The following is a 288,358-nucleotide window of genomic DNA, read 5'->3' on the forward strand; positions in this document are numbered from 1 at the left end:
TCTGCCTTGCAGATCTTGGACTGCAGGCTTTATATTTGTCTTGACTACTGACTAGACACTTTCAATGCAAATATCTCTGTTAACAGAAAAGGTAATAGTAGACTGGTTCTGTAGTGATGCTCATTAATTGTCTGTCAAGTATACTTCATGGTACGATCCACCAATCATTCAAAGACAACTGCTGAGACACTAGAAGATCCACAAATATTATACATGTAGGGTCACCTTCCTACTTCCCCTTTCAAAGCAAATGTGTGGTCTAAAGGAGGTTCCATGGTGTTTTAGCTTTCTAAATCATAAATGCAATTCTTATCTGAGTGGGCCGCCTTGCTGGGCTTAGGATGCTGACATGCTTGGCAGTATAATCTGCACATGGATGCAAGAACAGCCAAGGGTGAGCAAAACTGCTGCATAATGTGTTGATGTTAAAGGATGTGAGATTCTGGGGCAAGGCAAGCTTCCAGCAAGAGACTAAGGAGGGTTCCACTGTCATACACTAGATAAAGAAATTGGCAGACACATGCTTATGACCCTGCTTGCTCCCTCGGATTCATGTTGGTCAGTTACATTACTGAGATTGTTTGCTTTCTGAATTTCGCCATTGTGTTTTGCCTATATATAAGTTTACAATATTTGAAAGTGCCCCGTAGGACTAAAATAGATAACCCGCTCCCTTCTTACTCCTTCAGACAGTCTCTAACTACCCATAAGATTTCTTGGTTACCCCATTCCTGTCCTGTAGACCTCTTCCATCCCCTTTCTACCAGAGGAATCTACCATAATGGACCAGAAGGTTGCAGACATGGTGAACAAGGGCACCATCAATTGTGCCTCCTCCTAAGGCAGGTATGTGACCTCGATCTTACTCACCTGCAAGAAGGTAAAGGGCATTTGTCCGGAAATCAACTTCAGAGCTCTCAATCAATGGTTTCAATACAACCATTTCAAGATAGAAGAAATACATCTTCAGGACACCTTCGGAACAACCTCCTTCCTGTCTAAGGTGATACGACTAACTGCAAAAATGCCCATTTCCCGGCTTGGAGGAGGACATGGCGGGCTGCGTTAGGGCCGTCACGGCCGCAGCTCGTTAGACGTGACGTCTGCCGTACCTGGGGGGCGTGGCACTCACGCGGAGAGGATCGGCCGAATGTGTTGGGAGGAAGCGCCATTCCCGGCGAGCCGCTCGCGCTGTAATCCGGACGAGGCACCCGGCGGGAGACTCCGGCACTGGGGACGTGCCGCACTGGAGCTCCGCCGGGCGCGCAGAGGATCGGCAAGGATTCCCCTTCGGGGGAATCCCGGAAACGCCAGCACCGGCAAGGCTCCCGGGAAGACAACCCGGGAGCTTGGTAGCGCGGTTATACGTGCTTCTGTGGACGTATCGAGAAGAGCCAGCGAGAAAGTAGCTGGTGCTGGAGCCTCAGGCAAGGCTCGAGAGGAGGAGAAGAGCTCCGCCCCACCCCAGCCCTCCTTCAGCTTATGGCAGGTAGGGGGGCAGGAGATAACTGGGGACAGAAGGGATCCGGAGGCCAGTAATAGCCTAGGGAAGCTGAAGGGAAAGGGAAAAACCCAGGCTTTGGCGAACTGCCCAAAAAAAAAAAAGAGAAGGGATTGAAGGAAGAACAAAAATAAAACATAGACTGACACCCTCTTTAAAGTCTTACTTTAGGGCCGGGCCAGAGGATATTGTGCTAGTGCCTGGGCAAGGGAAAATGGATACTTTTGTGATTAAAGACGTTGGAAGTGGTATACCTGCTGGTAAAGAGGCCGCAGAAGGTTTTTCCCCCGTATTTGTAAATTCACCCTTGTACGAGAATTCACAAGGTGGCATGGGTGCTGATATGATATGTCAAGGTGATATGTTGCCCACTCCACAACAAGAAGAATTAGGCCAAGCAGTACAAGTCGTTAGTCCCCCCCCAGATCTGAGGCATACCCCCTCTATGGAGGAAGTGATCCTCTCCATATCGGAGGATATAAAGAAAGGGTTCGCAAGTTCGGAGTGCAATCAAGGCGAAATTCGAGAAGCTTGCGAGGTATTGGAATTTTTTTTTTATAACTTGATGGAGAGGATCCAGACTTTAGAGGAAACAGTGGGGGGGATAAAGGAGGAGTTGAAGCGCCACAAAGATGAAATCCAAGGCCTGAGTGAAAAAGAACAAGGCTTACAAGTTAGGATCGAGCATCTGGAAAACCATTCACGTAGGAACAACTTAAAATTGTTAAAAGTTCCGGAAGGAGCAGAAGGAGTAAATCTTAAGTCATACGTTGTTTCACTAATCAAATCGGTCTGTGAGCTGGAGGAAAGTAATGAAGAGATCAAAAGAGACATTCAGAGAGTCCACCGGGATCCCTTCATGAGGCGGCCCAGTAGTACAAGACCAAGGAAAATTTTAGTTAACTTCTTAACTTATCATCTAAAAGAGAAAATTTTGACCAAGACGTTACAACAGAAGGCATTAAAGATGGATAATGTGACTTTTGAGATCAGATCTGACTTATCTAAAATCACTATGGACAGGCAGTGGGAGCTGGGAAAAAGGCTAGATGAATTCAAAAAACTTGGAGCCACGGCTCAATTGAAATTCCCAGCTTTTTTACGAATAATGCATAATAACAAAATGTATAATATAAGAGAGATAGATAAGGCAGATGAATTGTTAGATGCTATCAGGAAAGAACAGGCTGATCATGTGTAATATTTGCAATAAGTTCTTGAATTTTGTGCCCCCCAGGTAGGCAGGGCACTCTAAAATCAGGCCCATGGTGGCTGAAATAGTGGGGGGGTTCTCCTTGGGTGGGGTTATGGTGGGGGGGTTACAAGGGGGTGAGTTTTTGGGGATAAGTTCAGAAATTGTTTCTCGTTCACCTAGGCGGTGGGGTGGTGGGTTAATTTTAAATGATTAAAATCGGCATGGGTCAGGGGGAGGGCAAGCTTATGATAAAACTTCTCTCGTGGAATATTAATGGGTTGAGAACTAAGTCGAGACGAAACAGAATTCTTCAATATTTAAAGGATTCCCCGGCGCAAATTTTAATTTTGCAGGAAACTCATTTGGCGGAGGACGAGTGCAAAGAGCTATTTAGCACTCAAAAGTGGGTGCAAATGTGTTTTTGCACCTCCCACAATTTCCATACAAGGGGGGTAGCCATTTTAATTAAACAAGGATTTCAAATCTCCGAAATAAAGACAGACCAATCTGGTCGATGGATTATAGTTAAAGTACAGGTGAATGAAATGTCCTTAGTTCTGGCCGGCTATTACGGCCCAAACTGCGACGACAGCGGTCCTTTAAAGGTAGTATTCTCTCAGCTTATTGGATTCTCAGATTCAGTCATTATGGCGGGTGACTTTAATGTGGTTCTGGACAATAGATTGGATAGGTCTGACTCTTGTAGGTCTTTGGGTACACCCAAAGCGCAATGTTTTTTAAAGAGAATGATGAAAGACCAAGGTCTGTGTGATATTTGGCGGAAGAAGAAAGGGGAGGCTAGAGCCTTCTCCTTTTTTAATAAGAAATATAGCCACGCGTCACGTATCGATTATTTCTTAGTTGATGAAAGGTTGTTGGAAAACGTTGAAGAAGTCGAATATTTGCCGCCACATTTGTCGGACCATGCAGCAGTAATCTTGCATTTGTCTGCTCCACAGAGAAGGCAGGTTAGAAGATGGACATTGGAGCGTGCACTATTATTAGATGAAGACGTTTTGCTGTATGTACGTAGGGAATCCGAGGCCTTTTTTAACATTAACATAGGGTCGGCACCATTACCAGTGGTTTGGGATTCTTTTAAGGCGGTAATACGAGGGGTACTCAAAAGTATAGCATGCTACAAATATAAAGTGTTTAGAGATAAAATAAGGGCTTTGGAGCAGGAGATGCTGTTAAAAACCGAAGTGTTGGTTGGTAGAGGGATTGGGTCGCAGGAGGAGGAGACTGGAAGAGTGGAATTGGCTGAGTTAAGATCGCAACTGGCTGATATTTTGCAGGCACGCATTGCAAAAAGATGGGAGGTCAGCAAGTTAAGGCACTTTGAATATGGGGAAAATTCAGGGAAGCTGTTAGCTTGGAAAGCCAAATCAGATCTGGTTAGGAGCCAGATTAAGGAAATAATGATCGAGGATACAGGTGAAAAACTGATATATAGGGAGGATATTGAACGTGGGTTTCAAGATTTTTATGTATCCCTGTATACGGAACATGTGGATGGGCAAGTAAAGCGGATAGAAAACTGGCTAGCTCAAGATACCCTGCCACAGATTTCGCAACAAACTCGGGAATGGTTAAATGGCCCTATTACAGCTGAAGAGGTAAGGGCGGCCCTAGCGGGGGGGCAAAGACGGGAAAGCTCCGGGCCCCGACGGTATCCCGGTGGAGGTGTATAAAGCCTTAGGTGACCTTATAAGCCCGATTTTGTTGGAATTATTTGGTAGAATCTTTTTTAATGAGATAGATATGCCTCTCTCCTGGAATGAAGCGGTTATTACGTTGATTTTGAAGCCGGGTAAAAACCCGACAAACCGTGCATCTTACAGACCTATCTCACGTTTGAATAGTGATTATAAGCTATTTTCTAAAATTATAGCAGACAGACTAAATAAAGTTGCAAATAACTTAATACACTCAGACCAGAAGGGCTTTTCAAAAGGTAGATACCTCCACGAGTTGACTTACGAATTGATTGGGGCAATAGACCTTGCGGTATCACTCGATTCCCCGTTGGGGATTATTACAATTGATGCAGCCAAAGCCTTCGATCAAGTAAATTGGGACTATTTAAAGTTTTTGTTAAGGAAGGCTAATCTGGGAACTAATGTGTGTGGAGTAGTAAATCAAATCTATAAGGCCCCCACCGCCAGAATATTAGTGAATGGGAATCTTACCGGCCCAATTGTTATTGCAAGGGGTACTAGACAGGGTTGCCCGTTATCCCCTGTACTGTTTAATTTGTATATGGAGCCTTTTGCAAGAAAGATTCGGCGAAACAGGGTGATTTCCCCTTTCCGTTGTCAGGGCTGGGAGAAAAAATTATCTCTGTACGCAGACGATCTTTTGCTTTTTACTGATAACCTTTCAACGGCATTCCCTGAGGCTATCAGGCTCGCGGAAGAATTCGGCAAGATTTCAGGGTATCAGGTGAATGTAGATAAAACAGAGATAATGGCATGGAATATGGATTATAAATCAGTCCATTGTAAGAAGGAAATCAGATATTTGGGAACTTTGATACCTCAAAATATTGATCAACTAGTAGAGAGGAATCAGGTTAAATTACTGTTGGAATGCAAGGGCCTATTAAAAGGCTGGACCCATCTCCCTTTGTCTATTATAGGCAGGGTTAACTTGGTAAAAATGTCTATTCTCCCAAAATGGAATTTTTTGTTTTCAACTTCTCCACTCCCTATGCAGAAAAAATATATATAAAAAATGCAGTGCCTAATAAGCGATTTTATTTGGAACTCTAAGGGGGTTAGAATTTCAAGGAGAAAGTTGAGGCGGCGTAAGCAAAAGGGAGGTTTGGCATTACCGGATTTGCAATATTATGCTTGGGCTTTCCTTTTAAAGAACTTCAGAATTTTTTCTATATCGGACTCTACAACAGTTGGTCTAATGTTCAAAACAATGGCTTCTAATATTAAGGGTGCGTCAACAAACTTTATTTTAAAATTTGGGGACCCCAAATTCTACAAGAAGATAAGGCTGAAAATTATGCGGGGCCTAGCGGAATGCTGGTATCGGATCAGGCGATTAGTAAAACTAACCTACTATAATTCCAATGCGCCTATTTGGGATTCCCCGGGTACTCCAGAATGTTTTCAAGATATACTAGCGTTACCGTTAAAACAGGCGGGAGTAGAGCACTGGGGAGAGTTGTTTTTTGAAGGAGACCTGCTTTCATGGGAAGAATTAGTGTTACTAACGAGAGGAGCCCTGTCTAGGTGGAAATATTTGCAAGTTAGAGAATGGGCCAAAGGGATTAAGGAAGGTGTGGGTAAGAACAACCCTTTGGATGTGATTATCCCGTGCCCTTTAATAGGCCCCCACAAAGTGTCAGCTTGGTACTGGGGGATCCTGGAAGGGGTAGATGGCGATTTTGACCTTCCTGCAAAATTGTGGGGAGATTGTTTTTCGGAAGAACTGCTTGAAAGGTGGTGGAAGGAGTCATTAGCGCTGCTCCATGGTACAGTGAAACCCGCTGCGCTAAAGAAAAATCATTATTACACGCTACATAGAGCTTACATTTCTCCAGATAAATTATTTAAAATGAAAGGAGGCCAGGGGGTGAACTGTTCAAAATGTGGGGTGGCCCAAGCTACTGATATTCATATGTTTTGGAAATGCTTGGATGTTCGTCACTTTTGGTAAGAAGTATGTGGAGCTATTTCGAGTATTCTGAAACAGAGAATAGAGGCCTCCTTAAGGTTGATAATTTTCGGGCAAACCCAGGATTGGTTGGGACGGCCTGTTACGGTGAGAGAGAAAAAGTTAATATTCTATGCAATAGTTTTGGGGAGACGAGAGATATGCAGGAAATGGATGTCGATGGCTCCGCCAGGATATGCAGAATGGCTTAGAGATATATTAAGTATAGCAGATTTGGATCAAGCTATAGGGGGAAAAGATAAGGTGCGAGTGGATTTCTGGGCACCACTGTTGGATTGGAAACTAGATCACTGAGGGTTGTAACTTTACTTTTATTTTTTGTTTGTTGAAATTGATATGGTTTTGTGTTATTGGTCCGATGATTACACACCCTACTCTGAAATCCTTGGGGACTTAAGATAGTCTAAGGATTGGTCGAGAAGAGAGGGTAACCCCTGGCCGAAAGTAACTTCCCATGTGTCGGTTGACAGGCAAAGGGAGTTCTACGCACTGCCTAGGGTGAATGAGGACTAACAAAAAAAAAAAAAGGCCCATTTCCCAATTCCTATCTGACCAAAATGATCATCCTTTCTTAAAGTTCCAATGGAAGCATCAGGTGTGGCGATCCCGTTGCCTTCCCTTTGGTCTGCCCTTTGCCTCTTGGTTCTTTACCAAGATTCTAACCATGGTGGGTTTCTCACCTAATATCCAGGAGCATACACCTTATCATTTATCAGGGCAACATCTTCCTCAAGCATCGATGTCCAAACACTCTTTCCCAGCATAGTCTCCCTCCTTCACAGTCTAGGCATTCTGGTCAATTTCCAGAATTCCTTTCGCACTCCCTACCACTTCCTGGGTTTTTCAGTAGACACAGACTCTTGCATCGTCAGTCTCCCAGGGAAGAAGTTTGCTCTCATTAGGCAGGAACTAAAGTCTGCCTTATAAGCTTCCTGACTTCCCTTGAGATCCCTAGCACACCTCATTGGTATCCTAGCAATCTCCATCAAGGCAACCTAGGCTGAGCTCTTAAGAAGCAGAAAACTGCCCATCTCCCCAAGGCCTGTCCTACTCTGACCTCGGCTCCCAGGATCACAAGTGTAGGTCAGCACTCAACTGTGGCTTTTGAACATAGAGGCCTGGAATAGCAGAGCCATCTTCTGTTCTTCTCCAGATATGGCAATCTATTTGGATGTGTGCAGTTTAGGGCTCGGACGCCCTGACAGCTGAGGCCTCTGGTCTCCGGCCTTCGTATAAATGTCCAAGAGCTCCTTGGAGGCACTTTCGCTATAAAAAGCCTCACCAAGAACAAGTCACACTGCTGCATATACCTGTGCATGGCTAGAGGTAAAGTATGTCAATATGCTATTAGGCGAGAGGTCCAAGCCCTTAAAGGACTTTTTCCAAGATGTATGGGAACATTGCATTTACAACAACCTTTCGGTGATCGCAGAGTACTTCCTGGGTCTACCCAGTTCTACTGCTGACTGGTGCATAAGGCACCTCAAAGATTCCAGGCGCTGGATATTGATCCTGGATATTTCTTGGTCTTCTGTTCCTTCTTTGAGGTCCCAGGGATGTATGCCTCTTATCCATGCACCTGAACCTCCATCTCCTCCTCTGTGAACTGGCACCCAGAACGTTGGGTAACGGACAACTTCATCCTGGTTCATCCCAATTTCGTTCTTATGTCTTCCCTCCCTGTGCCCTTCTCCCCCGGATTCTCCTTTTCACAGTTTGATTCTGTGGTGGATGCTTTAACCAAAAGCGAATCTGATTAATGCAGTAATTAAGCTGAACTTATTATTTTTTATGTAAATTTCATCAGTATTAAATATTGGCTTCATGGAATAGCTTCACACCTGGTTTAAGAGTCATATAAAAATAACTTATTGCAGATTCCTAAGGTAAAGTTCTTTTCAACGTGCGTTTTGTTGCATCCAACGGCACCGCAGCCGTGGGCTTTTTAAACGCTTGAAGTATTTCAAAAGGACTAATTAATTGGATACAGTCCACCCTAGTGGGTCCTAAACATATGCTCCAAATACTGGCATAAATAAGAATTGGGTCTTGAGTCCGGAACAATGAACAATTTTTCTGGTCGGTGCACAACTTGTCATCTAGATGAATCAAGGTTGTCAGTTTTAGGAGACAAAGGCACTAATTATAACATTGGCGACTGCCAACACTCCACCACTGCGGCAACCATCCATTCACCATATTGTGAACACTGCCTGAATTCCGCCACTATAAGGGCTGCAATCCGGCATTGCTCATGATGGTGGATGGTGATAGGCTGGCGCTACCACCAACACCGCCACACCAGTAGAACGCTGCCAGATGTATTATGACCAGTAATACGTCCTGGCAGTTTTCTGCTGGCGGGGCGTTGCTGGGCGGTTGCAGTGCCCCTTCCCGTTCCCTGCTGGAAGACCTTCTCGACAGGGGAGGGGGAGGGGTGGAAGGGTGGAGGATGTTGTGTTTGTGCATGAATGTCTGAGTGTGTTGTGCGTGTGAGTGAATGCGTGTAAGAATGGTGAGGTGAGTACGTGTCCGCATGTCAGTGTGATTGTGTTAGAATGTGTGTGAGTATGTCAGTGCGTGAATGAATGCATGTATGTCAGTGTGTGAATGAATGCGTGTATGTCTAAGTGAATGGGTGTATGCCTGGTGCATGTGGGTGTCTATGTGTGTGTATGCGGGAGGGGAGTGTGAGGGGCGCTATGACTGTAGTGGGGGTAGGGGATGGGGTGGGGTCAGTTGTGTGGTGTGTGTTTGTGTATGGGTGGGTGAGTGAGTGAGTGGATAGGAGGGGGGCGTCAGGTGAGTGTGGGGGGGGGGGGGGTGGGGGAGCTGCCTACCGGTGACAGGGAAGGAATTCCTAGTCACCAATAGGGCCTACCACCATGGTTTTTGTGGCGTTACTAAAGCCACGAAAACCATGGTGGTAGGCCGGCGCGACTATGTCGGCTGCTGGGCTGGAGGTAGATACCTCTGGCCCGGTGGCTCATACCACCAAGTGGAGAAGTGGCGGGTTGGCTGCAGCCAACCCACTAATCTCATAATGTGGTGGTATATACTGCCAGCCTGTTGGTGGTGATACCGCCACATTAACCCTAAGACCGCCAGGCATAAAATAAAGGCTAAAGTCTCCAAAACATTAAAACACCGACACAGACCACACTGGATACAGACAAATGACACTCTGCATCGGAAATGCCAGATCTGACTACAAGATGTAAAGACACTGACACAAGGTTTAAGATTTAGAGACCTTGTCTCCTAAAAACTTAGAACCCAGGATCACACCCCATTGGCCCTTTTGGGCCTGGTTTCCCCAACTTCTGGAGCATGCTATGGACTTTCCTTCTGTCCCTGTTTCTGGGGCCCAAGGACCAACCCAAGAACTCATCCTGATGGGCCACCTCCACTGGGTAGTGTGGAAAATCTCTGGAGATCCCTAAAATGGCCAGGCCTATCGGAGGTCACTGCAGATCTGGTTGATGAATTCTGGCCCTTGGCACTCCCCAGTCTGATGCCTCTGCCTGGAAGGCCAGGCTTCATTGGTGCCTAGGAAGGGACCGATCCTCTTACTCCCTTCTCTACTAAATATGTCTAACTTCCTTTGATGTCTGTTTTTCAGTGGTCTTTCCTACATATGATGATTAATGTTGATCGCTCGGCCACAGTAGCCCTCTTACCTCTTTATAATTCGATCTCTGGATAAAGACCTTCTGGTCTGCCATCTCATGAAGGGCATCAGCCTTAAGAGCTCCCCTCAACCTGACTACTCCTGTACTTGGGATGTTCTGGTCATTCTCTCCTTCCTGGCCTATTTTTCCCCAATTCCTCTCTATCCTTCTAAGACTGCCCTCTTAAACTGACTTTCCTGCTCTGCCTGAACTCCTGGTAGAGGGTCTGATGTCAGAGCCCTTTCTACATCTTGGTATGCATCAAAACAGCTTCTTGCTCGGTTCTCCAACCTTACTTTCTGACCCTCTGTGTGGCTTCCTGCCTTCAGGAAAACATCTGTTGAACTGCAAGACTTCTAATCTTCGAACCAACGTCTGCTTTCCTTCAAGTCCCCTCACAACCCAGTCTCTTGGCCCACATTAGCCCACTGGGTCTGGCTCATAACATCTGCGGACATTAGCACTTCTTTCCTGTGGGCCCACTCCATTTTTGGTGCCATGACTCCAAAGCCTCCTTTGCTGCCTCCAGGCTCAAGGACATCATCAATGTCACAGATTAGTCTCATGCAGCAACCTTCAGGTCCTTCTACCTTAAGGCAGCTGAACATATGGCTTTCCAAGTCCTCTACCGGCTTTAAACCTGCATGTTGTCCTGCTCATTGCCTTGCTATAAAATTAGATTGTCAAAGCTTCAGTGAAGAGGAAATGTGAGCTTTTATCAAAGACAATGAGGCATGTATAATATTCCTTCCTCTTGGGAGCTCATATCTCTGTTCAGCCTTTAATGCATTTTGCTTCTCTTATTTATATCTTCTTCTGCTCGCATTACTGCCCTGCTTGCTTCTGGCGTGGTTTTGCCTACTATTACTCTCTAGTTTTTTCAAGTTCATCTTAAGCCCAGCACCTTCACTGGCCTCACTGTCTCATCCCCTACGTTGGTACGCTGCAGCCATCTCTCCATCCATCTCAGTTGGGCCCTCTTCTTGTTCCTTTACATTCCAAAAGATCCTTGGTGTCATCGCTCAATAAAATCCTTGGCTTTGTCACAGTGTAAGAGAGGGTGTTGTCTTCTGCTCAACCTTCTAAATACTGCAAGTCACATCACTGACTTTTGTGCCACCTCTCATTGCTGCTGCATGGCCGCCAGTATCATACAGTTATGCATAATATACAAGCCTCATTGTTTTTTTTAATAAAATCTCAGATTTCGTCTTCACTAAGGCTAGGAAAACATCCATTATACAGCAGATCAAGGCAGTATCCAAAACCTATCACTAAACATTCTGGATTCTGCACCGTAGCTTGCCCTTCCTACCAGTTTTCAAACATGAATCAATGACAGGTGATTTAATTCTATCAAACAATAGCCCAATGCAATTGGCTATATCTTGGCATTCCTAAATTTTCAATTGTTATTTGCAGCATCTGCAAAATACAGTGGCCTGTCTGGCAACTGGTAGATGCTCTACCGAGCATATCACCCCAGTCTTGACAAGTCATAATTGGTTACCAATGTCAAAATATTACATTTAAGATGTTGTTGCTTGTGTATAATATATAAACACCATGAGGGGGTAGTTCCCAGATTTCTGAGAGATATGTTCACCACTACATCTCTGGTTGTGCTTTGAGATTTATCAAGGGCATCTATCTGCATCTTCGCAGGTTTCAGAAAACCTGTTCCAGCTACAAAACATTTGCTGTACAGGGAGCTTGGCTGTGGAACAAACTCTTGGTAGATCTGTAGGCACAGAGCAACCATCACCGTTTTATGACAGAACTGAAGACATGGTTGTTTCCCTAATATCCCAATGTGCAAATGATTGATTGCACATAAGTGATAGACTGTTCACCTCTTGTTTACTAAATTTAGTGCTGTTAAGCAAGCATACATCCAAGCCCTTTACAAACAAATTAAATGAAAGGTAAAAATAATGAAGAGTTATATTTCGAAAACGTTTTAGAATTACAAATATTTAAATAAATGTTTAATGATTGAGGATGTGGGCAGTAGATGAAAGCAATATTCTTTTGGGTGTCTAGTGCGATGACTGATTTCATAGATACATAATCTCTGAGGGAGGTCGCTGTAGACACTTACCGTAATTCAGTCACATCATCACCAACGCTTTTGGCAGCACCACCCAATGGTTGGCTCTGACTAATGGGAGAGTGTAGTGGAGCAAGGAGAGCTGATAGTAGATGCCCTTGATCTATACATTGTCCTGAAGCACAAAGGAAAGCTTTGCATCATTTATAACCATCTAGTCCTCAATTGTACATTTGAACCATATACACTCTGCCTCTGAACACATGTACATTGCTGTCATCACAGTCAGGCATAACCCTCAATCTTATGAGTCCCCTAGGAGGGTGAACTCAGGTGTTTGTGGCAGGCACTGCCGCTAAAGTCAATGGAGGACAATTTTCTGGGGAAGGAGGAAGATTTACAAAACATTCAACAGGTTGTGGGGAAGTATTTGACAAATTGGAGTCCGAATGAAAGCAAAGAAGGTGATAAGAGCTATATCTACAGACTATAAGCTCTGTTGCTGTTGATTCCATCACATGTTTTACAACCCCAGAACGTGCATGCAATGTACTTGGCCCTATGCAAACCAAAATTCATGGAACGTGTGGCCGGACTCTGCACAGAGAGTACTGTGGTATTGTATAAATAGCAGAAATACTCTATACAAATGCTAACAGAATAACACCATCAGCTCTTCCTTTTCCACAAACATCAGTGATTCTTTACAAAGCACACCACAGCCTCTGTCCTCTTCATACTTGCACACGATGGGTCCTGCCCCTTCACACACACTCTGCCCCAGGCACCTGCAGAAATACACACACTCACATTTAGGTCTGTGCTTTCACACATTCATACTCTCCCTCCTCTTTGCACAGGCCAATATGCAAAAGTGCAGAAGGCTGCACAAATGGCAGGAATTCAGTATACAAATGCTGATAACATAATACTGTCAGCGCTTCGTGTATCACACATACAAACCCGAGAGGCTCTGAAGGCTCCACCATGATACACCATTGCCTTTGTCTTCCTCATATATACACACCATGGCTCCCGATTTCCATGCCCTCTGCATCTTCATGGACACACACACTGGATGCTCTTCCTCTTCCCACATAACATGCTAAGGACTTTGTCCCTTCACACATGTACACACCACAGGTTGGACCCAGTCCACACGTATAAAACATGGGCTCTCTGCCTTCTCCACACTCTATTGTTAATTATCATTACACATTATGGGCTCTGCCCATTCCCATACATACATCCTGGGATCTGCCCATATCACACATTTGTCATGGATATGCATGCTTCTCTTCTCATTTACACGAAGTGGGCTCTACCTCTCATGGACATACAACATGGACTCTGCCCTTCATACATATGGAACATGGGCTCTGCATCATCCACACAGATATTACTGTCTCTGTCCACTCTAGACAAATAAATCAGTGGGCTGGGGCCCTCCAAATGCCTGTCAAAGACTTAGCACTCCTAACACAAACATACCACGGGTATCACAGTTTCCACACATAAACCAATGGCTTTGCCCCATTAAACATGTACTCTGCTTGCTCCGTTCATATGTGGCATCCACCATGCCCCTTCATGCCATCATCCTCAACAGTTGTGACCTTTCACACATAACTCATAAGCCATGCCTCTATCATGCACACAGTATGATTCGCTCCTTGGCTTCTGCACACCACACGTTTCATTCTTTATCTTCCATACCCCCCCCCCCCCCCCATCAGCTCCACTATCTAATGCTTCAGATAAACAGTCATCGTATGTAATGACAATTTTCTTTAACATGTCTCTGCAAGCACATCAGAGTTCTTTTCTTTGTTCTAGATTGCTTGAAGTGAGGAAAGTTGGGGCTCCACCACCATACCATTTCACCATATCCAGTAATGTAGGGCGAAATCAGGAGTGTAAAAATCAGTAATTGTTTGTCCTTGGTCCACTGCTTGTCCTTTGCCACCCACCCACTCAGCCCCCACCCTTTTTCTTTGAAGTGCAGATGGATCCTCCTGCTTCATGTTTGGAAACACCAATTCTAGGTCTCTTTGTAGAAATTTCCTGAAACAATATATAAAGAACATACTTAATATCTACAAAGCCAATATGCTCATACTTTCCAATCAACAACCTGCACTGTTTAATCTACATCATGCAGATGATCTCCCTCCCAGCCACTAGTGGTTGACAGCACACTAAGCCAAAGTACTTCACAACCCTCAAGGCCAGGGTGCCTCTCCTTAACATGTTGTTTAATATTTCCTGGGTTGTTCCCATTTGCCTACTGTTAATTATTCATCTCAGTTCTCCAAATGGATCCATTCTCATTATAGTTCTTGCCCTTCAAATACAACCACGCCTACGAATTAATACTACATCTTGCCACAGATGGTTGATCTTAGTGGAACAAATGGCCCCACATCCTAAGATAAACCCAGCCTTAATACCTGCTCTGATAACCCACCTTATCCCTCCATGTCCCTAAATGTGATTTCATTGAGGCCCAGATTTATCAAAGGTTTGCTTTGCTCTTGCGTCATGCAGGGTGAAGCTAGGAAAACGCAATCCTTACGTCAGATTTACCAAGCCACACAAGGCCACCTTGCATGGCTTGGTATATCTGGAGTAACGCAAGGCAGAGCAAGCTGCTGCCTTTTGTTACTCTGCACCAGGAAGGTGTTCCCACGCATCCAACCATGAATTTTGGTGCATTCCCAAATTTACCAAGGCAAGTAAACCAGGGAATGTGATGCGTCAAAATTGTATGCCTTCCTGATCAAGGCACAAGAAGAAGAATGAAAATGTCACTTACCCAGTGTACATCTGTTCGTGGCATCAGTCGCAGTAGATTCGCATGTTCTGCAATAGCTCGCCATCTGGTGTTGGGCCGGAGTGTTACAAGTTGTTTTTCTTCGAAGAAGTCTTTCGAGTCACGGCACCGAGTGACTCCTCCTTTTGTCTCCATTGCGCATGGGCGTCGACTCTATCCTCGATTGTTTTTCCCCGCAGAGGGTGAGGTAGGAGTTGAATTGTAGTAATAGTGCCCATGCAATGGAGTGACTAAGTATGCACCTATTTAAGGTTGAGATGATACATATATAAATAATTGAAGGTAACTTCCAAACTGCTACAGGCTCCCGGGGAGGCGGGTGGGCACATGCGAATCTACTGCGACTGATGCCACGAACAGATGTACACTGGGTAAGTGACATTTTCAGTTCGATGGCATCTGTCGCTGTAGATACGCATGTTCTGCATAGACTAGTAAGCAGTTATTTCCCCAAAAGCGGTGGATCAGCCTGTAGGAGTGGAAGTAGTCTGAAATAATGTCCTTAATACGGCTTGACCTACTGTGGCTTGTTGTGCAGATAACACGTCTACACAGTAGTGCTTGGTGAATGTGTGAGGCGTAGACCATGTGGCTGCCTTACATATTTCTTGCATTGGGATGTTTCCTAGAAAGGCCATGGTAGCACCTTTCTTTCTGGTTGAGTGTGCCCTTGGTGTAATGGGCAGCTGTCGTTTAGCTTTAAGGTAGCAGATTTGGATGCATTTAACTATCCATCTGGCTATACCTTGTTTTGAAATTGGGTTTCCTGCGTGAGGTTTTTGAAATGCAATAAAGAGTTGTTTAGTCTTTCTGATGTTTTTTGTTCTGTCAATGTAATACATTAATGCTCTTTTGACATCTAATGTATGTAGTGCCCTTTCAGCTACGGTATCTGGCTGTGGAAAGAACACTGGAAGTTCCACTGTTTGATTTAGATGGAACGGTGAAATAACCTTTGGCAAAAATTTAGGATTGGTCCTTAGGACGACTTTATTTTTGTGTAGTTGTATAAAAGGTTCCTGTATAGTAAACGCCTGAATCTCGCTTACTCTTCTTAGGGAAGTAATGGCGATGAGAAATGCCACCTTCCAGGTTAGGAACTGTATGTCGCAGGAGTGCATGGGTTCAAAAGGTGGACCCATAAGTCTAGTTAGGACAACATTTAGGTTCCATGAAGGAACAGGTAGTGTTCTTGGTGGTATAATTCTCCTAAGGCCCTCCATGAATGCTTTAATGACTGGTATTTTATATAGGGAAGTTGAATAGGTAGTTTGCAGGTATGCAGATATTGCTGCAAGGTGAATCTTAATGGAAGAGAAAGCTAGGTTAGATTTTTGTAAGTGAAGCAAGTAACCCACTACCTGTTCTGGAGTTGTGTGTAATGGTTGTATTTGATTAATATGGCAGTAGCAAACAAACCTCTTCCATTTACTTGCATAGCAGTGCCTGGTGGATGGCCTTCTTGCTTGTTTTATGACTTCCATACATTCTTGGGTAAGTTGTAAGTGCCCGAATTCTAGGATTTCAGGAGCCAGATTGCTAGATTCAGCGATGCTGGATCTGGGTGTCTGATCTTTTGGTTGTGCTGTGTCAACAGATCTGGCCTGTTGGGCAATTTGATGCAGGGTACCACTGATAGGTCTAGCAGCGTTGTGTACCAGGGTTGCCTTGCCCAAGTTGGTGCTATCAATATGAGTTTGAGTTTGCTTTGACTGAGTTTGTTTACCAGGTAAGGAAGGAGAGGGAGAGGAGGAAAAGCGTAAGCAAATATCCCTGACCAGTTCATCCATAGGGCATTGCCTTGGGATTGTTTGTGTGGGTATCTGGATGCGAAGTTTTGGCATTTTGCGTTCTCCCTTGTCGCAAACAAGTCTATCTGAGGTGTTCCCCAGAGTTTGAAATAAGTGTTCAGAATTTGGGGGTGAATTTCCCATTCGTGGACCTGTTGGTGATCTCGAGAGAGATTGTCTGCGAGTTGATTTTGTATCCCTGGTATAAACTGTGCAATTAGGCGAATTTGGTTGTGAATTGCCCAATGCCAAATTTTTTGTGCTAGCAGGCTTAACTGCGTGGAGTGCGTCCCCCCCTGCTTGTTTAGATAATACATTGTTGTCATGTTGTCTGTTTTGACGAGAATGTATTTGTGAACTATTATTGGTTGGAAAGCTTTTAGTGCTTGAAAAACTGCTAGAAGTTCTAGGTGATTGATATGCAGTTTTGTTTGATGTACGTTCCATTGTCCTTGTATGCTGTGTTGATCGAGGTGTGCTCCCCACCCTGTCATGGAAGCATCTGTTGTTATTACGTATTGTGGCACTGGGTCTTGGAAAGGCCGCCCCTTGTTTAAATTTATGTTGTTCCACCACAGAAGCGAGAGGTAAGTTTGGCGGTCTATTAACACCAGATCTAGAAGGTGACCCTGTGCTTGAGACCACTGTGATGCTAGGCATTGTTGTAAGGGCCTCATGTGCAGTCTTGCGTTTGGGACAATGGCTATGCATGATGACATCATGCCTAGGAGTTGTAATACCATCTTTGCTTGTATCTTTTGTGTTGGATACATGCGTTGTATGATGGTGTTGAAATTTTGAATTCTTTGTGGACTTGGAGTGGCTACTCCTTTTGATGTGTCTATTATGGCTCCCAGGTATTGTTGTACCTTGCGTGGCAGAATTTTGGATTTTGTGAAATTGACGGTGAACCCTAGTTTGAAGAGGGTTTGTATGATATGATTTGTGTGATTTGAGCACTCTATTAACGAATGGGCCTTGATTAGCCAGTCGTCTAGATATGGGAACACATGTATCTGCTGCCTTCTTATGTGTGCTGCGACTACCGCTAGACATTTGGTAAAGACTCTTGGTGCGGTTGTTAATCCGAAAGGCAGTACCTTGAATTGGTAATGTATTCCTTTGAATACAAACCTTAGGTATTTCCTGTGCGATGGGTGTATTGGTATATGGAAATAAGCATCCTTGAGGTCTAAAGTTGCCATGTAGTCGTGCAGCTTTAGCAATGGCAATACTTCTTGTAGTGTGACCATGTGGAAGTGGTCTGATTTGATGAAAGCGTTCACTACTCTGAGGTCTAGGATTGGTCTCAGTGTTTTGTCCTTCTTTGGTATCAGAAAGTACAGTGAGTAAACTCCTGTGTTTATTTGTGTGTTTGGCACTAATTCGATTGCATTCTTTTGCAATAGTGCCTGCACTTCTATCTCCAGGAGATTGGAATGGTGTGTTGGTAAATTTTGTGCTTTTGGTGGTATGTTTGGAGGGAATTGTAGAAATTCTATGCAATAACCATGTTGGATAATTGCTAGAACCCAAGTGTCTGTAGTGATTTTCTCCCATGCTTTGTAATAATGACCTATTCGTCCCCCCACTGGTGTTGTGTGGAGGGGGTGAGTGACATGTGAGTCACTGTTTAGTAGTAGGGGTTTTGGGGCTTTGGAATCTTCCTCTATTTCTAGGGAATTGCCCTCCTCTATATTGTCCCCGAAAACCTCCTCTATACTGTCCCTGGTAACTGGACGGTGTGGCTTGTGAGGTGCTGGCTTGTGTGCTTTGACCCCGAAACCCCCCACGAAAGGGCGTTTTACGGAATGTGCTGTAATTCCCTCTGCTCTGCGGGGAGTAGAGTGCGCCCATGGCTTTGGCAGTGTCCGTATCTTTTTTGAGTTTCTCAATCGCTGTGTCCACTTCTGGACCGAACAGTTCTTTTTCATTAAAAGGCATATTGAGAACTGCTTGTTGAATCTCTGGTTTAAATCCAGACGTTCGGAGCCATGCATGCCTTCTGATAGTTACAGATGTATTAATTGTCCGTGCAGCTGTATCTGCAGCGTCCATGGAGGAGCGGATCTGGTTGTTGGAGATGGCCTGTCCCTCCTCAACCACTTGTTTTGCCCTATTTTGTAAGTCCTTGGGCAGATGTTCAATGAGATGTTGCATCTCGTCCCAGTGGGCTCTGTCATAGCGCGCAAGTAGTGCCTGGGAGTTCGCGATGCGCCACTGGTTTGCAGCTTGTGCTGCGACTCTTTTACCAGCTGCATCAAACTTGCGGCTTTCTTTATCTGGGGGTGGTGCATCTCCAGATGTGTGAGAGTTGGCCCTTTTCCTAGCTGCTCCTACAACGACAGAGTCTGGTGGCAGCTGTGTAGTGATGAAAACCGGGTCCGTAGGAGGCGGCTTATACTTTTTTTCTACCCTTGGTGTGATTGCCCTACTTTTAACCGGCTCCTTAAAGATGTCTTTTGCGTGCCGGAGCATACCAGGGAGCATAGGCAGGCTTTGGTATGAGCTGTGGGTGGAGGAGAGTGTGTTGAATAAGAAATCATCCTCGACCTGTTCTGAGTGGAGGCTTACGTGGTGAAATTGTGCTGCTCTAGCCACCACTTGAGAGTACGCGGTGCTGTCTTCTGGTGGAGATGGCTTCGCAGGGTATGCCTCCGGACTGTTATCTGACACTGGGGCGTCGTATAGGTCCCATGCGTCCTGATCTTGGTCACCCTGGCTCATGGTGGTGTGAGCTGGGGAGTGTGATGGAGTTTGTGCTGGTGAAACGTCAATCACGGGCGGAGGAGAGGGTGGTGGTGTAACTCTTTTCACCACTTTTGGTTGTGGTGTTTGTTCCGTCTGGAACTCCAACCTCCTCTTTCTCCTAATGGGGGGAAGGGTGCTTATTCTTCCTGTCCCCTGCTGAATGAAGATACGCTTTTGCGTATGGTCCACATCAGTTGCTTGTAGCTGTTCCTCAAACCTATGCTTCTGCATTTGGGAGGTTAGCGAGTGCTCTTCTGTATAAGAGCCTGAAGCTGGGTCGCTTGCAGTTTGTTTCGGCATCGAAACTTTGTCTGCGTGTTTTTTCGGCTCCGAGGTGACTTTTTTCCTTTTCGGGGCCGAAACCTCTCGGCGTCGATCTGTTTCGGTGCCGCTGTCTCGGCGTCGAGCCGTGTCCACACCGGCATCACGGTGTCGAGGCTTGTCTCCAGCACTTTCTCGGTCCCGAGAAGGCTGCGTGCCGGTGTCTCGACCGGAGTCGGACGATCTCGGCACTGTTTGGGCCTTTTTCGGTGCCGACGGTCGGTCACCGAATTTATGGGTCGAGCCATGGCCTGGTGGCAGTGGCGTCCCCTGGGCCTTGTAAATGTTTCTTTGTGTGGTTTTCGACGTCTTACTCACGGTTTGTGTATCGTCGAATCCTTCGGAGTCTGAGTCTTGGATCGAGAAGGTACCTTCCTCTTTCTGTTCCTCGAACTCCCGTTGGGCTGTCGGTGCGGACGCCATCTGAAGTCTTCTGGCTCGACGGTCTCGGAGTGTTTTTCGGGACCGGAACGCACGACAGGCCTCGCAGGTGTCTTCGCTGTGCTCAGGTGACAGGCACAGGTTGCAGACCAAGTGTTGGTCTGTGTAGGGGTATTTATTGTGGCATTTGGGGCAGAAACGAAACGGGGTCCGTTCCATTGGCGTTCTTCAGCACGCGGTCGGGCCGACCAGGCCCCGACGGAGGATCGAAAAAACTACCCCGAAGGGCACCGGAGCTCTTCGATCTTCGATGCGGTGTTGAATGTAAGTACGCCGATCCCGAACGCAACAATACCGACGAAAATCTTCCGAAATTAGCTAATTTTCCGTTCCGAAACTCGGAGCGACAGGAACACGTCCGAACCCGATGGCGGAAAAAAAACAATCGAGGATAGAGTCGACGCCCATGCGCAATGGAGACAAAAGGAGGAGTCACTCGGTGCCGTGACTCGAAAGACTTCTTCGAAGAAAAACAACTTGTAACACTCCGGCCCAACACCAGATGGCGAGCTATTGCAGAACATGCGTATCTACAGCGACAGATGCCATCGAACATATCTTTATTTCTCCTTTTTTCCCCTTTGCGAGTGTGCTGCCTGTTGCAGCCCCTCATGGGCCGGGGGCACATCCACAGGATATGACCAGACAGAACATGTGGACGCCCCATGAACAGGGCTTCCACATCAACTACCTAGAATCACTAGCTATCCAGTTAGCTCTCAAGGCTATATCACTAGGTTGTTCTGGTCGGAAAAGACAACATGACTGCCATATACTAAACTGTAAGTGTGTAAATCTGTTAGCGGAATACCTTCTGGGAGCAGAGAAAGATTTTTCAGACCTGCTCAGCATGATGTTGGAACAAGTCCGTAAGTGGGAACTACACCCGCAAGTCGTACTGTACTTCGAGCACTGGGGGTACCCTGACTTAGATCTGGTCACAACTGCTGAAAACGCCAAATGCCCAAGTTTCACCTCCAGGTTTCAGCACCCACGGTCCATGGCCAATGCACTATGGATGAACTGGTCAGGGATATTTACCTATATTTTTCATCCTCTCCCACTATTTACGTATGTGGTTCAGGAGCTACTGCAAACATTTCTCACCTTCATCCTGGTGGCTCCCAACTGGGCCAAAAAACAATGGTTCACAACCCTATTCAAGCTGACTGTTATCCTCAAAAGAGGCTGTCCAACCAGCCAGACCTTCTCACTCAACACCAGGCCAGACTCAGGCCCCAAACCCTAGGCAGCTCAATCATGCAATTTGGCAATTGATGTTCTATAGTTTGGTCACCTCAATGTACCTTTAAAATGTATGTCCATCCTAAACGAGGGTTGCCTTCCCACTACAGGAGTCTGTTACGCAGTTGTGAAAGACATTTGTTCATTACTACCTACCTAAACACACTGATCCACAAAATTAACAGTGCAAAACATTGTTTGCTACCTACTTCATTTGCAATGCTTTGGTCCTGCTTACATGTCCATTAGTTTACATTCGACTGCTGTTGCAGATTACCTACAAAACAGGGAACACTCCTCACTTTTCAGAGTCCCCATCATTAAAACCTTTATGGAAGGACTTCTCTCAGGTGTGTAAGTGAGCTACATGCTCTTACTCTGGAAGAATCTTTCTTTTCAGGTTTGCAGTGACAACATAGTCCTCAGAACTAACCCAACTTCTCTGCCCGAATTGGTCTCTCCTTTTCACCTCAACCAGACAACTGAGCTTCTGGTGTTCTTCCCACACCTGTACTGGGTAGCTGAGAAAGCCCTCCACAAACGCCAGATGTTAAAAGGATCTTCATGTAGTACACTGATCGGACAAAATAATTTCATAAGACACAACAACTGTTTGTCATCTAGACTACATCACACAAAGGCAGTGCTATTTCAAAAGCAGGTGTAGCTTGGTAGTTAGTGAAATGCATTCAACCCTGCTATGCCAAGGCCAAAAGATGTCTCCCTGCTCTACCTAGGCCGCATCCTATATGCAAGAAGGCAGCCTCCATGGCTTTCCTGGGTAATATCCCAATAGCTGACATATGTAAGGCATCTACTTGGTCAACCGCATACACATTCACCAACCTCTACTGTGTGGATGTTTTAGCACTCCAACAAGCTCAAGCTGGCCAGGCTGTACTATGTACACTTTTCAATCTTCTGCAACATCCTCTGGCTAACTCCTGCTTAGGGGAGACCTGCTTTACTTTAATCTCTGTAAGCATCTGTTTGTAGCATGACATGCTGTAGATTCGAATGCACCCGCCCTCCTTCTTGGAAGCCTTTGGTTGCTGCAGATGTTTTTTTCCTTTATTTTGTATCTATTTACATAGCAATTTTCTTTCACTTTTGTACTCCATTTCTATCCTCACCTGCCTAGGAATACAATCTAACAATTGAGCTGATGCCCATGCATATTACTAGTAGGAGGAGTCACCATACCTTGTCACTAGAATGACTTCTTCAAACATAAACAAGTTGCACATGTCCAAGCCCAACACCAAATGGCAGAAGTATGCAGAGAATGTGACCCTACAGCACTACATGACAGGATCAGATGCTTACAGGGTAAGTAACAGTTACCTTCTGTGCCACATTTGTTTATGGCCACTAGTGGGCCTAGCCTGAGCAAAATTGTGGAGTGGTCCAGGCACCCCGTATGGGTCTGGCAGAAAATCTACTGCATTTCATTGGCTAGCTTTAATAAATTTGGTAAGCATAAACCAGCACATTTCTGATGAGGAAAGGGCCCATTTGGCTATTACACTCCATGTTCCGGTGAAGGAGTAGTGATCAGGTACCCAGCAGTGCACAGGTTGCTGGCAACTGCATAATAAAGGGGATAGCCATGGTGCAGCTACGGGGGATGATGTAGTCTTTGTGGTCAAGAGCCAGCAGCACCAGACACCATACACGAAGCCACAGCTATTGGATCACACTCCTTTGATGCCATCATGTTCATTTAATCCATCCTGTGGAAGATACTGAGAAGTGAAGAGCAGCACTGATTCTGATGTGATAATCTTGTGTTGTGCTGATCAGTGGCCTGCCTCCTTCTGTTTCAGGTTGTGTAAAAGAAGGTTTCTTCCTTAATACTGGAGTATATCCCCCACTCCTTCAGTGCAGATAGCTAAGTTTTCTCTCTCTGTCACAGTTTTATTCCTTGAGCTCATGCACAGAGCTTTATACAGTCAAAAGGTCAACTTCTGACCTGTCTTACAGAAACAATGTACATCCAGAAAAATTGGCAGCTGAGCCCAAGCCATCAGGCCACTGAAATCCAAATCAGACAGTAACCATGGTGGATAATATCCAACAATGATTGATCTGATGTTATATTTTGCCAGGCAAGGAGGAACTGCTGTTGAGTAGTCAGGGGGGACGAGAAGGGAGTCACTGCTTTGTGGCAGTTGAGGAGGCACGTGGGAAGGGCATTTTGCCTCTTCCTTTATTATTATTTCCCCTGTATGAACCCCTAAAGAAGCCTCTATGGAAGGATGTCTGCCCTTGGCCTTTGTGATAGGGAGACAAGGTCTCTGTGGCTGTAGTTTGGAGGCTGGTTTGAATGATGGCCAGTGAAAGGACCTACGTGCAGCAGGAGTTTGCGGGGCACCTATTGATTTAGCCACCTCAGTATCCTTCATTTTTTCAAGTGCCTGGTCAGCCTGTGGGTGCTCCTTATCCAAGGGCACATATAGTGTAGTCTGTAGTACCTCAAGCTTAAAGCCGAATATGCATAGCCACACATGTCGGCGCAAAAGGATGCTTGTGTTTATTCCTCTGGCAGCTGTGTCAGCGGAATCTAGACCACAGCAGAAGTAATTATTAGATATAAGCTGTCCCTCACTAGCAATCTCTTGACCCCTCATCGTGTGCTCTTCTGAGTTATTGGAGGAGTTCCTCCATCTCGTTCCACTGGGCACAGTCGTATCTGGCTAACATCCCTTGTGTGTTTACTATACACCATTGGCTGGCGGCGTGGGCTGCAACCTGCTTATTGGAGGTGTCAATAAGCTTGATCTCCGTATCACGAGGTACAGCATCACTAGTGGCCTAAGAATTTGTTCACTTTCTAGCACTGGAGACCACCAACGAACCAGGGGGAATCTAACTTCTAACAGAAATGGGGCCTGTGGTGAAGTTTTATATTTCTTTTCTAAGTGCAGTGTAATGATACGTGCCCTAGCAGGATCTTTAAAGTTATTGTGTGAGTGCCTCATCATCCCCTTCAGCATTGGGAGGTACTGTGCTGCCCAGGGAGATGTAGAGAGGGGTTTCAAAAAGGAAATAATCCTCAAACGGCTCCTTGTCTAAGAGCACCTAGTGGTAAGTGGCTGCCGCACTGATAAACTTCTGGAAGGAGGTGCTATTATCTGAGGGAGATGGTCTGGCAGGGTAGTTATCTGGGTTAGTCTGGGGATCCACATCATAATTTTACCAAAGGTCTGTGTAATGTGAGAAAGGGAGGGTGTTGTCCCCTGCTCCCTGATCACCCATTGGAGATGTCAAGGGGGTCACCCTGTGAATCAGGAGGTGAGGGGGACGGTGGTGGAGGAGAGGTACATAGAGTAAGGTGTACAGCAGCAGAGTCTTTCTGTTATACTTAGCAGGAGGCACAGGCACATCAATACCCTCTCCAAATGAAAGCTGTTTCTTAGAGGGTGTAGTAAAAACAGCTTTGACTAAGATTCGGCATGTCTGTAGCTGTATATGAAGCTGTGTCTACTTGGTGTCAAGATGCTGCTTCATCTTATGGAGGATGGGCTCTATGGAGGTGCTTTGCTCTGAAGATGGTGAAATCTTCAATTGTTTTTGGCTCCAATGCATTCTTATGTTTCAAAGCCAAAATGGTCGGTGCTGAGGCAGGTTGTACTGGTCTTTTTGGCGCCAGGGTGGTCGTGCCGATTGGGAGGCCGAAGCTGTCCGTGCTGAAGGGGGAGGTGGTTGGCTCAGCGCCGAGATGGTATGTTTAGGCTTTGGATTCTTGCTGAGAATAATGGCGTGGCATCGGAATGAGTCTTTCGTGCCAACCATGGCCTGATGGTAGTGGTGCCTGAGTAGCCTTTAATTTGGCAGAAAGTGCTGTTTTTTTTAGCAGGAAATGGGAGCCAGTACTCACTGTATGTTGCGCCGGAGGGTGATCTTGCATCTCGAGGACTGTGTCCACATCCGAATCGGAGACCTCTAGCAAAAAGGCCTCTTACTCAGCCACTGAGGCCCCTTGTATTTCTGGTTCCGGCTAAGACTCTACATTTTGTTCTCCAAAGATGTCCAGTGTCTCTTCGATCTCCTGTCACTGCATCCTACAGCGGAGGGCCCTTCGATCCCGCAAAGTTTTTTTTGGATTGAAAAGACTGGCAAGGCTTGCTGTCCTCCTCTTTATGGTTCGGAGACAAACAGAGGTTGCAGACCTGGTGCTAGTCGGTCCGTGGGAACTTCGCGTGGCACTTAGGACAGAAATGGAAGGGACTCCATTCCATCAGGAGTTCATTCTCAAGATGGTCGAATCGAGAAAATAGTGGCCCCAAGAGCGCAGCCCAGAGGGCCTCTGTTGAAGGCCAACAGTGGCTTCTTCTTGTCCTGAAATGCAAGGAATGGAATATGCAAGTTTGAAAACAATACAGACGGTGGGGGATGTATCCCTAACTGAAGCAGTCCGAAAAGATGATCTCGACCCGGAACTTGGTGAAACACAACAAAGCTCGAAGGCAGAAGAAAACAATCTTAACAGTGGGGTCGATACCCATGCACATTACCAGCAAGAGAAGGAGTCACTACACCTCGTGATTCAAAATACTTTTCGAAGGAAAACAGCTTGCAACCTTCTGGACCCATCACTAGATGGCAGAAGTATGCAAAGCATGTGAATTACAGCACTACATGACACAAACAGGTGCTTACTGGGTAAGTAACATTTTCTATCCAGAAAATGCAAAGCCACACTGGTTTCCTTTGTGATAACAAGAATCCAATATTTTCAACTGGCTATATGTATGAGGCTCAGGCAGCCTCTAGCCAATGAGGATGGGGAAGGGGTATGGGCAGGCCACCAGTCTCCTTTGTAAAGGTGTTCTGCAATGTCATTAGCCTTGGCCACATCCCTTAGTTCATGTATCTCTTCATCCAGGCCACAGACTGATCTGCTGTAGCTGGCTTCATTCATGGAAGGTGCTTCCTCGAAAAGTATGTGAACTAAAAACCAGACAAGAACACCCATCTACAATGGCTGCAGTATGGCAGGAAACAGACAGGAGGATAGAGAAATCGTGCATCAAAGTACAACAAACTATATGAAGCACTTTAGAATTTTGGTGATTCATATACACATGGGGATCCCTGAAACTAGAGTAACAGACCCCTCATGCATCCAAACACAACTTTACACACAGCTCTTAGAAACAGTGAGTAACGAAGATTGACAGGTAATATTACACAGATTTTAAACAGGACAAACCTACCGTAACCCTAATCTGCCCAACATTATTTTCATACAACTACCTCTTACGCACATTGACAACTGAGGGAGGCCAAGTCATGAAAGACTACACACAATCTACGAGGGAGATGCAGTGTACCTACTCTTGGGGGGCAGGAAAGAAGGCATGTATCCCACAACTATAGATAATATGGCACTAGCCACTACTGGCCTAATAATTGGGATTGCAGTCACCCATGAAAAAAGGAGCTGCTCTTTGTTTGGCCTTCTACAGGCCAGCAGAGTTTATAACTCCATTTGGGACCAACACGAAACATCAAAAGAGCTGGAATGATGGAATAAAAATCAGGATTGCACACTAATTTTCAAAATTTCAAAACTGGTTCAGGATAAATATAATTAATGTATATTGTATATTTCTGTGGAGTCTAATTATTCTACTTGCAGGACATGCAACAGATATTCTACAAAAATTTCCATTAAGTAACAGAGTCAGCAGATGCACTGGATAGATAATCAACCAGGAAAGAAAAAAAATATGATGATGAAAAGGACAATATGTTATTCATTTAGTAGGTGTCCCTAGATTTTCTGAATTGGATTCTGATATTGCCAATTCGAAAAAATAAAAAATAAACTCTGTTTATCACTATCCACCACAGACAAGTAGGAGACTCCAGAATATCTTTGAGTGACAGTTACCCATTGGCTGTTGCTCCCAAGAGGTATCCACCTTTTGATCCTATTGCATTCTGTTGTCTCCTTTGGTTGCACAGACCCCTTGTGTCTTTCTTAAATTCAGTGATACTGGGTGTTTTTTCTGATTTATACTTTGAGACATAATAATAATAAAATAATACGTCCTGAGCCTCCATGGTATTTTGGAGTATCAGGACATATTATTTTAATAAATTTAAATTTTTTACAATTTTTAGATTCATTACAATTTTACATTTAAATTAAAAACAAAATCATTAACAATGATTAGGAGTTCATTGTCAAGGACAGACTCACTGACAAAATGTAACACCGGCAAAGTAGGACTGCCAAAGGACTTTAACTACTTCAAAATAGAGTGCACTGAAATCTATATCAAAATTGAACCTACAAGAAAAGATTAGAGTCACAGACAGCAAGAGATGCTGGAGGTAGGGAAGTGCCAAGTCCTGTCACAGCTTCAAAAAGAGGAGTCTCTTCATTAATATCTATAGTAGGAGGAAATTCTCTTAGATAATATTTGGTGACCAGCCACCTTACGTACTATGTCCTCTCACTCTTTCCACCCTACCCAATCTCACTTCTTCTTCCTTTCTGTCATCTCCACTCTCCTTCCACCCGATTATTCCAGCACAGTCTTAATAATTATTTCACATTCCCCAAATCCAGTCTCATGTCTCCTCCTATTTCCCATGCTCACAGTTTCATGCCAGTCTCTCGCTCTCTCTCCCCAGAATGACTTACCCAGGATGTTGTATTTGCACAAGGGGCATGTGTAATGCAGCAGAAGCCATGGATCGACACAATCCCGATGAAACCGGTGTAGACATGGCAGTACTCGCAAACACTGCACAAAGGATGAAAAGATAGACTTACATATAATGCAACAATAGGTGTCTCTAACAGTACAGCTTGGTGTAGTAGACACAGTGGAGAAAGGTTTAAGATAAACTCTGGTGCTGTGTAACTGACCTGTAAGTTACTGTTGTGCTAAATTATGTTGCATTGTGCAACCTGTTTATAAAGAATTACATCTGCATACAAAAGGTTGTGTACAAAGTACAACCTGTATGTAACTTTTATGAGATCTGAAAATTACATATCATATAAAATATAGAATATCCAACATGTGACTAGAGGAAAGGTCTGTAAACCTGTGGAAGATTTTACCTACATATGTAGAGGTGATTAATAAGGAAAATAAATGTCAGTTTGGCACACTCTTCTATAATTATTATTAATACTCAACAGTTTGAGGCCCATATAAAGTAGAGAAAGCTAAACAGGCTTGAACTTAACCTATGTGGTTATATCCCTAAATGAGGAATACTCATACAATGTCTTGTTATTAGCACTGGGTAGGCAATATCAGACCATCTGCTATTAGTCCCACTAAAATATTTATTCGTAAACCTAGCACCCTGGGCCACCAGGTTTCTGAGCGAACCTCTTATATAGATAGCTCTATGAAGGCAGGAGAAAGGGCGAAGGATGGGAGGGGGACTTAAGTGAATACGAGATGGATAGCAAATGGAGTAGAAGTCCCATTTAAACTGCTGTACTCTCCCCTACGAAAAAAGTTAGCTTCTGATAAAGACTTCTAGCCGCAGATTACTCATCTTAGAATTTTCCCCAGGCATCAGAATGGATCCAGAAATTGTTTGTGAGCAGCACCCCTACGAACAGCTAGGTGGCGTTGTTTTCATCTGCGTGGCATTGACGGCACCAGAAGTCATGTGTGCGTTGCCTATATAGGTGCCATCCCAGTGCACGAACATCAGTTCTTTCTTTTTCATGCCAGTCAGCACTGATCCAGAGAGAGCTACCCTCAGTCACTTTTGTACTGTTTTTTTCGACCTTTTGTTGAAGTTTTTTTTTACTTGTCTCCTGTTGTGGCAGGGATGTCTGCAAGGAAGGCTGGATTCTAGCCCTGCAGCACCTGTCACCAGCAAATGTCAGTGATGGACCTGCACCTCACCTGTCTGCAGTGCCATGACACCAAGACCTGCCCCGACGGTCACCACATACACCCCAAAGCTTTGAGGGAGCGATCCATCAAGCTCCTTGCTGGTCGACATGCAACAGTCTTGTTTCCAGTCAAGAGGAAGGCCCCAGGAACAGTCGCGGAGCCACAGGTTTTCGTCACAGTCCAAATCATCCCACTCTGGTAAGTCACACAAAAAGAGGAAAAGCAAGAAGTCGGAGAGGTCTTCTGCTTCACCCCATCCATCAAAGTCATTCGATGAGATGAGGGAGCATCATCATTCGAGGCCTGGCTCCACAGTTAAGCCCACGGCTGGGCTGTCTTTGTGCATCACCGAGTTTCCAGGAGCTGGAGTGACCACTGCCCAGCTCTGAGAATCCTATGAGGCCATGCACTTCATATTTGAGTGATCTGTCGCTGCTGGAGTGCCTTCACGTCCCGCAGGTTCGGGAGGGGTCTCTACTGGTTCACTACACACAGGAACACTTTTGGTGCTAGTCAGGCCCCTTGAATCCACAGATGGATCCAGACCAGCACCAGTCATACCACCTTGACATCGACATTCTCATCCCCGACTCTGACATGGAGGGACATCGTCGGATGCTGATTCTAGCAGCAACTGGAGCCATTCCTTTCAGGCCAGAGCCTGAGCCCTATTCCTATTCCAGATGCCAATGGACTGAACAACTCCACAGATACTGGCTGGGTCTCTCCTCCTACCTTGACTAAGGAGGAGGGTGCCACATTTACCATGGTGGTGAGAAGGGCGGCCAAGGTCCTGGACTTTCAGTTGCCCTCTGCGGCTGTCAAAACTAACGTCTTGGCAGAGGTACTTCAACAGAGAGTCACCCCTTCAGAACTGCTGCTCCTATTTAATGAAGCCCTTATGGATATCCAACTTGGGGCCTGGTCCAAGACCTGCACAGGGGCTCCTGTGGACAGGACCATTGCCTGCCTCCATCGCCCCGCCCCAGGTGGCCCCGCTTTTCTCACCCAACACTCTACCCCAGAGAGTTTGGTGGTCCAAGCCTCAAATTCCAAAGTAAATCCTGGCACATTCCCTCTCGTCCCGCCGTATAGGGAATCCAAAAGGCTGGCCACCATAGGTAAGAAAATGTTTTCTTCCACCAGCTAGCATTGTGGTCAGTGAACACCACATGCCTTTTGGCCCATTGCTCTCATTCTCTTTGGGATTTGGTTGCACAGGTCCTGCCTATGGTTCCGGGAGAGGCCTCGGCCATACTCTGCCAAGCTATGGTTGATGGGAGAGATGCAGCTAAGTTCACAACCAGATGTAGCCTGGACAAGATTGTCTCCCTGGGCAGAATGGTTTCTTTGACAGTGGCCTTACGGCACCATGCCTGGCTGAGGATAACTGGCTTTTTAGGGAATGTCCAAGCTTCACTTATGAACATGGTATTTTATGACTCCTGTCTTTTGGGAGACAAGACGGGCTCAGTACCGCAGCACTTCAAGGACAGCAGAGCTATGGCCCGGTCCTTGGGCCTTTTCCTACCCCCCTACTCACCCATCAACCCCAGTCCACATTTTGCTCCTTGCGTGGCGATGCAAGGGGCTTCCAGCTGTGTCTCTACCCACAGAGCCACCATGACATGCATGCTTTTCAGCCCCTGCTTGGCTGAGGAAGCGGCACTCATAGACCCTGTGAGTCAGGCAGCTAGAGTACAGTCCAGTCCACCAACTCTGGGCTGCAGCAGCCTCCAAGACTCTTTAGTTTGCTCTCCGACCACCATGGGCAACCAGTGGGAGGCAGAATATACCATCATGTGCACCATGGAGGTCAATAACATCAGACAACTAGGTTCTACAGGACTATTCTCTTCACTTCATGATATTCCTCCACCCGCACCACCCACTTACGACAGACTGATGGAGGACCATCTCTTCTTACTCCGCCACGCAGTGGCAGCTCTCTTGTGGTTGTTATTCCTGCTACTTTCTGGTGCCCAGGAAGGACGGAGGCCTTTGTCCTATCCTAGACCTGCACCCTCTCAATTTCTTCCTCAAAAGGAGAAATTCAAAATGTTCATGCTCACACAAGTCCTGTCTGCACTACACCCAGGAGACTGGATAGTGGCGTAAAGACTTGCAGGACACTTATTACCCATCCAAGTCCTGCCAGCCCACAGATGTTACCTGTGGTTCACGGTAGGTCACAAGCACTTTCAGTTTGCCATGCTAACCTTTGGCCTTACCAACAGCCATCGGGTCTTCACCAAGTTGATGACGGTTGTTGCAGCTCATCTGTGGAGATTAGGGTTCCCTGTCTTCCCCTATCTCGATGACTGGTTGTTGAACGCAGACTCGTCCCAGGCAGTCGTCTCCCATGTCCAGCCTACGGCGGGTCTTCTGCACTTGCCTGGGCTCACTAGCAACATGCCAAAGCCACACCTGAACCCTTCTCAATCCCTCCCTTTCATCTAAGCTGTTCTGGACACAGTGCAGTTTTGGTCTTATCCTCCCAACCGTCGAGTGCAGGATATTCAGGCTGTGATACCGATGTTTCAGCCTCTATCCAGGGTTTCAGTGAGACTAACTCTGAGGCTGCTCAGCTTCCTTGCCTCCTGCTTGTGACACACGCTTGGTGGTATATGCAGGCTCTTGCAGTGGGTCCTGATGTTCCAGTGGGAGCATCATCAGGGTAATCTATCCAACATGTTCCAGATCTCAGAGGGCACTGCAAAAGATCTGCAGTGGTGGTTAACAAACCACCATTGGGTCAGCGGTGGACCCCGTTCCCTTCCCCAAACATATCTGATAGTAGTGACAGATGCGTCACTCTTGGGATGGGGCGGCCATCTGGAAGAGGTGGAGATCAGAGGCCTCTGGTCTCTGGCGGAATCCAGACTCCACCTGTTGGAGCGCCAAGCAATCTAGCTGGCATTGAAAGCCTTTTTGCCCTCTTTTCTGGGGAGGCTAGTGCAGTTGCTCACGGACAACCCCAGAGCCATGCGATAGTGTAACAAACAGGGTGAGGTGTGGGTCTGGACCCTTTGTCAAGATACACTGTGCCTCTGGACATGCCTGGAACATCAGGGTATTTCTCTGGTGGCTCAACACTTGACGGGCTTTCTGAACGCCAGAGGAGAAGAGCTCAGCTGAACATGCCTAGCAGATCACAAATAGCTTCTCCAGCCAAAGGTGGTGCAAGGTTTCTTTCAGCAGTGGGGAGAGCCTTGGTTAAACCATATAATAAAAAAATGGAATATGAACACAGGACACCCACCTGGGTAAGTGGAATGTGTAGAGGGGAGCTGGGGGTACTAGGAAACCCCAGAGGTAAGTACCACAGTGCCCCGTAGCGACCAGGAAGAAAGGAGTAAGTTACTGGATTTTCCCCAAACCACCCAAAAGGAAGAAAATGAAGAAAATGCAACACCCAAAAAAGATTACAAGAAACCAGTGGTGGATTCCGGAAGAGGAAGACCTGTGGAAGAAGGGGACCAAGTCCAGATTCACAGAAGAGTCAGGGAGAGCAGCAGCTACTACCCACCCAGCTGTGGTTGCAGGAGTTGGTCGATGGTAGATTGGAGATGGTCAGGAATGCAGCCCTGGAGAAGGTGAAGAGTTCCTGGAGGATGCAGTTGTTGTCTCATGCCGCACTTATGACTGCAGTCAGTCAGTGGCATGGAAAAGCCACCAACAAGGCTTAGCAAAGGCAGACGTTGTGGTGAAGCAAAAGCAGAGCTACCAGGGACCAGCAAAGTTCAGGAGGAATCAACCCACGGTGGGAAGTCCTTGGGAGACCCTCAACAAGGCAGAGAGTCCAAAGAAGAAGAAGCAGCCCTCACAGGAGACCGACTGGACGAGGAACCAGGAATCACAGAGGAGCCCACCCAGTACTACTGGAGAAGGGTCCCACGCCTCAGGAGAAGCACACAGAGGGCTGTGCATCGCAGGAAGGAGTGCTGAGGGCTGTAGCTACATGAAGCCTGAAGATCACTTGGAGGAGATGCAAACAAGCCTTGGTAGCTGCAAGAGACATAGTGCACGGGGTACTGTCCTGCATGGAAAGGCAAAGGCTTACCTCCACCAAAATTGGACAGCTGGCGGAGAGGACCAAGAGGACTACCCCGGACCACTACCTTGATGCAGGATCCACGCAGCTCAGGATGAGAGGAGATCCACGAGGCCAGTCATTGTTGCAGTTGCTGTCTGTGGATGCAGGGGAGTGACTCCTTCACTCCTAGGTAGATTCCTCCTTCCTTTTCATGCAGACTGAAGACTTGCTGCCCTCGGAGGATGCACAGCTGGGGAAATGTTGAAGAAACTTGAAGGAGCTGTGGAAAAATGTTTGCAAGCAGAGACTTCGTTAAGGATGTAGATTGTTGGTTCCTGGAGGGTCCAGTCATGGTTGCAGTGGCTAGAAGTCGAAGTAGAGGTTGCAGAGGAGTCCTGCTGGAACCTTGCAAGCCGCATCTGAGGACCCACCTAAGACAGAGCCCATAAATGGCCCTGAAAGGGGGACTGGTCACCTGGCCACGTGTCCACCTATCAGGAGGGGGCTCTGACATCACCTGCCTGACCTGGCCACTCCGATGCTCTCATAGGTCCCTGCCGGCCTTGGATTCAAGATGGCAGAACCCAGGGACCTGAGCCCAGAACCCTGGAAGAGCTCTGGGCATCACCCTTGTGGTGGTGATGGACAGTGGAGTGGTCACTCCCCTTTCCATTGTCTAGTTTCGTGCCAGAGCAGGTACTGGAGGTCCTCAGTCAGAAATTTGGGGGTGATCTTTGATTACAGCCTCTCTTTTAATGCCCAGATTAATACATTTACCTTATCTTGTTTCTTTTTGATGTGCACTTTAAGAAAAATTCTCCCCTTCATACTTTATGATCTACAGAAATCAGTGGTTACAACACTGGTTTTGTCCAGGCTGGAGTATTGTAATGTCCTATATGTAGGCATTCCTCAACGAGCATTAAAGAAACTTCAGACTCTGCAGAATTCAGTGGCCCGTCTCCTCTGGAAAGTTCCCAAGTTCAAGTCGGTTTCAAAGGTACTAATGAAGCTTCACTGGCTCCCTTTCAGGAATAGAATTGCTTTCCAGGCACTCTGCTTGGCATACAAGCTCTTCACAGTAGAGGTCCTGATTATCTAAAAAGGATTTGTTTTCACTATGTCCCCAGAAGAACTCTGCACTCTACTACCTCCAGAACAGTCAATGTTCCTAAATTAAGAGAATGACATGGGGTGGCAGACGTTCTGTACACACCATGTGACAACATTGAACAATCTACTGGCACACCTCAGAGGTCAATCTAATTTGTCCAGTTTTTGGAAACACCTTAAGACTTGGATGTTTTCTCTTCCCCAGTTACAAGTTTTGTTATATGCTCTTGTCTCACTGCCTAGTTGAACGAATACCAGAATGAATATGCCCTTGGGAATTTGCTCTATATTAAACTACTTAATACCAATATCACTGCAACGCTGGTCCCTGAATAGCCACCTTAACTTCAGACAACGCAGAACACCACGGTCACACTGCAAATAGGTCTAAACAAAGCAAGCCCAAGATAGCACCACAGTCAGAAGGTTGGCAAAGTGGTGACCTTCAACCCAAAGATCTCATTATTAAATCTACTCAAAGATATGGTGAATGACAGGTCTATACCAAGAGCAGAGTAGGTATTTCAAGAAGAATTTTGTGACACTACCTCCAGAACCTTCTGCTTGTCCTCGAAGTTACAGCTCTTCCAAAGGCAGGGCATAATTTACTGCCCATGGCCCCATTCACACCCCTCAGGGCATAGTCTACCCCTACAGACCTTTGAAAAAACCTATTATGCGTATGTGCACTAAAGCCAGCACCAATAAATAACAGCACCATTCCATGGCTTGGTTTGCATAGCTCAACATATAAACATCCATAACACAACTTTCTCTGTGTTTTGGGGCATTTATCAATGAGTATGTTTCAGGTGACAGAACACTTTATAAAGTGGTGAGTAAAGCAACAAGGATGCTTTGCAGTTGATTAGAGTGGAAATTAGTAGGCATAACTTTCAGGCATGATGTTATGTTAGGTGGTATTTTTAAAATGCACAACAACCAAGATTAGTCTAGGTTATACTAGTTTGCTGAGAAGTGTGTTTAAATGCCAGTTCCACATGTCTCGGTCCCAGTCTCCCTTCCTATTGTCTCCTTCGCTTGGTCCCATTGGTTAACATCCACCATTCCACGGTTTTCATGACTGTTTTTCAGTGGTGGTGGTTCCATATCTTGATCGTGTATCACAGTAACCATTTCTGTGTCCCCCAGGTCTGAGCTCTTGTCCATGTGGCTATGTCTCTCTGTCCCAGCGTGCATGTCAGGATTTCCTTGTAACAGCATGTGTTATTATTATTATTGATCCGCAGTTCACACACAATGTGTGTCAGTGTTTAGTGCCCAAGTTCCAATTTTCTTGGCACCAGTGTCCACGTCATACTGTTCACGCCCCCTGTCCTAGAATCTGTATTTCTATGCTGTGATGTCAGTGTTTTCTTTTCTTAGCGTCCACTATCCTCCTTTCCTTTCTTCTGTCTCCCTATGGCCATATACCATTTTAAATCTATCTCATGCATTACTTTGTCAGTAATTAAAATTCAGACATAATCATGAAAGCTAAATAGTAACAGCTAGTCTATCAACTTACCACAGTGAATTTGTCAATGTATCGTATCAACAGATAACATAGGTTAGTGAATTAAAGTAATAAATGACAACTCTAGTACTCACTTGACAAATTCAGGTTTTGATTCATAAGTGAATGTTTATCTTGAAATTATTGCTATTATGACCTTTTATATGCTTCATTTAATATTAGGATGAATATTAAGATGAACATAATTACATCTTATTTGCCAATTACAATGTTTGTATTTTGAAGAAGTGTGACAATGATTTGTTGCCCTGATAAAGCAATTATTTGATATCATGAAACTCGTGCTGGCAATTAATTGATTCTGCCTTTAATGATAACACCCAAAATGATTTAATTTGATGGATTTCACAAATATAAAAAATAATTGCCAAAGGTGAGTCATATTACACAGTGTTAACTCTGGGACTACAATGAAAGAATTAATCTTCAATGCCACGGTATCCTAGCAACACATTTTCTAAGAGCACCCCCAAAAAAACCTGTTCCACATGATTTAGGGCAATTGATCACAAATCAAATATGGAAGAACTTTCAGCGCCAGTCCACATCACAATTGCCTGCAGTATGTATTTATTCAATCTCCCAGTCTCTGTGTCTGTATATTCCTGTCCCACTGAGTCAGCGTCTTCTTGATATAGCAGGGGTTTACTGTCTTAGTTTCTATGTCTCTTAACCATTGTCTATTTAAGAATTTCTCTATTCAACTCAGTGTCAAATGTTTTCTGTGCCACTGTTCCTATCTTCTGTCCTAATGCCCATTTCTCCCTGACCCAGGTTCTAAAGCCGGGTTTCTGTGTTGCTTTGTGTTTCCATGTCTCAGTTTCCGTGTCTCTTGTTTCAATCTTTGTTTCTGCATTTCCCAGTCCCCGAATATCCCTTTCTTGTATCTCTGTCTCAGTGTTCATGTTTCCTTACTCAAGGCCCTTTTGGTTTATAAAGCGCTGACTGCACAGGATGTCCTTGACAAAAGCAACAAGTACCTTGAAATCATAATTTTCACTTTTAATAAAATTCTAGGACACAAAGGAGCTTAACATATTCTATTACAGAAGGTGCTATTTGGTGTGTGACCTAACTTCAAATTACGTCATTTGAGGACACAGGGTCATTGACTTTGTAAACAGTCTACAAAGGACTTTAGGTTTATATTTCAGAAAGTGTTATATATTCTATTGATAAAACAATTTGAGGTCTGAGTACATGCTGGCTTCTGTGACATTTGTTGCTGCACTGTGAAGTATTATGACAGGTTCTACTGCTGGATTTCCTTAGAATGTGGTCTTAGAGATTTTAAAAGATCCCAAGATTACTAGACTGCTCACCTCGTTCTTGTGGAACTGGTCCAAGCAGACAGCACAGTTTTCGATGTCAGGAGTGTGTGTCCTGTGACATTTTGGAGGATGATATCTCCGTGTCTTCAGAGCCGAAAGTCGCCTCAGAATGTGTTGCCGGAGGTCCAGCTACAAAGTTATGAGAAATTGTGAGCTGTTACAGGTGACGGAAACTCTGGTGAAATAGTGGGAATATTGCCATATACTGTAGAAGTAAGTGCGCATATGTTAAAAGCACCATCAAACATATACTATTAGAAGGGAAACTCTGAACAGACATCACATACTTTTGGGAGGGAGGGCAATGAGGCTGCATGAGCGGCACCATCTGCCTTTGAAGGTGTAAGGTGGGGTGAATCCATGGGTGCGGGGACCTCGTAAACTGATGGAGGAGAATGGCACTGGCTGCATGGCACACTGCATTCTGCAGGAAGTGGAGGCTACTATGAGGGTATACTACATGTATTGATGCATATGGCTACGGGGAGGCAATTGTGGACATACACCACTGGCTGCATGGACATCAAATGAGTCAATAACTGTACCAGAGGCACTATATACTGTAGATGGGGAAGACACTATTTTCTTCTGAATGGGGAGGGGGGAGAACATTGTTGGAAAGAAAAAGTATTATGAGCAAATGTTACCAGGTGCAGGGAGTACCACATACCTTTCCGGGGGAATACATCAATGAAGGGAAATATATTGTGTATACATTACAATGGTTTCAGGAGTGCCCTTCTGCTGGAGAGGGAACATAATGTGAACATAGCTACACATGACCACACATGGGGGGGGGGGGGGGGTTGGGAATGGGATGGGAATGGGATGGGGATGGGATGGGGATGGGATGGGGATGGGATATATGGGATGGTATGTTAGGTTAGAGGGCTGTTGTACTGGCACCGATTCGCTTCACATTCCAGGCATCTGTCACTCAAGTATATAAAATGTTAATAGTTTCTCATACAGATCTATTTATTTGCAACAGCATGAACTGTACATTGAAAAAAACTTTTCTGTCCAGATACCTGGACCCTAACTCCACACGGATGAACTTTTGATCAGTTGGGCTTGTGGATTTTTATGCAAAGATCAAACTTAAGATGAATGAATTCAAAATGATACTGATTGCACTGCTGTGGCCTCACCATTATTGTTATCTTAACCCAACAGTTAATGTCAAAGAAGATACACAAGAATGCAGTGCAGACTGGATGTCCTCCAGAGACATCATTCTACTCCATTGTGCCAGTACTGAACATAAGTTCACCCAAAATGTTCTGCATATTTCCTGAAAGTGAGAAGATTCCCTAATGGAAGGAGATCGTTCAGGATAGCATCCAAGATAGTTGTCACTACAGCATAAATCAAACTTAAATTTAAAATTCTAGCAAAATCCCAGCATTCTTTATATATCTCTTGTCCATTTATATTACAACACGTAAGCCAACCCGACCACTTGCCATCTGCGATGGCTAACCCCTCTGTTCCAGGCAAGTTGATCAACTTACCATACTGAAGAGCATAAATGAATGCTTGTCCTGGGCCCTCTCTATCTAGCTACTCTGAGTTGGTCACCCTGCCGACAACAATGCCTGCAACTCAGAGCTTGGATTTTGTAATTAAACTAATTCATGTTTTTACTTCTATTACTTTGGTAAGGAGTCCATTGATGCTTCTATAGTGCAACATTTGAGAATATGTGAATCATACAATGCAAATCAAAACCTAAAATGTTTTGGTATTGTTCCCTCCCCTCCAGGGGAGGGAACAGAGAACTATACTTAAGGAGAAGAGAATCTCTGTGGATTATGAAACTGCAGGCAGTGGAAGAGGGTCTCAACATGGACTCAGAACTTGAATATTTCCTTGGAACATAATGAGAAACCATTACATGTAATGTAATACATGTGTTTTTTGTAACAGGCATTACAAATTGAGGAGGTTTGTTTTTCTCTTTCCTCTTTTTCCCCTCTTTCTATATGGAAAAGAAATGCACTGATGTGATGTAGATGTGGAATACATTTGCTGTGTATATATATATATACATATATATGTGGTTGTTTAATAAGTTAATGATAATACACGTCATGGCAAACAAACATCAACTGGGTACATTTAGAATATACAAGTCAGCGCTCATTAATATGCACAAGGATGCTCATAAATATGTGCATGGATACACAAGTGTAATTGCTGTCGATATATCTTAATGTAGACCAGTGTTTGATATACATATAGGTAGGTCTCGTAACGTACATACAGATCTTCCCTACACACTCACAACAAAGGGGATATTTTTTATTGAACATTGACATTAACTTATAAATTACAATTACGAATTATGTATCGGTATCAAGATCACTTTGCTATTTGAGATAGTTGGGAGTCCTATTTCAATCTCCATGAATAGCTGCCTTTAAATAGGATGGAGACAGACAATGGACCAGATATCAATACAGGAAGCGTACTCGCGGCTGTGAAAGACACATAAATCAGGTGAGGAGACACAGATTCGAATTTCAGTTTGGCGCTCACTTCACTGGAACGGAGATAATTTCCGATAGCTATGGGGAGCTCATGGGTACACATATTGGATATGCGGGGACTTACCAGATCTGGGGAATCCAGTTTAGCACAACGGTACTCGGACAAAAGCTTACCGGAATGGAGAAGGGAAATGGCAGACACGCTATAGATTGGGTCACGCGTCGGGTTTTTAGATACTTATAGCGTATCAATATCAACACGAAGAATTACCGCTTTTCAAATACAAGTTGGGACAATCTAATGTACACATATAAGTGTGACAATATAATAAATACATATAGAAGTATGGTACAATCAAGCGTAGATGGAGTACACATTATTGATGTATTTATAGGGTACAAGATACAAATATGCTAAAAACATATTGAAACCTAATGGGGAAGTTCTGGGGATGTGTTTATTTCACATTCAATATGGTTAAACGCTAAATATATATATAGAAACCATGGAACATTACTACTGAGTGAAATAAGGGAGCCAATTTAACAAGAAGAGATAGAAGACAAAGAAAAGACTAGTACAGCAACGAGACTTAAGTACTAAGTGGCAACAAAAGGTACGAGAAAAGATTTTACAGGTTTTCTATGTGGGTGAATAGTCGGTGTATTTTAAGTTTACACTTATTAGGTGTCTGATAATAGATAGAGTTGCACTTGTGTATGCATGCACATCAATGTGTTGTCTTTCTGTGGGTTAAACATGAGAACTAATATAAGCATTACTAATTTCTATGGAAATATATCATTCTGTAGAATATATCTTATGGGTGCACTACAACATTGCGGTGGTTCACAGTTTGTCATGCCGTGAAATGGTAATGGCCATTAACTATAGTAGGATCCCACTTTTCACACAAGAGGTGTTATAAATCTCATGTCAATAATGTTACTATGATTGGAAGATGGATAGGCAATTTGTTGTATGTATATAACTGAAGCCCTGATGAAGTCACGGGGTACACCCCTGACGAAACACATGTTGGCGGCAATTGGCAAGTGATGGCTGGAATACATGGCTGAAATTCAAGAAGCAATTAATAAAGACTGGATATTCTACATGAAGTGGACATTGCTTGGATGTGTGCCTTATATTCATAAGTGTTGTTATCAGTGATGTTTTGATTACTGAGTGGAAGGAATTGGGGGTGATTTTCAGTTAAGTGCACAATCCTGGATACTGGACTAAGAAGAGAATACTAATTTTGTAATTGGGAACTGACAGTGAGCGCCATATACTCCGTACAATAACCCACTGGCATAACAGTGGGGGTGCGTGAATGCGTTGTGGAGGTGGGGATTGTATGCGTGCGTGTAGCGGTATATGTGTGAGTGTGAATGGGCGTGTATGTCGAGTTTGCGCTGGGGTGTGTTTGTGTGCATGTAGGAGGGTTTGGGTGCATGCTGATGTGTGTGTGAGTGTGTCCTTGCGACAGGAATGTTTATTCATGTTGCCAGGGTGCAAGACCACCAGGAAAATGTTGTCGGTCTCCCGCCCTGTAATACCGCTGGTGGTATTGCGGGTCCACCGTGCTGGAGGTGCTCACCTCCAGCACGGCTGACCGTGGAAATGCTTTGGCTAAACCGCCAACCTCGTTATATGGTGGTCTCCACCGCCGGCCCATCGGCGGTGAGACCGCCACCATGGCCCTGGCGGTCTTCTGACCACCAGGGTCATAATGAGGGCCTATGTCCTGATGGAGGGGGTTACATCAGGTAGCAGGGGGTTATAAGCTGGTAGTAGGATAGTAGGAACATATTTTACTGATTGTAGTGGGATGGGAACAATATTCCATTAGTTGTGAGGAAGGAAAATCTCAGCTTTCTATCGCCGACTGCTGGAGGTCAGTATTTTGATTAAGGGATAGCATGTTCATCTGCTACTGGCAGACTTCAAAGACAATGTTGACAAGAATGAATAATTATGTCACAAGATGCAGCCTGTAGTGGAAATCCCTGGGAAAAGAAGATAAGAAGAATATGCTACATTCAATGGTGGCTGTGTTCAATAGCTACAATGGCCAGTGTGCCAAGAACCGAAGAGAGGGGCTGCATTTGTGGAGAGGGCTACAGAGAGACACTGACCTCTGGATCAGGGTTTAACAGCTGAAGTCTGGAACGCCGCTGGACATGAACGATGACTCCAGTGCACACAATAAGAGAGACCAGCAAGATTGTGTTCCACAGCTGCTGCAAGTACTTCTGCAAAGAAACAATCAAAAAAGAGTTAAAACTTCAATACGACAAATGCTGCTTGTACACTGAAAAGTACACTCAAGGTGGATGCAAGAGAAGAGGCCTCATAGGAGAAGTGTTTGGAAATAAACTCAAGAGAGAAGAGGGGATAAAATATATAGAAAGAGGACAAACTGCTATAAAGAGGAAAAGAGAACTTAAGGTAAGTAAGAGACTCCGTGTAGAAAGATAAAGAGAATAAGCATGATTCTAAAATGGGAGAGGAGAGAGAATCAAGAGACAAGAGAAGAATAGAAGTCTCTTCAACAAGGGAAGATGATGAGAGACCACATTTCCCAAGAGGAAAGAAGCAAGATTTCCAATCGGTAACAGAAACAGAGACTCCAGGCACACCCAACTGGCAAGAGAAAAGAGCTTAAAAATGAAGAAAGGATGTGAGCAGCGGAGATTGCACAGAAATGTAGTGACAGCATCATTTTGTACACGATTTGTACCAGCAATGACTGTATGAATAAAACCTATACTGACTTGGTGCTCAATATTGTTTTTGTAATTTTTTTCATGTAGTGTTTCAGCCCTTTATTCACTATTATCTGGTTGGGTCTTTAGAACATTTAAAATGCATGCAACTAACAAGGTGACCCTGGCTGCCTTCTTCTCCCCAACATCATGAAATTCCATGGGAATGGCTACAAACCTAGGCAGCCTATCATCCTTTTTAAAGACAACCAAAGTGAGATCTAGTAACTGCTCTACTTATCGGGTTCAATTCGGATTTTATTACAAAATGTTCTTTGTATGTCAGCCCACATCAGTTTCCCCTATTCTGTGTGATTTAGAGCCACATATATTTAATGTTCTTCGTATGTCAGCCCACATCAGTTTCCCCTATTCTGTGTGATTTAAAGCCACATATATTTGATTTCTTAGTATAAGCAGGAAAATATATTCTAGTCATGCAGTGAGACTGGCACTGAGTCATCCTACTAGGATCAGCGTTATAAAAAAGCTTAAAAACACCAGGTTTTTGTAATAGCTTGCATGTTATGGCTTGGAGGTTCTTTCATCCTTTAAGGCTCTACCATGAGACAGGAATGCCTGACTACTTGACTGTTTATAGAATACTTTCTAGCAAGCTTGAAAGATGATGATGGATGCAAGGGGGAGATTCTGAAGGAGGTGAGCTCAGATGGGACACAGAGAGTGGTGGCTTGTGATTTAGATGGAGGGAGTAGTAAGTAGATAAGCTTCATGTGGTGTGGGAGGTGTGGGGGTGGTGCCACTGAGGAAGACAGACAGACAGAAATATATACATATTATTAAGGGAGAGGGGACAGCAAGGGGGGAGAAACACAGACCAACAAATGAGAGGAGAACGCTGCAGAACACAGCGAAGGTCAAGGTCAGACAGTGAGAGAGACTTGAAGGAGAAGAGCAGTGGTATATAGCATTGGCTCACAATGGCCAGAGACACTGCAGATTTTCAGCATCATGAAAGGCTTCATAAACAATTCTATTGTGGACCAAAAATACATGCCCCTAGGATACAGAAAAGAAATATGTGAATGGTCAAATGGCCTTTCCCTGAAGAATGGAGAAACAGAGTAACCCCAAAACATATTTTAGCTGGAACAAATCCCTAGCTATGAGAAGGAAGGCCTATGAAGAAAAGATGAAGCATGCTGCCAACTGACTTTGAGGAGAGACTCCAAGGGGCAGAGATACGGACTTTAAGGGTTAAGAAATAAAAACCTTTAGCGAGGAGGCAGTAACCTCAAGAGAAAAGAATTTCTACTGCACAGAAGAGAAGAAATACTCTTAAGTGGCTTTTCATGTAACAGGAAAAGAGGAACAAAGGCTGGATGGATTAAAATGGTCATACGACAAGAGACTGGGGCGATTCTAGAGGAGAAAGCCAAATATGAAGGGAGACAAGTACAACACATCTGAGATGGAATCTTCTGATTTGAGATCCAAATCTGGGAGAAGGCCCTCAGATCAAAAACAGTGTGATGTTTTGAGTGCAGGGTGAAGGAAAAAAAACTGAGGAGAATCAGACATTGAGAAAGTAACAGAAAGGGAAATGGCTTCAAATGGGATAGAAAGACTCACGAAGAGAGTGAGTCCTTGGAGAGGAGTGAGGGATGCAATATGAGGGGGATTTCCTGCAAAGGTAAAAACCCACAAACGAAAACTAGAGGGAATCTACACGTATTTGTGCATGGTCATTATCCTTTATCTCCTGTAAAGCACACACCTGTACCTGTGAGCTGGTCTCTCCTGTGCATATCACCCCCTGCCATTCTCCGTACAGGCCGCCCCGGGAGCGCCCACATGTGGACCATAGAGTGAGTGTCAACCCCTGCAAATTTCAAACGTCAGTATCAATGCATGTAGGAAATACATATTACATAGCAATATAGTGTTCATGCAACACCACCCTTTTTGAGAATGCCTTTCTTACAACGAGACTGGATATTGTCCATGTACCTACAGCATCAGATAGTATCCATTCGAGGAACATCAGCTCTTCAGCCATTCATATCAAGCAGGCATACCAGGATATCTTTGCAACACCATCTCCTAATGCTATACATGCAACATCAGCATCTTAAAGTATCTGTGCACCAACATCTAACAGAATCCTAGCAACCCCAGCAGCACACCTGTGTGCAAATATATACACACACATACCTACATGTGGTGGCTACTGAACGTTGGTACCTGGACACTCAAAGAGTGTCTGTGCCCTTGCTGTTTAGGCTTCAACCCATCCAACACGTGACATGACCTGCATGATAAGTGTCCTACTAACACTAGTCACTCACATATAGAGCTCATTTTACTGCTATATCAGAGGGGGCTATAGAATTGCTATTGCCAATTGTGATTTAGAATGCACTGATCTTATCCATTTCCTCTCAGGAAAATAGTTTGAGTAATGATTTAAAGTGACTCAGTTCACAGCTCTTGTAAGTATCTGTAACAACTGTTGTTGTGACCCCAGTTTATTTATTTATTTCTGTACTTTGATGAACGTGGAGTTGTTTTCTACATGTATGCTACCAAAACATGGTGGTGGAACACATGTGGGCTAATTATTCTGGACTAAACAACTTCAAAGCTCAAATTATGGTACCCATAAAGTGGCAATTGAACCAATTTTCCTACTGAGGCCAGCCAAAAGAGGCAGTGAGTTGGTGCACAACAGCCAAGTTATTCACATGTCATGTTCACTGATGATTCGCCATTTCAGCCTATTCAGTAAACTCTGGATAAAAGCACGGTTTCCTCTTGTTGGCAAGATCTTTCTATTGCTCGAATATCAACATCAGATTTATATCGTTTGGGCTAGATTCTCTTGACTGCATAAATGCAATGCAATTTTTCCCAGATTTTTATGTTCTATTAATTGTTCTGTAGACAAATCGTTGGTCTTTGACGACTCGGAAAATCTCACTGATTGTAAAGTAATTTTGCTACTTATCCATTTTCCAAAAGACAAGCAACCAACACCGAAGTGGATACGTTATGTCCACAGTGGATAACTTGTGTCTTGTTTGATATGACTTCTCTTGATCATAGTTCTTCAGCTTTAAACTTGATACGTTTCGCAAGATAGAAACCTTCAAGATATAGTATGCCATTCAATGAGTTTATTAAATGATGAGTGAAGTGTACGTAAAACACAGTGGTCTGATACCGCCTCTGCAACTGTCCTCAGATCAGCTGACAGAGGACCACCTCTCCTTGTTGTACCAGGAATTGTAGGATGCCGGTATCAGAAGTAGGTAGTGGTTGCTATTCTTTCTACTTTCCGGTGCCAAAGAAGGACAGAAGCCTCCGCCGTATTTTAGATCTGTGTCCTTGCATTGTCTTCCTGAGGTAGGAGAAATTCAAGATGCTAACACGTGCTCAGGTCCTGTCTGCGTTGGACCCCGAAGACTGGATGGTAGTGTTGTAACTGGAGGACGCCTATTTTCATATCCTATCCCTGTCCTGCAAGCCCATCAGCATTACCTGTGATTCACGGTGAGCCAAGAACATTTCTAATTTGCTGTGCTCCCTTTTGGTCTCACCAGTGGATCTTGGGTGTTCAGGTAACAGCAGTGGTTGCAGCACATCTGAGGAGAGCGAGGATGCCAGTCTTTTTCAACCTCGACTGGCTGCTGAAGGCGATCTCGCCACAGGCAGTTATTACCCATGTTCGGACTACGGTGGACCTCCTGCATTTGCAGGGGTTCAATATCAACATGCTGAAGTGACACCCGAATCCTTCTCACAAGCTCACTTTTATGGGAACCATTCTGAACATGGTGCAATCCCCGATGTTTCAGCCTGAGTCCTGGATTGTAGTGAGAAAGACTTTGATGCTGCTGGATCTGATTGCCTCTGCATCCTTCTGATGAAGCATGCTCAATGACATATGCAGGCTCTGCAGTGGGATCTGAAGTCCTAGTTGGCGCAGCACGAGGGGAATCTCCCCAACCTGTTTCATATTTCGAAGGAGACTGCAAAAGGCCTCCAGTGGTGACAAACAGTCCACTATGAGGTCAGCAGCAGATCTCTCTCCCTTTCCCACACAGAGATGACAGTGTTGACCAATGCATCACTTCTGGGCTGGGGTGGCCATCTGGGAAAGGAAGCGATCGTAGGTCTCTGGTCTCCGACAGAGACTCAGATTCACATCAATCTTCTGGAGCTGAATGCGATTTGCTTTCCTTTCCTGTCTTCTATCAAAGTGAAGCTGGTCCAGGTGTTCATGGATAACACTACTGACATGTGGTACTGAAATAAGCAGGGCAGGATGGCGTTGTTGACCCTGTGCCACAAGGCTCTGCGCTTGTGAACCTGGCTGGGATGCCAGAACATTTTCCTGGTCGTGCAGCACCTGGCAAAATCTCTAAATGCCAAGGCAGACAAACTCAGCCTTTGATGTCTCAGGGACCACAAATGACGTCTGCACCCGGAAGTGGCTCAAGGTGTCTTTCAGGACTGGGGAGAATCTTGGATAGATGTCAGTACTTCTGGGCGCTGCAATTTCCATAGAGGCTCTCTTCAAGATGCTTTCCAGTTAGACTGGAATACGGGACTCAGGGGTTCCATATACGTCTTACCGCCAAAACCTCTCCTCCCCAGAGTTCTGAAAAAAAAACGGAACAAACCTGTCCCAACTCATACTGGTGGCTCCGGATTGGTGGAGGAGAGTACGGTATCCAGAAGTCCTGAGCATGAGCATTTGTCCTCCGATCACGCTGCCCTTTAAGGAGGACATCCTTTTGCAGCAACAAGGCAAGGTTCTGCAACCAAACCTCTGCACTCTCTACCTTCATGCGTGGAGATTGAGTGGCAACAGCTGACAGTCTTAGATCTCATCTTGCAGCTAGGCATCCATCAACAAAAACTTAATACGCCTGCAGCTGGGACAAGTTTGTGACTTGGCTCGCTGAGATTGACCCGCATTCTGCACCTTTGCCAACTAATCATCATTACTATAGAGACTGAGCAACCAAATCAATGTTGTAAAGCAAATACTAATAGGATAATTTTCCTTTTGAGCTGTGTTAGGTAAAAAAATCAAATTGCACTGGGGTACCCATTGAAAATGTAGGCATCGCTTCTTGGGTTTGGCTTGACTGTCTATCCAAGTTCTTATTTTCAGTTATTTTATTTGTTATCTCAGAACACTCGTAGATTGCTGTGTAGCACAAAAGTCACTATAGAAATCTCTCAATCATCCTACTAAAGACAAAAGAGAAATAGTAGAATTACTTAACAAGTACGATGAGATTCTCAGGATGCCAGTCTCAGGATCAATGAAAGGTTTGTCTACACAACAATTAACAAAACAAAGTTCTGAGAGAAGAGCATTCTGAGACCTATTTTCCAAAAACTGGGGCAGAGATGATGGTGGTTGCATTTTGCCAGTTGAAATAGCAAATGTGAAATTAGTAATAAAAAAACAAATGGTAGGATGGTAAACTATTGTCATTACAGGGAGTGCAGAATTATTAGGCAAATGAGTATTTTGACCACATCATCCTCTTTATGCATGTTGTCTTACTCCAAGCTGTATAGGCTTGAAAGCCTACTACCAATTAAGCATATTAGGTGATGTGCATCTCTGTAATGAGAAGGGGTGTGGTCTAATGACATCAACACCCTATATCAGGTGTGCATAATTATTAGGCAACTTCCTTTCCTTTGGCAAAATGGGTCAAAAGAAGGACTTGACAGGCTCAGAAAAGTCAAAAATAGTGAGATATCTTGCAGAGGGATGCAGCACTCTTAAAATTGCAAAGCTTCTGAAGCGTGATCATCGAACAATCAAGCGTTTCATTCAAAATAGTCAACAGGGTCGCAAGAAGCGTGTGGAAAAACCAAGGCGCAAAATAACTGCCCATGAACTGAGAAAAGTCAAGCGTGCAGCTGCCACGATGCCACTTGCCACCAGTTTGGCCATATTTCAGAGCTGCAACATCACTGGAGTGCCCAAAAGCACAAGGTGTGCAATACTCAGAGACATGGCCAAGGTAAGAAAGGCTGAAAGACGACCACCACTGAACAAGACACACAAGCTGAAACGTCAAGACTGGGCCAAGAAATATCTCAAGACTGATTTTTCTTAGGTTTTATGGACTGATGAAATGAGAGTGAGTCTTGATGGGCCAGATGGATGGGCCCGTGGCTGGATTGGTAAAGGGCAGAGAGCTCCAGTCCGACTCAGACGCCAGCAAGGTGGAGGTGGAGTACTGGTTTGGGCTGGTATCAAAGATGAGCTTGTGGGGCCTTTTCGGGTTGAGGATGGAGTCAAGCTCAACTCCCAGTCCTACTGCCAGTTCCTCGAAGACACCTTCTTCAAGCAGTGGTACAGGAAGAAGTCTGCATCCTTCAAGAAAAACATGATTTTAATGCAGGACAATGCTCCATCACACGCGTCCAAGTACTCCACAGCGTGGCTGGCAAGAAAGGGTATACAAGAAGGAAATCTAATGACATGGCCTCCTTGTTCACCTGATCTGAACCCCATTGAGAACCTGTGGTCCATCATCAAATGTGAGATTTACAAGGAGGGAAAACAGTACACCTCTCTGAACAGTGTCTGGGAGGCTGTGGTTGCTGCTGCACGCAATGTTGATGGTGAACAGATCAAAACACTGACAGAATCCATGGATGGCAGGCTTTTGAGTGTCCTTGCAAAGAAAGGTGGTTATATTGGTCACTGATTTGTTTTTGTTTTGTTTTTGAATGTCAGAAATGTATATTTGTGAATGTTGAGATGTTATATTGGTTTCACTGGTAATAATAAATAATTGAAATGGGTATATATTTGTTTTTTGTTAAGTTGCCTAATAATTATGCACAGTAATAGTCACCTGCACACACAGATATCCCCCTAACATAGCTAAAACTAAAAACAAACTAAAAACTACTTCCAAAAATATTCAGCTTTGATATTAATGTGTTTTTTGGGTTCATTGAGAACATGGTTGTTGTTCAATAATAAAATTAATCCTCAAAAATACAACTTGCCTAATAATTCTGCACTCCCTGTAATTACGTTTCCATGATCCATGAATATATTGTTTTAACCGTGGGAGGCCTTATCCATTAAATCATTCTGTTTTTGTAGGATTTAGTGATCTTGAAACTGGATCAGCGGGACAATGGGTGAGGTATAGCTACATTTCATCAGACTAACCTAGAAAGTCCCTGTGCCTAATTGGTAAACAATAAGTACAGGTGCCAAAAGGTTTTCTCAGGAGCCCACAATAGGTATTGCTAAATGCCAGGTTTTCAGAATGCCAAGCCTGACTTGTCTTGATTCCACTCTATGCTTCTTTATTCCACTGCTATACAAGTCCTGCCACTTTAACAGGTTCTTTTTTCATCTCTGCCTTCTCTCTTTGTCACAGTTTCCCTATCGTTCCCTTTCTCTTGCTTGTGGTGGGCTAAAGAATGATGATGAAAAAGAAGTCCTGGACCCTAGCAATGAGTGCTGGTGCCCAGCAACAGCAACCATCAACTCACATTAAACACTGTAAACTTGCAAGTGAGCCAAGGAATTTAAATTAGAGATGTAAAGCTGTGAACTTGGTTGTTAAGTATAAATCACTAAATACAAAACATCACAGAATAGTGTCCAAACTGGCAAAAACTGACACGTTAGCCTATGTTATGGTTCAAATTTGTTTTATTTTTTAGCATGAAGAAAATACACATACACTTGGCTACAACCTCTGACCAGCAAGGATTAAACTGATCATTTCCCCATACCTACATCCACATATCTCATCTTCTCCCAAAGCTCTCTGATCGCATGTTTCTCTGCCCATAGCACAAGTGGCATCATTTCCCCCCCTTGAAAATGTAGTGGAAATATTTGTTTATTAACTTGGCCTTTGATACTAATTATAATGGGAATCTAGGGAGAGTTTTTTGGCACATGTTGCCTATGATGTTAAGCATCTTGAACCAGAGCCATAAGGGATGTATTACAGTGCCCACACTGTGCCATACCTACCAGCATTTCCTTGACCGCATTCGTCTCAATCCCAGAATTTCTCCAGAGCGTGGTACCAATACGTAGCTATTTTTTGCAAGGACCTGCTTTGCCGCAATAGCTCTTGTGGTATTATATGCAGGGCCACTGGGAGGATGCAGCAAGGGTGGACCAAATTATATATCAGGGTTTACTAAATTATGCTGCAAGAAAAAAACAAAGTATGCAGCATAATGCAGCACATTTTGTGATAGTATCAGTTCATTATTCTTTCAATTGTATTCATCTTAACAATGTCTAGAAAAGGTTCCCCTCATTAGTACTAGTGAAACACTACAATACAGCAATATGCAACTGAAAGTTGAACAGTAACCCTTCGCAAAGCGACTTCTGCTGCACAATCTGTGCTGCTGCAGTTTTAGTAACTTGATCTGTTTGAGTTAGAAACAAACTTTTTTGGTTAAAATCTGCAAATTATGCAGCAGATGATGCGTTATGTGGCAAATGCTGCAAATCCATAACTGTGCGAAAAATGCATCGGATAATGTTCTCCCTAACTTCTCCTTCCATCTTTTCTAGCCTAGAGCATTTGGGGCCTCTGCTTGGTTCTCAGGGATTCAATTCTTGTCATTCTCTTTCAAGTGAGCTAATTTCCCAATGTTAACCTTTCCCACATTCCCTATGTAGCCCTTGTGACTGGGAAGGAGTACAGTCTCCTCACCCTATGCATTTTCGAAAGCCACAAGCCCTATCTGATCTGTGGATTTGCTCTTAAGTGGTCAATAAAGAATAAATGGTTCTTTGTTCCTAGGCATCCCCACTCTAAGGGTAGCTGTGTGCTTTGATAGTATTTCTATTTGATAGATAGGCCGAACTCGCCATCACTGGTAGCTTTTCTCATCCTGTTCCCGAAGAACCTGTGAATTTTCCCTGCCAGACAAAATTTTCTTTTTGCTTCTGCAGTTTGTGCGTTATTCTAGGAGACACTGGAAGTGGGAGTTTCTCAAAGTTGTAGAGAAACTTTGGGGCGGTAATTTTTACTGCTGCAGTTCTTCCACCCCAAGATAGACCTCCCCCAAGAGCTAGGAACGTAAGTATTGTTGGGTGGATTGCGGCAGGGGGTTATAACTGACTTCACATGTTTGCTGTTGGGTGGGAGCCAACAGGCTGCCAAGTTAAATAATCGCAAAGGTGGTCCATTGAAACTGGTACTGTCCTGCATGTTTGCAGCTTGTTTCAGCAGAATTGTAATGTTTGGTATTTGTGATTTGTAAAAGTTGACTTTGAACCCTTTGCCATTGTGCTCCAATTCGGTTATTAGGGTAGTGATGGACACTGAAGGGTTTCTCACTGTCATCATATCATCAGCAAACCTTGACAATTAGAATGTTTCCATCTTCGCAGATTCTTTCTTCCAATGGCTCCACAGAGAGAGTGAAAAGCAAAGGGGATAGGAGAAATCCCTGCTTTATACCTCTCCCAAGCTCGATGAACTACCATTTTCTATGAGCAAGGATTTTTAATTTTAATAGCTGCTGAACACCTAGCTCCTAAAAGAAGTGCCAAGGCTGAAGTTCATCATAGTTCGAGCTAAGAACGGACAAAGCACATGATTCAGCACCTTCTTGACATAGACTGAGACTGACAGTGCCTCTTTTCTTGTCCTACTGATGTTTTTGATCAGGTGTTTTTTGATACTGAAACTGCAATTTCTACTTGTTACAAAGTTCGCCTGATCTGAGTCTATTAGTTATGGCAAACCTCTACCAAAGAACTCAAGAATACCTGAGAATAATTCATTGTCAGTATTTACAAGGTCTGCACTAGCTGCATAGCCATTTGTATTTCCTCAATTTGGGGTTGACCAAAATTATCGCCTGGGAAAATTGATTGCGTAATCACAGTCTTACATGTAAAAAGTGTTAAACAGACAGATCAGCAAGTAGGGGGACCAAGTTGTCAAAAGGTTTTGCAAAAAAAGGCGTGTGAACCCATTATGGCCAGTGATTTGTTTATTTTCACCCTACTTATGGTTCTAATGACTTTCTCAATCTGTATGGACTTTTCTGCCTGCTTGTTTATAGGGTATATATGAGAGTTAATTGTCTTTCTCATCAGTAGGCACAACTTCTGGGCTGTACAGTTCTTCGTAATACTTCAATAAGTCCTCAGTTAGGCGTTGGTTTCCAGAAAGTAATTGACCTTTTCTGTTCTTAATGGCAGCTATCCTTCTTTTTGCTATTTCCGCTCTGTTTGTAGGCCAATAATTTACCAGCTTTACTCCCTCCCTCATAATATCTTTGCTTAACTCGCAACAGTAAATAATCAATTTTGTCCGTGCCAAAACCTTTAACCTGAACTCTGGCCACAGGGAGTTTCCTCACATTTTTTAGGGAGCCAGTGGGTTTGTGATTTCTTTTCCATCACTTTAAGTACTCATTTCTTACACCTTTCTTTAATGAGCCTCACTGAGGCTGAGAAAAGCTTCCCTCTTACTACTTTTTCCAATGCATCCCTGAGTATATCAAATTTCACCTCCCTTTTACAATTATTTTCCAAATTGGAAATACATTACAGCACTCTGCCCTGCCCTGCCTCTTAGGGAGTCTCTTATTACTTAGTATCTCCTATCTGTATGCTTTACACATAGTACCAGTAAGTTTGATTGGTTGATTTTCTTTATTCAATTATACACATATAATCAAAATATTTACAGAAAGTGTATTAAATCAAGGATGGGATAAAACACCCACCAGGTTAGAATACATGAGCCAAATAATAATAGTCTTCTTACAGCTATTTTGGCATTGTTACATGTCAATTAATTAAGCGTTCTCAGGGAGGGTAAAAGATACGTTGGTATATAAATAGAGGCTAAAAATCAATGGTCTTGCGTCACTATAAATCATTTTTCAGAAATCCTTCCATTGAATAATACACAAATAGGCCAGACCAAATACAAATAAAATAAAGCAGGCTTATAAAGATGAAACCACAAGTTTTAAGAACTGGTTTTAAGTTTTAATAAATGGCAGATACAATTACCCCAAAAAAAGTTTACTCGATTTTGGGAAGGCTCATCACATGGGCAAAGCAAAATAGACTTTGAATCAAATTGGCCTGTGGGTAAGCAAAGATAGCTTTTAATGGCGCCCAAGTGAAATTTGGTCAAGAGCACCCTTTTTCAAACATTGTTCACTAGAGATAGGTACGGTTCTGTGGTTATGCCAGTATGTATGGTGGCTAAATCCCTCTGGCTGGCTTAGTCAACTCCCTATACTCTCTGTTAGCAACTGCCAGCCTCATGTAGAGCTCATTCACCTTGGCACCCTCTCGTCTTGTGATAGCTCGTGGTGATGTAAACATATCGGGTCAACCTAGGGCCTCCACAGTTTTAATCTGTAATTCAACCCTGAGATACTGAGCCCGAAATCACAAGTAAGACAATTGGCTATGACTTCATGGTTGAATTACACTTTCTGGTTGTTCCATAATGAGATGGAGAGGAGGATTGAGCAAGCCCCTGTAGTCAGTTATATAGGCCAAGCCCAACTCCTCATGAAGGAAATAATGAGGACTTCCTGGACCTAATCTCAACAAGGGCCTGCAAAAACAATTCTCCTCCTGCTGTGAACTAGCACAGTAGCTAAAGCCCTTTATGTGAACACTGGTAAACATTTCAACTTGTAGATTTCTGATAGGCGCAGTACTGATTTGCTGGCAAATTTTAAAGGCATTTCAAACAAAGCCCCAAAGAGAGGATTAAAATGAAGACAGCGAATGGAGAGGCAAGACAAAAAACTCTTACAAGTCACCCCAAGGTAAGGAAATCAATCAACCCTCAAGATGTTATTGCCTTTAATGGAGATAGGCCTGACTTTACAACTTTGGTGGCCTGGCCACACACCATGAATTGGGTTTTGGTTGTGTTTGTTTCAAGGTAAAATTATCCATAAAAAAAAACACTTGATAACACCCCATTAATCATTAGACGTATGAGAAAGGAGGACAGCATCATCGGTGTAAAGCTATTCTGGGACTGGAGTGGTGTCACCTAAGATAAATATTTTCCCTTAGCTATGACGAATGCATTGAAACCATTTATATATAAAAGAAAGAAAATGTGTGCCAGGACACAGCCCCTGGGCATGCCTCGGGACAGGTTGAAAGTAGCTGTAGACTCCCCCTCACTGCCATACCTAATTACTGCTGAGATCCCACAATACAGTGAGCGTTAAAAGTCAGTCAAAGACTGGGGCAGGCATATCTTAGTAAGAACACGCCATAGTTCGGAACGGTTCATATGGTCGAATGCACTACTTAAATCCATGAATGCAAGGATAACAGAGGCCTTTTGGTAATTATATGTTCCAAACAATAGGTTATGAAAAGGTTATGAAATAACCACTGTTCCTGCATCCCCAATCACTTTCTAAAGCCATATTGCACCTTACTAAAGATGTCAGACTGTTAGGCTCAAGTCTCTATCCTATGCACAATAATATATCCAACAACTTTGACTACCAAGCCCTGTAGCAATATCAGTTGATAGCAACAAGGATCCTGCCTATTACCTTCCTTAAATATAAAACTTATCCAAACTTACTACTAAGAGCGTGCTTTCGTTTTTTAAGTCATTTTAAAATTATGCCTTGCTTTAATTACAGCAGGTCTAACCCTTGGGCTGCAATTAAGAGCAATTACCAGGCAGTGGTTAGCTTCCCTACATTCCCTGTCAAACCAGCCTGACTGGGCAGGGCTAAACTGGGAAACCAAACCAGCCCTGGCAAATGTTGTCAGACCAGTCCCCATACAGTACATAGCGAGCGAGCCTGACCACTACAATGGGACTTTGGGCGGTTCGCCACCCCAAGAAAACTTGGGAAAAATGCCAAAAACTGTGCATTCTAAAACACATTTTTCATTATATATTCAGTTGTATTAGTTTTTAAAGCATAGTAAATGATGACCTTACAGTGCATCAGAATTTGGCAATGTTTATTGGGGCTCTTCAATAATGCCCCAACCATCACCCTCTAACAGTGCCTCTTATCTCTCCATAGCCCCTCTCTCACATGTATTCAATTTGTTTTATGGCACCTCTCATACCAGAATAAAGTGTTGGAGCACTTTATATCACACACACACATACAGAGACAATGAATCTTGTGTGTGTAACTTAGTGTATAGAAAATGATACATAAGACAAAGGTGCAGGAATCAACGTGTCATCCATAGTGGTAGGCATTTTTAAAGAGTGCTTAAGCTCAGGATACAGAATGCATCACAATGGTAATGACTGACTTTACTAATAAAAATGTATCTCTACCCAAACAAACCCTTTTTAGCACAATTAGGATACTCAAAGACTGGGAGAAAAACATAACCCTCTAACTGGTATCATGCAGTTTGCATGCAGCTCTTTGATGGCAGTTCACAGCTCACTGTGCTAGATTATGATTATAACTTATGAACTGCACAGTAACAAAAAGATCTGTATGACAAAAGCAGCATTCCCCTGAGCACTGCACATAAAATACAGGTCTGAGAACTGCATAGTGCACGTTCTTTGCAGCAGGCAGACTAACCCTCTGCGCTACCCTAGGTGAGTCAAAACTGTCACTAGACAAAACTCTCCAGCAGGTACATTTACCTATGATCTTGTTTTTTTTTTACTGTTGCCTGAAAACTGTTAGATATGCAAGGAACTCTGCCGTGCTTTTAAAACGATTGCACTGCTACAAAATTGATCTGATTAACAAAAGCGACCCCCGTCCTTCCAGCCTGCTGGAGAAAAGCCCAATGAATGGTTCAGCCAGTACAGTCTTGTGACTGGGTAAGTTTGATGTTTTTCACTAGCGAGTTAGGAAAGACTTCATAGTTTTAAATTTTCAAGAGCAAAAATCATATCTGGTGCTGGGTAGTCAACAATTAACAAATGATCAAGAATCAGGCTAAAATCAGCCCTTACAGTAGTCTTCAACAGGGAGGTGAAATTCACCACCTGCCAACTAAGCCTAAGGGCCAGATGTAGCAAAGGTTTTTACCCATTCTGTGTCTATGGGAAAAAGTGTTAGTACATATGGCCCTAAGTCCCTTATCCATAGGGGTTAGGTCAGTCACACCTTTACATTTGGGTGGTTGGAAGCTAACCTGCAGGCAAAGTACTAATTCATTGGAGTTATGGTCACTAAATCTACTTTCTGTGGTAACACCCACATCTACATACTCGGCCATACCCTTGGAGATGAATATATAAATGTTAATGATTCCTTAACCCCAGCCTATAAAAGTATGTACTTGTACCAGATCGCTCACGATTTCAGCCAGGTTATAAAGATCAAACGCCAGTAGGCTGTGCAAAGATAGCTGGCCTCATTGGTCTGTCCTCTGGCCAATCAAAGTGTTAGCAGATGCCAAAATAGGATCACACAAGGCTATATTGTGGTCTGTCTTTGCATTAAAATTGCCCCCAATGGCCACATGAAATTCATTCAAGGTACAGCCTGCCTCATTTCTTAAACTTTCCATCGCATAAAACAAAACAGGGATTTGGCAACCCAATTCTGCAACAGGATTATAAAAAAAGAACAAGAAAAAAGTTAAACCTGTTTCGGAGGACTATCCAGGATGAGTACAGGCAATTGTGGTTACCTTGAACAACTTAGAAACAAACCATAGTAACCAATCTCACCCATGCTTTGCCTCCAACAGAATGAGAGGCGGGTTAAACAAAAGTCTCAAATCCATTCCAAACAATATCCACCAGATGCCAAGTTTCCTGTCTAAATTTGAGATATAAATAAACCAATCGATCCAACCACTTTGTGCTTAAACCAGCGATGTACCAGCATGTCAGGTTTGCTAATGAATCCTTTGTGGTGAATCCAATTTAGTTTTTATTGGGCCTCAGGAGTTTAGCTTAGCCCTTTGGCCTGCAGGTCTGTGCCCCCGTCACCTAGTGACTTTTAACCTACTTAGCTTGCTCTGTTTTAGTCCATTTATGTTATTATTTCTTTTAAGATGGCTGCCATTGTTTATATTTATAGAAATGTTTTGATTTGCACTATCAGTGTGAAGGCGTCATTATCAGCCTCATGATCAGTGATTTGTGTAGGTATTAACATGATGCCTCTTTCTCACTTATGTGAGCCAGGAACATAATGTACACTTGTTGGGGATTGTTTATATAATTGCTGCCACAAGCCTGCCTCCTTATCAGTCGTTTGTGAAAATACCTGCATCAGGTGTCCTACATGATTTGTATAAATACATCTCACATGGCCAAGGTCATTAGAGGGACTCCTTCCAGATGCCATCTACACTGCACATCACAATGCTGCAGAACTCAGCCTTGTGTCACCACGGAGTCTGACCTAGAAACCTCACTCCAAGGTAACGAGTGGACATGGACATGGTACTGGCAGATTAGGTTTATCACACCTAGCTCTCATTAGGTTAGAGATTAGGTTCTCTTTGCTAGGAATTATTATATTCACAACTCTCACGTTCACAATTATGCTTCTTTTACTGTTCATTATCCTAATCATTGCAGCTCATGCGTGTTATCGTAAATTGCAGTCTTTTCAATAAAACCTATTGAAAACTCTCCTGCATCTCTTTTACTGCCTATGTGTGACTGAAACTTGTTGCTAATGTGAGAAAAGGATAACTTCCGTTCCACCACGACTCCCTTAAGATTTGTCAATCTAGAGTCCATGCGTAAGGCTGCAAGAAATCACCTTTTACTGTTTGGGTTTTGGGTGAAGTACTGCTTGTGAACCGGGAGGGTTGGGCCAACAGCTGCGTCTTGTTGTAGGAGTGGCTTATCCACCTACAAACAAAAGTGCAGTCATCCCTAAACTAGCAGTCTTGTTTAGGAGCAAGAGTCGAACTACGACACCTTCATTAGTGGCAGCTTGGGGGAAAACTTCCTGTGTGCGTTTACTTCTGGATTACTTCAAACCACAACTTGTCTTACTGCTTTTGCAGATGAGGTGCAATCATTAGGTAGAAAGTCTATATTCTCTAAGCCAATCGGGGGGGGTGTATCTATTATTGTAGGCATACGTGTGTAGACAGTTGGTTCAAGGTGCCGAAAATGGGTGCTTTGGGCACTATGTGAGAATATCCGACCTGCTAAATTTGGATTCCTGCAGTTAATACCACACAGTCCCTGCTAGAGGGATCGATTAAGTGTTCATTCCAATCAACTCTCCTGAAAGGAAGAGTGTAATTGTACTCCGAAATACTAAAGTCAGAGTTTCTGGTTAACCAATGGCACACCTTACTTTTGACATTGTCATAAGTTTCCACCCTCGCTGCATGCAGTAATGGAATATTTGTCATGACTGCTACATTGGGGCAACAGTCAGGTGGAAGGTTAAGATGAGGGTGATTGGTGGAATCCTCTGTGAGAGGCAACCTTCCTCAATTAATTTCAGTGACAGAATTCCTATGTTTCAAGACCTTATGTTGCTTCTCCCCCAGTAGGTGGAGCTTTTTGAAAGAAGTCTATAGGTGGAGTAGCCATTATGTGGAGTACAGATCCTTGTGCATGTACCCTTGCATGATCTACAAATGTGGGGCAGTATTAGATGCTGTTGCCTCTTCTACCTGATGCATGTGGGAGTTGTACTTTTACAATAATTGCAATTTGCTAGTTTTGAGATGACATGCTCCATACTTGCTGTTTTCTACACCAGGGGGATGACAAAAGTATCAATCAGGTATAATCGTTTCAAATATAAAATCCCATTGATTTCAGTGTTGTTTTCTGCAGGGCCTAAGTGCAGATCAGTTTCGGAGTGATTACATGAATGCACACATTTTTTTTTTTTTTTATTCTTATGGATCCCGACCCTGTCACTACAAATGGACTTGCTCTGTTGCTTCCTCTTAACAGAGGAGCTTCCCTCACTGATATGCAAGGAATCAAGCTCAGTTACATCCAGCGTCAAGGTCACAGCCCTCCTAATGGAATCACCCTCCAATGGGGGAATGTGAGATATTACTAAGTTGCACAGAGCATTCGAGTGATGATAGGGTGAGTTAAGGGGGGGGTATGGCTAATAATTTGACTAGGTACAGGTCAACTGTCTTTTGGCTAATTCAATTTCTGTAGAAATAACCACAACTTCTCTGGCCAAGAAAGTGCCTAGTGTAAAGCCTACTGTAGTGGATATTTTCATTGCTTCTCTACCCAGTATTTTCTACATTCCCAAAATGAAAATGTGACAAGTTGGCAAACAGCAGGGATCAAAGGCCGGTACCGTCATAAATGACCTCTGCACTTTCGTTAGTGACCACAGGGCTTCAAGAGGGCTCTGACCTTTCACAAAGAGATGTGGTCCAGCCAGGTCTTCACTGGGCATAGACGGCCGGCTCTTGGCCCAGGCACGCTCCTAGGCACGCCTTTCACTGTAGGTTAAACAGCCTCCTTAAGTGCACCTGCCTGGTGTTCTTCTGGTGTGACCCGCCTCTCCGCCAGCGGGATTATGGGGCCTGAAGTCCTTGCCCTGTGTAGCAGAAGCTGTAAGAGCCTCCGGCGCTGCCTCCTTGAGTGCACATGCTCAGCACTTTCCTGGTGTGACCCACCTCTCCACCAGCAGGATTATGGAGCCTGAAGTCCTTGCCCCCGTGCAGCAGCTGCTGTAAGTTTAAATGGTACATGGTCTAGGAGTGAGAGTTGGCCTATCCCCATCAACGTGACCCTCGGTGACATTACCCTAAAGTCCTGCATATGTATGATACACTGCAGTGCAATATGTAAAATGATATCTTCTAACCCTAGCTGGCTTGTTCAGGTTGTGCCGTCTGGTGCTGCATTGCTCATATCTCTGTGCCAATCTATTTTTCACGAAGTCCCTCACTATGTGCAGGTACCTCCCATAATGATGTCTCGCAGTGGTCTATTCTGTATCTCTGCGGCTGTGCATTTAATGTATTTTTCTTGCCCAGTATCTGGTGAATACAGGTAGCCACTGTGAAAGTATAGGTCATGTTTAAGGATCAGTATTATGGATCTTCTGACCTTATCAGTTCAACACTGTAAAACTCCTCTTTTATACTCTGTGCTTTAAAGGATCACGACTCCTCCCATTTTGCTTGTAGCATGTGCAAAGTATGTTTAGGGAACCATTTGGATTTCAATTGAAACCAGTCCTTTTTCGCCAAAAGGGTTTTTTGGAGCAGATGTATGCCTCAAGTCTACTTTAGAGTACATTCTAGTAAAAAAGTAAATCAAGAACAGAGTGGTCTTGACTGGCAGCAGGGATATGGGGTTCACATAAGTCATTCTTAAACTAGCACTCTGAATACCACAGTGACACCTCCCACTCAGCGCGCCTATAACATTAGCAGTCCTATTCAGTGGGCTCAACATAGCATGAGGCATCACACTTGGCACAAGGAGTCTAACCTAACATTGTCTATCTCTGTATTATTAACACAACTATTATAGCTCAACTGTTACAAAAGTCCTGATTACCTGCCCATCTCTAACTTTGTAACAAGCACTTACCAGGTTCTCCAACAGAGCTGCCTTGTATGTTATTTTCGTTGTAGCTCGTAGACCCCTGGAAGTCCCAAAACGGGAATTCAGTTAGATCTCTTTTTAACGTAGACAAATGAATGACATCTCTACATCTTCATTCCCTTCCATCAACCACTCACTTTTGCAAGGCTACTCTACTTTTCTGTTCCCATCATGTACTTAATTCTGCCTTTGATCTCCCAGGAGGTCTAGCTACAGTGTTGTTCACAGCACGCTCTCACCCTCCCCTGAGATATATCTCTATGTTCAACCTAGTTAGCGGGCATCCCACACCCTTAAAAGTTTGAAGTTTTTCCCTTCCATGCAGTTCTTATGCTCCCACCTTTATTGGAAACCTCCTTACTTCTGCCCATCTCTTCACTCTCTCTGTAATTACATAATTAGCAACCAGTGGCATAACAAAACCTGAGAGGGGGCCCTGCAAACTACACAGAGGGGGCACCACCAAAACCCCGAGCCAGTTAATAGCTCAAACCAGGGGTACTGGACCCCTGCAAAGTGCTGGCTGTGCTGAGGAGGCCCCCTGGGGCTCGTGGGCCCCCTCACTGCGGGAGCTGTGGGGGCTAATGATACTCCACTGCTAGCAATGCCTAACCCTGTGAAGAGGAAAAGGGATTTTTGTATAAAAAATTCTAAAACAACAAATCCTTATATGGGCTGGACTGACAGCATGACGGCCTTGGGGTGTGTAGTCCAGAGTTATAAAATTAGTTATCCTGCTCAATCCAAAAATGTCACTGCCCAATAGTCCACTATCCATGGTTCTTAATTCTTACCTTGTGAGTTCAGTCACGGCTATGCCCCAGGCTGCAGAGACCATATGGCTCATGGCACCTGCTGAGTATTATCAGTGTCTCAATGGATTTCTGATGGACACTATGGTGCTTTACTATAACCACAGCCAACAGTCACACTATTATAACCTCATTACAATTAACCAGAGCCAAGCCAGGTCCCAAGAAAACAATCGGATGGACAGTAGGAATAGGCAAATAACAAATGCAATGGAGGAAGTGAGAAACACACTGGAAGTTCTGATTATGGGACGTGAACCTGACCTATCCATCATGGATCATCTATTTAGAATTGACCAAGCCATAATAGTCCACTTCCACAGTCTACCCAGAATAGAGAGAAGGAAGGAAGAGAAGAGGCCAGGAAGGGGAATGGGCTAAAAAGAGAGCCACTGAGCCCTTCTGGGGTTGGTCATGTTGGAAAGCTGACATATTGAGACAGACTTCATTTTGCTTTCATAAGCAAGTGTAATAGATTTGTGGAAAAGAGTGAAAAGGAAGGTGTTAAAGGGGGATCCATCATGAATGGAGGAGGACAAATTCTGACAGTCATTTCTCTTCCAAAAAGAATCATTACTGAAGGTGACCTCCTGGGTTTACTGAAAATACATTTATAAGATGAATGGGTTGCTCTTGGGTTGGGGAGTGCTTTCAATTTCATAAGTGATATTCTTATGATGAAAGAAAATGATCTCAGAAGCGGAATGTTAGGATCCCATAAGCTGTATGGAAGATGACAACAGGATATCAACTGTGCCCGAAACTGGTTTTAAAAGAACAGCAAAATATTTAGCCACAACTTAAAAGAACCCTCATGAAATACAACTTCAATCTGTCAAACCTTCCCAGGCAGCAAGAACTCTGAGACGAGACTCTCACAAGGCAGCGGGACTTGACCCGGTAGTGCCTATAACTATACGATTCTGGCATAATAGAAGGTACTTCTAAAATCAGACATACAGGTTATTCTTCCTACATAATGTTGCAGCAGAATCACTCACAGGTCTGGCGATAGTGCTACACCACTTCATAGATGCTGGAGCTAATTCCTTTGAAAAAGATTCAGAGGAATCAACTTTGTGAATTAAATGTTTCATGTAAAAAAGATAACCAGATTCCACAGTTGATTACTGAATGTATATCTTTCCAGAAAATGGAAGATGTGATTTCACTGGATGGCACAGACCACAAGGAAAAATGGCTTCGATCTATAGACCAATTTTCTCAGGGAATGAAAACCCTGTGCAAATCAGAATGAAAAAGATCTACTGCTGTTAAGGCCAAGTTGAAGGGAGACACCCAAAAGCTCAAGTAGAAACCTGCTGTTGTCAAAAAATGTTCAACCCAACCTTATACTGTTCCCTCAAGGAAAAGATCAAGAGGCAGTAAGATTAAGGTGCTTACACGAAGAGACCATTCCCTACTTGATACAGACAGCGAAAACATGATATGGGTATTAAGAACATCAGGTTTTAATACATGGTCTACCTATGGTTCTGGAACTTGATGTAATGAACTTTCTCGGTTTCCCAAATTACCAAAATAATTCTGGAAGGCTTATGAAAGATGACCACAGTGGATACTACACTAGCAGACAAAAGCCTGTCAAAGGGAACAAAGCACAAAAAAGAGGAAAGGGCCTGCGGCTTCTGTAATTATGCAGCAAGAGGAGGAAGGCATTGACTGGTGTTTAGATCGAGAAGGAGGAAGCTTCAGAAAAGCCTTAGAGTCACTACATTTTGCACAACAGGCACAAGAAAAAAAATCAAAAGGACCCATTACATAATAGCCATGTTTCCAAATTAAGAAAAGGCTCATTTACCACATCACTCCTCGGACTGAGAACACCACAACTCCATGTGTTGGGGTTCCTTGCTACCAGTGCTTAATTTGTAAATAAAAAGGTGCCGGTGCTCAAAGCCCTCCTCTTAAACACGAGGCTGCTGTAATTAAATCTGCCAGCACTGAATACTGGGGCTGCGTAATCCTGAGGCCATCTCGGGCCTCTTCAATCCATTTACGGCCACCCCTGCCCCTTCAGCTCATCCTGCAGCTTTCTACTTTCTCCCTTTATGACGCTTTTTCGTTTTTCCTTTCCTTCGTCTTTCCCATATGTGTCTTTTGCTCGCAGCAAATGCTTGAGGCATAAGAATAAGCCCCGGCCATCAAAAATAAGTGCCGGTGCTCAGCACCGGAAACAACAAGCACAAATTGAGCACTGCTTGCTACCAACAATAGCAAATTTTACAATCAACTTCGCAGTCACACGGATGGTAGAAAACTCAATTTTAGAGTGAAATTCGGCCAATAATGCCCCATCCAAACTATGTTGGTACTACTGGACGGCGCAACTGCTTGCTGTCAATGACTGCATGTCTGGGCACTACAGCAGGAACCTCCTCTTATGGTGGATAGGAGAATGTTGGCCCCCATGGATACTTGAGGAGGTTCTATGGTAAGTGCAGGCCACCTCGTCATCCCTTCCCAACAGACCTAGTGATAAAAATATGGAAACTAGCCACACAGGAAATTATTTGGCAGGTATTACTAACGCTAAACACACCACTGTGAGACTCAGCCCTGCTAGGGGCCTTACAAGAGTTGAGTGCAGGCACCATGGGGACATAATTGGGATATCGAAATTGGGAGCCATTTAGAGACATGAGGGATTACTCCCCTTCTCTGACTCACACTCAGTGTGTATCATCCCACTCCTGTTCAGATGGACGCTGAAGAGTGAGATGGAACTAATTTGAAGCCTATTGTGGCTGACTGAGATTACATGCTGGAGTCACAGACACAGAAAAAAATCCTAAAACAACATACCAGATTGTATTTTATGGCTCATGTACATACTTGGCTTGAGGGGAAACGAATTTTGATGGATTGGCTTTCCAGTGTTGTGGGAACATAAATACTGATAGCTCATATTTCTGAATGTGCTACAGACTTATAATCTAACACAAGTATTGAAAGCCTTGAAGAAGTCTCTTGTGAAACACAACACGTGTCGGCTATATGTTAGTGGATTTGCAGTTATGAAGTTTATTATCTAATCAAGGTAGGAATGGACTGGTGTATGCAGGCTGAACACATGATATTTAAAGCTGGGGATGCTCATGGAAAATTGAAAAGATAATGGGCCCCTGGAAGGAATACAGGAACCTAGATTGATCTGGCAGGTTGTCAAATTGTCAGCACTATTTCTATTATATATCAACATTGACTTCTGAACTGTGCGCTTTATTGGCATTAAAGTGCTTTGCTTTGTTTTTTAGTTCATGACATAATATAAATATTTATTTGAAAAAAAAGCCCCATCCATTAGCTTAAGAGGAGAAACTGAGTTTGTAAGGCACAATCAACAAAAACTACATCCATTTATTTAGCACGGGGAAATACATTTTCTTCTTTCTTGCCCAGCAATGATCATCAATAATATGCATTCTTTTTAGCTGATTGTGGGACATGCACAGCATCTCTATTAGCACAAAGGGAAACACTTGCTGCCACGCAGAATAACAATGGCCCCTGGCTAGTTTGTAAATATACAGGTCTCCGTGCATTCAAGCAGACCTACTCACTCATGGGATCTGCCTGGCATTGCTGCAACTTGATGGAGTGTTTTCAAGGTTACTGAATGTGCACCTCTCCAGAAATATTTTTACTCTATTATGTACAGCTAGTTATCTACTTGCTACATTGTTGCCTTATAAAAAGGGCACAGGTAGAAAAATAAACATCCAATTAAAAATCACACCCACAAGCTAAAAAAACTCTTAGACTCTACGGACCAGAAAAGTGATTTTAAAAACAAACACTACTGTACAAACACTACTGGAAACACTTCAGTATTGCTGTAAAAATAATTTGGAATGACCTCAGGTAATACAACATAGTCCTAACTGTAGTCACAGCCAGTGCCCAAATGTTGAGGCTAGAGTTGACCAGGGCTCCTAGACATCTCAGATATGAACCAATATGAGGTGTCAATCTTAGCCTGTGACACCTGGAATTTTGTCCAGACAAGTGGACAAAAAGATTAGAGATCAATTTCTTCTAAAATGCTACTGTAAGAAACTGCATAAAAACTATGCTTTAAAGATGAACCAACACACTAAAGTCTTAGCAATGGTGAAGAGAAAAGAGCATATTATGATTTGTGTAGGTAACATCACAAGAAAAACTGATACGAATGCTAGTGGCTGAAGTGGAAGCTGATGTGAGTTCTGTTAATTCAGAAAACTGGATATCTAATTAATAATATTGATTGTCAAAGTGGTCTGCAAGAACTATGGTGCGGAAATGAAGGACATTTTATGAACTGCTGCTGGACTGCAAGACAAAATAAGAGTGCAAGCATTGTGAGGTGAGTAGAGAAATTATCTTGCACATATAGAGCAAATCTAAAGGAAATCCCACACATGAAGTGACAATAGAAGAGAAAGAGTTTGATTCATGCTCAAGACTTAGTGCAGTATCAAGAAAGGAATGTGATAAAAATGTTTAGAGAATGTGAGACTAAAGAAATGAGTTAGCTACCCTTGATATCGTAAGGAAAATCCGTAAGAATGAAGGGTCTACTTAAAAGCCATTATAGAATTCATGGAGAAAACGGCTGTATTTAAAGTTTATGTGTTTGAAAATGGGGACTTCATTTTGTGGTGGCTTCACCAAATGTTGTTAAAGATTAAATCAGATCTTAATTCCGAAAAGTACATTTAGTAAATTAGGTTTGGAAGTGGAGTGGAAAATCTGAAGAGGGTTTCCTTCAGTCTTCAACAAGGAACTTGGCTGTCTCAATAGTTTTTCCACAAGAATAAATGAACAACTTATTTTAAGCCTGCTAGAATCTGGCTTTAATTGTTAGACACTGACGTATACAAAAAAGGGATGGATGGAATGCTAGAATTAATCTCAGCCACTGGTAATTACTCAGGCTGCATCTCAGTCCATCATTAGTTGCACAGCCATGACACCTCAGTTTGAACCCAGCCATATGCATCTCAGTCTTGATCCTGCTCCATTAGGAACAGTCCAGACCAAACTGCCAGGCCTGGTCCTCATTTAATGGAATTAGTGCCTGGTAAATGAAAGGTAGCAGCAAATCTTTTTAGATAGTAAGGGAAGAATTAGCAGTAAAAACAGTTGTTCAAAGATGTACACTGGTTTAACTGGCAAAACTAAGGCCCAAAGTGTTAGCTTTGTCTCATGGAGCTCATCTAAGAGTCGTGGAAACTAAGGGAAGACTAAAGAGGAATACCGACTGTCAGGTCTAGATTGTAACGCTGAAAAGTTAATGAAAGACTGTTCAATGTTGTTATAGTGATTGCATTTTTTTAATAGGAACATTTTATCATGAGCTTATATATTGCAATCACAACATTTACTCTTTTCAACTGTACATCAGTTACATAGAAATCCGTTACACTGTTAGTTTCCCCTCCCCGCAGAATTCCCCAACCGTTGGTACAGAATATTAGTTGGGTCCAACTCTAACCCTTCAGTCTATTGTACTCCCACCATTTCTTCCAGACCTTTTGGTATTCGCAGAGGGCCCACTTGCCTCGTAGATCGTTTCTTCCATTTTGCTGCAGAAGTCCATACCCCTCGTCCAGACCATCACAGAAGGGTCCGTAGGGGAGGTCCAGCCCCGCTCTAGGTCCCTTTCAGCTATCACTGTGCCCAAGCCCACCAATGCCTTATTCCCTTGGAGCCTTCCCACATCATCCAAGATTCCGATGGTGGGCCTCTATGGGGGTCCCCGCTATAGCAAAAAGGATGGCCAAAATGGCGGTCAAGTAGGCAGGTATCAGTGGGCCACCCCACACCGTATGAATTAAGTCCCCATGGGATCCTGGCATTGGTAGAAAGTTGGCGACTCATGGAAACCAGTTTTCCACAAGTGAAGCTCAGGTCAGGTATGCCTGATGCCTGATGCAGATATTTAAATTGTACTAAGCAGAGCCTAGCAGATATTGCCAACATTCGGGGAGCCATACAAGCATCCCTCAAGTCTGCTTCATTCAAGGCACCAAACCATATCTCCCATTTCTCCTTCAGGGGGCTCCAGTAACTCAGGTGAGTGCACCACAAGAGACCGATAGATCTGGGGCACCCCACCCCTCCCCAAGTGGCCCATGAGTAACCCACCTTCCTGTGGGGATATATTCGGGGATGTCCTCCAGAACATCTCAATAAGTGGAGAGGGCATGGCGGAGTTGTAAATAGCGAAATAATTCAAAAGTCTGCATATGGAAGTCTACACTAAGATCTTGGAAGGACCGCATGTGGTCTCTTTCCCAGATATCGCCTAGGTTTGAGACTCCAATTTTGTCCCAGTTCCTGAACCCCTCCAGGACTGACACCTGGGCCAGCCACGTGCCCTCCCACACTGGAGTCTCCATTGTAAGTTTGCAATCCTATCCCATTTAGCGCAGAGCAGCTCTCCACGTTCTGAACACCACCTGGGTCACCTCTGGGATATAGGTTGGGCCAGGCACACCATACAGGATACCCATCACCTTGTCTAGGCCCAGAAGGGCCAGCTCCCCCCGTAAGTAGGGTCATCTCATCCCATGTGCAACCAGTTGTTAATGGGAAGGAGTTGAGTCACCCAGTAATACAGTTGGTATGTCTGCTATAGCCAGGCACCCATCATACACCACCCAGGTACATTGTCCAAAGGCAACCCTTGGAGTCCTACCAGCCCATATAAATTTGCATTCCATGGCTAACAAGGCAACAAACCATGTCCACAGTATATGCAGGAGTTGTTCTGCAGTACGAAGAGCAGCCTTGGAAGGCTCTTCATCCTATAAAGCACTATTCTGCCCATGCTCTTAAGGGGAGACTAGCTCATTGTGACATGTCTTCTCAGGCTTTCCGCATCGCACGGCAGAGGTTCAGGCTCCATGTCAAGCCCAGTTCCAAGGAGACATGAGTGATTGCATTTGTAAGCTCCCATGGCTTGTGAAAAAAATACCAAAGGAGCCATGGGAAAGGTAGTATTTGATATTATTAGTCTATTACCAGGTGAATAAAAAACAAAAATGTGCCTTATTTAATTGCAAATCTAACAGGATGATAGAAATATTTAATAAGACCATAATAGAAGAAATTCAATTGGCACAGTGTACCGGTATTGGATAGAAGAATCACAGAACAGAAAAGGTGCATATGGTTTTTCTCCTCATTCAACCAAAAGGAAAAACTATCTTTGAATTATTTTCATCATGCAATTATTATAATCATGCAATACCTGTGCATGCCCTGAACAAATGGGGTAGGATAAAGAAGACCAGAATGTGAAAACTGGCTAGCATGAAGTTAAAGGGTGTATGCAGGAGAGGAGGAAAGACAATTTTGTAAAGAGAAAGGTGTCTCAAAGACAATGGTGAATGTGGGAGATGTGGTAATTGTGAACGCCCCAGTGGCATTAGAAACTAAAGCTCTCAATCCCAAGTAGAATTGAAAGTTAATAAGAGATGTAAAAGAATAGCTAAAGAATCTGCTCATCTGCAACATTGTGTTTAAAGTGATATTTGCTTATACCTTGTAGTATGAGCACAGTAAATAGTTTGCTTTTCTACTCTATTTTTGAAGTGAATTGTATAAAGAAAAGGGATGTGTGGGTTCTTTCCCTATATCTTTAAGTATAGGTAATCTTGGGGAATGCGAACACCTGTGTTCTATGTTACGATTTGACAGGATAAAAAACCCTATTTAGCCCCTCTTCCCAACCTTGTACTCTCTGTCTCCAATCATTACTTTCCCCTTCTTTCATTCCATGCTACCCAAGTGTATTAAATTGGATGTCGGTGGCAGGCACTCAAAATGTTCAGGTGTGCAATCCTTTTACTTGTTAGCAGGACACCAGGGTCATTAAAGAACCATACCAAAACGTTGGTGAATCCTGAATTAAACAGGACAGTTCTGTAAGTTTAGGACAGGATTGACAGTACAATGTGAATGTGTGATGAAAGGTCTTCCAAGGGAGCAAAAATGGGAAAGGCTGTGCAGATTGTCAATGTCTGCATTAACGGTTCAATACCCCGTAGTTAGTGCGCAATTAGGCCCCCTTTCGGCCCTGGACCTTGGGCTCTTACGCACTGGCAATATGAAATTGGCGGAAAGAGTAGACGAGACGACGCAAGATCTGGTGTCCATGATCAATGAAAGTGATGGGGCGATCCGAGCCCTCCAGCAAGCAGTTGCCCAGCTTAACAAAAAGATTGAGGACGCAGAAGGGCGCTCCCGACTGTACAATGTGCGACTAGTGGGGGTACCGGAATCATCAGAGGGGCCCAGTATGAAATTGTTCTTGGCTCCTCAAGAAGGCGCTGAAGGACAAGGTGTTGAAGATATTCACGATTGAGCAAGCGCACAGAGTGCCAGGCAGGCCCCCGATACCTGGGGCGCCGCCCAGACCGATAGTGGTGCAGTTACTAAACTTCCTTGACCAAGCCCACATCCTACAGGTGACGCGGGCCCACAGACCCTGCGATATAGTTGACGCTACAGTGAAAATCTATCCAGACTACACCACTGCCATCTACACCACTGCCATCCAAAAGCAAGTCGAAACATTTCACCAAGTAAAACGGCACTTCCGCGCTTTGAAGCTTAAATACACCTTATTCTATCTGGCAAAACCGTGGGTGTGGGCAGGTGGGGGGGACACACTTTTTTCTCACAGCCAGAGATGCCTAGGATTGGCTGGAGCGGGGAGCTATCCTCTCCCGGACCAAGGTGAGCAGACTCCATAGCAGGAGTGGCGGCAAGAGAAACCAGGACAGAGGAGACATGGGAGCCCGATGGCGCCCCCAAAGAGATCCCTGGTGGAGACAGAAAGGGCCAAAGTGGTGATGGTTGTTCAAAAGCATCGTACCTGGGGGTCACGCAGTAAATGGGAGGCCTTGATAAAAGATTCAGAAGAGAACACTCATGACTTTGGGGGCTCGAGAGAGGGATCAGAAGAGAACGACAGGCCGGAGGTGACTCCAATGGCAGCAGACATGATCATGTGAGGTCAGCAGGGGTTTGAGGCAGCCAAGTGAGAAAAGCTGAGTAGTCTCTCCGGGAAAAGTAGTCGGCGGGCTGGAAAGTCAGCAGCCGTAAGAATCTGAGAGGACGAGGCCCACTCCACCCCTTTACCATTTTATTGTTGTGTGGGCTACAGAGACCTTGGACATTGGGGGGGAAGAGTAATTTTGAATCTGAAGCACAAGGAGGTTGGGTGAGGGGGATAGGTAACTGCTAGAGGCACACCAAGGTACCATCACCATGGACAAGTATGGGTTCAGGCCAGACACCACGGACAATGGCCACACATCACTCAACACACTCAGGCCTCAGCCTTAAGGTGCTATCATGGAATATAAATGGGCTTGGAGGCAAACTGAAGAGGGTGTTATGTGGAAGTACCTGGCAAGACAGATCCCAGAAATCATTTTTCTTCAGGCGATGCATCTTGCGGGGAACACTTATAGAATACTTCACCATGGTAGATCCACCATTCTAGTACATACTGGTTGCCCGCCAGGTTCAAGAGGGGTGAGCATATTGGCTAGCTGATTGCTCCCTCCTACGTGCCCCAAATATGGATGGATAACATAGGTTGTCAGGCCGTGGTGAGTGGTCATTGGAATGAGGTGAACCCAACTCTTGCTACTTGGTACTTTCCCCCCCGGCCTACAGACTATGGGGCTCGACAAAAATAGGAGCAGGGCTGGAAGACATACTAGTAATTGGGGCGGGGCCTTAACCTGACTCATCATGGGGACTTTTACAGAATGATGAAATCAGGGAAAAGACTATGACAGGATATACACCTGGCACCCTTTCCAGAAACCATTAGGACTAGTGGACCTGTGGTGAGAGGAACACCTGGCCATCCGACAGTATACCTACAATTCTATGATGTCCATGTCTAAAATGGATTGTTATCTGACTCCAAGACACCAATTGGGCTGCTTCTGGCATGCTGAGATACACACACGGGGCATATCAGACCATTCTCTGAAGTGGAAGTGGAAGTTGGACCCTGGGACCTAACTAGGAAACAAGGAAGCTAGTGGTGGCGACCACAACCAAATATTTTAAGGAAAACACAGACAGTGGACTCAGAGGTTACAATATGGAAGGCTTACAAAACTGTCCTGAGGTGCTGTCTTATAACCAACATTTCTGGTAAATGTAAAGAGAGGGATAAAGAGGCTGCAGAACTTAAGTCGTGATTGGCTCGGTGGGAGGCCGAATACGTACCCAACCCTACCCTGGATCTAGTAGGCAGGATTGAGGCAGGGAGAGAGGAGCTGTGCCACTTGCCCACCAGATAACAAGGGCAGTGTACAGGGCAAAGCAGGGTAAGTTGTATGAAGTAGAAAATCAGACGGGAAGGCTGCAAGCGTGGCTTGCCTAAAGGGAAGAGGGCGAAGGTTGATAACAGAAGTCAAGGGGGGAAAATCAGGCATGAGGGAGGTGACCCCAGGGGCAATTGCACAAGCTTTTGCGGCACATCTACAGAGTTTGTATCGGGCTGGGGAGACTAGCCAACAGGCCCTTGAGGATTTTGCAGCTGAACTACTAGCTCCCATTTTACAGGGCAATTTGAGTGAATCTATCAATGCAGATTTGTTGGAGAGGGAACTGGCTGGGGAAATAAGCGTGATGAAAAGTAGGAAGTTCCTGGGACCCAAAGGCTTTCCCCTGGAATTGTTGAAATGTAAAAGAACACATATAGGCGGTCATTCTGACCCTGGCGGTCAAAGACCGCCAGGGCGGAGGACCGCGGGAGCACCGCCGACAGGCCGGCGGTGCTCCAATGGGGATTCCGACCGCGGCGGTAAAGCCGCGGTCGGACCGGCAACACTGGCGGTCTCCCGCCAGTGTCCCGCCGCCCCATTGAATCCTCCAAGGCGGCGCAGCTTGCTGCGCCGCCGAGGGGATTCCGACCCCCCCTACCGCCATCCAGATCCCGGCGGTCCGACCGCCGGGAACCGGATGGCGGTAGGGGGGGTCGCGGGGCCCCTGCAGTGCCCATGCCACTGGCATGGGCACTGCAGGGGCCCCCGTAAGAGGGCCCCTACAAGTATTTCACTGTCTGCTGCGCAGACAGTGAAATACGCGACGGGTGCAACTGCACCCGTCGCACAGCTTTCACTCCGCCGGCTCGATTCCGAGCCGGCTTCATCGTGGAAGCCTCTTTCCCGCTGGGCTGGCGGGCGGCCTGAAGGCGGCCGCCCGCCAGCCCAGCGGGAATGTCAGAATTACCGCCGCGGTCTTTCGACCGCGGAACGGAAACCTGACGGCGGGACTTTGGCGGGCGGCCTCCGCCGCCCGCCAAGGTCAGAATGAGGGCCATAATGTTTAAATGCACAAAAACACATATAACAGGCTCACTCAATGTACATTAGAGCCTTGAGGGAGGGGATCCTAGCCGAGGGCCTCTGAAGGGCGACAACTGTTTTAATACGTAAACCAAGGAAGTTCAGGAATGACTGCTACTCCTATCTGCACATATCCCTTCTCAATTAAGAGACAAAAATTCTGCAGAAAGGCCGTGGTATTCGCCTCCTACATGTAATTGACACAATGGTGGCCCCAGATCAGTCAGGCTTCATGTCCTACAAAGCGACAAGGCATAATCTCCAGAGGTTGGTGGGCTTCCAGGGGCATTGCGACCGGATTACTGAGTCAACATTTCTCTCTCTAGATGCTGAGTAGGCGATTGATTCCCTGGAATGGCTGTATCTGATGGCTATCATATGCAAGATGGGGACAGGCAAGAGACTTATGTCTTGGGTGGGTTTACTATACAAAGACCCAGTGGCTAGAGTTAAAGTGAACGGAGCCTTCTCCAGAAAGTTTCCCCAGGGAGAGGCTCCAGGAAAGTGTGTCGCTCTCCCATTTACTGTTTGCACTGGTGATCAAACCTCTGACAGGCTGGTTGCAAATGGATGTGCTACTGTGCGTGCTGAGATTGGTCCCCCACCTGGTCTAGCTGACCTGGATCAATAGATCCCCAGGGTACTGGAGATTCTAGAGATGTTTGGCTCCTTTACAGAGCTACGAATCACTGGCACAAATGTATTGCGCTCCCGCTATCTGGAATGCATTCCCTGATGTGGCAGCCCAGGGGTTTAAACACTTGGCAATATTTATTAAGAAAACTCAAGACCAATCCCTAGTAGAAAACCTGGGGAAAATCCTGGACTTGTAAAAAAAGCGAGGCAGAATGCTGGAAAAAGCTCTCCCTGACGCTCTATAAAATGATCTACCACCCAAGGTTCCTTTATGTTCTACAAAACACTAAATTCCCAATCCCTGAGGACTTCTTCTGGTCAGTGGCAGCGTCATGCAGGTCTTATTGTGAAGGGGCGGGACCCAGAGAATAACATGGTCATCCCTAATGAGAAAACCACTGGACAGTGGCATAGCCCTTCCCCTCCCTGACCTAGGTTTATATTATTGGTCGATCCAATGGCAGACAATCAATGACTGGGCCTTCTCCTCTCAGCAGAAACTTTTGTGATGACAGACAAAAGAGCAATGGACCCAGAAGGATATGTCCGGCATCTATATGATAATAAGGATTTATATTTGCTGTTGGCGTCAATAGCGGTAGCGGTTAGGTCTTGGCACAATACTACCAAAGCCCTGGGATGGAAGGGTAGACTGAGGTTAGAAACCTCGCTATGGGCCTCCAATCGATCACAGGGGCTATGGGCTATTGAGGGCCATGCTAAATGGGACATTATAGGACTATCCAGGGTGGGGGACATATGGAGGGGTCAAAAGAAGATACCATAGCCGGAGCTCCAACACCAGTATGAATTATCATGGGGGCAATTTCTACGGTACCAGCATTTGTGCCACCTCCTTTGACCGCATGTAGATTTTGCATTAGGCCCCAGACGAATCACCCTGGGAGTACAGAGTGCTGGGTTCCCCCATTAGATCGCCTCCGGGAGAAGTGGGAGTGAGCTATGGGCAGGCTGGAAGACGATGATCGGGGGAAGGCCTTTAGGTAACCTTGAGATGCGGCTATACAGGCCAGATTTCAATTAGTACAAGTGAAACTCCTCTGTAGAGCCTACTTTTACCTGATTGAGACTGTTCCACATGGGTAGGGTGGAATCAGACCGATGTCTGAGAGGCTGAAGACAGGGGGGAACGCTATTACACACTATTTGGGAATGTCCCCTACTCTGAAGGTATTGAGGGAGGATAGGAAAGCAACTCTCTACGATCCTAGACAGCATGATAGAACTGAACCCCAGCTGAAAGCCCAGGGCATGGAGGGCAACCAGTCCCAGGACTGATACTCCTTACTTTTCTGCAATGCAGTATTAATGGTGGCGAAGCATGATGACATCAGATTGTGGAGGGGTGGCATGTCCTGAAACAGAGGAACTGGGAAGCTAACGTAGACTGATGCATGCGATTCAAAGAAATTGGTGTACAGGGCACGGAGCTGCCCTAAGAAATTTGATTAACTGTGGGGGCTCCAGTGACAGGCCATGGAGGACATCTCATGGGAGTGCAGCTGGGGAGGGAGACCTGGCTGAGTACAGGATTTATGGACATTACCAGTACCATATGGTGGAGGTTTCTAGGGTGTCTGCTTTCACATTTGGGTCCTACAAGGGTTAGGCTGGTGCCTCAGATTAGGGATACTGCAACATGGTATGTTTTACACCTCATGTTTATGTTTATTTGGGTGGGGTGGTGGGTCTTCCCAGTTGTAAGAAAATCAATGAAGAAATTAAAAAAACAATGAGGCCCCTTTGCCACAATGAACACTATTTGGTTTGAATTAATTATATATGAATCTTGAACTCCATCGGCAAATGCTTGAAAGTCTTGTTGAGTTGGTAGGATTTTGGACGCTCAAGAGGACCTTCTTCATTCTGTACAAAGCTGCAAAAGTAAACTAACTAAATGTCTCAGCAGGTGAGCAAAGTTTTAATGATACAATGTGGATACATCACAGAAAAATGGCAGTTATTTTAATGAGGGAGGAATGTCAATGCTCAGCAAGAAAAAGCACTGATCTCACCTTTCCATCAAAAAATGTTTTTGGTCTTCTGTCCCTCCTCTCTTCTCCCTTTTTTATCCTCCTCCCCACTTTCTTTTTATCATCTGTCACTGAGTTCTTCCACTCACCCTCGCGTCTTCTTCACCACCTTTTCTCCTCTCTCCCTTACTCCATGGCTCCCTTTTTTCATCCTCTGCTCACATTTACACTCACTTTTTTCTAGTCTCCCTTGCTGTCCCCCTACTTCCCCAACTCATTATTAATTCCCTCCTATTCCTACGTTTTTGCCTTTTATCTGCTATTTACCCACAGATCTGTATCCTGCCCTGCCACATCCAGAACTTACCTTAAGAGCGCACTCAGGAGCTTTGTTACATTTTCTGAGGCCTGGATAACAATCACTGGCTTTGAGAGAACCTGAGACACATCCAGCTGTAGAGGAAGGGAGTGGAAAAAAACATATTTTCACAGACTTCACCAGCATTGCTGTTGTTTCACTTGTATAATAAGAGGCAGCATGGTTCTCAATGAACCATATATTCCTACAGAATTTACACTTACCAATTCCTGCTATACTCCTTTCCATCCATGTAGTCCCCAAACCTTTTATCAGTTCAGTGCCCCTAAACTTCGTTTGCTTACTTACACTTAAGAGATTTTTCCTTCCTGACCCCTCCATTAAATATCCTCTTCCTCATCAAAAGATCTGCTACCTCCCTGAGCAACTTGAAAATAGCCATCAAACACAACCTCCATGAAACTGAGACTGTTGGCACATTCACTACCCAAAGCTGTTTGCCTTCTGTAAATTCTCTCTGCATTGTAATTAAAAATGCTTGCTGTAGTTGTAAATGTCGGTTACTGGTTCTCTTCCCACACTCACTTAGATTGTAGTTCTCTGCTGCCACTCCCATGCACAGTCTGATGTGAACCCTGTATGGCATTTCGGTTTGATATGCTCAGCAAATCAGCAGAAGCAAAGATATCAGTAAGAATATTCAATTCCAGTATGAGTACACGCCTCAGAATCAGCTAATCATCACCATTGAAGACTCTTCAATGGCAAACCTGTAGACACATTTCACTCTGCTTCAGTGTTAAACAACACTGCCTACTCACTCCATCAACCACACAGCAACATCGTAAAGAACATGCACACATTTTTTTTAATCTTCTGTCTGGACTTGTAACCAGGGTTAATTTACTCATATTGGTCAAGCAAGATAAAGGGAAATGAGTTAAAGCTTACAAGCATCTATCAGTGACTTGTGGCCTACCTCGCGTACTGTGCTTTGGTTCAGCGCAAGGAGCAGCAGGGCCGATGCTCCCAGCACCAAGGCCCTCTTCATCTGTAGGGAGCGAGACAAAGATGTAGACAAAGACAACATCACCTAGAGTGTTCTAAACACATAGTCACTGAACTGCAGAGGTATAGCTCTAGCTGCGACCCAAGCTTCTGCCCACCTTACCAGCTGTTTGTGCCTTTTAATTAAGGAAGTCTATGGACACGAAATATAGCTTCTGCTCAGAAGTGTTAGCTCTTGGGTGGCCTTCTGTTAACTCAAAAACAATGAATCTGGAGTACTGGTCATAAATTAAATTTTACGAAATGAATGGTAGTGCCAGGGCTGCATAACCCATTGAGTGGTACATGCCTCTTGATCAGAAGAATTAGAATTCAGTGCCCACTAAAAGGAAGACAGAGACCATCCATACCCCCTGGGTGGTTCAAGGATGTTCTGTGCTTGCAGGTTGATACACATAGGATCTATGCTTGCTGTCTGGTAAAGTGATTACTCTTTCCATTTAGCAATGCCTGGGGCTCAGGTCTTGCTGGGACTGTACTCACCGAGTAGTATACACAAGACAGTTGTCGTTGGTTGATAAGGTTCTGTGTGGAATGTGTTGTTAAATGCTCAATGTCTGGGACTCACAAACTTCTGTACTTTTTCTATACTGCCAAATACCTTAGGTTATTGGAGTATTGGATTACCGCAGTGCATTTTATAATGGCCCGGCTTGTTGCTTACCTTATTCATTACGCTTGCAGTGAAAGATTCCTCTATTCTATTAGTAATCTTGAACTCGCCTTGCTCTTCTCCAACAGGCACCACACCAATCCAGCTTTCTTCATCAGCCACCAACAGATCGGTATCTCCCACCTGCATAAGATGAATCCAACAATAGAGGGTTGGCTTGGGGTGAGAAGATGGGATAGGGAAATTCATTTGTGCACAATGATTAATCTTCGATTTTAAGATGAGGGCAGTAAAAGAGTGTACTATCCTTAGGCCTCACAGCCCATCTCACCACATTTTTGCCAGAAACCACCATGGTGCTGTAAAAAAAAAAACAAGGTCACACAACATCCTCTCCCTCTTCCGCAGAGGAGGAGACAGGCCCTTCACACTGGGAAAATTCAGACAAGTCAGGAAACAAATAGGGGAACACACTTACTTAAAGTCATGTTTGTGACTTACAATTACCGTACTCCAGTTATTAGCATTTTTCCACAGCCTTACGATTAAAAGGCAATGTCTAACTAGGTACCCGTCAGAAAGTGAAATTCATGGAAAAGAAGAACTTAAAATTGAGATAGGATTGTGAACATCTTAGCAGAACCTTGTCTAGTCTAGTAACAGAAGTGGGCCTCTGTAAGGCATGAACTAGAAAAACAGCCTAGGTACATAATTAGTGGGCCAATACATATAAAATTAATATTCAGAGGATTTTACTCACACATCCTGTATATATCGGTCCTGCTTACGGTGGGTGTTGGAGGAAGTGACTACTTGACCGTATGGTGTCAAGTTTGCACTTAAATGATCTATTGAACTTGAAGATGTCTGATGAGGTGTTAAAACCCCCTTGAATCTCCCTTATTATTACCCATCTCAATGCTAATTGTTGAATTAGTTATCATTCTTACGTTACTGTTTAATGTACAAGGCTGATATCGTTTTATATCACAAAGTATGCTTATTCACAGTTTATTATTTATTTTTTATAATATTTGTAACAATTTATTTGTTTGATCCTATATTTTACTCAATTATTAACATCAATGTTCTTAATAATTGAAACAGAATATATGAATATTGTTAATAAAATTCTTGAAACTTAAAAAAATATATGGAGTGTGAAGAGTGTGCCTGTGTGAGTGCAGGCGGAATGGTGTGCACCGCCATGTGTTTGTGTAACTAAAGGTTGAGGGAAGCATCCAACTGAATGCAGGTTGAGAGTTATGTCTTGTGAGTGCAGTGTACAACACCCTAAAGCCAGTCCTACAGGCATTGCCAATACTTGTTAGGGTTATGTTCATAATAGTTTTTTTTTATTTTCTCTTCATCGTTTTCCTCATTATCCCAGGGAGGGTTATGTGTTGTCAGTTATCTGTCAGCTTTTTGAATCTCACTGTATTTCTTTCTCTTTATCCATGAAATGCTGTCCATGCTGTTGGAGAGACACCCTGGCAAGAAGATGATGGTGGTGTGCAGCTGAAACACAATAAATTGTTTGCTGAAACATGGATCTCTGACCTATTATTGATAGGCCATAACACTGGTGATGAGGATGGGATACAGCAGGAAGTATATATGTTGCTAGAAGGGGCAATAATCTTCTACGGTGATGCCATCAGAGACATTCATCCCTAAAGTCCTAGAGCAAGTTATGCAATAGCCAATCTGGATGAATATGAAGATATTTTGGGATGCGTTCCCTGGTGCTTTTAGAAAGGACCTGTGCCTTATGAAAGAATTTCAACGTAAAATCATTCTTAAAAATGTTCCGAAACCATGTGTTTATTAAGTCCACAGAGTTCCTAGTTTTATTTTGGAGCCAATCAAAGACAAACTAAATAGGTTACTAAATCAAGGAGTAACTGAGGAAATCGAGTCATCGGAAAAGTTTGCCCCTAATGTCATGTGGACAATTGTATAAGGAAGTGTGTGGACCTTAGCAATCTGAACAAATGTACATGGGTGGACAGAAATACATGTGACATTACAAATTCAGAGTAAGACCAAATTGTACAGTGTTATGAACTTATCATCTGCCTATTGTCAGGTTCTATTGCAGGACATTTAACTGCTCTGTAACACCTTTTGGGACATACAAATGTATTAGTATGCAATTTAGTATGCCCTTTATTGCCACTTATTTTCAGCGGGCTATAAAGATAGTGTTAGAGGGCTCTCACAGATGCTGGGATTGGAAAAGCAAATTGCAATCTTTGGAATTGACAAAGTGTAGCATGTTGGTGTTCTGAGGTGAGTCTCAGGGAGGTTGCTGGAATGTGGGTTCAATGTGAAGAAGGAAAAATGATGATTAAGGGTCACGGCGTTAACATAGCTATTAATGAAGAGAGTTGAAAAATATCCACCTTGGGACATTCTGCTGTATGTAAAAAGACAATCTTAACTAGTGATGCAAGTCCGAAGTTCTGTGGGTGCAGTCTTGACTCAAATTGTTGATAGTGAAGACAGAGCAATTGCTTTCACTTCTTGATCCCTCAAGGGAGTGGAAGCTAAGTACTTGGTCATCCAGGGGGAAGAGTTAATGTGCTTTGACAATACCTCACGTTAGGTTTTTACAGTGGTGGCTCCCATTCATGGTCAGATCAGATAACCACCCTTTGATGTATATTTTCCCATGCAAAGCTGGCAAGAAAGTCACCCATACAATGAGAATGTGAAGTGATGAAATGGAAGAATTTATCTTTCAGGTGGACTAAGTCCACGGGTTTAAAAACAATGTACTGAATTGATTGTCTCACTTACCCATTGCAGGGAATTATAGTTTAACTTTTTTTGTTTTCTTTGGGGTGAGCTGGGTAAAGAAAATGCATTTGAGAAGGGGGATTAGGAGGCAGGAATGTATGAGACATTTTGCATCATTAAAGAGATAATTGTTCATTATTGCATGGACTGAAAGAAACTAAGCTAACATGTCTCATTGTATTGGCATGTGGAAAATGAGTTATCATTGATTCCACCTGAAGGTGTCAGGAAAATATAGTTAACTTGGCTTATGAAGAACATCTTGGGCGGGATCTCATTAAAGAAATATTGAGGGAGAAGTATTGGTGGGCTGATACTTTTCAGCAAGTGTAGGCTAGTGCTTGAATGCTTTGTGCTGCTAATGATAAGCCTCCTTTATCGCCCGTAGTGATCCCAGCTGAAACTTGGGTTATGCTTGGTTTGGATATTAAGGGACTGTGTGATTTCTGTCTCCTGCAGAAAGATATGTCTTACTTTTGATAGACAATACTCCCAAGTGGGCCCCAAACAAGTATTTGAATGCAGTAAATATAAGAACTGTGTTGGTGTTTTTGTAAGACGAATCTGTGTGCAAAGACGTGCCCAAACACCTTATTACACATAATGGTATTCAATTTGTGTATCAAGAAATGAAGAGATTCTTGAAGAGTTTGCCCATTGTACACCAGACAACAGCCCTGTATGCTCCTCAAGCCAATGAACTTGCTGAGCAGATTAACAGAGTTGCGAAATCATGTGTTAAGAGAGAGACTGACCCTTTAAATCAGTTCTATGTTACTGAGTGTCAGAGTAGCTGGTTCTCAGTCTGCCTGGCTGAGGACCCAGAAAGACTGGATACCAATGAGAGAACCAGAGAGACATAGTTGTAATTTGTATTAACAGAACTATAAGAATAGATATGGCAGGAAGAATTTTGCTCCATGCAAAACATCAAGAGATCCCATTTTATAAGTCCTTTACTGTAGAAGTCAAAAGAAATATTGTGGTTGTTGACACTGGTGATACATGGAGCGTGTCTAGATTAGTATGGTGTGAATGAATGCCCAGAGTCTTCTTTATGCTGGGGTAGGAATGGTTCTTCGCGTTGGATGACAAAAGGTGACAAATTATATTCTAGAACCTGAATGTACAACTGGGAGGATCATATGTCTATACCCCAAGACCCTACTGATTACAATTCTCAAGAAAATTTGTCTTGTGTGAGATCCTGGTTGTGGAAGAAAACTATCTAGTGGAAGAAATGTATGGTAACTTGAGCTCACATTCTGGGTGCCATTGGAAATGATTAGTATGTGACTCCCAGTTTTATATATTCACTGTTTCCCCTTTTTAGATCTGGCTTCACAACGCAGCAGTTGCATGACCTATGGTGATCAACCTAAAAAAGAGCTTTCAGGAGTACTACAAAGAAAGAGGGGCTTTGGCTCTGACCACATGCTAGTGGGCATGAGTATATCATTTGATTGATCATAAGTAATGCACTTCCGCCAGAACAGTGCTTGTGTTTCCCTCCCATTGGCTTCCGAGGGGTTGGACAGAATCCACATCATAAGAGACTAACCGCTATTGTGCACTACTTAATTTAATTGTTTGGTGGAAGGGATGCTCATCAAGAAAAGATCTATTTTGTATGAGGTGAAAAAAACCCTCACACATTTTCCTACTTTTTGTGAGGCTTTATCTTGCCGTAACTGTGAAAGAAATAATATTTCAAGAGTTAAATCTGCCACTACAGGTAGTTCAATATGATGTGTAGTCCTCAACTAAACAGAAAAATAATTAGCATAAATAAAGTAAATTGAGCTCTTTTTTAAATTTCTTGATAAGAATTTCATCTCAATTTCAAATTTACAGTAATTCAAATCATAACTTCAAAATGGCCTCTGGGTTACACAAGGTCAGTGATGTTCCGGATTGCGACAAGTCACAAGCTGAGCCCGGGTGGAGTTCACCGATGACTCTTCTTTTGAGAAGAAGGTGTTGGTTTATAAACTCCAACGCCTATTCCCAATGGCCAGGAGAGGAGAGAACGCGCAGGGCACACTACATGTACAGCTAGAGCCAAGTGCAATTTTCCTAGTATTGCCACCTTTCCAAGAGGAAATTACCTGCCCATGTTTTCAGAGCCTGCAAAGGCTCGGATGCGATACTTAAATAGGCCTCTGAACAAAATTGTCTGTATTCATTTGTGACATGACTATTCTGCCTTTGTTTACTTAAATTATCAGCCACGGATATTTACCGCAGTTGCAGTATACATTTCAACGAAGGATCGTCACATTAGAAAGCCTTTTTCTCTCCCACCCCTCATCTAAAAACGTTGCCGAAATGAAATTGAGCTCAAATGTATTCAATATCTGGGCAACTGGTAGTATAAGTGTAAGTAAATGCCACCGCGCTTTCATCAACCAATTGTGCAGCAGCCTGGACCTAGCATGGGCCAGGACGTGGCCCTTCCACATTCCACTGATGCGGTGAGCGAGAAACAACCGTCACCAGGTTAGAGCTGGGGCCCAGAAGAGAGGCAGGGCTAGCCCAGAACAGAAACAAATCCATCTATTCTGTAGGCACATATGGAACAGCAGTGTGTAGATTATTTTACCGACAGAGAGTACAGAGTTGTTCACCGGTGGCATATTTCTTTATCCAATTACTCATGAATAGGTCTGCGTTCGTCTTGTTTTAAAATCGCTTACAACACGAACAAAGACGTATTAAGGCACGGGCAAAGTGGGCAATTGCTACTTAACAAGCCTCACTCCGCCCCCTGACTACCATAACTTATTTGACTATCTGTGTCTGCTGCTCCCTTTCTATTTTTTGAATAACTTTTTATTAAGGTTTTATTGTGAGCACGAACCAAGCCTAGTACATAAACACTCATTACAATACATCAATGCCGCTGTGGTCACAATGCAGTTTCACGCAATGTGTCGTACAGGTACATGGTAGAGCGAGCTTTAAACACTCCCCCTTGGGTCTCAGTGGGGTATGGCCTCCACGAACCATATCTCACCATCAATGGACCACAGCCTGGGTGAACATGGTTCAATATGTATCTTCAATATGTATTTTGTAGTGTTTTTGTGGGCACCCCCTGACCTGATTAACCGAGAGCTCCAGGCCCATACAGTAGTCCATGCCCTGTGCCCATCCGCCCAGGGAGGGGGCCTCTGTGCTCTTCCATGCTTCTGCAATGTCCGTTTTGCTATTACCAGCCCTTGCCAGAGCAGAACCTTTTATTTCTGTTACCCCAACATCATCTGCAATGTGCAGTAAAATCAGTCTCTGCATTTCTGAGTACCATCCAGCCCATCACCGCCCCCAGAGTCTCAAGCTCCAAAAAGTATGTAATAAGTCCCCCGTGGCATTGCTGCATCGGAGGCAACACCCAGAGCTAATCAGCCCATTCCAAACAGCTGTATTCTAGTTTGGTATGCGTAGTGTAACAACTTCATTTGTATAGGACGGAACTAAGAGCCACCACTACTTCCCTGGGAGCGGCCATTGCCTCTCTTGAGTTCTCGTCTTCGAGCTGCCTCAGGTCATGAGACCACACCTCCCTCAATTTTTTCATTGGATTTGGCTGGTGATGGAGCAGTATCTGGTAGAGAACCAACAGCTTATGGGCTTTGATGCCTGTGAGTAAAATCTTCGCCTCTAGGATTGAGTAAGCTAGGATTTCTGGTGGTAAGTATGGAGTTAGCACCTGCAGAAGCTGCAGGTACCGAAAAAACCTGGGGTGATGCATTGGGTATTCTTCCTGCAACTTCGTAAGGGACTTAATAGCCCTTATTTTAATCATGTCTCCTAATGTTGGTATGCCTATGGTATCACATCTGGCAAAGCCATGGAGCACAGACACCTGAAGGAGTCTGGTGCCTTTCCATAGAAGGGCCTCCAGCATGAGCCAGTTTGCCCATCCAACGGCTTTCATAACTAATCTCCAAGTGGTCAACACCACTTCTGTGGAACCAGGCAGGGGCTGCAGTAAGTTGCCACCGTATAACAAATCTGGGCGGCAGCTGTCACCCATTATCCACCCCTCTACTGTATAGGCTGTGTCCCCGAGCCCCTCACACCACCAGTCACTGAGCACCAGATGTGCAGCTCATTAATATAACATCAGATCCGAGGTCGCTATACTAACCTCAACTGTAGATTTACAGTATTTTTTTAAGGCAATTCGGGGTACCCCCCAATTCAAGAAACCCCCTTCTCCACAGGAGGTCTCTTATTAATGCATTAGCCCTGGCAAAAGAGCCTCTCTCTATCGGGAAGGGAACATTTTTAAGTTGGTACAAAAGTCTTGGAAGGGAGACCATTTTAAAGATGGTTGAGCGACCAAACAGGGACAACAGGAGGGAGGTACAAAACGTAATGTCCCTTGCCAATCCCACCAACTGAGAGTGAAGGTTGGCCTTGTGCACCAAGGCTCTGTTTTTGGTGATATACAGCCCCAAATACTTGAACCTAGTAGGGATCACCCGCAGCTCCGAGGCACATGGCATGACCGCTAGGCATTGAGAAAGGGGATAGAACAAAGACTTAGCCTTATTCATATGAAGACCTGAGTAGATTCCAAATGAGTTAAGTATTTGCAGAACTCAAGGGCCCGACTCAGCGGAGATGTCAAGAAACAGCAAGACATTGTCCACACTTGAAAGATTGAAAGCTTCAGAACAGTTCAATGACCCTCACCCAGGCCAACAAAGGCTCTATCGCCAAGGCAAAAAGTATGGGGGAGAGCAGGCAACTCTGCTGGGTGTCCCTCTCTATCTCAAACCAGTGGGACACAGCACCACCGACTGTTGCCCGGAAGTGGGTATATAAAAGTCTTATGTACCTAATGAATTTGGGCCCGAAGTGTAGGCGTGTTAGTAGTTTGAAAAGATAGTCCCAGTCCACTGAGTCAAATGCCTTTTGGAAATCCACCATTAGCAAAGCTTGATGATCCAATAGACTACCACTCAATTCAATGACGTTGTTGACCCTTCTAATATCATGGCAAGTGGCGTGTCGGGGCAGAAACCCAGATCGACTGGGATGAACTAGTTTACCAATCACCCCCAACAGTCTATTGGCCAATACTTTTGCCCAAACCCTAACCTCTATATTCAGCAGTTACACTGGTCTATATTCCGGACCGTGTACCCCACAGACCTGGCTTCAGGATCACCACTATGTCTGCCGCTCTGAGGTCTTTGGGCAACCTACCCATCTTCAGGGCCTCGAGAAAGGTCTGCAGAAGGAGTGGACCCACCTGAGGCAACATGAGCCTCCAGAATTTCATTGGGAACCCAATTGGCTCTGGCCTTTTGCCCGGGTGAAGTTGCATGAGGGCCTCGCCTAACTCCTCAAGGATAATGTTAGCCTCTGGAAAGTCCCCGTCCACGTGGTCTAATAAGCAGGTCCGCAACAAACTGTCTCAGGTGTAGGGACTTCTCCTCCCAATCAAGGCTGTAGAGCTGCTGATAGTACTGCAAAGGCTTGTGCAATGTCCACGCTGCAAGTTATATGCAAGTCCTCGTCATTTTTAATATAGGATATAGGATCTTCTGTGGGGTGTGCACAGCCAATTTAGGTTTTAGTGGTCTTATCCCCCCACTGATATTTCCGGATATGCCATCCATGCCTCACGGGCAAATGCTATTGTCTCAGGAATGTCTGGGTATGTAAGGAACCTCGCAGGATCTAATCCTTTGCCATGGCTATATATTGCCGTTCTAGCTCGACTATGGGGGACGCTAAGTCAGATATCTTTTGCTGAGTCTACCCCCTCTGGCTTTTGTTGCAGCTAATAATCTCTACTCTCCAGATGGCCTTCAAAGCCTCTCATAGGACACCTGGGGAGTCTACTGACCTCCGACTTTCCTTCAAATATCTCTTTACTATTTGCTGGCGGGCCTCCTGGAATTCCCCATCCTGCAGGCACCAGTGACTCATGCACCAGCCCATGGACGGAGTCTGTTCCCTTTCTAGACCTCTGTAAGTGACCACCGATTTCTACCAATGACTTTGTCTTTCTACTCCAGGCCATCTTAAGGATTTTTGGGGTTCCAAGCAAAACATTTTCAACTGTTTTCTGTGACCATGTTGAATTTTAACACATACTTAAGTACTGTTTGGTTTCAAAGGGGCTTTAGTTAAAAATAAATGGGTAATAAACTAAAAATGTTTCCGTTATAACCCCCCGCCCCCCCAAAAAAACATGTGTTGCCCAGGGACCCCAAAATCCTAAGGATGAAAACCAAGCAACTGTACTCCCTCCACCATCCCCTCCAACCCACTGATATGTAGGGAAAGTTAGCTACCTGGCATTTGCAGAACGTCTATTTAACCTGAGATGTAAGCTCCTTCCTGTTTTTTTTTTTTTTTTTAAATAAAAGAAGCCCCAGTGCACAAGAACATGTTTAGAGGTATAGGCTGGGCATGTGTGCAGCTCATTGTTGGCACTTCTACATGTTTTATTAGCACAGGACGCTGATTTATGAAGATTGAGTTGGTTGATGCTGTTTTGGATTCAAACAGGTGGTCTGCAAGCAGATCTCAGTAACAGACGCTCAACCGGCTCAGCTGTATCGCTGGCATGATCAGTGAGAGTGAAACAGGAACAAAGTATTTTTTTCAATCTAAACGGAACGCTATACTTCCTTTCACTGAGATGCTTTCATCAGTTTTTATTCATATGTGTTGCTATGGTAGATATATTTGCAGGGTTTAAGTACGCTGGGTCTCAGAACTGATAATATTTAAAAACTAACATTGAAATGGTCCCTATCGGGCTTTCTATTTATGTCCTTTACTTCACAGATAGATTTCTGAACAATGAATGCAAAAAAAAAGTTACGGTGATTCATCTCAGCCATTTAGTTCATGTTTATATTTCACATATTTTACTTTTTTAATTAATTTATTAAAAAAAAAAAATATTTTTGTATTAACATTTTGTGTTTAAGAAACAGTGTTTCGGTTGCAGAATCAATTTGTGTGCATTACATTTATGCATAGTAGTCTTAACATCACCATTGTATCCATTGTTTAGTTGTTCTGCCTCGTTATCAGTAAGCCTATATATTTTAGGCTTTTTGTAGAAACATAACATTGGTGGATCATCTTCTTTGTGGGATGTCCTATAGGTTGGGTGTTATAACGCTGTGGAGCTCTAGTAATTATGCAACACAATTAATACACATTCAACTATTATTAACTCAAACTTAAAACTTGATGGTACTGTAAAGGGTGGTGATTGTTGACGCAGGGGTTGCTGTGTCTTTGTCCTTTGCCCTTTTTTTTTTCCCCTCATCTCCCTTCAGGGGTTTATATGGTATCTATACGTTAGTGGTTTGCCTCTTTTTCAGTTTCAATCTTCCTCTTGCCCAGTCTATCTGTATTTTGGTGAATGTGGTAGCGTCTCTTTTATCTCATTATTTACCCAGTTTCCCCTCCTGTCGCTACGACTGTATTTGCATCTGTTGTTCTTACTATGTTGCTCCATTTTGTCACCGCTATTTCCCATCCCTGTGCAACAGGGTGTCGTCGTAGACCCTTCCCCTCCTCGCTCTTAAGTACTTGGAGCTCAGCCCTGGCCCACACTGTAACGTCCTGTCTCCACTTGACCCGGGGGGGGGCGAAGCTGTGCTTTCCAATTCTTCGCGATTTGTCTCCTGTACAGAAGTAGAGCCAGGTTCAGGAAGCGGATCTCAGCCCTTCCCTGCGGTAGGTCATCCCCGTAGCCCAACAAGCACACGTTGGGAGTCGGGCTCAGGTTCACATTGAGCAGTCTTGACAAGTCAGAGATCACCTCACCCCACCCCTGCTGGATCTCAGGACAGGACCATACCATGTGGTCAAAATTTGCGTCTATGTTTTTACATCTAGGACACTTCCTAGGGTCTCCCCCATAAATTACTGTTAATCGATGTGGGGTGAGGTACGTTCTGTGTAAGTAGTTGTATTGTATATACCGCAGACGCGTGCTGCGAGCGACATTCCGAGGATACGCCAGGGCCCTATTCCACTCCGCATCAGTCGGCTCCCTGCCAACTATCCTCCCCCATCTTTCTCTCAGTGTCCCCAGGGAGTCTAGTGCATCCTCAATTTGAACGCGGTATAGTTTAGTGATCAAATGGGTCTCCTCGCCCGATGTCAATAGGAGATGCAATATTCTGTGGGTGGGGGGCTCTGCATTGACTGTGGTCCAGTGCGTTTTCAGCGTGTGTATCAATTTATGGTATAGTAGGAACTACCCCGGGGAGATTCAATCCTCAACATGGTTAGTGAAGGATCTCAAAATTCCCTCATGAAACATGTCTCCCATGGTTTATATTCCCGCTCTCCTCCAAGGTCCGATACTTACATCCCTCAAGTTCCTCCCTCCAGTTTCAGTCACGAGTGCCGCTAGGGGCAGGGCCGGGGAGTACGGGGGACCCACTCCTACCCTTTTTGCGCATCTCTTCCAACATGCCAGCGCCACTCTTGTCATCAGGCTGTGCGTGTGGAGGGTGAGTTTCCTATACATCAATCGCACAGTGAACGAACTCCGACTGATTGTCCCATACAAAAACCCCTTGTCACCACCTTAAGGGCCTCCCATTCCGTTGCTCTAGTGGTGGTAGACCCACTGTTAGTTTGAATGTGATCAGTCAAATGCTGCCTCAGGGTGTCTCTATATGCTGGGTCCTCAAGTGCAGACGGAGTTAGTCCCCGGGCCGGTATGGGGGGCCTAACCTCTGTCGCCCTCCATGTTACTAGCAGGGGATTATGGTCGGATAATGTGCGGCCTAGGTATTCTGAGTGGACCATCCCCCGTGTAAGGTCTGCTGTACACACCACCCTGTCAATTCTGGTATGGAGCCGGTGGAGGCCCGAGTAGAAAGAGAAGTCCCTGTCGTGCAAATGGTGCTCCCGCCAGACATCCATTAGCCCCCATGAATTCAACCATTCACTAAGCTTCCCGGCTATCTTACTTGTCATTGCACCCTGCAGCGGAGGAGTTGACCTATCCAGGTCTACATCTAGTATGCTATTGAAATCCCCTCCGATCAGGAGTTCCCCTCTCCTCTGACGGGTGAGGTGGCTCGATAGTTTTGTCAGGAAGGGGATCTGGTCCTGGTTAGCGGCATACATGCAACATAGGACTATCGGTTTACCATGCAAACTTCCCTCCAGAATCACAAACCTCCCCTCCCGGTCTATGTTGGAGGCCTCAATCTCTAGCTGGACCCCTGCTCGGACCCAGATCATTACTCCCCTTGCGAATGCTGAGTACTCTGTTGCGTACACCCGCCCCCTCCATCTACGTCTCAGCCTCTCGGGTTCACCTGTTGCCAGGTGAGTCTCCTGCAACATTGCCACCTGTATATTCCTCCTTTTTAAGTAAGCCAATATTTTGTGTCGTTTATTCGGTGACCCCATCCCCCTAACATTCCACGTTAAGAAGTTGTATTCTGTCATGTTGAAGTTTTACAAGTTTATGCCGGTTGCACTTTACCCCCTTTACTTTCAGCGCTCCCCTGCTCAGTAATGGAATACTGCTGTTTTCCGACCATTCTCCACCCTTTGCCATCCTAACTTGTAACTGTTTATCCCAACTCCCCCTCCCCAGGGCACCTCTCAAACAGTAGGCTGCCCATACGAAAAAAACTTGTGCAACAGTGCAACTTATGTCAACTTTTAGTTGCTGTTCTCGGCAGTCTGCTTGTACGGACGAGATTCTAGTGGGGGAGGTGGCCCTGCTCGGAGGGGCCATTTGTACGTCAAAATCAGCCGCCCGAGGTTGTCCAAGAAGTCTTTGGGGATCAAAGTTCGTCTGTGGGGTCACTATTGGTGCCCGTGTGGAGCTGCCCGAGCCCCCCGCCGACGACATCACGGTCTCATCCGATTCTCCTCTAGAGCACTCCAGGGGGGACCCTTCTCCACTCATACGGGCCGTTGCCTCCAATGCCACCCTTCTGCCACTCTCTTTTTGTTTTCGGGAGGGTGCCATACGGTGGCGGCTTTGGGTGCGTTGCCCCCGGGGTGGTCGGCGCGACCCTCCTCCAGCCGGACCTCTCCCCTCTTGCCGCTCCGTCTGTACTCCACAGGCTTCCAGCAACTCCCATGCCTCCTCAGGGGATTGAGGAAAAGATGTTTTACCGTCTAGCATTACCTTCAGTCTAGCTGGGTATAGCAGTGAATATTGAATGCCTTCATTCCTTAGGGCCCTCTTGACTGCGATGTAAGATGCCCGCTTGTTTTGTACTTCTACTGTAAAATCTGGAAAGGGTGTGACTTCGCCATTTGCCACCTTAAATGGGCCCCCTTCTCGTGCTCTTTGCAGTAGGATGTCCTGGTCTCTGTAGTGTAGCAATCTTACGATCACCACCCGTGGGGGCCTGCCCGGAGCCAAGGGTCTCGAGGGCACCCGGTGTGCCCTTTCCAGGGTGTAGAAGGGGGTCAGCCTATCCGGCGCCACTACTGTGCTCAGCCATTTTTCGAGGAATTCCACCATATTTGATCCCTCTGCCCCCTCCGGGAGACCCACCACACGCACATTATTCCGACGGCTTCTCCCCTCTGCGTCCTCTGCCCTTTGCTCTAGGCGTGTCATTCTCTCTCTGAGGTGCGTCATTTCGCCTTGCAGGTCTTTTTGTTTTGGTGCGATGTCGGCCAATGTGGTTTCTGTTTCTTTGACTCTGTCTGACAACTTGTGATGGTCAGCCCTCAGGAGGCCCAGCTCAACCGCGACCTGATTGATGTCGTATTGCAGTGTCAATTTAGTGTCTTCAATCGCGCCTAAAATTTTATCTAGGGTGTCCTGCATTTGGATCTGCGGTAGGTTCTGCGCGTCCCCCCCTCTGTGTCCGGGGGCCGCCGCGCCGTCCATGTCTCTAGACTTGTGGCGGTTCTTAGGGGACATTAGGAGTGCGGGTAATCGCTCCCCCAGGGGACGAACCAGAGATCAGTTCGGCAGTTCCTAGTCCCCAGCGCTATCCAAGGCCCCTATGGCTCCCAGGCCCGATCCCAGCGGCATCAGAGTCAAGGCCCCGCTCTCCAGTTCACCAGAGGCCCAGGGCGCGCTTCGTTAATCCGTGGAGGTATGACCAACATGTTCGCAGCAATCTCGGCCTCAGGGCTCGATCCGACCCACAAAGTCAAAGCTCTCGCTATAAGTCACTGCCCAAGGGGTCTCATGCAAGGGTGCACAGGTCCTATCTCCCGCCAGCCACGCCATCCATCTCCAACAAGTCGCCACGAAACGCCATGCCACTGTACCTTTCATCTGGTTCAGGGACTGTCCGTCTTAATTCGGTTCCCCAGGGGGTTCGTCCACACAGGGGTCAGCGTAGGCACCTCCACCTCTGAGATGTTGTTGGGCTTGCTCCGCTGTCTCTCCTCTCAGGGCCCATCAGGCAGGGCCCAGCTTCAAGGCAGGCTCACCGCCCCCACGTGGCGCCGCCCTGGGCCCTGTCGCAGGCCAGGCGGTTCCTCCTGTCCGCCCCTCGCCTCACGGCGCACGCCCAGTGTTCTCCTCTGCCAGGGGCGACCCCCGATCGTCAGGCCCGACCCTCCAAACAGGACCGGCAATCCTCTCTCGCGGACACCGTGTCTGCCGCGGCAGGGGCCCAGCGCCCCGCCAGGCCTCCCTCCGATCCGGTCCTCAGTTTGCCCCGGAGTCCAGGGCAGCCAGACCCGCTCCTCTCTGCCTCAGCTCCCCCCCTCGAACTCCGGATGAAGGGGAGGGAGAGGGCCCGTCCGCCCGCAGCCCGGGCTCCCGTCAACCGCGGGGGCTCGAGGGCCTCGGCCCGCCGGCCCCGCCCCCTCCACCAGCGGCCCTCCTGCGGGCTCCTCCAACCGCCGGTGGGTCCCGGGGAGGGCAGGGGGGGTCACCTCAGGTTCCGGCTCTGGTCCAGGCGGTTCCTCTGCAACGACGTGCAGCCGCAGGGGCGGGCGCACGCCGTTTCTCTCCACCGCGCGTCTCGCGGTAACAGCGCGGCGGCAGGTCCCAGGCCCAGGGATCCGCCAGGCGCAGGCGATACCCCCAGGAGTGCTCGCCCCAGGCCCCGCCGACGCCCAGCACCCTCACGCGAGTCTCGGCTTCTTTCCGGGCTTAGATTGCCACGGGGATGGCGTAGGATAGAGGATGGAATTCCGGCCCCTTCGGAGCAGCAAAGTTAGGCGGGCGCCATCTTCAGCCGCTTGGCCACGCCCCCCCATTTCACATATTTTACTTAATCTTACACTCTGAAAAAGTGTGAAGTATTTCCACGATGTTGTGTTTTTTATATTTTTTCTAATAGCTGTAGTATATTACTCTTGGAAATGGCATATTTCGAACTGAGTTGCCTCCAGGAGTTTATAGCAGGCCACGATTGAGAGTTCTGGACTGGAGGCTGAAGGCAGTGCGAATTTCTCACAGTGCCTGTTTCTCAAAGTGCTTGTCACTTGGGCATTCAAGTATTCAGAGTAGGTCTCAAAATGGTATTCAGAATACACGGTCATACAATCCTTGACCTCCTTACAGAGTGCACCGAGCAATGGTCATGTGTTCCAGCTATAATTGTGATTCTCTGTAAATGTGTGTAAAGAAGATATTCAGTTGTCAAAATATTGGCAAGGCAAAAATGAAAGAAACAACAGTGCTTGCAGGTGAGTGGGTGCATTGTGTGTTGGGGAGTAGTGAAGTAAAGGAGAAGTGAGGAAGAGCACTAAGGAGAGACTAAAAAGAGGGTGCTTAAGAGGAAAGAAATGATGCATAAGATATGTAGATGCATGAGATGTGAAGAGAAAAGGGGTCATGTCTAACATAGAGTGAACCTACCAAAAGTGATTGCGACACTCTGAACACCACTACCCCTTCCACAGGCCTCAGTAATGTTTAATTCACAGTTTCAATTTTAGAACGGAAATATTTTCAATAGTACTTACATCATTGTTGTTTCCTGCAGCAGCGGCTCCTCAGCTATGGCACAGGAGCGCCCCCCCCACCCTGGCACCCCCCACGCCAGCAGCTGCAAAATTTGATACATAAAACTAACAAACAACTTTATTATCATTTTATTTTTCAAGGGGGCGGGGCCATGACGGATGACAGCCATGGAGGGGAGTGGTGTGTATTCCCCTAAGTGCGCAAGTGATTTTGGCCAGCTGTCTTAGGGCGGCCAAACTCACATGCGCACTGAGCTCTCTCCAACCCGGCACTGTGTTGCCGTATTGGAGGCAGCAGGCACAGGCTCCCTGTCTGTATGGGAGCGCAAAGCCAGGGCGCTCAAGTGAATCCTGACACTGCTCTCATGCTGCTAGCAGCATAAGAGCAGCGTTAGGATTGGCTGCAGGGCAGGTTGGGAGCCTGTGCCTTCAGTGGAGCGGCGATACGGATGCAGCAGGTTCGTTTTTTTTACTTTCTGTGTGTGTGACAACCTCCCCCACCCACTCCTCACGCCACTCGTCCCCAACACCAGCCGCAACTGGTTGTTTCTCATTTATCTTAGACAACTAACAACCATTGATAAACCAATAGCCCTTCTGGCTGGTTTTAGGTGTATGTCAGTTGTTGTGTTATATATCTAGATTCAATAACAGAAAGCTCAGAAAGGAATCAAAATACCAGTTGGCTGGCACACTATGTATATCACAAAAATGTAGTTTACTTGTTTAGACCACACCCCTAATGACACTGGCCAAGTCCCTTTTAGAGACACCCCCACCAACACACACACACTTTTTGCATCACACTTAAAGCCCAGTGTATTTGAATTTATTAAAGATCATTTAAAAAGTCTCCTTATTTTGCCCTGTCAAGAAGACGCAAGGTAGTGCTGTGCCAGGATGATGGATTCGAGATCATTGGGGTTTAAGCAAAGCCCACATAGAGATCCAAAAACAAAATGGCTGCTCGCAGATGCAGCATATTCTTCTCAGAGAAGCAGCATAACAAAGAAAACACATTTGAACTTTTGAGGCGCTACACACAACCTCACAACAGCATGGTGAGCACAAAATCGTTCCTCGTCCACTTTCAACTGCAACAGATCGTGTTTTCTAAAGGACCATAGAGTTGTAATAAAAAAGTGTACCATTTTTATTTCATTTATTTAGCAAAACATGTTTATCCAGCGCTTTCACCTAGGTACCTTAGAATAGAAACAAGCATTTGCAATGCAATAGGTCTCGCATTTGCTTGAGTTAGAGCTATTGGCATTGTAAATTCATAACTGGACTTTTCTTGCCACATAAATTAGTCAACACGGCCTCATAATTTTGACTTTTCCTGTCATATGATTCCAGGGCCCCTGCATATAACCAAAGCACTTCCATTTAACTTCCTCCTCCATCTGCAGCAAAAAATGAAAATGTTTCTATTTAGCATCCTAATTTAAATCTGCCATGCTAATTCCAAAAGAATACCACTTTTACCACCCCACCATCAGAAGTGATGGCCGGCTAACACAATTCCCCAAAAAAGACACGACAGCCACAGAGGAGACATAAACGAGGTCACCAAAACACATCAAGAGTGCTCAAACAGTCATAGTGTAATAAGGATGTTAAGTCATCTGAATCATGGTTATAATTATAATAAGTAGAGATTATTAAAACATATATAATTATCATATAAACCTTTATCAGAAATAAACTTTTGGCATCTGGCTGTAATGCTCAAAACACCATAACAAAAATATAATTTGTAAGAAACATGGTCATAAGACCATATTGTTCACCCCTAAAAACGCATTACCTTATGAAAAAAACAGGTGAAAGTCAGGCAGTATAACCATATATTCAGCCCCTAGAGAGTGTAGTGCATTACGCATTTTCAGGAGTAGCAAGCCTATGGCAATGATATTACAAACAAGGCTTAAAACTACTCTCAGCCGTAATATAAAACTTCCAGCCATGAGAGTTTAAAAATATACACTGAGTGGTGGGAGGGGTTATTATTTTGGGGTCCCCACTAACATAGTGCGGGGACCCGGAAAGACCACGTTGTATTGAACACTGGTGGTGGCCCCATTGTCCTAGGACCATCACAGGCTGAGTTATGGGCAAAAAATGTTTTGTCAAAGTAATGCATCTTTGCATACCACTTACATTGGTCCAATAAATGGTTCAAAGATAATTAATTTTGTTTTACAGCGCATTGTCATTCATACGCTCTGACAAGGTTTACTGCCCTGAGCAACACAGAACAGTTTAGAAAATAAGTAGCATTTTGCCAAATCCAAACAAAAGTTAGAGGGAGACTTACAACTTTTGTCAACTTAGAGAATGAAGTGGTTAATTTTGGAAATGAAGAGGCAAGTTTGATTACAGACATTAGCTCAACATCCTGTACTTTTGGGCAAATCACTTACTCTTGTTAAAAAAAAAATTTAACTTGTGTAATGTAACTGGTGCTCATGTGAAGCGTTCCAATGCCCACAAACCAAATTCACGGGATATAAACATGCAAAAAAAGCACTAGCTTAAAGCCTCATAGCAATGTGGTACACAGTGATCGAGAAGTGACAGACTTGACATATTACGGAGTCACAGCTTTCGGCGACCGAGGAATCAAAGGGCACTGTTACTCAGTGAATTGGAGCCTTCAGTGAGCATTGCACGTGAACCCAAAGACTCAACATATGTGGCTGCTCTCAGTTAATAGCCAGTGACCATCCATGCATTCAGTTCCATAAAATATGTTATGTTGTAATGGTTCGTTCTAAGGAGTTCGTCCATCTAAGGAGTTCTACCCTGAGCGCTATGTTTTTAATATCAACATCGGGAGTTGTTGCATTTACCCACATGCCTTGGTCACTGAACTAGTCACTAAGTACTTCTAATGCTAGTAATGACCCACCTCTCTCTGCTCCACACTCCTTCTGTCTGCTGAGAGCAGACAGGGGACTTTGCTGCCTGACAGTAACAGATAAATTACTTTGATTATTTCATACTTTGTAGGCATTTTTAGGGTCGAGCCTGCGTCGCATGCGCTTGCGCATGCGTTTCGCTAAGCTAGACGCTTTAGGAATTAAAAAGGGCTCGGATCGCTGTCCACGTCACGTCAGTGTCTTTCACTGGCTCGTGGGCTTGCCTGTTAGATTGCTTGATTTCATTAGTGGAAAGCATGCATACGTCATGCCTTTTCCGGTGGATAGCCCTCCTCGAGCACATCGACCAAGTACAGAAAACATGCGAGGCTCGCTGTTTTCCGTCCGGCTCACTGACTACTTTTTCTCTATTTTCCCAGCGCGATCTCGCTTGGCAGAAGTTGAGCGCTTTACATAATATCGACCCTGTTATACAGTTAATTGCACTTTTTCCGGTTACGTACATAAATGCACTTTTGCCGATAGGTTTCATTACGAGTGAAAAGTCGGGTTAGGAGTTTACAACGCTATCAGCTTTAACACGAGCAAACGCGAGACCCGTTGCATTGCAAATGCTTGTTAACTTATGCTTCCCTAGGTGATCTGACCTCTGTCCCAAAAACCGGGACATTTATTCAAAATTCAGAAAAGCGTCGGGACACCGGGACAGTTCTCTAAAAACAAGGACTGTCCGGGGAAATCCAGGACGTCTGGTCACCATAAATCAGAGATACAATAACTAACCACACCGGCCATCGCACGTTAACTGGAAACGTTGCACAAGTGGGGGCTGGTTCTCAACAGGTGATCGGTTTTACCGACAGCAACATGACAATATGTTTACTTTTTTATAGCCACTGCCGTTGGCAAGATGAAGATACATGTAATGTTTTATAGTGCTGCACTCCTAAAAGCAGCTTCTAAAAATAAAAAACACTTTAAATATTAAACAAACAAACTTTACCACTCCAGTACTGTTAGAAATGGGGTCTTTGGTTGACAGTCAGGTTACTCCCTGTTCAAGCAAAGACCCTCACTCTAGTCAGGGTAAAAGAGAATCACCCTCAGCTAACCCCTGCTTACCCCCTTGGTAGCTTGGCCGAGCAGTAGGCTTAACTTCAGAGTGCTAGGTGTAAAGTATTTGTACCAACACACACAGTAACTTAATGAAAACACTACAAAATGACACAACACCAGTTTAGAAAAATAGGAAATATTTATCTAAACAAAACAAGACCAAAACAACAAAAATCCACCATACACAAGTCAAGTTATTAATTAAAAATCAAAAAGAGTCTTTAAGTAGTTTTAAAAACACACTAGCGCTGCTAGAGTGAAAATGTACCTGGTGTGCGTCAAAAATAACCCCGCACGGGCGGGTGTGCGTCAAAAATAACTCCGCACGGCGGTACTTGAGTCAAAAATCCAGCCGCACAATGATTTGAAAATCCCGCCGCGCAGGTTGCGATCTCCCAGCCTCCGTCAGCGATGCTGCGCGTCGTTTCTCCTGCTCCGTGCGTCGATTTTTCGGTCGCGTTTCCTGCGAGCGTCGTTTCTCAGCTGCGGAGCCGGCGGCGCGTCGTTTTTTCAGCCGCAGATCGGATTTGCGTCAATCTTTTCCCCGCACGGCGCTCTGTGCGTGGATTTTCTTGTCTTTAGGCTGCCAGCTTCTCCTTTCAGGGTCCCAGGAACTGGATGGGCACCACAGGGCAGAGTAGGAGTCTCTCCAGAGACTCCAGGTGCTGGCAGAGAGAAGTCTTTGCTGTCCCTGAGACTTCAAACAACAGGAGGCAAGCTCTAGATCAAGCCCTTGGAGATTTCTTCTCAAGATGGAAGGCACACAAAGTCCAGTCTTTGCCCTCTTACTCTGGCAGAAGCAGCAACTGCAGGATAGCTCCACAAAGCACAGTCACAGGCAGGGCAGCTCTTCTTCCTCAGCTATTCAGCTCTTCTCCAGGCAGAGGTTCCTCTTGGTTCCAGAAGTATTTCTAAAGTCTGTAGATTTGGGTGCCCTTCTTATACCCATTTTAGTCTTTGAAGTCACCTTTCTTCAAAGGGGACTCACACCTACTTGTGAAATCCTGCCTTGCCCAGGCAAGGCCTCAGACACACACCAGGGGGTTGGAGCCGGCATTGTTAGAGGCAGGCACAGTCCTTTCAGATGAGAGTGACCACTCCACCCCTCCCTCCTAGCAGAGATGGCTAATCAGGAAATGCAGGTTACACCCCAGCTCCCTTTGTGTCACTGTCTGGTGTGAGGTGAAAAACAACCAACTGTCAAACTGACCCAGACAGGGATTCCACAAACAAGGCAGAGTCACAGAATGGTTTAAGCAAGAAAATGCTCACTTTCTAAAAGTGGCATTTTCAAACGCACAATCTTAAAATCAACTTTACTAAAAGATGTATTTTTAAATTGTGAGTTCAGGGACCCCAAACTCCACATGTCCATCTACTCCCTAGGGGAATCTACACTTTAATCATATTTAAAGGTAGCCCCCATATTATCCTATGAGAGAGACAGGCTTTGCAACAGTGAAAAACAAAATTGGCATGTATTTCACTGTCAGGACATATAAACCACATTACTATATGTCCTACCATATCCATACACTGCACCCTGCCCTTGGGGCTATCTAGGGCCTACCTTAGGGGTGCCTTACATGTAAGAAAAGGGAAGGTTTAGGCCTGGCAAGTGGGTACACTTGCCAAGTCGAATTTACAGAGTAAAAATACACACACAGACACTGCAGTGGCAGGTCTGAGACATGATTACAGAGCTACTTATGTGGGTGGCACAACCAGTGCTGCAGGCCCACTAGTAGTATTTGATTTACAGGCCCTGGGCACCTCTAGTGCACTTTACTAGGGACTTAACAGTAAAACAAATATGCCAATCATGGAGAACCAATTACGTACACATTTTAAACAGGAGCACTTGCACTTTAGCACTGGTTAGCAGTGGTAAAGTGCCCAGAGTAACAAAAACAATAAAATCAGAGTCCAGCACACATCAACAACCTGGGGAACAGAGGCAAAAAGTTAAGGGAGACCACGCCAAGGATGAAAAGTCTAACAAGTACTACCGGGCAGAATTTGGTATATTACCAATTATAGCTTCTTAAAAGTCATGCACAGTGTTACAATACCTGCTGCAAATAACATGTTCTTTTGAAATCAGAATGCCAAAACATAAAAAAACGTGCAAAACAAATGAAACTAACAAAATAAACTTCTGGCCTTCTTTACCCGCAGTAATTTTTATATAACCATGGCTTGTAGTAACGGCACTACTCTATCAAGCATTTAATATCTGGTACCAGTTTAAAGAATTAAACATCAACTACTGAAAATTGGAAGAGGTAAATTAAAGCGCAAAGCGCCCAGTCTTGAGCGCCAGACGCAGCACGTTGAAGAAAGCCGTTGGATAAAACCAATAGTCACTGTGAGCTACCACATTTAGCAAACATTACAACTTCTGGTCGCCCAATAGCTAATACATGCCAATAAACGCTAATAACATCACATCACAACTCTTCCTTTACATTTTTTTTTTTAATCCATTCATTTTAGCCAACAGAAGCTCAATACATAGACATGATGCGCTGGTTATTCCATGTAGCACTAATAGACCATCTATGGCAAAAGTGTCTAACATACATTACATTTTCAGACTTATCTAAGGTAGCACGCAAAGTTTAAGTTAGCGCTGTGATCCTACAATTAACCCTAGTCTGCTTCTGCCACAATGCATGACCTATATTATAAAAGCCTCCCTTGGGCAGACAAATAATTGAAATGCACTCACACCTTCCTCTCGATGGAACCGAGATGGCTGCACAACAAAATAATGTAAAGTGAAGGAAAGGGCGAAAGGAACAATAAAGAAAGCTATCCCTATTGTGACCAGATCGGTCTGTGATTTTTTACACGCAGACATTAACTAACTTCTCTCACAACACAGCAGAGAAAACCTTCCAACGGAGACTGGAAACTAGTTCCCGGGGCTTGCCAAATGTTTCTTGCAACTACAGAGTACCATCTGTTGTTGTTTTTTACTTTAAACAAAAGAGACAAAATCAGAAAACATATTCATCGCTTATTTACCTAACAATACACAAAAGACTGGTTATTTGGTGAACTAATACTTAGCCTTTTTTTCAGTTGCAAAAATAACTATTTCTAACTTATAAGTGCTGTACTTTTTAAATAAGTCTCTCATATTTGGCTATCTTTAATACTAGTGGCAAGATAAATATGTGCTCACTTTCTAAAAGCGCTGTACTCTTAGAAACAGCTTATAAAATGGGACATCACTATAAATAACAAGCTGACAATCAGAGCTACGATAACCACACCGGGCATCGCGCGTCTACAAAAATAGGTGCACAGATGAGACCCGGTTTTGCAAGAGGTGGTCAGTTTTACAGATAGCAGTACAAGTGGATCATTTTTACAACACCTACAGTATACTTCGGTAGGAGATTGAAATTGATGTTTGCATTTTTTTTAATGTCCTTCATAATATTGCTTTGCATTTTGTGTACTATTTTCAAACATCTGGTGACAGCGACTCACAAGCCCGGTCTACGTTCCCTCCAAAATTGCATTTCTCCTGCCCTATCCGAGAAGTAGGAGATGCATGTTTTCTGCAGCTGACAGTAAAGAAAGAAGGAGGGGGGAGGAGAGCAGGGCTGAGAAAGCACATCCGGCTAGGAGAAATGTAAAACCCAGGCTGGAGCCCCATCTAGCAGTGGACTCCACCCACTCGTCCCTCATTGTGAGCGATATAGTAACAATTAGTCACAGCAGCATGATTGTCATGACTGGGAGCAGTATAAAATGCTCCCTTTGAAGTAAACTGCATTACCCTGACAGCATACTGTGCTATAAGTAGCTTTGAGTTCCACAGGTTCAGTAAAAAAAATACATGTGCTTTTCTCTTTTTCCTGCTGCCATGCCAAGTGAGGTCCATGGTCACATAGGCTGGGGCACACCGCACAAGCAGCAGTCTGGAGCAGAGCCTGGCTGCATAGCGTTAATTGCACACGGACGGAGCTGTGAGGGGCGGTGGGGGCTCCCACAATAGGAGGCACCAGAGGGGAGGGGAGAGGAGGGCGCTGAGGAAAACACAACCCAGAGCAGCCAGCGAGACTGGCCTCAGCCAGAGCTTCAGTTAAAAGAAGCCTGTAGTTTAATTTTCATCAGCCGGAGTTACAGGGGAGGAGAAGGCCCCCCAGCCAGAGGAGAGGGATGAGTGAAACTACCAGGGGAGCCTGAGAAAGCAGGGGAGGAGACCCCAGACATTGTAAAAAATAAAGCACAACGAAACCGTGTTTTTATAAAGATACAGCACAGCAATAGAGAATAACCATTTTAAATAAACAAACTGCAACGCAATCTTTACTCACCACGCATTCCTGGGGCAAGCCATTGCCTGTATAAGCCACTAAAAAAAGAGAAAGAGAGCGAGGGCGAGCTGGCCCTGGAAATGCCCCCCTCTGCTGTTGGTTCTATGTTTGCAGAGGGAGCTGGTGGGGAGGGGGAACTGAACACCCACCCACAGTGCAAGACGAACAGGCAAATACTAAAAAAACAAGTCCCCTACAGAAGAGATAAACAGGACGTAGCGTAATTATACAGTAGTTGGTCCTGCTCCCAAAGATTAAAAGGCAGGACAAAGAGGCAGAACTGACCACCAGCAAGCAAGGATTTTTAAAGGACACTGCAACCAACAAATGAAATAGCTTTGACTCACAGTATAAGTATACTTAAAAGTATACAACACGTTGAACACTTGTGCTTGACCTAAAAAGGCACATAATGTAGACGCAAAAACAGAATCTTGCTATTTAGGCCAAAACATGATTTTTCATATTAGTTGAGGTGCACATTTAATAAATGTGCTTTATTTACAAATGTGCTTTATTCACATGTGCAAGGTGAGTACTTCTACATAAATTTCTATATTATCAGATTGTTACCTGCTAAAAGGCTACATGGGAGGTAATTAAGATGGAGTTATTTATCATTTGGTCCCATGGTTTTTTTTTTTCAGTGTAAATAACACCAGGTGCAATATCTTCCGTAGTATTTGTGTAGTTAAATTGCTAGAACGGAGACAGCATTCCCCTTGACTTTTACCATTTGTTCTCATGTGCTCTGTTTTTCTTTTGTAGTGTAAATAGCAAAAACTGGTGAAGTGGGCATTCTGGCAAGGAGAAGTAGAACCCATCCGACTTTTCATATGTGATTGCAGGTTGAATGGGGGTTTACCACATTCACACTACAGCCTACAGCTCCCAGCTTGCAACGGGGCTGTCTGCCCACTTTCCCCATCACGCCTGTAGGCGCTGGGGTTGAAAAGGGTTCCCCCTCCCACAGCGCAGGGTTTACCACAGTTGTACTACCGCCTACAGCTCTCAGCCTGCAACGGGGCTGTCCGACCACTTTCTCCATCACACCCGGAAGCACTGGGGTTGAAAAGGAGACCGCGCTCCCACATGGCAGGGTTTACCACGCTCGCACTACCACCTACAGCATCCAGCCTGCAATAGGGCTATCCGCCCACTTTCCCCATCACGCTCAGAGGCGCTGGGGTTGAAAAGGAGGCCGAGCTCCAGCAGTGTGGGTTGTACCACACTTGCACTATCACCTACAGCTCACAGCCTGCAACAGGGCTGTTCGCCCACTTTCCCCATCACACCGGGAAGTGCTGGGTTTGAAAAAGAGACTATGCTCCAACAGCGCAGGGTTCACCACATTCGCACTACAGCCTACAGCTCCCAGGCTGCAACAGGGCTGTCCATCCACTTTCCCCATCATGCCCAGAGGCTCTAGGGTTGAAAACGAGACCGCGCTCCCACAGCAACAGGATTTACCACGTTCGCACTACCGCCTACAGCTCCCAGCCTGCCACAGGACTGTCCGCCCACTTTCTCCTGAGACACTGGGGTTGAAAAGGAGACTGTGCGGGCCCATGCAAAGACCGGGCCAAGAACAGGCCCCTCTGTACCCATCCGCGGCTGGAGGAGGCTGGGTTGAGCCTATCCTTTTTTGCCTTGTTAAGCCCTCTCTGTTTGGTCTGACTTGCTATGGGGTAGGGACAGACGTAGAGTAGCACTGTCCACAACACAATATCCACAGAGGGAGGGAGGACTGGGCATGCCTAATTTTGAACTGTACTATGCGGCCGCCCAGTTGCAGTGGCCGGCCTCATGGCTCAGGGAGACCCACTCAGCTGAAAGTACAGGGATAATGAAAACACTAGCGCCACTACCGGTGCTAGCTTGGCTGCTGGACGGGTCCTGCCATACCTCAGAGGTTCCACTTTGTTAGAAGTCGCCAAATCTAGTTGGCTGCGATATGTGCACGGCAGAGGTTCTCCGACACCATATTCTCCTTTGATTCCTCTGACACAGTTGCCTAGGGCCCAAGCTCTGACAGAGCACCACAACATGTCCCCATGGCGCAGGTTTGTCCTGGTGAACATAGGGGAGTATTACTCGGGCTCCACACTGAGGTCCTTTAACGAGCTTATGGAGAACACAGGGATACATGCCGGCGCCTTCATATCATATTGCCAATAAGGCACTTACTACGTGCCACTTGGGAACAGGGTGATGATGAACTGCAGACATCTCAACTAATCACATTGATCCTGTCAGACGGAAGCACACGGGTGTAATATCAAGACTATACTCAACACTATTAACTGGGGTCTACCCAGAACTAAAACGCGCAAAATCCCGATGGGATGAGGTACAACCTTCCCCCCTGGCTCGGACGGCCTGGACAGCGGCACTGTCTACTGTCAGGAATATATCTCGTAACTCCAGACTCCGCTACACCCAATTCAATTATGTGCATTACTCCTATTTATCCCCTTCCCGCATAAAATGGGTGTACCCCGGGTCGGACCCATTGTGCCCCAGATGTGCACAGCCAATAGCAGATTTCTACCACGTGATGTGGAAGTGTCCCCCGCTAGCCATAGCCTGGCAACGTGTCACCGACATGGTAGCTGACATTACTGATCATGCCTTGTCAAAGGACCCCGAGTCCTGCTTGCTGGGACTGCGCTGCCGCGCCAAGGGGGACGAACAGGTACACAGATTTATTTATCTGGCTTTCATAGTGTTTAAGAGTTTGATAGCAACCCATTGGAAGGCCCCACATGCCCCAGGTTATACCAGTTGGCTATGCAACCTGCTACAATGGTCTCATGCGGAGGCTCAAACCCTACGCCAACTACAGTATATAGGGTTAGCGCAAGGAGGCTTTGAAATATGGGATTTCTTCATTGTAAGGATTGAAGCCAAAAAACGACATACACCCACCTTGAGTCCCTTACATATCGCATGGCACTGGACAGACACATAGCCCTTTACTGTTCTTGGGTCGCTCATGTCCTTCTGGGATAGCCTACTCGACTCACCCGATACACACCAACATGCCAATGAGGTTCCTGCTTACGGTGGATACTGATTAGCATGTTTCCTGCCCACAATTCGGCCGTTCACGTTGTAGCCAATGCTGATCCCTCTTAGCACCATCAACAACATATCTAGGGGCTCGCAACTGGTAAATACCGTGCGCTCCGTAATCATTCAATTGCACCCTTTGAATCGGACGCAAGCACCCCCCCACACACACACAATACAACATCACCAATTGTTATTAAGTGGCATAGGTAATTGTTGCAGATCTCACAGTATTTTTACATTTTTATTACAATGTATGACTCTCTGTATGTGTAATTAGTTCACTTGCCTATGTGAGCATTTGCTCTGTCAATCCTTACTATGATCAATAAACAGATTTGAAAAAAAGCCCTCTCTGTTTGGTGAAGCTGCTCTTCTGTTTATTGGAGGTAAGCGTCGTCTGGGATTGCCATGGGCAAATGTAAGGTGGGCAGGGCACCCATAAGGCTGGTAGTAACTTCTTGCTCAACCACTACTACTGATAATATATTGGAGCGGGCTACGGGAATTATCTCGAAGGAGATTACTCTGACCAAGCAGATGTTGTCTATGGATCGATGCTCTAGCAGGGAGTCCTTTCACCAGAACACTATATCTAATTGTACCCTGACAAGCCGTAGTCTCATAGATTCTTCAGCTCGTTCACTGGCTCCTGTATTTGCCCTGGATTTGGTTAATGATGGCACAGAAGAGGCTTTCATTCCTTGAAGCTCTACTGGCAGCCCCCTAGAATCTGAACCAACCGTGAAGAAGAAAAAACCTACAGTGAATGTACTAGCGGGGGCTAGTAAACCCGGATTATTTGTGCGGAAGCTCATTGAAATTTTAGAGGGAAGATTGACCCTTATTAAGGAAAAATTGAGATGCGCTAAAAGCAGTATAAGAGACACCATTACCAAGCTGTCCGGTTTGGAGAATACTGTGAACGTGCTATTAACGTCAAATAATACTGACATCAGTGGTGGGGTGAGCACCTCAACATGATCAGCTGCAACAAAGCTTCCCAAAGGCTCAAAGGGTCCACCTAATAATATTCTGAGGACTACCCCATTACCTGCAGCTGGACCGGAGATGGGCAGTCACAGTGGGGGCGGCAAGGCCATGTTGCCTGTTGGGAGAGCGGGGATAAGCATTACTGAGCCAGTTAACCCCAGAACTCACTCAAATCCAAGTAAGGAATGTTTGGATTTATCTCCTGCCTCATGCCCATATGTTTGAGTGCTGGCTGGGGTCCCTCCCCTTAAGGACTCTCAATATAAAACGTGGCTGGACTTACATAATAAGTGTGCAGAGTGGCTTAGTAAATATAAACAGTTTAATGTAGGTAGAATAAATTTGATTTTAATGGTGCGTAGAGTGGGGTGGGTGGGCCGCGCAAAAAAAGATATAGACGGGGACTGCATCATTGTGAATTTTCTAAGACCCTTGTGATAAAATCCTGCTGAACTCACAGGAAGTTTGGGGCGGTATAGAAACTAATATTTGTGCTTTTACTCTAGGTTATTTTTTATAATGCAAAAAAGCTGACAGGCCATGAGGGTTGTTAAAATAGCTATCCCGCTTGCCACAGTTTGTTTCTCATAATACGTTTTCTGTCCTGAGTAATCTTAACGATCTGGATTGACTGCCGTCTTGCGCTGTTGATAACTCAGTACCTTCACCCAATTTAGTAGCTGGACTGCTACATCCACATGCTTCTATAGTCTCCTGGGAGCACTTGGCTTCGAACGATTCCACGCTGAGGATTTTAAGTTGGAACACCGCTGGTCTTCTTTCCAAAATTACAGTACCGGAGTGGGTAGCCTTTATAAAGCAATATGACATACTCATGTTTCAGAAAACTTGGGCAGCGCCGGATTTGCTTGTTGACCGGTTTGAATGCTATTGCACTTCTGCTACCCCCTCCCGGTCAGGGTGAGCTTCGGGCAGGTTGGCAATATGGGTGAATCTTTCTGCTGGGGGCCGTTCCAGAGTTATAGAAACCAATAGTGGAAATATTCAGGTAGTGAGTTACCAGAGGGATGTTACTCTCTAGTGAATTATTTTTTACAATAAAGATTTCAGCAATATACCGAACATCAAACGTCTACGTTTATTCAATCTTATTACCTCTTTGCAAAGTAGAGTCGATACTATAGGTAATTTGGCAGGCTACTGTCTAGCTGTGGATTTTAACACTAAGCACTGTACTGATCCTAAGCTAACGAGCAGTTCAAAGTTGAAAGAAACTGATTTTCCTGACATCTGGTATGATACAAACACTAGGGGGGAGGACCTGCCTGGCTATTTAGCCTCCCATGATTTTAACAATGTTATGCATGTTGCCCCGCATGCTGCACCTTTGTTACCAACTTTCCAGGGTTGTGGTGGCTCCTCTACCATAGATAATTTTTTTATATCATCCAATTTTGAGGATTCATTGTTATATGAGTCAGTCTCTTCTGACTTTGGGAACCACAATCGGATAGAGGCAGCTTTTACACTGTCTCCCAGGCCTAAATTTAAACTGGAGTGTGGAACTAGAACATCTAACCATCTGCTGCAATTCGTCTGGAGAGCGGGGGCACCTGGTCGACTCTTCCATGATATAATAGTAGAGAATCCCAGTTTGGTTGTGACCTGCTTATCTGGGAACAAGATGGGCTGCGAGGTTGTAAAGGTATTCACCAAACTCTGTGAGAATATCAGGGCAAAGTTACTGCGCCCTCCCTGCAGGATGGTTACCAACCCTGGGTGGTTCGATCATGACCGTACAGTGGCCAACTGTCTATTAAGCAGGACACTGACAGCCAAACTGAGATACCCTTGAGATGTGGCATTTTGGCATACGGTTTGCAAACAGTCAGCTAACAGAAGGAAGTCGGTAGTGATTCAGGTCCCAGTGGGATTTTTTGGCTTTATCTGCAGCTAAAAAGAATAGCAAGCTGTTTTGGGAGGCTGTGAGGGTTATGAAGCACCCGAGTCGAGCAGTGCCCCAGATCAGCTCTTATGTTTTCAGTGGGGCATGGGAGACCCACGTTGCTAAAGTTTATGCTGCACCCCAAGCCTCAGGTGATTTTATTCTAAAACCTAATCTGAGGGGAGTTGAGGTATCCTTGGAAGAGGTAAAAGAGGCCATAGCCGAAAGTGTCAGTGGTAAGGCTCCGGGCAGGATGGCACCCAAATTTACTTGATAAAGTCCATACCCAAGTTCCAGGCACCTCTGCTGGTGAATGTCTTCAACGGTCTGGCCCACGGCCCACTCGCCTACTTCCATCAATTTCTTTTCATAAATCGGTTTATTAGCATTTTGTCATATCATAACATTGAACTCTCAACAGCACCTCGATAACAGCTTTGTGCAATTACAATTCACTTGTATACACACATTCGAAAAAAGGTAGGTGTCAGATCATGGTGTAACCAGGCCTCTACCCAACTGATTAAGCCGTAGTTTGCCCAAGTTCACACAGCTCATTATTAACTGTCTTATAAGTCACAGAAATAGGGTTCATGTGATAGAAGCTGGAAGCTTGTAAGTCCTTGGAAGGATGACAGGCAGTTCCATAACTCTACAAACCATTCCGGAAGATCAGCTCATTCCTACCTACATTTGAACATGGTTCTTTTTTGCTGGTAGGCATTTAGCGTAAACAGATCGCAAGTAACAGTGCTAACAGTAACAACTGCTGGAGTACTATTTCTACAGTCAGCGGATTACAATTCAAGCGCGCTACAATCGGCATGAGAACGTTTCTGCATCATCACATCATATCAGTGGAGGACGGGAGCTCATACAGGCCACAGATCCATATCGCCCTTTAAATCTCTAACTCCGACTACAAGCTAGGCCCCGAATCAAACAATCAGGCATCAGCCCCCCCCATCACACCGCCCCTCTCCCTCAGCAGGCGCACATTCACCTCAACAGTTAGGCTGGTACCTCCGCAGCCGGGCCCCCACTCATACTCCGCAGGCATAGTAACTTCTCTTCCCAGCTATCTGACAGCGGATATTTGCGCAGCCCCAGTGCGTCTTCTCTTTTCAACGCCACTCCCTCCGCTCCTGCCCACACCTCAAATGAATATTTCCAGGCCTGTTCAGCCGGTGGGTCAGACGACTTCCACCTACGAGTTACTAGACGCTTAGCCGTTATCAGGGCCAGGTCCGTGAATCGCACCGCAGCTCTATGCCGCTCGCCTCTGGGAAAAAGGCCCAGCACACACGCCTCCCAGGTGAACGGAACCAGATGAGACGTACACTCCGAGAGGCGGCCCACCACTGCCCTCCAGAAGCAGCCCAAGGATGGGCAGGACCATAGCATATGTATCATGTCTGCATTTATATAAGAGTAGCAGGGACAAGCTGCATCCTAACGAGCATAATATCTGTTCACTCGGGCCGGAGTGAGGTAGGCTCTGTGAATGATATAGAACTGGATCAAACTAAATCTAGAGTTGCGGGGTATGTTAGTGTGGCCAGAGAGAGCTAACTTCCACTGCGCATCCGTAACCGGATTGCCCGCATCCCCATCCCAAGCCGCACGCAGCGCATCACATTCTAGAACTGTATGCACCCGCAGAGCGTCAGTAAACCATCTAATCAGGTGCCGCCCCTGCCCCATCACCTGTATGTACTGTACCAGCAAGTGCGTGGGAGGGGCCACCGACACATCACCCCACCTGGACTTCAAGGCCCTTAACAACAAGTTATATAGCAAAAACTGCCCTGGAGGCAGCCCCGACTCCTGAAGCCTAGAAAACGAGAGCAGCCTGCCATCCTCGTAGAGATCACCTAATGTAAACAACTCCGCATCATGCCACACACGCAACTCGGAGCCCGGCGTGATCTTAGGGCCACGCGGAGTACCTAACAATGCCAAGGCCGGAGCGAATGGGACCACCTGCCCAGTGAGGCGGAGGGACCTACGATAACAGCTGTACGCCACCTTGAGGAATAATTGTTCCGGCAGTGTCACGCATGTGAGTGGATGAAATAAGTGCGATACCTGCAGTAGGGACCAAGAGCCTTGCACGGACATCGTATCCGCGAGATGGAGGCCCGCCAGCCATTTGGACACCCATTGGAGCTGAGAGGCCAGGTAGTAATGCTCTAAATTAGGAACCGCCAGACCACCTATCTCCAGCGGCAAGTACAGTTTTTTCAGCGCAACATGGCAATGGCCCCCGTTCCAAATAAACTCCCTCAACGTTGATTCCAGGCTCCTAAAAAAGCTGGGGGGATATAGTGTGGAATTTTAGAAAAGTAATACAATAGGCGCAGTAAGACTCATTTTTAGGAGCGCTATCCTACCCGCCACCGACAGCGGCAGCGTCTCCCAGAAAGCCGTTTGGGATTTGAGAGAAGACACCGCTCTCGTAAGGTTGCAATCAACTAGGTCTCCCTCCCAGTGATAAATACGAACACCCAAATACCGGAATGTGTGCGGCTGCCATGGGACAATACTCCCAGCAAGACAAAGCTCTGGGTCCGGAAGCATAGAGTCAAAAGGGAAGAGGCATGCTTTTGACCAATTGAGCCTAAGGCCAGACAATGAAGCAAATCGCTGCAATAGTGTCCCAACCTCCGGGGAGATCTGCGCAACATCCCTAAAATACAATAGAAGATCATCAGCATACACCGATGTCACATGCAGGCCTTCCCCCAGGGCAATACCCCATTCAGCTCCCCTGTCACGCAGGGCCGCCACCAGGGGCTCCATGGCGAGGGAAAACAGCAGCGGGGAAAGGGGGCAACCCTGCCTCGTACCTCTGCACACACTGACCGGTTCTGATACTATGCCTCCCATCTTAACCCGGACCTGTGGTTTGGTATATAACAGCTTAATCAGCCGAATGAAGTGGGGCCCAACGCCAAACCGCTGCAAGACCCTGAACAGATAGGACCATTCTAGGGAATCAAAGGCCTTCTCCAAATCCAGGACAAGACATCCCGCCCGAGGCCAATCCCGTTTCGCATATTGCATGACACGAAACAGCAGCCTGATATTGTGCGACGTATCCCTTGCCGGCACAAACCCATTCTGATCCGGATGTACCAGGTCCGACATTATCGGCGCAAGACACATTGCTAGTGCTTTGGCCAGAATTTTATAGTCAGTATTAAGCATCCTCACCTGGTCCTCCTTCAGACGTGGGAGTTCCACTCCAGCTAGAAACTCGCTACAAAACCACTCAGTGGGAAGCACTCTTGAGGCATACAGCGCCTGGTAATGCCGCGTAAACTCAGAATGTATTTCCCCATGCGTATGCAACAGTCCCCCAGCCTGTGAGCGAACCTCCATAACCGGGCCATTCTCGCAATCACGACGGACCAGTCAGGCCAATAGCCTACCCGACTTGTCTGCCGAGGCATGCGTTCTCGCTGAGTGCGCAGCGTAGTTCAGACAGCGCAGCCGTTCAAGTAGCGACAGACGCTCGGCACGGGCCTCAGACAACAGTGCCTCCTCTGCGGGGCTTCTAGCTGCCTCCCTCTCTGGTCGCAGCGTGTCCCGTTCTATCCGAGTCAGGTAACATTCAATTGATCGGCACAAATTCCATTGAGTTCCCAGACAATGTCCACGAATGAAGACCTTAAAGGCATCCCATTCCAGCAAGCCCGTTGAGGCAGTACCATCATTATGCTCAAAAAATTCCGGGATCGCCGTGTCCAGTGATGCCCTAAAGGCAGCGTCCTCTAAAAGCTCCGGCCTAAGCTTCCAGGTGGGGACAGCTGGGGGAGAAGAGTCCCAACTCAGTCGCAGAAGCTGCGGGTTGTGATCCGAATGCGTACGCCCCAGGTTATCTATGACTAAGATCACTGGGGTCAGATTCCACGTGCAAAGCATCCTGTCCAGGCGCACATGCAGGGAGTGCGGGGCAGAATAATACGAGTAAACCCTGTCCGCAGCATGCCGCTGCTGCCATATATCTATCAATTGCCAGTGCTGCGTCCAAGTCACTAAACCCCGCGCGGCTGCCACAACCGGGGACGTAGGCAGTGGGGGGAAAGAACGGTCTAAGTCAATGTCTAGTACACTGTTAAAATCCCCCCCCACTAACCAAGGGAAGTCGCTCCAACCTGCCAGGTGCTGTGACAGACTATGCAAAAAAGAAGTCTGATCTACATTCGGGGCATAGATAGAGCCCAGCACTATGGCCCGGCCCGCTAGCCTCCCGCGAACCAGGGCAAATCGACCTTGCGAGTCTATGATCTGCTCCTCCGCTACAAAGGGGACACCCGCCCTAATCCAGACCAGAGCACCCCTCGAGTAAGTGGAGTGACCAGTTGCATATAGCTGCCCTCTCCAGCGCCTCTGCAAGCGTGGGAGCTCCGAGTGCGCCAAATGGGTCTCCTGCAGAAAAGCTAGGTGCACTGAGTGCCTTTTAAGATATGAATATATAGAATACCGACGCTTAGGGGTATGTATGCCTCACACATTCCAAGTGATCGCGGTGTATGGATTCATGACACTAAGAGCCTAGCGCACCCACCTCTCGCCCATCCCGCCCTTACGCAGAGCGCTGCGCTTGCAGTAGCAGATTCCCAATACCCGAGCGGGCGCTGTGTATGTAGCTTACAGCATAACCGAAACAAAACCAATACCATCAGAGCAGATAAACAACTGGTCTCCGCCCAAACCCAACAACTTAAACATTCAACATTGCAATCACACATTCTAATTCTCCGTTAGTAGGAGAGTGGGATAGGCCAATCTCACAAGGAAGCAAACCCTTCTCAAACCAGACTACCCGGCTGTAGTGGATAACAAAGGGGGGGGGGAGCCGGCGGCTGGCCACAGTTCTTAACAACAATCGAAGACAGTTACAATACCAGCAATGGCCCGCCCAGCCCGCCCAGGACAGCGAACCGTGCCCGGCAAACGGGCCCGCCATCAACACATACCAAGCAATACATTCTTGTTATAGTTCAGGCAGCCCAATACTCCAAACAGATGGCCACATCAGTGCCCGGTCAGCTAGCTCAACTCCTGCAGCGCCTAAAAATGCTCATCCGCAGTGGCAGGCGTTACAGTCGGGCACTCTGCAAAGTCCAACTCCGAGAGTCTATCCGGCGTGGCAGGTCAGTCACTGGGAGGCTGCGAAATTTCAGTTTCCGATTCCAACACCACAGGAGAGGCACTAATGGCTGCAGCAGAGTGTATCGCCTCCCACCGCTCCTGCATGAGCTGTTCCGGGTCAGGAGCATGGGTCACGGCCTCCATGTGCGCATCACCGCCCTTGCGGCTACGCCTGGCCCGACTGCGCCTTGATGCTGGCTCGTTCCGCTCCACTGCACGACCCGAGGCGCGGCCCGCTGACTCCAACCACTCCCATGCCGCCTCTGGCGTGGTGAAGAAGTGCGACTTATTCTCCGCCAGTGCCAGAACGAAGACGGACCATCCCCGCCATGAGCAAGGCCGCTGAGGGTTCCAACCAGTTCTCAATCTCTCACCAGTTGCCACGCCGCCAGTTTCAGCAGCTCAGAGCCCTTTGATGTATGCAGCTGGCACAGAGATATCAGGTCAAGGGGCCACTGCGACCGATACAACAGTCCCACAGCAAAATGAACACTCAGGGTCCACCCCTAGTTACACACCTCGAGTTACCGCATGAACCAGGTTCCACTGCACCAGGCACCAGAGGGGGACCACTCCCCGCCGTTATCTACGCAGCCAATGACCACTCTGCCACCCGGTCTCCTCCAACGCCGATCCGTTCAGCACTGCGCCGGTCCTTGAACCAGGCTGAGCCCGCTTGCCTGCGTGTCCAAACCAGCACCGCGCGGCAGCACGAGCAGCCCAGCCACCTAAGCGCCTGTTTTCTTCCGCCAGCCTCCAGGTCACCGGGCCCCAATACCAGCCCCCAGGGGCCCCAGGCAAACTTCACAGGCAGAGACAGGCCTTCAATACAGGCCGCATGATCCACGGGGCCGGCCCCCACCCCGCAGCGCCTACGCGCCCGACACAGCAGGCCGGCACCCCCGACCATGCGCCCGTCGCGTTTACAGTCTTTTCTTTGCCCCGATGGGGCACCGATGATTTGGGGATCTCTCCCCAGGCCCGCTCCTGTGGCCGAGTCCTGCCGCTGTGCGGCGCGTCCGCACCCGCGGCCCGGCCGAGCGCCGCAGGCCCACGCTGACCCGGCATAGCTCCTCCGCACGCCGCTCCGACGAGTCGGCACTCTGCCCCAATTCAGCCTGGGGCCCCACTGATGCCGGCTCCGTCTCTGGCCGGGCGCCGCTGGTCTCCGGACCCCCCTAATGGCGCCGGATAAGCCGGGCGACACGGGGAGCTTCTTCAGCTCGCGTCCACCATTACCAATGGCTTAGCCATGCCCCACCATAGACTACTTCCATCATAGTACCAATTTTCAAAAAGGAGATGGTTTACAGCCAGGTTGCTACAGGCCCATCTCCCTAACTGACAAGACGGTCAAGGTCTTGGGTAGAGTCAAGTTTAACAGGATAAGGGAGTGGGCAGAGGTGAAATCTATCCTCCACCCCTGCCAGTATGGCTTTATGAGCTATTTGGGGACTACGGAGCAATGTTTAAACCTCTTCCTGGCAATAGAGAAATATACAATCACCAAATTATCCTCCTTATATTTGGCTTTTATGGATCTGACACCAGCATTTGATTGTGTCAACCGATCAAAGCTGTGGTCAAATCTTCTCATATATGGGATGGATGATGCACTGATGCACTTTTCAGCTTATCTGCACTATGACACGAAGGCCAGAGTTAGATTAAACATGAATGGTGAGGTGAAGAAAGACATGGGGCGTGAGGCAGTTGTGTTTTAGCCCCACTTTTATTTATTTTATGTGGATTAATAATCTATATCATTTTTTGAAAAATGTACCTCTGATGTTCCAAGTGTTAACAGTTCTCTGTTGCCTTTACTACTATACGCGGATGATGCAGTTTTAATGACACGGACCCCAGAGCATTGCAAGTTTAATCTTTGGCTTTGTAAGATTCATGGCTGAATTAGACCTAGTGACACATTTTAACAAGTCTTATATCATGACTTGTGGCCCAAAGAAATACCAACTTTCTACTGTGACTGTAGGCAATAGCAGTCTGAAATGCACTAGCACTTTCCCTTATCTAGGACTAATCTTTGCCGACAGTGGCTCATGGGCAGCAAATATTGCCCATTGTAGGGCAAAATGAATGAAGTCAACCAGTGTTATGTTTATCTTACCACAGCCCAAGGGTGGAGGTTCACGTATTTCCCTATTAGATATTTACAAGTCGCAGTTTATACCCTCAGCAACCTATGGAGCAGGGGTATGGGGTATCCAGAAATGTGACACGATCCATCTTGAAGAAAATAGGTTTTGCAGGAGTATTTTGGTGGTCATTCCCATCTAATTTGTCACAGAGAATTGGGCATTCCATACATCAAAGATTATATTAGAATCCGCTCACCTCTGTTATGGTTGGCAGTATGGAAAAACAAAGGTGCAAGTCTTACAAGAGATATTATTAGGGACTGCCTCAGTTGCGAAAAAAGCTACTGAGATTTCCTGGTTAGCCAGTGTGAAATAAAGTTTGTGCAAGGTTGTTTTTTATCATGTTTTTTCAGACCCTGTGGGTAATTATAACATTAATAACTAACAGTTGCAGTCAGCCCTGCTCAATTTGGCGGAGTCTGAAAGATTGATCACAGAGAGGAAGAAGCCTAGCATGGAAGCCTGTGTGAATTACACAATGGTTACCCAGCCCATGGGGTACATGAGTAGACCTGTGGGCCGATGGGAGCGGAGTGTGTTTTTTCGCTATACGACAGGCATGATAAGACACTTGTTATGTTTTCCATTGGATTTTAATGTTGGCCTGGACTTCACACCATGCCCTTTTGACGGGAGGTCTGGGCAAACAATGACACACACCATATTTTTCTGTAAATACTATTCCATGTAGACCAGGCTTTTTCTGATTCCCCTTATAAAGAGGGCATTAAAAACCTCAGGGTCGTACGTTTTACCTCTTTACAGCTTGCTGATGAAGAGGTAATCGCTCATATTGGGGCATTCCAATGTGCAACAGTGCGTGTGCGTCGCTCCTTAAACACTGACTAAATTTGGGTGAAATTATCTTATTGTCCAGCCAAGTGCTTGGATTGTGTACGATATTTTTAGATCTCGTTTTTATGAATCAAATAAAAACAGTCACCAACACCAACATATATTACTAATTATATTACAAACCAATATTAACGTCACTTACCAATATCAGATTGCCTTGTGCCACCTCCGTGATGGGAGTCTCATCTCTCTGCAGTCGTGCCCTGGACTCTCGTCCCGAGTTGACGTCCCTGCTTCTCAATGTGCCCAGCAGGGTCCCTGGCAGCATGTAACTGAGCTCCCCAGGAGTGAATAGGTGATCGGACGTGCCAGTCTCTTGCATAAAGACATCTACCCGTACCGTCGTGTCCCCCTTTATTGCCAGAGAGTGAGAAATGAGTTGTCCCAAGAAGAGGCAGGTGTGCAGCAGAGGTTCTATCCTTCCAACTAGCATCATGATGGCTCTCATCTCTTATTGAATCTTCTTACCAGCTTCTTCAGCCTTCAGGTTTCAGCAGAAATTCCCTACCTCTTGCAATGGTCCTGTGACCAGCAATGCAGCCGTCAGACTACTCTATGCTAACCAAAGGAACTCCATACCACCTCGCCCCATCAAAGAGGCTGCCTGCTACCTCCTGCGGCCTGTGCCCAGGAACTGACCGGCCTGCCACCGTCAGCAGTCTATGCAAGCCATTCGTGTTGCCTGGCACTTTCTACAGAGTGTGAATTTCAATTGGTGTACCTGCCACCTTCTGCAACTTGTGCACACGCGACTCACCACTTTATGGAGGCTGTGCCTACTAGAAGAGCTTGCACTTTCCGCAGCCCATGAGAGTTAATAAGCTGCTACAGCTGCTATCAGTAACAAAGCATCCTCGTACCTCCTACAATTTGTGTCACCCTACGAGTACCCTGGCGGATCATTCACCATGACCTCACCAACAGATCACGCTTACAAATACTACAGTACGTTCTCAACAGTTTTCTTACACTTCTTTTAGGCAGTGTTAACCAGTCTCTGTGTCAGCCCCTACTCCCAGGTAAAGTATCATGCACTTTCTGCAGCCTGTGCCAACCGGCCGAAAATTCAAACACCTCCTACAGCCTGTCCTTACCCGTACGGCTTCCTTACATCACCTTCTGTAGCTGCCTGAGAGCGTCTGAGCCCACCAGTACAGCAGTCCGCTTTCCTGACGTGGATCTGCCTGACCAGCCGGCCGGCTCTGTTGTTGACATAGATCAGCTGCTACAGACAACAGAAAAAAAGAGACGATAAAGAGACAACACCGAGCAAGAGAACTGCTCCTGTAAAGAGAGCAGGGTGTTTTTCTGTAGCGCCATCTACTGGTCCTTGTGCAGTATGGCACTTCTCCGAGGATAATGCTACTCTTGCCTAGTATTTTATTTTATTTATTATTTTACTTATCAATTTACAGTGCGCCCAGGAAGATCGTTAGTGCGCTGTAAAAACATAGTATTCATAAAGGGTATAAATGTTCCAGAAAAAAATAGAAACATACAGTGCTTTAAACGGAAATATGGAAGTGCAGGCACTCCTTTATGGAAGTGCAGACAGTCCTTATTTAGAGTACCTGTTTCAATGCTTAATTTGTAGAAAAATAGGTACCAGGGCCCACGGTTTTTCTCTTGAGGCCACTGTCCCTTACACCATCCACTGTCAATGGTGCAAAATGCAACCTTTCTCCTTCACGTGTAACCATTTGGCAGGGGCGTAGGAGACAATAAACTTCTGGGGGGGGAGGGGGAGGGCAGGGACAGCCTTGGGGACTTTCAATCAACCCTATACAAATCACTTGTTGTTTGTGAACTGGAGGCTCCGATAAGTATACACAATCATATATATTGGAAGTGAAATAGGGAGAAAGGAATGCATGTTTTCACAGTCTGAAAGTGTCTTTTATTGTTATTTACATTCACAAAGTAATTAGCTCAAATGTGAAAATAACATAATTAACCTTGCATCTTCATGCACCAAGCAAATAAAGGTAGGAGGGTAAAAAGGAAGAACATACCCTTTGTGTCCCACACCCATCATGCCCTTCGCCTCATGCCAATTGGAACCGCACTGGAGATATCAAAAGCGATTAGGTACAACAGTTGTAAACTGTGCTCCGAAACCATAGTTCTAATAACACTTCTACTCCTGTGTGTGATCTTGGGAAGCTCAGCTCATCATCAGTCGTAACTAGAAGCATTTCAACTGAAGAAGCTCTTGGAGTTATAAACTGTATAAACTGCAGTCATTTCTTTAGAATCGGCTGTTTGTGATGCACCAAGTCACTGCGTATAAAGAAAAGGCATTCACTGATTATAAAGAAAAGACATCAGAAAATGACTATGATAGGGTTTTTACAGTTGAGTTCTGACATTACAATGCCGTCTGCCAGAGCTAGCAGCCAAGGTGAAGGGCAGATCAGGTCACAGAGCATAATGAATGCAGCTGTTTAGAGCAAAAAATTGAATGTTGCTTTTCCTTCTTCTGCTCTACTTTAATAGCTTGGAATGACAGAAGATATGCACTAAGAGTTTAAGTGGTTTGTGGGAAAGTTGGTGGTGTGACCATGTATTATATGGGGTAAAATACCCCCTGCATACATAAGGATATTGCAAGTCACCTTGAAGTTCATACCTTATAAACAAGCATTGACAAAGCCAATAGGTCTCACCTATTCAAGTTCTATTGCCTTTGCCAATGTGTTTTAGCCGTGCTGCACACTAGTAAGACTACTATTCAGCATGGCTCAAAGTTAATGGCATAAAGGAGAATGATGTGTCATCGACTGGTGTGGCGTAGTGTCATGGAGTAAGTAGAGTGTCCTAGAATGGAGCAGTAAACTAACTTTAAAGGAACAGGGGTCCCTTGAATAAAATGCAACACCACTCCCATAAACAATGATACTAAAGTAGTATGCAAATGGAATGTTTCATGCATTTAGTCAATCAAAATATAAAAGATCAAATGTAGTGGGAAAACATCAACAGGGGAAATCGAGAAAGACTGGTATTCGGGCATTTCACAAGTTATCTGGATGACCCAATGTCACCAATTACAAGAAAAATGTAAAAAGTAACCTATATAGTACAGTAGTTTGGAGGAGGCTGGCCTGGTTTGTAGTGGGTACCTGTGGTACTTACACCTTACACCAGGCCCAGTTATCCCTTATTAGTGAAATGTAGGCAGTTTCTAGAAGCCAGGCTCTCTAGGGGTAGCTGTAGCCAAGGCTTATCTAGGAGACATGCAAAGCTCATACAATACCACTGTTGTCACACAGTACTCACACACATGAAAGAAAATACTCAGTGTTACAAAAATAAAGATACTTTATTTTAGTGACACAAATGCCAAAAATACCATAGAGACTATACTCCCTTAGGAGGTAAGTAATACACCAATTATATACACTAGTATGCAGCAATAGCAATAGAAACAGTTAGAAAACAGTGCAATTAGTGAAAATCACAATGGTTAGAAATGGGCCTAGGGGAAACACAACCCATACACTAAGAAAGTGGAATGCGAATGTCCGTTTCCCACCTAGGCAAGTGTGGTGTGTAGAGGGGCGCTGAGAGTAGTAGAAAACACCAAAGGTAAGTAATAGAACCCACCTCAGAGCCTAGGAAAGCAGGAATAAATCACAGTAACTTTCCTAGAACACACAAGAACACGAGAAAGAAGATAATGCAAGAACCAGAAGAGACTTCAAGACACAAAGGGTGAATTCCTGGACCAAAAGACCTGTGGAAGAATGGGACTAAGTCCAAGAAGCACAGAGGAGTCCAGGGAGGACAGGCGCCCCTGCTAACCCGAACCAAGGTGCAAAAGAAGAACCACTGGTGAAGAACAACAGTCTATACTGCACCCAAGAAGATGAATGCAGGTTACTGGTTGGTGCAGATGATATCCCACACTGGATGGGTGATTGCAGTCTGGTTTGCGTCGCTGGATTCCACCAACAAGCCTTGGCACACACAAAGTTCACGGTTAGCAGCAAATGTCACTGCCTGGGACCAGGAGGTACATGGTGGACTCTACCCAGGAGGGGGAGTCAGAGGGGGCTCTCAGCAACTCAGAGAGCCCACAGAAGACCAGGCAGCGCACACAGAAGCCCCCCAGCACAGGGACAAAGGAGTTGCAAAAGGAGGCCCACGCAGCACAAAAACAAAGGATCCCACGCCGCCAGAGAACCACTCAGGAAGCTGTGCATCGCAGGAAGGAGTGCTGGGGGCCGGAGCTACATTGTGCATAAAGAATTTCGTAGAAGGATGCCAACAAGCCTTGACAATTGAAAAACACGTGGTGCACATGGGTACTGTCTTGCGTGGGAAGGCAAGCTCTTACCTCCAACAAAGTTGCACAGTAGGACGTCAGGACCATCGGGACCACTTCAGTCCACCACCCGTGATGCAGGATCCATGCAACTCGTCAGGAGAGGGGACCCACGCAGATGGTCATCATTGCAGAGAGGTGCCTGCTGAAGCAGGGGAGTGACTCCTTCACTCCAGGGGAGATTCCTTCATTCTTCTGGTGCAGGCTAAACACAGGCTGTCCTCTGAGGATGCACGACCGGGAAACAGTTGCATTTTCTGGCAAGAGCTGAAGTTACAATGTTGCAGAAGTCATCTTTGCTTCTTTGTTGCAGTTTGTGGAGTTCCTGGAGGGCCCAGATGCAATTTCTTCAGTGAGAAGGTGAAGTAAAGGATGCAGGGGATTCCTGCTGGAGTCTTGGAATCTGAATCTGAAGAACTTCCCAAAGGAGAGACCCTAAATAGCCCTGAAAGGGGGATTGGTCAGCTGAAGAGGTAAGCACCTATCAGGGGACGGCTCAGACACCACCTGCTGGCACTGGCCACTCAGATGCTCCCAGAGTTTGCTGCCAACTTAGAATCCAAGATGGCAAAACCCAGGGACCCTCTGGAGGAGCTCTGAGCACCACACCTGGGGTGGTGATGGGGAGTGGTCACTCCCCTTTCCTTTGTCCAGTTTCGTGCCAGAGCAGGGACTTGGGGGTACCTGAACTGGTGTAGACTGGATTATGTGAGGAGGGCACCAAATGTGCCCTTCATAGCATTTCCAGTGGCCTGGGAAAGGAAGCTACCCTTCCCAAGCCTGTAACAATTATTTCCAAACAGAGAAGGTGTAACACCCCTCTCCCAAAGGAAATCCTTTGTTCTGCCTTCTTGGGTTTGAGCTTCTCAAGCAACAGGATGGCAGAAACCTGTCTGAGAGGTGGCAGCAGCTGAGGCTGCCTAGAAAACCTCAGAAGGCTGGAATGGCAATACTAGGGGTCCTCTAAGGAGCCCCCAGAGTGCATGAAATCATACAACCAGTGCTTGCAAAAGCCTTGAGGTATGATTCCAACATGTTTGATACCAAACATACCTATGTTCGGAGTTACCATTATGTAGCTGGACATAGGTAGCGACCTATTTCCAGTACACGTGTAACATGGCATCCCCGCACTCACAAAGTCTGGGGAAATGGTCCTGGAGGTCGTGGGGGCACCTCTGCTAGTGCAGGGGTGCCCTCACCCACAGGTGCTCTGCACCCGGCCCTCAGGACTGGAGGGCCTGCTATAGGGGTGACTTATAAGTGACCTGGTGCAGTGTAACTGGCAGTGAAAGGGTGCATGCCCCTTTTCATGCAGGCTGCAATGGCAGTTCTGCAGAAGCCTTTGCATGGGCTCTCTATGGGTGGCAAAAGAAATGCTGCAGCCCAAAGGGATCTCCTGGAACCCCAATGCCCTGGGTACCTAAGTACCATATACTAGGGACTTATAAGGGGGCGCCAGTATGCCAATTTTGGGTGAAATACTGGGTTACCAGTATGCAACAACCATAATTTAAGGGAGAGAGCATAACTACTTGGGTCCTGATTAGAAGGATCTCAGTAGACACACTCAAACACACTGGCAAACAGGCCAAAAGTGGGGATAACCAAGCTAGAAAGAGGCTACTTTCCTACAAGGTTAGGATCCACAATAATGATTTACAAGCTTTTATACACCGACTTTTACATGAATGACTCAAATAGTGAATCAAGAAGTCATTAGCTCACACTACCTATGCTTATGCCAACTTATGTACAATATCACAAATTCAAGTCAAGGTACTTTGACTGACGATATTCCCATCTCCCATACAAGTATCATGATCATCCTAAGCCTTTGTTAAGCTTGAGTTAAAAGGGTTACAGAGCGCTTGTAACCAAAACGGCGAAGATAAATCTGACTCACGTCTCATATGAGTGAGAAGGCAATCAATGAAGATCTGAATCTCTAATCAAGCGCCAATGCCATAAAGTAGTAGTAGATTGAAGTAGTGTCACAGTGTAATAGAGTGTCATAGAGTGGAGTGGCAGAGTGTCGTAGAGTGGAAAGGCATAAAGAAGAGTTAACTGGAGTAGACTGAAGTAAAGTAACGTGAAGTGGCATAGAGAAAGTTGGGTAGAGCGTTGTTGAGCGTAGTACATTGTTGTATAGTGGAGTGGCATAGAGGGTTGTGCAGTGGCGTTGAGTAGAGTATCGTAGATTGAAGTGGCATAGAGTGGGGTGGAGTGGCATAGAGTGGGGTGGAGTGGCATAGAGTGGAGTAAAGTGGAATGGAGTGGCTTATAGGGAGTTGTGTAGGGAGTTACAGAGTGGAGAAAGAGTTTAATGGAACAGAGTGTCAGAGTCTAGTATCATGGAGTGTAATGTCAGAGTGAAGTGTCAGAGTGGAGTTGGGTGGTCTAGAGTGAAGTGGCATAGAGTACAGTGGTGCAAAGTAGATTAGTGTAGAGTGTAGTGGTGTAGAGTGTAGTGGTGTAGAGTGCATTGGTTTTGAGTAAAATGGTGTAGAGTGCATTGGCGAAGACTGCACTGGTTTAGTGTACAGTGCAGTAGTGTAGAGTGGTGAAGAGTAGAGGGGAGCAGAGTGGAGTGGCACATCATAGATTGCAGTGGTTCAGAGTGCTGTGTCATGGAGTGATATGGTGCATGGTAGAGTGGAGTGGTGAAAGGTAGAGTAGACTGGTGTAGAGTGCAGTGGTGGAGTGCAGTGATGCAGAGTAGAGTGGCATATAGTACATTGGTGTAGAGTGCAGTAGAGCGGCATATAGTTGAGTGGTGCGGAGTAGAGTGCCATCGTGCAGAGTACAGAGGAGTATAGTTCAGTGGCAGAGTGCTTGTCAGAGTGCAGTGTTGCAGAGTAGAGTGTCATAAAGGGCAGTGGTATAGAGTAGAGTGACATAGAATACATTGATGTAGAGTGCAGTGAAGTAGAGTGATGCAGAGTAGAAAAGAGTGGCTTAGAGTACGGAGGTGCAAAGTAGAATAGAGTTGCATAGAGTGCCGTGGCATAGAGTAGATTGCTGCAGAGTACAGTATACTGGTGAAGAGTAGAGTGTTGCAGAGTAGACCATAGTGATGTAGAGTGCAGTAGCATAGAGCGGTGCAGAGCAGATTGGAGTGGCGCAGGGTACATTGGAGTGGTGCAGGGTAGATTAGACTGGCATAGCATAGAGTAGAGTTGCGTAGATTGCAGTGGCATAGAGGAGATGATTTCAATGTAGAGTGAAGTGCCCTGCAGTGGAGTGGTGTAGAGTAGATTAGAGTGCAGTGGTGCAGGAAAGAGTGCAGTGGGACAGAGTACAGTGGCATTGAGTGCAGTGGTGCAGAGTAGAGTGGCGTGGAGTTCAGTGGCAGAGAGTGCAAAGTTGCAGATTAGAGGGTCGCAGAGTACAGTGGTGTATTGTATAGTGGCATAGAGTGCTGTGGCGCAGAGTATAGTAGCATTGAAAGCAGTGGAATAGAGTGCTGTAGTGCAGAGTAGATTGGCATAGAGTGCAGTGGCATAGAGTGCATTGGTTTTGAGTAAAGTGGTGAAGAGTGCACTGGCAGAGTGCAGGGGTGTAGTGTACAATGGTTAGAGTAGAATAGCATATATTGCAGTGGAGTGGTGTCGAGTGGAGTGGTACAGCATAGATTGCAGTGGCGTAGAGTAGCACAGAGTGGAGAAAAGAGGTGTAGGGTGCAGTGGCATAGGGTAGATTGTTTCAGAGTAGAGTGAAGAAAAGATAGAGAAAAGATAATATACTTCAATATGCTTAAGTATGTAACGATAACAACAACATAAATAATAACGCTAGGCACAATGGCCCAAAATGAAATATGGCTTCTCCCTGTTAGCCACGCTGTAATTAAGCCCTTCATTACCTAGATAATAAAACATTGAACATAAATGTTTGAAAAATATACCATTCTGATAGGTAAATTGTTGTGTGAAAAGGTAAAATCAGGGCTCAATCTCGACTTCACTGTTTCACCAACTGGTGTGATGTTCGTCAAATACAAATATTGTGTTTCACAGAGTCTCCTTTCTAGCCTGCAGGCATCAGGGTGAGTGGGACTCTGTTTCCTCTTTAGATTTTCCTCATTGTCTTGCAGCTCCTCTTGAAGGCCTCCTGCAGTGCTCCTCTTCAAGGCGGCAGGAGATGCCAACGGTAATCATCCAAAACTCTTTTCTCCTTCTCGTGCCCTTTTTTTCTTATGGGCACCCTTCATGCCCACAGCTGTGAACAGGACAAACAAAAGGGCAGAGGGCGCAAGGGGCCTCCGGACTCACCTTCATTCTGTTCCCATCAGATTGGAGGATGGTCCCTAAAGGGCTATTATAAGAAGCGCTTTTGAGCGCTAATGGCCCTCTGAATAATAGATGTGAGAGGGGAAATTATTTTGTCCCCTTGTCCCCCTCACCTTCGTCCCCCGTATCCCCACCCCACCAAAATCTGGGGGGGGGGATACATTCCCTGCGTCCCCCACACTTCCTACGCCCATGCCATTTGGACTATTCCAGGTCATACAAAGCTGTAAGCACTGGTATTATGTACTTTTTTTTTTTTTTTACCGTCCATTGAATTGATAAACGGTCTGTTAAACAATAGTTAGACACCCCCACCTTGTGGCAGGCTGTCACAAACACGTGCTAGTGTTAGGAATTAAGTGCCGGTGCTGAGCACCGGAAACCATCAACACAGGTTAAGCACTGAGTTTCCTCCTAAGACTTGTTGGTACTCTCCCACTAAATGTAGTACAGAAGTGCAGGTACTCTCCCTTTCCAATTAAAGAAGTGCACATACTCCGTACCGGACATTCCCTGCCTGTAGTGTCACCCCCTTAAGGGACTGCACCATGATACGAGCATAAGGAGGAGAGCTGGGACACCACTGCCCTCTTCTGATGTCAATGGCACATCTAGCGTAAGCATAACAAACTGTATAAATTCTTGAGGGGGGAAACTTGCGGGATCTTGAGCAGAGTACAGAGTAACACACTAAAGGTTTAGAACACGCATCGTTGGTGTCCGGCGACTTATTGAGGCCTACTCTACACTGGCCACGAGGAAGCCAAGCTCCCAGCTACACATGCCTACTCTCATCGTTGCATCACGGTTGCCACCCGTACTGCCCCTTGTGCCGTTGCCTGGCCCCTCTGTCCCCCCCCCCACCTCGGTCGCCGCTCTCTCATCAGGTGCAAGCCTGCACCCTGGCTCTTAAGGTCTGCTGCGGCCCGTCCTACCTTCATTCCCAGGTGTTGAGGTCTCTGCAGCGATTCACCCTCAGCTAATGGACTGCTTCCTTCTCCCACAGTACCTGCCCTCCTCCTTTGTGACTGCTTGACCGGCCGCGAGGATTCAGCCCGCTTTGCAGCCCACCCAGCGTGCTCCTGCTTCCTTCGCCGTGTGCTCTGCTGCCAGCGAGCTCCTCAGGCCGCCTCACACCGCCTCACCTGGTGGCCACGCCCTTGGAGCCTCTGCTTGCTGCTTGTGCCGTGTATCTCAGCAGCCAGTGTTCTGCCTGCATACGGCCTCAGAGAGTTCATCTCATGGCTGCCTGCCAGATTCTGTTGCTTTTGATGGTTTCCTCATTGCATGCATATCAAGGATCTTCATAGCCTCTGACTGCCATCCTGCCACAGCGCCTGCGGAGAGGCCTGCACATTAGCCATCACGCTTTCCTGCCAGGGCAACTGTTTGGGGATAATGAACATTGGCCATCAAGGTTGGCCTCGTCTACATACTTCCAGCTGCCGCTCAACCACGTGGGCCTATCCCTCTCACAAACTTTGGTTGGTCACCTACATATTTCTAGCCTTTCACTATGACTAGCATCCCCACCATTGAGCCATTTGCTATCACAGTGGCCCCATCCACACAGGCTGCACGCTGTAAGGCGTGGGTCGAGCGCTTAGAAACCTACTTTGAAACCATTGGTGTAGCAGATGAGAAGAAGCGCACTCTAGTTTTGCATGTGGGTGGAGCGGACAGTCACAAGATCTCCAAAGTGGTGGTAGAGGCAAGTCTCCCCGCACTTCAGCTTCGCTGAAGAATGCCATCACTGCACATTTCGAGCCCTATGTCCACCCGGATTACAAAAGCTTTTTGCTACTACAAGCACACCAGAAATCCGATGAACCTGTTGATGTCTTTTATAGTCGCCTAAAGGAATTAGCCAGTATCTGCACACTACCAAACAAAGAGGTTGGAATATGGATGTTATAGTTAGGAAATAGAATTTTAAAAAAATATTGAAATACACTTAAAAAAACCAAAGGTTACAGGGAGGTTATAGTTAGGTTCACATTTTAAACGTACAAAACAATAGAAATTCACCAGTTATAGTTAGCGTTACCTCAAGTAACTATAACTCGTGCCCTAAGGTAACTATAACTCATGCCCCCCCATGCACAATTTTTTCATAACATTTTTTACCGCAGGTATTACATCGATATTATCAGTAATGTTATCAAAGATTCATGAGTGCCGTAATTTGTGGGTTAATTAGTGGTGCATGGCGAGGGCGTAAGTTATAGGTACTTTAGGGCACAAGTTATGGTTACTTGATGTATCTCTAACTATAACTGGTGAATTTCTATGGTTGTGTAGGTTTAAAATGGGAGCCTAACTATAACCTCCCTGTAACATTTGGTTTTTTAAGTGAATTTCTATGTTTAAAAAAAATTCTATTTCCTAACTTTAACATCCCTGTAACATTTGTTTTTTTCAGTGAATTACAATGGTTTATTTAACATATAGTAATTTTAATTACTATACGTTAATCTAACCACCGCCGCGCATGGCCTTTGTCCGTGCATGACAGCAGCTGGCCGAAGGCCAGGCCCTAAGGCCAACCCCCTGTAAGCACCCAACTGCGCACATCCTTCACCCATGCACAGGGAGGTTGCCCGCAAGACCTGGCCTGCAGCCAGACCCTGCGGCCAACACCCCCTAACCACCCAAACCCACGTTGTGCACATCCCTTTCACCGTGCGCAGCGGGAGTTATCCACAACTTTTCTGGATGTGAGAATAGTGTGACAGGGTATATCTGAGGGTGCGAGTGGCTGTCAGATTATCTGTCTGGGTGTGAGAGTGCGTACATCAGTGTTTAAGTGGGTGCGTCAGTGTGTGCACAGGCTTGTGAGTGGCTGCATAAGGGTGTCAGTGGGTCTGTGAGTAGGTGCGTTAGTGTCTGAGTGGGTTTGTGAGTGGGTCTGTGAGTGGGAGAAATTTAGTAAAAGAGAGACAGAAAGACAGAAAGGTAGTGCGATTAGTATCTCATATACTTTATTATTATTAGATAATTTTGTTGGATTTAACAAAAAATGTATTTCATATTTTTTAAAAAGTATATATTTTTTATTTAAAAAAAAGGAAATTAGTCCAACTGGACTCAAACCTCCATACCTCAGTGTGAAGGTCTGCAACCTTTACACTGAGCTATGGGGGGTTTCTGTTTTGTGTGTGTGTTTTTTTAGCACTTTGTGGGCTATGTGGGACCGCAGGTGAGCTCAAATTGGTTTGGAAAGTTTTGTGAAGATTCATCAAAAGCAGCCAAAGTTATTAGCAAAACAAAAAACGTTTTTTCTATAGAAACTAGGTCCTTACTATAACTACCAAGTGGCGACTGCCACTAGGTAATATATATACATATATATATATATATATATATATATATATATATATATATATATATATATATATATATATATATATATATATACATACATACATACATACATACATAGATATATACACACACTTACTACTTCACTCCATTGTTTCATGCACCTAGTATCCAGCCCAAAATAAAATATAAAGCCTAGAATATAAGTACTGATATAGATGTGGTAATATGTACAGACAACATCCAGGTAGCCAGTAGTAATACTTGTTGTCTCTATGTTCCTTTTAGGAACCAGGAACATAAATGGAATCCTTCACAAATGCAAGCTCAGAGTCAGATAAGTATTTCTCCTACACTAAAGCAGTCTCTAGTTTTCATGCATAGCGCAATAGTGCGTTACCCAAATGAGGTGGTTGCTCCCACAGTGCACAGCGATCGCCAAGCGTGACAGCATCCTCCAGGAACTGAACATGAGCATGAGAGACATTCTCACCCTGGGGCGGTCCAAAGAACTGTCAAAAGCTTGTGCAGCACACATTGAGCCAGGACCAACCACCTCTATCAAATTGAGCCCATCAACACTATTTGCAAAGAGACTTCTAAACCCAAGCTAGAGCGCTCTAAATTGAAGCCAACAAACAGGTTCTGCAGATGGTGTGGTGACACCCTTTCCTACTCAGGCAACTTCCCTGCCCAAGGAAAAACTTGTAGGACATGCAGCAAATTAAACCATTTCTCCAAAGTGTGTTGCTGTGCACCCAGGCCCTCGTTGACAAGTTCCAGAAAATCCATCAAAGCTGTCATTGCTCTCCCCACGACATCCATGGACAGTGACATGGACGATGATGACTAAGAAGTCTCCCCCATGGTGAGAGCGATTGATCCCAGTGTAAACGTCCATCAAAGGTTCCCCATGTGCCAGTGCATAAACAAGCCACCTCAGCTCTAGTAGACACAGGAGCCTCCATCAACCTCATGGCTGTGGAGGTTTACCACATGGCTGTGGAGGTATACCACAGCCTAGCAAATCCAGTTGCCCTCCGTACCACCAGGGTGCAAGTATACGTCTTTGGCAACATTCAACTGCTACAAATGGCAGGCGTATTCACAACAGACATCACCCAAGATCTCACAAGCCTAACGTTGTGGGCTATGTGGAACTGCAGGTGAGCCCAAATTGTTTTGGAAAGTTTTGTGAAGATTCATCAAAAGCAGCCAAAGTTATTAGCAAAACAAAAAACGTTTTTTCCATAGAAACTAGGTCCTTACTATAACTACCAAGTGGCGACTGCAACTAGGTAATATATATATACACACATATATATATATATATGTATATATATATATACATATATATATATATATATATCTACACACACACACACACACACTTACGACTTCACTGCATTGTTTCATGCACCTAGTATCCAGCCCAAAATAATGTCACAAACAAAAATATCAAGCATAGAATATAAGTACTGATGTAGATGTGGTAATATGTACAGACAACATCCAGGGAGCCAGTAGTAATACTTGTTGTCTCTATATTCCTTTTAGGAACATGGAACATAAACGGAATCCTTCACAAATGCAAGCTCAGAGTCAGATAAGTATTTCTCCTACACTAAAACAGTCTCTAGTTTTCATGCATAGCGCACTAGTGCGTTACCCAAATGAGGTGGTTGCTCCCACAGTGCACAGCGATCGGCAAGCATGACAGCATCCTCCAGGAACTGAACATGAGCATGAGAGACATTCTCACCCTGGGGCGGTCCAAAGAACTGTCAAAAGCTTGTGCAGCGCACATAGAGCCAGGACCAACCACCTCTATCAAATTGAGCCCATCAACACTATTCGCAAAGAAACTTCTAATCCCAAGCTAGAGCGCTCTAAATTGAAGCAACAAACACGTTCTGCAGATGGTGTGGTGACACCCTTCTCTACTCAGGCAACTTCCCTGCCCAAGGAAAAACTTGTAGGACATGCAGCAAATTAAACCATTTCTCCAAAGTGTGTTGCTGTGCACCCAGGCCCTCGTTGACAAGTTCCAGAAAATCCCTCAAAGCTGTCATTGCTCTCCCCATGACATCCATGGTCAGTGACATGGACGATGATGACTAAGAAGTCTCCCACGTGGTGAGAGCGATTGATCCCAGTGGAAACGTTCATCAAAGGTTCCCCATGTGCCAGGTACCAGTGCATAAACAAGCCACCTCAGCTCTAGTAGACACAGGAGCCTCCATCAACCTCATGGCTGTGGAGGTATACCACATGGTTGTGGAGGTATACCACAGCCTAGCAAATCCAGCTGCCCTCCGTGCCACCAGGGTGCAAGTATACGCCTTTGGCAACATTCAACTGCTACAAATGGCAGGCGTATTCACAACAGACATCACCCAAGATGCCACAAGCCTAACTTCCAGGATGTATGTATCTCAAGAAGGGTCTGGCTTCCTACTTAGCTGCTAGACTGCCCAGAGCCTAAACCTAATCTAGTTTGCATTCAGAATCCACGTCTCCAACCTGGAGAAGTTATGCCTAGTGGGCCCACCTCTTAGTCTGTACATCGACGACTCTGTGAATGCAGTGGCACTCTGATGTCATTGAATAGCCTTCCACCTCCGAACTAAAGGCAAGCTGGAACTGCAACTTCTCAAACAGTCAGGCATCATTGAAAGTGTACCTAGGCCTACCCCCTGGGTATTCCCCATTGTGGTCACCAAGAAGTCGAATCAGCCAGATGCAGGACACATCTGCGTGGACATGAGGTTGCCAAACCTGGCCATTAAGCGTGAATGGCGCTTAACTCTGACCATTGACGACATTGTAAAGGAACTCTCTGTCTCAAAATGGTTCTAGAAGATGGACCTCCAGTTTGGCTATCACCAGATCCCATTGCACTCCAACTCTCAATCCATCACAACTTTCTCGACCCACACAGGCCTCTGAAGGTACACGCGGCTGAACTTTGGTATCTCCGGCACCGCTGAATTGTTTCAGCACATCATCAAAGAGGTCATGAACTGTCTCCCAGGAGTCCTAAATGGGAGCGACGATATCCTGGTGCACACTCACACTCAAAAGCCACCTAGCACGCTTCCAAGCTGTCTTCATTCGGTGAGAGAACATGGTGTGACCCTCCACCGAGAGAAATGTGAGTTTCTAAGGAATTACATTTGCTTCTTCGGCTACAAGTTTTCTGATTGTGAAAGGGGCCTGATTCCACCATAGTCAAAGTAATTCACTCCAGTGTCTGGCGTGCGTAGTTTCCTGGGCATGGTGAAACACTGTGGGCATTGTATGAAGAACCTAGCTGACCTTATGAACCCTCTCCGGGAGCTGACAAAAGCCACCAGTCCATGGGTGTGTGGTGAAGACCAAGTGCAAGCTTTTCAGAAGCCCAAAGACACCCTCTCAGCTACCACCACACTTGTGTATTTTGACCCTCAGCAAGCATCCCAGCTGGCTGTCAATGCTAGACCTACCGGCCTTGGAGCAGTTCTAGCCCAATGGCAAAATTGTGGTGAATGGGCACCGATTGCATATGCCAGCAGGACCCTCAAGCCTACGGAGCAGCGGTAATCCCAAATTGAAAGAGAGGGCATTACTATCCACTGGGGTTGCCAGCAAAAAAATGCGTTAAAAATGCAACCTATGAGCAAACCGAAATGTCTTGGAAAGTCCCATTCAAGAGCACCTGGAACACTGGACAAGGACAAGGACCCCCCTCAGATAACAAACTAAATTTGCATCTGAAGCATTGCATGCCACAGTGAAAGGCAACTTTTCTAACTTTTTTCCATGTTTAACAAAATGTATGTTGCTTCTTTCTTAGCCATTATTTGTCGCATCAGATTAAGCGCAGCAAAAAATTCCCTGGAGCTGACGTGTTGCCAGGGCATGCAACCATTTTCCAGAACTTGTAACGTCCAACCTAACTGCATAATGGACCTCAGCTGACTCTGTCCATGTTGTAAAAATGAAATGTCATTTTGAATTATGTCAATTGCAGATGAAACAATATTATTTCTGGTGCAAACGCAGTTGGATAAAGTGTTCATTCCATTATCTACAATGGCTAGAGCTTTCTGTAGGTTTTCCTGATCTATTCCCTTAACCGGATGGCGGCTTCTTTTTGTGAAAGTTTTCATGTTTTGTTATATATTGCACATAAGAAGCACTTTTGGCGTGGTTTTCTAGGAACTAACAAGAAATCTTGTAAGTATGCGTTTTCTGACAGAAACCTAAGGTGTTTTTTAACGGCTGTTAATGTGGAAGAGTTCAATCATTGTTGACATAATATGCCCATGCTATATGGGGTGACAATATTTGAGGGTTGTGATGATATGTAACGAGGGTCAGGTTGGCTTGCTCTAAAACCCCCTGTGGAGTTTACAAAACGTGCATTTGTGTCCACTGGCCACCATAACCACCCGTTTGGTCCTCAAAGTGTTGAGTTAAATGTTCCATTTCGGACCCACCCATTGAGCTGTTCTTCAGTGACATTTAAAATCTTTTGCCATTTCTTAAATTCAGCTGGTGACAGAATACTGGGCGCATTCAATTTCTTAAATTTTGCAAAGCCTACATAACCTTTCTGTTGTAATTTGCAGCGGAGTAAGGCATGCCCTAAACAAAGCTTCCCATCTCTGTATTTGCCAATTTCTAGTTCCCCACACACTCTTTAAGTCAATTGACTTCAACCAAAATTCATAGCCTTTAACAGTCACTTGGGAAACAAAGGAATCAGAATAGATTAATTTTGTATCTGTTTACAGGACATTCTGAATTTTCATAGTAGCCAATTTAAAATAGTAAGGCTCAGCATTTGTAAAATCATCCCCAGAAAATTATGCAAACTTTTCTACAACGTTTTAGAACTCTCCACTGGTGGAGTTGTACAATGTTCCTATTGTGTGTAATTGTAGACATTTCTTGGGGTGCTGGTCTTAATTATAAAATGGTGTCCATAATGATGGTAATAGAACATTTCCCCATAATTTGCTGTTGTTTGGTAAACATCTTCATTTTCAAACACAGTATAGTATTCAAGCTTAGAAAGCACAGAATTAACTGTTTACACATCCCACTCATCAGAAACCACCCCAGGTGTTATTATACCATTCACAGAGACTTTGAATACATATGGAATTTGAATAATTTCCATTGGTCTGAATATATTAAATGGTACTTTACCCCAAAAAATCCCATCAGGGATTGGTATAGTTGAAATGTTCACTAGGGACATGTCTCTATGAACCTTATTTGTGGACAGGTGAGGCTTCAAAACCTCATCCAGCAGTTCAGCAGCAGAGCGTTCAGGAAGATAATGACCATGTATCAGCAGAAAAAGAACGATGACAAAGCCAATCCAAAGAAGGAATGCAAGGACAGTTAACAGTATCCATAGATAATTCCATGGACGAATTAGATAGTTTTAAGCCAACCAAATAGCTTATGTGCTCTCGATACAGGTGCAGTTGCAGATGCTGAAGAGTTTGAAAAAGAATGGTTGATGTCGGAAAAATATCAAGAAGGAGTACGTGCAAACACTGGAGCCAGTGTTGCAGAAGGAGAGCTGGCAGATGCATCCCTTGATCATTCGTAGTAAACAATTCCATCCGTTTGTGTTGAATCTGAGTAATATTACTCAGAACTTTGGACATTTCTTGTCAGAGATATAGAGATGGGTACTAATGAAAGTTAATTTTCCACCCTCACCAAACTCAGGAAAGTTTCATCAGTGTAGGTTAAATTTTGGAGAGGCACGTCCTGACTGGCAGTGAGAGGGGTTCGGAAACTGCTCAGAAGTCCTCATGGTTTACTGTGTAGGACAGGCCACATGTTGTAACTTGACATTGTCAATTGAAACGAAGGGGTGGGGGGGTTCTTTAGAACCAGATAGCCGTGGTAGAGTGACAGTTCTGGTACCATGTATTCCCAGGACTGAAACCGGTGCTCAATATGAAGAGCTAAATTCCTTCTTCACAGCAATCTTTTCTCGCGCTAGATCCCCAACATATGGAATCCAGCGGTAGATGTTGTTGGTGAATCCCTCATTCCCAAGGTGGTGGCACATGCAGATACGTTTTCATCACAGAACTGTTGTAATTCCTACAAGACAGTGACACTTTAATTTATGTCAAAAGGTGTGTCTGCGGCCACTGCACCAGGGCCATGAAGATCTGGGACATACATAGGTGTGCCAAACAGAACCTCATATGGGGTGCACCCTCCCAAGCACTTTCTGGGCAGATTATTAAGTGCTCTCTGGACTCCATACTGGTGGTTAAGCCAACTATGACCTGAACCTAGTACTCTCACTGTTAAGGATTGCTTTAAGTCTTGCGTCCTCCGCTCCACAACAGCATTTCTCTTTGAATAATATGGAGACGAGAAATGTATTTGGACCCCCCTCATCGCCATCGTGTCTCTGAATGCCCTGGAGACAAAGGCAGGGCCCCTTGTCCGAACGGAAAGCTGCAACTGAATATGTCCTGAGAAAGACATGCAAAGCTTTAATAACAGTTTGAGTGTCATCTGATCTTTGAGGCCATACCTATAGAGCTTTGAAGCAAGAATCAACAGCAACCTAAGACGTATTTGTGTGCACCATCAGGTGTTTGGGGGTCACAATGGTCCAGGTACACACATTGTAGTGGTTTGTTGGAAATTAGGAGGGGTGTCTGTGGTAACTTTAATGGATGACTCTCTTATTTGTTGACAGATGTCACAACAAAGGACATACTGTTTGGTCTGTTTGTATGGACCTGGCCACCAATAGCGTTTTTACAATAATGTAAATGTAGCCACCACACCTGCATGGGCAGAAGAAACCCATTTATGCACTGCTTTTATTAGATCTAATCTTTGGTCTTGGTTAGGGCTCTCACAGTCACCCACCTCTGGTACTGTTATGAATGCAACATTTTGGGCACTTAAATGGTAGGAATATTTGACAGGATATGCCTTTGGCAAGGGCTTGTTGTCATTCGAACCTTTCACAGCATCCAGAGTTTCATCATCCAACCTTGCTTTGGATTGAGTATTCACAGCAACAGAAGTTGTGGCTACTGCTGACTTGGCTGCCTCATCAGCCAAAGTGTTTCCTGCAATGTGTATTCCTACACGTTAATGGCCCTTTGTATGTACTACATAAGTATTTGGTAGCGTCTCATTTTAGATTTGCTATTTTCCCCAAAGGAGTCTGTGTTTGATGGTGTTCCCCTTTGAATCTCTGAACCCATCCTGGTGCCACTATTGCCGATATTCATTAAAGGACTGGACACAATAATACGAATTACACACAGTCAGTGTTTAGGAGGTCGGGATCCGTGTGTACCAGTGCCAATATTAGAGCCTTAAGCTCTGCCAGTTGTGCAGTGCAGTCCCTTAAGGTCTGCATGTATGTGTTTCAGGGGTGGAGCTTGCCATAAATCCACTCACAGCCGCGCAAGCGGCAGAGTATTGTTGCTTTGTGCCTACTGGTGGTTGTGCTGAACCATCAGTGTAAGTAATCATTTGATATTGGTCAAGAGGCACAAAGTTTATAGGTGTTGGGTATTCAAATTCATATTGAAGGAACTCTTGTGTTTGATGTATAGATCAAAAACATAATCAAGCATGTCCTGTTGTAATGCTCCAAGAATGTTTGTGTGTTCAACCGTCCAATATTTACTTGAAAAATCTGGACGTATTAAGTCATAAAGTGGTTTTATGTGTTTAGTGGTTGAAATTGCGCACACTTTTCTAGAAAGTCGGGCTCCAGGCTCTTTCCTTCATCTGATAACTTGTATCCCAAAAACAGGATGCTAAGGAAGGAATTGTTAGTTTTCTTGAAATTAAATTTGTAGTCTGTTTCAATGAAACCCACCACAATGCTGTCCACCCATCTTAGGTGTGTGACCGGGTCATCATCTGTTAGGTAGATGTCATCTAAATAGGACAACGCCTCAGGGTCAATGTCTTGTAGTATGGATGTTGCATGTGCTGAGAACACTTCAGGACTGTTCTTGTACCCTTGTGGGAGTTGACAAAATTTAGTTTTGTTTGTGAGGCTAATTTGCGGAAGGCGGTCAAATCCCTTCTTTTAGTTGCTATATTTTGACAGAAACAAATGTTAGAAATATCCAAGGATGTTTTTGTATTTTTGTGCACTAAATTGTTAATGAGTGCTGTGCTGTGTGCATTTTGTATAGCAAATGTGCATATGTGTATGTTTATCAGTAGCCTAAGACTATTCTATATGAATGGTCTGGCTTAGCTAGGGGGAACAAAGGGTTGTTCATTGGTGATATGCAGGGTTCTATCATATCCTGGTACTCAAGTTGGTTGAGTATTTCTCTCACTGGTGCTTTAGCCTCATGTTTAATGGGGTATTGTTGTTCTGGAAGTGGTGTTGATCTTACCAGTAATACGTGGTAGGGCAAGTCTTTGCCCCATTCTACATTGTTGTGATACAGCACCGGGGCTTGTGCCAATGCCAAATCTACTGCTTAAGCCGGTCTTAATTCTTCAGAAACAAGGACTGAGAAAGATGGCATAATTACTTCTTCCCCTAGTGGGAGTCAATGGGCACATTCTGGTGGCCAATATTTTTCTTTTAATAAAATGCCATAATATAACGTTAGTCTTTCCCAGAATATAACTTTAATTTTGCCCTCTTTGTCTCCCTCAATTTGTATTTTCACTTTGTACACCCTATCTGGGGGGGAGACTCGCATGTCCATGGTTTTGACTTCTAAAAAGATGTTAGTTGCTGTCACCTTCAGAAGCTCTTGAAGATTCTGTCGAACTGTTGTGACCTCTGCTGCGCTGTCTAGCAGAGTAAGTGCTCAAGTCTTGTTCTTCAGTAAAGTTCCCATTATATGTGGAATTTCTAGCTGAAATTGCTGCCACTTTTTTCTTTTTACATTGTACTTTCTGTTGTGAAGGTTTTTCTTCCTTTTTTATGGAAGGTTCAGATGAGCGTTGTGAATCTTTTCTTGGTTTCACGTACTCATTTCATTGTTCGGAACGCCCACCTCTCTCACTGCGTTCATCTGGTGAGTCCTGAAAGGAATGAAATTGGTGTGTATTAATATTTTGGCATCCATCACGAATTTTTAAACTATCTCTATTCCTCAAATTGTAGCGTTTCTCAAAGGTCTCTGATCAAAGGAAATTCTACTCTTTGTTTTGTATTATCTTTATTTTGTTTTTGTTTATCCCAGCATTTTTTAGAACCCCCTGCTGCTGGCTTGCTAGAATTCTTATTGGATTTACCTTGTCGTTGTGGTTTACTTGGTCTGGACCCTAGACTATCCTGATCTGTACTAGAATAGGTCTCCGCGATGATCTATGGCAGCTCGCGCTCCTGATCCTGTACAGGAACATCCCAGAGCCTCTGGCATACTGCCAGTGCTACTTCTTACCCTTTAAGGTTACTTAATATGATAGAGGATACTGTGGAAAAATTGCACATTAACTGCATCCCCAGATCTAGGGCTGGGGCAGCCCCATATTCATCCTGAATTTGTTTTAGCACTTCTGGAAGATTCTCAAGTCTCGTGTACTGTGTGTGGTAGTGTAGAGTGCAGCAAACACTGCACCCTAAGTGGTGCAGTTGTACACTGAGGGAACCAACCCAAATGGCAAGCACATTAGGAGAATTCTATGTTTATCTTGGGGGTGCCACGTGGGGAAATACTACTTCCAAGGTGCTAATTTTTTGTGCTAACCAAAACGGAATATCTTCAGTTTTGGTGGGTACTTCACCCATGATTGAATGCACAGTAGCAAGACTGATTTCCGCTGTGGCCACATGTGGTTCCGCTGTAGCAGCCCTTCTTAGGGCAGTGTTTAAAGTCCGCATTACGAATTGTATTAATCATCAATATATTTCTACTAAATTAGTGTATATAGTCGGCGTACGTCAGCCACTGCCATTGTACCTATATTAGAGTGCGGTGTATAGATAGCCAATTCTGGCCATATACATCCGTCATTACTTAAAGTACTTAGTCTAACATTCTGTTGAACATGTGGTAGGGCAACATCAAGCCAATTTTGGTGTTCTTGATAAGATAACGGTATTTCTAAACATACATAAGATCTATATTGTGCATGTGCATTTACTGGAGTGTAATGATGACATTTATGTGTGTTCCCATCTGCTGCTGGAAAGGTGGCCCAAGAGTAAAAAAATCTCTGCTCTGTATGCTGAGTGCGCCTTAAAGACAAATATAACTTCTACTCTCTCATCTGTGATGCCATTATTTTTTAAGTGTGTTGGTGGGGGGGTATGAGACACCCCCACCAACACACTTAAAAAATAATGTGTATGCTGCGAATACGACTGTTTTGGTCTGCTGTTTTTAAAACAAATGGGGCTTAATTGTTCGGAGACAGAAACAACAATTGGGGAATCCTTTTAGAAGTTCAAACTTGAATAACCTACAGTGTCAAATAGGTACTACCCGCCTAGCTGAGGAGGATATTCCCTAATACCACGGACGTCTCTATGTAAGGTAATTAGGGTGCCTTTTGCACAGAATGAGACAGAGATACTTGGGAGATCCATAAAATCAGTGCCTAACCAATGTTGGACACCATGTTGTAGACTCCCGTTGTAGTAAAGAGACTGCTGGATTTTGGGCACCATCACCACCAAGCGTGGGGGACTGAGTCTGATCCCACACCGGGTGACAGCTGTCAGCCTAACCCTTCCGGGTAGCTAGCAGCACCTCACCAATACCAAAGGTAAGAGTGATTTGTGGCAGCCTATCTCATGACACTCAGACTCCTCAGGGAAGTCATGCTGGAACAGATCGTACACCTTTTTCTCAGTTAAAAAATCTCATACATGCAAAGACAAAGCAGGTTCAACAGGTTTTTATTGAAGCAACTGTGTTCTACTTAAAAAGACATGAATTGCGATTATGAGGATAATGAAACACAACATTATTACAGCAGTGACCAGGAAAGAGTCCCACCATTCTGTCACAATAGCGTATCTCACATCCCTCCCTACACTACTAAGTTTCTAAATGAGAGCAAGTAGCAGTGGTGAGCACAATACGCAAGTGGGAAAAAAAGGGTGAAAACGGTAACCGCACAAACCCCATCACTTCCCTTCCCCCCTTTTGTTTAGCACTGTACGATAATATAAAACCTACAAGTTACCTAGTATATTGTTCTGCCTTCTTCTTGAGGTACAGGGAGTAGTGTGTAGACCAAGGTAGAAGAGGAAGACCATCCTAGAAGAGAAAAAGAAGAGAGATGAGAATACACCGCAATATCTCCCTACAGAACATCAACCGAGAAAGACAACATCAAATTCAACCTGAGAGCCATATTCTGCTAGAAAGAATACCCCCTCCCACTCCATAAATAAAATAAAGCAGAAATCATAAGGGAAAATTCACCATCAGCCTTCCAGGTGGTTATTTTGTGGTTAAAAGAAAGAGAGTACAGTCCAGTCACGCAAATCCTCATGACAGTTAGTCTGCTGGGAGTCCTCCCACATAGACGAAGAGGAACCAAAGGGTTTCAGCAGAAACTGCTACGATGTGCAGCATGAGATGGCAAGCTGGCTGGAATGCCCCTTCTAAGATGGTGTGGGCAGTCTGATGTTTTATAATAACATATCTGTTATCGTAAGAACTGCCCTGATGTGACAACACGTATTTGTCTGTGTAGGGTATACAATGTACTCTTTGGACCGGCAATACCCAGTAAATATTGTGTACAGCCTTGGGTTGAGCACAGGATGAAAATGTGCAACGAAAGGAATAACAAATTCTGTGTGGAAGGGCAACTGGTAAAAAATGAAAAAACATCTCCACTAAAATTAAGCGTTGCTAAAATAATAAAAGGAATAAAAGCAAAATACAACTAGGTCAAAGGGCACAGGCCTCAGGCCCAGGGCTAAATAATGTGCCAGTGTAAATGGTAAAATAACCTCACGACATTTCTTAAATGGATAGAATATTTCCGCTTGTTGGGAACGTTTAAATTTCATTTTGCACTACAATGTATACATTGATTTTAGAACACTCACATAGGAATAAACTCAAATGATCCTCAATAGCGGAATTACAGATGTGTACTGTAGAGCCAGTTCACATAGTTGGGTGGGGAAAGGGGGTTTCACAGAATAATCTATTACACAGATGTCATAGGCTCCATATTTTGAGAATGGAGCTGCTGTTCTCTTTTACCAGTCATATGGCTTTAAGTATCAAAAAGCAGATCAGTCTCTCTCAGGTTACACAGTTTGTCCTACAGGCTCAAGATTCACACACGAACACTATTTCTCCAGTACAGATAATTAAAGCCCAGGGATCAGTCAATCTAGGTAGAGTAGTTTGTGTAGAGTCAAATCTGTACTTGAGGGCAAAAAAGATTGTACAGGTTCACAATTCAGATAGATAAGCTATCTGTTATTACAAAGGCCTTTTAGACTTTGGGAAATAATTAATCATGTTGCAGAGATCATGCAGACTATGACCCACAGAGAAAAACTAACAATTATGTTGTGGAAATTTCACAGTAACTGGCTCAGGTTTTGGACAGCAAAGCTATATAGAGATCTTACTGTTTCAAACAGCAAAGCAATCCCACATCTTAACCAGCTCCCCGAAGAATCATAGAGTAACCCTATTCTTAAGGATGCAAAGATATTACAGGCTTAGGACCACCTACAACAGCTAGCCATTGGGTAACACTGAACTCAAGGACTCAGGGTCTGAGCAGCAAAGCTTACTCCTGAGTTACAGATGGCTTAGCTGTTGAGGCATAATGCTAAAGGTACAGAGACTGTACAGGCTGAGGCAGCAGAGTTGTCCCTGTGGTTACAGAAGCTGTACAGACTCAGATTTCGGGAAAGCAGAGTGATCATACACAGGTCTTCCAGGATTCATAAAGCAAAAATTGTCTTTAGGTATATTTATACAACGGGAAGAACTTATTGAGGAACTATTCATGATCATGAATCGGGGTACATTCAGGTTACATTTAAACTACTGAAAGAACCTATGGAAGAACTATTCATGATGTAACGGAAATCAGGGTACATTAAGGTCACATTTAAATTAATGAAAGAACTTATGGAAGAAACATTCATCATGTTATGGGAATCCTATAGGTTTAAGCTACAGGCAGCAAACTAGGCTTTTGGTCTATATGTATCATTCAGACTAATGCTCAAATCAATCCAATTACAGATATTATAGGCCCAGGTCCTAGTGCTGTTCCTCGGGTTACACAGATTGTACAGGCTGAGGCATCAGGTATCTGAGCCAACCCACATATTCATAGACCTGGCATGTTTCGGACACAATTTAGGAAAACATAAGAAATGGGTGGAGTGGTGGAATTAATCAGCCACTGGTAATTACTCTGTGCCGCAATCCAGTCCTTCAGTTTTTTGCTGAAATTATGGTTGCTTGTTTCTCAGTTCAGGTAACAGAGATCTTACATGCTCATATAAATTTGACAACAAAGCTGTAGCTCGGCTTCCAGAGACCTTACAAGGCCTGGTAACTGACAGTAAAGCTATCCTTCATGTTTCACAGATCTTACAAGTTTAGGTCTATGGCCACAGAGTTATCCCACAAGTTATAGAGCTGTACCGTGCCTTGGCACATGTCAGCAAAAGTACCACTTTTAGTAAAGAGACATTAAAGACTCAAGCCACTGATAGTAAAATTGTCTATTGGATTATATATATCATACAGGGCCCTACAGATTACATAGATCATACAGGATATACCCCATATTACAAAGATGTTCCAGCTCTGACCTAATAGCTATCCCTCGAGTTAGAACAGGGTTCCCCACCCTTTCTGAAATAAGAGCTACTTTTGTTCAATGAAACTCATCAAGAGCTACTCACAAGCTACTCTTTGGAGAACCTTAAGTTAGAGAAAACTTGTAAGCTCAAACCTTTCAGAGAAGAACAATTTACCAGGTTACTCAGCCCCTACAGGCTTAGGCTTCGGACAGCAAACCTGTCCTTTACATTACAAAGATCCTAGATTTTACAGGCCAAGATCTCAAACTGAAGAACTATCTATCGGTTTACAAAGAGCTATTGGGCTCAGGCTTTTGATATCCTCGTTTAGGTTGTGTATAGCTTACAGAATTAAGCATTTGAGAGTTGAGGTGTCCTTTGGTTTGACTGGCCTTACCATACTAGGCCTCAAACAGCAGAGCTATCACTTAAGTTAAAGAGTTCAGAGTTTGAGACATCTAACTCGAAAGCTCTCTTTAAAGCTGCACTGCTCTTCCCAGCCTACGACAATGGCAACAGAGCTATCTTTCAAGTTACCAATCTAGAAAATGTTGTAGTCTCCCTGAAGGTATATGTTTTAAGTGACAGTCACAAGCCCAGGTTATGCAGCACCATTCTGGACACCCAGGTTTCAAAGGCAACAAAATGTGTCACTATGTCATAATAATGTAAGGTTCTCCACTAAACAAGTGCTTAAAAATAAACTCAACAATAGCATATAAAATAAAAATGAATCCATGTACCAAATATTTGAAGTAACTTTAAATAGGGTAGTGTCGACTGGCCAGTTACAGATCCGAGACAGACTGTGTAATCTGATAGGTTTAAATAGGTTTATTATTGTACCATGAGTCTTTTTCTCATATTGTTAATCTTCACGGTCAGGGTTGACACTGTAGTCTTACTTATGAATGACAGTTCATAACTCTCATACTTAGAGCTTGGGCTTCCATGAGAGTGAACTTTAATCCTGTGCTTAAATGGCATCCCACTTTCCTTGATTTCCCACAAGACTTACTTCCTCCTCCTGACTTCTCACTCCCGGTATTAGTCTGATTCCTGGTGGGCTCTAGCGCCTTCAACCTGGCAAGAATCAGGGCCTCAGGCAAGGAGGGTGTTGCTTCGTAGCCAGCCTCCATCACTACTAATAGCAAAATCAGCTTATATCGCTGCAGATCCTGTATCTTATTTTCTCTGTCCCTCCCCTGCTATTCTCATTGGTTTTACGAACTTTCCAGCACATTTGTGTCCCTCCTTCCACCTCAACTATTGGTCCTTTTCTCGTGTGGTTCTGCCACCTTCAAAACTCCAGGTTCAGACACCTTATCCTCACAAACAGTCCATGGCTTTCTCAGTGAAAAATAAATGCAGCTAGTTTGTTTTGGCATGCTAAAATGTAGCACTCTTACTTGTTCAAGGTGACCTCCGATCATCCCTCTATGGCTCCCCCCTTGCAAACCATAGATGTCCCTACTTCGATCACTTCTCTCTCTGGAGCTTGGTGATGGGGGTGTCGCACGTTCATCTCCTCACATTCACTCTTCCTTAATCCCTGCCATTGGGCCAGGGGGCTTCACGTATCCCTGAGAAATAATCTGCCGTGTTCATTAGTTTTCCTGGTTGATGCCTTAACAAGAAGGAATGTGGTTGTAACGTTAGGAAGCATTGTAACTCTTCATGGTTACTATCCTTATTCTGTGCGAACCAGGTCAATGGAGTATGGTCGGTTACCATTTCAAAAGGTCAAGCTAAGAGATAATATTTCAGTGCCTCCATGTTCCATTGAGTTGCCAGGCATTCCTTCTCCAACCTCGCTGACAAGACCTCATGAGGTAGTAACATCCTTCTGGCTGCTCACCATCCTCAAATTCCTGTACCACAACCAATGCAAATCCAGTCCCAGAAGCGTGTGTCTGCACTATAAAGTTTAAAAAAAATAAAATCTGAACATCTTTACCTAGGGTCTGCAGTTAGAGCAGTGTTCAGTGCGTTAAATGCACTCTCTTGTTCAGGACCTCAAGGAAAATTAATTATGGGACACATTATTTAACAATTCTGTTAGTGGCTCAGCTAAAGTCCAAAAGTGTGAAACAAATCACTAGTAGTATCCCACAAACTCCATGGAAAGAACCAACCTCTGACTTATTTCTAGGTCTCAAGATCATACTAAGAGCTGCATTGTTCACCTGAGGGCAAACCTGTCCATTTCTACTACAATAATCCAGGTATTATACTTGAGCTGCCATTATGACCCACTTAGCTGAATTAACTGCTAATCTTGATTGCTGTAATGCATCAAGTACGAACTCCAAAAGGGACATCCAACCTGGACTAAAAATAATAATAGCATCCAGGTAGGCAGCTAAAAAAGTTTGGTGAGGTCTTAATATCTGGTCCTTGACCCATTAGAATGTGGCTGGAGCTCCATGTAGTTCAAATGGAAGTAGTTTAAATTGAAAGGGGCTAAATGGTGTTGAAGAGGCTGTTTTCTGTCTAGCTGAGTTCCTCAAGGGAATCTATTAGTATTCCTTTGTAAGATCTAGCATGCTAATGCAGTGGTCTGACTCTAATTGCTCAATTAGATTATCCACTGTATGCAGAGGATATGCATCAGAAGGAGCTACTTCATTAACCCGAAGAACATTGATGATGGCTGGTTCCATTTGATTTTGGCACTAATACAATAGGTAACACCCACTTTCTCCGGGATAGATTTAGTATATCCAAAGACAACACAGACTCAAACTCCTTTTTACTACCTCTCTGTGTGCTTTTAGAACATGATAAGGTTCATTGTAATGTTTTATTGAAATGTTTCACCTGCCTATCCATTTAGGGATGATACATAGATGTCTTGATGTGGTGGATACATAGGCGGTCATTATGAACACGGCGGTAAACTCTGCTGACCACCGTGGCGGCGGTGAACAGAAGACCTCCGTTGGCGGTGAATAGAAACCTGCCTTATAATTAACCAAAATCCGAACCTGCCAAAATTCACCAGTCCACCAGTCACCGCCAGGACCCTGTCGGCGGAAATGCTGGACCTTCCACCCCACCACCGCCGAGCACACCCACATCCCGCCCTCCAAATAATGATGCACAAATCACGTTGGCGGTCAGTGGAAGTCGAACGACCATTGGCGGTGCCGACCGCCACTGGCGGCAAGTGGACCCAACAGCAGGAAGTGCACACATTGGATAATCTAGAAACCCACACACCTGACACACATCCACAACACCATAAAACACTCACAGACACACCCCACAATCCTTTGCAATGAAACTAGGCCAACGAAGACAGAGAGCACCAGAAGCGGACACCGAACGCCACTATACAAAAGACTCACACTGACCTACAGAAGAGCACCCTCACCGCCATTCCAGCCCCAACACCATTCACCACCCACCATGTCACCCCCCAAACATCCACACTTCACAGAAAGGGAGCTAAGTACCATGGTGGACGAGATCCTGAAGGTGGAGCCACAAATATTCGGGGCTCAGGTGCAGCACACACCCACCGCCAGGAAGATGGAGCTATGCCAGACCATTGTCAACACGATCAATGCAGTGGGACACCATCCACGCACCAGGGACGACATCCGCAAGAGATGGAACGACCTGCAGGGGAAGGTCAGGGCTATTGCATCCAGGCACCACATTGCAGTCCAGAAGACTGGGGGAGGATCGCCACCAACACCACCCGAATACACAGACTGGGAGGAAAATTTACTGGCCATCCTGCACCCTGAGGGACTCACTGGACTCACTGGAGGAATGGACTCGGTTAAGTCGTCTACATTTACCCAATATACATCACACCTGGAATGCATGCACCACCCCACCACTACAACACCCACCAGGACCACTACCCCACCCAAGCCACAATCACCACATCTAGTCTCCCTGCATGCCCACACACCCACTAACAGGGCCACATCCCTCCCCCTGTGCACCGCCACCTATCCCTGCAAGGATTCACAATGCCACTACACCACCCACAATGCAACTCCACACCCTAAGCAAAATGCAGTGCAAACCTCACAAAATCACCCTGCATGGCCCCAAAATGTAACACCTGCACAAAACAGCCCAGCCCTCTGCACCCCATCCGATCATGCATTTGTAACAGAAATGTCCATTTCCCCCAACAGGCACCACCACCCATGCCACACTGACGGACAGGACAAGGAGTGCTAGTGCCCCCCAGGGAGACAGAGGCACCTCACAGGACACTCGGGATGGATCACTGGGTACTGATGAGCAGGCTGCCCCCTCACACAGTCCTGGACTGTCACCATCCAGCAGCCCCACCCAGGATACCACTGACACCCCTACCACCCAGCCAAGAGCAGCAGCCCAGGGCAACCGTTCCCACACCAGTTTATCCAGGCCACAGACTGGTGGAACACAGGTACAGAGGCCAAAGTCACCCCCTACCAACAGGCAGGAAGACGATGGCCCCAGTACAAGTGGCACCGCCAGACCTGTGCAGGGGACACAGGCACAGGGGGTTAGGCCCAGTGGGAGGGCATCACTGGTCCAGGGGGGAGGCCACAGGATGGATGCTGCAGCCCAGGACATGATATCTGAGGTCCCGAGGGCCTACCAGCATACCCATGACAGATTGGCCCATATAGTATCCACCCTGGAGCATAGTCAGAGGATGCAGCAGGAACACCACCAAGAGGCCATGGAGCAGTGGAAACTGCACAACGCCACAATGCCCAGCTTAGTAGGAGCACTGCTGCAGCTGGTACAAACCCAGTCTGAGACCCACACAGGACAGGAGGCCCCCACTACAGCACAGGAGACAGACCGGACAATGACACCATCAGCAGCAACATTCCACGAACTACCCTCAGAGGAAACACAAGGAACAAGCATGTCATCCCCTCTAGGCCAACAGCAGGTGCCCAAACGGACCCTCAGGCCAAGATATGGGACTGGAGCCCCTGCCAAAAACAAGGCCCCCTCAAAGAAGTGACTCTGCAACAATCTGACCACCAACCATCGCACACAATCAACCACCAAACAGTGCCAATAATCAATAAGAACTCATGTATGCATTGATGGACCCATCAATACTTACAACAAGCCTGCCACTATGTTGGCATTGAGGATAACCACCCATGACCAACTACCATCACTGTAATTTGCACTATTCAATCCCTGCCCCAAATAAAACACATATCACACCTGTAACACTGTCCCCTGTCATAATGTGTGAACAAAGTGAAGTATGGATGCAACTGGCTTATAACTACTTTATTTGTAATGCGCAGCATGAAAGTACACCTGTGTGCCTAAATGTTTTCTAAAAAAATCCCACTACATTGTATTGCAGACCTGGACCCAGTTGCAAATAGTAGATTCAAACCCCCCTAGATGACAAACCACACTGACAGTATGTTTCACAAACACCAATGTCAGCCCTTAGTCCCACATAGTTACTGGAAGTCATCATCACCATCACTCTCCTCCCCTCTTTGAGGAAGCTGGTCAGGATATACAGCACCATCCACCTCCAAGAGGGAGATGGAATTTCTCACTGCCACGTTGTGCAGCATGCAGCAGGCCACCACTATTCTACACACCTTTTCAGGTCCATAGGCCTGGGAACCCCCGTAGGTATGTAGACAATGAAATCTAGCCTTCAGGAGACCTATTGTGCGCTCTATCACCCTCCTAGTACGTCCATGGAACTCATTGTAATTCCTCTCTGCATCTGTCCCAGGATTCCTAACTGGTGTCAAAAGCCAACGCAAGTTGGGATAGCCAGAATCACCTAGAAAAATGTGCAAATCACAGCAGTCATTATCAAGCCTCTGAGGCAGACAGCCTGGCTATCTGCTAGGTGGCAGTTATTGACAGAAACACCTACCTATTATCCATCCTCTGTCCTCTTGTAGATGTTCCATCTTGTGTGGCACACTACTGTTCCTCAGCACAAAGGAATCATGGACTGAACCATGGAACATGGCATTCACATGTGAGATGTACTGGTCTGCAGTACATACCAATTGGATGTTCATGGAGTAAAAGTTCTTTCTGTTTCTGTACACCTGTACACTGACTCTTGGGGGGATGATAGGTATATGGGTGCCATTGATGGCCCCTATCACATGGGGTATGTTTGCAAACACATAGAAGTCAGATTTGATGGCAGGTAGGTCAGTACTTTGGGGAAACCTCACATAGTACTGCAGGTGTCGTACGAATGCATTTAAAAACCTTGTCAGTATCATGCAGAACATTGGCTGTGAAAATCCTACACCCATGCCCACTGTCACTTGAAAGGAGCCCGTGGCCAGGAAATGGAGTGCAGAGAGCACCTGCACTTCAGTAGGGATGGCATGCTGATTACGATTTGCCGGAGTCAGTGCAGGATCCAGTAATGCACAAAGTTTGAGAATAGTTGCACAGGTGAGTCTGTAATTGATTATGATGTGACACTCCACCATGGTCCGCAAATCAACAAGTGGTCTGACACCGATGGGGCCCTTCCTCGCCACAAGGGTCAGTACCTAGGAGGGATTTGAAACACGTATGAGGAACACACATACATAGGCACACATTGTAATTCATTGTGCACTGCTGACTTGATTGTAGGGGCTCAAAAGTAATATCTGTTTGACAGCATTTAATCTAGACCATAATGAGGTGAACAATAGGGCCTGCATTGTGCAGATATCATTTTTATTAATGCGTAGTTAAGGCCAAAGTATCTGCCCCCTGTATTCCAGAATTGTCGTTGTGGAAGTGACCTCATACTGCTAGCGGTTGATGTAACAGCGTGAGGTGGTGTTTACCGCCGTTCGCACAGTCATTGGTTAACATGGATGCCAATGGGGAATCCTGGCGTATCATGATTGCCGGCGGTGGTGACGGTGCACACCACCGCGGTACATACGCAAATTCATCACCACAACTTCACTTGACTCCCTGATCTCGTGCGAGCAGGTACTTCACTGAGTGTACTGCTGTGTCCTGCCTCTGGTCATGGAAGTGGCTCGTGTTGCAGGGGAAAGGGCCCCGACCTTCACCCAGGAGGAATTGGAGAGGCTAGTGGACGGGGTCCTGACCTGAATGCCAAGCTCTACGGACGGTCAGAGGTACAGGTGAGTTGGAGGTTTGGGGGCAATGGTTGTGTGTAATGGATGGTGTTGGAAGTACATAGGTGTGCACCTCTGACCCTGCATGGGCCATTGTTCATGCCATGCTGCGTGCGTATGTCCTGCAAGTCTGTTAGTACTGTCCATCCGATAGTGGACGTATAGCCAGCTGTACACAATTTCCAAGTGCCTAACCTCTGTGTTACATTTCTGTGTGACCCTTTTAGGTCAGCGCCCACCAGAAGAGGGCACTTTGGCATGCCATCGCTAAGGAGGTGCGGACCCTGGGGGTCTACAACCGGCGGAGCACCCACTGCAGGAAGAGGTGGGAGGACCTGCGGCGCTGGGCGAGAAAAATCTGTGAGGCACAGCTGGGGAAGTCCTCCCAATGTGGAAGGGGTGCCCATCGAGCACTGACCCCCCCCCCCGGCGGCACACTCTTGAACCCTGGTCTCACGTTTCATTGTTTGTGGGTGTGGGGCATTTGTATGTTCTATGGTCAGGTTGGATTTGCCTTGTGTCGGTATGTACCTCTTGCTGTGGGGTGTATGGGTTGTGCTGCTGTGAAGGGTTGTGGGTGCATTGCAAGGTGGGTGGAGTGGGTGGAGTGGAGTGGGTGGGTATGTAACTGTGCCCTTACTTCCCTTTTTCAGTAGATTGCCGTACTTACCGTCGTCGTGGGCGGTCTCGGTCGTGGAGGAATATAGCAAGGAGCAGGGCTGGCATGATCTGCAGCTCTCTATCCATGTCTGCTTCGGCGTGTTGTGTTAGCCTCCGGTGAGTGTTTCCTTATATTAGGTTTGTTTCCGCCTGGCTTTGCGTGGCGGTGGTTCCTGCTCCGGAACTGATGGCAGTCTAGTGGTTCATTATTTGATGGGCGGGTTGGGGCTTTCCGTCGGCCTGTGGGTGGACTCTGCCGACGTCGGCGGCATTCCTCTGCTGGCGGTAGGTGGTTTTCAGGATGCCTGTGTTTCAGTTGGTTCATTATTTGGCGGTCTGGACTGCTCCTCTGTTGGCGGTTTTTACCACCACTGCCGGCGGTGCGGTTTGGACCGCCGTGTTCATAATGAGGGCCATAGTCTGTGACATTCTTGAGGCAAAAGGTTTGACATAAAATTAATACCTTAGTCTGCCAAAATCTCTTCTGACAGTCACGCCTGTGAAAAATATGGAATAAACACATTGCAAATATGAGCAGCTGAAATTCTTCGTAGAGAAAATGTGTATTTGTGTGCTTTGTGTATCAGGTAGCACAGACCACAGACCACAGACCAGTAAATATCTATGCCTTCTACCAGAGGGTTACAGGGGACCAATCAAGTCCACCTCAGCCTTTTGAAAGGGTTTGGTAACTACTGACAGTGGTTGTAAGGGAGCCTCTGGGATTAAACCTGGACTTGCCAACTGATAGTTGGAGCATTACTCTCTGTGTCTATTAGTTTCTGCATAGATTCCTGACCAATAGAGCCCTCGTAAGATAGCATGCTGGGTTTTCTTAACCTCTAGGTGGCACACAGTGATTTGACGATGTGCTAGTTTCAACACAGCGTCTCTAAAAAGCTTAGGAACCAGGATCTAAAGAGTTGCAAGTTTGTGGGTTTGTGGTACTACGCTATAAACCATTCCTTCTTCCATGCAACACTGGGGCACAGAGGAAGAGGCAAAGTCTCAGACTCCCTGGGCTCGCTACAGGGCATAAGCAAAAGTAGGATCCTGATAATGTTCTTGATGGAAGGTATTCCTGTTCCGTAGCTTTCAGTCTTCCCAGTTTGACTCGGTTTGAAGGCCTAGAACCAGATTTTCCATCTCTTTACTTCACTGCCTTTTACTTTTCTGTTTTACTTGAGTGTGGCAGTTTACATGTGGGTATAGGCAAAAAGGGCTTATTGTTATCAACCCTACATCTGCTGATCTGGGAAAAATATTCCCATAAACTAGGGAATGTCAATCCCTAATACTATGGAATTGGGTTAATCAGGGATCAGACACACAAAGGGTGATGGGAGGAATGCTTGCAATACGTGTAACACTGACAATTGCTCAGGATAGCATTCCAACCCATCATTATTTTGCCCACCATGCCACCACATATTAGACCCAGCCATATACAATTCAGTCTTGGTCCTACTCCATTTACTTCTATTGCACAATCACCTAATTAGACTGGCACCTATTGCCCTGCTTAATAACAACCTGTCCTGATGTGTATGTCTCCCAACCCTCCCAATCACTGATTAAAGAGCAAAAAGTTCAAATTTAAATCCATGAGCTTTATTTAAAGATCAGGTCAACATGTGTTTCGCGATTGGATCGCTTTCTGAGAGGCACGTATGTTCAGTTCATACCAAAGGTATATATGTATAAGTAATTAAAATAGTTCTCCAACAGATACATGAGGTGGTCTTAGCATGCTATCTCTTATAACAACAATCTTACACATATGCTGACATAGGCTGAACATTAGTTCTAATGTTAGACTATTTAGTCAATATGTGCATCTCTATTAGTAGTGCCTCATAGGGAGTTCATTATACAACATAGGTACTAATCACTGGGGTTAGAGGAAATATCTCCTCATTCATTTAGAACTATATTAATAGCACAGTTCTTCATTAAGCTAATAAATGAAGATGCATTTGTATAATCATCTTGATATAAATGAACAGCAAAGATATAATTAAAAATCTGTATTAGGTACATAGACGATCAGCTCATTAATCGCCTTCCTGGTATTGATTGAAACCTCATATGTCATATAACAACCAGAACTATAAATAAAACATAAGTGTTATCTAACCACATTTTCAAGGGCATATGATTTAAGTGCTTAAAGCCTCGTACTATATTCATAGCAAAGATAAAATCATATTTTCTAATCAGTCAAATAGCCACATGAATCACTCTATTTGACTGATTTCACCTTATTGTTCATTAAGTCTTTTGCTTCTTGGTATCAATATTATTATCTTGTCCGCCGAAATCTAAATCCCATTGGATACAATGTGATCTAGATTTCGACAGAGAGGATATCCGTGACTTTTGTGACGGAGTAACCCTTTTACCAATATCTAAATCAGGCCTTATATATCCAAATTTAAGTACTTATTGTCACGCTGAGTACCTTATTCAGAGGTAAGAAACTATTGGGCTGTTAAGTTCTCTCAGTCTCGTATTCATCCTAGTCCTACACACTAACTCATCAATATATGTTAACATTTCTTATGCCAGATTTGTATATCAGACACAATTTTTTGAAACTGCCTACTGCATTTAACACAAAGATTCAGTTCTTGTTAGTTATTTGGCCCTCTCAGTTAGGGATCCAATTCCACCATCTCAACCACTGTCCCATTGCTTCTTATTAGAAGTATTTCTAACCTGGAAGTGCTTGCATTACCAAATACAAGGCAAAGCAACCACAAAGTATGTACAGATTATACAACTGCTCCTCAATATTCATTCACAACAGTAGCATTAAACTGTCATATATATAGTTCTGAAAACGAATCAATAATGGCAAATGCCTGTGCTGTGTTGTTAATTAGGTAAGACATATCTTTTCTGATTGTGCTTCATTTTCTATTATCATACCAAATACATAAGCTCTCTATTGGTTCTCTAGTCAACAAAACATTAGTTCTATACGCCAGTTCCAAAGATTCCACTCTTTACCTTAGAGTTTTGACAGAGTAACAGGCCTCTTTACACCAGTGTCCATGTATTATATTGCTTCAAATGGCTACCTTTTGAAGGCAGGCCCTCAAAATGGCCTGCCTATATTCTACCTATCCATCAACCTAGGTGGGGGTCTCATTCTCAACTCTCTGGTTCCAATGTTTAACATCCTGACTGTTGTCTTTTGGTATCAGCACGTTACAAGTCTCTAATTCCACAGAGTAAAGGAAAGAATTCTCAACTCTATGGTACCTTTTAAACAAACGTGTACTTACATTTTTACCTTACCTACAATCATTGCATACATTCAATGCAATGCCTTTTTTCTTTGTAGTATTACTTTCTTCATTAATTACTAGCCAGCACATCAACCTAGAGAACTGCCAATTAACACACATAATACAGTTATGCCTGTAACACATAGCTGTTCTCAAATATTATTTCAAAACAAAAAATGATTTCATTTCAAGCATCCTGAGTTGTGATTTGAACCCTAGACTAGACCTAGTATAATCATGATATCTTCCTGGCTTTAACCTTAAATCTATCAGTTCAAGAAACATATTTGCAGCTAACATTAAGATTGTCTCTCCTATGCAGATGAACTACACCTAGCAATTAAATTCTACACAATCTTAGTAGTTGTATATTTCATAACCTATTTCACTTTAAAGTTCTACAATAATTATAGAGGAGTTCAGGATTTAGTTGGAAAAATATGTACCTTTAAAAAGTATACAAAAAATAAATCTTAAAGTGGCATTTGTATAGAGCGTGTTTCAACCCCATGGAAGAACATCTCAATATTTCAATTACCTTTAAGCCGTTCCACTGAGGTATGCCACCTCAAAGTGTCTAGTTGTACTTTTATCAGCTGATAAATGATGGCCATATCAGCTTTAGAATCTAAATATAATTTGTAATATTGTTTCTTTTATCTCACTTGTCCTAGTCATATTAATGTTGTATCATACTCTTTTATTTGCCAAAATGCCTTTAAGACATTGAGACCCTGTGATATCATCTTTTGTTATTATTAATCCTTAGCATTCAAGCAAGCTGCTCCTTCCTCTCCTATAAGAGAAGGTCTTTTTATGTAGTGTGTAGTTTGGTCATCTAAAACAATTAGAATCTCCTAAGCCTTTCAGTTGATTGTATATATGTTCAATCAAGGAATTCTACTAATTCATAATGTATATTAAGATATTGTACAGCATATCATTTAGCAATCAAGCTTTCTTAGTTTCAATATCCTCTTTCCACTTCTATTATGTGTCCGTACAGTTGTTAGCTTACTGGACTTCAACTTTAGTAAGTCTGGCTCTGAGAAAACACCAGAACCTTGATGGAGCAGAGCCTTGTTCAATAACTACCCCATGAATTCTGGTAATTCATCATCTTTATCTAAGCCCTATTGTACAGCACATAATTTATCAATCAAAAATCTTTCAAGCTTTCTCAATTTTAACCCCTTCTGTGCCGCGGACGTAGTGGTTACGTCCTGCGGCACAGTGCTGCTGTGCAGAGGACGTAACCACTACGTCCTCGGCACACAGCCCAGAGGGAGCGCTCTCGCTCCCTCTGTGTGCTTCCCCCCACCTCCCCAAAGTCAGGGATGGAAGGGGAAGCCCTTCCCCTTCCACCCCGACCCCCCCAACCCCCCCTGTGACGTCAGCGCGCGAGCGCGCGCTGATTAGTCACAGGGTCTCCCCCATCGCGCTGGAAGCAGAGCTTCCAGCGCGATTGAAAGAGAAATGCTTTTGCAGCGGGAGCGACCCCGTAGGCAAGGGTCGCTCCGGGGGGGGGGTTGGGGTTCAGGGGGCAAATTTATTTTAGGCCATTTCTGCCCCCCCTGGGGGCAGATCGGCCTATTATTGGGCCGATCTGCCACAAGGGGGGGCAGAAACCACTAGGCACTGGGGATTTGTTTTTTGGCGCCAATGTCACACAGCGGGAGCGACCCCGTAGGCAAGGGTCGCTCCCGTGGGGGGGTTGGGGTTCAGGGGGCAAATTTATTTTAGGCCATTTCTGCCCCAGATCGGCCTATTATTAGGCCAATCTGCCCCCAGGGGGGGCAGAAACCTGTAGGAGCCAGGGCAGATTTTTTTGTGTGTTTTTTTTTGTTTGTTTGTTTTTTTAGAGATGGGGAGCGACCCATCAGACAAGGGTCGCTCCCCTGGGGGGCAAACTGTGTTTAGACCATTTCTGCCCCCCTTGGGGGCAGATTGGTCGATTTTAGGTCAATCTGCCCCAAGGGGGCAGAAACCTCTAGGCACCGGGGATTTGTTTTTTGGCGCCAATGTCACGCAGGGGGAGCGACTCCGTAGGCAAGGGTCGCTCCTGGGCAGGGGGGGTCTGCGGGAGTGGGGGGGTCAAATTTATTTTAGGGCATTTCCTCCCCCCCCCGGGCCGGCTGAGCTAGAGGACAAAATCCACAGGTAGGCACTTTGCAAAAAACACCTCTGTTTTCTGTGAAAAAATATGTTGTGTCCACGTTGTGTTTTGGGCCATTTCCTTTCGTGGGCGCTAGGCCTACCCACACAAGTGAGGTACCATTTTCATGGAGAGACTTAGGGGAACGCTGGGTGGAAGGAAATTTGTGGCTCCGCTCAGATTCCAGAACTTTCTGTCACCGAAATGAGAGGAAAAAGTGTTTTTTGGCCAAATTTTGATGTTTGCAAATGATTCTGGGTAACAGAACCTGGTCAGAGCCCTGCAAATCACCCCATCTTGGATTCCCCTAGGTCTCTAGTTTTCAAAAATGCGCTGGTTTGCTAGGTTTCCCCAGGTGCCGGCTGAGCTAGAGGCCAAAATCCACAGGTAGGCACTGTTTTCTATGAAAAAATGTGATGTGTCCGCGTTGTGTTTTGGGCCATTTCCTGTGGCGAGCGCTAGGCCTACCCACACAAGTGAGGTATCATTTTTATCGGGAGATGTGGGGGAACGCTCGGTGGAAGGAAATTTGTGGCTCCTCTCAGATTCCAGAACTTTCTGCCACAGAAATGTGAGGAACATGCGTTTTTTTAGCCAAATTTTGAGGTTTGCAAAGGATTCTGGGTAACAGAACCTGGTCCGAGCCACACAAATCACCCCATCTTGGATTCCCCTAGGTCTCTAGTTTTTTAGAAATGCACAGGTTTGGTAGGTTTCCCTAGGTGGCGGCTGAGCTAGAGGCCAAAATCTACAGGTAGGCACTTTGCTAAAAACAGGTCTGTTTTCTGTGATGTGTCCACGTTGCGCCTTGGGGCGTTTCCTGTCGCGGGTGCTAGGCCTACCCACACAAGTGAGGTATCATTTTTATCGGGAGACGTGGGGGAACGCTGGGTGGAAGGAAATCTGTGGCTCCTCTCAGATTCTAGAACTTTCTGCCACAGAAGTGTGAGGAACATGTGTTTTTTTAGCCAAATTTTAAAGTTTGCAAAGGATTCTGGGTAACAGAACCTGGTCCCAGCCACACAAGTCACCCCATCTTGGATTCCCCTAGGTCTCTAGTTTTCAGAAATGCACAGGTTTGGTAGGTTTCCCTAGGTGGCGGCTGAGCTACAGGCCAAAATCTACAGGTAGGTACTTTGCAAAAGACACCTCTGTTTTCCTTCAAAGATTTGGCTGTGTCCACGTTGCGCTTTGGGGCGTTTCCTGTCGCGGGCGCTAGGCCTACCCACACAAGTGAGGTATCATTTTTATCGGGAGACGTGGGGGAACGCTGGGTGGAAGGAAATTTGTGGCTCCTCTCAGATTCCAGAACTTTCTGCCACAGAAATGTGAGGAACATGTGTTTTTGTAGCCAAATTTTGAGGTTTGCAAAGGATTCTGGGTAACAGAACCTGGTCCGAGCCACACAAGTCACCCCATCTTGGATTCCCCTAGGTCTCTAGTTTTCAGAAATGCACAGGTTTGGTAGGTTTCCCTAGGTGGCGGCTGAGCTACAGGCCAAAATCTACAGGTAGACACTTTGCAAAAAACACCTCTGTTTTCCTTCAAAAATTTGGCTGTGTCCACGTTGCGCTTTGGGGCGTTTCCTGTCGCGGGCTCTAGGCCTACCCACACAAGTGAGGTATCATTTTTATCGGGAGACGTGGGGGAACGCTGGGTGGAAGCAAATTTGTGGCTCCTCTCAGATTCTAGAACTTTCTGCCACAGAAATGTGAGGAACATGTGTTTTTTTAGCCAAATTTTGAGGTTTGCAAAGGATTCTGGGTAACAGAACCTGGTCCCAGCCACACAAGTCACCCCATCTTGGATTCCCCTAGGTCTCTAGTTTTCAGAAATGCACAGGTTTGGTAGGTTTCCCTAGGTGGCGGATGAGCTACAGGCCAAAATCTACAGGTAGGCACTTTGCTAAAAACAGGTCTGTTTTCTGTGATGTGTCCACGTTGTGCTTTGGGGCGTTTCTTGTTGCGGGCGCAAGGCCTACCCACACAAGTGAGGTATCATTTTTATTGGGAGACGTGGGGGAATGCTGGGTGGAAGGGAATTTGTGGCTCCTCTCAGATTCCAGAACTTTCTGCCACAGAAATGTGAGGAACATGTGTTTTTTTAGCCAAATTTTGAGGTTTGCAAAGGATTCTGGGTAACAGAACCTGGTCCGAGCCACACAAGTCACCCCATCTTGGATTCCCCTAGTTCTCTAGTTTTCAGAAATGCACAGGTTTGGTAGGTTTCCCTAGGTGGCGGCTGAGCTACAGGCCAAAATCTACAGGTAGGCACTTTGCAAAAACCACCTCTGTTTTCCTTCAAAGATTTAGCTGTGTCCACGTTGCGCTTTCGGGCGTTTCCTGTCGCGGGCGCTAGGCCTACCCACACAAGTGAGGTATCATTTTTATCGGGAGACGTGGGGGAACGCTGGGTGGAAGGAAATTTGTGGCTCCTCTCAGATTCCAGAACTTTCTGCCACAGAAATGTGAGGAACATGTGTTTTTTTAGCCAAATTTTGAGGTTTGCAAAGGATTCTGGGTAACAGAACCTGGTTCGAGCCACACAAGTCACCCCATCTTGGATTCCCCTAGGTCTCTAGTTTTCAGAAATGCACAGGTTTGGTAGGTTTCCCTAGGTGGCGGCTGAGCTACAGGCCAAAATCTACAGGTAGGCACTTTGCAAAAAACACCTCTGTTTTCCTTCAAAAATGTGGCTGTGTCCACGTTGCGCTTTGGGGCGTTTCTTGCTGCGGGCGCTAGGCCTACCCACACAAGTGAGGTATCATTTTTATCGGGAGACGTGGGGCAACGCTGGGTGGAAGGAAATTTGTGGCTCCTCTCAGATTCCAGAACTTTCTGCCACAGAAATGTGAGGAACATGTGTTTTTTTAGCCAAATTTTGAGGTTTGCAAAGGATTCTGGGTAACAGAACCTGGTCCCAGCCACACAAGTCACCCCATCTTGGATTCCCCTAGGTCTCTAGTTTTCAGAAATGCACAGGTTTGGTAGGTTTCCCTAGGTGGCGGCTGAGCTACAGGCCAAAATCTACAGGTAGGCACTTTGCAAAAAACACCTCTGTTTTCCTTCAAAAATTTGTCTGTGTCCACGTTGCGCTTTGAGGCGTTTCCTGTCGCGGGCGCTAGGCCTACCCACACAAGTGAGGTATCATTTTTATCGGGAGACGTGGGGGAACGCTGGGTGGAAGGAAATTTGTGGCTCCTCTCAGATTCTAGAACTTTCTGCCACAGAAATGTGAGGAACATGTGTTTTTGTAGCCAAATTTTGAGGTTTGCAAAGGATTCTGGGTAACAGAACCTGGTCCGAGCCACACAAGTCACCCCATCTTGGATTCCCCTAGGTGTCTAGTTTTCAGAAATGCACAGGTTTGGTAGGTTTCCCTAGGTGGCGGCTGAGCTACAGGCCAAAATCTACAGGTAGACACTTTGCTAAAAACAGGTCTGTTTTCTGTGATGTGTCCACGTTGCGCTTTGGGCGTTTCTTGCTGCGGGCGCTAGGCCTACCCACACAAGTGAGGTATAATTTTTATCGGGAGACGTGGGGGAACGCTGGGTGGAAGGACATTTGTGGCTCCTCTCAGATTCCAGAACTTTCTGCCACAGAAATGTGAGGAACATGTGTTTTTTTAGCCACATTTTTGAGGTTTGCAAAGGATTCTGGGTAACAGAACCTGGTCCGAGCCACACAAGTCACCCCATCTTGGATTCCCCTAGGTCTCTAGTTTTCAGAAATGCACAGGTTTGGTAGGTTTCCCTAGGTGGCGGCTGAGCTACAGGCCAAAATCTACAGGTAGGCACTTTGCAAAAAACACCTCTGTTTTCCTTCAAAAATGTGGCTGTGTCCACGTTGCGCTTTGGGGCGTTTCCTGTTGCGGGCGCTAGGCCTACCCACACAAGTGAGGTATCATTTTTATCGGGAGACGTGGGGGAACGCTGGGTGGAAGGAAATTTGTGGCTCCTCTCAGATTCCAGAACTTTCTGCCACAGAAATGTGAGGAACATGTGTTTTTGTAGCCAAATTTTGAGGTTTGCAAAGGATTCTGGGTAACAGAACCTGGTCCGAGCCACACAAGTCACCCCATCTTGGATTCCCCTAGGTCTCTAGTTTTCAGAAATGCACAGGTTTGGTAGGTTTCCCTAGGTGGCGGCTGAGCTACAGGCCAAAATCTACAGGTAGACACTTTGCAAAAAACACCTCTGTTTTCCTTCAAAAATTTGGCTGTGTCCACGTTGCGCTTTGGGGCGTTTCCTGTCGCGGGCTCTAGGCCTACCCACACAAGTGAGGTATCATTTTTATCGGGAGACGTGGGGGAACGCTGGGTGGAAGCAAATTTGTGGCTCCTCTCAGATTCTAGAACTTTCTGCCACAGAAATGTGAGGAACATGTGTTTTTTTAGCCAAATTTTGAGGTTTGCAAAGGATTCTGGGTAACAGAACCTGGTCCCAGCCACACAAGTCACCCCATCTTGGATTCCCCTAGGTCTCTAGTTTTCAGAAATGCACAGGTTTGGTAGGTTTCCCTAGGTGGCGGATGAGCTACAGGCCAAAATCTACAGGTAGGCACTTTGCTAAAAACAGGTCTGTTTTCTGTGATGTGTCCACGTTGTGCTTTGGGGCGTTTCTTGTTGCGGGCGCAAGGCCTACCCACACAAGTGAGGTATCATTTTTATTGGGAGACGTGGGGGAATGCTGGGTGGAAGGGAATTTGTGGCTCCTCTCAGATTCCAGAACTTTCTGCCACAGAAATGTGAGGAACATGTGTTTTTTTAGCCAAATTTTGAGGTTTGCAAAGGATTCTGGGTAACAGAACCTGGTCCGAGCCACACAAGTCACCCCATCTTGGATTCCCCTAGTTCTCTAGTTTTCAGAAATGCACAGGTTTGGTAGGTTTCCCTAGGTGGCGGCTGAGCTACAGGCCAAAATCTACAGGTAGGCACTTTGCAAAAACCACCTCTGTTTTCCTTCAAAGATTTAGCTGTGTCCACGTTGCGCTTTCGGGCGTTTCCTGTCGCGGGCGCTAGGCCTACCCACACAAGTGAGGTATCATTTTTATCGGGAGACGTGGGGGAACGCTGGGTGGAAGGAAATTTGTGGCTCCTCTCAGATTCCAGAACTTTCTGCCACAGAAATGTGAGGAACATGTGTTTTTTTAGCCAAATTTTGAGGTTTGCAAAGGATTCTGGGTAACAGAACCTGGTTCGAGCCACACAAGTCACCCCATCTTGGATTCCCCTAGGTCTCTAGTTTTCAGAAATGCACAGGTTTGGTAGGTTTCCCTAGGTGGCGGCTGAGCTACAGGCCAAAATCTACAGGTAGGCACTTTGCAAAAAACACCTCTGTTTTCCTTCAAAAATGTGGCTGTGTCCACGTTGCGCTTTGGGGCGTTTCTTGCTGCGGGCGCTAGGCCTACCCACACAAGTGAGGTATCATTTTTATCGGGAGACGTGGGGCAACGCTGGGTGGAAGGAAATTTGTGGCTCCTCTCAGATTCCAGAACTTTCTGCCACAGAAATGTGAGGAACATGTGTTTTTTTAGCCAAATTTTGAGGTTTGCAAAGGATTCTGGGTAACAGAACCTGGTCCCAGCCACACAAGTCACCCCATCTTGGATTCCCCTAGGTCTCTAGTTTTCAGAAATGCACAGGTTTGGTAGGTTTCCCTAGGTGGCGGCTGAGCTACAGGCCAAAATCTACAGGTAGGCACTTTGCAAAAAACACCTCTGTTTTCCTTCAAAAATTTGTCTGTGTCCACGTTGCGCTTTGAGGCGTTTCCTGTCGCGGGCGCTAGGCCTACCCACACAAGTGAGGTATCATTTTTATCGGGAGACGTGGGGGAACGCTGGGTGGAAGGAAATTTGTGGCTCCTCTCAGATTCTAGAACTTTCTGCCACAGAAATGTGAGGAACATGTGTTTTTGTAGCCAAATTTTGAGGTTTGCAAAGGATTCTGGGTAACAGAACCTGGTCCGAGCCACACAAGTCACCCCATCTTGGATTCCCCTAGGTGTCTAGTTTTCAGAAATGCACAGGTTTGGTAGGTTTCCCTAGGTGGCGGCTGAGCTACAGGCCAAAATCTACAGGTAGACACTTTGCTAAAAACAGGTCTGTTTTCTGTGATGTGTCCACGTTGCGCTTTGGGCGTTTCTTGCTGCGGGCGCTAGGCCTACCCACACAAGTGAGGTATAATTTTTATCGGGAGACGTGGGGGAACGCTGGGTGGAAGGACATTTGTGGCTCCTCTCAGATTCCAGAACTTTCTGCCACAGAAATGTGAGGAACATGTGTTTTTTTAGCCACATTTTTGAGGTTTGCAAAGGATTCTGGGTAACAGAACCTGGTCCGAGCCACACAAGTCACCCCATCTTGGATTCCCCTAGGTCTCTAGTTTTCAGAAATGCACAGGTTTGGTAGGTTTCCCTAGGTGGCGGCTGAGCTACAGGCCAAAATCTACAGGTAGGCACTTTGCAAAAAACACCTCTGTTTTCCTTCAAAAATGTGGCTGTGTCCACGTTGCGCTTTGGGGCGTTTCCTGTTGCGGGCGCTAGGCCTACCCACACAAGTGAGGTATCATTTTTATCGGGAGACGTGGGGGAACGCTGGGTGGAAGAAAATTTGTGGCTCCTCTCAGATTCTAGAACTTTCTGCCACAGAAATGTGAGGAACATGTGTTTTTTTAGCCAAATTTTGAGGTTTGCAAAGGATTCTGGGTAACAGAACCTGGTTCCAGCCACACAGGTCACCCCATCTTGGATTCCCCTAGGTCTCTAGTTTTCAGAAATGCACAGGTTTGGTAGGTTTCCCTAGGTGGCGGCTGAGCTACAGGCCAAAATCTACAGGTAGGCACTTTGCTAAAAACAGGTCTGTTTTCTGTGATGTGTCCACGTTGTGCTTTGGGGCGTTTCTTGTTGCGGGCGCAAGGCCTACCCACACAAGTGAGGTATCATTTTTATTGGGAGACGTGGGGGAACGCTGGGTGGAAGGAAATTTGTGGCTCCTCTCAGATTCCAGAACTTTCTGCCACAGAAATGTGAGGAACATGTGTTTTTGTAGGCAAATTTTGAGGTTTGCAAAGGATTCTGGGTAACAGAACCTGGTCCGAGCCACACAAGTCACCCCATCTTGGATTCCCCTAGGTCTCTAGTTTTCAGAAATGCACAGGTTTGGTAGGTTTCCCTAGGTGGCGGCTGAGCTACAGGCCAAAATCTACAGGTAGACACTTTGCAAAAAACACCTCTGTTTTCCTTCAAAAATTTGGCTGTGTCCACGTTGCGCTTTGGGGCGTTTCCTGTCGCGGGCTCTAGGCCTACCCACACAAGTGAGGTATCATTTTTATCGGGAGACGTGGGGGAACGCTGGGTGGAAGGAAATTTGTGGCTCCTCTCAGATTCTAGAACTTTCTGCCACAGAAATGTGAGGAACATGTGTTTTTTTAGCCAAATTTTGAGGTTTGCAAAGGATTCTGGGTAACAGAACCTGGTCCCAGCCACACAAGTCACCCCATCTTGGATTCCCCTAGGTCTCTAGTTTTCAGAAATGCACAGGTTTGGTAGGTTTCCCTAGGTGGCGGCTGAGCTACAGGCCAAAATCTACAGGTAGGCACTTTGCAAAAAACACCTCTGTTTTCCTTCAAAAATTTGTCTGTGTCCACGTTGCGCTTTGAGGCGTTTCCTGTCGCGGGCGCTAGGCCTACCCACACAAGTGAGGTATCATTTTTATCGGGAGACGTGGGGGAACGCTGGGTGGAAGGAAATTTGTGGCTCCTCTCAGATTCTAGAACTTTCTGCCACAGAAATGTGAGGAACATGTGTTTTTGTAGCCAAATTTTGAGGTTTGCAAAGGATTCTGGGTAACAGAACCTGGTCCGAGCCACACAAGTCACCCCATCTTGGATTCCCCTAGGTGTCTAGTTTTCAGAAATGCACAGGTTTGGTAGGTTTCCCTAGGTGGCGGCTGAGCTACAGGCCAAAATCTACAGGTAGGCACTTTGCTAAAAACAGGTCTGTTTTCTGTGATGTGTCCACGTTGCGCTTTGGGCGTTTCTTGCTGCGGGCGCTAGGCCTACCCACACAAGTGAGGTATAATTTTTATCGGGAGACGTGGGGGAACGCTGGGTGGAAGGACATTTGTGGCTCCTCTCAGATTCCAGAACTTTCTGCCACAGAAATGTGAGGAACATGTGTTTTTTTAGCCACATTTTTGAGGTTTGCAAAGGATTCTGGGTAACAGAACCTGGTCCGAGCTACACAAGTCACCCCATCTTGGATTCCCCTAGGTCTCTAGTTTTCAGAAATGCACAGGTTTGGTAGGTTTCCCTAGGTGGCGGCTGAGCTACAGGCCAAAATCTACAGGTAGGCACTTTGCAAAAAACACCTCTGTTTTCCTTCAAAAATGTGGCTGTGTCCACGTTGCGCTTTGGGGCGTTTCCTGTTGCGGGCGCTAGGCCTACCCACACAAGTGAGGTATCATTTTTATCGGGAGACGTGGGGGAACGCTGGGTGGAAGAAAATTTGTGGCTCCTCTCAGATTCTAGAACTTTCTGCCACAGAAATGTGAGGAACATGTGTTTTTTTAGCCAAATTTTGAGGTTTGCAAAGGATTCTGGGTAACAGAACCTGGTTCCAGCCACACAGGTCACCCCATCTTGGATTCCCCTAGGTCTCTAGTTTTCAGAAATGCACAGGTTTGGTAGGTTTCCCTAGGTGGCGGCTGAGCTACAGGCCAAAATCTACAGGTAGGCACTTTGCTAAAAACAGGTCTGTTTTCTGTGATGTGTCCACGTTGTGCTTTGGGGCGTTTCTTGTTGCGGGCGCAAGGCCTACCCACACAAGTGAGGTATCATTTTTATTGGGAGACGTGGGGGAACGCTGGGTGGAAGGGAATTTGTGGCTCCTCTCAGATTCCAGAACTTTCTGCCACAGAAATGTGAGGAACATGTGTTTTTTTAGCCAAATTTTGAGGTTTGCAAAGGATTCTGGGTAACAGAACCTGGTCCGAGCCACACAAGTCACCCCATCTTGGATTCCCCTAGTTCTCTAGTTTTCAGAAATGCACAGGTTTGGTAGGTTTCCCTAGGTGGCGGCTGAGCTACAGGCCAAAATCTACAGGTAGGCACTTTGCAAAAACCACCTCTGTTTTCCTTCAAAGATTTAGCTGTGTCCACGTTGCGCTTTCGGGCGTTTCCTGTCGCGGGCGCTAGGCCTACCCACACAAGTGAGGTATCATTTTTATCGGGAGACGTGGGGGAACGCTGGGTGGAAGGAAATTTGTGGCTCCTCTCAGATTCCAGAACTTTCTGCCACAGAAATGTGAGGAACATGTGTTTTTTTAGCCAAATTTTGAGGTTTGCAAAGGATTCTGGGTAACAGAACCTGGTTCGAGCCACACAAGTCACCCCATCTTGGATTTCCCTAGGTCTCTAGTTTTCAGAAATGCACAGGTTTGGTAGGTTTCCCTAGGTGGCGGCTGAGCTACAGGCCAAAATCTACAGGTAGGCACTTTGCAAAAAACACCTCTGTTTTCCTTCAAAAATGTGGCTGTGTCCACGTTGCGCTTTGGGGCGTTTCTTGCTGCGGGCGCTAGGCCTACCCACACAAGTGAGGTATCATTTTTATCGGGAGACGTGGGGCAACGCTGGGTGGAAGGAAATTTGTGGCTCCTCTCAGATTCCAGAACTTTCTGCCACAGAAATGTGAGGAACATGTGTTTTTTTAGCCAAATTTTGAGGTTTGCAAAGGATTCTGGGTAACAGAACCTGGTCCCAGCCACACAAGTCACCCCATCTTGGATTCCCCTAGGTCTCTAGTTTTCAGAAATGCACAGGTTTGGTAGGTTTCCCTAGGTGGCGGCTGAGCTACAGGCCAAAATCTACAGGTAGGCACTTTGCAAAAAACACCTCTGTTTTCCTTCAAAAATTTGTCTGTGTCCACGTTGCGCTTTGAGGCGTTTCCTGTCGCGGGCGCTAGGCCTACCCACACAAGTGAGGTATCATTTTTATCGGGAGACGTGGGGGAACGCTGGGTGGAAGGAAATTTGAGGCTCCTCTCAGATTCTAGAACTTTCTGCCACAGAAATGTGAGGAACATGTGTTTTTGTAGCCAAATTTTGAGGTTTGCAAAGGATTCTGGGTAACAGAACCTGGTCCGAGCCACACAAGTCACCCCATCTTGGATTCCCCTAGGTGTCTAGTTTTCAGAAATGCACAGGTTTGGTAGGTTTCCCTAGGTGGCGGCTGAGCTACAGGCCAAAATCTACAGGTAGGCACTTTGCTAAAAACAGGTCTGTTTTCTGTGATGTGTCCACGTTGCGCTTTGGGCGTTTCTTGCTGCGGGCGCTAGGCCTACCCACACAAGTGAGGTATAATTTTTATCGGGAGACGTGGGGGAACGCTGGGTGGAAGGACATTTGTGGCTCCTCTCAGATTCCAGAACTTTCTGCCACAGAAATGTGAGGAACATGTGTTTTTTTAGCCACATTTTTGAGGTTTGCAAAGGATTCTGGGTAACAGAACCTGGTCCGAGCCACACAAGTCACCCCATCTTGGATTCCCCTAGGTCTCTAGTTTTCAGAAATGCACAGGTTTGGTAGGGTTCCCTAGGTGGCGGCTGAGCTACAGGCCAAAATCTACAGGTAGGCACTTTGCAAAAAACACCTCTGTTTTCCTTCAAAAATGTGGCTGTGTCCACGTTGCGCTTTGGGGCGTTTCCTGTTGCGGGCGCTAGGCCTACCCACACAAGTGAGGTATCATTTTTATCGGGAGACGTGGGGGAACGCTGGGTGGAAGAAAATTTGTGGCTCCTCTCAGATTCTAGAACTTTCTGCCACAGAAATGTGAGGAACATGTGTTTTTTTAGCCAAATTTTGAGGTTTGCAAAGGATTCTGGGTAACAGAACCTGGTTCCAGCCACACAGGTCACCCCATCTTGGATTCCCCTAGGTCTCTAGTTTTCAGAAATGCACAGGTTTGGTAGGTTTCCCTAGGTGGCGGCTGAGCTACAGGCCAAAATCTACAGGTAGGCACTTTGCTAAAAACAGGTCTGTTTTCTGTGATGTGTCCACGTTGTGCTTTGGGGCGTTTCTTGTTGCGGGCGCTAGGCCTACCCACACAAGTGAGGTATCATTTTTATTGGGAGACGTGGGGGAACGCTGGGTGGAAGGGAATTTGTGGCTCCTCTCAGATTCAAGAACTTTCTGCCACAGAAATGTGAGGAACATGTGTTTTTTTAGCCAAATTTTGAGGTTTGCAAAGGATTCTGGGTAACAGAACCTGGTCCGAGCCACACAAGTCACCCCATCTTGGATTCCCCTAGGTCTCTAGTTTTCAGAAATGCACAGGTTTGGTAGGTTTCCCTAGGTGGCGGCTGAGCTACAGGCCAAAATCTACAGGTAGGCACTTTGCAAAAAACACCTCTGTTTTCCTTAAAAAATGTGGCTGTGTCCACGTTGCGCTTTGGGGCGTTTCTTGCTGCGGGCGCTAGGCCTACCCACACAAGTGAGGTATCATTTTTATCGGGAGACGTGGGGCAACGCTGGGAGGAAGGAAATTTGTGGCTCCTCTCAGATTCCAGAACTTTCTGCCACAGAAATGTGAGGAACATGTGTTTTTTTAGCCAAATTTTGAGGTTTGCAAAGGATTCTGGGTAACAGAACCTGGTCCCAGCCACACAAGTCACCCCATCTTGGATTCCCCTAGGTCTCTAGTTTTCAGAAATGCACAGGTTTGGTAGGTTTCCCTAGGTGGCGGCTGAGCTACAGGCCAAAATCTACAGGTAGGCACTTTGCAAAAAACACCTCTGTTTTCCTTCAAAATTTTGTCTGTGTCCACGTTGCGCTTTGAGGCGTTTCCTGTCGCGGGCCTAGGCCTACCCACACAAGTGAGGTATCATTTTTATCGGGAGACGTGGGGGAACGCTGGGTGGAAGGAAATTTGTGGCTCCTCTCAGATTCCAGAACTTTCTGCCACAGAAATGTGAGGAACATGTGTTTTTGTAGCCAAATTTTGAGGTTTGCAAAGGATTCTGGGTAACAGAACCTGGTCCGAGCCACACAAGTCACCCCATCTTGGATTCCCCTAGGTGTCTAGTTTTCAGAAATGCACAGGTTTGGTAGGTTTCCCTAGGTGGCGGCTGAGCTACAGGCCAAAATCTACAGGTAGGCACTTTGCTAAAAACAGGTCTGTTTTCTGTGATGTGTCCACGTTGCGCTTTGGGCGTTTCTTGCTGCGGGCGCTAGGCCTACCCACACAAGTGAGGTATAATTTTTATCGGGAGACGTGGGGGAACGCTGGGTGGAAGGACATTTGTGGCTCCTCTCAGATTCCAGAACTTTCTGCCACAGAAATGTGAGGAACATGTGTTTTTTTAGCCACATTTTTGAGGTTTGCAAAGGATTCTGGGTAACAGAACCTGGTCAGAGCCACACAAGTCACCCCATCTTGGATTCCCCTAGGTCTCTAGTTTTCAGAAATGCACAGGTTTGGTAGGTTTCCCTAGGTGGCGGCTGAGCTACAGGCCAAAATCTACAGGTAGGCACTTTGCAAAAAACACCTCTGTTTTCCTTCAAAAATGTGGCTGTGTCCACGTTGCGCTTTGGGGCGTTTCCTGTTGCGGGCGCTAGGCCTACCCACACAAGTGAGGTATCATTTTTATCGGGAGACGTGGGGGAACGCTGGGTGGAAGAAAATTTGTGGCTCCTCTCAGATTCTAGAACTTTCTGCCACAGAAATGTGAGGAACATGTGTTTTTTTAGCCAAATTTTGAGGTTTGCAAAGGATTCTGGGTAACAGAACCTGGTTCCAACCACACAGGTCACCCCATCTTGGATTCCCCTAGGTCTCTAGTTTTCAGAAATGCACAGGTTTGGTAGGTTTCCCTAGGTGGCGGCTGAGCTACAGGCCAAAATCTACAGGTAGGCACTTTGCTAAAAACAGGTCTGTTTTCTGTGATGTGTCCACGTTGCGCTTTGGGGCGTTTCTTGCTGCGGGCGCTAGGCCTACCCACACAAGTGAGGTATAATTTTTATCGGGAGACGTGGGGCAACGCTGGGTGGAAGGAAATTTGTGGCTCCTCTCAGATTCCAGAACTTTCTGCCACAGAAATGTGAGGAACATGTGTTTTTTTAGCCAAATTTTGAGGTTTGCAAAGGATTCTGGGTAACAGAACCTGGTCCCAGCCACACAAGTCACCCCATCTTGGATTCCCCTAGGTCTCTAGTTTTCAGAAATGCACAGGTTTGGTAGGTTTCCCTAGGTGGCAGCTGAGCTACAGGCCAAAATCTACAGGTAGGCACTTTGCAAAAAACACCTCTGTTTTCCTTCAAAAATTTGGCTGTGTCCACGTTGCGCTTTGGGGCGTTTCCTGTCGCGGGCTCTAGGCCTACCCACACAAGTGAGGTATCATTTGTATCGGGAGACGTGGGGGAACGCTGGGTGAAAGGAAATTTGTGGCTCCTCTCAGATTCTAGAACTTTCTGCCACAGAAATGTGAGGAACATGTGTTTTTTTAGCCAAATTTTGAGGTTTGCAAAGGATTCTGGGTAACAGAACCTGGTCCCAGCCACACAAGTCACCCCATCTTGGATTCCCCTAGGTCTCTAGTTTTCAGAAATGCACAGGTTTGGTAGGTTTCCCTAGGTGGCGGCTGAGCTACAGGCCAAAATCTACAGGTAGACACTTTGCAAAAAACACCTCTGTTTTCCTTCAAAAATTTGGCTGTGTCCACGTTGCGCTATGGGGCGTTTCCTGTCGCGGGCGCTAGGCCTACCCACACAAGTGAGGTATCATTTTTATCGGGAGACGTGGGGGAACGCTGGGTGGAAGGAAATTTGTGGCTCCTCTCAGATTCTAGAACTTTCTGCCACAGAAATGTGAGGAACATGTGTTTTTTTAGCCAAATTTTGAGGTTTGCAAAGGATTCTGGGTAACAGAACCTGGTCCTAGCCACACAAGTCACCCCATCTTGGATTCCCCTAGGTCTCTAGTTTTCAGAAATGCACAGGTTTGGTAGGTTTCCCTAGGTGGCGGCTGAGCTACAGGCCAAAATCTACAGGTAGGCACTTTGCTAAAAACAGGTCTGTTTTCTGTGATGTGTCCACGTTGCGCTTTGGGGCGTTTCTTGATGCGGGCGCTAGGCCTACCCACACAAGTGAGGTATCATTTTTATCGGGAGACGTGGGGGAACGCTGGGTGGAAGGAAATGTGTGGCTCCTCTCAGATTCCAGAACTTTCTGCCACAGAAATGTGAGGAACATGTGTTTTTTTAGCCAAATTTTGAGGTTTGCAAAGGATTCTGGGTAACAGAACCTGGTCCGAGCCACACAAGTCACCCCATCTTGGATTCCCCTAGGTCTCTAGTTTTCAGAAATGCACAGGTAGGCACTTTTCTAAAAACAGGTCTGTTTTCTGTGATGTGTCCACGTTGCGCTTTGGGGCGTTTCTTGTTGCGGGCGCTAGGCCTACCCACACAAGTGAGGTATCATTTTTATCGGGAGAAATGGGGGAATGCTGGGTGGAAGGAAATTTGTGGCTCCTCTCAGATTCTAGAACTTTCTGCCACAGAAATGTGAGGAACATGTGTTTTTTTAGCCAAATTTTGAGGTTTGCAAAGGATTCTGGGTAACAGAAACTGGTCCCAGCCACACAAGTCACCCCATCTTGGATTCCCCTAGGTCTCTAGTTTTCAGAAATGCACAGGTTTGGTAGGTTTCCCTAGGTGGCGGCTGAGCTACAGGCCAAAATCTACAGGTAGGCACTTTGCTAAAAACAGGTCTGTTTTCTGTGATGTGTCCACGTTGCGCTTTGGGCGTTTCTTGCTGCGGGCGCTAGGCCTACCCACACAAGTGAGGTATAATTTTTATCGGGAGACGTGGGGGAACGCTGGGTGGAAGGAAATTTGTGGCTCCTCTCAGATTCCAGAACTTTCTGCCACAGAAATGTGAGGAACATGTGTTTTTGTAGCCAAATTTTGAGGTTTGCAAAGGATTCTGGGTAACAGAACCTGGTCCGAGCCACACAAGTCACCCCATCTTGGATTCCCCTAGGTCTCTAGTTTTCAGAAATGCACAGGTTTGGTAGGTTTCCCTAGGTGGCGGCTGAGCTACAGGCCAAAATCTACAGGTAGGCACTTTGCAAAAAACACCTCTGTTTTCCTTCAAAAATTTGACTGTGTCCACTTTGCGCTTTGGGGCGTTTCCTGTCGCGGACGCTAGGCCTACCCACACAAGTGAGGTATCATTTTTATCGGGAGACGTGGGGGAACGCTGGGTGGAAGGAAATTTGTGGCTCCTCTCAGATTCCAGAACTTTCTGCCACAGAAATGTGAGGAACATGTGTTTTTGTAGCCAAATTTTGAGGTTTGCAAAGGATTCTGGGTAACAGAACCTGGTCCGAGCCACACAAGTCACCCCATCTTGGATTCCCCTAGGTCTCTAGTTTTCAGAAATGCACAGGTTTGGTAGGTTTCCCTAGGTGGCGGCTGAGCTACAGGCCAAAATCTACAGGTAGGCACTTTGCTAAAAACAGGTCTGTTTTCTGTGATGTGTCCACGTTGCGCTTTGGGCGTTTCTTGCTGCGGGCGCTAGGCCTACCCACACAAGTGAGGTATAATTTTTATCGGGAGACGTGGGGGAACGCTGGGTGGAAGGAAATTTGTGGCTCCTCTCAGATTCCAGAACTTTCTGCCACAGAAATGTGAGGAACATGTGTTTTTTTAGCCAAATGTTGAGGTTTGCAAAGGATTCTGGGTAACAGAACCTGGTCCGAGCCACACAAGTCACCCCATCTTGGATTCCCCTAGGTCTCTAGTTTTCAGAAATGCACAGGTTTGGTAGGTTTCCCTAGGTGGCGGCTGAGCTACAGGCCAAAATCTACAGGTAGGCACTTTGCAAAAAACACCTCTGTTTTCCTTCAAAGATTTGGCTGTGTCCACGTTGCGCTTTCGGGCGTTTCCTGTCGCGGGCGCTAGGCCTACCCACACAAGTGAGGTATCATTTTTATCGGGAGACGTGGGGGAACGCTGGGTGGAAGGAAATTTGTGGCTCCTCTCAGATTCCAGAACTTTCTGCCACAGAAATGTGAGGAACATGTGTTTTTTTAGCCAAATTTTGAGGTTTGCAAAGGATTCTGGGTAACAGAACCTGGTCCGAGCCACACAAGTCACCCCATCTTGGATTCCCCTAGGTCTCTAGTTTTCAGAAATGCACAGGTTTGGTAGGTTTCACTAGGTGGCGGCTGAGCTACAGGCCAAAATCTACAGGTAGGCACTTTGCAAAAAACACCTCTGTTTTCCTTCAAAAATTTGTCTGTGTCCACGTTGCGCTTTGAGGCGTTTCCTGTTGCGGGCGCTAGGCCTACCCACACAAGTGAGGTGTCATTTTTATTGGGAGACGTGGGGGAACGCTGGGTGGAAGGAAATTTGTGGCTCCTCTCAGATTCCAGAACTTTCTGCCACAGAAATGTGAGGAACATGTGTTTTTGTAGGCAAATTTTGAGGTTTGCAAAGGATTCTGGGTAACAGAACCTGGTCCGAGCCACACAAGTCACCCCATCTTGGATTCCCCTAGGTCTCTAGTTTTCAGAAATGCACAGGTTTGGTAGGTTTCCCTAGGTGGCGGCTGAGCTACAGGCCAAAATCTACAGGTAGACACTTTGCAAAAAACACCTCTGTTTTCCTTCAAAAATTTGGCTGTGTCCACGTTGCGCTTTGGGGCGTTTCCTGTCGCGGGCTCTAGGCCTACCCACACAAGTGAGGTATCATTTTTATCGGGAGACGTGGGGGAACGCTGGGTGGAAGGAAATTTGTGGCTCCTCTCAGATTCTAGAACTTTCTGCCACAGAAATGTGAGGAACATGTGTTTTTTTAGCCAAATTTTGAGGTTTGCAAAGGATTCTGGGTAACAGAACCTGGTCCCAGCCACACAAGTCACCCCATCTTGGATTCCCCTAGGTCTCTAGTTTTCAGAAATGCACAGGTTTGGTAGGTTTCCCTAGGTGGCGGCTGAGCTACAGGCCAAAATCTACAGGTAGGCACTTTGCTAAAAACAGGTCTGTTTTCTGTGATGTGTCCACGTTGCGCTTTGGGGCGTATCTTGCTGCGGGCGCTAGGCCTACCCACACAAGTGAGGTATCATTTTTATCGGGAGACGTGGGGGAACGCTGGGTGGAAGGAAATTTGTGGCTCCTCTCAGATTCTAGAACTTTCTGCCACAGAAATGTGAGGAACATGTGTTTTTGTAGCCAAATTTTGAGGTTTGCAAAGGATTCTGGGTAACAGAACCTGGTCCCAGCCACACAAGTCACCCCATCTTGGATTCCCCTAGGTCTCTTGTTTTCAGAAATGCACAGGTTTGGTAGGTTTCCCTAGGTGGCGGCTGAGCTACAGGCCAAAATCTACAGGTAGGCACTTAGCTAAAAACAGGTCTGTTTTCTGTGATGTGTCCACGTTGCGCTTTGGGGCGTTTCTTGTTGCGGGCGCTAGGCCTACCCACACAAGTGAGGTATCATTTTTATCGGGAGACATGGGGGAACGCTGGGTGGAAGGAAATTTGTGGCTCCTCTCAGATTCTAGAACTTTCTGCCACAGATATGTGAGGAACATGTGTTTTTTTAGCCAAATTTTGAGGTTTGCAAAGGATTCTGGGTAACAGAACCTGGTCCCAGCCACACAAGTCACCCCATCTTGGATTCCCCTAGGTCTCTAGTTTTCAGAAATGCACAGGTTTGGTAGGTTTCCCTAGGTGGCGGCTGAGCTACAGGCCAAAATCTACAGGTAGGCACTTTGCAAAAAACACCTCTGTTTTCCTTCAAAAATTTGACTGTGTCCACTTTGCCCTTTGGGGCGTTTCCTGTCGCGGGCGCTAGGCCTACCCACACAAGTGAGGTATCATTTTTATCGGGAGACGTGGGGGAACGCTGGGTGGAAGGAAATTTGTGGCTCCTCACAGATTCTAGAACTTTCTGCCACAGAAATGTGAGGAACATGTGTTTTTTTAGCCAAATTTTGAGGTTTGCGAAGGATTCTGGGTAACAGAACCTGGTCCGAGCCACACAAGTCACCCCATCTTGGATTCCCCTAGGTCTCTAGTTTTCAGAAATGCACAGGTTTGGTAGGTTTCCCTAGGTGGCGGCTGAGCTACAGGCCAAAATCTACAGGTAGGCACTTTGCAAAAAACACCTCTGTTTTCCTTCAAAAATGTGGCTGTGTCCACGTTGCGCTTTGGGGCGTTTCCTGTCGCGGGCGCTAGGCGTACCCACACAAGTGAGGTATCATTTTTATCGGGAGACGTGGGGGAACGCTGGGTGGAAGGAAATTTGTGGCTCCTCTCAGATTCCAGAACTTTCTGCCACAGAAATGTGAGGAACATGTGTTTTTTTAGCCAAATTTTGAGGTTTGCAAAGGATTCTGGGTAACAGAACCTGGTCCCAGTCACACAAGTCACCCCATCTCGGATTCCCTAGGTCTCTAGTTTTCAGAAATGCACAGGTTTGGTAGGTTTCCCTAGGTGGCGGCTGAGCTAGAGGCCAAAATCTACAGGTAGGCACTTTGCAAAAAACACCTCTGTTTTCCTTCAAAAATGTGTCTGTGTCCACGTTGCGCTTTGAGGCGTCTCCTGTCGCGGGCGCTAGGCCTACCCACACAAGTGAGGTATAATTTTTATCGGGAGACGTGGGGGAACGCTGGGTGGAAGGAAATTTGTGGCTCCTCTCAGATTCCAGAACTTTCTGCCACAGAAATGTGAGGAACATGTGTTTTTGTAGGCAAATTTTGAGGTTTGCAAAGGATTCTGGGTAACAGAACCTGGTCCGAGCCGCACAAGTCACCCCATCTTGGATTCCCCTAGGTCTCTTTTTTTCAGAAATGTACAGGTTTGGTAGGTTTCCCTAGGTGGCGGCTGAGCTACAGGCCAAAATCTACAGGTAGACACTTTGCAAAAAACACCTCTGTTTTCCTTCAAAAATTTGGCTGTGTCCACGTTGCGCTTTGGGGCGTTTCCTGTCGCGGGCGCTAGGCCTACCCACACAAGTGAGGTATCATTTTTATCGGGAGACGTGGGGGAACGCTGGGTGGAAGGAAATTTGTGGCTCCTCTCAGATTCTAGAACTTTCTGCCACAGAAATGTGAGGAACATGTGTTTTTTTAGCCAAATTTTGAGGTTTGCAAAGGATTCTGGGTAACAGAACCTGGTCCCAGCCACACAAGTCACCCCATCTTGGATTCCCCTAGGTCTCTAGTTTTCAGAAATGCACAGGTTTGGTAGGTTTCCTTAGGTGGCGGCTGAGCTACAGGCCAAAATCTACAGGTAGGCACTTTGCTAAAAACAGGTCTGTTTTCTGTGATGTGTCCACGTTGCGCTTTGGGGCGTTTCTTGTTGCGGGCGCTAGGCCTACCCACACAAGTGAGGTATCATTTTTATCGGGAGACGTGGGGGAATGCTGGGTGGAAGGAAATTTGTGGCTCCTCTCAGATTCCAGAACTTTCTGCCACAGAAATGTGAGGAACATGTGTTTTTTTAGCCAAATTTTGAGGTTTGCAAAGGATTCTGGGTAACAGAACCTGGTCCGAGCCACACAAGTCACCCCATCTTGGATTCCCCTAGGTCTCTAGTTTTCAGAAATGCACAGGTTTGGTAGGTTTCACTAGGTGGCGGCTGAGCTACAGGCCAAAATCTACAGGTAGGCACTTTGCAAAAAACACCTCTGTTTTCCTTCAAAAATTTGTCTGTGTCCACGTTGCGCTTTGAGGCGTTTCCTGTTGCGGGCGCTAGGCCTACCCACACAAGTGAGGTGTCATTTTTATTGGGAGACGTGGGGGAACGCTGGGTGGAAGGACATTTGTGGCTCCTCTCAGATTCCAGAACTTTCTGCCACAGAAATGTGAGGAACATGTGTTTTTTTAGCCAAATTTTGAGGTTTGCAAAGGATTCTGGGTAACAGAACCTGGTCCCAGCCACACAAGTCACCCCATCTTGGATTCCCCTAGGTCTCTTGTTTTCAGAAATGCACAGGTTTGGTAGGTTTCCCTAGGTGGCGGCTGAGCTACAGGCCAAAATCTACAGGTAGACACTTTGCAAAAAACACCTCTGTTTTCCTTCAAAAATTTGGCTGTGTCCACGTTGCGCTTTGGGGCGTTTCCTGTCGCGGGCTCTAGGCCTACCCACACAAGTGAGGTATCATTTTTATCGGGAGACGTGGGGGAACGCTGGGTGGAAGGAAATTTGTGGCTCCTCTCAGATTCTAGAACTTTCTGCCACAGAAATGTGAGGAACATGTGTTTTTTTAGCCAAATTTTGAGGTTTGCAAAGGATTCTGGGTAACAGAACCTGGTCCCAGCCACACAAGTCACCCCATCTTGGATTCCCCTAGGTCTCTAGTTTTCAGAAATGCACAGGTTTGGTAGGTTTCCCTAGGTGGCGGCTGAGCTACAGGCCAAAATCTACAGGTAGGCACTTTGCTAAAAACAGGTCTGTTTTCTGTGATGTGTCCACGTTGCGCTTTGGGGCGTTTCTTGCTGCGGGCGCTAGGCCTACCCACACAAGTGAGGTATCATTTTTATCGGGAGACGTGGGGGAACGCTGGGTGGAAGGAAATTTGTGGCTCCTCTCAGATTCTAGAACTTTCTGCCACAGAAATGTGAGGAACATGTGTTTTTGTAGCCAAATTTTGAGGTTTGCAAAGGATTCTGGGTAACAGAACCTGGTCCCAGCCACACAAGTCACCCCATCTTGGATTCCCCTAGGTCTCTTGTTTTCAGAAATGCACAGGTTTGGTAGGTTTCCCTAGGTGGCGGCTGAGCTACAGGCCAAAATCTACAGGTAGGCACTTAGCTAAAAACAGGTCTGTTTTCTGTGATGTGTCCACGTTGCGCTTTGGGGCGTTTCTTGTTGCGGGCGCTAGGCCTACCCACACAAGTGAGGTATCATTTTTATCGGGAGACATGGGGGAACGCTGGGTGGAAGGAAATTGGTGGCTCCTCTCAGATTCTAGAACTTTCTGCCACAGATATGTGAGGAACATGTGTTTTTTTAGCCAAATTTTGAGGTTTGCAAAGGATTCTGGGTAACAGAACCTGGTCCCAGCCACACAAGTCACCCCATCTTGGATTCCCCTACGTCTCTAGTTTTCAGAAATGCACAGGTTTGGTAGGTTTCCCTAGGTGGCGGCTGAGCTACAGGCCAAAATCTACAGGTAGGCACTTTGCAAAAAACACCTCTGTTTTCCTTCAAAAATTTGACTGTCTCCACTTTGCGCTTTGGGGCGTTTCCTGTCGCGGGCGCTAGGCCTACCCACACAAGTGAGGTATCATTTTTATCGGGAGATGTGGGGGAACGCTGGGTGGAAGGAAATTTGTGGCTCCTCACAGATTCTAGAACTTTCTGCCACAGAAATGTGAGGAACATGTGTTTTTTTAGCCAAATTTTGAGGTTTGCGAAGGATTCTGGGTAACAGAACCTGGTCCGAGCCACACAAGTCACCCCATCTTGGATTCCCCTAGGTCTCTAGTTTTCAGAAATGCACAGGTTTGGTAGGTTTCCCTAGGTGGCGGCTGAGCTACAGGCCAAAATCTACAGGTAGGCACTTTGCAAAAAACACCTCTGTTTTCCTTCAAAAATGTGGCTGTGTCCACGTTGCGCTTTGGGGCGTTTCCTGTCGCGGGCGCTAGGCCTACCCACACAAGTGAGGTATCATTTTTATCGGGAGACGTGGGGGAACGCTGGGTGGAAGGAAATTTGTGGCTCCTCTCAGATTCCAGAACTTTCTGCCACAGAAATGTGAGGAACATGTGTTTTTTTAGCCAAATTTTGAGGTTTGCAAAGGATTCTGGGTAACAGAACCTGGTCCCAGTCACACAAGTCACCCCATCTCGGATTCCCTAGGTCTCTAGTTTTCAGAAATGCACAGGTTTGGTAGGTTTCCCTAGGTGGCGGCTGAGCTAGAGGCCAAAATCTACAGGTAGGCACTTTGCAAAAAACACCTCTGTTTTCCTTCAAAAATGTGTCTGTGTCCACGTTGCGCTTTGAGGCGTCTCCTGTCGCGGGCGCTAGGCCTACCCACACAAGTGAGGTATAATTTTTATCGGGAGACGTGGGGGAACGCTGGGTGGAAGGAAATTTGTGGCTCCTCTCAGATTCCAGAACTTTCTGCCACAGAAATGTGAGGAACATGTGTTTTTGTAGGCAAATTTTGAGGTTTGCAAAGGATTCTGGGTAACAGAACCTGGTCCGAGCCGCACAAGTCACCCCATCTTGGATTCCCCTAGGTCTCTTTTTTTCAGAAATGTACAGGTTTGGTAGGTTTCCCTAGGTGGCGGCTGAGCTACAGGCCAAAATCTACAGGTAGACACTTTGCAAAAAACACCTCTGTTTTCCTTCAAAAATTTGGCTGTGTCCACGTTGCGCTTTGGGGCGTTTCCTGTCGCGGGCGCTAGGCCTACCCACACAAGTGAGGTATCATTTTTATCGGGAGACGTGGGGGAACGCTGGGTGGAAGGAAATTTGTGGCTCCTCTCAGATTCTAGAACTTTCTGCCACAGAAATGTGAGGAACATGTGTTTTTTTAGCCAAATTTTGAGGTTTGCAAAGGATTCTGGGTAACAGAACCTGGTCCCAGCCACACAAGTCACCCCATCTTGGATTCCCCTAGGTCTCTAGTTTTCAGAAATGCACAGGTTTGGTAGGTTTCCCTAGGTGGCGGCTGAGCTACAGGCCAAAATCTACAGGTAGGCACTTTGCTAAAAACAGGTCTGTTTTCTGTGATGTGTCCACGTTGCGCTTTGGGGCGTTTCTTGTTGCGGGCGCTAGGCCTACCCACACAAGTGAGGTATCATTTTTATCGGGAGACATGGGGGAACGCTGGGTGGAAGGAAATTTGTGGCTCCTCTCAGATTCTAGAACTTTCTGCCACAGAAATGTGAGGAACATGTGTTTTTGTAGCCAAATTTTGAGGTTTGCAAAGGATTCTGGGTAACAGAACCTGGTCCCAGCCACACAAGTCACCCCATCTTGGATTCCCCTAGGTCTCTAGTTTTCAGAAATGCACAGGTTTGGTAGGTTTCCCTAGGTGGCGGCTGAGCTACAGGCCAAAATCTACAGGTAGGCACTTTGCAAAAAACACCTCTGTTTTCCTTCAAAAATTTGACTGTGTCCACTTTGCGCTTTGGGGCGTTTCCTGTCGCGGGCGCTAGGCCTACCCACACAAGTGAGGTATCATTTTTATCGGGAGACGTGGGGGAACGCTGGGTGGAAGGAAATTTGTGGCTCCTCTCAGATTCTAGAACTTTCTGCCACAGAAATGTGAGGAACATGTGTTTTTTTAGCCAAATTTTGAGGTTTGCGAAGGATTCTGGGTAACAGAACCTGGTCCGAGCCACACAAGTCACCCCATCTTGGATTCCCCTAGGTCTCTAGTTTTCAGAAATGCACAGGTTTGGTAGGTTTCCCTAGGTGGCGGCTGAGCTACAGGCCAAAATCTACAGGTAGGCACTTTGCAAAAAACACCTCTGTTTTCCTTCAAAAATGTGGCTGTGTCCACGTTGCGCTTTGGGGCGTTTCCTGTCGCGGGCGCTAGGCCTACCCACACAAGTGAGGTATCATTTTTATCGGGAGACGTGGGGGAACGCTGGGTGGAAGGAAATTTGTGGCTCCTCTCAGATTCCAGAACTTTCTGCCACAGAAATGTGAGGAACATGTGTTTTTTTAGCCAAATTTTGAGGTTTGCAAAGGATTCTGGGTAACAGAACCTGGTCCCAGCCACACAAGTCACCCCATCTTGGATTCCCTAGGTCTCTAGTTTTCAGAAATGCACAGATTTGGTAGGTTTCCCTAGGTGGCGGCTGAGCTAGAGGCCAAAATCTACAGGTAGGCACTTTGCAAAAAACACCTCTGTTTTCCTTCAAAAATGTGTCTGTGTCCACGTTGCGCTTTGAGGCGTTTCCTGTCGCGGGCGCTAGGCCTACCCACACAAGTGAGGTATCATTTTTATCGGGAGACGTGGGGTAACGCTGGGTGGAAGGAAATTTGTGGCTCCTCTCAGATTCCAGAACTTTCTGCCACAGAAATGTGAGGAACATGTGTTTTTGTAGGCAAATTTTGAGGTTTGCAAAGGATTCTGGGTAACAGAACCTGGTCCGAGCCGCACAAGTCACCCCATCTTGGATTCCCCTAGGTCTCTAGTTTTCAGAAATGCACAGGTTTGGTAGGTTTCCCTAGGTGGCGGCTGAGCTACAGGCCAAAATCTACACGTAGACACTTTGCAAAAAACACCTCTGTTTTCCTTAAAAAATTTGGCTGTGTCCACGTTGCGCTTTGGGGCGTTTCCTGTCGCGGGCGCTAGGCCTACCCACACAAGTGAGGTATCATTTTTATCGGGAGACGTGGGGGAACGCTGGGTGGAAGGAAATGTGTGGCTCCTCTCAGATTCTAGAACTTTCTGCCACAGAAATGTGAGGAACATGTGTTTTTTTAGCCAAATTTTGAGGTTTGCAAAGGATTCTGGGTAACAGAACCTGGTCCCAGCCACACAAGTCACCCCATCTTGGATTCCCCTAGGTCTCTAGTTTTCAGAAATGCACAGGTTTGGTAGGTTTCCCTAGGTGGCGGCTGAGCTACAGGCCAAAATCTACAGGTAGGCACTTTGCTAAAAACAGGTCTGTTTTCTGTGATGTGTCCACGTTGCGCTTTGGGGCGTTTCTTGTTGTGGGCGCTAGGCCTACCCACACAAGTGATGTATCATTTTTATCGGGAGACATGGGGGAACGCTGGGTGGAAGGAAATCTGTGGCTCCTCTCAGATTCTAGAACTTTCTGCCACAGAAGTGTGAGGAACATGTGTTTTTGTAGCCAAATTTTGAGGTTTGCAAAGGATTCTGGGTAACAGAACCTGGTCCCAGCCACACAAGTCACCCCATTTTGGATTCCCCTAGGTCTCTAGTTTTCAGAAATGCACAGGTTTGGTAGGTTTCCCTAGGTGGCGGCTGAGCTACAGGCCAAAATCTACAGGTAGGCACTTTGCAAAAAACACCTCTGTTTTCCTTCAAAAATTTGACTGTGTCCACTTTGCGCTTTGGGGCGTTTCCTGTCGCGGGCGCTAGGCCTACCCACACAAGTGAGGTATCATTTTTATCGGGAGACGTGGGGGAACGCTGGGTGGAAGGAAATTTGTGGCTCCTCTCAGATTCTAGAACTTTCTGCCACAGAAATGTGAGGAACATGTGTTTTTTTAGCCAAATTTTGAGGTTTGCGAAGGATTCTGGGTAACAGAACCTGGTCCGAGCCACACAAGTCACCCCATCTTGGATTCCCCTAGGTCTCTAGTTTTCAGAAATGCACAGGTTTGGTAGGTTTCCCTAGGTGGCGGCTGAGCTACAGGCCAAAATCTACAGGTAGGCACTTTGCAAAAAACACCTCTGTTTTCCTTCAAAAATGTGGCTGTGTCCACGTTGCGCTTTGGGGCGTTTCCTGTCGCGGGCGCTAGGCCTACCCACACAAGTGAGGTATCATTTTTATCGGGAGACGTGGGGGAACGCTGGGTGGAAGGAAATTTGTGGCTCCTCTCAGATTCCAGAACTTTCTGCCACAGAAATGTGAGGAACATGTGTTTTTTTAGCCAAATTTTGAGGTTTGCAAAGGATTCTGGGTAACAGAACCTGGTCCCAGCCACACAAGTCACCCCATCTTGGATTCCCTAGGTCTCTAGTTTTCAGAAATGCACAGGTTTGGTAGGTTTCCCTAGGTGGCGGCTGAGCTAGAGGCCAAAATCTACAGGTAGGCACTTTGCAAAAAACACCTCTGTTTTCCTTCAAAAATGTGTCTGTGTCCACGTTGCGCTTTGAGGCGTTTCCTGTCGCGGGCGCTAGGCCTACCCACACAAGTGAGGTATCATTTTTATCGGGAGACGTGGGGTAACGCTGGGTGGAAGGAAATTTGTGGCTCCTCTCAGATTCCAGAACTTTCTGCCACAGAAATGTGAGGAACATGTGTTTTTGTAGGCAAATTTTGAGGTTTGCAAAGGATTCTGGGTAACAGAACCTGGTCCGAGCCGCACAAGTCACCCCATCTTGGATTCCCCTAGGTCTCTAGTTTTCAGAAATGCACAGGTTTGGTAGGTTTCCCTAGGTGGCGGCTGAGCTACAGGCCAAAATCTACAGGTAGACACTTTGCAAAAAACACCTCTGTTTTCCTTAAAAAATTTGGCTGTGTCCACGTTGCGCTTTGGGGCGTTTCCTGTCGCGGGCGCTAGGCCTACCCACACAAGTGAGGTATCATTTTTATCGGGAGACGTGGGGGAACGCTGGGTGGAAGGAAATGTGTGGCTCCTCTCAGATTCTAGAACTTTCTGCCACAGAAATGTGAGGAACATGTGTTTTTTTAGCCAAATTTTGAGGTTTGCAAAGGATTCTGGGTAACAGAACCTGGTCCCAGCCACACAAGTCACCCCATCTTGGATTCCCCTAGGTCTCTAGTTTTCAGAAATGCACAGGTTTGGTAGGTTTCCCTAGGTGGCGGCTGAGCTAGAGGCCAAAATCTACAGGTAGGCACTTTGCTAAAAACAGGTCTGTTTTCTGTGATGTGTCCACGTTGTGTTTTGGGGCATATCCTGTCGCGGGCGCTAGGCCTATCCACACAAGTGAGGTATCATTTTTATCGGGAGACTTGGGGGAACATCGAATAGCAAAACAAGTGTTATTGCCCCTTGTCTTTCTCTACATTTTTCCCTTCCAAATGTAAGACAGTGTGTAAAAAAGACGTCTATTTGAGAAATGCCCTGTAATTCACATGCTAGTATGGGCACCCCGGAATTCAGAGATGTGCAAATAACCACTGCTTCTCAACACCTTATCTTGTGCCCATTTTGGAAATACAAAGGTTTTCTTGATAGCTATTTTTTACTCTTTATATTTCAGCAAATGAATTGCTGTATACCCGGCATAGAATGAAAACCCACTGCAAGGTGCAGGTCATTTATTGGCTCTGGGTACCTAGAGTTCTTGATGAACCTACAAGCCCTATATATCCCCGCAACCAGAAGAGTCCAGCAGACGTAACGGTATATTGCTTTCGAAAATCTGACATTGCAGGAAAAAGTTATAGAGTAAAACTTAGAGAAAAATTGATGTTTTTTTCACCTCAATTTCAATATTTTTCTTTTTCAGTTGTTATTTTCTGTAGTAAAACCTTGTAGGATCTACACAAATTACCCCTTGCTGAATTCAGAATTTTGTCTACTTTTCAGAAATGTTGCGGTGTCTGGGATCCAGCATTGGTTTCATGCCCATTTCTGTCACTGACTGGAAGGAGGCTGAAAGCAAAAAAAATCGTAAAAATGGGGTATGTCCCAGTAAAATGCCAAAATTGTGTTGAAAAATTGGATTTTCTGATTCAAGTCTGCCTGTTCCTGAAAGCTGGGAAGCTGGTGATTTTATCACCGCAAACCCTTTGTTGATGCCCTTTTCAGGAAAAAAACCACAAGCCTTCTTCTGCAGCCCATTTTTCCATTTTTTTTTTAAAAAACGAAATTTTCATTGTTTTTTGGCTAATTTCTTGGCCTCCTTCTGGGGAACCCACAAAGTCTGGGTACCTCTAGAATCCCAATGATGTTGGAAAAAAAGGATGCAAATTTGGCGTGGGTAGCTTACGTGAACAAAAAGTTATGAGGGCCTAAGCGCGAACTGCTCCAAATAGCCAAAAAAAGGCTCGGCACAGGAGGGGGAAAAGGCCTGGCAGCGAAGGGGTTAATAGCATATTTCCACCTCTCTTCTTAATTGTACAGTTGTTAGCTTAGTGGACTTCAACTTTACTAAATCTGACTCAATGTGTTCATTCCAAAAATGTGTCAGTAGTGGATATCTAGTGTCTCTACTATGTATGGCTCTCTGATGTTTCTGCCACCATCTTTTTAGTTTCCTGGTGGTAGATCCTACATATAGTTTATTGCCAACACATGTTAATATATATACTCAGAAAGTAGAATTCCAATTCACGAATTCTCGTATCTCCTTCTTTCTGTTATTATATGGGTTAGCAAGAAGTAAGTGACTGCGGATAAGACCATGCTATACAATGGCACGTTGTATGACTTAATGTGAGGAACGTGCTGGAGCCTTAAATCACCCATGAATACAGAGACTAAAGAGGTGAAAGACAAGGGAATGAGGGAGGGGACTTTACATCAGACAGGCTTGAATGACTATTGATCAAAGAATCATGTAAATAGTGGGAGATCAAAGCATTATAGCAATATTTGGATTTGTAAAAGATACCACATGGATTAAGGATCAAGGTGTTCCTTCTGTGGATGTTATGACTGAAACAACAGCGGATGAATGGAAAAGACTCTTTGAACTACTTCTTTTGATTTTAATGTAGCTACAAACTGAGCTAACTAGACAACATATTGACAAACTAATGATAGATATCAATGAAATTAAGAAATATATTGAGAATCTGGCAACGGAGGATATTGCTAAAAGGAACTACCATTTACTAGATGATATTCTAGATACATTTCAGAAGGAGCAGAGTAAATGAAAGGGGGTTAAATAATTGAGAAATCACAAACACTATAAGTAATGGAGGAAATATACATATTCTAAAAATTTCTATATTACACATATACCTAAACAGTGTCCTAAAACTGACATTAGTGTTAGAGAGTCACCTGACATTAGTTAGGTAAGGAATGGTAACTGCACAGATAACAAGGAACAGAGTAGTTCAAATGTGTCTTCTAATAAGGTGTCAGAAATGGGGTCTTTAGTTGCCAGCGGTTTGCACCCTGTCCAAGTAGGGACCATAACTAAGAGACAGAATGGTTAAGCAAGAAAATGTCCACTTTCTAAACGTGGCATTTCCAAACTTACAATTTAAAAAACAACTTCACCAAAAGATTTAGGGCCTGATTACAACTTTGGAGGACGGTGTTAAACCGTCCCAAAAGTGGCGGATATACCACCTACCGTATTACGAGTCCATTATATCCTATGGAACTCGTAATACAGTAGGTGGTATATCCGTCACTTTTGGGACGGTTTAACACCGTCCTCCAAAGTTGTAATCAGGCCCTTAGTTTTAAATTGTGAGTTTAGAGACCCCGAACTCCTTTTCTCTATCTGCTCCCAATGAGAAATGACACTTAAAATATATTTCAAGGCAATCCCCATGTTATCCTATGGGAGAGATAGGTCTTGCAATAGTGAAAACTGAATTTAGCAGTATTTCAGTATCAGGACATGGAAAACACACATGTCCTACCTTTCAAATACACTGCACATTGCCCATAAAGCTGCCTTGGGTCTACCTGAGGGATAACATACATGTAGTAAAATAGAAGATTTGGGCCTGGCCAGTGGGAGCACTTGTCAGCGAAATGGTAGTGTAAAACTGCCCACACAGATACTGCAGTGGCAGGTGTGAGACATGTTTACAGGGCTACTCCTGTCAGTGGCACAATCAGTGCTGCAGGCCCACTAGTAGCATTTGTTTTACAGGCCCTGGGCACACACGGTGCACTATACTAAGGACTTACCAGTAAATCAAATATGCCAACCATGGACAAGCCAATCACCAATACAATCTAGACAGACAGCAATTGAACTTTAGCACTGGTCAGCAGTGGTAAAGTGCCCAGAGTCCTTAAGCCAGCAAAAACTAAATTCAGCACAGGATCAAAAACAGGAAGCCAGAAACCAGAAGACAGGAGTAGCCATTCCAAGAGCTGACAGGTCTAACATAGATGAGGTGAGAAGAATGGGGCTGAAAAAAAGAAATTACAACACCAGAGATGTAGGACAGGTGAAAAAATATTTTTTTAGAGAAGACGTGGGAGAACAAGAGTGAAGAGAAAGAAATTTAAAGACAGGGATGAGAACCTGAGCTGAGATCAGGTAAGGGAAGAACCTACTAGAAATATGGTATTGTATTAGTCAGACAGAACAATGAGTGATACTGAACTTAAACTGTGGAATAAAGGAATGCCATTCTGTCCAATGTCACATTTGAATGTTTCTACATTTAAGACCAAAATGTTTATGTTTATTAGGAAGCTTAAACTAAAAAATGTTGATGTCATGCCATCTAAGCCAAAAGCTGATCATAAGATATACAATAACACAGATAAAACTGTGAGTAAACTAGAGGATATACATACACTAGCTAAATCACATGAGAATTGTGATATGGATCTACATATGCCAGCCTCATAAATGAATATTGATAAACACCATGCATCTAACAAATCTCTTCTTATGCCAAACTTATTTTGCAAAACCAACGTAAATTTGTTATAGCAATGTGTTCTTGAAGATATAGTAACAATCCGATATTTAGCAGCAACAGCAATCTAAATAAAAGGGAACTAGAAGCATTACAAACATTACAAGAAGATGCACAACTCGTTATAAGGAAGCCTGGCAAAAGTAGTAATGTGATGGTTCTTAATTTTACAGATTATCGCAAAGAAGCCCTCAGGCAATTTATAAAAATGTTATGACGTTAGTGGGAGAGATAAGTATGTGTTAACAAGAAAAAAGATGTCTTAGCTACTTCTGAAATGATATAAGGAGGAAATGTTTACAGGTGAGAAATTCAGGTATCTCAATACGGACAGTTCTACCATACTGGTTATTGATTGTTTACCTAAAGTACACAAAAAGCTACTCCCGTCTCCTTGTAGATCCACCACAGAAGGCATATGCTCTCTGACAGAACTCATTTCTGAATATAGTGATACATTTTTGAAACCATTGGTCAATAATTTACAGTTGACCATTAAAGAAACCACTGACTGTCTAAATAGAATTTATGGCTTTCCCTGTGAGGGAGACTTCATCATCGTAACAAAAGATATAAAAGCATTACATACTTGTACTGTCCATAGAACAGAATTGAAAGCAATGAGAGCGGTTTTAGGATTAGTTTCAGCCAACCTCTTGAATCACAATGACATGGTGTTACAACAGGTAGAATTTATATTGGAAAATAATTTATTTCTATACAAAGAATGCCTAAACAGAGAGATTATAGGGCCAGCCATGGGTTCAAATGTTGTTGTATATTTATGAGGAAATTGAGAAGACCCAAAAGTGCAGAACTGAGATACAAAAATATGAACAAAATGTGATTTTCTGGTGGTTTTATACATTATATGTTGTAATTTGGTTGATGATTTGAAATTGATTCACAAATATCTGCATAGCAGTAATGACAACATTCATCAAGTCACTAAGCCACCACCTAAGGAGTCTGAGGTCCAGCCCCCTCTTATTGCGCTGTGTGAGAGGAGGGGGGCCCAACTAGCACTTCTACAGAAGACACACATTACTGAAGTGTTGCACACCCTTCATCAAGCCATGAAGCTGCAACCTAAGGAATCTAAGAGGTCCAGCCTCCTCTTGTGCTTGTAAGAGGACCAGGGGCCAAAAAGCACTTCTCAGGCAGCACGAATCCCCAGAGCGCAGCCTGCGCAGAACCTGGCCAGGCAGCACCTTGGAGAAGACCAGTCCATGACAGGTCTGTCTGAGCCCAAGAAGAAGGAGGCAGGCAAGGCCACCTCTCTGGGCTTTAATATGGCCAAAAGGAAGGGCTCAGCAATATCTAATGGTAATACCAGTACAGCTCCATCTTCTATTTTTAATTTCTTGACTAGCATGATGGGATTCCTGAACAATGAGATAAACTGGGTACAGGAAAGGTTAGGGACATTGAAACGTATAACCTCGGAGTCTTTGCCATCATCTTCTGGCCAAATTAAATGTAAAGAGGTTAACATCACCAATTTTGTTGGGACGTAAAGTAACTGTTCTGTTTCCAGCAACAATCCCCTTTTCATTCATTGCCCAATTCTACTCTGCAGCTGGAAGTCCTCAAAAGGTACGTGTTAGGGACATTGAATCTTCATTGGTTAAGTTTACAGAAGTGGTCGATGGATGAAGACTCCTGGTGGGGGTATTGTCCTGCACACTCATAGGGAAGACCTGCAGGTAAGACAACAGGAGGCAGGGGCAAGGAGAAGACAGTTAGCACACCAAGAAGAGAATATATTATGGAGGAACATCCAGTTGCTTATAACCAGGGCCACTAGAATTTTGCAGCAGGGGGCCACCAAATTAAGCATCACGGCTGACTGAATTATGAGGCCAGAAAAGGCAAATTATCCGGCATAATATGGCACTTATTTTATAGTGTTACTTCATTATGTTTAAATTTTTTTAATTCTACAATCTAAATCTGCAAATTATGGCCCTCATTTGAAGATGGCAGTCCATTCCGCGCCGCTGGCGGTGGCAGTAAAAACCGCCAACAGAGGAGCGGGCCGGACTGCTAAATAATGAACCAAATGAAAGACAGGCTTCCTGAAAACCACCCACCGCCAGCAGAGGAGTGCTGCCGATGACGGCAGAGTCCGCCCACAGGCCGATGGAAAGGCCCAACCAGTCCATCAAATAATGAACCACCAGTCTGCCGCCAGTTCCGGGGCGGGAACCACAGGCATGCAAAGCCAGGCGGAAATGAACCAAATATAAGGAAAAACTCACCGGAGGCCCACACAACGCGCAGAAGCAGACATGGATAGAGAGCTGCAGATCATGCCAGCCGTGCGCCTTGCCATATACCTCTACGACCAAGACCGCTGACGATGACGGTAAGTACCGCAACCTACGAAACAAGGGAGGAAAGGGCACATTCACATACCCATCCACTCCACCCACCCTGAACGCCCCCTCAGCCCTTCAAGCAGCGCAAGTCATACACCCCACAGCAAGAGGTACTTACCCGACACAAGGCAAATCCAACTTGACCATAGTACCTACAAATGCCCCACACACATAAACAATTAAACGAAAGACCAGGGTTCAACAGTGTGCCGCCAAAACACAGAATACACAGAAATCTTTAATGAAAGCTCACAGAGCCAAATAGTCCAAACAGGGCCAATGGCCAGTCCGTACGGCTACAATCACCATGGGCCACAAAGGACCCAACCTGACTCCCAAAAGTGCATGGTACTCCACCTAATTGGGCAACAAAGGGGCATCCAGGCACCTCACGGAACAGGGGGAGGGGGTGGTGGGGGTGGGGATTTGAAATGGTGGTGGGCGTTGGACTTTTGTTTGGAAGGTGGAGGGGGGTGGGCTTGTCCTTTGAAGGGGGGTATTTGAGCAGGTGGAGCCAGATGGACTAGGCTCAGCCCAGGCCTTTCTTTTCTCTGGGGAAGGGGCACAGGAATGTGAAGGGCGGACAGGGGTGGGCTGTGAAGTGGAAGGAGTGGAAAGGGCAAGGAGGTGAGCACGCTTGGGGACAAGACGGGGTGGGCCAGTGGGTTGGAAGAGGTCAGCACGGGAGAGGAAAAGTTTCTTTGAAGCAATTCGGGTAGTCCTGGATGAGGGTGTGGGAGTGGAGGCAGAGGCAGAGGCAGTGGATGTATGTGGTGTAGGGGTGCGTGTAGTGGGTGCAGGAGACTGGACAGTATGCTGTGGTGTGGTGGATGTGTGATTGGTGGGTGTCTTGGTGCGTTTGTGTGTTTTTGGAGGAGGAGGTGGACACATTGGGAGAAGACAGGCAGCTAGTGTGGCTGTATGTTGTGTGGGTGTTTGCAGGTCTGGTGAGTGTGCTCCATGTGTCAACTACAGTAGTTGTGGTGCGTGCAGGTGTGGTGCATGGGGTGCGTGCATGGATGTCTGCTATTGTGGTGAGTGCAGTAAGAGGGGCAGCAGCAGTGACTGAAGGTGCAGTGAATGAGGGTGTGGATGTAGAGGGAACAGACGGAGGTGGAAGAGGTGGGCACATTGGGGGAAGTGGATGTTGTTGTGTGTGCATGTGTCTGTTGGCTGTGTGAATGCTTGTGGTGGGAGGTGTGGTGCTTGTGTTAAGAAGTGTGCTTCTTGTGTGTTGATGTGCTTGACTGTGTGTCTGAATGTGTGCCTTGGACGGGTGAAGGGAGTGGGGTGCTGGAAGGGGTAGAGGAGGTTGGAGGGGGAACAGAATGGCCAGGGAAAATGGCTGCCGTCCAAGAGGAGGCCAGAGCATGAAAAGATCTCTGTAGGGCAGACAAGCCACTGTGAATGCCATCCAGATAGGCATTTGTCTGCTGCACCTCTGATGCTAGCCCCTGGATGGCATTAACAATGGTTGTCTGCCCTACAGACAAGGTTCTCAGGAGGTCAATAGCCTCCTCTGTGAGGGCAGTAGGGATGACTGGGGCAGGGGAGGAGGTGCCTGGGGCGAAGGAGATGGCCACCTTTCTGGGTGAGCGGGCACGGGCAACTCGGTGGGGAGCGGAAGGGAGGGCGGTGATGGAATGGGGGTGGCGGAAGATGTCACTGTAGTGGTGTGTCCACTAGGGTACGCCACCGCTGGGGTGCCCCCATCGGAGGAGGTCTCGGAGTCACTACCTCCTGTGGTAGTTGCCTCCCCTGTTGAACTCCCCTCGCCCTCCCACCCACTGGTCCCCTGGGCATCGGATGCCTCTGCCTCCGAGGATCAGTGGGCCGCTGCTTCCCCACTTGCCGGTGCCTCAGCTCCCTCGCCAGATGTTGCTGCTGTACCAAACCAACACAAGAGAACAGGGATGGGGAGACAAAACAGGAAAGACACTTGTAAATAGCTGAATGGAGGCACATAATGGGCAGACATACACCCACCCAGAAGACACACCCAACAGGCAGCACCGTTCACTATGCCCATGGCCATACCCCTGACTACTGACCAGAATACTGCTCTACACCCATCCCCTGGACTACCTAAGGAGGCGACGTGTGGGAGACCTGACAAAGACACCCCTACACCCTTTGGGGACCATAAAGTAGATGGACACCAGTCGGAGTCCCTGCCTGTAAGCAGCATGAACCCTAATGCACACACAGACATCCTTCCAGACTGAAGTTTGTGAAATGAGTACTCACCCCCTTGTGACTGCTGTGCAGCCTTCAAGCGCCCTTCCAGGTCTGGGTATGCCACCGCCAGGATACGTCGCATGAGGGGGGTCAGTGCCCAACGGGCACCCCTTCCACGTTGGGAGGACTTCCCCAGCTGGGCTTCACAGATCTTACGTGCCCAGCGCTGCAGGTCCTCCCACCTCTTTCTGCAGTGGGTGCTCCGCCGGTTGTAGACCCCCAGGGTCCGCACCTCCTTGGCGATGGCATGCCAAAGTGTCCTCTTCTGGTGGGTGCTGACCTAAAAGGGTGGCACAGATATGGAACACAGAGGTCAGCCACTTGCAAGATAGTTACAGCTGGCTAATTGTCCACTATGGGACGGACAGTACTCTCAGACTTACAGGCCATACGCACGCAGCATGCCATGCACCACGGCCCATGCAGGCTCAGAGGTGCACACATATGTCCATTCAACACCATCCATTACACCCAAACAGTGCCCCCCAAACCCAGACTCACCTGTACCTCTGGCCGTCCGTGCAGTTTTGCTTACAGGGGCAGGACCCCGTCCACTAGCCTCTCCAGTTCCTCCTGGGTAAAGGCCGGGGCCCTTTCCCCTGCAACACAAGCCACATCCATTGCCAGCGGCAGGCCACAGCAGTACACACAGTGGAGTACCTGTCCGCACGAGATCAGGGAGTCAAGTGAATAATTGATGACGAAATTGCGTACGTTCCGCGGCAGTGTGCAGGGTTGGGATTTTCGTTCATTATATGGTGGGTTTCCATTCACCGCCAACGGCGGAATTCTGTTCACCGCCGCCACGGCGGTTGGCGGTGTTTCCCGCCATGTTCATAATGACCGCCTATATAACAAATCATGGATTAGGTAAACATCCTGAAAAACGACGCCGGAACCACGACGTTGTTGTTAATGCAAGCAGAACCATGCTTGCGTTAACGACTCCCTTTTTCTCTGCCTTAACCACGCATGTGCTGAACAACACACATGCGTGGTTAAGGCAGAGAAAAAGGGAGTCAGCATTGGGAGAGGACGCGGTCAGGTGCGTGAGGCTGGTGGGTAGTTTTGTTTTTGGGGTGGGTGGTGGGTCGTGGTAATTTTGTTTTTATTGGCGGGATGGGGGTTGGGGTAATTTTGTATTTAGGGTGGGTTTTTAAGGGCAGGGGTGGGGGCAGGGGTAATTTTGTTTTTAAGTGCGGAGTAGTTTTATTTTTGGGGGTGGGGGATGATTGTTTTTAGAGCAGGTGGAGGGTTGGGGTAGGTTTTAGGGCTCAGAGTGGGTGGTGGTATAGGAGCAGTTTTAAGGGGTGGGTTGGGGGTTGGGGTAGTTTTGTTTTTAGGGTGGGGTGAGAGGTGGGGTAATTTTGTTTTTAGGGGCGGGGTAGTTTTATTTTTGGGGGTGGGGTCAGTTGTTTTTAGGGTGGGTAGGTTTTAGGGCTCTGGGTGGGTGGAGGGTATCGGGGTAGTCTTTAGGGGCAGTTGTGGGGGGTCGGGTAGTTTTATTTTTAGGACGGGTGGGGGGTCGGGGTAGGTGTATTTTTAGGGCTGGTAGGGGATGGCATGCAAAAACCACGCATGCCGTTCCACACATGCCTTTACTAGGCATGCCTTTACTATGAAAAATCGTTGTAAAGGCATCCATGGTAAAGGCATTCGTGGAAACAACGCAGTCTTTGTTCCAACCATGTTGTTCAGACATACGTGGCTAGCACAGGCATTGTTTTATCATACATCCCATGGATTGTGTGGCAGATCCATAATCATGGGAGGAAAGCAGTGTCTGCAAAATTACATAATTCTAGTGGCCCTGCTTATACCTTAGGACCTTGCATGTCAATTCTCTATATGGGTGTTATTGCGTTCCACCTAACCACACACACTATGTAATTGTGCTAATTGATGTTATAGTCTTAAGGTCTGATCGGAGGAACGAATGATCAGATAAAAAAAACACGATGTCTTTGATTAGGAGGAATAATGGTCAGGGAACTTGTAGCTATGATGATATAATCATGGTTAGAAGCGTTGCCTGTGTGGCTGTAAGAAGACAAAAGGAGATTTTGTTGTGGTGAACTGTAGGGTCTCTTCTACTGTTGCTACCCTTTTGTGTTATCAAGCCCAATGAGGAATTCTGGACAAACTAAAGCAATTCGATTAGGGTATTTTTATTCATCACTGCACCACATGCGCTCTTGCAATTTGATTTACCACTCAACAAATTCTACAGTGCGGCAACCTCCTTTTAACATTCAAGTTAAGTAAAAATGTGCTCCCTTGCAGTCCCTATAAAAAAATGATTGATAATTAGGGTGGGATCGGGGATGTAAACTGAGGGGGGGGTGTTGATTGAAGGAACTTGGTTTCTGCACCCTCAGACTTTCCCTTACTCCATGGACGTCAATTCATCAAAATGCTAGGGGTATCGAAGTGATTTCACGTGCCCTTTGACCTCCAGTTTCATTCACTCACGTACACACACACTAACACTTGCACTCTTCCACATAAACACACTCTCACCCAGAAGCACACACACAACATACATTTAAAAGCATTTTTACTAACCTCAGTTGCCATGGAAGGGCATATTCCAGCTAATTGTACTCTGACGTCTGTTAGGACGAGCTGCCCCTCTGTTCCTAGCACTGAATTTTCAACCTCTGAAGCCAGGGGTCGCAAAGGCAGTGCCAGGGGGTCGCAAGGAGCAAGCCAGGGGTCGCAGCTGCGACCCCTAAATGACGTCCATGCCTTACTCAGGTTCAGTAATGCACAATTTGAGCATTCTGCCTTTCTCTTTAAGTGTTTTCAGGTGTATTTCCTAGAATGTTGCTACTGGTATAGATACTATGAACCTGAATTCCACTGCAGGGGTATAATGGACTACCAAAGAATAATCACACCTTGCGCCACTGAATTATAACCTGCAATAACTATGTTAGAGTGCAGAGATCCCCCCCGGGAAAGGGAAAAGTGATAGAAAGACAGCAGTCAGTAGAGAGTCCAGTAATCAATACCCAGACAAGAAGATAAACACTCATTACTACTTCTGTATTACTTTAGTGGTCATATGCACCTTGAATGAAACCCACTTATTGGTAAACACACTCTTTCTTGGTTGTTTATCTCTTTGTACATATATATGTATTTATATATAAATACATGTGGCTGGTTAAAAAGAGTTTGGGCTTCTAGCGGTGTGGGCACTGCAAGGCTTGCCAATATGGGACTAACACCCAAACATATAAAACTCTGGAGAGTAAAACATGTGCCATTTGTGAGAGAATCATTTGTGAAACAGACTTTGTGATATAGGTGCTCCAGTGTGGGTGCAAAAGGAGATCTGCAGGGAGTATTACCCACAAGCTCAAGGTCGGCTATATTTTACAACATTTGCAGGCCATCAAAAGTCACAATAGAGCTTATCTGATTGCCAAGCACTATTGAGAAGTTCATGGGGGGGGGCGGGGTGGATAACACTAGACCCAAGATGGGCTAATTGTGAACTGGAGTTACGGAGAGCTTAATCCAGTATGATCGTGTTGTTGGGAACAGAAAGGCCACGGGGACACAATTTAGATGCAGAATTGCATGTTCATATATGGACTATTGAATGATGATGATACTCTATGTGCCCATGGATCTGTGAAATATCTTCGTTCTGACCATGCGTTGTCCATAGTGTGGGCTCTTGGAGTTTATTCAGGTTTCTCCCAGTGGATATCTTGCTGCTGTATTCATACTTTTGTGCATTTACATTTAGTGAACTTTGATATTTAGACTTGTTTACACAATTGGTTAGTTTTTAATGCATTGTTGATTATTTCGTTCACAGTTGAGTGATTTTCAGAGTGTTAGTAGACAGATTGCCATACCCTCCATATCATATGATATTAGTATTGTGCATTGTGCTTGAATTCAAATGTAATATCTATGAGCATGATTTGCAATTTTGATTTGAATTTCTAAATTTCTAGATTGCTCAACTGCACTTTGCTTGAATTTAAATGTGATATCTATGAGCATGATTAGAGATCTCAATATGAATTGTTAAATATCGAGATTGCTCAACAGTGGCTGTTTTCAGATGATCTGTTTTTGTATAGTGCACTGACATTGGGTATGTTATCGATTATTTGTTTAAGATAAGTGCATAAGTAGGAACTCAAGCTTACAGTGATTGATTTGTTTACCAAAGCACCAAACACTTTATTTCAATATTGATTATATGTTTCAAATTATGATATGGTATTGGTACCAGTAAGTCAGAGAGTAGATATTAGTCACTGAGTTGATTATATTCACTGGCCTGGTCTCCATTTATTATTTACGTAAGCACTGAGCACTTTATTTTAACATTGGGCACATGCTTGGGACGACGATATGAAATTGATACCACTATGGTACAGAATCAATATAATTCTCAGGGTCCATTATATCCAGGGGCATTGGCTCTATCTTTTATCAATTGACTGGCATTGTTTAATCAAGCACTGTACACTTTTCATTGTACTGTATCATGAGTAATTTGATGCTCATTGTCCACGACAATAAGTGATTGGAGCAACATTGTGATTATGATGTGCATTAATATTGTGAATGTCTTCAAAAGGTTTTGAGGTATGACCTACAATGCATATGTTGTTATATTAGCGCTGAATTGAATAGTGTGCACCTTATTGAGATGGTGCTTATTTGGGCACTCGTCCATGCTAGGTACTAGCATTGAGTGATTGAGTAGCATTGTTCTCTTAAGCATGGTGCACTTTCAAATCACTGCACCATTAGGAATTTGAAGTTTAGAGACTTTGGCAAATTGTGAGTGCAATACCATTGTGATTACTAAGTGCAATAATATCATGAAATGTTATGAAATTTTATAATAGGCTTTGAGTTTAACAAATGATGAATACTTCGATATTATTGGCGGATTGAACAACGTGCACCCTTCCAAGATGGCGCTTATTTTGCAATCCACTCATGCTATAAACTAGTTGAATAGTGTGCACCTTATCGAGATGGTATTTATTTGGGCACTCATCCATGTCATGTACACAACATTGAGTGATTGAATACCATTATTCTTTTAAGCATGGTTCACTTTTCAAATGACTGCATCATGAGGAATTTGAAGTTTGAAGATTTCGACAAATTGTGAGTGCAATAACATTGTGATTATTATGTGCAATAATATTATGAAATGTTATGAAATCTTACAGTAGGCTTTTAGTTTAATGAATGATGAACACTTTAATATTGTTGCCGGATTGAACAATGTGAACCCTTCCAGGGTGGCACTTATTTGGGAATCTATTAATGCTATGAACTAGTAGAGCATTTAGTATTGGGAGTTTGGTGACATAAAGGAGCAACTGTGTGTGTATTTTAATGTCATGGGAAAGGTAGAAGGTTTTGTCCAGATGAAGGCTTTTGCCGAAATGGGTTGGCACTCTTGTGTGGGTTGGTGCTTATTATTTTGGAATAAAACAACTTTATTTACTGTCAACATTCTGCTGCTTCCCACATTTGGTGTTCGGTGTTCTGCCAATGACCATCTTGGGATTGATATATATATATATATTTATATATATATATATATCAGCTAAGTTCATCTTTATTCGGTTTTACACAAACCATAAAGGCACATATATAAAATACACTTCACACATAAAATCCAGTCACATACAATAGAAAAAGCATAACCTTGTGCAAAATTACACTATTTACGTAAATAATGGAGTCAAAAAACACTTTTTATATAAATGTGACACAAGTTAAAATCAATAAAATATTTATCAAGAGTAAGAACATGGTTGTAATCCTTAGCACAGCTTATTATACATTGAATAACTTAGTGCTTAAAAGGTTAAGAGCATGCCATAAATAAGGCTTAAAATACATAGCGTCGGGATGATCATTTGAAAGCAGTATTGGTGGGGAGGGACCGCCCATCCACTCTCCTTCTCCTGAGTGAGTTCGCCTGAGGCTAAAACTGCGGCCACAATCATTTCTTGACTCATCTGCGTTGTCTTACTACAGAGGAAATAAATCTATCCATTGATGACAAACCACATTGATCTGGAGCACCTGTAGATGCATTAATGTTGCTTTGAACTCTCTGATCTTAAGATTCCGCAATAGAGGTGCTAGAATTCATGTGGTCGATTTTTTTTTATAGCTCGCAGAAAAAACCGATGCAACTGGGATTGAGGAGCTGTTGAGTTACATGGCCATGGTATCAAGTCTCTGTTGTTATAGGAACTTAAGGCTAGGATACCAAATAGTGGACCATATCAAGTCTGAATCTAGTCAGGTAAAATCTCTGGTAGTGGGGCTTTGGCTAGATAAGGGTCCATACTGAAGGTCGTACACATTGCGAAATACGCCTCAAATGACTTTTTGTTTAATTCTGACTCCATTCTCTTCTCGGCTAAAAAAATGTAGTAATTCAGTTTTAGAAACATGTTGGTTGATTGTTTGATGCTCTGCGGGTTTTCGTACTAATCCGTCCCACCGATTGCTCGCAGGTCATCTTTAAGATGCATAAACCTTTTAATTTTGTGACCCATGACAGTTTTTGACAGTCAGCTATCACCGTTTGGCCATGCACGGCCTCAGGCCTGGGCCAGAACGACAGCCACAACATAGCTGATGCGAGCCTTATGGTGTCTCCTATATATTGAAGTCCTAATTCCTCGCATGCTAGTAAGGGCGTTTATGCTAGCTTTCGGGTGTCTCCTATATATTGACGTCCGAATTCCTCGCATGCTAGTAAGGGCGCTTATGCTAGCCTTCGGGTGTCTCCTATATATTGAAGTCCTAATTCCTCGCCTGCTAGTAAAGTCGGCATACTATTTGGAATTGACAACTGTCTATGCAGGAAGGTATTTTTGCTGGTCTGAAGTTGAGAATGGTGATTGTGCCCCCACACCCGTGCACGATAGGAGGCAAACAATAGAGTTCTAGCTTTATATACGGTAATAGCGGCATGGACCCTAGCTTAAGGGCACATTTAAACAGTGAGGCTATGTTTTTTTCATATTGTGCTGACCTCACACTCATCAGATGCTTTCATAGCTTGTGTTGTCAAAGGGGACCCAGAGGTAGGAAAAAATGGATACACACTGGCGTGCGGTGCCATTAATTTGAAAGGGAGAAATCTTACTCAAGGGGCGGCGACACGCCATTGCAAAAGATTTTGCTTTATTTGTTGAAATGCCCAGACCAGTCATTAAAGCCACAAATCTCTCTATGAGCTTCAGGAGTCCCCGCCCCGTTGTTGCCACGAGGACACCATCATTAGCGTACATAAGTATTGGTAGATATGTAGCGCCCACCCTAGGGGGGTCTGCTTCCACCTCCGTCAAATAACCATCAAGACCATTAATATAGAAGCTAAAAAGGAAACCACACACCCTTGCCTGACACCTCGTTTCATTTCTATGGGTGACGAACACTGTCCATTTGTCCCGAACCTTACGCTACCTACCACATCCTCATGAAGCTGCGAAAGTAAGTGTACAATTCCTGGATCAAATGGACAAAACACTCCACACCGTCCTCATAACATTATTGAAAGCTGCGATGAGGTCAATAAACGCTAAAAAAAGGCGCCCTTTTTTGGCAAACACGTATTTACTGATTCGCAAATAGAGATTTAGACATTGATCTGTTGTCCCTAGTTCCTCTCTGAATCCATACTGAGCCTCTGTTAAAATACTCTTCTCATTTGCCCAATTCTTCAGTCGGTCCAGCAGTACTCTGCCCAATACCTTAGCTGTGGAATCTGTTAAATATATTGGGCGGTAACACTGAGGGTAAATAAACCCTGTTCCGTTTTTAAAGATTGGGACAATTATTGCCCTGCACCAGGATTTGGGGGAACAGCACAGTCGCACTATAATGAACGTTCATAAAAATTGGAGCCCAGAGTGTCAAAATGTTTTTAAAAAGGTCAAGTGGGACCCCGTACTTTATTGCTCGGGCACCTTTCCATGGCAGATGTAACATCATAATCTGAGAATATATGGATGAAGTTAAAATATACATTTATAGCATGTGTTCAATAATTCTTGGATATTGTTACCCGGTTATTAGCAGATATATCATCTATGTCCATGATGTTTCTTTCATGTCAACTGTGTTCGAAGAACTGTTACTTCACACTGTTTATAGTCTTTTCTTTTAAAGAAATAGGAAGAATGCTGACTTTTAAATTCCATGAATTAACGCCTAGAAAGTTCTGTTGTTGCTCACTAGATGGCAATATTGATTCTTTATTAAATACCATAGAACCAACTTGTGTCTGAAACGCTTGTGAGTTTCAGAAGAATTATCAGAGAAACAAAACCTGTTTTATTCCAAAAGAGCAGTCAAGCGTCCTTGGAAAAGGATGTCAGGAAAGGCAGAGATTATGAGGTCCTAACTCAGCACCTACCACAGCAACAACAGTTGAGTAGTATAGATCTCTGTTCAGCGTCACCTCAATGTTGCACCTGACTGCCGTCTGAACCGATAAACCACAGATCCAAAAGTACACACAACAGGTCTACCAAGCATACATAGCAGTTTAATTAAGTTGAGACCTATCTTGGTTTCTGAATGTATACTGCAGTAATTGGAGGAACCAAATCCTGAGTGTTAGAACGCCTTTCAGAGGGCCACTTGGCACACAGGGGCTACTTGGCCCAATAGTGGGGTTGAGGCCTCGTACTGGGCTCGACTTACTATGGATCCTGAGCAACTGGGCCAAGTACCTCTTCTGCACTTGACTCTCAATGGTAGCTGTGGAGGAGCAGTAAAAGACTCCCAAAGGCAGGAAGTGTAGATACAGGTTAGTCAACTCGACTCATAACTCAAAATGCGCACAACAATGTCAATAAATTAATGTCTGGTAAGTACTTATTTTTATATTAAAAAGAGGTATTTCATTTATAGCTCTATGTATTTAAAGAAGTATTTCAACATTCATAAGCAATACCACAAACGCTTGATGTTCAGCTCTAGTGTTTCACTGGCAAATCCCTTTTACCACCCGCTCCTCGTAATGTGGTTGTGGTTTTACTCAAGAGTCCACACCGGCTCTTAAAAAACAGTGAGAAGTTTCTATGGTGCTGCACCACCTTTTAGTTGCAAGTCCCCTGGGGCCCGGTAGGTCTGTAACAAGTCTTATCCACTTCAGCAGTGAGGAAGTGTTCAGCAACTCAGCGGGTGACCCGAGCACAGGCACTCACAATGCTCCAGTCCTGATATGTCGATTCAGCCTGCATGCAGGATGCATAGCAGCACCTGGCAGGGTCTCCCTGAGCTGCGTGGCCAGCTCCAACAGTGATTGGAGGCACTTCTGGGCTTCAGTCGGCCCAGTAAGTTCAGCACTCCACAAGAGGGTTGTGGGGTTTCATTCTTGTGGTCCCAATCTGTACCAGCGATGTGGTTGTGTGCTCTCATTGCCTCCTGAGTTTCCTGGAAAGGTCAGGAGCAGGTCTCGATGCTGGTTTTGACCATGGGTCACAGCCTTCAGCTCTCTGGGACCCTTAATTTCTCTGGGAGTCAGCCCAAATATCACAGTACCTGATACCGGCAGCCTGTCTTGGCCTAAGGGGTTGTCGCAGCACCAAATGGCAAAGCGTCGGCCTTCACTGCACAGCAATCGATACCACAGTGGCCCATCCTGGCATATCGGGTCATCACTAAGGCCTGCACAGATCTTGGCACTTTGTTGGCAGCTATTACTTACACAGCGGCTCTTCCTGGCGTAAGGAGTCACTGTAATGAGGCGGTATGGGCTTCATGCTCCCCACGCTCTACTCAGTTCACGGCTGATTTCACAGTAGCCCTCTCCTGGAATACTAGTGCACCGACCTAATCCTGCACATGGGCAACAACCTGTTTTGTGCACAGCTGCCTCCTCACACCTCGCAGTGACAGTCCTCTCGGCAGGGCTTCCCATTGGACCTTGCACTCTCATTTTCCTCACAGAACACACTGGTCTTGGCAAACAGGCTGGCATTGGTGTTCCAAGCTCCAGAACAGGTGGTCTGGGTTTCCCTGGATGATGTCCCCTCACCCAGCAAGGAGACTGGCAGGCTTTGGCCCCAGTCCTGTCACAGACAGACATCTTGCAGACCTTCCCCTCCTCACACAACTGTCTTGCTGTTTGGCAGATGACAACTTTTGGAGTCTCAAACTCACCTTCCTATAGTCCATTTCCAGACACTACATGTGATTTAGGGTCTTTGAATTTTTATGTTGGGGTTCTTCTTTTTTGAAGTGCCCCTTGGAAGGTTGTCTCCCAGAGTCTATGGGAGTGACTAGAGTTCACATCTGAATGTGAACCATAGTGATATATGCTTCAAAAGGTTAATCCTGGTCTCCAAGTCCAGGTCCAACAGATGGCAACTTCCACTTTAATGCATCCCTGAACCTGGTCAGATATTCTGTACAGACAGGAGTCAACCCAGGAGGCAGCGAGAAGAGGTTGTCAAAATAAACCCAACACCTCTCTATACTCTCTCTGCTGTCAGGCGTTAACGCAGGGGCTAACTGAACACCTTCCATGGTGCCAACCTTCATGTCACTATGCAGCAAGTCAGGAAGAGGCTCACTATTTTCTTCAACTTCCTCTGCGATAAGCATGACATATAGAGCCCGACTCATGAAGGTACTTGTAGCAAAGCTCAAAATGCGGAGTCTCCACACTCATTACAGAGTATCCAAACTCTGGACATAGTCTCCGCATGGCGCACTTTCTGCAGTGCACTGCGCAGAGATTCTGCATCGAGCGCAGAGAATCTGCCACAAGTGCGGATACTCATAACTTTACTGCACGTAAGTACCTTTGTGAATCAGATCCTCAGTGTGTAATCTCTCCAGAGATGGAACACCTTCTTTGGTTCCATTGTGGCACCTCTCTCCACCAAGTCATTTACGTCAGACACTTTCTGGACTATTTTGTATGTTCTGCACCACTTTTCTTCCAAAGCCGTGGAACAATTAGGCTTTAGCACCAACACCTCCTGACATTTCTGATAACCAGTCATCATAGTCTTCTGGTCCTACCATTCCTTCATCAGTGCTTGGCTAATCTAAAGATTTTCCTTTGCCTGACTTACGTATGCACCAGACTTCCTGAGGCCAATCACATAGCACACCACATGCTTCTGTGGAGATTCTGAGGTCCCTTCCTACCCTTCTCTGAGTAATGTGAGAAGACCCCACACTGGGTGTCCATACAAAAGTTCAAAGGGACTGAACCCTACTCCCTTCTGAGGAATCTCTCAGTATGCAAATAAGAGGCATGGCAGGAGCAGACACCACTTCTCCTATGAGGTTCTCTGGCAGAGTTCTCTTATGCTCTTCAGTATCTTGTAGAACTGCTACACCAAGCCACTGGTTTGTGGGTGGCATGCTATGGAGAAGTGGTATGTCACACTACTTTGCTCTCACATCTCTCTCATGTTTCATTGTCAGAAATTATCAAACTTGGAAATCTAACCTTAGAAAAGATCCCTAGAAGAGCTCTCGCTACCACCTTTGCCAACATGCTTCTCAGAGGTACAGCTTCAGAGTATCTGGTGGCGTGATCCACCACAACCAAGATATACTTGTTGCCTGACTGTGAGGAGGGGGTTGAATGGACCAGCTATGTCTATTCCTAAATACTTAAATGGAACATCTACAACTGGTAGAGGCACTAATGGTGCCTTGGTCCTCTCTCCTGTCTTACCACTCATCTGGCAAGAAGGACAGGCTCTACAGATCCTCACTGTGCCTCTGCTCATCTCTGGCCAGTATAACAGAGGCCCAATCTGTCCTGGGTTTTTCTAAACCCTAAGCGTCCTGCTAAATATACTTCATAGGCTAGTGACAACAGGAAATTCATGTGTACCAGTGTGGTAGCTCTGGGAGGGCATTTGAGGGCCAGGCCAGCCCAGCCCATAATAATCTTTGGTCCCCCAGGTGAGCAAGGCAGCTGGCACAGTATAGAGATGCAGGAGTTCAAGAGAGGAGAATGAGAAAAAATAAATGCCGTTAAATAATGTTTTATCTTACATTTGCTGAGTGTTCCAAAGTTAAATGCCACGCTATCTTCGGACAAATTGCTGTCTATTTTTTTAATGTGGGAGTTTTGTTTACTTTTCTTTCTTTGTCTGCAAAGGGAGAGGAGTTTGTGAAGTGAACTCTGTAACAATCTATGTGGAGTACAGACAGGGCTATTGGTATTATGTGGCAGTGGGGGACTGAATTATGTGGCAATGCTTACTGAATTATGTTGCAAGAAAACACAAATTATGCGGCTTTATGTGGCACATTTTGTATAGTATCACTTCATTATTTTGTCATATTTACAAGTTAGCACTGTCTGGGCAAAGGTTTCACTTAATTAGCACCACTTCCACATCCTGACACAGCTGTAAGTAACAGACTGGTGACCAGTCAACCTTTGTGAAGGACCTTCCAATGCATGGCAGCACATGTTGCATCATTTTTAGTAATGTTTGATCTGTTTACGCTAGAAACAACATTTGTTTTTTTTAACATCTGCAGATTATGCAGCAGGTGATGGATTATATGGCCAATGTGGCAAATGTATAATTATGTGACAAACGCAGCACCGGCAGAATCACATAATTCCAGTGGCCTTGCGTACAGGGAGTGCAGAAAAAAATGCAGTAGATCTCAATTAGTTTATAATTCACAAAAATGTATATACATCTTAAACTCCTAGGGACATTGCCCCAAGATGAAACAGGGGCAAGGGACCACTACCTGCCCTGAAAAAATCCGAAACAAAATGTTTCGTTTTTTTTTTTCTAAGTGCAGCTCATTTTCCTTTAAGGAAAACGGGCTACACTTGGAAAAAAAAAACCTGCTTTATTTAAAAGCAGTCACGGACATGGAGGTCTGCTGACTACAGCAGGCCTCCATACCTGTGAGTGCCCTGAGTCGCTATGGGCCGCAATTTGCGACCCACCTCATTAATATTAATGAGGTGGGTCTTTGCGACCCCATAGCGACTCGCAGACGGTGTCTGAGACACCGTTCTGCATAGCAAATTGCGAGTTGAAATTTGCGAGTCGCTCGGACTCGCAAATTGCAAGTCGCAATTTGCCGTCGTCCTACATCTGGTCTTAAAAGTCAACGGTTGATCCTTAAGCTTTGAAATCGATAGCGCTGTATTGATCAACATCATGCCAATTAAACAATTTGACATTTTGTCACCTGTACCGCACCTCCAAGCGTCTAATACAAAGGTGTATATCTGGACTGCTCCCAAACCATTGCGTAGTCAAGGATCATTCACAGCATCCTTGCAGCATAAGAATATGTCTGTGCAGACCGCAATCCAGGTTCTTCAAGGTACACCATCCAGTGCATGCCTACTTAGCTTTGCAACTGCTGCTGACACAGGAGTGATATCTATCAATTACAACCTAAATACACAATCTGAAATTGTGAGTCCATTCCCATCACTATTTCATGGTCTAAGAAAGCTCAAAACAATGAAGGTGCAACTTCACATTAATGAAGATGTCCGGCCAATTGCACAGTGACACCACAGAATAGCATTTCATCTACAAGAAGCAGTTGAGAAGGAACTAGAAACCTTGCTGAAACACAACATCATTGGGCGCTTTACTGGTCCCACTCCATGGGTGTCACCCATAATGGTAGTGCGAAAAAGGGCAGTGGAGGTGCAGTGCACATCTGTGTGGATATGCGCCAAGCCACTAAAGCAATTGAGAGAGAGAGTCATCCTGGTCCACACTTTGCCGAAATGATCATACAGCTGAATGGAGCCAAAATCTTCTCCCTTGTTGACCTGAACAAGGGAGATCATTAACTCGAACAGGAAGAAAACTGCAGGTATATTACCACTTTTCGACTCATGTTGGTTTGTTCAGATACAAAAGATTTAGCTTTGGAGTGCCATCTGCTGCCAAGATCTCAAAAGATGTTATACGTAGAATTATTTAGCCAGTCACACATACGTGTATAGATTTTTCTGCCACTTGGCTTCGATGCGTGGATTTTCACCTTGGGTTCACCAGCTTCTCCTTTCAAGGGCCCAGGGACTGAATGTGGCTCCACTTGGCAGGGTAGGAGTCTCAGCAGGAGAGCCCAGATGCTGACAGGCCTTTGATGGCCCTGAGGCCCTGTTGCGTAACAGGGGGCAAGCTCAGTCCATGCCCTTGGAAAAACTTCACAAGCAGGATTTCAGAAAGCAAAGTCCAGTCCTTTCCCTCTTAAGGCAGAAGCAGGAGAAGCAAGCCAGAACAGCAAAGCAACAGGCAGAGTGACAGGTCCTCCTCAAGCATCAAGCTCTTCTCCTTGGCAGAGGTTCCGCTTGAACCAGAAGCAATCTAAAGTTGTGGGGTTAGCAATCCAATATGTATAATCATTTCTGTCTTTGAAGTAGGCAAATTCAAAGGAAAGTCTTTGTTGTGCACAAGACCCTGCGTCTTCTTCCATGCCCCGCCACAGACATACACTAGGGAGACTGTATTGTGAGAGGACAGGCACAGCCCTTTCAAGTGCAGGTGTCAGCTCCTCCCTCCCACCCTAGCCCAAGAAGACTCATCAGGAAATTCACACACCTCAGCTTCCTTTCTGTCACTGTCTAGAGGGTATTCACAAACAGCCCACATATCTGCCTGACCCAGATGTGTATTCAGTAGCCAGGCAGAAGCACAGAATTGATTAGCAAGAAAATGCCCACTTTCTAAAATTGGCATTTTCAAACTTACACTCTGAAAACCAACTTTAATAAAAGCTGTATTTAAAATTTTTTAGTTGAGAGACCCCAAACTCCAAATCTCGATTTGCTCCCAATGGGAAACTGCACTTAAAAGACATCTCTGGGCGTGGTCACCGGCGTCAAGATGCCCCTCTTTCATCTGCCAGCGAGAGGCCCACGGTCCCGGTGCCCCCTACCCGCCCGCAGACCCCTGGGTGCCGGGAAAGTGACAGGGTAGCTGGGGGCCTGACCCCAGTCTGGGGATGCTGCAGCAGAGCCGCAGACCGGCTCTGCTGCCTGAAGCTGTCGCGGCGGGCCTTCGTGCGGCTTCCTGGACAAGGGAGGCCGCGGCGGAGTCTTGGAGGCTGCTGAGAGCGGCCACGCTTTCGGAGGAGGAGTGCCTGGAGTCAGGGCAGTGCTGCCGGGCTGGTGAGTGCACTGCGCCGGCAGCGAAGGAAAGACTTGGCGATTTGGACACCCCAGGCCGCGGCCTGTGGTCCGTGCTGTGGCCTGGGGTGGGGGTGGGATAGAGCTCTGGAAAGAGAAATTGCCTGAGCCGTTCCCCTTGAAATTAGCCGCGGCAGAGGGAGTGCTGCAAGGCCCTCAACCTGGCCGGGCCTCGACTGAGATCCAGTGGTGGATCCTGGGATCAGGGACGCCCGGTTGGAGATGGAGAACCCAAGCCCCCTGGGGCGGGCAGTGCTGCGGTCGGGACCCCGATGGTCGTGATAGCAGTGGCGGCGAAGAAGTGGGGACCCACAGAAGTGAAGACTGTTGACGTTGTTGATGGGCCGATGGTGGCAGGCTGACTGGGCTGGACACTGGCAATAAGGAGTCCGAGGCCCCGGAGGCGGACACCAACACAGTTGTGGCCCTGTTGGAAGCTGTGGCGGCGAGGGGACACGAGCCAGACGGGGCCCCATGAAGGTGATGGGTGGTCTGTGAGTGGCTGGCGGCGGTGGACTGATTGGGCTGGTTGGGCCGGTGGGGAGCCTCTGTGGACCCTCTGAGGTGACCGAGACCCCTGTCTCCCTTCTCTCCCACCCCCCTCAAGGAGACCAGGGTCGTGCGCAGTCGGCAGTGGCCCTTGGGGAGGCCCCAGGTGTGGAGGCAAGGATCCTTGGAGGAATCACACGGACCGGAGGGCAGGGTGGAGCACCGGTGAGAGGTGTGCGGCGGCCAGCTCTTGGATCAGACCACAGAGTGGTGAGCGACCGTTGAGCCCAGGGTGGTGGAAGGGCCCTGGACCGCAGCTAAGGAGACAATGCTCGGGGCTGAGCCAGCGCTCCCCGGGAGAGAGGATCTGTGATCCATCCACCGGCCCAGAGATACCCTCTGAGGCCAGAGTGTGCAGCTGGAGACCCTGTTTGGGGCTCTCTTGATAGCGCATCAGCGGAGGGCGGTCGGCAATAGCGGCGCTGCCCTGACCACACACCTGAGATGGGGAGAGACAAAGCGGGCAAGCAGCCGCCAGCATCGCAGCAGCGTATAGACCAATTTACTAAGCAAGGACCCACTCGGGCGATGGGAGAGCCGGAGACGGAGACTGCAGCCGGGGGAGTGAACACGATTCTTCAAGCTATCCAGACCTTGCAGTTAGCAGTGGAAGCCAAAGTCAGTGAAGTGAAGGAAGATGTGGGCCTTCTGCGTCAGGACCTGCGAAAGGCAGTAGGCCGCATCAAGGAAGTTGAGGACCAGGTCTCACAGGCCGAGAACAAGATCGTGGACCTTAAGATCAGGGTTGCCCAGCTGCAGACCTGTGCCAGTGAACTGCACCGCAGAGCACAAGATGCCTAAAACCGCTCCAGGCGTAATAATTTGCGATTTGTGGGCTTCCCGGTGGGAGTGGAGATAAACTCCGCGATTGAATTCTTGGAGCATTGGATTCGATCGTGGGTCCCGGACCAGCAGCTCTCCCCGTAGTTTGCCATAGAGCGCGCCCATAGGACTCTGATGCCGCGGCCACTGCCGGGTGGCCCCTGACACCCGATGATAGCACGCTTCTTCAACTTCAAAGACCGGGATGTAGTCCTTCGTGAGGCTAGAGCCCAGTCAGATCTCCACTGGGACAACCATAGGATCCTCAAATTCCCGGACTATACCCGTGAGGTGCAAGCCCGGCGCAGCTCGTACGAGGGAGTCAAACAGAAACTGCAGGCCATGCAGCTGACATACATGCTCCTCTTTCCTGCACGGCTGAAAGTCATGATCAGTTCTTCTTTGACTTGCTGGAGACTGCCTGGGAATGGCTCAAGGAACAGCGCCCTGTGACTCGAGGAGGGCCCCCTGAGCCGAGGAGCGGTCTGCTGGAGACGGGCCGGGCTGGCCCCCCAGGAGTGCGGGGGGCCGCAGGCGCACCGGTCCCTTCGGAGAGAGAGGAGCGATCCTCATGGAGATTCGACGGAGGATGTACGGCCGGACCGGGCCCCGTTGAAAGAGGGGCTGTGCCAGATGGCCCTGAGGAGAAGTGGCCGACTAAAGACGTGGAGGGGGAGCATCTGAGTCAATCTCCCTTGCTCTCCTGACTCTGACTCCTGGTGCTGTGAGTATTTGGGAGAGTCCGGGTGAGCGCTCACCCCCGGAGGCGAGGCGGGGGACAGTGGTTGTCCGCATTGCAGAGCTCTGACTGAAATGGAGGGGTCCACCATTCCACGTTCACTGTAGACATTCCGTATCTATTGTTTGGGGCGACAGATGCTTCTGGGGTGGAAGTATGGGGAGGGGGACAGTTGGGGGAAGATCAGGGGTTGTTTAGCGTTTTTTTGCTAAGGTTGACTCAATGTTTCATTCTTCAGGGTTGGCTTGATGGGTCACGATGGAGACGTCTGGTGGCCGCATGGGATGCACTGTCCTTGTTTTTTTTGCTTATGTCCGAGTCTGCTAAGCGAGTATTATCCTGGAATGAAAACAGACTCCTGGATAAAATCAAACGGTCAGCGGTGTTTAGCACCCTCTGTCGTTTTGCACCGTCTGTGGTCCTGTTGCAGGAGATCCACCTACTAGGCACTTGATGCCCCATGAGAGGGGGGTATGACAGGGTCTATCATGGAGGCTTTTCCAGGGGCTCACAGGGGACGGGCATTTTATTTCACCGTTCTCTATCCATGGTGGTGGCTACCTCTCACTCGGACCCACAGGGCCAATACAGGGCGACTCCCGGCTGGTGGGAGGGCACCTCATCAACATCCTTAGTGTTTATGCCCCCCTGGGAGCGCTACAGAGCTTTCTTATGACGTTTAGGGATATGGTGGCAGGGCTCCCCCCGGGACTGACTATTTTGGGAGGAGACTTCAACTCGGTGCTGAACCCAGAGTTAGACATTATGGGACCTTGTCCTCGAATCGGGCTGCCAGAGCTTCAGGGCTGCTTAATTGGGTAGAGTGCCTCAGTCAGTGCGATGTCTGGCAGACGTGGCATCCCAGTTTGCGGCAATACACCCACACATCGGCAGCGCACCACACTCACACCAGGATAGACCTCTTTCTTGTTCCTGCCCTCAATGTACCTAGGGTCACGGGGTGGAAATGCTCCCACATGGGGTCTCGGATCATGGGCCGCTCTTGCTATGACTAGATGACGTTGATGCGGGTCGATGCCCGATGTGGCGGCTTAATGCGTGGTTTCTTCGGATGGCAATTATGCTCAGGCCATAGAATGCCTGTCAGAGTATTTCTCCATTACCTCGGTTCGGTGTTGTCCCAGGGTACACTTTGGCCTGTCTGTAAGGCTACCCTTCGGGAGCACGCCAAATACCTTCTTTGTGTGAGGGAGTGGGCGCGTTGTCAGGCGGTGTCAGTGTTGGAGGCCCAAGTGGTGCACCTAGAGGGCCGACTCGCGGGGGCCAACAGTGAAGTCATCACGAGGCAGCTCATCCTGACTCGGCAGGAGATTAGGCACTCTACTCTTGAGACAGCAAAGCACATGTGACGAGCTTCCATGGCCCGGGTTTATGGGTGGGGAGACAAAAATGGCAAGCTTCTGCACTGGGTGGCAACTGGCCCGATGGTGGGGAGGATCGTTCCGGAGATCATTCATGTGTTTGGGGCGGTCTCCAGGTCGCCTTGCGAGATTGCACAGAGCTTTGCCACCTCTTATGCAAGATTATATGAGGAGCGCCACAGCCCTCTGGCGGAGAGGGATGACCCCCTATTATATGAGGTGACTTTTCCGAAGATTTCGGTGGCCGACAGACGGGACTTGGAGGAGCCGGTGGGTGTTGAGGAAATTGGAGCCACCACCTCTGAGTTAGCGGCGGTTAAGACTCCAGGTCCTGACGGGTTCCCTGCTGAGCTCTATAGTAAATTTTGAGATGTGCTCGCCCTGCACCTACTAGCCATGTTTGAGGAGGCAAAAAGTACTGGGGGGTTCCCGCCGGTGCTTGACCAGGCAGATATTGTAGTAATTCCCAAGACGACGCCTCCATCGCTGAGCTTCTTGGAGTATCGACCCATCTCACGCCTTAACACAGAGATTAAGATTTTTTCTACAGTTCTGGCTGCCAGGCTGCAAAAAGTTTTGCCCTCACTAATACATCCAGACCAGTGTGGTTTTATGCTGAATAGGAGTACTAGGCATTGTATCAGACGGCTGCACGTAGCTCTGGCTAACAGGGCCCTCTTGGCCCCCCTGGGGCACTCCTTCTTGTGGATTTCGAGAAGGCGTTCGATACAGTGGATTGGTCCTATCTCCAGGGGTGCTGGAGAGGGCCTGGTTCGGCCCACGATTTTGGGCATTGGTGGGGCTCCTCTACTCTAACCCTACAGCCCGAGTGCAGATGAACGGAGAGGTGTCAGATTTGTTCCCCATCTGGAGGGGAACTCGTCAGGGCTGTCCTCTCTCTCCGCTTTTATTCGCACTGGCGATGGAGTTGTTGGCAAGACTGATAAGGGAGGATCCCTTGATTGATGGGTGGGCCTGGCCCACTGGGCAGGAAGATTGCATTGCGCTGTACGCAGATGACGTACTGGTGTTTTTAGCAAACCCAGCTAGAAGCGGGCTGCGGGTGTTACAGCTCTTAGGCTTGTTTGTGGAAGCATCGGGTCTGATAGTAAATCCCGGTAAGTCTCTCCTGGTCCCGCTGAGCCCGGACAGGGACAACTATGAGTGGCAGCAGGATATTCCCCTCCGCCATGATAGCTTCCGGTACCTTGGGATACATGTGGCACTCTTGCCTGAGTTGGTGTGGTCCCTCAATGTGACACCCTTGACTCGGAGAGTCAGGGAGGGCCTCCAGTGCTGGCGGTCACTCCCACTTAACATTCTGGGCCAAATTGCGCTTTATAAAATGATGGTGCTTCCTCGGCTCCTCTCCTTGCTTCAAAATTTTCCGCACCATATTCCTAGGAAGTGGTTTAACGAGATGGAGGCGGTGGCGCAGTGGTTCTTATGGCATGGTTCGCGCCCACAGCTAGCGCTCTGTACCTGTCAAGGGTATATTTATGAAGGGGGATCGGGAATGTCCAACCTCTATCTATACTACTTAGCTATGCATTTATTGGTCATCCACAACTGGTTGGGAGGGGGCTGATCGGATCCGGCGTATCAGCTAGAACTCTAGACGATGGGCTTCTCTGGCTTGCTTTGGAGGTTGTACGGTGATCCCCTGCTGCAAAATGTTTCGGAAGTGACTCAGGTGGTGTTGGCGGGGTGGAGGGCTGCACAGCGAATGACTGGGTGGTAGCGCTGCCTTACCCAACAGACGCGCTGTGGCAGGGACGGTGGCTAGGGGAGGTCTCAGCACTTCGGGGATTCCATAAATGATTTTGAGTATGAGTTTACAAATCTTGAAGCTTACGATGTATACATACATATATCTATTATTGAAAATGAGCTAGTGAAACAACAGATATATAACAAAGATATTAACATTGATAGATCAGTTGAAGAATTTTTGGATGATCTAACATTGTCTCATTGATGATATTTATACACAGGAGATTGTTAATTTTTATTTATTTATTTTTTGGTATGTGATTAGGGTTCTCATATAGTAATTAGGATAAAAATTCTATGGCATGTAAAGTTTTGCCCAGTCTTGTGTAACAGAATGGTTTATGACTATCTGTTACCATATTCAAATAACATTATTGTAGATACAGGAGGATATTTGATGAAACTAGCTACAACTTATAAGTAAGCGAGGTTAATATACACAATACAGCTAGAGCAGTTATGACGATTGAGTCCTCTTTCTGTTTCCATGCGGGGGAAACAGGGAGGGAGACTGAAGTGTTACGTAGATAAACTTGGCACCAAAACTTGCGCGTTACACAGTGACGTGGGTATTTAACCTTGGGTGCTCTATGCGCTCAGTTGATGAGCGTACTCGCATCGGATAGGACTAAATAGAGAAACACGTTAGCGGTCATATCAAGGTAAGCGGGAATGGCTTAATATGCGCACAAAACTTTGACGAGAATGGGCTCATAATTATACTGAGAAATACAGTGACCTCTTACTTGTTAGTAGATACGTAAAGCGGTTCTAAGTACCATAACAGTGACAATATTGGTCTAGTAAAGAATCAATGACGAATGAATCAGCAGTGTTAAGTATGGTAGTACAGGTTGTACTAACTATAATTAATCTCGCATATGGGAGTTATGACCATGCACCCCAGCCTTGATTTCTGTAGCATTTCTGGTATACACAGATGTGGTGTTGTGATTAATCTGATTACTGATAAGTGAATAACTTTTTGGAAATGTCTAGTTTGACTAATTTTGAGTTAGTGAGATCCCTCGGACAATGGAAGTCATCTTCATGACAATTAAAACTAAATTATTTGACACTTCAGACAGATGGACTACAAATAAAGATGTACACTATGGACCAATTATTTATGAACTAGAAACTTATGACAATCAGAGGAGCTTTACTTGGAAACAAGCAATTATTTGAGATATGCAGGTTAGTCTAGTTAAATAATTGGCACTAGTCACATGGGTTTTGTGTGTATAAAGGATGTGTACTGCTTTGCTAAGAGAGGGCACATTAGCATGACTATCAGCACAAATCACATTTTATTGAGATGTTGGGCACATAATTACTTTAATGCACTTAGCTGTATACAATATTACTTTAAAACCCGCATGGATGGAACATTTCATTTATCCAATTATATTAAATTAATACCCACTTAACACCACATGGTTAGTTATACCATCTACAGAATTTGTGGTTTACTCTACACTAAAAAATGATTTGTTATATATTATAACAGCCCTGATGAAGTCTAGTGGGAGATATCCCCGACGAAACACGTGTTGGCTGGATTGAGGAATATCAAATTGATACTTTGATGGAGTTTTAATGTGGAGTCAATAGGATCTGGATTTGTACAAGCAACTAATGGAATTTGTTGGAATTTGTCTGAACACATGGGAACATAGAGGATGCTAATTGGGCACATATTTGTATTGGAAATCCAGTGTAATAAACACATTATCAAGTGATGTAATTTTGTTCATATACTGTGTAACTTACTAATTGTTAGTGACTAGCTGGATGAGTGCCTGGCTAACATTAAATTCCATAAATGGGATCTTATAGGTATCTCCCAGCTGGGTGATGTTTGGACCGGCTTCCGCATGAGATCATTTCAGGAGCTTCAGGAGCAATTTAAGCTGCATAAATCCCTATTTCACAAGTTTTTGCAGCTTAGGCACGCATTGAAGGCACATATTCAGACAGGGACAGAACTCCCGGAATTCAGCCTCGTAGAGGACAAAATTATGATGGGCGCTCTAGGCAGAGGGGGAGTGTCACGCAACTACCGCTCATTAGTTAGTAACACCACCCAAACACTCGACAAGCTCCGAGAGCGATGGGAGCAGTGGGTGGGCCGATCGACAATGGAGACTGGAGGGAAGCGTTGATGGCCCCACGGTCGCTAATTATGACCTCCCGACTCCGAGTGGTACAGGTTTACTTTCTTCACACGGCATACCGCACACCTGGTAGGTTGCATAGAGCGGGCCTGTGGCCCCAAGTGGACTGTCCTCGTTGTGCAAGCCCCAATGCAGACTTTTTTCATATGGTATGGACTTGCCCCCATATAACCTGTTATTGGAGGGCAGTGCTTGGAGAGATTTCGAGAGTATACAGGTGGCAGTTGAAGTGGCTCCACTACTAGCTCTCCTAGGAGTGCTCGACGGTGTGGGTTCCAGCAGAGCACAGCGGACATTTGTGGGGGTGGCCTGCTTAGTGGCCATAAGAGACATTGCAGCGAACTGGAAGGCCGAGGCCGCTCCCACGATCGTAAAATGGCGTCAGGGGGTGGACTGATGTGCACAGCAGGAGAAGGTGGTCTAAGAAGTACGAGGGTGCCCAGCCAAATACACAAAGGTGTGGGGGAGTTGGTATGGGGCAAGAAGCCTAGTTTCACCGTAGGGGGATGTGTGCAATCTGACAAATGGGGCAGTGGTTCCTGTGTATGCATTAGTGTATCATGCGTTGGATCTATATGGTGTACTACTTTACCTGTGCTGATTGTACCAGTGACCTTATGGACAGTTAAGCCGTTTCACTTAAAACTAATAAAAATGGTTTATCAAAAAAAAAAAAAAAGACATCTCAAGGCAATCCCCATGTTATCCTATGGGAGAGACAGGCGTTGCAATTGTGAAAGACGAATTTAACAGTATTTCACTATGAGGACATGTAAAACATACTAGCACATGTCCTACCTTTTAAACATACTACACCCAGCCCAGGGCTACCTACCTAGGGCCTACCTTAGGGGCGACTTACATGTAGTAAAAGGGAAGGTTTGGGTCTGGCAAGTGGATATACTTGCCAGGTGGAATTGCCAGTTTGAAACTGCACACACAGACACTGCAGTGGCAGGTCTGAGACATGTTTACAGGGCTATTCATGTGGGTGGTACAATCAGTACTGCAGGCACACTAGTAGTATTTGATTTACAGGCCCTGGGCACGCCTAGTGCACTTTAGTAGCGACTTACTAGTAACTAAAATATGCCAATCATGGAAAAGATAATTACCAACATCATTTAGACAGAGTGCACTTGCACTTTAGCACTAGTCAGCAGTGGCAAAGTGCCCAGAGTATCAAAACCATCAAAAACAAATTAGAGTACAGGATCCAAAAACAGGAGGTCAGAAGCAAAAAGTACAGGGAAACCACGCCAAGAACTGCCAGGCCTAACAATTGTGAATCTAATTATTCAGTAATAATGCTGAAAAAGTGGCATGAATTAGGCCTTCTTGGATCTTCACTAGATGCATGGACAAATCTTCTCACTGTCTCAAATACAATACCAGATCTGGGTCCAAAGAGACAAAACCTGCATGTCACTGGTGAGGTAACAAACAGCACAGTGTATAACTTGGAAGATTACTCACCTCTGTTACTAGAATCCATAATATTAAGGATTTCATCTTTGAATAGAATATTATTGATAAAGCAGTGAAGACGTTTAATGTTGGTACCTAGTTTCCACAGGTGCAGACATTTGGTCAACTTTACAGACTAAACCTCTGTTACGACTGCTCATATTTCTGATCCGCTGCTTTTTGTATCCCACCACGGACATGTTTCTCGTACCAGCCTTGGTCAAGATATCTCTACTAATGCTGGAATCTCAGATAAAACTGGAAGGTTGCCTAGAATCACTCTTTGAGCTAGGTGTTTCATACAACATTTACTGTTCTTAATAACCGACCACGAGAGTCTATTAGATTTATGCAGGGTAAATTGCCCCAGTGATTAGATTAAGTTTTTCCTTGGACTCTAGACTAGCAGACACTATTATTTATACAAACAAGACAGTGTTTGTATTTCTCTTTCGTTCTTTGGTATTATTAGTTCTGAAATGTTTGTATGTATGGATGGATAAATAGGGTGTGCACCCTGAATATCGAAGCCAGATCTCGAGGAAGGTAAATATTGAGGACACAATATTGAATCCAAAATATTGAACGGTAAGTAAATTTTGATTTTCTATACCTAAATGCACATATATGAACCTTTCCAATATGTAGGTACCGAGTTAGGATTAGTATATCTATGCTTACCCCATGTGTACTTACCCTTCATAATTTAGTCTTTTATATTTTATCCACAAAATTATTGTACAACGATTTTAGCAACACAAAAGGATGATGAACGGAGTGTTGAAACTTTTCAAACACTCACCCCTAGTCACAGATCTGGGTTTAATCCATTGTTCTTTTGCTCACCATGCCACCCCAGTTTGTACCCAGCCATATGCAGATCAGTCTTGACCCTGTTCCCAGACTCCTGTTCTTCCTTCAGCCTTCCTCTCAAAGCAATCAGAACATTTTGTATTTTGTACACCTTAGGTTTAGCACTTCCTTTAACCACAATCTGAAATTTAACTGCCTTTAAACATCCCAACTTCTTCCTATATAAACTTGGATATAACGTGACCCACTGACTACTGTCTTGAAACTCCGTCAATAACACTTGCTTGGGATGATTTGGGTTTAAAATGTCACATTGTTCCTTTCACCATAAATAAGTATCTACCATTCTCAACCACATAAACCTTCCCTTTTGCCGTCCTTCCTTGATTTTACAGCTCAACATTGAAATAACCCATAACAGGAAATTTGCTCCCACAGTATTCCTCCAGTTCCACATCTGTGGGATACAAATCTCCTTTCTTCAAATTATCCCAAATGGACATATCAATTAGAGTGAATTGTGAACATGAACCTGCCAACAAATGTATATCTGTTCCATTCATCCTACTTAGACATTTAAGAGGGCAATAAACATTGCTCCCCACACTTGACTCTTCCTCTAGATGTGGTTCCACTTCACGCGCTACCAATATTTCAACATGATTTGACTAGCATTTGATTCCTCTTCATAACTAAATGTTGTCATTGTTTACCAACTTCACTGTTTTCTTAGTTTTAGCCATGTCTGACATCTTACATACCCTCGAAAAATATCCTAACTTTTTACATTTGAAACACTTGCTCTTCAGTACAGGGCAATTGCTCGCTTCAGCTGTCTGCCTTAAACTACCACAACTGAAAAAAAAAATCCTTATCTCCATGTCCTGAATTTTGACACTCTTCTTGTCAGACTATCTTAACAAACTTTTTCCTACCCTTTTTTACACTATTTACTTCAATCACCTTTTATGATTCGTGAATACATTTGGATCCCTCACCCCCCAACTCTTTGACTTAACAAGAAGTATTTTTGATATGCCTGGCTACCTCAATAGTTTTATCCAATGTGAGGTCTTTCAAACCTAGAAATTTCTTTTGAATTTTCATATTGTTTAACCTGTTAATCATTTGACGTTTTATAATTTATTCTTCAAGATCCCTGGATTTGCATATAAATGCTAACCTTCTCAACAGTGTAAAATATTGTTCTACAGTATCTCCTTGTTTGTGAGCATGAGGGAAAAATGTTGCCGCTTAACTACAACTCTATTGTTTTCCACAGTTCTCTTCTAAAGCTTTCAATGCTTGTTCATACACATCTTCCTCGTCAGTGTCTGACCCTGCATCAACTACTCTGCCTTCCACATCAGATCTAAGAAGCGTTTTTAGAACTTTCAAAATCACCAACTTTCTTTTTGCACTATATAGATCTCCCTGATAGCTTCCAAGTAGGTTTCAAACATGTCCTTCCAGTCTTCCCATGCCATGCATGATTCACATGGATCTCGTAAAAATGTGGGAGGAGCAGGTATTGACTGTGACAACATGACTGACCATGACCTTCACCCACCTAAGTCAGCCACATGCATAAGTGAATGTAGGGTAGTTGAAATATTTACAAAGGCCTCTAAAAAAAATTAAAGGATTGCTATTGTTTTCTCTTGTCATGCCAGTCAGTGTATATACGTATATTATTTTCTTATATGCAGTGTGTTGTCACTTGCTAACGCACTAGCCCCTTTCACTGGCTGTGTGCATCAGCGATGTTCCAAGTCATGTCAATGGCCTGGACACCTCAATATCCTGAACGATGGGTATCATCTTCTCAAATACCTTCTTTTTATGGGCGAGCGCAAAACGTTCCGTCCATTCTGTAATCTCTCTGTGGGCTTCAAACCACGCCCATGTCACGTCAGTCACTTTCATTGGATCTTGGGCTTGCCTTTTAAAATCCGCTTGCTTTCATTTGTAAAAGGCATGCATACGTCATGCCTTTTCCGGTGTTTAGCTCACCTACACAGCACCGGTAAACTACTAAAAACATACGAGGCTCGATGTTTTCAACCTGGGGTCCGGACTACTTCATCTGTTTATTTTACACGCAGCTCGATTGCGCTACATTTAAAAATGTTTTCTTTACAATGCTAATAGCTCTAACTCAAGCAAATGGGAGACCCGTTGCATTAGTTTCAATAGTGGCTGTGCACATCGGTGTTACGTTGAGTACTGTGCACCTTTCCTGAGATACCACCCTGCGCTTTATATGTTCCATGTACTTTTCGCCTCATAACTGTGGTACATGTCCACCAGATCACAATAAGTATTCAGGATCACATTAAAGAGCAGATTAAACCTGAGGTCGCAATAGCTGTCTACAAACTTGTCTCTTGTGACTTCTCTTATCACACACCTGGAGCCTTGCCTTTCCTTTCAGTGACCTCTTCTTACCCGGGGTGTAGGAGACACTACATTTCTGAGGGGGACACGGACAGCCTTGCAGACTTTTCACTGGCTCTATAGAAAGTGCCAGTCGTCTGAGAGCAGCATGCTTCGATAAATGCATATTGCCGCATATTTCTGAAGTGAAATAGCAAGAAAGGATGGCATGTTGTCACAGACTGTAATTATGCTTTATTGTCAATTACATTCTGGAGAGTAATGAGAAAATATGTAAAAAACATGAAGCTTGCATCTTCAAGCACCAGGCAAACAAGGGTGAGAATGAAAGAGCTGGCCATTGGTAAAGTGCTTATACTCTCTCCTTTAAGTACGGTAAAACTGTCTTACATAAAATTGGCATATTTAATTTATTTACAGAAAAGTCGTACTACATTTCCCCAGGGCCTGTAAATTAAATGCTATGATTGGGCCCGCAGCACGTATTGTGTCATCCACTTAAGCAGACTTTTGAAACATGTCTAATGCCTGCCATACAACTATGTAGGTCAGTTTTAAACTGTCATTTCAGCCTGGCAAAATAAACCTTTTTCCAGGCCTAAACCTTCATTTGTAATGCAGGGCAGATGCTAAGTGGCCAATAGGGCAGGATGCAATGTATTTAAAAAGTTGGCCATGTGCTTTCATGTTTTACATGTCCTGGTAGTGAAAAACTCTTAAATTTATTTTCCACCACTGCAAGGCCTGCCTCTCCCTTAGGATAACATTGGGTTACCTTGTTACATGTAATAAATGAAAACCTTCAATAGGGAACAGATAGGGGGATAAAGTTTGGTGTCTACAAAAATGTACTATAAACCCCTCTTTAATGGTGAAGTTGGATTTAAAGTCACAATTCTGAAAATGCCACTTTTAGAAAGTTGCCATATTCTTGTCTTAACCATTTGGTGCCTACAGCCTGTGTCCTGGGTCACAGGACTGGGTGTTGTTGGCAGATGGCCTTTGTATATTCCCCTCAGACTGTGAAACAAAGGTGGATTAGTTGTTGGCAGGTTTGAAGGAGCAAAGCTGTTCCCCTGCCCAATTACTTTTCAAAGAGGCCGTCTCAACACATTCAGAAAGAACGTGACACCAGTCAGTCTGTTGAGACCCCAGAACCCTTGTAGACTTGGTAGGGGAAGGGAGAAAATTCCAGAACTAGAAGTGGGGAAAGTCTAGAGATTTCTCCCACTTCAAAGGCTGGCACTGGTTATCAATATTGTACCCTCAGACCTGCAGAAGGGCTGCCTTGTACTTCAGTGGACTGCCCTGCTGCTTGAGGGTCATCTTGTTTCTCAGAGGACTATCCTGCTGCTTCAGATTTGTTTTGTTTCTTGGAGGAATGCCCTGCTGCTACCAGAGGACTGCTTTGCTACTTGAGGCCTGCCTTTTTCTGCAGAGAATGGCCCTGTTGCTTGAGGCCTGCCTTGTTCTTTGGAGGACTGCCCTGCTTCTTGAGGCCTAACATTTTGCCTGAAAGAGAGAGGACTATCTTCTTGAACCCAGGACTAACAGAGTGACTCTAATGGTCAGGTAGCTGACCTTCTGTTCTGAGCTACAGAGGCACAACTAGCTTCAGGGACCTCCCTGCAACTGTCCAGCTGATCTGCTGCAATTGGCCTTGCCTGACCTGCAACTGGACATGTCTGGACCTGCAACTGGACCTGCCTGAGGCCTGTTGGCCTTTGCTGGAGTGAGCTCCTGATCCCCAAGAGGTGCCTCCCCAGTACCTGGACCCTTGGTTGCCATTAGTTGAGCTCCCCCAGTGAAATCCTGAGCTTTGAACTCTGTGCGCAGGACTTTGAGAAGGTAACCTTTTCAGCTGGACTAACCTAGTCCCTTATCTGGCCCGCATTCCATTGTGGCCAGCCTGAACTTGTGATTTTGTCCTGGTCTAGTGACCAGATGCCCATAGAGCTTTCTACGTCTTGGCACTATTTTTACTTAAACTTCTAAAATAGCATATCCCTGATTCTACTGATTGGAGATTTGTCATTTTGGTCTCATTTTACTTATTAAATATTACTCTATTTTCTAACCTGGTGTCGGGGGTTTCCTTGTGTTGAGTTTTCACTTAATTACTGTTTGTGTGCTGCATAAATACTTAACACAGTGCCTCTAAGTTACCCCTGGCTGCTTTTATGCCAGGCCATCAGAGGGTTAACCACAAGTTAATTTAGTAACTTTTGTGATTCACCCTGACCAGGATTGTGGTTGTAGCTTGAGACAGGTTTTCACTGCACTCAATCAAAAACTCAATTTTTCACAGTGTCAATCATTCAGTAATACCCCAGGTCTCTAGAAGAGGCGTAACAATCTGCTTGTCAAGAATGATTGTGCTTAGAAACAATGCTATATAAAAAAAACCTTGACTAGACCCCCAGTTGGGTCTCCTAAATGTGGTCCTGTGTGTACGTTTTAGTCAAAGAACTGTTAGATTTCTAATCCCAGCTTCTTCTTTTCAATAAAAGTATGATGTAATAACCACTTAATTAAAATCAGTCTACGGCTCCCAACAGTGCCATTTGTCCATGAAGGCAATCTCTGGGCATTTATATCAGAACCCACCCCACCATACCTGCAGTGCTGTGGGCGATGTAGGATCAGGAAAATATTATTATTATTCACATCCTTCCTGTTGGAAAACTGTGAGCCCGTGTTGAATTATATTTTCATCATGTAACTGTGCTTACATTTACTTTAGCATTGCACAGGGCAGGGGGTTGGGGTTGGGGATATCACTACATGCAGTTAAAGTGTATTGCTTCCTCTCCTGTGGCTGGAAGGTGGACGCTGAGGCCCTGTATGCCCACCCAAAATATATAACACATTAAAAAAGCTTTAAACTTTTGCTGTCTAATCTGCAGGAAGAATTCGTGCAGATGGATGCCATGAGTGTAGAATGCTCACAAAACGAATAGCTGGTGATGCAGACAAACATGACATGAACATACATGCCTCCTGTATGAGATGCTCACAAAATGTGATGCACAGTGTGTATTTTGGAGATGGATGCTTTACAAATGTGACAAGCCTGATGTGAAAGAAACAGATAAATAAAGCATAGTATGTGAGATGTTTTCAAACAAGATGCAGTGTCTGTGTGTTTGTGGGTGTTGTGTGTGTAACATTTGCCAACACAAGATGCAGTGTGTGTTTGACAAGACATACAAATGCATAAAGCTTGTTGTGTGACATAAAGAGTAGCCTACGTCATCCGATGCTTGAAACAATTAGAAATGTGGTACCAGCTTCCAAGATGCTCACAGAAATTCAGTCTAGTGAAATATGCAGAATGAGATGAGTGTTGGTGATGCTTAGTTCATAAGCAAATCTAAGGCCTTCTATGGAGCCTGGCTTTAAATCATAGAATCATTTGAAGCTCTCTGGTGTCAGGATTCTCTTTGAAAAGCACTCTAAGGTTGTTAACAATCCTGGAAAGGTTTGCACTAGGTACAGTCTAAATGTGTCGTACTAAAAAAAAGAAATTTCGAAACCACTGTAAGAATTTTAACATTGCGGGGGCAAAGTTGTAATTTTAGATGCAACATAGCACAGTAACTAAAGATGCTTTCCTGCAACAATAGGAGGGAGTAGACCATTTCTATTAAGCTATGACACAGTCCTGTCTTTCTCTGCGTGTACCACATTTGGCAGACTTGTGCCAATGCACACAGACACACACCTTCATGTGTGTGTGTGATGTCAAGCAAAGGTTTTTGAAGTGGAAGGGTACCGTTCTGTAGAAAATCTATGCTTTAACATTGTTTAATATTTTTATCATTGTATATATGCTTTAAAGTGCTGTACATGTGTAAAGTTTACAAAGTTTAGAGAGAAGAAATCTTTTCTCATTCCTTATGCCTGCCTCAAGGAGGTGTACATTTTGGCACAAAATCCGATCTTCCTTTTTTTAAGTAAATAGGGCTTTGCTTCAAAAACTATGGATGGTTACATGGGAATGCAACCACCTGGAAAGTAACCTTTCTGCAAAGTAGTGCTTAGCTCTACATGGCATTATGCTAGGCACCTGGACATCTAGCCTGCCACTTGCCTGTGGCTTCCAGTTCCTGCTTGTTCTATACTGATCCAGTGACACCACAGCTGCCTGGGTTTTCCCAACTGGGTTTTCCCACTAACCATTCTTCCTGACAACAGTAGCCTTGCCCACCCCAGACCTACTTAATGCAGGCCGCAGTGCAACCACATCAGTAGGCACCTGGACACCTAGCCTACCACTTGCCTGTGGCTTCCAGTTCCTGCTTATTCTAGGCTGATCCAGTGACGCCACAGCTGCCTGGGATTTCCCGCCGGTGTTTTCCCAACTCGGTTTTCCCACTCACCGTTCTTCCTGCCAACAGAAGCCCCACCCAGCCCAGGACCTACTTAATACAGACCGCAGTACGATCACATCAGTAGGCACCTGGGCAAAATCTCAGAGACCAGCTGGGCTGACACCTTCAACACCTCCAACCATGCTACTGCCACCAACTTCAAAAAGGGAGTGAAAAACTTCAACACCTGGATCACCAATTGCACCAACAGCATTGTCCCCATAAAGAGCAACATCTAGAGAAAATCCTCCAAAAAGGCCCGCTGGAACAACCAGGAACTCTGAACAGAGACATGAGACAGCAACAAGCTGAAGAGGAGATAGCGCACCAGCAAGGACACCCCCAACAGAGCACAGCCTTAAAGACTTCCCTCAACATCAACCACCGCCTGCTGAGGGCAACAAAGAAGATAGCCCTCCTGCATGCATCAAAACAGCGCCAAAAATACCAAGGAGCTTTTCAACACTGTTAAAGAATTCTCCAACCAGACTGGCAGCAAAAACATAACACCCTTACAGGAGCTGTGCGACAACCTCACCCACTTCTTCCATGACAAGATCGCAACCATACAGAAACTTTGAATCCCAAACAATACCTACAGACTTCCTTGACAGAAACACCACCACCGTAACTGACAAGAACCACACACTGACCATCTGGTGCATAGTCTCCATCCAGGACATCATCTACATCATGAAATTCATCCACTCTGTAGCTCCCACAGACCCATGCCTGCACCACATCTTCAACTTTGGAAACCAAAGGATCGGCCAGGAACTCACCACCCTGCTCAGCCCCTCTATTACCACCTCAACAATTCCCGAAACCTGGAAACATGCCAAAGTGAGACCACTACTCAAAAAATCCCGCCAATCCCAGCAAACCCAAAAACTACCGGCCAATCTCCCCCCTCCTATTCCCAGCGAAGGTACTGGAAAAGATCATCAACAAGCAACTCATGACATACCTAGAGCAGAACTAGCTACTCTATGCCTTCCAATCCAACTTCAGCAGCGATCACAGCACTGAAACTGCCCTGATTGCGGCCACCGATGACAAACCAAACCATCCTCCAATGAGGAGAAACAGCAGCGTTGATCCATCTTGACATCTCAGCAGTCTTCAACACCGTATCCCACCACATGCCCAAGGGGATAGATCACCTCCTTCCTCACTGGAAGAAACTAGAGGATCCACCTCCCAACTTTCACCTCTGAACCCAAGGAGATCACCTGTGGTGTCCCCCAGGACTCATCCATCAGCACCACGCTTTCACGCACCCCACTGACCAACATTGTCAGATCCCATGGTCTCAATATAATATCCTACGCAGTAAACACCCAGCTCATCCTCTCACTCACAGATGACCCCTCCACAACCAGAACCAACTTCCTCAGATGCATGACAAGCGTTGCTGACTGGATGAAGAACAACTGTCTGCATCTGAACATAGACAAGACAAAAGTACTAATCTTTGGCAACAGCAGCAACACATGGAAGGACTCCTGGTGGCCATCAGACCTAGGAGTGCACCCACTCCCTCCAACCACACCAGAAACCTTGGAATCACCAGTGACAACAAGCTCACCATGAAATCACAGAGCAACGCCATATCCTCTGCCTGTTTCCTCACTTTGCACATGCTACATAGGACCCTCAAGTGGCTACTCCTACACACAAGACGCAACGTGACACAGGCTCTCATCACCAGCCTACTGGTCTACGACAATGCCATCTATGTAAGAATCGCCGCATACTTCCTAGAGAATATACAGAACCCCACAGCCAGACTCATCCTCAGCCTTCCCCGATTAACCCACATCACCCCCCACCTCAGGCAACTCCACTGGGTCCTCGTACAGAAGAAATGCCAATACAAGCTGGTGACCCTCTTAAACAAGGTTCTACAGAACCAAGGACCTCCGTACATTAACCACCGCCTGAATTTCTACCAACCGTCAAGAAGACTACACTCTGCCTCCCTTTCACTTGCCCATACGCCCTGCATCTACTGAAGCAGAAGTGGTGGATGCTCTTTCTATCACATTGCAGCAAAAACCTTGAATGTCCTCGCCACACACCTCCAGACCATCACCTCAGTTCAGGAATTCCGAATGGCCCTGAAGACCTGGCTGTTTGAATAAGCCTCTGGGACCTGCAATCGCCTGGATACCCTAACGGTTGATTAGCCGCGCTTTATAAATCCTGATTGATTGATTGATTAGGTAATTTTGCAATGCAAATCAGGATGTTGTTGAAAAGTAAATTCCAGCAGAACACTTCGTTTGTTTCACTTTTTTGTGGCACAAACCTAGTGAAAAAGTTTAGTAATTTCCTCTTGAGTCTTTCTTCAAACTTTCAGTCTGTCTTATACTGTGTGCAGTCAGTAATACATGTTGAAATCGTCCTACATATAGTGCTTTAATTCCCAGGCTTGGACCTCATAGGTCTATAAACACATGCCACTATCCCCAGTGCACCAACCAATTATACATACAGATATATGTGGTAATCATATTAACTTAGAGGTGTAGAAGTGGGCCAACCACTTATCGCTCAAGAAGGCTTGAGCCTGAAGCCTGGCTCAGATCGGGTTCCAGTTGGAACCTCAAGCCCATAACGACACAAGCTTTCATGTGGCTTCTGCCTGCCACCCTCACTCTACCCTCATGCAAAGAAGGTAATAAGAAAACATAAACATTTGAGGTAAAAAAGAGACAAATTCCAATTTAGTGCTGATTTGTACAAAGTGAAACCAGAAAACCTGGATTAATCATGGCTTCCCCGCTTAACCAAATTTTGTGATTTTAGGCACTAGTTTTATTTTACCCATCTTCTTTTTGTTCAGTATTGCTATGAAAGGACCTTCAGATACACGAGTTCAGAGTACCAGCTGTACAACGGCTATTGTGTTTCATTTAACAGGCGGTAATGTTGCTCTATTTATAAGAATGTGAATTTCATAAAGGATTCACATCACTTGATAGCTGTCAAGACAGGAATGGTTCTAAGTTCATGTTTGAAAACTATCACTTTTAATAATTACTTCTCGGTGCAGCGCTATTTATGACATATTGATGACAAAACTTCCACATGTGAATGAAATAAACTTTTTGAATTTTTAAGAGAATTTATCATGTTTTAAATGATGTTTGGTGTGATTTTCGTGGCAAACATTTTCAGGGCTCAGCTTGTGCACAAGCTCTAAGAGCCAAGCCTGGGCTCAGCTCTGACTCTGCTTGCCCTGGTAATTTGTTGGCTCACCCATATCCGTGTTAACCAACTGAGCTTTACTCTCAGAGCAATGTATTTCTCACAGATTAGTTTATCTTGCATCTATTTTTCATTTAAGGCGTCTGCAGTTATATTTTACATGCAATTATTGCTATAGTCAGGGCCACTGGGAATATGTGGTAGGAAGGACCTAATTATGCAGCAGTAAAAAGCAAATTATTCTGCATAATGTGACACTTTTTGTGATGGTATTACTTCACTATATTGCCATTTGTACACATCCTAATACTGTATGTGCAAAGGTTTCACCTCATTAGTACCAATTTAATGCTCAATATGATATGAAGGCTACCAGCCTTCAGAGATGCAAACCTAGGGGTGTGTTTAAGAAAAGTGGTGCTGAACCTAGTGCAGCTGCACTTTTCTTGCGCCCCCCTAACGCCACTATGTGTGCACCGTATCCAAGATATGGCTCACCATGGCGGTAGTCAGGGGTACTAGCATCATAATTGTTTACGCTAGTCCGGCGCTTTGCAGGATTAGTGTAAAAAATGATGACACTAATCCTGCAAGGCACCCAGAGGCCCATTGAAAACAATGGGAGCCTCCCTTTAAAGCCTGCTCATAGCAGGCGTTAAAAATGGCAATAAAAATGATGCAAAGAAATCTGTTAGATTTCTTTGCGTCATTGTTTTGGCCCCCCCTAGCGCCAGACCACCCTCCCTTTCATGTATTATGCCTGGCACAGGCATAATACTGTGCGAGGGGTTAGAAAGTGGCATAGTGCAAGCATTGCACCACTCTGTAAATATGGCGTGGTGTTTTTAGCCTTCCAACGCCACATTAGCGTCAGAAAAATGACACTAATGTGGCGTTGGAATGGGGCTAGGCCCTCTTAAATCTGGGACCTAGTGCTTCAAGCAGGTAAAAGGCCTTTACATTCACCCCCAAGCATCTTCAGTAGGAAGAAAATGCGACATGCACTTCACAGTGTAACTGGGCCTGTAGCACCCAAAGTACACTTTGTTAAAGGCAACAATTCACTGGAATGAGAAGAGAGGGTGATCTTGGAGGGCTGGACCATTAAATAAAATCATTTATAGAATCCAATAACAGAATATAACTTTTTTCATTAAAGATTCTGTTTAAACGACTTATGTAATAAATGGCTTCGAGGCACTAAGAAAATTAATAAAAGTTACTAACATTGGTATTCTGTCATAAATATTTTGTAACAGTTCTTTGTCACTCACAAGAGTAAGAAAAGCCTTATTGAAATCCTCATATAATACAATGTAACATGCTTGGTCATTTATAGGAAACTTGCACAACTTTTCTTTTGCAGTAGTTTAATATGTGACAAGCCACTACTGCAGTGTATTTGTCAATGAGTGCAAGATATGCTAATTGAGCCATTGACCCCAGTTTATCTGTCCACCTTGGAAGTGGGCTGGAGAGAGAGCGAGCCCTGCAAGTGGCAAGAGAAGCAATTAAGTAAAAACACAAAGAGTCCTCTGCTTTTAAAGACCTTTGAATGAGCTGTGAAGTATGAGAATCCAGCACACAGATAAGATAAGGATCCTCTGTGTCATGGAACCTGTGGCAGCCAGGGCTACAGCATAGCAGGCGGGTGGGGCAGGGGATCTGAGCACTTGTGGAGCATTAGGCATTGCGGGCTTGGATTCGGGAAAAGAGCCGTGCAGTATTTAAGTCAGCAGCCCATTTAAACTTCATTCGTTTTTCAGTTTCTATGCTTTAAATGCACTGAAAAATGAATGGAGTTCAAACAGGGAAAGCAGCTCTTTTTAAGCTTTAGGGTTGTTTGTCCCCCTCGTTCCCCCCATTTTTGTCCCGTATGTCCCCCCACCTCCAAAATCTGGGAGGGATAAATCCCCCGCGTCCCGCACACTTCCTATGCCCATGCTTCTGAGATGACAGGTCACAGTAGGTTGAAATAAATCTAGACTTTATTCAGCTACCTACAACGACCCCTGTTCTAACCAGTGGTTGCAAGCAACTGACTTCCTTACAGCCTCCTAAAACCCACATAGCGGGATTCCAAAAGTGGAATCCTCCGTTGCTAAGGAAAGGCATCATTGCACCAGGAACATAAAATACAAATCATAACACAATATAACAGTGAGGTGTTGTGACTCTCCACCCATTAGAGCGAGAAACTCCGGCTTGTCCTGGGACTGCACCATCAGGGACTGATAAGCATTGAGGGCCACGTAGGGTCTAAGTGGCAAAGCAGCCAAGTCCAGAGGACACTCCTATCAACTAAGGCCACACATTCCGAGGTCCACTAAGTTGAGAGACTAATAGAGTGAGTCAAGACTAGCTGCAGAATGTTATAGACCAGCTAGTTTATGTTTGGAAAGTGTGGTGTTCACAACAAAACCAATTTGGGGAGGAATGTAGTGTGTCTTGTGATTCATGAATGGCGTCATCACGCTCATCCATGCTGATATTCTGCTACCTGGGCATTAGGAGAATAATGATGTGGGCTAGGCCGTGCCGGGGTGTCTCCTGCTGTTGTTCCCACAACTGTGTGCTGGTCTTTATTGAGGGGCACCCAGCACCACCCCAGGGGGACTCACTGCAGCTGTCTGCACCTGCCTCTTCCTTTCCTTTAATGTTGTCCTCTCCTACCAGTTTCAACTCCTTTCTTACTGTTCAGGGAAGTGGTGATGCATGCAGTGTCTGGAAGCAGTCTAGGAAGCAATACGCAAGCAGCTCGCTATCACGTTAATGAATGCCTAATTATGGGCATAGCGCAGCAGTCTGCAGTCAGTACGACTCAGAGTCCCGCAACAGGCACACGCAATTCACATCCGCAGAAACTACTCAAAACACACTAGGGAGAGTCCCAGCAAAGCAACCCACTTAGTAAATGTAAAGGTTATAAACTCATCTTCTGAATGGAAAAACACATGATGTATGAATTCTCTAGGTAGCTATTGGACTTGACCTTTTTTGAAGTGTCAGCCCCAAACGTTTTGCCTTCCTCCCTCATGTTTTCCGAACCTGTTTTTGTTGGCTTTTAAGAGTCTTCACAACTTACCACTGCTAACCAGTGCTAAAGTGCGTATGCTCGCTCCTTTAAATATAGTAAAATTGGCTTTGACCCAATTGGCACATTTAATTTACTTGTAAATCTCTAGTAAGGTACTACACAGGGCCTGTAAATTAAATGCTACTAGTGGGCCTACAGCACTGATTATGCCATCCACCTAACTAGCCCTATAAAACATAATTCCAGCCTGCCATTGCAGCATGTGTGTGCAGTTTTAGACCTGGCAAAATAAAAAACTTTTGCTAGGGGTACAGCTTCCTTGTAATACATATAAGTTAACCATAGAGTAGGCCAGGGACAGTCCAGATGGCAGGGTGCAATGTATTTAAAAAGTTGGACATATACTTTTAAGTTTTACCTGTCCTGGTAGTGAAACACACTTACATTCATTTTTAACTACTGCAATGCCTACCTCTCCCTGAAGATACCATTGGGTTTCCTAATTACATTTAGTGATAACTTTCAAGTAGGAGCAGGTAGACAGGCTGAGTTTAGTGTCTAAAGAATTGTAATTTAAAGCCCTCTTCAATGGTAAACTCAGATTTTGAGTCACAATTCTGAAAATGTCACTTTTAGAAAGTTGCCATTTTCTTGTCCCAACCATTTGGCGCCTACAGCCTTTCTCTGGGTCACATGACTAGGTGTAGCTGGCAATTAGTCCTTGTGTATTGCTTGCAGACAGTGAGACAATGGGAAGATAGGTGTTGGCAGGATTGGCCACTCTGAATTAAAGAAGGGGCGAAGCTGTCACCTACAACACTTGAACATCACAAAGGCTCCGCCTGAGTACACTCAAAAAGGGTTTGTCACTAATCTTTTGTGTCCTTAGACAAGCTGGGACAAGGGCAGGTAGGAAATAAATTTCTGACACCTCAGGGGGGTGGAAGCTTCTAGAAACGTCTACTACTTCAAAGTGGGCACCTGTTATACATATTAGATCTGCAGAACCAACTCTTCACCACTGAACCTCTGTATGCTACAGAAGAAGGACTGCTGTGCTGCTTTGCTGTCAGAAGAACTGCCTCTTTGCTGTCCTGTAAATCCACTGCTCTGTGGCCTGCTACCATTCTTGCTGAGAACGAAGACTTGATCATACCAGGCTGAAGTGACTTAAAGTGTCAACCAGCTGACATCCTGTTCTGAGCTACAGGTACATAATAGGCTCAAGAGGCTCCCTGCAACTGCCCACCTCACCTGCTGCCTGGACATGCAACTGGACCTGCCTGAGCCCCACTGGCCTCTGCAGGAGTGAGTTTCTAAACCCCACGAGGTGCTCCTCAGATTTGGGACTCTGGTTGTGGCATTAGTTGAGCTTTCTCCTTAAGAAAAGGGAAATTCCTAACGTTTTGGGCTCTTCGTGAATGCAAACAGGCCAGTTCGTGCCAAGATCTTGCCACCCACCAACGCGAGGTTCTGGGAAATCTGACTCTTCATGTCACAGCGACCACCGACAATGCCCGGCAGTGCAAGATCTGCACTTCAGGCTACAGCATCAACAGCTTGAGGTGATCACCAACATGAAACTCTAGCAATGACCATCTGCCAGGACGGACAGGATCTTTGCACTACAGCTATGACGTCAGCGACTCCCAGATTGATGACCATCCACAATGCTCTCCCTGCGTCTTGAGTTTCTTTCCACTGCAAACTAAAATCTTTGTGCTGGACTTTGAAAGTAACTGTTTTAGCAGGACTAACCTGGTTCCAGTAACTGGCCTGTGCTCCATCACGGTTGGCCTGAACTTGTAACTTTCACGTGGTCTCGCACAACCAGATACTGCGAGTGTCACCATATGCTTTTTGGTGCTATTTTCACTTAAGTCTTTAAAATTGCATATCTTTTGTTCTACTGGTCATATATTTTCGATTTGGTGTCAAATAATTTGTTACATTTTTATTCTATTTTTCTAAATTGGTGTGGGAGTTTTATTTTGTTGTGTTTTCACTCTATAACTGTTTGAAGTGCTGCATAAATACTTTACACATTGCCCCTAAGTTAAACCTGACTGCTCTGTGCCAAGCTTCCAGAGGGTTGAGCACAGGTTAATTTGGAGTTTGCTTGTGACTTCACCCTGACAAGGATTGTGGTTGCTGCTTCTGAGGGAGTTCACCTTCCCTCAAACAGTAACCCAGTTTCTTACAGTAGCACATTAAACAACACAGAGGTCTGATTTAGTGGGGCCAGTCAGTAATATTAGCTGGCCACAAAACCTGTGGCTACGGCCATGCCCCAAATTGCCCCTAGAAAAAGTCAGACTCACCCCCTACAATTGAGGGCAACAGACCTATCAACTCTCAAGGTGCCACCTTGTGACACATGATATCAGCTCCTTTCACACGGTCACCCGGTGAGGAGCTGATATCACACAGTGGCAGGCAAAAGGAGCTGTAAGCCACTATAAACCGCAGATTTCCAGCTTGCTTTCTGAGGCTTTGAAGTGCAGACACTCATTAAGGAGTGTCTAAACAACCCAGGACATCGGCACCAGCCTCAGAAAGCTTTTATTTTGGGGGGGGGAGGAGCAGGCTGGGGGCAGGTCAGAGGCAAAAGTGCTTCTTGGGTGCTTCTGGGCATGAGGCCTTTCTCTCCAAAGCCCCATCCCCTCCTCACATGGTGAGATTTGTGTTTTAGTGGCAGATCTAGGGCAACTATTATGCCTCATCAATTTCAAAGGTTACCAGATGCTGCTGCAAGAAGGTCAGATAGCTCAATGCGAACAAATGTAATTGTTTTTAGGGTGCACGTTCACCTGAACTAAAAGCAACAGAGAGTCTTTTAACAGACGAGGAAAGTTAGAAATAGAAGCTGAAAATATGTCAAAATAATTTTTGTTCTGTCAAGACTATTCCTAAAACAGAAGAATTGTGTGAAGAAAGTATACAGAGGATTTTACACTAACTGTTAGTCAGGTGTCAGGCCAAGGCCCTCCCATAACTCCTAAACAATCCCAAATTGATGCCACAATCAGGGTGGATTACAGCTCTGCTTGAGCCCTTGATTTCATGGAAGCTCCACTGACTGCTCAGCCTCAAATGATAACTGTACATGCACATAGATTGATGTGATGTACCAAAGGTGGATCCCAGGCAGAAGGACTTCTTATGGCACCATACTTCACAAGCCTTGTTATTGGCAAGAGGAGATCGCCATACTCTCCATTTATTGTGGTTAGAGTGCGAAATCCTTATGTCGTGGAAACTGGATAAAGCTCCTATATAATGAAGATGAAGGATGAAGCTGTTAATGTGTCTCATCATTAAAGAAAGGACTTCTTGTAGCACACCACTGAAAGATGGTTGTAGTATGCCTCCAGATACTGCCACAGTATATTGGAAGAATCTTGCGGCCACAAAATGGAGTACTGCCATGAGTTTTACTATTGGTGTTATTGCTGTGGGATTCCTATTGTGAGGCAGAACATCTGGCTTCAGCTGATGACATAAATCCAGGATTGTTTGCCTATTCAATCTGATTTTTTTTAAATGTCCCTTTCTTCCATGGTTGCAAGGTCTGGGAAAGGTCTGAACACTTGAGGCTGTCATCTTCTACCTCTCCCTGGATTCATACGTCTGCATATAAGAAAAATAAATTAGCACATAGAATGGTCATACAAAACCTTGATAATCAACACACATCTCACGTCATTGTAAAATTAAATATGTTTTTGTGACATATATGTACCTATCAATTTTAAATTGATACTGCAATGTAATTTTTTTTTTTTTACATCTGATATTTTTTTTAAATAATGTGTAAAAAATACATTTGAAACCACATCCTCAACAAAGCAAGCACCGTCATCGCACCGCACCTACGGAAGATCATACACAGCTTCTTCGAGTCCGCTACCTTCCCAGGGAGCTGGAAACACACCGAGATCAACGCCCTCCTCTAAAAACCCAAGGCTGACCCAAAGGACCTCAAGAACTTTCGGCCTATCTCCCGGCTCCCCTTCCCAGCAAAAGTCATCGAGAAGGCTGTCAACAGACAACTAAACCGCTTCCTTGAGGAGAACCACACCCTGGACCCTTCCCAATCTGGATTCTGCAGCAACCACAGCACCGAAACCGCCCTCATCGCCACCACCGACGACATCAGAACCATTCTGGACATCGGCGAAACTGCAGCCATCATCCTCCTGGACCTCTCGGCCACATTTGCCACCGTTTGCCACCATTCAGCAATGCAGGAATCCACGACAGAGCCCTGGACTGGGTCACCTCCTTTCTCACCGGCAGGACCCAGAGAGTCCGCCTCCCCCCATTCCGCTCGGAGGCCACCGAAATCATCCGCGGCGTACCCCAGGGTTCGTCCCTCAGCCCAACCCTCTTCAACGTCTACATGGCCCCGCTCGATAACATCGCCCGATCCCACAACCTCAACGTCATCTCATATGCCGACGACACTCAGCTGATCCTCTCCCTCACCAAGGACTCCGCCAAGACCAACCTCCACGAAGGAATGAAGGCTATCACGTAATGGATGAAGAGCAGCTGCCTCAAACCCAATTCCAACAAGACGGAAGTCCTCATCTTCGGCTCCACCCCCTCTGCATGGGATGACTCCTGGTGGCCTGCCACTCTCGGAACCACTCCGAATCTCACTAACCACGCATGCAACCTAGGATTCATCTTGGACCCCTCACTATCCATGACTTAGTAAGTCTACGCCATCTCCTCCTCCTGCTTCAATACCCTTTGCATGCTCTCTAGGATCTAAAAATGGATACCCGCTGAAACCAGAAGAACAGTCACCTGTGCCCTTGTAAGCAGCAAACTGGACTATGGCAATGCTCTCTACGCAGGAACCATGGCCAAACTCCAGAAGAGGCTGCAACCCATCCAGAACGCATCTGCACGCCTCATCCTGGACATCCCCCACCACTGCCACATCACAGACCACCTGAAAAACGGCACTGGCTCCCAGTCAACAAGAGAATCACCTTCCATCTCCTCACCCACGCTCACAGAGACCTGCACAACACCGGACCAGAATACCTCAACAGACAACTCTCCTTCTACACCCCAACCCGGCATCTCCACTCCGCTGACCTCACCCTCGCAACCGTCCCACACATCCGCAGAACTACTACCGGCGGTAGATCATTCTCACACCTCGCCGCCAAAACGTGGAACACTCTTCCCATCCACCTGTGCCAGACCAAAGACCTCCTTACCTTCAGGAAACTTCTCAAGACCTGGCTGTTCCCCTCCCCCTCAGCACCCTGAGACCCTCACGGGTGAGTAGTGCGCTTTACAAATTCCTGATTGATTGATTGATTATTTACACATTATTATTCTTTTTTTTCTAAAATTCTGTCAACGGAGGTATAGAATGCATTGCGTCACTATCAATTTTAAAACCAGTAAAGCATTACATTATAATGTGTTAAATTTATTAAAAATAGTGCTGTACGTATTTTACATTGACAATAAAACTAGCCACCATTTTGAGTGGTGGTGTTGGCCTTCACATTTAAACATACACTGGTTCACATCCTAAAATGGAGGCTGCCTGACCTTGCCGTCAGAACATTGCCAATCCGATGGCCATCGACAGAAGCTGACTGCGTAGTAGGTGTAACACTCCACGACAGACACAGCAATAGATTAATGTGTGTGACAGCAACGCATGAAAACCAAAAGTTGTGTCTGTCTTTGTTGTGGATTCTGTACATGTGCAAGGCGTTAGGGGAGAAAGCTCACATGCCTCGTAACACTGCAGCCAACACCTTCTCCACTTTTGCTGCTGTTACCTCTGGAAGCGAGGAAGCTGGGCAAAACAGTTTACAGGGCTCATAACATCTCCTCTGAGGAGTTCGAACTCCTCACCATGGAGGTCCTGTCCCAGTACAGCCAGCTGTATGGGAACCCAAAGGAACAGGGATATGTTTGAATTGAAAATGTATTTCTAAATAACTTTTTAAAAACACACAGGCTAATTTGACCCTTTTAGTTCCTGACTGACGTGTTGTGATTGGAGTGTAGTGAACTCAATAATTTGGCAAGAGACATAATGATGTTTAACAATGTTGAAATGTCTGTAAAGTGAAATGAAAAGTCATCTGAAAGAATAAGGTGACTTTTTATCTCTATTTACTCACAAATCAAGATTTCAGTTTACAAACTGCATGCCCTTTACTTCCAGTGGACAGTAGACACTGTACAGTAAGTATAATTGAAAAACACAGCCATATGTCAAAATGAGAGAAATCTAAAGTGCAAGAAAATACTTTCAAGTTAGGGACTTGTTTAACTTAATTTTTATCTCATTGTCAGAAAAATGAGTATCTGTATGGTGTACCCATTAAATGGTGCCACATATGGGGAACGTAATATCCTGTGCTGGAATATTTGTAACATGAGGACACTGAAATTGTTAAGGGTACTCAACAGGTCACTACAAATTAGTATTTCCTAGGAAAATTTAAATGTTGGTAAATAATCTGTACCAACAGTTTAGAAATGTTTGTGAGAGATGTTACAAAATTGTGTCACAGCAATACAAACAAATTAAACCTTTATTTTTTCATATCCATACAGTCAACGCCCATCAGAGGAAGGAGATCTGGAAGGCCGTCACCAGGAATGTGTGGACCCTGAGGGTCCACAAGTGACGCAGCCTTCACTGTCGCAAGAGGTCGAAGGACCTACAACGCTGGACCCACAAGTCAACTGAAGCCTAGCTCGACCAGTTCTCCCAACGTGGTAAGGGTGTGTTCTGCACCCCCACCATCCTAATGGACTGCATACTTGCACTGACCTATCCAGACCTTGATGGGCAGTTGGGAGCCCAACAGCAGCATCAAGGGGGTAAGTTAGTTTATTGAGTTATTGCTGTTACTTAACTATTTTTTGTTACAGCAATGATTTATGAGATCAACATAGGCACAAGAGGATTTCTGAAAGATGTAAGCTTTGCATAAGGTGTATGATGATGTGTTTTGTGTATTGATTGGTGTCAAAGGATGCCACTACATTACTTGTCACAATCAAAGCACTGTTTTGAGCTGACACATGCCTCCCTAAGAACAAAAAGGTACCTGGTTTTTGTCTATGTTACGAACAATATTTGCATCACACAGGCCCCAATTGAGGATTCTGTAAGGTTTGCTACTCCGTCAAAATTGTGAGTAGGTAATGTTGGCCCTATTACAGGTGGCATGCCACACAATGCACTTATGATACAGTGTATGTTTCTGACTTCACATTGGTGAGTTGTTATTGTGACCAAACAATATTGAACATCTGGTAAAAAATGACTAGGAGCATGAATACAATGGTAACATTTCTAGCAAAGACACTTGATAAAAATGTTTTAACTGCAACATTCTAGTCAGTTCATATTGACAGTAGCAAATTGGCAAATTGAAGCCTTTCTCCTTTACAAATGTACATGTAGGCCAGTCTGTTTCAACAACCATGAATTCAGTAGGCGCACATTCTTAATTAAAACAGACAGGAATGTGTACACACTGGTTTTATATCCTTTGTTATGTCCAGATGATGACTCAACATTGAAGGAGGTGGGTTCTTGAAAGGGACTTCTGCAGATGGACAATGCACATGTTACAAAGCTTTCTTGCTTGATATTTAATTTTGTGACATGCATTCACTGTCCAAAACAACCAATTTGACCAATTTACAGGTAATGTACAATTCAATAAGAAATCTGAAGTGTCTAAGTGAATTGATCTAAAATAAGATGGGAGTAATGATGGTAATTTGCGCAACTGTGAGCAAATGGGTTCCTGATATGTCCCCAACATGCATGGGGCAATGATGAAGTATACCTAAGTTTTAACACCTTGCAGCAGGTGAAACAATAAAAGTGTGAAAAATGTTCTCAATGAGCCTCATGAAAAATTGTATTTGCAAAGATATACTAAAACTATTGTCAGTGTCTTTTCAGCATCATCAGGAAAAGGGGACATTGGCCATGAAGGCGGGGAAGCAGCTAGCCGCTGTGTTTCAGGTGCAGAAACATCAGACACAATTGGGCACAGTGGAATGGAGGGAAGGGGACTGGCACGGAGGCCACCAACTCTACATCTTCTTCGGAGGCCCCCACAGAAGACCAGTCCCTAGCGGTGGCAGACCAGACAGGACATTTACCATCTGCATCCTTGTCCACGACCCACATTCCCATATCCACCCTCCCTCTTGCTCCCCATCCAGCTGGGCAAACCCACCCCCCTAAAAGGGGTGGTGTCTTCTTTGCTGCAGGCACCCTCTGACCCTACCCTGGCTGTGCTCATTGAAGAGACTATTGACATCTTACACAGCATCTCTCTAAGCCAGACAGCAATTGTGAATGGTATTCAAGGGCTTAGTTCCCAAATGACACAAATGCTTTCATTCCTGGATGCCATTCATAGTTCCATGTCTGGCATGCAGAGATCACTTGCAAATATAGGTGGTCATTACAACCCTGGCGGACGGTGTGAAAGCTGCGGTAATACCGCAAACAGGCCGGCGGAAAAAAAAGGGAATTATGACCGTGGCAGAAACCGCCAACATAGACAGCCACTTTAATACTCCGACCGCCACAGCGGTACAGACAAGCAGCGCGGCGGTCACCGCCAACAGACAGGCGGGAGACAAAGTACCGCCCACAGTATCACAACCCGCCAATGCGCCACCTTTTCTGGGGCGGATTCACCGTGGATAAAAACACGGCGGAAACAGCTTTTGCAATGGGAAAACACTCACCTGAACACACTCCACAAGGAAGGAGGCCACCATGGAGCCCGAATTACAAATACTCCCTGCGCTTGTCTTTCTGCTCCTCTACGATCACCATCTACGTAGGCGCCGAAGACAACGGTGAGTACTGCACCTATGACATAGGGGAGGGGGAGGCAAAAGTTAGGGGGACACACACGCAACACCCCCACCCCCAACCCCACCCTCACCCACTACAACACACACACCAATGCATGTCCAAACAGCACAGTAACAACCCCCAACCCCCCCCGGAAGAATGCAAAGACAAAAGGAAATCAGTTCAAACTTTGTAATGTATCAAAATACAGTAAGCTAATATATACAGATATATATACACATTCCAGAATTGATACATTACGATTAGTAGTGCAGGTATGCACATATCAATGTCCGTGCACCACTGGGCCCAAAATGCATGGGCGAGGCCCACACTAGATACCTGTCCACAAACGGAGAGAACACTGCAGGGGCATCAGATAGAAATACAACAGGCACCTCAGGGGGAAGGGAAGGGGGGGGCACCTCAGCCGGATTACAGCACCATGCCAGATCCACGGCGGGGCTCCATGCCCATTGATGTATCCTGGGGAGTGCAAAGCCACAGTCTCTCAAGTCTCTACAGTGGGTGGGTTGCCCACTGTTCCATCCTGGGGAGTGCAAAGCCACAGTCTCTCAAGTCTCTACAGTGGGTGGGTTGCCCACTGTTCCATCCTGGGGAGTGCACAGCCACAGTCTCTCAAGTGGATAACAGTGGGTGGGTTGCCCACTGTACCATCCTGGGGAGTGCAAAGCCACAGTCTCTCAAGTCTCTCCAGTGGGTGGGTTGCCCACTGCTTAATCCTGGGGTGTGCAAAGCCACAGTCTCTCAAGTTTCTACAGTGGGTGGGTTGCCCACTGTACCATCCTGGAGAGTGCAAAGCCACAGTCTCTCAAGTCTCTCCAGTGGGTGGGTTGCCCACTGCTTTATCCTGGGGAGGGGAAAGCCACAGTCTCTCAAGTCCCTACAGTGGGTGGGTTGCCCACTGTACCATCATGGGGAGTGCAAAGCCACAGTCTCTCAAGTCTCTCCAGTGGGTGGGTTGCCCACTGCTTAATCCTGGGGAGTGCAAAGCCACAGTCTCACAAGTGGATAACAGTCTCCACTGGTTCTGGAGGGGGACTGGTGCCCAGACTGCATCAGGCTCCCCGTGACAGTTCCTGTTCCGTCACTGTCTGAGCTGCACATGGGCTTACAATGCTTTATTTGGCGGTCTTTTCCCTGTTCAGCGGTGCTTTGCCATGTCGGTCTTTTCCCTGTTCAGCGGTGCTTCACTTTGCAGTTTCTGACCTGTTCAGCAGTGCTTTGCCCTGTTCAGCTGTCTTCACCATGGCGGTCTTTTCCCTGTTCAGCGGTGCCTTGCCATGGCGGTCTGTGCCCTGTTCAGCGGTGCTTGACTTTGCAGTTTCTGACCTGTTCAGCGGTGCTTTGCCCTGTTCAGCGGTCTTCACCATGGCGGTCTTTTCCCTGTTCAGTGGTGCTTTGCCATGGCGGTCTGTGCCCTGTTCAGCGGTGCTTGACTTTGCAGTTTCTGACCTGTTCAGCGGTGCTTGACTTTGCAGTTTCTGACCTGTTCAGCTGTGCTTTACTTTGCAGTTTCTGACCTGTGCATTGGTGTGTGGCATGACGGTCCCTCATTGCCCAGCGGGGCTGTGGCTGCCGGGGTCCTCCAGGGCACTGACGCTGGCAGTGCTCTCCGGACCAGTGACGATTGTGCTGCCCTCCTGGGCAATGACTCTGGCGGTGGTCTCCGGACCAGTGATGACAGTGCTGCCCTCCTGGGCACTGACTCTGGCGGTGGTCTCCAGACCAGTGACGACTGTGCTGCCCTCCTGGACAATGACTCTGGCGGTGGTCTCCGGACCAGTGACGACAGTGCTGCCCTCCTGGGCAATGACTCTGGCGGTGGTCTCCGGACCAGTGACAACAGTGCTGCCCTCCCGGGCACTGACTCTGGCGGTGGTCTCCGGACCAGTGACGATTGTGCTGCCCTCCTGGGCACTGACTCTGGCAGTGGTCTCTGGACCAGTGACGATTGTGCTGCCCTCCTGGGCAATGACTCTGGCGGTGGTCTCCGGACCAGTGACGACAATGCTGCCCTCCTGGGCACTGACTCTGGCGGTGGTCTCCGGACCAGTGACGACAGTGCTGGCGGTGGCGTCCCGGCCGCCGGGGAGGATGGCGCCCTTGTCCGTCGTGCTGCTCTTCCCAGACTGTGCAGACTTCTTCTGGCCCTTCACCACCTTTGGAGGAGTCACAGCTGACTCGGCACTCCCCCTGGGACCCTTGTGAGCAGTTTTGCCGCCAGGAGTCTTCACCCTGTCCCGTCGGCCACTTTCCAACTTTAGGTGCTTTACAGGGGGTGGACTGGCAGTGCTTTGGCTCCATGTCACACTGGCTGCCCTGGTGGCCGGTGCACTCCACACACCTTGAACACGCACCACTGGTACTGGACATTTTTTGGCTGAGGTGCTACTACGGGACCTATGAATTGGAGGGGTGGGGGTGGTGGCAAAGAGGTCAACGTTGCTGAGGAAGAGTTGCTGACGAAGACTGGGATGGGTAGCTGGAGGGGATCTGGGAGTGGAGGAAGAGGAGGTGGTTGTAGGAGGTGTAACTTTAGGTGATTTGGGTGCAGGTGCAGGTACTGGAGGCTGTCGTGAGGTGGATGGATGTTGGGTGTGTGGGTGCCCGCATTTGTGTACTTTGGGAGGGGGCGTCACAGACACACTGGGAGTGGACACAGGGGATGTGTAAATGGTAGTGGGGGTGGTGAGTGCAGGTGAGCGGGGTGTGGTGCTGGGTGTTCTGGTGCGAGTCCTAGTGCCTGTAGATGTAGTGCATGCAGGTGAGAGAGTAGAGACACTAGGAGGGAGGAGGGAGACGACGAGGAGGGGGACACAGTGGAGGCAATGGATGTTGTTGTGTCTGTATGTGGGTGATGCTTGTTTGAGAGCCTGTGGGTTGGTTGGTGCTTATGTTTGCCTGAGCTACTTTTGTGTGTTGAGGTGTATGCATGCTTGTCTGATGGTGTGCTTGGGATAGGCTGGGGTACAGGGGACTGGGTCTGGGTGGAGGGAGTTGGAGGGGGGAGGCTAGACACAGGGACAATGGCTGCCATCAGTGCTGAGGCCAGAGATTGCAGGGTTCGATGAAGGGCAGCCTGACCAGAATGAATGCCCTCCAGTAATGCATTACTGTGTTGCAACTCCCTTTCTACACCCTGGATGGCATTCACAATGGTAGACTGCCCAACAGTGAGTGACCTGAGGAGGTCAATGGCCTCCTCACTTAGGGCAGCAGGGGTGACAGGGGCAGGGGGTGAGGTGCCTGCGGCGAAGGTGATGCCCACCCTCCTGGGTGAGCGGGCACGGAGCGAAGGCTGAGGGGCTGCTGGGAGAGCGGTGCTGGTAGGGGGGTGGCGGCTGTACCTGTAGAAGTAGGGGGCACAGATGGTGCCGCCATCACAAAGAAGCTCCCATCGGCGGCGAGTCCGTGTCGCCGTTTGGTGATCCGGTGACCGTCGTGAAGCTCCCCTCGCCCTCCGTCCCACTGGTATATTCAGAGTCTGTGGTGTGGCTCTCCATGGCCATGTGGGATGCAGCTCCCTCATGCTCCGGTGCCACTGTACCTCCGCCTGATGATGCTGATGCACACAAGAACAGGGAGAGCACAAAAAGGGGCGGCGACAGAAGAAAAACAGGTTGAGTGCATGGCTTATCGCTACCGTTGGCGGACAATACAGACACAGCAGCCCCCTGCACTACACTGTGCTCTTGGCCTCTACAGATGCAATTCCTGGGATCTGCCCTACATGGCTATGGTGGTCATCTGCACACATAGATGACACAGGGGCATGTATACCTGTACTTGGCACTCTACAGAGGTGGGGTTGAGTGCCACATGGCCTGCATTACGGAGGGGCCTAGCCTACGGAACTCGCCCTGGCCTAGGGAAACCCACAGCCCTCCTCCCCCACCCAGACCCCTCCACTGCATGCAAAGTCCACAGAATGAGTGTGTACTCAACCCCTTGTGTCTGCTGTGATGCCCTCCACCCTTCCAACTCAGGGCAGGCCACCGCCAGGATCCGGAACATCAGGGGGGTCATGGTTCGACGGGCACCCCTCCCACGTTGGGAGGCCATCCCCAGCTGAGCCTCCGCCGTCTTCTTGCTCCAGCGGCGAATGTCCTCCCATCTTTTCCGGCAGTGGGTGCCCCGTCTCTGGTGGACCCCCAGGGTCCAGACGTCCTTGGCGATAGCACGCCAAATGTCCTTTTTCTGGTGGGCGCTGACCTACATGACATGTACAGGGAAAGAAGAGAAGTCATTAACAACATCACCGTCGAAGTGGGTGGCCCCCATCCCTACGCTTGCCATGTGGCACATGCCTTCACAGTCCTTCATGTTCCCTGACCTCTGCCCCCTTCCTCCTGACATCCAGCCCTCTCCACGCAGGCATAGCCCATACAACGTGCTCCCTGTGTACTTACCTGTTGGTCTGGAGGACCGTAGAGTAGCGTGTACTGGGGGAGGACCCCGTCCACGAGCTTCTCCAACTCCTGAGCAGTGAAGGCAGGGGCCCTTTCCCCAGATGCAGCAGTCATTGTCCCTTCCAGACCGAGGTCACAACAGCACTTGCAGTGTAGGTCCTCTCCTGTCGTGGATCAGGTATCGAGTGACTTAACTGATAGAGAATGGCGGTGACGTCCGTTGCGGTGACGTCCGCGGCGGTGCGTCTCATCACCGCTGGCGCACTTCATCATTGGCTCCTGGGACCCATAGGGTCCAATGTTAACCAATGCAGCATTACGCCGCGGTCTACGACCGCCTACCGCGACGGTGTACAACGCCAGCACAGATACCTCACATCCCATTGTCCCAGTTAAGAGGTCAGGCAGCCGCCATTTCAGGGGTTCACATGGCTTCATTTACTACTGCGTCACACATACCTAGGCCTACACTCAACACACATACAGGAAGAGTTTTGTATTTGGTGTCGTGTTCTGTGTAGCTGTGGGTACATACCTGGGAATTTGTTGACTCTGTGGTCGCTGTTGTCCTTCCTAGGCACTATTCACTTTCACACTTCTACCTCTATCCTGTCTGTCATTTAGTAGCAGTATTTGGTAACTGAGTTGCACCTTTCCATTACGGTTTCACAGGTGTGGTTACCAACGTGTGTCATCTGCTTGCATCCTTCATGGACTTGTGATGTGTGACATAGGTATGTTGGCATTACAATAGAAAACGCATTTTGACACTGTCATTGATAATACAAATTTACCAAATCACAGACTGACTCCAGATTGTTTTCAAGGGTGTTTATTTAAGTGCTCAAAAATGGAGGGGGGTTGTAAAATGGTGATGTGGGATGGTGGAGAAATGTCCATGGCAGAGTCCAGTCTATTCGTCTCACAGGTGCTTTGCCCATATGGGCATAGGAAGTGGAGCTGGGACAGTTCCAATCTGGACAGGGTAACAAAGTGGGACAGTGGGAGGACAATCAGGATGGTCTCATTTCCTGGCGGGGGTCTTGCCATCTTGCTCTGTCCTGTTCCTGGATCTCAGGGACCGCTTGCGGGGTGGTTCTCCGTCTGCAGGGGGTAGGGAGCGGTTGTGGTGGTCCTGTGGCAGGGCGTCCTGTCCACTAGCGCCGGCAGAGATGGTGGGCAGTTCATCGTCCATGCTAGTGTCAGGGGCCCCTTGGAGTGCCACAGTGTCCCTCATGGTCTTTTGTATGTCCTTCAGCACCCCTACGATGGTGCCCAGGGTGGAGCTGATGGTTCTGAGCTCCTCCCTGAACCCCAAATACTGCTGCTCCTGCAGGCGCAGGGTCTCCTGCAACTTGTCCAGGACCGTCGCCATCGTCTCCTGGGAGTGGTGGTATGCTCCCATGATGGAGGAGAGGGCCTCATGGAGGGTGAGTTCCCTTGGCCTGTCCGCCCCCCCTGTCGCACAGCAGCCCTCCCAGTTCCCCTGTGTTCCTGTGCCTCCGTCCCCTGGACCGTGTGCCCACTACCACTGCCCCCAGGTCCCTGTTGTTGTTGGGGTGGTGGGTTATCCTGGGTTCCCTGTAGTGGTAGACACACAGCTGATTGACGTGTCCTGGGTACGGAGGGATGGGCCCGCTGGGTGGGTGCTGTGCTGGTGTTACCAGAGGGTGGAAGGTCAGTGTTGGGCTGTGCCTGTGCGAGGGGAACCGACTGTCCCGAGGCCCACGATGGTCCGGGCTGGTCATCTGGGTCCAGTTGGCCAGAGCTGCTGTCATCACTGTGGGTCTCTTCTGTGGGTGGAGTGGAGATGTCTGGACCCTCCTGTGTGGTGACGTTCCGTAGTGGTCCTGCAGGGGTATAAGAGCATGATTATTGCATGTGTGTGTGTCATGGTGTGCAATGGGTGGGTGTGCGTGTACCCCAGTGCAAGCATTCCTGTGTGGGGGTTTGTGTCATGATGGTTAGGTGGTTGTTATGGGTATGTGCAGTGAGCATGCTTCAGTCATGGGTGACCATGCTTAGTTGTGTCATGCAGGGCTTGGTGTTGGGATGGGTGGTTTGTGTTATGAGTACATTAGTGAGGAGTTGGAGTGATAGGGGAGGGGGTGAGGGTGGGGGTGTGTGATAGCATGCAGGTAGGGTGGGCGATATGATAGTTAAGATTTGACTTACCAGTGTCCATTCCTCCACTGACTCCTCCGAGGCCCTCTGGATGCATGATGGTCAAGACTTGCTCCTCCCATGTTGTTAGTTGTGGGGGAGGAGGTAGGGGTCCGCCGCCAGTCTGCTTTACCGCGATGTTGTGCCTGGAGACCACAGAAAGCACCTTCCCCCGTAGGTCGTTCCACCTCTTCCTGATGTCCTCCCGATTTCTTGGATGCTGTCCCACAGCGTTGACCCTGTCCAGGATTCTGCGCCATAGCTCCATCTTCCTGGCTATGGAGGTGTGCTGCCCCTGTGAGCCAAATAGCTGTGGCTCTACCCGGAGGATTTCCTCCACCATGACCCTGAGTTCCTCCTCGGAAAACCTGGGGTGTCTTTGGCGTGACATGGGGTGATGTGGGTGATGTGTGGGGTGGTGTATGTGTTGATGTGTGTGGTGCTGTGTAGTGGTGTGTGGTGTTTTGTGCATGGACTGTTGTATGGGTGATGGTGTTGTGTGCCTCTGTGTGGTGGGGTTCTCAATTGCTGTGCTCTCTGTCTCTCGGCTTCCTCAAAATTTCTGGTCGTAGGGGTTTGTGGGTGATGTACGTGTGTGTTTTATATTGTGTTGGGTGTGTGGGAGTGGTGTTTGTATGTATATCAGGTGTGTGTCTTTCGAATTGTCCAATGTGGCGGTGTTTTGGAGATGTGTGTGTATTTTGAGCACAGCGGTGTGTACCGCCAATGGAATACCGCGGTTGAAAGACCGCCGCTTGGATTCGTGGGTCGTGATAGCATGGGCGTGTTTCTGTTGGCGTGACGGTGGAGGATTTGTTTTCGCCAGTTTATCACTGACCTTTAGTGTGGCGGACTTGTGTGGGTGTCTGTATTTCGGCGGATTCCGAGATGTGTGTCATAATAGCTGTGGCGGAATTCCACGGCCGCAGCGGTGTATTGGCAGTCTTCTGCACGGTGGTAAGCGGCTTTTACCGCCAATGTTGTAATGACCCCCAATAGCCTCTGCGCTGACCGCAGCCACCCAACTAGCCCCATCTTGTGCTCCTACTCCTGTCCCTTCCTCTTGCCAGATCCTACCTCCCACCCCGATCACTCGCACACTCACTTCCTTGCACGCACCCACTCCAACAGACAAAAGCAGCACACACACATAAACAAAAACACACTAAGAAACGCAAGCATACACCCATCCAACAAAAACACACTACTGACCCTCCACCCACAGGTACCACACCACGTGCCACTACACACACAACCACCACACCCACAACCAAAATGTACACCACACACACACACAACCCCCACCACCACAGACACGACCACCAACGCCCACCACCACAGACACTTGCACTCTCACCACGACACAACAACCCCAACCACACCCACCACTACACCCACAAGCACCACAATATTCATCTCTACACCTCACTCATCCAAACACACACAGTCAAGACAACTCCCACCAGGAGCACATGCTCACACCTACCAAACCACACATATCCAAACATACACACACACATACACACACACACACACACAAGAAAGGCACACACCCCAACATCTACCAAATGCCACCTTACTCACCCAAACACCACACACCTTCCAAGACATTCACACCCAAACATGCACCACATACACCAGACCCACATACAACTGCACAACAGACACACAGAATACCCACTCCAGCTCCCTCTACCTCCCAAACCCCATCCTTTCCCAACCCTTCTTTTCCTGGCAATTTAACTCTTGCCCTGTCCCTGACACATGTCAGACCCAAACCTGCCCTTTGCAAAGGAGATCACTAAGGTGCCTGCTCTGCCCACTAGATGCCCCTTACTGAGGTGGTTGTACTTGGCAGTGTACTTAGGAGGCAAGTTCTGGGCCTTAAGCCCCCAGGATCCGTAATGGACAATTTGGTTAATTACATTTTATTATGATTTATTTTTATTCTAATGAGAGACGTGTCTCATCATTTGATTACATTTCATTTAGTTTCACTAACTTTGTCCTGTCATTATTTTTAAAATACTGGTAATTGATTGCTGACAATGTTATTGTTGCAAATGTGTTCAACATGAAGTTATTTTCATTTCTGACGGTGACAAACACGATTATTTTTTACATATGTATACAGTGCCTACATTAGTGTTGGACATTTGTGATGGACATATTTGGTGCAAGCATTCATCATAATACTGGACACTTACACCAAGATTTAACATGTATATATTTGTGTAACTTGTGAATACAAGTGTGTTCATTTTAAAATAATGGGGGTTATTACAACTTTGGAGGAGGTGTTAATCCGTCCCAAAAGTGACGGTAAAGTGACGGATATACCACCAGCCGTATTACGAGTCCATTATATCCTATGGAACTCGTAATACGGCTGGTGGTATATCCGTCACTTTACCGTCACTTTTGGGACGGATTAACACATCTTCCAAAGTTGTAATAACCCCCAATGAGTGTTGATAATAAACACATATGCATTGCACATGGTAAATTACACATTTGAGGTAAATGAAATCCAATAGTTAACAAAAATTGCACAAGACCAGGGAAATGTAACATTAATACATCTATAAAATGTTTGAAGTTAAGAGGTGACGTTGGTTGTACATTTTGGGTGTCATTACAACCCTGGTGGTCGGTGTTAAACCGGCGGTAAGACCGCCAACAGGCTGACGGTCTTACTTTGTGGAATCATGAACATGACGGTCACCGCCATGGTCATCCGCCGGTTCTCCGTTCTGCCCGCCAGGGTGGAGACAATCGCTGGGCTGGAGACCTGGGTCTCCAGCCCGGCAGCCGTCACAATACCGCCACCAGTATTTTGACCCGGCTTACCGCCGTGGATTTCCAGCAGTAGGAACCGCCATGAAATCCATGGCGGTAAGCACTATCAGTGCCAGGGAATTCCCACACCCCACCCCCACCCGACTCCCTCCCCTACACCCCCACCACACCTGCCACCCCCCAAAGGTGGCAGGGCCCCCCTCCCCACCCCGACCCCCGACATTACCTTACACATACACACCTGACACGCACGCTGGCACCACCAACACACACACGCACACACACTGACATACATGCCAACATCCACACACACAGTCAGACACGTACACCCACATTCAAACATACACGCACACATCCACACAGACACACCCCCTACATACACAGACGCACACCCCCATGCACCCACACAACACACAACACCCCCCCTCCCCTAACGGACGATCGACTTACCTGTTCCGTCGATCCGCCGGGAGGGGACGGGAGCCATGGGGGCAGCTCCGCCGACACCACACCGCCAACAGAACACCGCCGGGCAGAATCACAGGACGTGATTAGCTGGGCGGTGTTCTGTTGGCGTGGCGGTGGAGGTGGAGCAACCTCCACTTCCCCGCCGCCCGCAAGTATGGCTGTTGGCGGCTCTCCGTCGGAAAAACGACGGAGGGCAGCCAACGGTCATAATACGCCGAGCGGCAAACCGCCTCTACTGGCGGTCTTCCGCACGGCGGTCCCTTAGCGGTCTTGTTAAAAGACCGCCGAGGTTGTAATGACCCCTTTGTGTTAACCCACTTGTTGCATTGTGTAGTGCAATTACTACATTTTATTGGGTTTATGTAGTTACATTGATGTGTAATATTTATGTATATGATATGGTAGTTCAGGGAAAATGATTACACACACCTGTATGGAAACATTTCTAATTAGAGATTGATGTCACTTTTTGTGTAGGTGTCCACTTGCATGAAGGCAGATAGTATCAAATTTGTGAGTGTGAACAATATATAGAAGTGTATTTATTGAAGTTTTTTTAAATACCACATTACACACATATGCACTGCACATCGTTGTACTATTGATTGCAAGTATTTTTAAACATGCACAAATCAATGTACACAGACAATTCCGAAAGTAACAGGTAAAACAGTCACTTACCTTTGGTGCCGGTGACAAAAGGGCTGTTTTTTCTTGTGAGCTAGTAGCAGCAGCAAGGTTAGGACTTGTACAATCGGGAGCATGGCAGAAAATTGTCAGCTAAACTTTGAGGAAAATCTTCCTTCTACAAACGTTGAAATATTTCTGCAGTTTAAAGTTTATCCTGCTCCCCATACATGAGAAGATTCATAACCTTAGCAAATGGAAGGATCCCAAAAAAGCTGACTTACCAGATTTCTGGCACAACTTTTTCCTTTAGCCAAGATTGAACTAGAGTTTCTGCCAACAATCATGCTGTATCCAATCTGACCGTCTATGTTATCCGAGGATGTATCTATTGCAGATCATGTGTTAGAAGAGTTGAGACTGCACTTAAGAGAAGTTATACTGGTCTTAGTCTGACCACAAGAGCAGAATAGTATACATTCTGTGCTTTTCAATCTGTAGCTAAACATTTCCAGGCATGTCATTTTTTAACCATCTTTATTGTTTTTTTTACATGAACACACAATTTACAAGCCAACACATGTCAGCCCATATAACACAACAATGCAAGTAGGTATCCCACCGCACCAACCACCGCCCACTGCTGCCCACAGAAGAATGTCATACAATCTTGAACGGATCAGGAGAGATAGATTCTGTTCTATGGAGAAACATGCAACTCAATTAAATAACAAGCCATAGCAGCAGCAGTCATACAACAAACTACGCAAGTTGATGCTGTTTCCACTACAGTCCTGCAATGAGAAGGACCTTGCCACCCCCATCCTGGTGTAATAAGACATATAGATCAGAGTGTGCAAGTATCTGATCCACAGCCTCTCTGCATTCTCTGCTCCCCAACACTCTTTTTTTTGTAACATCTTTTTATTAAACCTATAGCAAGCAGTAAAAAGGGGCAATACACCACAAGTATATTTGCATATGGAAAATGAGGAACAAAGTATCACCATAGTCAAGAGGATCACACTCTCTCCCTCTTTCTTCATCGCCAAAGTGTGGAGTGTCGCTTCAGGAAGTGTCATCATCAGCAGCGGCTGTCCTGGGGGCGGCACAGGGACTTCCTCTGTAGGCATTCTATTTACCCCAAACATTCTCCTACTTTGTGGGGCAGCCCCTACTTTCATAAACCACTTTTTCCGCTTCCATGCACCAATCCATGTCGCTTTTCCAGTCAGTCAGGAGTGGTGCTGACATGGCCACTCACAAACTTGCAATATTGCGTTTGGCAACCACCATGCCCAATGCCATCCAGTTCTATTACTTTTCATTTGTCTATTGCATCCCACAAATTGAGGAGACACCCCTTGGCAGATAATGGCAGGTCACTACTATTTACTTCATTCATGCACTCCACCACCAGTTCCCAGAAGGACTGGATCAGTGGACAACCCCAAATTATATGGAAGAAGGTCCCCTCCTGACCACACTGCCTACGACAACTAGAACCAACTAGTCTACCCATTTTGACCATTGTGTTGCCGGAGAGGTAGAACCTTTAGAGAACTTCGAGCTGTACCAACCAGAACCCTGCCCTAATGACCACCTCCCTGGGAGAGGCCCAGGCCTCTGTCCATTCATTATCTGCTAAGCCTCCCATGTCACTGTCCCAGTGTGCTTGCAGGTGCTGGAGTGTGTTTCGTGAGTTGCTGATCAACTTCCTATACTTGAGGGATATCGCTTTGCAGATCATGGGTCTGTCTAGTAGTCTACCCTTGAGGGGGTGAAGATTCAGGGGGATCAGTCCCATAGGGAATAGCCACCTGATGATTGTGGCAGATCTGGAGATAGCCGAAGGTCTCCCACGTCGCCAGCTCATAATCCCATTGTAGGTCTGAGAAAGGGATCACTCCACCCTGGGCCCAGAGGTCCTTTACCTTAGACAGGCCCATAAGATCCCATCTGTCAAAGCTGGGCCTGGTCCATAAAGTACCCAGTTTCTCTGAGTCCCATAATGGTGTTGCCTGGGTAATTTTAATCCCCCATCCCAACTTCTTGAGTGACATATGCCAGATCTGGACCATGTGTGTTGTGGGTTCCTGGAGGTTCACATGTCTCTGGCTGGGATAGAGGGCATGCAGATAGCCCACCAGCTGCAGCTGCAGAACGAGGTGGCCCATATGGAATGCTGGCTCATCTTCAGGGTGGTAAACCCATTGGTTTATGACTGCGAGCTGCGACGCCCAGTAGTATTTCTGAATGTCCGGCACGGCTATCCCCCATCGTACCAACTTAATTTGGTTAAAGCTATGCTTGCTGGTTTACTATCCCACAACAAGTCCTGACTTCACCCTCCATGGCTCTAAAATAAGCTGCAGGAACAAGGAATGGCGAGTTATGTAATATGTAAAGGAAGTGAGGCAGTGACATCATCTTGGACAGTGCCGTCCTCCGGAGCAGGGAGAGGGGTAGCGATCTCCAGTGTTGGACGCTGTTTCTAAATCTTGCCAGGGGGGCCTGCAGGTTCTTGGTGCAGAAAAGGTCAGGGTTGGTGGTAACAAATATACCAAGGCAACTGAATCTATCTTGCACTATTTGGCCTCAATTTTGCGGGCAGGGCGGGCGTCCATCCATGCAGGACATATACAGTGGACTGTGATCAGTTTATCGTGTGTCCTGAATAACTGCCAAAGGTAGTGAGGATATGTAACATTCTAAGTATGGAGATCTGTGAGTCCATGGGATATAGCAGGATATCATCTGCGCATAAGGATATTCTATCTTCCCACTGATTCATCCAGTGCAGGCCACAGATCAGGGGATCTATGCAGACCCAAGCTGCTAAGGATTCTAGTATGAGTGCGAAGAGGAGAGGGGAAAGCAAGCAACCCTGTCTGGTCCCTCGTCAGAGGGGAAATACATGGGATGCCCTCCCATTGACTATGACTTGGGCTAAAGGCTCTGTGTAGATGAGTCGAAGCCAGGACAAAAACCTGGGTCCAAAGCCCAAACTCTCTAGTTCCTTGAAGAGTAATGGCCAGTCAACTGTATCAAAGGCCATGCAAGTGTGGAGGGAAAGTATTACTGCGTCTTCCTGAAGCCTGCCAACTCGACCCAACTTCCCCATGGAGTCACCATAGATTAAGGTTATTGTTGCAGCCCGGCATAAAGCCACATTGATTGGGGTGAACTAATTTAGAGATAATTTGAATAAGCTGGGAGGCCAGAAGCCTTGCAAGTATCTTGACTTCTGCATTCAGGAGGGATATGGGTTGATATGAGGCGCAATTTTCCAGAGTTCTACTGGCAGGCCGTCAGGGCCCATCACTTTGCCCAATTGTAATCCCCTTATAGCTTGGGCTACCTCCTCTTTGGTAGGGTCATTCTCAATAAATGTGTTGTCTTCACTCAAGAGGATTGGGAGTTGTATGTTAGCGAGCACCTCACGAGAAGGTGATTGTGCCTGTGAGGGAGTAAAATTGGGAACTCCCCTAACATTCTAATGTGTTAATGCAAACGTGAATACTAGCTTCTATGAAGAGGGAGCCGTCATGCCTCTGGACCAGTATCCTAGTCTTGTACGTACAGATCTATTCAGGGCATTTGCAAGGCATCCAATGTGCCATTTCAGTCTCATGCTATGGGTCTTTTCCACAGCACACACGCTTCTTCATGCGGGAGCGCCTCAGTCTTAGCTGTATCCCACTTAAGTGTTGCTGCATTCCATTGTCCAATCCTGGGTAGCACTTCACCCTTTGAGTCCATGGCAATTAGTTTATGAACCGTTAACATTGCTAAGTCAATTAAGTGGTTCATTGAGCTCCCTGTGCTTATATAGCCCGAAGATGCTGCTCGCCATGTTGCAGAGGTTGGTGTGGCACGTTACCGCGCCAAGCCTGTTTGTGACCTCTAGCCAGAGGCCCCGAGTCTCCGGACATTTCCAAAACATGTGTGCCATCTCAGTCTCAAGCTCCATACACCACTGGCATGTTGATGCGGATCTCGTAAAGATCCTGTGGAATATCAGCGGAGTGAGGTAGGCCGCGTGCGATATGCTGTGCTGGATATACTGAAACGGCAATTACGGGAGACCCTACCTGACTATATGAGAGCCCTGTCCCACTTTTTTGTGTCAGCTCTCGGCCCAAGTCTCCCTTCCAAGCCCCACAGAGCACCAGTAAGGGATCTTCTGATAGGTATGAAAGGGCCTGGGATAGCGATGTGATCAGGCGGCCCACACATGCCATGGTGTGCATCGTTTGAATGAGTGGGTGTTGAGCAAGCTTGATATCAGTGATGTGCCACAACCTTCTAAGTTCTACCACCAGCCAGCCATAGACCAGGAATTGCCCTGCTGGGAGGTCTTTGCCATCCCTGAGCTGGTCAAACGGAACCAGCATTCAATTACAATGTAAGCAATCAGAACCTTTTCGGCATTCCTTTTGCATACACTTCTCTAAGCTACCTTGAGCACCGTCTGAAAGAAAAATATAATTCAACTTATTTTCAAAACCAGGGCAATCGATCCCAGTCTTGCGCATTCAAACCCAAACAGCTGTCCATACTATGCCACCCTTCTCCCAAGCTTGATGTTACACTGGGAGGCCATCTTTCTCTCTACTTTCAAACTAGGGTTGATTCTATCTCAGATACCTGGACAAAGGAAGTAGTTCAATAGGGCTGTCATCTGGACTTTTTGGAGATCCCTCCAGATGTGAGTATAATATCAACAGCTTGGCCCAGGGATTCTACCTGTCAACAAGATCTGATACAAGGAATTTCATATCTGTTAAAGAAAAACAATTGCATCAGTTCATTTGAAAGAAGAAAAAAGGGGGATTACTTTCCAATATATCAGGTACAAAGCTTTTGGGAAACTTCATATTGATCACCAATCTCAAACAGTGAATCAGTTCCTAAAATAGACGTTTCAAAATGAAGACTTTGCAATGCATTGTTTATTTATTATCTCTGGGAGAATGGATAAAGGCATTAGATCTCCACAATTAATGTATTCCTACATACCAAGTCATCTAAAATATCAGCTGTTTCTGGAGTTTGCATTCAAGGTTTTCATTAGCAGTTTCAAGTCCTGAAATTTGTTTTACCTTCAGCTGCAAAAATTTTCACCAAGGTGCTAGCCGCGTATGTAGTGTGCCTCCACAAATCAGGGATAATGCTACATCCTTACCTGGATGACTGGCTAATCCATACTCAATTTGCAACAGGAGCGTCTTAAGGCACAATCAGTTTGTCAGCTCCTGGTCCGACACAGATTTCTGATCAATATAAAGAATTCCTATTTGAGTCCATTGCAAGATATGGATTTCAATGGCGCCATGTGGTAGACAGCAAAAGGGGTTTGTTTATCTAACCTGGAGGAAAATAGCAAAGATGAGGGTTCTGCTACTGTAGCTTCTAACCTGTTACTGTGCTCCAGACGGGGATTGGCTTTGAGTACAGAGGGATATGGTAAGTCCCACAATTGAAAGTGCTGCATTTATAGACTTTCTTTGCTTGGGGACTGACCTTCAGTATTATTTTTTGCTGCAGGCATTCTTTGTAATTGTCGTTTCCTGAGCTCATCTGCATCTGGGCCTGCTGGTTGGACATTGACTCCAATTTGCCTACTTCTTTCCAGAACTATGACATGGCATTTACTGTATCTCTTTCAACTAGAGGTAATCACTACAGATGCGAACAAAATAGGAAAGGGTGTAGCCCGGGTTGCTTCAGCTCAAGAGAAGTGGCATCAATCAGACCTGGGCCACTCCTCCAATTGGCGAGAGCTAGCTGCAATTCAAAAAGTTCTTCTCTAGTTTTCCTTGCTAATAATAGAACAAGAAGTTCTGATTTGGACAGACAACATAGTAGCCAAGCCTTACATAAAACAACAGATAATGATGGGTTCTGCTTCTTTAACTCTCTTAGCTGTCCACATCTGTTCCAGGGTGGACAAACATCTTTCAGCCCTGACTGATTCCCACATCAGTGATCGAATTCAGGAATATGAGAGTGGGTTTAAACTTATCTCGTCCAGTTTTTCAAGAAATGTGCAGGTTCGGTTCTTCAAAGGTGAATCTCTTTGTCATACTTGCCAACTCTTTATTTCCATGTCATCTCTCCAAGAATACAGAGTTGGGGGCTTGTGGGGTGGATGCATTGGTCTTTCCTCTGTCTCCTCTTCTCTTGTATGCCTTCCTCACAATTTCTCCTGTTCCCAGATTGTTAGCTCGGCTCTGGAGAGAAAGAACAGACTTGATCTTAGTGGCCCATTCTGCTCCCTGATTAGCAGGTTCATGTTGGTCACAAAGTGGCTTGTTGCTCTGAGTAGATTCTTTCTATACACCCTTGCCACTCCACAGACCTCTCCTGCCACAAGTGTCTTCTATATGTGTAAAAGCTGAAAGAAGTCTTCAACATCTAAGCCTTCCACAGTCTCTTGCACCATCTGTTCAGGATGTTGTAGCTCATTGTAGTTCTACTAGACAATCATATGGCCACCACTGGACGTCTTTCTCCTCCTGGAGTTTAGGCAGTTCTCTAGTTCTGTGTACTTGTGAGCCTACGTGGTAAATTCAATTTTTGCAAGATGGGTTTCACGTACGTCTTTCAGTATCTACTCTTGAAGTTGAGTAGGTATGAATGAAGGCAGCCACAGCCTTTTTTGGGGGAGGGAGTTGTTCTAATATGGGACATTTGAGCAATCAGCTTACTAAAGGTTTTTCTCTTCTACATCTCCCTCTGAGACACTCTGTACACGCTGTACCCTCTTCGGCTTTTCTCCTGGTCCTCAAGGCTTTGTATCGTCCTCCGTTTGAGTAACTAGAGGTGGTTCTTCAAATATTTCTGGCCTTTAAGGTTTCCTTTCTAGTGGCCATTAATTCAACATATTAGTTAGAGACGCTGGGATTGTTATTTATATAATCTCCCTATCTGTGGTTATTCCCAGACAGTTTGGGTCTTTGTTTGGATTCAGGTTTTCAACCCAAGGTGGCCTCCTCTTTCATACCAAGAAGGAGTGTATCTTCTTTTCCACACTCCGTTCTCAGTTTAGGAAGAGAAATTACATTACATTAGTGTTTTCTGGATGAAGGTTTTTAGCTTTGTCTTGTAGTGCCTGGGGAGGGGTACCCACTTCATTAAAGTACTGAGGCAAGGAAGGAAATTCAGAGTAGCTAAGATTATCTTTAAATAAACTGGACATTGCTATTCAAGTACCAGCTTCTAGACCAGTGCTAAATTTGAGTCAGTGGTTGCAGGTGGGGCCCACCCGTTCATGTTTTTGGGGACCTGGACTTATTTTTTCATCATCTAACTTTGACCCAAAACAACAAAGAGAAAGGCTGAAAAGGGGAGAACGGAGGAAGAAGAGAAAGAGTGAGAAACGGCGAAAGCATGGATGAAAAAGAACCCAAGTCATAGAAAGGGGAAGTGAGGTTATGTTGGCTGAAGAAAGAGGTAGGTGAAATGAAGACTATGGTGGTCATTATGAACACGGCGATAAACACTGCTGACCGCCGAGGCGATGGTGAACAGAAGACCACCATTGGTGGTGAACAGAAACCCGCCATATAATGAACCAAAAATCTTATTCCGACAAAAATCACCAGTCCACCAGTCTCCGCCAGGACCTTGTCGGCTGAAATGCTGGACCTCCCACTCCGCCACCGCCGAGCACACCCACATCCCACCCTCCAAATAATGATGCACAAATCACCTTGGCGGTCAGTGGAAGCCGAACGACCATTGGCGGTGCAGACCGCCACGGGTGGCAAGTGGACCCAACAGTAAGAAGTGCACACATTGGATAAGTTAGAAACCCACACACCTGACACACATCCACAACACCATAAAACACTCACAGACACACCCCACAATCCTTTGCAACGAAAGTAGGCCAACGAAGACAGAGAAAACCAGAAGCAGATACCGAACGCCACAATCCACGAGACTTACACCCAACCACACAAGAGCACCCTCACCGAGATTCCACCCCAGACACCATTCACGACACTCACCATAGCACCCCCCAAACACCCATGCTTCACAGAAAGGGAGCTAAAGACCATGGTGGACGAGATCCTGAAGGTGGAGCCACAATTAATCGGGGCTCAGGTGCAGCACACACCCATCACCCGGAAGATGGAGCTATGGCAGACCATTGTCACCAGGGTCAATGCAGTGGGACACCATCCATGCACCAGGGACGACATCCGCAAGAGATGGAACGACCTGTGGGGGAAGGTCAGGGCCATGGCATTGAGGCACCACATTGCAGTCCAGAAGACTGGGGGAGGACTTCCTCCAACACCACCCGACTACACTGACTGGGAGGAAAAGGTACTGGCCATCCTGCACCCTGAGGGCCTCACTGGACTCACTGGAGGAATGGACTCGGGTAAATCGTCTACATTTACCCCATAGCCATCACACCTGTAATGCCTGCATCACCCCATCCCTCCAACACCCACCATGACCAACACCCCACAGGCACTAAATCCACCACCCCTGCATGCCCACAAACCAACCAACAGGCCCACATTCCTCCCCCTGTGCACAGCCACCCACTCCTGCAAGGAAACACAATGGCTTATAACACCCACAATGCACCTCCACATCCTAAGCTAAAAGCAATGCTAACCCCACTAAAGCATCCTGCATGGCTCCAAAGTGTGTAAGCTGCACAAACCCGCCCAGGCCTCTGCAACCCATCCCACCATGCTAATGTAACAGACATGTCCATTTCCCCCAACAGGCACCACCACCCATGCCACTCTGACGGACATAACAAGGAGTGGCAGTGCCCCCCAGGGAGACAGAGGCACCTCACAGGACACTGGGGCTGGCCCCTCACACAGTCCTGGACTGTCACCATCCAGCAGCCCCACCCAGGATACCACTGTCACACCCAACCACCCAGGCAATAACATCAGCCAAGGGCAACCATCCCCACACCAGTGTGTCCAGGCCACGGACTGGTGGAACACAGGCACAGAGGCAACAGTCACCCCCTACCAACAGACAGGAAGACGATGGCCCCAGTACAAGTGGCACCGCCAGACCTGTGCAGGGGACACAGGCACAGGGGGCTAGGCCCAGTGGGAGGGCATCACTGGCCCAGGGGGGAGGCCACAGGATGGATGCTGCAGCCCAGGACGTGATCTCTGAAGTCCTGGGGGCCTACCACCATACCCATGACAGATTGGCCCAGATAGTATCCACCCTGGAGCAGAGTCAGAGGATTCAGCAAGCACACCACCAAGAGGCCATGGAGAAGTGGAAACTGAACAACGCCACAATGGCCAGCATAGCAGGTGTGCTGTATCAGCTTGTCTAAACACAGCCTGAGGCCAACACAGAACAGGAAGCCCCCACTACAGCACAGGAGACAGACCAGACAATAAGAGCATCAGCAGCACCTTCACACGAACTACCCTCTGAGGAAACACAGGGGACCTCCATCTCATCCCCTACAGCCCAACAACAGGCGCCGAAACGGACCCTCAGGCCAAAATATGGGACTGGAACACCTGCCAAGAACAAGGCCCTCTCAAAGAAGTGACTCTGCTAAAAACTGTCCACCAACTATCCCACTCAATTAACCACCAAACAGTGCTAACGATAATTAAGAACTCATGTAAGCGTTGATGGACCTACCAATACTGACAACAATGCTGCCACCATGTTGGCATTTAGGATAACCACCATTGACCCACTGCCATCACTGTTATTTGCACGATTTAATCCCTGCACCAAATAAAACACATATCAGACCTGTAACAATGTCCCCTGCCATAATGTGTGAACAAAGTGAAGTATGGATGCAACTGGTTGATAACTACTTTATTTGTACCTGTGTAGCATGAAATGAACCACTTGCCTTACATGTTGTTGTGCCTAAATATGTTTAGAAAAAGAAACACTAAATTGTATTCTCTCCTATGCAGACCTGGACACAGTGGCAATTAGTACAATTCCAACACACCCCCTAGATGACAAGGCACACTGTCAGTATGATGCACAGACACCAATCTCATCCATAAGTCCCACATAGTTACTGGAAGTAGAGTTGTATCAGTTGGGTCCTGGAATTTACATCTTCCCCTTCCTCATCATCACCATCACTCTTGTCCCCTCTCTGAGGAAGCTTGGCTGGATATACAGCACCCTCCACCTCCACGAGGTGGATAGAATTTCTCACAGCCACGTTGTGCAGCATGCCACCACTATTTTACACACCTTTTCAGGCCCATAGGCCAGGGAACCACCAGAAATATGTAGACAACAAAATCTAGCCTTCAGGAGACCTATTGTGCGCTCTATCACCCTCCTAGTACGTCTATGGGCCTCATTGTAATTCCTCTCTGCATCTGTTCCAGGATTCCTCACTGGTGTCAGGAGACAACGAAAGTTGGGATAGCCAGAATCACCTAGAAAAAGGTTAACAACAACTTAAAATGAGAAGCCTCAGAGGCAGACAGGCTTGCTGTCTGCAGGTTGGCAATAAGTGACAGAAACACCTACCTATGATCCACCCTATGTCCTCTTGTAGTTGTTCCATCTTCTGTGGCACACTAAATTCGCACAAATGAATCACGGACTGAACCAGGGAGCATGGCATTCATATGTGTGATGTACTGGTCTGCAGTACACACCAACTGAATTTTCATGGAGTGAAAGTTTTCCCGGTTTCTGTATACCTGTTCACTTACGCTTGGGGGGATTATAGGTATGTGGGTGCCATCGATGCACCTATCACATGCAGTATGTTGGCAAAGGCAAAGAAGTCCGACTTAATGGCAGGGAGGTCAGTACTTTGGTGAATCCTCACATAGGACTGCAGGTGTTGTACAAATTCATTCAGGAATCTTGTCAGTATAATGCTAAACATTGGGTTTGAAAAACCAGCACCCATGCCCACTGTCACTTGAAATGAGCCCGTGGCCAGGAAATGGAGTGCAGAAAGCACCTGCACTTCAGTAGGGATGGCATGCTGATTACGATTTGCCAGAGTCAGTGCAGGATCCAGTAATGCACAAAGTTCAAGAATAGTTGCACGGGTGAGTTGGTAATTGATAATGATGTTACGCTCCACCATGGTCCGCAAATCCACAAGTGGTCTGTACACGGACGGGGCCCTTCCTCGCCACAAGGGTAGGTACCTATGAGGATTTGGAAACACGTGTGAGGAACACACATACATGGGCACACATTGTCAGTCATTGAGCACCGCTGACTTGATTGTTGCGACACAAATGCATAATGTGTTTGACATAACATCAACTTGACCACAATGATAGATCAGGGCTTGTCAGGTGAGGTAATGTTAATAGTCACATGCCTATGGCCCTCATTACAACATTGGCGGTAAAAGGCGCTTACCGCCGTACAGAAGACCGCCAAAACACCGCAGCGGCCGCGGAATTCCGCCACAGCTATTATGACCCACATCTCGGAATCCGCCGAAATTCAGACACCCACACAAGACCGCCACACCAAAGGTCAGTGATAAACTGGCGATAACAAAACCTCCACCGTCACGCCAACAGAAACACACCCATGCTATCACGACACACAAATCCACGCGGCGGTCTTTCAACCGCGGTATTCCATTGGCAGTACACACCGCTGCGCTCAAAATACACACACAGCACCAAAACGCCGCCACATTGGACAATTCCAAATACACACACCTGATACACATACAAACACCACTCCCACACATCAAACACAATATAAAACACACACCACATCACCCACAAACCCCTATGACCACAATTCACGGACGAAGGCCAGATAGACAGAGAGCACAGCAACTGAGAACCCCACCACACAGAGGCACACAACACCATCACCCATACAACATTACACGCACAAATCACCACACACCAATACACATCAACACACACATCAACACTCACACCACCCCACACATCACCCACACCACCCCATGTCACGCCAAAGACACCCCCGGTTTTCCGAGGAGGAGATCAGGGTCGTGGTGGAGGAAATCCCACGGGTAGAGCCACAGCTATTTGGCTCACAGGTGCAGCACACATCCATAGCCAGGAAGATGGAGCTATGGCAAAGAATCGTGGACAGGGTCAATGCTGTGGGACAGCATCCAAGAAATCGGGAGGACATCAGGAAGAGGTGGAACGACCTACGGGGGAAGGTGCGTTCAGTGGTCTCCAGGCACAACATCGCGGTACAGCGGACTGGCGGCGGACCCCCACCTCCACCCCCACAACTAACAACGTGGGAAGAGCAAGTCTTGACCATCATGCATCCAGAGGGCCTCGGAGGAGTCGGTGGAGGAATGGACACTGGTAAGTTAAATCTCAACTATCATATAAACCACCCTACCTGCATGCTATCACACACCCCCACCCTCACCCCCTCCCCTATCACTACAACTCCTCACTAATGTACTCATAACACAAACCACCCATCCCAACACCAAGACCCGCATGCAAAAACAAAGCATGGTCAACCCTCACCAAAGCATGCTCACTGCACATACCCATAACAACCCCCTAACCATCATCACACAAACCCACACACAGGAATGCTTGCACTGGGGTACACAAACACCCACCCATTGCACACCATTACACACACACATGAAATAATCATGCTCTTATATCCCTGCAGGACCACTACGTAACGTCACCACACCGGAGGGTCCAGACAACTCCACTCCACCCACAGAAGAGGCCCACAGTGACGACAGCAGCTCTGCCCTACTGGATCCTGATGACCAGCCCGGACCATCGTGGGCCTTGGGACAGTCGGTTCCCCTTGCACAGGCACAGCCCAACACTGACCTTCCACCCTCTGGTAACACCAACACAGCACCCACCCAGCGGGCCCATACCTCCGTACCCAGGACACGTCAATCAGCGGTGTGTCCACCACTACAGGGAACCCAGGATAACCCACCCCAACAACAAAAGGGACCTGGGGGCAGTGGTAGTGGGCACACGGTCCAGGGGACGGAGGCACAGGAACACAGGGGAACTGGGAGGGCTGCTGTGCGACAGGGGGCGGACAGGCCAAGGGAACCCACTCTCCATGAGGCCCTCTCCTCCATCATGGGAGCATACCACCACTCCCAGGAGACGATGGCGACGGTCCTGGCCAAGTTTCAGGAGACCCAGCGCCTGCAGGAGGAGCAGTATTTGGGGTTCAGGGAAGAGCTCAGAACCATCAGCTCCGCCCTGGGCACCATCGTAGGGGTGCTGAAGGACATACAAAAAACCATGAGGGACACCGTGGCACTCCAAGGGGCCCCTGACACTAGCATGGACGATGAACTGCCCACCACCTCCACCGGCGCTAGTGGACAGGACGCCCCGCCACAGGACCACCACACCAGCACCCCACCCCCTGCAGATGGACAACCACCCCGCAAGCGGTCCCTGAGATCCAGGAACAGGACAGAGCAAGATGGCAAGACCCCCGCCAGGAAATGAGACCACCCTGATTGTCCTCCCACTGTCCCACTTTGTTACGCTGTCCAGATTGAAACTGCCCCAGCTCCACTTCCTATGCCCATATGGGCAGTGCATCTGTGTGACTAATGGACTGGACTCTGCCATGGACATTCCTCCACCGTCCCCCATCATCATATTACTACCCCCCTCCATTTTTGAGCACTTAAATAAACACCCTTGAACCACAAAACAATCTGGAGTCAGTCTGTGATTTGCTAAATATGTATAATCAATGACAGTGTAAACATGCGTTTCCAATTGTAAAGCCAACATACCTATGCAAGCAGATGACACACGTTGCTAACAACACCTGTGAAACCGTAATGGAAAGGTACAACTCAGTGACCAAATACTGCTATGAAATGACAGACAGGATAGAGGTAGAAGTGTCAAAGTGAATGTAATGATAAAAAGAAAACTGTTCTCACCTGTGTGTCACTGAAAATATTGCTGTATGACTGACTCCCTGTTGTCTATGTCTTCTTCCTCAGCGTCCTCCTCATCACTGTCCACAGGCTCCACAGGCTCCACAGCTGCCACAACACCGCCATCTGGACCATCCTCCTGCAGAAAAGGCACCTGGCGTCGCAAAGCAAGATTGTGGAGCATCGAGCAGGCGATGATGATCTGGCACACCTTCTTCGGTGAGTAGAATAGGGAAACACCTGTCATATGGAGGCACCTGAACCTGGCCTTCAGGAGGCCGAAGGTGCGTTCGATCACCCTCCTAGTCCGCCCATGGGCCTTATTGTAGCGTTCCTCTGCCCTGGTCCTGGGATTTCTCACTGGGGTCAATAGCCAGGACAGGTTGGGGTAACCAGAGTCCCCCAATAGCCACACCCGGTGCCTCTGGAGTTGACCCATCATATAAGGGATGCTGCTATTGCGCAGGATGTAGGCGTCATGCACTGAGCCAGGGAACATAGCATTTACCTGCAAGATGTACTGGTCTGCCAAACATACCAACTGTACATTCATGGAATGATAACTCTTCCTGTTCCTGTACACCTGTTCACTCCTGTGGGGGGGGACCAGAGGTACATGTCTCCCATCAATAGCACCTATGATGTTGGGGATATGTCCAAGGGCATAGAAGTTACCTTTCACTGTAGCCAAATCCTCCACCTGAGGGAAAACGATGTAGGTCCTTACGTGTTTCAGCAGGGCAGACAACACTCTGGACAACACGTTTGAAAACATAGGCTGGGACATCCCTGATGCCATGGCCACTGTTGTCTGAAATGATCCACTTGCAAGGAAATGGAGCACTGACAGCACCTGCACGTCAGGGGGGATTCCTGTGGGATGGCGGATTGGTGACATCAGGTCTGGCTCCAACTGGGTACATAGTTCCTGGATAGTGGCACGGTCAAACCTGTAGGTGATGAGTAAACGTCGCTCCTCCATTGTCAACAGGTCCACCAGCGGTCGGTACACCGGAGGATTCTGCCATCTTCTCAAATTTCCCAGCTGACGGTGCCTAGGAAGGACAACAGCGACCACAGAGTCAACAAAATCCCAGGTATGTACCCACAGATACACAGAACACGACACCAAAGACAAAAATCTTCCTGTATGTGTGTCGAGTGAAGGCCTAGGTATGTGTGACGCAGTTGTAAATGAAGCCATGTGGGCCCCTGAAATGGCGGCTGCCTGACCTCTAAACTGGGACAATGGGATGTGAGGTAACTGCGCTGGCGTTGTACACCGTTGCGGTAGGCGGTCGAAGACCGTGGCGCAATGCTGCATTGGTTAACATTGGACCCTATGGGTCCCAGGAGCCAATGATGAAGTGCGCTGGCAGTGATGATACGCACCGCCGCGGACGTCACCGCCGCGGACGTGACCGTCATTTTCTATCTGTTCAATCACTCGATACCTGATCTTTGACAGGAGAGGACCTACACTGCAAGTGCTGCTGTGACCTCGGTCTGGAAGAGACAATGGCTGCTGCGTCTGGGGAAAGGGCCCCTGCCTTCACTGCTCAGGAGTTGGAGAAGCTCGTGGACGGTGTCCTCCCCCAGTACACGCTACTCTATGGTCCTCCAGACCAACATGTAAGTACACAGGGAGCACGTTGTATGGGCTATGCCTGTGTGGAGAGGGCTGGTTGTAAGAGGGAAGGGGGCAGAGTGCAGTGAACATGAAGGACTGTGAATGCTTGTGCCACATGGCAAGGGCAGGGATGTGGGCCACTCACTTCGACAGTGCTCTTGCTAATGACCTCTTCTTTCCCTGTACATGTCATGTAGGTCAGCGCCCACCAGAAGAAGGACATTTGGCGTGCCATCGCCAAGGACGTCCGGAGCCTGGGGGTCCACCAGAGACGGGGCACCCACTGCCGGAAAAGATGGGAGGACATTCGCCGCTGGAGCAAGAAGGCGGTGGAGGCTCAGCTGGGGATGGCCTCCCAACGTGGGAGGGGTGCCCGTTGCCCCATGACCCCCCTGATGTTCCGGATCCTGGCGGTGGCCTACCCTGAGTTGGATGGGCGCTTGAGGGCATCACAGCAGACACAAGGGGATGAGTACACCCTCATTCTGGGGACTTTGCGCGCAGTTGAGGGGTCTGTGTGTGGGAGGAGGGCTGTGGGTTTCCCTAGGCCAGGGCGACTTCCATAGGCTAGGCCCCTCCGTAATGCAGGCCATATGCCACTCCACCCCACCTCTGTAGAGTGCCAAGTACAGGTATACATGCCCCTGTGGCATCTATGTGTGCAGATGTCCACCATAGCGATGTAGGCCATATCCCAGGAATTGCATCTGTAGAGGCCGTGAGCACGGTGTAGTGCAGGGGGCTGCTGTGTCTGTATTGTCCGCCAACGGTAGCAGTAAGCCATGCACTCAACCTGTCTTTCTTCTTTCCCCCCCCCCTTTTTCTGCTCTCCCTGTTCTTTTGTGCATCAGCATCATCAGGCGGAGGTACAGTGGCACCGGAGCAAGAGGGAGCTGCATCCCACATGGCCATGGAGGGCCACACCACGGACTCAGAATGCACCAGTGGGACAGAGGGCGAGGGGAGCTACATGTCAGTCACTGGATCACCAACCAGTGACACGGACTCGTCTACCGATGGGAGCTCCCTTGTGGTGGCGGCACCATCTGTGCCCCACACTTCTACAGGTACAGCCGCCACCTCCCCTACCAGCACCGCCCTCCCAGCAGCTCCTCAGCGTTTGCCCCGTGCCCGCTCACCAAGGAGGGTGGGCATCACCTTCGCCCCAGGCACCTCAGGCCCTGCCCCTGTCACCCCTGCTGCCCTCAGAAAGGAGGCCATTGACCTCCTCAGGTCACTTACTGTTGGGCAGTCTACCATTGTGAATGCCATCCAGGGTGTAGAAAGGGAGTTGCAACACACTAATGCATTCCTGGAGGGCATTCATTCTGGTCAGGCTGCCCATCATCGAACCCTGCAATCTCTGGCCTCAGCACTGATGGCAGCCATTGTCCCTGTGTCTAGCCTCCCCCCTCCAACTTCCTCCACCCAGACCCAATCCCCTGTACCCCAGCCCATCCCAAGCACATCATCAGACAAGCATGCATACACCTCAACACACAAAAGTAGCTCAGGCAAACATAGGCACCACACATCCCACAGGCACTCACACACAGACACACCAACATCCACTGCCTCCACTGTGTCCCCCTCCTCGTCGTCCCCCTCCTCCCTCCCAGTGTTGTCTACACTCTCACCTGCATGCACTACATCTACAGGCACTAGGACTCGCACCAGAACACCCAGCACCACACCCCGCTCACCTGCACTCACCACCCCCACTACCATTTACACGTCCCCTGTGTCCTCTCCCAGTGTGTCTGTGACGCCCCCTCCCAAAGTACACAAACGCGGGCACCCACACACCCAACATCCATCCACCTCACGACAGCCTCCAGTACCTGCACCCAAAACACCTAAAGTGACACCTCCTACAACCACCTCCTCTTCCTCCACTCCCAGACCCCCTCCAACTACCCATCCCAGTGTTCGTCAGAAACTCTCCCTCAGCAACGTTGACCTCTTTGCCCCCATCCCCACCCCTTCAATTCATAAGTCCCGTAGTAGCCCAATTGCACCAAAGAAACTTTTCCTCTCCCGTTCTGACTTATTCCAACCCACAGGCCCACCCCGTCTCGTCCCTAAACGTGCACACCTCCTTGCCCTTTCCACTCCTTACACATCCCAGCCCGCCCCTGTCCGCCCTTCACATTCCCATGCCCCTTCCCCAGAGAGGAAGAAGCCCCGTGCTGAGCCAATTCCATCTGGTCCCGGGCTCACTATGCCACTGGATTCAAGCTAGCCTGGCTGAGGAGGGGTGAAACCCTGAAACCGGTCCCAGGATGCTTGTTTCCGGTCCAGGGAGAACCTGGCCTGGCAGTTCGGGCTGGACTGTTCCCATGAGGAACAGGGTCAAGACTGATTTGCATATGGCTGGGTTCAAACTGGGGTGGCATAGTGAGCAAAATAATGGATGGATTAAACCCAGATCTGTGACTGGGGGTGAATGTTTGATTGGTTCCGCATTCTGTCCATCCAGTTACGCTATCCCACAGCGTTTGTGTTTTGCTTTGCTTTTGCCGCCCTAAGTGCGCCGGGTATGCCCAGACGTGGGTCCCGGGCTCACTGTGCCACTGGATTCAAGCTAGCCTGGCTGAGGAGGGGTGAAACCCCGAAACCGGTCCCAGGATGCTTGTTTCCGGTCCAGGGAGAACCTGGCCTGGCAGTTCGGGCTGGACTGTTCCCATGAGGAACAGGGTCAAGACTGATTTGCATATGGCTGGGTTCAAACTGGGGTGGCATAGTGAGCAAAATAATGGATGGATTAAACCCAGATCTGTGACTGGGGGTGAATGTTTGATTGGTTCCGCATTCCGTCCATCCAGTTACGCTATCCCACAGCGTTTGTGTTTTGCTTTGCTTTTGCCGCCCTAAGTGCGCCGGGTATGCCCAGACGTGGGTCCCGGGCTCACTATGCCACTGGATTCAAGCTAGCCTGGCTAAGGAGGGGTGAAACCCCGAAACCGGTCCCAGGATGCTTGTTTCCGGTCCAGGGAGAACCTGGCCTGGCAGTTCGGGCTGGACTGTTCCCATGAGGAACAGGGTCAAGACTGATTTGCATATGGCTGGGTTCAAACTGGGGTGGCATAGTGAGCAAAATAATGGATGGATTAAACCCAGATCTGTGACTGGGGGTCAATGTTTGATTGGTTCCGCATTCCGTCCATCCAGTTACGCTATCCCACAGCGTTTGTGTTTTGCTTTGCTTTTGCCGCCCTAAGTGCGCCGGGTATGCCCAGACGTGGGTCCCGGGCTCACTGTGCCACTGGATTCAAGCTAGCCTGGCTGAGGAGGGGTGAAACCCCGAAACCGGTCCCAGGATGCTTGTTTCCGGTCCAGGGAGAACCTGGCCTGGCAGTTCGGGCTGGACTGTTCCCATGAGGAACAGGGTCAAGACTGATTTGCATATGGCTGGGTTCAAACTGGGGTGGCATAGTGAGCAAAATAATGGATGGATTAAACCCAGATCTGTGACTGGGGGTGAATGTTTGATTGGTTCCGCATTCCGTCCATCCAGTTACGCTATCCCACAGCGTTTGTGTTTTGCTTTGCTTTTGCCGCCCTAAGTGCGCCGGGTATGCCCAGACGTGGGTCCCGGGCTCACTGTGCCACTGGATTCAAGCTAGCCTGGCTGAGGAGGGGTGAAACCCCGAAACCGGTCCCAGGATGCTTGTTTCCGGTCCAGGGAGAACCTGGCCTGGCAGTTCGGGCTGGACTGTTCCCATGAGGAACAGGGTCAAGACTGATTTGCATATGGCTGGGTTCAAACTGGGGTGGCATAGTGAGCAAAATAATGGATGGATTAAACCCAGATCTGTGACTGGGGGTGAATGTTTGATTGGTTCCGCATTCCGTCCATCCAGTTACGCTATCCCACAGCGTTTGTGTTTTGCTTTGCTTTTGCCGCCCTAAGTGCGCTGGGTATGCCCAGACGTGGGTCCCGGGCTCACTGTGCCACTGGATTCAAGCTAGCCTGGCTGAGGAGGGGTGAAACCCCGAAACCGTTCCCAGGATGCTTGTTTCCGGTCCAGGGAGAACCTGGCCTGGCAGTTCGGGCTGGACTGTTCCCATGAGGAACAGGGTCAAGACTGATTTGCATATGGCTGGGTTCAAACTGGGGTGGCATAGTGAGCAAAATAATGGATGGATTAAACCCAGATCTGTGACTGGGGGTGAATGTTTGATTGGTTCCGCATTCCGTCCATCCAGTTACGCTATCCCACAGCGTTTGTGTTTTGCTTTGCTTCCACCAGGTCCAAGCACACTCCTCCACCTTCCAAGGCCAAACCCAAACCCCCTCCACCTTCCGAACGAAAATCCAAGCTCCATCCTTGTCATAAATCCCCACCCCCACCACCCACTGCCCCTGTGCCCTGAGTTGCCTGGATGCCCCATCGTTGCCCGTCTGAGGTGGAGTACCTAGCACTTGTGGGAGTCAGGTTGGGGCCATTGTAGCCCATGGGACTCATAACAGTATGGACTGGCCATTGGCCTTACTTACAAATCGTTTGCTCAGAGAGTGGAATTAAAAGTTAATGCGTGGCCTGTGTTTTGGCGGCACACTCTGGATCCGTGGTCTCTCGTTTCATTGTTTGTGGGTGTGGAGCACATGTATGTACTATGGTCAGGTTGGATTTGCCTTGTGTCGGTAAGTACCTCTTGCTGTGGGGTGTATGGCTTGTGCTGCTGTGATGGGTTGAGGGAGCGTTGTGGGGTGGGTGGAGTGGGCTGGTATGTAACTGTGCCCTTTCTTGCCTTTTTTCGTAGGTTGCGGTACTTATCGTCGTCGTCTTCATCGGCAGTCTCGGTAGTGGAGGTATATGGCAAGGAGCAGGACTGGAATGATCTGCAGCTCTCTATCCATATCTGCTTTGGCGTGTTGTGTTGGCCTCTGGTGAGTGTTTCCTTATATTTGGTTCATTTCCGCCTGGCTTTGTGTGGCGGTGGTTCCCGCCCCGGAACTGACGGCGGTCTAGTGGTTCATTATTTGATGGGAGGGTTGGCCCTTTCCGTTGGCCTGTGGGCAGGCTCTGCTGTCGTTGTCGGCACTCCTCTGCTGGTGGTGGGTGGTTTTCAGGATGCCTGTGTTTCAGTTGCTTCATTATTTGGCAGTCTGGACCGCTCCTCTGTTGGCGGTTTTTACCGCCGTCGGCGGTGCGGTGTTTACCGCCGTGTTCATATTGAAGGCCTATATAACTTTGGTATTCAGCAACACAACATTCAATAGCACAATCATGAGCTACGCTGTCAAAATATGTGCCGTAAATATGAAATAAGTACTGGTGCTGAGAACCAGCAAACACCAGTGCAAATTAAGCAAAGGTATCTGTGTGAGCTCAGGTTGTGGGTAGGTGATTAGATCAGGCCATGATTGAGGGCTGCGGAGTTCAGACCAAAGGCAATGCATGTATCTCATAGTGCCAGTCAGTGATTCATTAAGGGGCTCAGAATTTATGCTTTTCCCATTTTTGGCCTCTTTGCAGAGGGCAATGAGCAATGGTCATGAGTGCCAATTTGGTATGGCTTGTTGTAGTTGCTTGTCCATTACTGTGTGGTATGACAAGGGACGGACTGGCCTGTAGGGTAATCTGGCAACGCCAGAAGGGCTGGTCTGACAGTTCAGTATGTGGGCCAGTCTATTATGGCTTTTTTGGGGCCTGTTTCAAGGTCTGATTGAAGTATTCAATACCTTGCAAATCACCTTTTTATGAGTTTTTAGAAGCTTAGATTTGCTGATGGGGGCCACTTTTGTTTTGGTGCCCGGGGCTATTCTCTCCCACTCCAACCCTTGATATGTCTGGATGCAATTACAGAGAGCTCACAGACAGGCGCTATAATACTGGTCACGTGGCATGTTATATGGAATGCACAGGATCTCAGTTTACATGTTTTAAGTCAATCTCTTAACTGTACAGCCCACGCCTCCTAAAAAGTACTTCTAGCTATGCATCCTGGGCCACACCTCTGTTTGAGGCCCCTTAGCCACTTTTTCCATCACAATTAAAGCCTTACCCTCTAGTGATGATAGCAGCCTCCTTTCTCATTCCAACAGCTCCTCAGTAGCTGGTCGCCTCTCCGCAACTGACCAAAAACAAAAACACTCAATACCCAACTACTGCCAGTGGGGGCTAAGAAGTGCTTTTGGCTACTCTGGTATTCACCCATGAGGGAAAATGGACATCCACAGTATATTAGTTTACCTGCTGTAGTTGGATCCATTATTTCATCTGCGAGGTAGTGCGCACCTAGTGACAGCTATTACCTCCAGGGTCAGACTGGAATTTCAAATAGGCCCTAGCACTAAAATAAAAGGCTTCCCCCAATTGAGAATCACATAGCTAAAAAAGTGTGTCACATTTCTAAGTCTGGATCAATATGTTGTATAGGTATGTTTTGGGTATGTGAGCCAGCATGCAGTGCTTACTTTGCAAAGGTATAAATGCTGGGGTCCAAACTTTTGCTTAGAAGACTATGCAGGTGCTATTGCATATCAGGTGGGCTGAACACAAGTCTGTATATTCTTGATTCTACCTCCTGCCCCTTTATCCACCACCAGACACTCTTTGCCCCTTTATTTCACTCTTTCACTTTCTTTTTCATCCCTGCATTCTTTCCTTGTCACTGTTTTTCCATCGTTCTCTTCCTCCTTCTTTCCCCCTTTTGTGTTTCTCCCTCTCTTGCTCTGGGTCAAAGTCTGATGAAAAGTTCTTGTCTTCAGAGGCATAGCTTAGTCAGTGAGATTGGGGGGGGGGGGTTGAATCTCAAATTCCCCAACTAAAAATAAGCAGTGGCCGTAGGGTGAATCAGTGAGATGATCAAGATTTGGGATGCACTTTTTCTCATGAGGACCAGGATTGGTACTGATTTGTATTAGGTGGGTCTCTGGGACTGATTCAGAGTTTGGCAGAAAGGTACTCCATTGCGACAGTGACAGAAGTACCTTACCTGCCATATTCAAAGACTGCCCGATGGATATTGAGTCGGGCAGATCACAAGTTCCTGCTTTAGGTATTTGCTTTTTTTTTATTTATTTGGAAAGTTTGACGGCCAGCCGTCATGTTTGATGGAGCAGTCCATCAAACTTGTCCTACATTGACAGGAGCTACCACAACATTGGTTCCTGCAAATATATGGAGGTGTCCGCAGGGCTGCAGACATCTCTAAATTTGTTGGGTGGTGCAAAGGCAGGGTGGCAGGACTACAGTCCTGCGTCACTCTGCCTGCCTGCCTTTACTCTGTCTGCCAAACCCTAAATCAGGCCCTCTGTCTACAGCTGCACAGTTGGGAAAAAACAGTGGATTGGACTGCTATTCCTAGAGATTGCCAGTGGGTAGACTACTTACTAGCATTCCTCCTATCACTACTCGGGAGTTTGATTACCAGTCACATATCTGGAAACCTGAGAATGGCAAGCTTTCCCAGCCGCCTACGGCCACTGTTTGTGAATTAAAAAAAGTAGTAAATTTGCATCCATTGAAGGAATACTTTTATGAGTGCAGATTTGATACTTTTGTTGGTAAACTGGTCACTATATACACTTAGGCTCCTAGTCCAAAAAAATAACAAGCTAAGACATCTTAGTAAAATCATGATGATGAGAAAAACCAATGCAGTCATGACAGACCAGGCTCAGGGCCCCCAGATCCAAATACCAGGTTAAGAATGCATTTACTTGGGGTGTGCCAAACCCCAAACAACCCCCCTGAATCTACATCCCAAAAATGAGTGCCAGTTAGACCCACCCGTAACCACTGGCTCAAATTAAGCGCTGGCTGCATGCATTTGTGCTTACTGGAGGCAATGTGTGTGGTAATATCAGTGAAAACAACAGTAAAATCAGCCCACCTGACCATAAAAAGACCCACAAACAGCCAAAATACACAGCACACAAACTGACCTATCAGACTAGCACTTCCGGCACCACAAGATCGCCCTAAATGAGAGACCGACCTTGATTACCTCGTTTACCACTTTTGCACCTTTTTCATTGTGTCAAAACGTGACTCTACTTCCTGCCCATACAAACGTGGCCCTCATTTGTTACAGCATCTTGATTCTCATTTCAGCGAACCCCCCTGCCTCCACCAAAAGGCCCCAATCCATGAACACTAGCGAACATAAACTCCAAGAAACAGGAGAGCACTCCTAGAAAAGAGGAATCAATGCAGCAGTGAAATCAGAAGGTTGCCGTTATGCATATTTGTGCAGTTTGCTATCATGCTTAGTGCTTAATTGGAGCTGGTGGTTGCTGGTGGACTTATCTTTGGGGAGCAGAAATTATTTTTCCTGTATCAGATATTGACCAAGTGCAAGAGAGGGAAAAACACACAGATCGGAAAGACGGAGGAAGAAACGGACAAACAGAAAGCAGGAACCTGCGAGTGTGAGACAAGGGGCAGGAAGAGACTGGTACTGGTAGTGGATTAAAGTCAACCGGCCTTGGTACTGGGCGTGCTTACATTTAATAGCACCGGCCGCAGACTTCTGAGCAGAGCTTCCGGCACTCTTTAGGCATAAACTATCACTATTTGCACTGTGCATTTAAATTTACATTGCATTTATGTAGCGCTTTGTGCTGTTTATTATGCCATTGCCAAATAGATATTGCATAAATTACTGTTGCTTGCAGATCTCCAAAGCCTGAGGCAGCCTCCTGCTCCTACCTCCCTATAAGGCTTTTACCTCCTCATCTTAGTAAGAAAGACTCGTGACATAAACTCCGTTGACGCTATTACATTTTCTGTTGTTCACTCTAAACGTCGCCCAGGAACCAATCCCTTGCTGCACCCTACGATTCACCCAGGAACAAGCCTCTGCGGAGGCCCGAATTTGCCACGCACCCTGACAGCCTCGCGCGCCACACTTGCTGCTCCTGGGATGTCAGCCACATGGGAAATCTCTTAGCAGTGGGACCGCTACGGAGCAACGGTACGCGGGACACAGGTTGCAAGCGTTGAGTGACTGTCACAACCAGTGCTTTAAATGGGCCGGTACTCACGGTACTGAGTACCGGCACTTTTTTTTTTTCCTCCCAAGAGTACCGGAACTTCTCCGTTACAAAGGAGAGTACCGGTACTCACTGTAACAGGCCCGCATTTAAAGGGACAAATAGTCATCATGTGAGAATGCACCACATTTCTACAATGCGGCGCATGCTCTCATGATGGCCATTTCACACTGTCCCGGCAGAGCAGCGTGTGACGTCACCCGCCAGGTAGCTGTGTGGTGGGAAGAAAAGAAAGCGCAATTTGCGCTGGCTTTCACTTTCTTCTTTGCCAGCACAGGCACAGCAGACGGAAAAAGCCATCATCAGACAAGGGGCAGAGGAGAGCAGCTGCAAGCAGGGTTGCTGCCAGATTGAGGCCCCAGCCAGGAGTCATCAAGCAGGACAGGACTCTGTGCGATTATTGAGGACATCGAGTTTCAGCAACTGGACCCTCGTGCCATCCAGAAACAGATTGCTGCAATGAAAATTCTTGAGGTCTTTTAATGTTTGTCATTAGCCCGCCCCAAGCCCTGCCTCTAGCCCCACCTCCTTGCCACGCCCCCGACCAAAGCTCAATATGATGAGTACCTGCACTTTTTTTTTTTCCATTTAAAGCACTGGTCACAACAGGGGCCCTCGGTGAGTAGGCAACTGCCTTGATGGGCAATGTACAAATAAACAGATCCGTTGCTCTGCTTTAAAGGTTGACTAGACCTGGAAGAAATGTCCCGGATGTGGGAACCCCGGTACAACATAGGAAGGTGCACAGTAAATAGCGCTGAAAGAGTCAGGGGAGGGCTTTAAGAAAATCAAATAGTTGAGGGATTTTTTTTGTTAACGTGCATAAACCTCAGTATGAATAACAATTATTGTATAATGACCTGGAACAATAGGGGGAATCTGTGAGGCACATGGAGATGTATACGCAGCTGAGAATGGGAGGGTGTGCTACCTCTGTACACATCACTGGTAAGTCCTCCACTGGGGTACAGCGTCTGGTTCTAGAAGCCACTATTCCCTAAAGGTACAGACGTACAGAATTGTATGCATTCTAGATCCCCTGAGGATAGGGTTAAAAACTAAAGCACGCCCAGATTTATTGCTCCTCAGTCCTTAACACGCTGATACATTGACACATCTGAGGGCTCAATGGGAGGAGTGGGTGGGCCAGTTGGAGGACGACGACTGACAATGGCAGGCGTGGTGCTATCATGATATTCTCAAGATTGTAGCCGATCCAGACGTATTACTTATATGGTGCCTACCTCACCCGTCTCCACAAAGAACACCGCTTTCCAAGTCTGACTTGCTTCAGATGTCCACATGCTCTTTCTGATTTTTATTTTGTAGTCTGGTCTTGCCCGGTTATTTCGATCTACTGGACCAAGGTAGCTGAAGAATTGTTAAAGGTGCTGGGGTGGGTGCTGGAACTCTCACATGGTCGATCCTCCTGGGCATCTTTGAGGTTACGTAGGGCACGAGGACTGATCAGGCCCTGTTGGGAGTGGCCACCGTTGTGGCAAAAAGAGACATAGCGAGTAGATGGAAGTCCCTCAGCCTGCCCTCGATGTCTCCGTGGCATTGTGGGGTGGACTAGTGCATTCAACAAGAAAAAATGGTATACAAGGCCAGGCGCTGCTCCAAGACACATGCCGAGATCTGGAGTAAATGATGGGATCATTTTGGGGTAGGCTTACTGTGATAATTGTAGGGGAAGTGTCTTCTCCAACGTGTTTTATTGTGGACTGACCTTGACTGTAATGATGAAGTCATACTTTCTTTTGCTAATGGCCAGCGACAGTTGGAAATTATGTGGATTTTGTTGCTAAAAATAAATAAAGTTGATTATAAAAGAAAAAAACAAGTATGCAGCTCTTAAAAGCAATACACACAGTAGTACAACAAACTTTTTTTTTCAGTACAAGAATTCTTAAAGATGAAGTGAAACTGCTCAAGGCATGTAGACTCTGGAATGCAACCAGTGGAACAAGGAAGGAGGGTTGCACCACCACACTAGTGGTAAAGGTGTGCTAAACAGATGATCAATTACATTATATATCATACCGGGGAGGGGAGGGGGAGCTTAAACTTTGTAACTATTTACAAGTAGAGAATACAGGGTTTTCCAGCAAATATGGTGGAAACAAAAAGCAAGAAATGAATAAAAAAATGTGAATGATGAATGAGAGCAACTTAGGTGCCTGAAGAAGTGCATCAGACCGTGCAGCGTGCTGTGTTAAGTACAAAGAGAAATGCATGGCAATCTTTAGCTGCATTTGTACTGCATGATAGGTCTTATCATGAATATGAAAGAATGTGCATATGACTATGCCTAGACCGGAAAGTGAATCGATTGATGCTGCACCGGAGACCTGCTGGGGACAGCAGTGACAGCGACTTTTCCGCCGCAGATAAAGTGAGTAGAATGGGGTTTGACCTGAAATGGTTTAACCCATACTACTAGAAGTACACCCTAGATAATATATTGGAGGGAAAATAACAAAAAAGTAGGTGAGTATATAATTGTCACACGCTATTAGGTTATCTCAGTGCACATGAGGTCAGCATTGAGTCATAGGATAGCTCAGTGAGTTTACTGCTCACATCTGTGTGTGACCTGCAGGTCACTAGTATGAATGCCGGGAGGTCTGACCCAGCCTTTTATTCTGATGATATTGGTAAATTGGGTGTCAATAAATTGGATAATAGCTTCCCTGTCCATTTCCGTCCTTTGTAAATAAGTGCAGCTAGCACATTTGGATACAACAGGAAAGATGACAGGCATCCATAGGTTTTGCTTTGCAGGATACAGAATTACGTACATGGATATTGCACCTATGATTTATTGACTAAAACCTCCTGTTGGTACTGAACTGTTGTAAAATGTGAATAAGGGAAACATTCTACGTAAATTAAAACTTTTCATTAGAGGGCATTATTTTCAAGTGAGAGATTTTACTAACGGCGAGAGCCTCTTCCATCTAAAAATCAAAATATATGTGTCTAAACATTCAGCAAAGTAAAGATAGGGTTCTTATTTTTAAACTCTGTTAGACCTGGTACCTTTGGTGTGGTTTTCCCCCCAACATTTTGCCTTAAATTCCCCAGTTTTGCTGACTTCATTTTTGCTGGCCTTAGGATGCTGCTCTCGCCTTAGAACATGGTAAAATTGGCCTGTACCCAATTTACATATTTATTTTACTTGTAAGTCCTTAGTAAGGTGGCACTTCCTATGCAGAGGGCCTGTCAAGTAAATGCTATTAGTGGGCCTGCAGCACTGTTTGTTCCACCCAGCTAGTAGCCCTTTAACCATGTCTCAGGTCTGCCACTGCAGCCTGTGTGTGCAGTTTTAAACTACCACGTTGACCTGGCAAAATAAACCTTTTATCAGGCACAAACCTTTTTTTAATACATATAAGTCACCCCTAGGGTAGTCACTGGATAGCTCAGAGGTCAGGGAGCAGTGTATTTAGAACGTTGGACATGTACTTTTTAGTTTTACATGTCGTGACAGTGTGGGATAGGTTTTAGGGTTCAAGGCAGGGGGTGGAGGTAGGTTTTAGGACAAAGCAGGCTAGGTGTTAGGGTTCAGGGCGGGGGGCTGGTTAGTTTTTCTGACAGGGTGGGGTAGGTTTTAGGGCTCAGGGCGGGTGGCCGGGATAGTTTTTAGGACGGGCGGAATAGGTTCAGGATTTAGGGCAGGGTCGGGGGCGTCAAGTAGTTTTTAGGATAAGGCGGAGTAGGTTTTAGGGTTCAGGGCGGGGGTGAGGGGTCAGGGTAATTTTTAGGACAGGGTGGGGTACGTTTTAGGGTTCAGGGTGGGGGTTAGAGTAGCTTTTAGGACAGGCTGGGGCAGGTTTTAGGGTTCAGGGTGGGGGTGGGTGGTTGGGAAAGTTTTCAGGACAGGCTGGGGTAGGTTTTAGGGTTCAGGGCATGGGTGGGGGGTCCGGGTAGTTTTAAGGACAGTGTGGGGTAGGTTTTAGGGTTCAGGGTGGGGGGCAGGATAGTTTTTGGGACAGTGAAAGGTAGGATTTAGAGTTCAGGGTGGGGTCGTTTTTTTTAGGACAGGATGGGGTAGGTTTTAGGGTTCAGGGCAGGGGTCGGGGTAGTTTTTATGACCGGGCGGGATAGGTTTTAGGGTTTAGGGCAGAGGTCGGGTAGTTATTAGGATAGGGCGTGGTAGATTTTAGTGTTCAGGGCTGGGGCGGGGGGTCAGCGTAGTCTTTAGGACAGGGAGGGGTAGGTTTTAGGCTTCAGGGTGGGGGTATTTGTAGGTCAGGGTGGGGTATGTTTTAGGGTTCAGGGCAAAGGTGGGGAGGTTGAGGTAGTTTTTAGGACAGGGTGGGATAGGTTCTAGGGTTTAGGGCAGGGGGTCGGGTAGTGTTTGGGACAGGGTGGATTAGGTTTTAGGGTTCAGAGTAGGGGGGTCGGGGTAGTTTTTAGGACAGGGCAAGGTGGGTTTTAGGGTTCCGGGTGGGGCAGGGGGTCGCAGTAGTTTTTAGGTCGAGGCGGGGTAGGTGTTAATGTCCAGTCATGGGCGTGGGGGTCGGGGTAGTTTTTAGGTAAGGGCCTGGTAGGTTCTAGGGTTCAGGGTTCAGGGTCGGGTAGTTTTTAGAACAGGGTTGGGTAGGTTTTAGGGTTCAGGGTGGATGCTGGGGGTCAGGGTAGTTTTTAGGGCAGGGCGGGGCAGTATGGTATCAGGTGTACGGGGGCAGGGTGGAGGACAATTTACCACACATTCCTTTACCAAACATGCTTTTACAACAAAATTTGTTGTAAAGGCATACGTGGTAAAGACGCGGTTGTTGTTGAGACTGTGTTCTTAAGGCATGCGTGGATCAGGCATGCGTGATTCCATCATACAACCATTGGAATTACCTTATTACATTTAATAAGGGGTAATTTCCGAATGGGAGCAGGTAATAGTTCATGTTTGGTGTCTTTGGAATAGTAAGGAGAATGTATCTCTCATGCCAAAGTCGGATTTAAAATTACTGTCGCGCCGCGTGCCGCGGCGCGCGTCGGTCGGATGCGCCGCGCCCCTGCAATTTATTATTTTTATCGAGGCCTCAAATTGGGCCCTGGGCCTCGCTACAGTAATGGGACGATGCACCAGCTAGTTTCTTGCCTCTCCCCACTCTCCATTTTCCCCCACTTACCTTCTGCTTCTTTTTCTTTCTTCTTTTCTGCCTTCCTCGTTTCTTCCTGACTTTATGCCTTTCTTTCATGTCCATGATTCTTTTCTCTTTCCCAGCATGCCTTTTTTCTCCCTGCATGCCTTTGTAACATGCCTTTGGAACCTTACTTAACATGGTGACTTTACTATGGAATTCTGTGTTATATTCCCAATCCAATATGGTGTCTTTTACTTACTACCGGTCACTTCCTGTTCTTTTGGTACATAAGGTGTGTGATTCCTGTTCTCTTTGCGCTGCAACACTTCCTTTGGATGGTGATCTTAGCTCCTGTTCTTCCGCGTCAGAATATGATTTCTGAGCCTGTTCCAGCTTTTTTCTTTGTCATTTTTACCTTTTGTTCAGATTGATTTTTTACCTTTTGTTTTTGTTCCAGGAGTTCCTATTTGAGGTGTTTTCCCCTTTGGTTTTTTTTTTCCATATGGGACTCCTTCTGGAGGGCACGGACTGCCTTTGGCGTTCCCTCCGTCAGCAGCACTGTGGCTACCAGAAAGGGTCGCAAATACTTGGGCCATGGCAGAACCTATAAGAACAAATACCTCGCCACATTTCCAGTGGGCCACAGACACAGACAATGAGTAGGTTGTGACAATTGCAGTTTTGAAAATGACACTTTTAGAAAGTTGGCATTTTACTGTTTTTGCTATTTAATGCCTGCAGCCTGTCTTTGGTTCTCATGACTGTGTGTAGCTGACAGCTGGGCTTTGTGTATTCCTCCTAGATAGCCTCACACAATAGTTAGCTTAGGTGCGCCTGGATGGGCCATCACTGGCAGGATGGGAAGGTGGAGCTGGGCACAGCCGTAGATACACTTGAATAGGGTCACAACCAACTGAACCAGCACCCGGATCCACTGTGGACCACTGCCTGCTCTGAAAAAATGAAACGAAAACGTTTCATTTTTAGTTTTGTAATGTATCTCGTTTTCCTTTAAGGAAAACGGGCTACATTACAAACAAAAAAACGGCTTTATTTAAAAGCAGTCACAGACATGGTGGTCTGCTGTCTCCAGCAGGCCACCATCCCTGTGAGTGCCGCGAGTCTCAAGGGGGTCGCAAATTGCGAGCCACCTCATTATTATTATTGAGGTGGGCCTTTGCGACCCCCTTGCGAGTCGCAGATGGTGTCAGGGACACCATCCTACATTCCAGTTTGCGACTCGCAAATTGCGAGTCGCTCTGACTCGCAATTTGCAAGTCGCAAATTGGAATATACCTACATCTGGCCCCTAAATACATTAAAAATTAAATATTTAATTTTATTCACAAACCAATAAAAAACAAAAATGTAGTTTAAATGGGAAAGTTGGAATGGGAAAGTTGGAGCTGTTCTAAACTCAATTGAGGCCAACCATTGTCCATTCTATATTCTGTTTGCTTAATTGCAAATTTGTTCAAATTTAAGGAACATTCAAAATGTTATTTTTCACAGTTTGCGTCTATATTTATCAACACCTTATGAATCTGTTAACAGCATTTCATTTTCTAAGCAGTAACGGACCCTGTATGTAGGCATCATAGACCTCCAGGGGTCCCCGGTTCACAGGTTAGGAACCACTGGTGTAGGCAAGCTACACATTTTCCTGCTCTTCCTGTGAGCATTTTAAGTAAACCAAGGCTCTATATCATTAAGGAAGCATATCAGTATCACTGTTTGTAAATAGTTATTGGTAGAGGAGAATGTTACCTAGCATTTTCCTTATTGGTCTCATTGATCATGTCCATATCCAAATGTTTGATAGCTAATAATATTCATTTATCTACAGAAAGCTCTTTGTTATTACTAAATACTTCTCTTCCAAATGGTACTGGGGGTCCAATTTACTGTAAATTTGGCATAATCCTGTAATCAAATATTCTGGTAAATGGGCACGAACGACAATTATTTCCCTCCTTGGTGGTTACCTTTTAATCATAAAGCATTTTCATTTGCACAAGTATTGGTTTTGTTTAATTTCCACCAGATTATTTGTCTCATTATTTAATGCTGAAAATCTCTTACAGGTGATTAGATCAAGACAGCTCAAAATATCTACTGCTCCCCCTAACCGTGACTAAAAGGACATTCTTCACATGCATGGGTCATATGGCATCAAAATGTTTAAATGTTTTATTCTCATTACTAGAAAAATAACTGTTACATCATAAATGGGCTGGAGTGAATTATATATTGATGATTACTGATGATGGTAACACCTTTCTTGGAAACTTATTCTCAAATGTTGTTTATTAGCATCTGTTTTACAAACTAAGTAATTTTCAATGTATTATGTTTTATGAACGCCTAACAAAAAGCTTATTGGCAAATTGCTAAAATTCTTCTGATTTGAAATATAATGAAGATGTAGGCACATTAGCCTATACGACTTCTTTTTAGAGATTGGTATGGGATACAATTTGCAAAATTCTTCCCATAAAAGAACATGTATCATTCTCTTCTTATTTATACGCTTAAACGTTTGAAATCGTTTTTTAAACAAAGATAAATGTAAATTGTATGATTCTCCAATAGCTTCAGGAGTTTAAGATATGACTTCTAATTGGAAGTCATCAACTGGATTATCTTCTCATACTTGGTGGGGTGGATTAAATTTACAAAAAGAGCAATGAAGCTAATGGCTTCTCCATTATCTTAGATTTCTGTAATCTGTCTTTGTGATCTCTTTTAGATACATTTAAGAATAATGCATTATGATATTGTTTGTGTTCAGTAATTTTATACTCTTTTTTTACACTCCTTCTCTTTTCCGCTATTGTGTCTGATATCTCTTGTAATTCACTATTGTACATCTATTTTGTATTTCAATGTATGTTATTACTTGAAAATATCACTAAAATATTTTGAACTAAAAACTGTGGTGTGAATAATGTGCTGTTGTCTAAACATATTTGGGTCTTAGAACGGATCCATAATTAGGGCTCCATTACAGCTTTGTGTTAATTGCTGATTGAACAGTGTAGGAAAGTCCCCTCTTTCTGGCATGGTTAACCCCACTTTTTGCCTGATGTCTGTGTGCTTAGTCTGTCTTCACTGGGATCCTGCTAACCAGGACCCCAGTGATTGTGCTCTCTCCCCTCCAAATTTAGTTGCTTTGGCACCTCTTACACCCCACAATTGGCATACGGGTGTGCCTCTGTAAGTCCCTAGTATATGGTACCTAGGTACCCAGAACATTGGTACAGCAGGGGTCCTCCAGGGGCTGCAGCATGTATTATGCCACCTATGAGAGCCCATGCAAACTGTGTCTGCAGGCCTGCCATTTACAGCCTGCATGAAAAGGTACAAGCACCCGTTCACTGCTGGTCACTACACCAGGTCGCTGTAAGTCACCCGTATGGTAGGGCCTTCCAAACCAAAGGGCAGGGTGCAGTTCCCTGTGTCTGTAGGGACCATTGTATGAACACAGGTACCCCTACAAACTCCAGTTCCAATTCCCTGGACTTTGTAAGTGCGGGGAAACCATTTTAGCTATGTACTGGCTACTGGTCACTACCTGTGATCCAGCTACATAATGATAAATGCGAACCTAGGCATGTTTAGTATCAAACATGTCGGAATCATACCCCAATACTGATGCCAGTATTGGTGGCATGATTCCATGCACTCTGGGGGCTCCTTAGAGGACCCCCAAGTACTGCTCCTACCAGTCTTTAAGGGTCTGTGAGCAGCCCACGCTGCTGCAACCCCTGACAGGATTCTATCCTCCTGCTGCTTGACCAGCTCAAGAAGGGGAAGGCAGAACAAAGGATTTCCTGTGGGAGAGAGGTGCAACCTTCTCTCCTTTGGAAATAGGTGTTACAGAGGTGAGGAGGAGTAGCCTCTGTACGCTACCGGTTTGCTTTGAAGGGCACATTTGGTGCCCTCCTTGCATAATCCGGTTTGCACCAGTTCAGGGACCCCCGGTTCCTGCTCTGGCATGAAATTGCACAAAGGAAAGGGGAGTGACCACTCCCCTATCCAGCACCACCAGGTAACCACTTGATTCTGACAAGATGTGCACAGGTCCATGGGAGCATGTGACTGGTCAGGGTAGGTAGTTGACGTCAGTGACCCCCTCTGATAGGGGTCACTACAGAAGATGAGCAAGCCCCTTGTTGGGCCATTTAGGGACTCCCTTGCGGGTGGGTCCCCAGATTCATTGTGCAAGAGTCTACCAGGACTCCTCTGCAAAGACCTTTTCTGCTCCTGGCCACTGAAACCGCTGCTGGACTCCACAGGAACTGAACAAGACTGCAACACAGAGACAACTTCTCCTTACAACATTGTTTCTGTGGCTCCTATCAGCAGCTTGCAACATTTCCACAGTTGTGCATCCTCTTGGGTCAGCAAGACTTCAGCTGCACCAAAAAGCAAGAAGAAATCTCTCTTGGAGTGAAGGAGTCACTCCCCTGCACCCACAGACACATAAGGCAATGATGTGCTGCTGCTGAGATCTGCTGTCCTCTGGACTTGCGAAGATTCTTCAACAGAGGTGATGGTTCTGAGGGTTCCTCTGGGTCCTTTCTGCCTTCTGTCCAACTTGGGAGACAGTGAGCCCTTGCCTCTTTGTCCAAGACAGAACCCCTGTGCACTTCGATGGTTGCAGCAACCAAGGCTTGGTGACTCCTGCTCCAAGGGATCTTCAGGCTCCAATAGCCCCTGCCCCAAGCACTTGACCTCTGCAAGGACAATCTCCTCTCTGCTGCACCAGCGAAGTGGGACTCCTCTTCAGTTGTGCTGCCTTGGCCTCATTGTGACTAACTCTGCGTGCTGCTAGTGGGTTGCTCGTGGGGGCCCGACTGCTTCTACTGGCTCTCCTGTCTTCAGAAGGTCAGGCCGGACCCCCCTCCAAGGGTCGAGTCCCCAGGACCTTGCTGGTCCTCTTCAGCTTCTGTTGGTGATCCTCCTGACCACTGACCTGCCTGCAATCCGGCGACCGGAGAGGGACAGCTCCTAGGTGACTTCAGTGACTCCTCTGCAGCTCCTGGGATCCACAGCTGAACTTCATCCATCACCGTCAACTGGGATCTTCACCCACAGAAGGGTTGATATTGCCTCCTGCCCCACCTGGACACTCCTGCGTGGGCTGGACTCTGTCCCCTTCTTTTGCAGGTGCTCTTCATCCAGAATCCACTGTTGGGGTCCTGCTTTTGCAGTATTCCATTTACGAGTCCCCTTGTTAGCCGTTGGGACAACCAGGTAACTAACCTCGCCTCTACTGTTCGCTGGGTGTCTTCTAGATACTTACCTCTTGGGGTTCCACTCTCTCCCAGCCCTTGGCTGACCACTCCATATCCTCTGGTGGGGGAACCTTTCTCGCATTCTATTTTTTTAGTATATGGTTTGGCCGCCCCTATAAGGCCCTTGCTATTTATGCTATTTCTCACTACTTATGTGTGTATATTTTGTGTGTACTTACCTCCAAAAGGGGGGTTGCATATAGTAATCTAGTTTGCTGTTCCTGTAATAAAGTATCTTTATTTTTGCAACACTGTGTGGTTCCTTTCATGTGTGATGTGACTTCTATGGTATTGAAGTGCTTCACACTCCTCCTAGATAAGCCTTGGCTGCTCACCACAGCTACCACTAGAGAGCCCTGGTTATCAGGACACTATAACACAATCTAATTAGGGCTGCCTGGACCCAGTATAAGGTGTAACACCATAGGTGTCCACCACACACACTGGGCCAGCCTCCTACAAACAGGAACTGAGTTTCTGATTGAATCAGTAATTACAGGAAATGTGTGAGTACCACACTCCCAAATTCCTTCAAAGGGTGCAACCGTGTGTCACTGTACAGGGCACACGGCGCAGCTGACAACCCAGAAATGAGGAGAGAGGCTGAGACAGGGGACTCGGTCTAGTCTTTATGCACTCCATTGCATCGGTCCTCCTGGAAGCTATGCTGGTCGCAGTCGGGTTTCTTGAGGGCAGCAGCATAAAAGCCGCACTAGGGAGCCTGTAATTGTTAACATTAACTCAATACTTACCTTTTTTTCCCAATGGCCTAGTTTCTGCTGACTTCTCCTTTGTGTTGGGTTATGCTGCTGCTTTCCTTGCTACCTTAGGAGGGTTTACATTTCTTTGGTGCCTGCTCCTGCACTCGTGTTTTATGTGGCATGCTCACTGTTGACAAATTATTCATCTTCCATGCATCTGTGGAGAACAAAGGGGGATAAAAAGGCATTTACCAACAGCTAGCTGCCCTTCTAATTTGATAAGCTGCAAGCATGCAAGTAATTTTGGATGTTAATCACTGTCCTGCATTGGGATCCAATGGCCTTAATTATTATTGACATGTGTATTCTGCAAAAGAAGTAACAAAACTGTTGCTGGATGGTTATCTTGTTGAATACTGTGATTGGGAGTAGGAGGCAATTATTTTCTTTCTGAGACTTTTTGAGGTACTCCTGGGCAACGTTCTCAATGACTGAATTTTTATGGATTTTGTTTGAGAAACTTTGAAGAAATTAGGTAATTCCTGCTTTCTGTTGCCCCCTAAAAACATTGTCACTTAAAGTGCTTAGGCATTTCAGAGCAATTTGTCCTAGGGTTGAGAGTATTTGGTGCACACTTTAATTCAGCAGCCTGTATTATTTTCCTTCTCTAGGATTACACTGCATTTATTGGGTTTCTGCCATTAGATGCATGTGGGAACGTGGGAAGTAAGAGGTAAGAACATGCACACTTATCAATTGTTAAACTATTTCCAAGTTATTCATGCTAAGAGATGAAGGTTCTAGAAAGACCACTATATTTTGTTTTAGACACATGTTGACCCTAGAACGCTGAAGGAACCTCTAGTGCCATGAATTGATGCAGTTACCTTAAAGGGACCTTGGGAGACCATCTTTTGTGTTTTCTCCACTTCCTTTTCCCCCCGGGTGCTGTTATCGCCTAGAGTTCTATCCAATTCTGCTATGGTTGCAGGACTCTAGGTGGTAGTGGGATCAGCTTCTTGTATTCACATCTCACTCCCACAAGATTGCGCATCAAGTTCGTATTCTGGTTGTGCCTAGTCATGACAATGGAGAACCCTGATAAATCTCTGGGAGGCAAGATGGAGAATTAATGATCACACAACTGGTTATGGTAATCCTGATTTTCACTACAATTCCTCATTTAGTTGGGCAAAGTCTCGGTTCCACCTGTAGTTGATAGGAAATTCCCAATTCTGGAATTACTGATACAATTGCCATTTGTAATTTTGGAAGTGCAAAATTATGAATGCAGTAGAGCAGGAACAGTTTGTCAATTTCCAGGTTTTGACTGTCACAATAGGAATGCTTCTCACCCCGATTGTCTGTCAATCTCGAGGTACCACCTGGTCTCTTTCTGGTTCTGGACTGCCCAAGGTAAGGGCGACCCTTTCCAGTAGCCACAGTGCTGCTGATAGAGTAACACCAGGCAGACCGTGACCTCCAGAAGGAGTCCCAGAGGAAAAAACACATTCCTGGGAAAAACCTCAGAAGCAAGGAACTCCTGAAAAAGAGGTAAGAAAAAAGAGATGCGTAATATGAACTGGAAACAGCAAAAACTGCAGACAAGAAAAAACAGGAGAAGTCCAAAAACATCGCTGGATACAGGAGCGAGGAGCACCACCACAGAAGTGTTTGCAACGCAAGGAACAGAAGACCAACTGTGCTTATATACTGGCAAACAGGAAGTGACATGTAGGAAGTTCACAAGACACCATCTTGAATTGGGAAAAGCCACATTTGAGTAAATGGAAAAATAGCTATGGTGTAAAAGAGGAAGCAAAGCATGCAGCAAAGGAAACACAGACGCCTGGGCAGAAGAAAAGATAGCTAAGAGGAAAATCATAAAGAAAGAGAAAACAAGAAAAAATAAAAAAGACAGAAAGAATAGGTAAAAGAGATTAGAAGGGCAAAAAGCGGGCGCAGCGCGAGGCAGTGCCCAAAGAAAAATGTACCGGCCACGCTGTGGACCGCAAAAAAGGCAGCGACCCGAAACGTGGCTCAAAACGTGACCCGCAGCAGAAACGGCCGTCCAGGACACGGACCGCCGATCTGACCGCAATCCGAAAATGGGGCACCGTAGGTCCTCGCGGCGTCACATTGACACTCAATTGTGGGTGTCAACAATCTCTGCTGTAACACCAAGAGCTTGGAATGAGGTCCCACAGTCCAATTGTTTATGGATTTTGCTTACCTGAGGTTTACCAAAATGAGCAAAAAATCATTTGCAGAGGTAAATTCCCATTTCTGACCTACGCAATAAAAATGGTAGAATTTCACCCCTGCAAAATCTATTAATGAATGCATATATTCGTCCAAATGGTGAATTTTCTGCTTTTGCAAATAGAAGCGGAGTAGATTTGTGGGTGTTTCTGAGTGGGCCTATGTGAAAATTAGGTAAATAACCAAAGGAAAATAGATTTTGTGGGTATCCACATTCCTCTAGTTTGTGGTTTCCATCACTGAATGCCTACAAAGGTAATTTGTTCATGGGCAGGAGTAACTGTGTTTTATTGGTGGGAATGGCGAGGGAATATTTAAATAATTAATGGGTGCATAGGTGAGGAAGTTTCTTTACTGGCAATATTTTCCTGTGGAGAATTTATAAAATAACAATCAAGGAAATGTGCCATATTTCTTAACGTGAAAATTTCCGTCTGACAGAAATTTAGCTAGAAGGAGATCTTCACTGATTTGTGGGAATCTCAGGAGTAAAGTTCTAACTTTTTCTCCCTGGGCATTGTCAATCTTGGACCCATACTACATCCGTCACAGTCCAACTATCCTAATCTTCTGAAAAACAATGAAAAACTTTTTTCACAGATGCCTTTTCTTCAAATATGTTGTTACGCATTGATATATTACTGTGTTTTGTTCCTCACTGTTTTAGAGTATATATTGTTAATTAGTTTGCTGTATAGCTTTGCAAACGCTTCTTTTTACCACAAAATAGAAAAAGTTGGTTTAACGAATGTTACAAGACTCCTGCTTCACATAGGTCACCTGGCACGCCACAGAGTTTGATGACTCATTAACCTTTGTGAGAGTTAATTTTAAGCCAATAAAGAGCAGTACGAACTGAGCTTATACTAACATTAGATTATATTTACACCGTCCTTCATCTTGCCTCAGCCTCACAATAGATGACATGACTACTGTTGATTGCTGTTCTAAATAAAGTACATTTAGTATTTACTTGAGTAAGAATGAAGTGTTCCCCTCGTTGTACCAAATCATGGACGTTTCTCACTGTCCCAGGCTTAGGCTAAAACAAAATATCAGCTTAACTGTGCAGCTAAGATTGTGAGAATGGTTGAATCTCAATTATTACTATCCTGAGAGAATCCTTGGATGCCTTCTGTAGTAAAGTGTTTCTTGTAGCTTGTTTCCCATTGGTGCAGCCTGAGAAACTAGTATTCCCACAGAATGTATAAAAGGCTTTGTTGAAAGCTCTATAAAAGTGTGTGAATTTCTGTAACTAGAGAGGCCCCTTTTTCCCACAAAGATGACTATATGCTGGATTTCATTTAGAACTGTATTTAGTTCTTTTTTATTTATGACTTATATGCATTGCTGCTAATCTTACTCAGAGCATCTTTATTGTAATCTGCCGATTACTTCTGATATAAAGCATTGAAACGAGAATCATTGTCTGTCAATCTTATAAGAATGTTTCAGCCTTATTATATGGATTCCCTATACTAAGGAAAAGAGACATGCCCAATCAGGGAGCACTAAAGTCTGTATCAGGACTACACCGCATCTGGTCATAGTTGTAGGTGCGCCCATGAAATAGAATTAAAGACAGATTTGCACATCGACTGATCCATTAATGAAATGTCTGCAACTACTTATTCTTGAGAGATCTGTTCCATTGCCCAGTCAAAAGAGTAGACTGAAAAGTAAAATAGCTGCCATTTTGAACTATATGGCAGCCAGTGAGTGAGTATCAAAGCTTGCAATTCTGACCCAATCAATGAATGCCCTTAGGATTTTTTTTCCCAAAGAAAGATTCCTTCTGTGATTCTTTTTTTTATCATTTCTTTCTTTCTTTCTTTCTTTCTGTTTTTTTCCTTTCTTACAACCTTCTTTTTCTTCTGCTATGCCTTTTCCTTTACCATTCTTTCCTTCTTCGCATTCTTCTTTCCATGTTCTAACTCCAGTTGCCTCTCACTTACATTTTCATTGCGATATTCATAATTCCCCTTTCCACACCTGCCAAAATTGGGTAGCAGGGAAGAGGGAGATTATGAAAAGAAAATAATCAGAGGGATTTATTTTCCCATCAACATGCCTTGAAGTTGAGGCAGCTTTTGACGGGAGAAAGCTACATTAACTTTTAGCTTTAAAAATCTGGAGTCTCCCTCCTGAATCGGGTCTGTTGGCATATATGTCTTTCTCTGTGTAACCATGTTTAGTTCTTTTCCAGTCCCTGGTCCCCACCCCACAGCTGTGTCTTTCTGGTATTTATTAGCTTCTGCTTCTGTCTTGTGACCCAGAAGTCACAGTTCAAAGTTAATAAGAACTACAGAAAGAGATCTAATCAGTCCAGTGACACCCCCAGCTGATACGGCAGGTGTCTTACTGCGTCCAGAACTCAAGGTTAGGGTTAGTCCAGTGCAGTGGGTTATTGTTAGTTATTATAAATTGACTTGTGCGCTCAGCAATTCATTCCATGCATTCATTCCAGGTTCTTTGTGATTAAATTAATGTGAGTTAGGTAAGGTCATTAGAAGGGAGTTATTTGAGTTACTGTGTATGATTACCAGAGTTAGTAGATGCCTTTGAACAGATTAGGTATTGTTATGTTGAAGGGGTATGACTTTCAAAAAAGGGAATATCGTGATCTTTCAAATGAGATGTGGAAAGTTTTCAGAAATACAATCAGAGATTAAGGGAAACATGCATATAATTGTTTGCAATTGCATTTATATACTGGTTACTAGTCCCTACGAGGCGTTGAAGTGTTTTACACCAGACTGCATGCTGCTCCAGATCTCAAGGCTAGTGGCTAATCCAGTGGTTATTGTTGGTTACTGGGATTAGATTTATACTTTCAATGAGACTATTCCATGCATGGATTCGAGGTATGTGAAAAAATGACTTGGATGACTGCTCAGTGGATTGCATTTGAGTGCCAACATTGATGAAAGGATCTTGGAAGAAGAAAGAGTTGGGAAGAATAGTGGGTCTGACTATGTAACGAGCTTTCACGCTGAACACACAGACCCACATGTAAGAAAGGTGCGGAGTGAGGCGTCATACTCAAAGAAGACTATGCTACCAGTAGTATCATAGCAAGGATGTCATGGGTCCTGGTGGAAGCAAGGAAAATGGCCTCTTGGCTGCTCTGCTGTTGAGG

The 288,358-nt window shown here is 46.1% G+C and overlaps 1 protein-coding gene across 5 annotated transcripts; it reads right to left on the bottom strand.

Annotated features, from left to right (window-relative positions):
• Window positions 1–11,903: 11,903 nt before the first annotated feature.
• RNF215 (ring finger protein 215) lies at window positions 11,904–117,446 on the bottom strand. Of its 5 annotated transcripts, none has more exons than XM_069214633.1 (10): window positions 117,294–117,446; window positions 78,060–78,191; window positions 77,307–77,378; window positions 76,376–76,461; window positions 61,162–61,216; window positions 44,394–44,498; window positions 42,026–42,142; window positions 37,383–37,520; window positions 28,150–28,252; window positions 11,904–14,174 (listed from the first exon to the last, which is right to left on the bottom strand). In XM_069214633.1, exons 2-10 carry the CDS (start codon window positions 78,066–78,068, stop codon window positions 14,152–14,154), a joined length of 708 nt encoding a protein of 235 aa, XP_069070734.1. In that variant the 5' UTR covers window positions 78,069–78,191; window positions 117,294–117,446; the 3' UTR covers window positions 11,904–14,151. The 5 variants fall into 5 exon arrangements, with proteins under 5 accessions (XP_069070734.1, XP_069070732.1, XP_069070730.1 ...); XM_069214631.1 differs by having other exon boundaries at window positions 44,400–44,498; window positions 116,342–117,438; XM_069214629.1 differs by having other exon boundaries at window positions 116,342–117,438.
• Between the last annotated feature and the right edge of the window lie 170,912 nt (window positions 117,447–288,358).

Source organism: Pleurodeles waltl, chromosome 11, assembly GCF_031143425.1.
Source record: "Pleurodeles waltl isolate 20211129_DDA chromosome 11, aPleWal1.hap1.20221129, whole genome shotgun sequence".
NCBI lineage: Eukaryota > Metazoa > Chordata > Amphibia > Caudata > Salamandridae > Pleurodeles > Pleurodeles waltl.

Coding starts and splice junctions, on each gene's coding strand:
- RNF215 (XM_069214629.1), bottom strand. CDS start 116,647: ATGAGAGCCATCATGATGCTAGTTGGAAGGATAGAACCTCTGCTGCAC. Junction 77,379..78,059: donor CTGCAAGCGTAATGAATAAG/GTAAGCAACAAG, acceptor CGCTCCCTACAG/ATGAAGAGGGCCTTGGTGCT. Junction 76,462..77,306: donor ACCAAAGCACAGTACGCGAG/GTAGGCCACAAG, acceptor CTTCCTCTACAG/CTGGATGTGTCTCAGGTTCT.